We start from the raw sequence: 260,183 nt of genomic DNA on the forward strand, positions 1-260,183 counted from the left end.
CTGGCCAGCAGCGGATCCCTTTTGGAGCTGGCTCTGATCTGACATGGGGCAGCTGCTGGGCTCTGCTCACAGAAGTCACCCCTGCAACCAACCTCTGCTACCAGGCCCTACCACATAAACCCGATACATTAGGCCCTTCTGAAGAAAGACTAATTTTATTTTTTTTGGTTACAGAGGCACTGCATTTTCAGTTGAAATATTGCAATACTGCAAATGAATGAAAACCATAAACCGGTCACTGTTAGGAGGGTATTTTATTAGAATTTTCTAATATATGATTTCAGTGCAAGATACTTTATTTTGAATTTTTCACCTTTAACATAAAATATCTGTCAGCAGGGGGCAAATGCTCTTTTGAGTAGTAAGTACAAAGTAAATAATTTCAAATATGTATTTGAAAACAGTGATGTAGAGAAGCCAAAGTATGAGGTGCATACCATATCAACTTTACTATGCATGTTAAAAAAAAATCAGTTGTAGAATTCTGTATGAACTAGACTTATGTGTCTTGCTTATTTACTTACTTATTAAGATAAGTCAATTTGCATTTATTATTTTGCATGTGGTCAGGCAGAAGGAAAATGCCCCTTGTGAAAATGGTGCTTTACAGGAGGTTTTTAAAATAGACATGGAAATTAATTCAGCAGAGGACTTCGTGCCAACTTTTAAAGATGTTATTAGTAGAATAGAAAATGTGAGTATATTTTAGTCAAAAGTTTGTATGCATTCTAAATGCCACATTCAAAATAAATTATTGTTTTAATCTCATCTCTATCAATGTCTGTAGAATTATTAATTTAGAAAAGCTTAAGTTTTTAATCTATGAAATGCTTGCCACATTTACAGAGGCCATATGAAAGACTTCTCAAAAGAGCACAGAGAGGTGTGAGTTTTCCAATTTTAACCTGTGTTAGGTATAACCTGAACCTGGAGGGCCATAAATGGATGGTGAATGTTACAAGCATTGCTAGTTCTTTTACAAGAGAGATACTATTTGCTCACTAATTAAGATAAATGCATTTGTTATCTTTATGTTGTTGATTTTGCATGCAGTGAAAAACCTTCTTTACAGATATTCTTTAAAATCCTGCATTTTTTTTTCTTACATTCACAAATTAATACAGCCTGACTATAGTGGGGATTTTTTTTTCAATTTTTTTAAGTAATTTCTCTCTTTAAACTGGCATTCCAGAGTTCCATTTGAACTTTTCCCAAGAACATTAACATGAAACATTCTGTATAATTATGTGCAGATAAGGATAGGATGACTCCTTTGCATGGATTTCCAGTAAAGCTTTTGATGACAAAGTTTCCACTTGTTTTTGTTTTGTTTTCCTTGTAGCTAGTCTGACTGGATTTACTCCTTTAAAGTGAGATCTGGAACATTTATCAGAAAGAAAAAATAAAGTTGATAAGCATACCATATTTCTGTTAGGTTGGAAGATGAATCTGTATGCCTCATACACAGTTTAAACACTACTGAGGTAGCATTTTTTCTTTTAGTTTACTGTGTAGTTGCAAACATTTATTAATTTTTAGTGACTGTATTTTAAAGCCAAATTTGAATATTAATAATATATGTTTGAGGAAATACTGTAAATCATCTATAATATCTTCTTGTTTATGATGTTTTAATAGGTTTGTAAACATTCTGTATCAGAGATGACAATTACTGGTACACAAGAGGATTTCCTGGTAGAGGAATTAGAAACACTCAAAACCACAAAAAGATTGTTATGGCTTTCACTTCAAACAAGAGAACATGACCATGTAAGATTATCTCAAGTAATCAAACCTGTGGGAGCCAGAGATCATGTGCAAGACAGGTTCTGAATACCTGGACTATGGAGGCAAAGGGAAATGCTTTAAAATAGTGGGAATGCAGAAAGATTAAAGACACAGATTCTTACTCAGGTGACTGGGCAGGTAGGATGCAGGAGCTTGTTGGGCACAGGTAGTTCCTGCACAATACAGTTTACAGAGCTAGCACAGCAGGTACTAGAATGCCAAGCTTAACTTAATTTGATTGTCACTGTGCTGTGGCTAATAATTAAATAGCTGCTACATCCATGCTCCAGGACATTCCATGGTGCTGATTATTATTTTATTGTTGTTCAGAGTTTAGGTTTGATTGCATAAGATGCTGACTCACCGTTTTTTTCTTGGAAACAGTAGGTTCATCCCCTCACCGGTGAAATTAAAATGTTCATGATTTACAATATGAAAATCCCACCAGATTATTTATGTGGTTTTGTTTGTTTGTTTTCAGATTGAACGTTAGCCCCCCTCCAAAACTGATACTTTAAAGTAAACATTTAATTGACAATGTTATAACTAATTCTTTCGGATTTTTAGTAATAGTTAACATAGGTTGTTTTTTGTGATTTCCCAGCCTTTGTTTTCCTTTTCAATTTTCACATTCTCATACCTAAATGAAGTTCCTAGAAGCCTTTAACATGTAATGTTAGTCTTTAAAATATTATGGTTTGCTTATCTGCTTTTACTATTCGACCACGCATTCAAATAAGATTTAAATATTTAAAGTATTTAGACTCCTTCTCACTAAAATAAAAACATATCAAATTATGTGTAGGAAATTCAAAGCCATTGAAAAATGCAGAATCATTTATAATCTGAAGTAATTTGTTAATATTTCCTGCTTTCATCTTACAGTTAAGCAGCAAAAATATTGACACTTTGATACAGAAGTTAAGTGAAAATGAAATCCGAAATGCTGTAAGTAAATTGAAATTTCTGCCTTTTTCTGTTCTACTTTGTACACCTAGAAATGGTTATGTTGTAGTATCATCCAATTTTGTGTTAAAGTGGCAAGATGGACTTAGGAACTATACTGATACAGACTATTAATTAGCAACACTGAACAACTACCACTATATTATTGCATATTTTAGGATATGCAGTGCATTTTAGTATTCCTTCTGTTACAGGGTTGAATGCGTTGCACATTGTCTTTTTTTTATTTTTTATTTTTTTTATTTTTTTTAATGTAGAGTAGATTCAGAGTAATCATTACAGTTACTGCAAATGAAATAAATACTGCCATAAGATTACATACTGGCTCCGCTTCATGCAATAGTCTTTCAACTTGTCTTTTCTTCTGACATGAATAGGCAGGTAAAATAGTGAACTTTAACTTTTTTCTTTCTTGCTCCCACCAAAAAAAAAAAAAAAAAAAAAAAAAAACCACAACACTTTATAAATTGGTTCTGATACAAATTGACGGTACCTAGGTAGCCGTGACGATTGAGTAACACAGCTTTGAAGCAAAAGGAAGAAGCATTTAAACCCCCCTGATTCCATTTCCTTTATTGTCATTTACCAACATTAAGAAATATACTAATAACAAGAACCCTAAAATTCAAATATTTAATTCAGACAAAATTTTTCATTAATGAAAAATAAAAAAGAAAGTATTTATTATTACCTTTTTTGGGGGGATGGAGGTGGACTACTTATGGAAACTAATGCTTCCATAAGTAACTTCCAATTTTTTAATGAAAGGATTAAGCATATCCAAATTCTGAAGAGAGAATGCAAAGAGATATGTCACTCTAGGTGTCCTGCTTAAGAACACTAATATTTTCTTGCTAAGACTAGAATAAAGTGTTAGCCTAATGTAACAGATGAGGAAATTTAAAGCACTGAAGGCTGTGATCCTGCAATTTTACAGTCTGCCTGTGGAAATCAAACTCCACTGCTGTCAAGAGTGTTAATTTTACTTGTTATGCTCCCAGCTGCATTCCCGACCTTTCACTTGAGTTTTTCCCATGGTAAAGGTAGCCCTGTGTAGCTTGGGAAAAGAGAATAGCAGAACTGCCACTTTCAGGAGTAGTCTGCAATCTGATCACCTGAAACCCTCAAGATACCCTATGTAATTTGTCCAAAGTTAAACAGTGAATAACCAGAAATGCAGCTGAGAGTCCATGATTTCCAAGCAACCCAACCAGTAATAAAATACTAAAAAAACACAATCTTTTATATTTTAAAGCTGTTCTTTATTTGATCAGGCAATCTGATAAATACTGACCTAAGAGCTAAAATAAAAGAGGTCTCCACTCAAAAAATGTGTTAGTTGGATTTTGTTCACAAATGCTTATTAGGCCTACGGTTATGTTGTATTAGCTTTTTGTTTTCTAAGATCTTTGGACAGAAGCCTAAATTTCTGCTCTGTCTATTCATCTTTGCTTCTCTTGCCCTCCTCTTCTCCCCCCATCACTTTTCTTACTGCCTATTGTGTTGGTTTTTGTATGTTTGTTTTTAAGCAACGTTTTTTCTCTGTGTAGCAATAAAACAAGAAAATATTAAGAACAAATTGATTTGGAGGAAATTGTGGCAAATGTTTCAAAATAAATCTTAGTGAAATTAATCAACCTAGTGCCTATTATGATCTATACAGTCAGAGTAAATATTAAACTTCATCAGATGTTTTCAGGTACATAGTTGAGGTATTTGTGGTGTATCATTACAAAATGGAATCTCAGTTATTTTTATAACTGAAATACTTATCAGTGTACATTACTGCTGCATTTTTGTGTAGAAATAGAAAAGTAATTTTTGTTATTTTTTTCCCCATGAAGAATCTCAGGAAAAAAATACTTGAAAGGGAGAAACGTGTCAAAGAACTTTCATTCATGCTTCAGTTTAAAAAAGTGAGTGACCAATTATTTTGAAATAAATGTTTTCTTCCAATGTACTAAATTTTTATTTACAAATTTAAAGTTTTGATAAGAGCAATTATTTCAAAAGATTATTAAAAAGGAAGTCTGAAAGGCATTTCTATATGAACATATATTCAAATCTTCAAGACCGTATCCACACCTATTTAAGAGTATAGATTATCCTTAACACTATTGCCCCGCAGTTCCTGGAGGGTCATAAATCCAGACTAATGGCTTTGGACCCCTTTGTGGCTTCTCCTTTGCAGAAATTCTGGAACAAACTTTTACAGTGAAGTAATACAGAATAAACTAAACTGATACTTTCACAGTTAGTATCCATGGCCCTTTGGGACTCAACAAATAAGGAAGGGTGGTGTAGACAGCAGATCTGATACCATCAAAGGCTGGAAAGACCTCATTGCTTCTCTGAACCAGGCAAAGGAAGGTGGAGAAACAAGATTAAAAGAATTGTCTATGGACAATACAAGGATATGATAACAATTTCAAGATCAGTGTGGTTTATACACAGTTTAGCAATCTGTTTTACAGTACTCTTATACCTGAATTGCACTTAACATGTATGTAGTGCAGGGTGGCCCAGAATTATAGAGTAGTCCCAGTTAAATCTTTAAGGTGTACTTTGATTTTTGTAGCTCCTTAGGGTTTATTGAAATCCATGGCTTTTCTCCATTATTTTTTTTCTCTCAACCAAGAGAATTACCTCGCAGAACTCAGCATTTTCTCAACACAATTTTCCCCACTAGCCTTATGCAGACTTGGAGAAAGCATTCTGCAGGTTCTAGGTTCCCTAAACACAGCTTGGAGTTCCAATCCACTAGGACTGCCTGCACATTATCGCTTCATTGTAATATATTGCCTCAAAAGCAACAGAACACCCTAGGAGGTTTGTTTGTTTGTTTTTGTTTAGTATCCATCCCTTGCTTCCAAAATTAGCTATATAGTATAATAAAGGTTAAATGTATTCAATTGGATACAGGCTTAAGCATTTCTTAGCAAAAAAAAAAAAAAAAAAAAAAAAGGAAATGGAGTGATTGCAAATAAAACATACAGATCAAAGGGATGTCCCATACCACATCGTGCCAAGTGAACAATACTTCCTCACTTGGCAAAGATGCTGGCATGTCCTTTTATTTATCTGAAAGTGAAGCACCATGTTTTCATAGAAACATCCTTTTGCTTAAGAGAATAAATGCTGAATAGGGTTGTTTACTTCTAAGAAAGTCCTATAAAAATTCTGAAGATCATAATGACAGCAAACCTCAGCATAGATGGAGTCTACACAGCATACCATGCCCTGACTAGAACTCTGCCTGATACTGAACAGTTTGGGGGGCCCAGTATCTGAAAGTATAAAAGATTATCTATCTATGCTATCCCCTTGTTCCTTTTCAGTTGTGTTTATTTCTCTTTATTAGATCAATGTACTGAAAGAAGACCGCATGTCAGGATCAGCAAGCACAGTAGAAGCTCACCTGCAGTGTCAGATTCAAAGAAAAGGAGTGGAAAATGAGGAATTAAAACTGAAAATACAGGTAACATATTTTTACTTGTGTTTAAGTTTATATGTAAATTAAGAGAGCCCTACTATAGTCAGAGTTTAAATCACAACTGAGAGTTATATCTTTTTTAGGTATTGCTTTGATTTCAACTTTTTTTTTTTTTAATATACATTGATATATTATCAAATCAAATATATTTTTTTATTTATTTCTGGTATCATTTGAAATAAACCCTTGGTAAAAGAAAATTTTGAAACAACAACAAAAAAAAAGAACATTTATATTTTGCACAGTCTGTCTGATTGTATTATTTTAATTGCGAATTTACTTCTTTTTCTTATTTTCTCAACTTGTCCACATTGAGAAAATAAAAAAACCACTCCACTAAAGAAAAGTTAAGCACACATAAAAGTATTTACACTCTCCTAATTTTATTATCTGAGAGAATGATATCTATCCTGAAGCAGTTTCCATATAATAAATAGAAAGAAAGAGACAAGTCCTCAGAATGAGTCTGTTTTTGTAAGCTGTTTAAGATGAAACACAGGTGCGAAACACACCTGTTTCTTTCTATAAACGGTGGAAGACTCAATAAAGCTCTTAATGCTGACTAAGAGAAAAATGTTTGGGTCTAATCTCATTTTGTTTAAGATAGATAAAATGTTTTCTGCTTTTTTCAAAATAAAAATTAAAACAAGCAAAAGGAAGATTTAGGTATTTACAGCAGTTAGTGGAAAAGTTAGGTAAGGGAAAGTTCACGTGCCAGGGGCTGGAGTTATAAGCAGTCTCTAATTTTAGTATTTGAAGCTTGCAAAAAATGTAGGTATAAATGAGAAAAGCTTGTAAATTAATAATATACTGTTTTGGAAACAAGGCTTTTTTTTAATAGTATGCACCCCCATACAAGTTGTATCATTTGAGCTGGTTAATGAACCTATAGCAACTCAATGGAAAGAAAAAAAAAAAAGCCACTTACATTTATGTCTATATAAGTACCTCGTATTTTCCTCTGAATAAAAGTTGCTTTCTTGTTCTGCCTAGTGTAGTTATTAAAATTACAATATTTTCCTTAAATGATCCTTGAATAATGAACTTGATATATAACTGTATTTTCTTTAGATCCTTATGTAAAGGTTTCATTTGTTTGCTTTTCAAAAAGTGCTGAAGTCGGTTGCTAGCGGGTGATCATCTTGTTAGCATCTAGACAAGAGTTTGGGACTGCTTATGAAATTAATTCTCCCTTTAAATTTACCTCAGCCACTGAAAATACTCAAAACACCTATTTTTAGTGTGATTGTGACCCCCTGCGGTTATAACGGGGGATAACAGTTGTTTGCTTTTATCAGCTTTAAGGAAGTCTGTATATAGAATGTTTATTTGCTGTTTGTTGAAGTCATTTTTCCCACAGGTCATGTGTTTGTTTATTAAATACACTCTAAGCACCTATATTTGAAAAACATTTCCTGAATATCCTTTTTTTTTTTTTTTTTTTAATCATTTCATTTTTAGAAGTTGTACTTTTATTTTGTTAAGTCCAAGTAAGCTGAGGCCATCTTTCACGTTGCAAGTTACATAGATTTTGCGTTGATTGTGGGTAAGTTTTGGGGCTGTTAGCAGCACTTTTACTGAGAGATATTCTCTCCTGTGCATATTATGTGCACATTATAGCAATTGGTAAATAGTGTCATGAATAAGGCTGGCAAAGTAGCATAGTTCCTAGGTAAATGGTGTGTCACTGTGGTCTCATTCAAGTAGATCTCAAGTTAAATATTAGATGTTAAATGCATGTTTCTAACCGTTCTTACAATTGGGTTGTTTATCAATGACTTGAGGGGAAAAAATTACACTGGTAGGCTACTGACATTGCCAGAAGAATAATAAGTAATATGAATGGAACTTGCATGTGTCTTTATGAAACTAATTGTCTACTGCTAGCTTGTTTATATTTTCAATAAATTATAGTGACTTAAAAATAATGTGTCTGAGATTCTTGAAGCAGAGTCCAATATGACTTCTGTTGTATGTCATCATACAGTGTTTTAATGTTTGGTCTCCTTTTCTATTCATATTTAAATAGAAAGCTTATATGTAGATGAAAAATATAGATGTCAGGAAGTTAGAGAGGTCAGTTTCCCAGATCAGATGGGATTAGTAAACTGTGTTCATCGGACATTTCTGGTTAGTCAGAAACATTAACAACAATAGAAAGGATTATATCATTATAGTTGTAGAACCCAGATTTAATCTCAGTTGAATCATGTGTATTTGATAATGTAATTAAATGGATGAAAAATACATGAAGGCTGTGAAATCAAACAAGGGGAAATGAGAGTCACAAATTGTCCATACAATGTGTGATGTCCTACATTAGTTTAAGCTTTGTCATAGCCAGTTTTAATTATATGTTGAAACTGTCTTTGATAGTCTTCATCACATATAAAATGCTAGATTTTTTAAAAAAATTACTATGCAATTTTGTTTCATTAATAGAGTGGTGCCATTATATGCATGGGGGAAAAGTCAGAGATCTTGCAAGAAAATAGTATATTGCCATCTAATAATAGAACATATCATAGACCTTGGCTTTTCCTAGCTTGATTTAAAACAGAAGGAACAACAAAAGAAACAAAAATTAAACAAAACAAAACAAACAAAAACAAACAAACAAACAAACAAAACACAAATTCAAGATTCAAGATCTTAACTTTTGTTTTCAAATTTCATATGCAGTGTTACTTATCTCCAGTCCTAGTTATGAACATGCTGACTTTAGGTTCAGAGCACTGACTGCTAGCACATCAGTATGTATCACATTATTAAGGTGATAGTCTTTATAGAATTAAAAGAATGACATAACCACATTTATTTTCCATCCAATAAATGGGTTCAGTGGCTGTGCCACATCATCTACATTGAAATTTTACATTCATTGCCAAGAGCACAGCCAATGGTTAGATTGGTGTCTGTCCCACTACTCCTGTTTGTTTCTGTTTCTATTCCTCCTCAACCTTTTCTCTTGCTCATCTTCGTAATGAGATTCCCAACATGTATTTTCTCTTGCCTACTTCTGTACACACCTTGGCTAGCTCCTTGTGTCAACTACAAGATACAGAGACATTAATGGAAACAGATCAATATTTCAGTTGATGTTCCTCATTATGATATCTCACAAGCTGATTTGTAAGGTACAGAATTTGAAAAGATATGATGTTTAATTATGCTGCAGACTCTAGAAAAGAAAATAGCAGAGTACAATCTTCAAGTTGGAGAATACAAGCATCAGATATTAGCCTTAAGGGAAACAAGTGAGCAAGAGAAGACTGGTCTGAGAAAAGCAATCACATCCCAGAAACGAAAAGCTGCACATTTTGAAGAAACTGTGAAAAACTTAACCTCCAGAATAAGAGAACATGTAAGTGACTATACTGTGAGTAATGTTGCACTGTGTTCTTTTAAACTGAAGATTTGGGAGACTTTTACCTTTGGAAAATGGGAAAGTTGGTTGTTCATGCTATGTTTGCATCTCTTATTTTTTGTTCTTCAGTTAAGGAAAAATTTGCTATAAGTGACCTGCAAACTATTAGTGTATTCACAGCCTTTCTTTGTTAAAAAATTAGTGAATGTCTTAAGCCATGAGGTTGTATGCTCCAAACTGTAGTAAATGAGAGGAGTCTGATCAGCTTCAATTACACTTTTTCTGATCTTTCTGTTAGACCTTTGTGGAGATGCACTGACTATTCTCAGAAGTATGGTACAGTAGCTGGCAGTTCAATTGGGGGTTGAAATCTTTATCAGTTTAGGGCATCCCATAGGGATAGTTAGCTTTCTATTTCTAAGCTGCTTGCTCTGGACTTTTTCAAAATCCAAACACAACTTCCTTAATCCATATTGTTCCTTGGATTCTTCCGTGTCCCTTATATCTGTACTGCATGTAATTTTTCAAAAAGGCTAAGTGGATCAAAACTGTGCTGAGATCTTTATTGACCTATTTGGATTTCCAAATAAGCATGTGTTTTCATACTCTTGTGTGCGTTGCCATCATTCTGGATACGTCAGTATTAAAGATGTATTTTTCCAGTTAGTATACCTGGAGATGGTTATAGTTTTTTTGTTTTCTTTGATCTCTGTGAGAAGACAGTAATAGTAGTAGTACTGAGGAGTAGCATTTGTCTAACTCCTAAACTTGTGATGTTTTGCAGTCATACTATTGTTTTCTTTGCCCATAGAAGACATACTTTCAAGATAACATGTGTTGGTTAATGATCCATACTTCTCTCAAGGACTTTATATAACATTGCATTTCTTATCATGCTATTGTTTTTTAAATTCTTTAAATGTTTTGGCAGAATTTTATTTTGTTACTAATGTAATTTTTATATAGTAGGGATGTATTGGAGAAATATTTTTGTTTTAAGGAAATACTTTCATCTTAAATGCTGGTATATTCTGAAGTTGATATACAGCACCGGTGTTTAACTATCTCTCTGCCTTGAAAGCAACTTTAAATGGGGATAGGGTTTTTTGTTTGTTTTGAGACAAAAAGACAAAATTAATGTTGTTCTGTACTAGGGAGTTCCAGTAGTGCCAGCTTATATTAAATAGCTCTTGTGGTTTTTGTAGAATGAGGTGGCATTCTTTATGACACCCTTCTGTTACATGATATGTGATTCATGTAGGAAGTCAAGTTGTCTGAAATACTCTCAGCTTCTGATGTCTGGAAAAATCAGCATGATAGAATAGTAGAAGAAAAGACAATGTTAGAAATTCAAACAGAAGACCTTAAGAAGTAAGTTAAACTGTTGATTGTTGATTTTATAGTTTCTGTAAACTTGATATTTAGTTGTGTATTAGTGTTGATAATGTAAGCAAGTTCATGTGTCGATATTGTAAATTTTTGAGCAGAGTTTTATACTAGGAAACTAGAACAAATGTGAAATGCAACTAGAATTATTACTTTTTTAAAATTCATTCTCCTGTGGAAGTAAGGAATATGTTATTTCTCTGGCATTCTTGCTAACAGTCTGAGTTTGCTAGTGACTACTATTCTGCTTCGTCAGAATCATTTAATAACTGATTCAACAGCTTGAATCAACCCTTGCATCTGCTGCAGCATAGAAGCTTCTTACTTAGGCTTCCAGTTTCTGCTCTGGACAAAGGAGTAGCAAAATTGTTCTGGTTGCATTAACGTCTCACAACACTAGTGGATGGTTCCTCTCAAATACACATTTGAACAGCTTACTCTGCCTTGGAAAAGCAAGGCAAAACTGTCCAATCTTATTCAAACTATCCAGTCAATGTACATACAGAATATGCCATACGTCCACTTCCTTGATGGATCACATCTCTTTCGGAAAATAACTTATTTCAATAGATACTGCTTTCTTAAGATCTTTAAGACATTTAAACATATTTTCCATTTTCCTTTTCTCTTTTTTTTTTTTTTTTCCTGTTTTCTTGTAATAAATAAAAACAATAAAGAAATGTATCTTAAGGTACAGTTTAATTTGCATAGTGAGAATTTTGGAAATATCTTATGCAGAAGTTCTTGCCTATCTAACAAGGCAGGTCACAAGCCTTTTGGAAGACCTGACAAGAAAAAAGGAATACAGAAGAAACTCTAATGAGGAAATTCTTGGAAAGCTAAATCCTGTTAACTCTGAAAATGAAAAGATTTATCTTGAAAATGAAAAATTAAAGGTGAGATGGTTGTAAATTACTGAGGAATGGCTCTGTATTTCTGATATATTAAAAAAAAAAAAAAAAAAAAAACACAAAAAACAACACATATTAGTTCACTTTTGCCCTTCTGCCCTTCTGTCTAGAGATACCACACTTGTAGAATAATTTTGCCACCCATTCTTTTAGAGCAAGTGAAATGAGGCATTTAAAATTTATCTACTGGATAGTAGATATCAAGTTAGGAACAGGATTTTCTAATCATCCTGTTTAACCAGGATGCCATTTATTTTACTGTCAATAGCTACAAAATTGTTTACCTGGAAATTTTATTTAAATTAAAAATAAGGTTTTGCAAACATAAGAATTAAGTTCACCTTGATTACTAATTTCAATTTAAGTTTCCAGATTCTATAGTGTATTTATGTTCCCAAGTAAATAGTCTTAAAGCTGATAAAAGAACTGTGGACTAATGTTTTTGTTTGATGGGATAAATAGTTGCCACTCCTTTTAATGTCTGCAGGTCACTTGATAGTAATATCATATTGTATATTGTGTTATTTTAACAGCACTGTAATGCTTTTTTCCATGTTTTAATCAAGGTTTCCCTTGTTACATTGGAAAACAGTACCAGTTCTTTTGAAAATGAGATGTTAGATCTGCAAGAAAAGGCAAAGTTACAGGAAAACCTTGCTGAACAGTGTAAAATTCAGGTGACTAGCATATTGAAACATTCAAATATAGGATTTAAATCTATAAGTAGTTTTGAGGAAATTATAAAGCTTTTATTTGTAACAAAACATTTGTTGTCATGGTGGTTATAATGCTGTTGTAATATAGGAATGACAGAAGCAATACAAATAATTCTATCTTTTCTGGATTTAAAAAATAATAAAGTATATGGGTATAAATATATTGTGTTGTTGGTACAAAAATTATAAATGGAAGTAGAAGGATTGAAATCCAGATATGAAACAGTCCTAAATAAAAACAAAAGAATAACAGAAAACAAATGTTTAGAGAGAGATGAGGTAAGTTTTGGAGTATTACAGCATGCTCCCAAACAATTGTGCAGGACTTTGATCCTTCATATGTTAGCGATCCACTTACTGTAGTAGTATCAAGGTACTGGCTGTCTTCCTTTTTCCATCTACAAAATTGTACTTAAATGCATTGAATGTTGTACTGACTGTTACTTGCGAGTGGATGTGTTTTGCATATTATACATGTATAATTGCAAACAAGTAGGAAAAGGTTCTTAGACAAATGACTATAGGCTTGGGCTGCTATTTTAGAATTCATTTTTTCACTGTTAAAAATACAATTTTGTTGATTTAAAAACTAGATCTCATGACAGAACATCTGTGAAAGTTGTGTAGGGAATAACTTCATTTTAAATAGTAGTTAAAAGAGAACCCATACAGAGATGAGATTTAATTTTTTTCAGCAGGTGGAGCTGAATGCTGGAACACATGGTAGGAAAATCACTTTCCTGAGTTCCACTGTTTATCACAATACATTTTCTTTTCAAGCAATAAAGTTGGGGCAGGGACAAGTCTTGCATTGACATGGTTTTAGAGAATTGAATTAGTCCTCACAGAGGAGCATCTCTAATGTTCATTCTATTTCATACTAACTTTATTTTTCCATGATTCAGCTGTAGGATGGAGAAAAATATTTTCTGATCCCATAAATAATATTTGTGCAGCATTGTACGCAGCTTTAGATGGCACTAGTTGTTGCCTGCTTTTCAAACACTGCAATACTTGTATGGCCAGAATTTTTCCTATAAGCTGTTTAGTATGTTTGCGTGCCATCTTCCAACATATATTATGATAAAAATAAAATAAAAATTTAGGTGTTGCATGATCAGCTGCTAACACTTGCATAATTTTGTAAATGTTCATTATCAGTGTTACAGAGTCTTTAATGACATGTAGTCAGAGACAGAAATTTCCCCAGTCATGAACTTGTAACTTTGTTGGGTTTTTATAAAATAGATGACATTATGCAACCTGTGTAGAATTTCAGATTTACTACTTGCATGGAAAGCTATTATGTTTTATAACGCTTAATTTATGGTTTCACGCTTAAGATTTTTTACTGTGATATTATGCAGGTGAAGGACAAAACAGAGGCTGAGTTAAAGGATTTAGGACATGTTTGTGACATACTGAATACAGCTGAGGAAAAGCTGCAAGGATTTCAAGAAAAGCTTATGTACTAGGAAAGGATCAGTGCACAGAAAGGCAAAAATCCTAGGGAGCTACAGGTTCAGGTGCCTAGAACACAGCGATTTTTTAAAGATAAATCAAAAAAATGTGAAGGTCTCTGGAATACTTTTTTCCCCCTCTATTAGTGCATGTGCCTGTTAAGCTGTTTCCTTTGTTTGCTTCATAAATCAAAAGCTCAGAAACTGTTGCCAGAAGTACTTATATGGGTTCAGTATGTGACAAGAAATCCTACTTACTTGTCTTTACTTTCAGATTTTCTATTTTCTAAATAAGTATATTCTTGAACCTTTTGCATAGTTATGAGAAATCTTTCAGGATTCTTCCCTGGAAATAAATGGTCAAATCTAAGTATTATCTGTATCTTGTGGAGTAATTTAATACCACATTCATTTTGTTTTTAATGACTCATTTATAAACCAGACAATATTCATACAGAGAAATAGCCATAAATTATATTTTTAAGATAATCAACTTACTACCCCTATGCTGAAGGTTTCTTCTACCCCCAATCTGCTAGTAGAGCAGCCTATATAATTAATGTCAGCAAATTCAGCCAGGTTAGCTCAAGTTAGTGAATGGAACTGCTTGAGGCAGTCCAGTGAATGATGGAGGTTGTGTTATATTGCGGTGCCAGCAGAATGATGATATGGCCATTTACTGCTGATCTGAAGCTGATGGTTGATAGCAGGAGCAAAAATCCCACTGCTACTGTTATGGGATTTAAAAGAAAACAAAAATCTGTCAATCTGGATGATGGGTAGGGGTAAAACAGTTTGGCTTCTTATTTCTTTTTTTCCATGTCCTGCTAGTGATATACCTCTTTTCATGAACTTGATTATCTTTTTTGATTATAAATATTTACCACTTTCTGAAATCCTTTGTTAGTGCTACCCTGTTCTTCACAGGTAACTCTGTGTGTGTGTGTATATATATTTATTTTTTTTTATGGTTTCTGTGACTATAGAGTGAGGGAATTTATTCTTGCTGGGATTTAAAGCTTAAGAGTTAAAATTCACAAGGAGATAGACCTGGCCAGCTCTCAATACACAACGCTGCATGGGCAGCATATGGGTTTTGTTAGGATTTCACTTTGTTACATAGCAGGTTATCAGTCTTAAGTGATCACATGAAGTTTTAGTTTGCTACTTTGACTGCATTTTTATTTGTTTCAAATATATGATAGTTCTTACATGAGTATAAGATAGGATGTGCTTGAAATTGAAGTTAAATAATTTGACTGGATTTTAATAGGCAGGTTTACTTTACTTTATAATATCCTGCATATAAGTCTCTTCAACTAGAAAGGAATTGTCATTTTCACAGGAGGAAGACAACATAAATTCCATAGACAGTCATTCCTTGGAAGTAGAAAACTTTAATATTCAGAAGAAATATGAAGATCTTAAGAGGTAATTCTTTAAAAAATAAAAATAAAAAAAATCTGACTGTAAATAATTTCTTTACTGGTTTGCTGTAATGAATTATAATACATTAATCTCTTTTGCCTAAAGGAAATTAGACAAGATAGAATTTCAAAATGAAGAACTTGCTTATCAGCTTAAAAAAGAAGATGAGAGTCTTCAGTGCAGTAAATTGCAGCTTGAAGAGAAAATTGCAGAGTATAATGATTTAACAAGACAACTGGAATCTGCTTTGGAGGAAGGGAGAAAAATGGTATTGATTTAGTGCACCTCTTAGCTTTGTTTACTATTTTCTACTTTCATATGATGTTAAAAACAAGGGAATAAAAGATGGGAAAAGATTATTTGCATATAATTGTTAAAATTTACTTGGAATTCTGGCTGTTTAAATATGAATCATGCAATTCAACTTCTTTCTGGAATACAAATCGTATTGAAATTAATGACAAAGTTCAGTGAACCAACATTTCACCATCATTTTTGGGACAAATCAAAGTGCTTTAACTACATGTACTTAAATCTCACAGAGTGCAGGAGGTTTCTGAAAAGAATCTTAATTCTGCCCTCCACAATTAATTTTGCAGTCCACAAGAACTTTGGTGCTAAAGTCTCTCTAATTTTAGAGGAAGAATTTGCACCCTTTAAGTAGAGATTTTTTGTTTACACAAAGGATGCGAACAGTATGGCAGAGGAAATGTAGGAATTTAGATTGCAGTGTATTATATTAGTTTAATCAGAAAATAGGCATGAGGTTGTAATTTCCATCTCGGCTTATTCATATTGACTGTTGGACTTGATGATCTTAGAAGTCTTTTCCAACCTCAGTGATTCTATGTTGAAAAACACACTATCTCAATACTATTTCTCAGTATTGTCTGAGAATATAGATCTGGTTCTGAAAAAAATAACAAGTTGGGGTACACTTACAAATTAGTTACTATTAGTTACTTGTGTGTGTGTATATATATATATATAAATAATAATAATAATAATAATAATAATTAATTATTATTATTATTATTATTATTTATTATTATTATTATTTTATTTTTTTTCCAAATTGAAACTTTATTCAAATTCAGCCAGAGTACTTCCCAGGTTTTTTGTAGTTTCTGTGCATGGGAAATAGCTGAAGTGTTAGGTAATGGAATGGGAAATAGAGCTGTTAACGCAAAGGTACAAGAGAATAGTTTGGTTTGGGCTTTAACTGCAAGTAAATGTAAATATGTTCTATCTCGTACTATAATAGGTAGCTGAAGAATTTGAAAAACTGTCATACACAGAACAACCCCTTCAGACAAAAATACTACTCCTTGAATCTGAGCTGAGAGAGTGGCAAGAAGAGAAAAAACAACTTCTCTGCAGATTTCACCATGTGAGTAAACAATACTGTTTATGACTTAAGAAATTACATACGACATCATTGTTTCCATAAAGTTTTTTTTACTGAAAAACACTATTTTAATAGAATTGATAAGCATTTTAGGAAACAGCAAATTAATTCAACTTAACAATATACTTTGTATATTTACATTTCTAATAAACTCAACAGATGTTTAGCCTACCTTAATAACTGGAATAGCATTGAGTTTACGTCTCTTATGCAATCCAGTTTTCCCAGGAAGCCAATATCAAAAAAAAAAAAAAGACTGAAATTTTAATTTCCCTCTCAGATTAATCATCTTCAGTAAGCATAACTAGATTTGAGTAATAGAATAACAGTTTCATAACCATGTAGTGGTACCTTTTTCCACCCTGAGTTGGTAAAAGAATCTGATCTTACTGGAATTTGTGCAAAACTTTCAGTTGCATACTGATGTTGCACATAAATGTAATTAGTAACAGAAGAGATGTTTTGTTTTGTTTTTCAAAGTTTCAGCCTTCTAAATGCCTAGTGTTTGATATACAGATACTTATCTTCTTAAACTGTGGCTCTGCTGAATAGGTATTTTGGATGGGTAATACTATCTGAAAACCAAAAAAAGTGTTGGGTTGGAATATTCTAAGATTCATTAAAAATGTTTTAATGAATCTTAGAAATCTCTTTTCATTGTCTCTTAATAAAATGACAGCCACACCTGAATTCCCTACACTGGCAGTGGTATATCATTTCTTCAACCAAAGTTTTACTACAGTTAAATATTTGTCCAGCAATCAGTGATAATAAAGTACAAAGCTATTTAAAATAAATATAAATGGTGGTAAAAAGGCACTAAAAGATACTAAAAGATACACTCCTAGACTCTCAGAAACAATATTATGTATTCTGACTTAAAGCTTTCAAGACTAAAATCTTAAGCCAACCTAAATGCAAATTCTATTCAGGATTCATATACAGCATCAGAGATGTAGTTCCGTGTTTGATATGCTTAATTTTTATCTGCATCAAGGGTAACTTAATGTCTGCATTTGCCCAAAGATAAAAGTGTTGTTAAAACAAAGTCAGACATTTAAAATTATTATTTCAAATATATATTTTTTCATAGTAATCTCTTACTATGCTAAAATTAAGTAGAAGATTAGGAAAATTTTCTTGCCTTCCGTCCCAGAAGAACACTCAGGTTGAATTGGGGTATAAAATTTAATCATATTGAGCCAGCAAATTACCACAATATCTTTGCTTTAATTTTAAGAAAGAAATGAAGTTCCTCACCCTAAGGAGGTGTATTAAGACTAGGCATTCATAGCTTTATTTTTTTTTTTTGGGGGGGGGGGAAGGAGGGGGGGACACACAACAGTGAGAATGTAGTTCACCTGAAAGAGATTTAAAAAAAAACCACCTCTTTATTGAATCCTATCCCTTATCACCTATGTTCAGTGATCCCAGTTTGCTTTGGATTTTAGGAGTTTTTGGTAGTAGAGTATGTGTATGGTGATGTAGAAACAGTGTATTTCAACTTTATATTTTCTATTCTTGTTATGAAATCAAGTGTAATTTGGGAATCCTTAACTAATTTTAAAGCCCTGGAGCCCTAATTTTAAAGAACCTGAAAATGTACAGCATAGTGTGTACCTTTATTATCATAGAACTGTTCTGGTCATCTTTAATATAATACCAGGGTACAAGGAAAAGAAACAATATGGAAAGGGTCAATGCCAGCACTTACAAGGCAGAGTTACTGTTGCGTACACTGTTATTCCTTTTCTGATGTCTGAGTGTACTTGAGATTGGATCCCAATTTATTTCTCTCTGCAAAAATTGGATCCAAAATTGGATCTCTAGCACATGGCTCTACTTCAAGCTATTTGCTAATATATTTGCTAATTTGAATGAAAATACCAGCATATTTCAATTTCTAAATTCTGAATCATTATTTGCTTCTTATTCAATTTTAAGTGCTCACACCAATGACTGGAGGTAAAGAAACTCTCAGAATCACCAATCCTAGATAATAAGAAGATAGATAATAATCACCAATCCTAGATAATAAAAAGGTCACTTGCCAGAATACTCCTGCTGATCGTTCTGTGTGAAAATAAAAGATTTTCAAATGGTTTCCATTTTACAGTTAAAAACAAATGCAAAAGGTATTTGTCTGAGAAGAACTGTTGTAACTTAATTCAGAACATACATGTTTTTTTGTTTGTTTTATAACTACATTTACATACATGTATAACCAGCAATGCATTATAGAAAATAATGATTCTATTCACCTTGTTGTAATGAAACTGGAAACAAAATAGGATTATAAAGGTAACTATTTTCAGTTAATCATTCTAGATAGTTTATTTTTCTAGAGCTGAATTTAAATTGGAAGGTTTCAATATAATTACTTTTTAAAAACTTATTTTAACCAACTAGCATCTGAAACCTGTAATAGGTGTAAAAGGAAACTCCTGAATATATGTAACATATGTGTAAATATAACAATCTCAGCTGTACATCAGGTATGGGTCTAATGAGCAGGTAGTGCTGCAGTTAGTCTTTTAATTCTTGTTCATTTTTTTGCTTTATTTTTTAAAATAAAGGACCATAGGCAACAAAAATCATGTTACAACAGAGATCAGTAACTAATGTTTCCTTGAAAAATCAGCTTTATCGAATCGAGTCTTAAGTCAATAATAGAGTTAACATGCTAGGAATCACTTATGACACAAATTTAGTTTCTACACTGCCAGGCCTTTTTTTTTTTTTTTTTTGAATTATAAACCTATTTAAATATGTTCATTTTGGTTCTGATTGAACATAAATCTTCTATGTCTTGAGGCCCTTTTGAGGACCTTATGTTTTCAGAGCCCCTGAGAAGTTTGAGTAACTAAGGCTTATAAAATGTAGGTAGTAATTCTATTACATTAATATTTTGGTTTGTATTTTATTTCTAAACTGTGTTGTGTTACTTTTTTTCTTTAGAATGAAAAGCGCCATGAGATCAGCTTGAAAGAGCTGGAGAACAGCCTACAAAGGTCAGAAAACAAGAACCAGAGCATCCTGAATTATGTGCAGTTTTTGAAAACATCATACATAACAATGTTTGGCTGAATCCTTTAACTTCATTAATTTTAATAATAAAGAAACTTTACAAGATTTGGCTTTAACTCTTGTTAGAGGCAATGCTATTGAGGCCTCAGAATTTTGCTGGATTGAACTATATTAGTTTAGTTTGTTCTAGGAAAACTTCTGCTATGGATCTGGAAACGTGGGTCAATAATTGTATATCCTATTGGTTGATTACATTCAGATGATTTAGTTGGTATTACTGATATAAATAATTGTATTATTCATGGAAAAGAAAAAAGAAAAGAAAAGAAAAGAAAAGAAAAGAAAAGAAAAGAAAAGAAAAGAAAAGAAAAGAAAAGAAAAGAAAAGAAAAGAAAAGAAAAGAAAAGAAAAGAAAAGAAAAGAAAAGAAAAGAAAAGAAAAGAAAAGAAAAAGCAGTCCGTGATAGTAGTGAAATGTGTGTAAGTGTAGGGTATGTAGAGTTGTAAATTGGTCTGTGAATTTACCATGTGTTAGGTCTTGTGCTATAATTTCTTGTGTGTCCTTTTAGTCCAAGGTAAATGCCAGTTTATCAAAAACTACTTTGCAGTCTCACTGGGGGAAGATAACACCCATGGACTGGCTGTATAATAATTTGCTTATCTTTGTTATTAATTATTATATATTATTTATCAGTCATTATCCATCTGTTACTGTAGAGATCTAGCTACCCAAGGTGATGACACACATTTTGTTAAGACAAGCAGGAATTTAGAAATAATTAGGTTCTCTTCCTTTCTTTTTCCTGTAATTTAGCACCATGTGTAACGTGTAGTGTATTACACAATACTGAGCTGTGTGAAATGCTTGCAGCCACCAGGCTGTTCCATCCAGCCTTGTTCCCTACATCCCACCATCCCATTATGAAAAGGAGTACATCTATCTTTTACAAATATAATTAGAAAAGTATTTTAAATATAAATATAGTTTAAGTTCTGAATGTGTTGAAATACCCTTTCATGTTGACACAGCTTCATTAAGACATTTAAGTGTTTCTCTGTTTGAGTACAAAGCTACCATTCCCTGAGGTAAGACTTACTTATGCCTCAGGTTATATGTGTAAATATTCAGTTGATACAGGACTAATACAGAAAAAAAAAACAACAACACACAATTCTTATTCAGAAAGTAGCTGTTCATAGGCTTATAGAACTGTGATATGCTTTTTTTTTTTTTTTTCAGAATAGTACATTCAGATAAGTTAAATATATGTAATTTATAGTGCATATTTAAATAAAATTTTTGGACTGGAAACAGGTTGGTGCACACTGTTTGTTATGTGTAGTATTTTATTGTTATTTATTTGTAGAATGTTGATGTTCTTTTTTCATTATTTTGCAAATGCTCATCCATCCTAACAAACACTGATATGTCATAATTATCTGCTCATGTATACTTTTTTGGATAGAAGTCCATGAATAGCTTTTAAAAGGTTGTCCTGAAAAATTGCATGCTTTTCATTGATTAAATGATACAAAGACATACAGTAACTTGATTTCAGCCTATCTGTTGCTACTCAGGAAATAAGATCTTTTTTTTTTTCCCTTGCGTTATTTGCCAGAAACAAATCTGAAGTTACTAAAGTTGTTGACAGCTTCAGGTACCTCTTTATCTGTGAATGTCCTGAACAAGTTTGTATATGGCAAGTTCTAGATGTATATAATCTGCATACTGCTTGTTACTAATTGTATATCTTTGGACTGTAAGTGGCTCATACTCATCTACTTCTGAATTGAGACAGAAAAATTCAGCTCTGCGTGAATTAACCTGTGTAGACATTGGATGTTTTTGAAACCTCTAAACCAATCAGATACTTGGTTTAGTTGATAATAGGCATCTGGAGCCACTCTGTGCTGCAGAATTGTTAAGATGTAAAATGTTATTAACGTATTATGGAGAAAAAGATTCATTTAATCAGAGAAGAACAGTGTATTTTACATCATAGAAGACAGAATTAGAGAAGAAACTTGTCCAAAAAGAGATGAGAATAACCAACATAACTGAGTTTAGCTATTCTGAAGGAACCATAGAGAATATATTTATCAGTATAAAGATCAGCTGACGTATACAAGGTATGTATTGAATATCAGACATTACTAAATTCTGATCTGTACAACACTTTTCCTGTGGTGCACAAGTGGGTTATTCACGTGGTGCTGAATCCTTTAACCAAGTCTTTAGCTGCTGAGTAGCAAAAAAAAAAAAAAGTTAAAGTGCACCTATGTCAATTGGCTGTGGTTCACTTTGACCCTAAGGGATATCTTAAGTCTGGGTACAGGAGATAATTTTGGTGTTTATTGGAGACAAAATTAAGCCAATTCTGCCATGATGGTGATCACAATTGGCCCATACAACAAAGTAGCCTGGACAAACAAATAAGCTTTGACAAGATCAATTTAGTATGCTTGGAAAATAGCAGCTGAGTTGTAAAAATGTGGGGTTAATGACATTGCATGTTCATAATAGACATTTGTAATGTTATGTGGCCAATTTAGTTTCAGATTGCAAGTAGAGGAACCATGTATTAAGAATTAATACAAAATATAGCTTACTTGCGCCTGCAATACTATATCCAAGTGTGTGTACTTAATCTCTAGAAAGAGCAATTGGATGGAATCATGACAGCACATACAGTCTTTGCATTTCCCTATACTGCATTTCCTATAGTATTTTGGAAAATGAGACAACTCATCCCCCCTTAGTATGACTTTTTATTATTATTTTTATTATTTCTTCCAAATGACTGACTACCTTGCTAGTTCTGTCAGTTCTGTAATGCTGAGCCATACCGATGTGTGTGTTCTCTAGTAAGCTGACTGACAACACTGAAAGAAAATAGTCCCTGCCCCATATCAATGACTGCAAGAAATGTTTTTTTTTGAAGTACTGCCACCGAAAACATGCATCTGCATCTTTAGTCATTTGTACATTTTTTTTTTTTTTTTGCTTTGTTCTAATTCATATGCCACTGTTATAGATTGTTTTTTAACTTCACTTCTAAGTCAATTGATTTTTTAAAATTATTTTTTGTATGAATTTCATTGGTATTTTTCTAATCTGGTTAGTGACAAAATTTGCCATTCATTCACATCATTCAAGTCAATTTCAGTTTTATTTAACATGTTGTCCTTTGGTTGTATTTGGCACTAGAAAAACACTCCAGAATTCAGTTTATTCTGTAAGCTGTTTATTAAATGTTTTATGCTTTTCAGACAGTAAATTAAATTTGGATAATGCTTTTTTTCCTCTCCTCCTCGTTTCCAATTTATTAGTATCACTGCTGTTGTTTCTTTCTTAAGCTAAAAAAGGAGAAACCCTCCATGGATTTTCAACCAGGCAGCAATGTCTTGAGACATAGCATTATGAATTTCCTACATGAGATATGAATCACTCTTTAACTTCAAATTTTCTAGTTATGTTTTGTTTAGAGTATTCCTACATTTATCATCATGGTATCAGAACAATTCCATTTATCTATTTGTAAAGACTTATTTTGGAGATTTGACAAACATCTTGTTTTCTTGAGCGCTCATCTATTTTTCAGTTATGTCAGTTTGCCTGGAAAAGGTGTTGCCACTTTTTTACAATCCTGGTCTTGCTTATTTCATTACACCATCTCATAGCACTGCTCCTGAGCTATTCAAAATAGTCTAAAGAGGGAATGAGACATGGGGTCAAAATATTTAGTGCAGTTCTGGTTTTACTTTTTTTTAAAATGTAGTTTAGAATCAAATATTTTAAACTATATGATATTTCTTATCAGTGCTTTGCTTACTGCTGTACATGTTTCCTAACATGACAGGATTTCAGTGTTACAAAAAGCAAAGTGCTCTGAGGTTGGTAAGTTCACTTTCTGGCTAGTGAATTTTCTTATTCAAACAGACTTTAGGAGCTTTAATTAGGATAAATTGCAAGCAGTTACAGTCCTGAGATGCATAGACTTTAAATGGTTGAGCTGAACTCCCAACTCCTGCAATTCTTTATCAGTGATAAAAATAGAGGGTAACACATCAGTGCCTCACTGCTGGTTTTGAGAAAGAAAGTATTTGAAGCAGAAGATCATTATCTTATCATATGCTTTAGATTTGTTAATGTATGGGAACATGGAATTTAAAGCAGAGGTCTTTGGGCTACTTGGGGCCCTACCCCCCTTTAATCCTATCTGCCAAATAGCTCATTACAAATGGCTTAAGGTTGATAGAAGAACTTTATCTGTTTCCTATCTATGGCACAAAAACTGCTATAAATCCTGTTGTAAGATGGACTCCTTCCAGCAGGAGAACAGAAACTCAGCTATTTCTCTCTGGATACCTGCCTCCTTGAGGACTTCCTGTGCAGAAGTTGTAGCGATCACTGGATGATTGGTAGCTCCACGTGGACAGCTCATCACTGCAGAGTGATAGGTTGCTGGCACAAAATGTCTTTTGAATAGTCTTTTTATCTGACTGATGGTGAATAAAACCAACACTTGGATTTTTGAGAACAATAAATAAATATATAGGGACTGTTAATGTGCAGCTCCAAGTGTCTGCTGTTAGAGCAATGCCCAACACTCTGCCTTGGAAAGGAGCGAGGTTAGACCTTTTGTGACAAAATTACTTTGTTGGTATCTTCCTACAGGAAAAGTGAACCAGCCTCTTCTGCTGACAAGCTGTTTGCAGCGCAACATCTGTGTACAACCCCTACTCTGCTGGGAGGCTTGGAGCTGGCCAGCACAAACAGTGATCAAAGCAGGGCCCCATAGGAAAGGGTTGTGCTGGGGCATGAAGTGGACACAGTGATCTCTTGCAGATTTCTCTTTACTTTTGTTGAAAAGCTTCCTGCAGATTGTTTTAAGGCTGACATAGGCCATGCATGTTAAGGCGAGAGGAGTGAGAGTACGATGATGATGTTCACTAACAGAGAATTCAAGCAGTCAAAACTGTGAATTTACTGTAGTCACACAGGTCACCCTGACGTGCGTTTGGGTTCAGTGTATTTTCTTGTGAACTCATGGTTGAACACTACTCATACTGCAGCTGTCACTCTGTGGAACAGCTTCCAAATATTTGAAGGTAGAGTATGTTCTATATTGCCATGCCCATCTATCTGCACCTTTCACTCTGAATTCCTTATGTAAAGCTATTGGCTTGCAACCTTTTGCAGCTACAAACAGTACAAGCAAGCAATAGGTAAATTATTCCCTGCCCCAGAGAAAGTTAGTGTCTTTAAAGCTCTGCATTAAGATTGATATTATTTCTTCTTTTTTTTTTTTTTTTTGAAGTAACTGATACATAAACAGGCCTTTTTGGTTTGGGTGTTTGACAGAACAGATCTGATTACTGTATCAAATTACTTTTTGACAGAACAGATCAAATATCTGATTACCATATCATGTTATTTTTATAGCTGATTAATTCACTTCACTGAGAAGTGATAGAAAACAGGATGGTTTAATGCATAGAGACTCTGCTGCCATCTTGCCTCCCTATTATGGCAGAATAAATATGGCATTTTTTGTCTGTAAAACTGTACCTTCCAATTTAATAACACACTATTTCATATGCTATTATTCCTTTTGGTGGTACAACCAAAAATTCTAACCAAGCCTTATTGGTTAAGCTTTCTATGCTCTTCATCCAATTCAATCTTTCAAAAATCTTTGATAACATCTAATTTCTAAAGCAGCTGTTGCACATCCAGCAACCACCTCCAGATCTCCCATCACCATTTCAGGCATGCTAAGCTCTTGTTCATTATCACGGTGACCACATTCCTATTCTTAGTAAAGTTTATTTTTTGCAGCATAGCAGCATACTCTGCTGTGGCAGCAATCCACTTACTAATTTACAACTCCACCCACTAAATGCTGCTGTGAATTATAAACTACCAAAGCAAACCATGTATTTTTAACAGCCTCAATTTTACCATCACGCCTGCTTATAAAAGTCGAAGATGTTTTTGAAGTGCAAAAACGCGAAGTTGGCATTTCAGACTATTCTCAGACCATTGGCTGTTCTTCCACAGTGAGGCTTTTTCCTCCTATCCCCACTTGAGAAGGTCAGTACGCTAACGTGTTGCAAAACGCATATTGTTCCATGTCAGCATTTCATTATTTTCTAGAGGAAAAATACCTTAAGAAATCTGAAGAAAGGCCCTCAAGCTAGAAACTTTAAAATCTTTGTGCGAATCCTTTGCCGGAGCACAGGCAAACTTTCCTGATTCTATCCTGGGCTCTATTTCCATTTTGTTTCTGAACTTCTTACTATGCAGTAGGTATTAGGTGCTGTGTTTTATGAATCACATAAAATGTGGTAAGGACATGAAGAGCTGTTCACTTGCAACTGTTTAGTTAGTTTTGAATTTGGTTGTGTACTAACAGAGAGGATGTTTGAACTTCGGTGGAATCTGCTGTAGCAAATTTTGTGCAGCCTGGTAATTGTTTATGGGGCATGAGGCACACCAGTAGCCCCTCTGACATAGAAGCTAACCTTTTTTTTCTTACAGATTAGTTTGTAATGACAAACCATATACTTCATGGTTTATCATAATTTGATATCCAAGATGATGATATAATTAAAGCATAAAATCCATCTCATGTTGGCAGTACCCTATCAAAGCTGTAAAGTATATTAAGTCCTCATTATTGCAGTCATATTTTCTTAAAAGTTTTGAGGCTGTGTAATTGCTTAAAAAACGGCAAGTACAGAAAGCATGTCACATTAGGGTTTAAATAGCCTGTTTTTCCTCTACTTTTGGTACTCATTGCCTATCCACAATGTAGACTGCTCTAACTTTGTGAAACAGTGAAATGACTGACAATATCGACTGACAAATAGAGTCGTAATAAAATTTCAGAACCAGCTCAGCTAGGCTAAAGTGTCAAATCTTTCTCTAGAATATGCTTGAAAAACAAAGCAATACTACTGGGAAAGTTTGTTTGTAGGCCTGGTTGAGGACTGTTAGAGGCAGGCAAAGTGGTCGAGGATTAATGATTTTTCTTTTCTCCAGTGGCTTTTGCCTCCACCTTTTTATGAAACCACAGAGCTTGAGTATGCAAAAGCATCCTTGCTTTGTAAAGCAAGGAGCTGGCTCTGAAACAAGTTTGGCAGGATCAGGAGATCCTGGAATTAGAACTCTCTAGGTGGCAGCCTGGCACTAGAGAGCTGACAGAAACAATCAAGAAAGAGAGGATTGTCTTTAAGTATTATAAAATTGCTTTTATCTTGATTGAAATGAAAGCTGAATGATATGGTTCATCTTGCAATAATTTTAATCCCAGCTATGTTAAACAATCAAACAGTTTCATTCCATTTAAAATAGTTTTCCTACCCTTGTTAAATCTTGTTTTACTAAGATTATGGTTTAGGAGAAATTTTACACAGTTATTTCTGAAGAGATAGAATCCTACAGTTTCTCTACAGAGAAAAAAAAAACAGAAGTTTGAATTCTAAAAATGGAGAGTTCAAATATTGCTCTGACATCTGATGACATTCCAAACTTCGGTAATTTGACGCAATTATGCTCAAGCACTTATCTATTCTGTCAGGCATGTACATGTATGACTTGGAAAATGACATTTAAATTCTTCTTTGCATACTTGTATTTCATGGGAGTTTTCCTGAGCCAGAAGCATTCAGAGATGGTAGCCCTGCTGATTTTATTTTCATTGTGCACATATAATAATGGAGGGGAAATGTGGTTGTCTTCTAATGACATGTTTCTAGTAGGCCCATCATCCCAAGATCTGAAATAAATCCCAGAGACAGAAATGAAAACTTCATGCTGTTGTTTTGCAGAAGACATCATTTGCATCATACTAGGTATTTGTTGATAGCACTCTTGGCGTTGTTTCCCTACTGAATTTTGCATGCTTCAGCGATGCTTACATTCTGGATGCTGTTCAGGGAACTGGGAACAGTGGTACAAAGTGCAGTTCCTGTGTTTTGGTAAAATACTGCTTGCTGCAATTCAGCTCTTCTGGCTTCCTTTAGCAAGCCAGCATCTGGAAATGGGATAGATTTATGATTTTTGTACAGGTCTTGTTTCTTTCTAGCACTCCAATCATTTCACTGTTCTTGGCATCATACTCAGGGCTGAATGGTAGACATCAAAAATCCCTGTTCCCTTCTGTCTTCTCACTATATTTAATAATCTAAAATTCTGTGTTAAAACAGGAACTTTTCTCTAGCCTGTTTGGCCTCCTTTTCAGCATCACATAACAGAAACATAGCGGCCCACCCTGTGAAGGTGGGTTTTGTGAAGATACTTTATTTTAAAACAAAGTGCAAAACCTTCAAGTATCCACGCACCCAATTTTTCACGAGCCCTCAAAGCATCCATACTGTCTGTGTCTTTTGTCATATGCGCACTCCTTGATCTAATCACAGCAGTTTCTAGAGGACACCTTGCTTCTCTTTTCTTTGAGCTACAGTAAAGCTGTTTAAACTTTTTTTTTTCTTCTGAGAGAAACAACAACAAAAAATGTATAATTTTCTAGAACCTACAGAGGAAATTTGCTTTACATCCTGTTATTTACATTAGTTGTGCAGGTTTCAGAAACTGTGGATGATGTACTTCCCAGAGCTTATACGATTCTACAGTAAAGACTGTTTTGAAAAGCCATTTCCACCCCCCTCCCTCCCGGCGCATTTCAGTGACAACAGTAATTTGGCCAATTAAGTGCTGGAAACAAGAAAATCATGCCCAAAAGACCTCAGTGTGAACTCAAAAATTGTCCTCTGTGGCTAATTATTTCTGTTTGCCTCTAGCACAAGCAGCCCAAACCCTAAAGCAAGACAATAGCAGAAACTGCTCTCCCTGATTCATTTTCTATTAATCTCCTTACTTATTCAGGATCATCCTAAATTTTTTGTTTGCTTTTTGGCTACCACTTTTAAAGTGTTACAGTTATTAGTCTCATATAGGGAAAAAGCATATTTTTCTTGTAACTATTACTTCTTGGGTAACTATTGCTTTATAATAGTGAACCTTGTATTGCACGTCAGGCTTCACTTCCTAAGCATGAAAAGATTCATCTGAGAGCTGTGCGCTTGGATGAAGTATTAAGAGGTTTGTACAAGGTTGCCACATTTGATTCCAGATTTTGGTGATTTAACTTTGGTCAGGGATGATGCAAATGGAGTACTTCCAGCAAGAGATCATAGCGAAGGCTCATACACACTTGCAAATTTGTGTGAAAGAGCATATGGATTACAGAAACCCTTCCAAGGTGAATGGGGGATGGACAGTTTTAGGGACAATGTCTCAATGTCTGACTATGCAATCAAGTTGCTCTTAGAATGAGATTATTTCTTTGATGACAGATGAAGCCTCTGATGGGGCATATGATACGTGATCAGGCTTCCTGAATTATCTTACTGCTGTATGTATTTGATTAACCATTCAGAAGCTCACGTTCTTGAATGTAAAAATTTGGAATTAATTATGCTTGTTTAACATTTATCACACTGGAACAGATTAACCATCCTTTGAAGTATATTGTTTCCATACCAATATATTACTCAAGATTAACAGAGTTATCAAAATGTTATTAACAAAAAATCCATAGGCTATGAAAAAAGGCTTTCTGGGTGTGTGACAGTCTTGGAGATTTCCTTAAAATCGATGAACTGCTCTGTTTATTTTGATTCTAGAATGGCTTTTGATGGTATTCTGTTTGCTACTTGAATGTGCTCCTAATCATTGCTAGCACAGAGCATGTCTCCAGGTGCACAGCGATGAAGGAACATATGGAGATTCAGTCCTACGTTTGTACGAGAAACATGCAAATGTTCAACACGCAGGTTTACAATGGATTTTGTGAGCAAAGTGAGAGTGCGAATGTTTGTGGCTGCAGCAATTGTGCCCTCATTTCAAAATATATTCCCTTTTGTCTGGTGTAGCCCTTATTCCTAGTTAAAATGAAATAATACTCTCATACAGAAATATCTTAGAACTGCTTGGGTTTGTTCTTCTTCCCCTCCCTTCCTTCTTTAAAAATAAAATTTGCATACAATTTCCTGGGGAAAGAACCTCACAAATTTGTGAGCTTCATTATCTCTACTTGGAAGCTGTACACAGCTTTTTCCATACAACTTCAGTCATGCTTTTGTTCTTAGTTGAGAAGAAACAACGGTCACTGTCCCTGGGGGTGTTTAAGGAAAGGTTGGACGTGGTGCTCAGGGACATAGTTTAGTGGGTGATACTGGTGGTAGGGGGATGTTTGAAGCAGGTCATCTTGGAGGTCTTTTCCAGCCTTTATGATTCAATTAAAGGCAAAAAACAACAGCAACAACAACAAAAAAAGTTTTAATTCAGACAATGTGTTACATTACATTGAGCAACTCCTGTTCTTACACTTAGCATCTACCTAATACATTATTTGCTATTCTAGATCTAATAGTACTTGTTAGAGTCAACAGCTGTGGTTTTATTAAAAATCTATAGGAATTTCTCCAGTGACAAGAACAAGGCCGGGACCTTGTCACAGACTTTCCTACTCGGTGTACATGAAGTAAATGTCTATTCAGAACTATAGAGAACTGTGGACTGTTTCAACCTGGCCATAAACAAGTACGGTACTATTTTAGGTGGTGATCCTGTTCCAGGTCCTTAGCTTGCCCACTTGAAAATATCTCTATTAAGTGCTCGGAGTCTAGCCTATAGGAGAAAAATAACTTCCACACAATTGACCACTTAAATCTGTCAAATGTGAGAAATTATTTTACACAACATATTTTAACTTTTGAATTTGGCAATTTCAGTGACATATTGCACCACGAATCATGTTTCTTAAATACGTCCGTAATGATGTAAAATTCATAGCATAACGCACCTGGTAACCACCTGACAGTGTCAAGGCATTTGATTTTACTTTTAGACCTCTTATTCCACTGTGTAAAACTTAGCATTACCATCATCTTATTTAATGTGCATATGCACTGGCAAATACAAAATTTATATTTTGAACTGCACACCTGTTTGTGGGTGACTATTGACTGACCATATTTTTGAGATTAGAAACAACAGACTTCGTGTGCATATGAACGCCTCTCAGAAGAACATATTGCTGACAGCTGCTTTATTCACTAGGTACTAAAACATTAGAAGAAGCTATATTTAGATTCCTTTAGATACATATTCAGGGGTTTTGTAATTCTTAGTGTAACCTTAATCTGCAAAATGAAATGATAACTTGGGGTTGACTTTTTGGAGCATCTCCTCAAGAAAGAATGTAGAATAGCCTTTCAATTTTACTGATCTTGTTAACTAAAACCTTCTTAATTAACACATCGATCATATAAAAGAACAGAGATAATGATTGAGCTTGGTAAAATTAGATGAAAATTTAATTTGCACATTGAACAGTAAAACTTTACATATAGCACTAAAGGAATTCCAGACTCAGTGAATGCCCTGGTAGAAATTACTTATGTGTTGTTCTACCTTATTTTTCCAGAATACTCACTGTACATTGGTCTTTGCTCATTTGCCTCAATTTGCTTTGAAAAGTTCTCTTTCTCCAGTAGCACTTACCATCTTCATCAAGAGCTATAAAGTTTATGGAACTACCTACGGAATGTAGTACCTCCTAACATTAATCTGGAGTTAAATAGTTTCCGGCTTTTGTAAACTCCAGTTCAACTCATCCTAGAATAACAAATCACTTTAAACAGACAATTTCCTTCTCTTATTTACAGCTGACCTCTGGTGAGTTGCTGCAGCTAACTATTTGGGCAGTTAGCAACCTGTATATGCATGTACATCTGTCAGATTTTTATTTAATCTTAACATTATTGTGTTTAAACAATGTTCACACTCAAATTTAGTGTTGTATTTAAGACTTGCTAAGTTCAAATTGCCTGCCTCTAGTTTGATGTTTCAGAGCCCAACAGTTTTTGAATTATTCCAACAAGTCTTAAGGTAAATATTTTGGGAAACAGATGTTATATGGGGAAATATTTTTACCATTATTAATTTTATTGTTTATAGAGAGATTTTGTTCAGAGTGACGCTGTCCCAACCCCATGGGAAAGCACAGTAAAGCTCAGATTCTACACTGGCTTACAACTGGAGCACTAAAAGAGAGAGCATGATCAGATCATTTCCATTGTGTTTAATTTCCATAGTCCGTATAACAGAAATTGTGGGGAGAAAAAAGTTAAGGGACTGCCAAATCCATTGCTGATCTGTGTAAAACTGGGAGCTATCTTTAAAATGTACCATTAGTCATTCAAAATTAGAAATACAGTTGGAAAGTACAGCTGAAAGACTGGGAAAGAAACTCTAAATCTGCCTCTTCCAGGGTCGTTGTTCTTAGGGAAATGCTAACGTGCAGAGTCATTTTAGATGTGGTAATAGCATATGTTCATAGTAGGAATAATGAAAAAAAAAAAAAAAACAAACTTTGCCATTGACATATGACAGCAAAATACCTCAGAAAGGAAATTGATTCAGTTTTAGGAAAGCATTTATTATGTCTTCAGTCTGCATACTTTTCATTTTTCTGTGCAATGTAAGGGTTTACAACATGGTAATACTGAGAATATTATATTTTGGTGGCTTATGCAGGAATATTCTTAGTAGTACGGCAGTAGTACTAGCACTGGAAATGGGAAAGGAAAATAAATGAAGCATGGCATTATTTCCCTTTTATCTGTATGAACTCTCATATCAGTTTGATTCTGTTCAAATGGCTAAATAGTTGCTCTCCTGTGGGTATCGTGATAAAATTCCCTAGGCTGCTGTATCATAGTATCCAATGAAATGAACTACAGTACCAAACTATCCGTAGTTTGTGATAATAGTGTAGACTATTAGACTTGTAGACTTCCTTTACCCATCATATGCAGTTACATGTACTTACATATGTATGTCCAGAGACCATTCACATTTCACAACACAAAATAAGGAAGTATTGATGTGAAAAAAATCCTCCCAATAAGTCCAGAAAATACAAATGTATTAAGCAGTACTTAGAGAAGTTGTAGGCTCTCCATTTATGATTATTATTGAAAACAAGTGCTCACACGAGAGCATGTCATAATCTTAAAAGCTTCTACATGTTCCCCGATCCCAGCCTCACAGGTGTTTGCAGCAGTGCTTGTTACTGACTGCTGTGCAGGGGCTGCACGGGCTTTGCCACGCCCAGCATGACTGGGAATGCACAGAAGCAGAATTTCAGGAACCTGTGAAACTTCAGTGTCAAAAGGTGAGGGACATGGACACTGCCAGCATCCGCAGGGCCAGGTGGCACCTGGGCAGAGGTTGTCAGGCCTGAAATCTAGTCCAAGTTTCTGAACTTTGTCTCAACAGCTGTCTGCAGCCCCTGACATACTATATGGGCAGAGAGCTTGTGCATGACAATGTCAGCCAGCAAAGGCAAGGGCCATTCTGGGAGGGTGGTAAGTGCAAGAAGCAGCATTTGCTCAGCAGTTGAAATAGTGATGCCTGATAAAGATGTTTGTGTTCACGTATGCATTTTAATACTTTATTTTTAACATAACAGCATGTACTGTATAATTCCATGTATGGATTTTCTATTTTACAGTAATTTTAATACAACCAAGAGGGTCATGCTGCTGGCAGTGTGTGAGAAAAACATTGTATGCTCTTCCTCTGATAGGGCTTTGCTATAGGGAGTGATTTGGGGCATCTGTTACTGCAGGGCAAGGAAGTTAAAGGAAGTAGGAGAGGGTGCTCAGCAGTGTGCGACCGGCCTCCATGCTTTTCCAAACTGAGCCCTGAATTCAGTGTGCTGTCCCATGGATGTGTTTTCCTTTGAAAGCTACAGGAGTGTGTCTCAGAAACATAAGGGTCAAATTAGCTTTCTTTTTCTCTTTCTAGTGGGTAACACCACAAGAGAAAATAAATGTGATCAAACCATATCGAATGGGAACAATTAAATACATTCAGCTTATTAATCACAAAGAGAGATTCCAACATTAGGGGCCATCTCAGCATTGTGTTGTTTGTTTTTTTTTTCTCTCTCTGCAGAGACAAAGTGAAGCAGATCCTAAGTCAGAGGGAAGAAAAAAAAAAACACTGAAAGAGGAGCCTGAAGTACTGGGAGAATTTTCTGCAAGTCTGAGTTGCGTTAGAGCAGGCAAATGCCTGTAATCACATTTGTTCAACTTTTCTCAACACGAGAAGTTCTTAGAACATGTGACCAGGAGTTAATTAGAGGAGAAATATGGTGACTAGAGACCTAAAACCTGAAATAGACCCGGAGGCAGTCCAACTGGTGGAGCAGCAGGCCCTGGGCAGTGAGAGCTGCTCGCATCTGGCTGTTCTGGAGCCCTGCTGAGTGCATGCTGCCTTGTGTCCTGTCAGCTTCTGCAGAGGTGTTTGCCTGGAAATGTGGTCTGGCATGGGCTCCTGCTGCTCAGAGCCTTCGTTGCCTGCCCATCAGGCCGAACAGACAAGTAGGTCCCTGACTGGAAACAGGCCCTGGCGCCCATGCTTAGGCCATGTTCTGGGTGCAGGTCCTCGAGCACCACAGGGCCGTGGGGAGGTGATGACATGTAGGCTGCGACTGGCAGGCCTGCAGCCAAACTGGGCACCTGTTCCTGGCCTACAGGGAAAATTGTTTCCCTCTAATCTCCACCATAAAATCATGTCTCAAGTTAAGTGGTCAAAATGCAGCCTTTACTGATCTAGCTCTCCAGCTGTGAACAACCTCTCTCTAAACTAGAGCCACATCCGTGGTCCTTTGGAAACCAGTGTTGGGAACAGTATGCGATGCACAATGTCACCAGTGTTGTGCTTCTTATTTTGTTTCTAGCACCTCACAGTAAATTGTTGATTCTTATTCCCAGAGGCAGTAATGATGCTCCTACATTAGCCTCAACTTTTCTGTGATTATGTATGATTACCATACTTGCAGTTTTTATTCATGGATGGGCTTTTCCAGAACTTATAACCAGTAACTATATCTGAGTGAATTGTAGATACTTAATCCAGTGGTTACAACCAATTTCTGCCAGTGTTAGCTTTGAACTTCTGTCAGTCTATAAAACATAATGAAGCATTTGTGATCTCATTCTGGTGGGGAAAAATTCCAGATCAAAAGAAGTTCTTTTAAGCTTCCTTCATTTTATTATCTACAGTTTTATTTCTAAAGGCTGTTATGATCCACCAGATGAAAATGCTTAATTAACAGCTAGTAAGCTACATTGATTCCGTTAAAGAACTTACTTCAAAAATGCCAGATGAATTATGCTTACAGCTAAATTAGCATTCTTGATCTATTTTTGGTGAAGATCCTTTAAAAATATACATACAATTGCAACAGGGAGCTTAAACCAGGCAACAATTGCTCCCTGTGTGCCAAGGAGTGGGAGGTGAAGACGGACCAGGGCTACTCCAGTATAGCCACAGCCACACTTAGGTGGGACCTCTCCCATGTTTCAGCCCACAGGGATCCTCCCACAGATCCCCACAGACTGAAATTCAGTACTAAAGTTTTTTAAAACAAACAAAATGGAAATAGAGTCACAGAAATATGCTTTCCTCAGAGCTGTGTTGTTTCAGGTTGCATGCCCTGTAACAAGGGCTAGATTCACAGAAGTGGTAAGGCTGAGGTTACAGCAAACCTGAAATATGAGCAAAATAAGCATAAACCTAACACCCAGGGACAATTGCCATTGTATATATTCTTTTACCACTAAACAATGAAAAGAGACCATACTGTCGTGGTTTAACCCGGCTGGTAGCTAAACACCACGCAGCCGTTCGCTCCCCCTCCCCCTCCCTCTCTGGGACGGGGGAGAGAAATGGAAAGTGAAGCCCGTGAGTTGAGATAAAGACAGTTTAATAAGACAGGAAAATAACAACAACAACAACAATAATAATAATAAATGGTGATAATAGGAAAATAATAATAATATGTACAAATAAGTGATGCACAATGCAATTGCTCACCACCCACTGACCGATGCCCAGCCTAACCCCGAGCAGTCCGGCCCCCTCCCCCAGCTAGCCACCCCTATATATTGTTTAGCATGACGTCAGATGGTATGGAATACCCCTTTGGCTAGTTTGGGTCACCTGTCCTGGGTCTGTCCCCTCCCAGCTCTTACTGCACCCCCAGCCTGCCTGTTGGCAGGACAGAGCGAAAGGCTGAGATGTCCTTGGCTTGGTATAAGCACTGCTCTGCAACAATTAAAACATTGGGGTGTTATCAGCACTCTTCTCATCCCAAGCCAAAACAAAGCATTCCACCAGTTACTAGGAAGAAAATTCTGTTCTAACTGAAACCAGGACAATACAAAGCACTTTGAGATCGACTTTTTTCTTGTTTTTATCTTTTGTTTTTCACTTTTGTTTTGACCCAAGCCTACCAATGCATTTCATTTTTTATTAGCTCACAAGCATTGCTCTCAAGAACAATAGGAAGAAAAAAAATATTTCTTTTACAACAAAGCAAAGTCCTTCACTGTCTGGAAAAGCAAAAACTCTGGACAATGTCAGTACAAACATCTATTTCTTTCCTGAATGAGAATGATACAGAGGAAGCATGCTCTGCATAACGATACTGATGTATAAATAGCAATGATAAGTTCAGCAGAAATGTAAGTGGAGAAAACAAACCAAACATTTTAAGTCTGGCAATTACAAATTCAATTTCTTTGCTTGATGGATGAAAGACCACCATTAGATGCAGTGGGAAGAGTAGGAGCTTTATTTGTCTTTTTGCCCTTGTGATTCTGCTGCAGCAATAGGCTGTGGCTGAGACATCCTCCTGAGCCTGTGAAGGTGGAAGAGGCAGTAATTTGGCTGCTCTTGGCACACCTAACAGCGGGGTTTGACCTTGAACACGAGCACCATCAGGAGGGATGGACATGAGCAAGCAGGGATGGAGGTGAAACACCTCCAGAGTGGTTAGGGGGGAAAATGCTGGAACAAAAGATGCAACAAAAAAGAAATCCTAGCTTTGTATTTGCCTGGACCAGGGTAGACAGAAGGGGGCATGGCTGCCTCCCTCTGCCACCTCCCCCTTTTCTGTATGTGATTAAAAAAATCCTACTGAATTGTTACTAAAATTTCAACTAATGTAAAACCTAGTACTCGTTCAGTTCCCTTAGTTATTTGTGCTGCATGAATGCTGCTTGGTACCACAATAACTGACAGGAAGGGCTGGAGAAATACACTCCTGCCAGTAAAGGAAAAGCCTCTCCTTTTCTGAAACAAGAAGGTTTCTGAAGTATTTGCTGTACAGGACTGGAATCTCATTCAGAAATGGAGCAAAAGCAGTTCCTTAAAAATTTGACATCTCAGCCATTTCAGATCTTCTCTTCCTTATGCCTTTGTAGCTTCTGCTTGTATTTTACATTGTTAATGCTGAAATATCAACACTTGGTCCCTTCAGAGGGGATAGAAGAAATGTACAAATACTTCTGTGGTGGCTGGCAACTTTGGCCCTTTGCTTCAGACGATTTATGCTCATTAATTTACTATTGCTGCAACCTCAGTATGATTAATAACAAGATTTGCTTCTTTCTGTTAAAAGACTCACTCCAGAGCATCCTGGGCTACTAAGAACTGGAAATGACCTCCGAATGAAGTTTCCTCCAGGGATGAATAAAGAAGGTCATCAGAAAACCAAATCAATGTTCCGTATTACATGTGTACTCCGTTCTGTCAGAGCGGGTTTCAGTAAATCAGGCTCATCAACTGCACCTTTGTTTGCTGCCAGAGACCAGATAAAAAAATTGAAGGAACATGTTATTACCTATTGCCATAGAAAGAAAATGAAGGGGTATGTTATGGGGGAGAGTTACTGTTATATGGAAAGTTCCTCATGCTCCACATCTAATAGAAAATGGTTTGCTTGGAGAACTGTAAATAAGAGAACACATGGCACAAATTATAGCATAAGTGCTAAACAAATCTTAAACTGTAACCATCCTCTTGAGTTAGGCGTTCTTTTAGCCATCTTCTGTCTTTGGCATAAGCTGAGGGCTCCAGCAAATATTATTTTACTAAAAGAGTTTATTTTATTTGGAAGTTTGATGCAAGAAAAGCAATTCCATCGCTGCGAGAGGCTGCTGAGCAGTGGTACTACCTGCACGCCCCCACACATAGGGAGGCAGAGAGCATGGCCTCCGTCCTGGGTCCTGCAAGGCTTTGAGAAAAGGGCTGGTTGTGTGACAGGAAATGCCTCGGTTCCTGCTCTGTGAAAATAGTCAGAAGGAGCTTTTCTTCAAGAGGGAGCTGTGTTTGTGAGTCAAATACAAGTTTCTGTGGACATGCATTATACTAGAGGAAGTTTCTCAAATCTTTTAAGCTGTTGCCAATTAACTGCAAATCTTACACATGATATATCTTGAGTTCCCACCTGGACTCAGTCAAATGAAGGAACTCTGATAATGTTTCTGGAGTACTTTTGATTAACTAAGTGCATTTTACAGTAAGCAGGGTTGTTACCTGCTCTGTGCTTTATATCTAATCACATGAGACTTTCAGCAAAAGCATCATTAAAATTTACTAAGCTCAGGGAAAATTTTTCCAAGGAAATTTTGGTGAACATTCAGTATGAGTAACATCTGTCCAATAAATAGCAGAAAATGGCTTCTGTTGGTGCTCTTGCTGTTTTGAGTAATTTAATCTTATGTCTAAAGCACTTTTAAAATTTTTTTTATTATTTATTGTGAATAAAAATCTCATTCATGGCAAAATACCTTTATGTAATGTGAAAATAAAAGACATATGTTCCCTTTACAAAAAAACTTCACAGCAGAAGGATTGCCTTCATATTTTTCTAGTCTGTAAAGATAAAAATAAAAATCTTTTTAATTCTGAGGTGGAAAAAAGGAGCTTTTTTAATGCTAAAAATCAACCAACCAACAAACAACATCTTTAGATACTTAAAAATTTGGTCCTCCAAGCAAGACATCAATAACTGCAAAAATGCTATGAGACTTCTGTGGAGTAGAAAGTTTTTTCATTATACAGATTGTGTCTAACTTTAGAAAGAAATGGGAGAATGGGAAAAAACAACTGAATTTCACATACTTTACACTATCCATGAATAATTACTGACAACAGAATTATGTATGAAATCACACCAATTGCCTTGAATCTGTCATGTTATCTGAAATAAGTCACCCTCAGCCAACAAAGCTGTCGGATGTCTCGAATACCTCCAGCAAGATGGGAACCCAGGAACTGGTGGAGCACGCCCTAAGCTGCTGAGAAAGCAAGAAAAATACATCTCGCAACTGCTCTTGTTAGCTATGTGCACCAGATACAGAGGAATACATGCTCCAAGGGTGAGGGCTGCCTCTGTGGGGCACGTCCCTGAGGAAAGGCAGTTGCTTCTGCCCTGACAGGCACCTGTCCTGCATCCTCAGGAGCAGCTGGAAGTGTCAAGGCAGCCTCTGACACTGTTTTTCTCAGCCTGACAGGAGTTTATCCCTCCTCGCGCACATCTGGTGTGTATTTATGTGCTGTGGAATGTGGAAAAGTAAAAGCTAAACACACGGATTTAACCCATTTCACCTAAAGAGGTGAAAAGTGGGTGTTTAGATATTATCAGGACTGTTGCTGGCAGTCATATACACACTGTGTAAATCTCATGGCACTGCAGCTCCCAGGTGTGGAAAGGCATCCAGGGCAGTGGCCTGCAGAGCCCAGCACATTTACCCTTATGGTCTCTCAGTACCCAAAAGATCCAGGAAAGTGCTCAGGTGCACTTTCTCTTGCACAGCATTTGTTCCTGGTCTCGCTGAACACTATGCAGTGGCCTGGCATAGACAGATCTCAGTAAACTATGGTTTGAGTAATGATGTCACCTGGAATGAGACAAACCTGGGTCATGCACCAATTGTGGTATTTTGGGCTCGCATGCAGTTTAGCAAAGCAAACCCGGGGCTAGAGGGCAGGCAGAAGAAGCTTCTTTGCCATCAGCCTATGCAGGGCGGTTTCTGTGCAGCCAGAGAGGAGGGAGAGGGGGAACACCTCACAACCACAGCCATAAAACATCGCCTGGTGGCACAGCCTGGAGGGGTGGCTGGGGCATGGATCTTCCTGCCCCTCTGCTGACCAAGGCCAGATGGGCTCATGCCCTGCCCTTGCTATTGCGCCTGTCCCAGTCAGGTGCTTTAAAACAGAAAACCATCAGTGCCACAACATACATCATATTGGAAGATGCCCAGCATCAGATGCAATTTTTAACCTGCTTTGAAGTGTGCCATTTACAGTGACCCCCATTCACTGGGGGCACAAGGTGTATTTATGCTGTGGAGTGAGCCAGAGCTGCACCTGCTTCCACTGCTGCATTTATCCCTTTTTCTAAATAGCTGCCTTATTAGCAATTGTTGATTCTACTTTAAAAGGTGCTAACAGACAGATGGCTTCACCACATAAATCACTTCAGCATAAAGATGGATGGGCTTTATGCAGAAGTGAAATTTGGGGCTTCTTCTCTTGCTTATTTGTATTAACAGGAATGTATGCAAATCTCCTATCTCCCAGCAGCTACAATAAATTGCTCTGGGGCACTTGAACCCCTTCCAGCTTGATTTAGAGGTTCAAAGGAAATGTAAATGTATCCTTTTAAAAAAAAAAAAAAAAACTGAGACAGGGGCAGTTGACAGGTTTTAACCCCATGTTAGCAGATTTTGAAGGTGCTGAGGTTTTCGTGTGATACCACCTCCTTGCATGTGGGCTACTATTCAATAAGCAGGAAAAATGTAAATAACACATGTGTGAGTAATCCCAACACATAGTCTGATCGTTAGAGATGCTGTGGCCCTCTGTGCCAGAAACAGCCCTAGCAGCCTGCCTGGGTAAAACCCAGGTGGGATCTATTGTCTCTGCTTGCCATGATCAGTCCCAAATGATGAGCCTCTTTCCCTATAACCCCCTAGGCCTACGCTACCCCTGTTTTGCTGGGGTGAGGTGGATGGGGCCTTCCTCTGCAGAGCTAGCTCTTTGTGCCTGGGTGAAGGGAGGCTGTGCAGCTGATGTGGGCATCGCTGTGAGAAGTCCTGTGTAAGTAGGGTTGTTAGATGTGTTGTAGTTGGAGCACTGGGCTTAGTAGGTTTTGAAATAAATTGATTCACTGTAGAACGGTGGTGGTTTTTTGCCCCTTGCTTTGGGGGGAAATGAGTGTGCTTTCTGCTATAGTTTTTGACAGATGGTTGAATGCAGTCGCTAGTGCAGACTCTGTGTCTGAGTAGAGGCTTTGAACCATTCTTTAGTTCTTCCTTGCTGTTTTCTTTTTCTGTTACTGTGCTTATGTATGAGTGTACGGAAACCCCTTCAGGACTAGCTGTAGAGTTAAATGAATGTTCACCTATGCTGCTACTGTGTGAGGCCATAGCTGTTATATGTGTGAATATCACAAAGTGGCTGTGCATATATTTGTGACTTAGGCCTGTGCTTGGACTTCTTCACTATAATGTTTCTCTTGTGGCCTTGGTGTAAAACAAGGGAAGCAAAACCATCATTGGCTTTTTGTAATACTTTGAAAAGTGTACGAAAGAACGTTCTGCTCATTTTGCATGCACTGTATCACTGTTTGCAGGATGCACTAATTACTCTGCCTTGTTAATTTTAGGATTGCAGGTATATCTTCAGTTTTTGTAGCTAGTAAGAAAAAGAAAAGAGAGAAGATAGCCTAATAAATAAAACGTGCTGTGCTCAGCATCACTTTTAAGTCTTTCCCATTAACAACCTTGGCACATATCAAACTTCCATCAGATACCAGGGGAGAGCTCTTGCTGCCTGTTCTGGTGGTGTGCAGCTGCTTCCCCTGAGTTTCCACTGTTCCAATCACATGTGTCACACTACACATGAGGTGTTCAACGCCGAGTGATTTAGCTTTGTGCTAACAAGTAAAGCATTTGGACTTCTGCCTGCTGAAGTAAGCCTTCATTTTTCATATCCAACATGCCTTTGCCTCAACCTGCAGCACACTGAGATTTAATTTCAGTAATTTAAAGCTTTGTCAGCTACCTCTTTTGGGGTGCTGGGTAGATTGGGGGGACCTGAAAGCATTCTGCTAAACAAAGGACTTCTTTTTTGTTTTCTATTGTGCTTAAAAATTGAAATATTTTCAAGGGCCTACAGTGCCACAAAAACCTCTTCTTGTCCTTAAAGGCAGAATGTTCTTGGTTTGTTTCTGAAAGCTGATGGGCACTTGGGGTTGAACTGGCTGTGGAAATGCTTAGGAATAGCTGTTCTATCCAGTGTAGTTCTACCCTTGTGCAACCACAAACTTCATCCTGCAGATCACACTCTCTGTGTTTAGCTCAGAGTTTAAAGGCCACATTTTTCTGATAGCTTGATAAGAAATGTTAATGAGTTTTTAGAGCTCTCAGTAGAAAGTGAGTTTATTCATGACTAGAAATGTGCTCCACGTTTGAATAAGGTACTGGTGTCCCCATTACATCTGTCCTCCATCACATGCATGTGGAGATTTTGCTTGCAACTCTAAGGTAACCTAAGGTAACATTTGGATTTTTAGACCAAAAGCTGGCTTGAGAGCAGCTGTGAGTGTGTGGTGTACTGTGGAGTATTCCTGTCTTGTTGTATGCCACATACAGTGTGGAGAGGAAAACAGACCAACACTGTGGCCTGCTGAGGCACATCTTTAGCTTCCCGTTACACCATTGCAACAGAACAAGCAGTGTTTGGTGGCAGGATGATCAGATTTGTCTGCCATCTGGAGCAGATGAGCTAAGCCCATGGTACCTGGGCATGCTCCCACACTCATGGCACTGCTCGCTGAACAGCATTAACTTCCACCCCTGCTTACTGCTGGCAAGAAAAATGTCTCCTGTGCTCTTGAGTACACAGGGAAATGGTCAGTGAGGAGCTGCAGCACAACTGATCTGCTGGATCTGAGGAAACAGCTCTTTTACCCTCTACAGGGAACAAAACAAGGATGTGTGCTAACTGAAACCAGGACGGTTTATCTCTTTCTCCACTGAATTCATCACTCAGCAAGAAACTCTATTGTAGGAAAGCATTCCCACTGTTTTGGTGTGGCAGCTGCATTGCTTGCTTGTCCTGGGAGTATCATTGCGGTAACATAAGAAAGGAGGTGTGTGGTTCTTTGGAGAAAGAAGAGCTCAGAGGGGAAGGGAGCAATCTTCAGTGTCGTATTTTGGTGAAAGAGGTTTTGTCCTGGGTGACAACTGGAATCATAACACATTTACTTAGGGACAGTCTGTTTGGTCAGAAATACATACCAGTGACTTCCTTCCTGCCAAGGACTCCAAGCCTGCTGTGAGCTTCTCTCCATGGTGCAGTGTGGGACTGGCCTGGAGTTACCTGTCTGAGCAGAGGAAGAAGTGAGCCCTGTGCTGAGTTTTGGCCCTGTGCGGTGCCACATGCAGCTTGTGGATAGACTCCTGAAACAGGAGCAGAAGTCGGATTCACCACAAATGGTTAACTTGTACACAGCTCCTCTTTCATCCAAACCAGTTTCCTTCAAGTATTGCAGACTTGGGGACAGCTGCATAAAACAGGCTTTTAAGTAAAAAATTGCTGAAAGCTCTCAGCTTTGATGCTTTCCACTGGCACTGTCAGCCTGCATTCAGATACCTGTGTGAAGGAGTAAAATGGCAAATACCTACAATTTTTACTCTGAGATACTTGCCAGAACTGGAGGTGTCAGAAGCAGGACTGCACGTATGTTTTTTGTAGCAGCATATAGGGACTGTAATACAATGGGATTTCATTAAAAACCAGTGGTGCACTGGATGCCTTTGGGCCCTGGCAGGCAGGTGGGTGCTGAGCAGGACCACTCTGCAGACCACAGCCCCACTGCTGCACACATGGCTGCACACCAAGAATCTGCTCACTGCTTACAGCAAACCTGGGATCCTCTGCTGTGCATGCTCCTGTCCTGCAGTGGAACAAGGCAATATGAACTAGTTTGTATCACATCAAAATGTTTGTGAGAGTCATTCCCTTTCTTCCTCCTGAAACCATTGCAAGAACTCAGTCTTGTAGTTGAGCCCAGACCCTTCCTGTGATCTCCCTGCTGTCCACAGGGCTGTGGAAAGCTGTGGATATGATGTTTCAGCAGCACCCCTAAGTCCCTGATAACCCTAACTCAATGCAAGAGCTATTTCTTCTGGTACTCCAACCCTTGCTAAGGGCACCTGGGTGAGGGCAGGCTCCAGGCAAGGGCTGCAGGAGGGGGGGCAATGTGCTGCTTCTCTGCTGGGGCCCCTTGCAGGTGCAAGGCCATGGCTTGATCTGTGGGCAGATGTGCTGTGTCTTTTCCTTCTATAAATGGCTCTTCTTGATTATCGGTCTGTCTGGCAGCTTCCGTTTCACTAGCCTACATGTAACTTAGAGCAGGACTATATATTTGCATCCCTACAGCCAGCTCCATGTCCTTAATTATATGTCTTCATATGCCTAAGGAAAATTTCAGGTTTGAAAAAGGGTGAAGAAAAGAAAGGACCATATATTTGTAGGACTATGTGTTTTTTACCATGTAGTGTTTCCCGTAAAGACTTTTGAGGCTGATTGTTGTTTTATAGTAAGGTTGCTTTACATGACACAGAAGGGAATTTGAAGCATGACTGCTGGTGTTTTCTGCTAAAGCAATGTGGTGGGACTGGCAGAAATGGGAACCTGTCAGAGTCCAGCTGCATGAGTGTGATAGCCCTCTTCTGATAGCCCGCTGCCCTCCCTTCCTGTATAGGATGCTCAGATGTGCTTTTCATGGAAATTGTAACAGTCAAGGACATGTCCTGGCTATCCTGATTTCAAGTAGATAAAAGGGGGACCCCTGAGCCCCCTTAGTAGAAACCAATGTAAGCTCCTTGCTGTGAAGAGTGTTTATTCACTGTCATTACAATGTTCATTATAAGTTTCCTATCGTACCTGGCCATTAGAGCCATGTTTGACCATGTCAAATATTTTACATTAAGGTGTTGCTTACTCTTGTCTACTGTCAAACATCTTATGTTCTTCTCAAACATACCATGTTTTCTGGGTTTATAGTACCTGCACAGATTACTTTTTTCCTCCCCCACTCCCCCATATATAATTTGTGCAAAAGTCACCAACCACAAATGCTTTCATTTTCAGGGCATCTGTAGGATTTGCTTGTTCTAGTAACCTTCCTACAAGAAAGTCAGAATTTACTCTAATCTAGAGTGAAGAGGAAACATGACAAAGCTAACACAGATTTCTTTGTTTTTAATGCACGAACCACAGTCTTTTCCATTTCCTCTTCTAAAACAAGACTGGAAAGCTCATCAAAAAGATGTATTCATTCATTTAAAAAAGTTGAATCAGGAAATGAAATGGAAAAGTAATTTATGCTAGATGTTTTCTGGTGTTTTTCATTTAATGTTCTGGGAGACGGTTCCTTTGCGTTGTCACCAGTTTGCTTCTGTCCAAGTCCCAAAACAGGTATCAATGTTTAATGTGCCTTATAGATGCCAACTGGTTTTGTTGGATCTCTTATTGCCTTTCTATTATGGATATTATGGATGTAGGGCTTTGGCAAATGATAAAAATACCTGTTCACTAAACCAAAGTGCCAGATGCGAAGAATTTTCTTTCATTTACAAATGTATTGTAAAGAATGACATTATTTCCTTTTTTTTCTTGTTAATGTCATTTGTTGGCTGATGAAGGTTCCTGGTTAAGCATGGGTCTTACTACTAGATGAGCTGGAAAAACAAAGATGATAGTCACCAGGGAATCCAGCAGGCCTGATTCTACTCTTCTCATTAGTACAAATCTAGAACGTGGTCATGGAAATCAGTGAGGTGAGTAGAAAACAAATTTGAAGTGAGGACAGAATTAATTGAATGTATGTGATAAATATAAACAGCTGTATTGAACAGCGAGTGTACTTTTTGATTAAACTTGCTCTTGATTATGTTTACCAATTACCCTTTGGAGCTAGCCCTTTGCTTCTGGCCCCAGCACTGGTGACTGGGGAATGTAGCTGAGGGCAGCAGGGTTTGGTCCCAGATATGTTTGCTCCTCTCTAGCTGCTGTCCCTGGTGGATCAGAGGAGAGATGCTCATTCCCAGCTCTCCACACTGTCATGAGCTAACTGCTCTGCACAGGCTGCAGAAGCCCTGCTGAAGCGTTCTTCCAAGGGCCGCTACTCAGGCCCAGAGCAGGCACTTCATGTCTGTGAGAAGGGCTGCAACAAAGCCACGTTGCAGAAGAGTCCAGGTTGTGCTGGAGCTGGTGGGCAGCTGGAGGGAGTTGCTATCACATGCACCTGAGATCCCATCTCACCAGAATGAAGAGGGTGGGGCAGGGACCTGAAACAACCCTGAGTCTTCCTTCTAGCTCTAGAATGTCTCACTTTTTTAGGGGTAGAGGCTGCTTCCATATGACAATAATACTGACTAATCCTCTAAAATTCACCGTGCAATTGTATAAATCTTAGTGCAACTATACCAGAGGCATGTTCACCTGTAATGCGGCTGATTGAGCTGGCCCACAGAGCAAGGCATGAAATGGAGTCCTCTGACAAACCATCCACCCTACCTCCCTCTATGTTCACATCAGCACAGCTTGCTGTTTCAGTGTCAGGAGTGCTTCTGTACTGCCCAGGCACTTGCTCCATTGCCATGAGGTTTCGGTGCTTGCGTTGGTCAGGCTGAGCGAGCTATGAATGTTGAAGAGAACATGGACCTTCAGGCAGCACACATGCCTCAGCATCAACAGCTGCAGTCCTGGCAGGGGCTTTAGGCTCGGGAAGACTTCCGTAAGCCTGAGGATGGCATTGTACCATGCTTTGTCCACAGACTGAAAAAAAAACACCAAACTTGTTTCATCCAAAGCAGCCTACAATTCAGTGAGGTTCAACAGGATGGTATCTCACATTTTCCTCTTTCCACTGTTACATCAGTCTGATACAGTTCTGGATCTTTAAAGACAGGCATTTTGGTAACTGGTAGTTTTCTCCATGTTCTTTCACACCTGCAGCTTCCATCTATGTTAAAGGGAAAGTCCTGGATCAGAGAGCAGAGGTTCAGACTCCAGGTGAGGAACAGGCAAAGGTCCTAGGGGTGAAAACAACTCAGCCCAGAGGCTGCTGGCAGTGGAGGCCGTCTGTCTCTGGATCTTCATGTTAGGAAGCTGTAAAGCAGTCCTAACTGTAAGGTCTTGCAAGTAAACTGCCCATGCTTCATTCTCCCTGAAAAAGCAAACAGCATCAGGTTCAGGTTGAAAACCCCTTTTCTTCATGGAGATTGATGCTGTCCTAACTACATCTGACACTGCTAACTTCCAAGTTAGGCGTCTATCTTCTTCCAGATTTAAAAGGGGTTGAAATTGTTTGCATAAAGCTATGGAGTCTATATACTAACCTTTCACAAGGTTGGGGCAAACATAATCTTATAGTTTTTCTTCAATTGTGTGACAGGTCTGAAAAAAAAAAAGGCCTTAAAGGTTATTCTAGTACAGACTAACACCTCACAGCAGAGTTAACTCCCCTCTAAGGCAGTCTCTTAACCATAATATATTCACAACATTTTATTTCTTAGTTCCTGAGAAATCAAAAAGAGGATTGTCTTATCCAGTAATGATCTGGTTTTGTGCTGGTTCTTCCTCGTGGATATTTTTTCCTATTCTTGTCATGGGCACAAATACTTCACCAAAATTTTGTGAGTCTTTTTGCTCTTGAATCCATTTAGTTTGGGATGGTGTTATGTGGCTGTTGATAGCGTAGTGGCAGCTATTGCTTCAAAAACAAATAATAATAAAAAAAAAAAAGGCAAAGAAATAGATCATAGCTATGTCTGCTTGGTTTTGAGGATAAATCCAAAATGCAACAGTGAAATACCCTTACAGGCAAGTGCTCTTTAAATGATAATGTGAATATTTGTACATGAAGCAGCAAAAGATCTGAGGTCTCTGAGGAAAAATGAGTTAAAATCTGTCTTTCTGAAAAGTACGTGGTGTGAGTGAAAGCACTGGGTGGGTTTTTGCAGGTCAAAATGCCAGAGAAGAGAAGATAACATGCTTGGCTTGACTAAATGTTAGGTATGGTCTTAAATATGCTTTGGGATAGCTGTTAACAAGAAGCTGGAGCTGTGAGCTTGCAGTGTTGTGCCATCAGCTTTGTATGCTGCAGTACTGCATGCAGCCCCTTGACCTGCATCTCCTGGCTGAGCAGCTGTGGGGGTCTGTGATGGGAGGCACCATTTTGTGGGCAGGTGGTGGATGTGGAAGCACTGGGCGGCTGTCCTGGCTCCTTGCTCAGGGATGGTGGGGCAGGAAGGAGCCCCTCGTGGTGCCTCCGGCTCCCCAGCACACCCAGGCCTCTCTCTGAGGCACCAGACATGCAGGCTGTGTTCTCCATTACCCCTCCAAATTGATTTTGTGGTAGACTTTGCTCTGGAGTGTTTAAATGAGCCAACTTGAATCTGATTTTTTTTTTTTGTCACTGAAACAAGGGATTTATGAATGTCATGTTTAGGTAAAAATGAAGGAATCTGAACCTCTCTCTGAAGAGAAGTATGAACCGTATTTCTGAGACTTGTTCCACGGTATGGCCTGGCTTGCTGTATTGACGCACTAAAGCCATTCCCCTAAAACTTATTTGCAAGCACTTATTTTAATTCTTCATGTACAAAATCATGTCATCAGTAATACAGGAAATGCCAGATGAGATATTTGTAAGTGACTTGCTGTTCCTCTCAGTGAATTTCTAGGATGCAGGACTGCATAATTGTAAACTAAAGTAAAACTGAAAAATATGTCAAAGGGCAGCAAACCAGAATAAACTCCTATTTGTAGGGTGCTGTTACCAGTTGTTGGGGAAGCAGTTGAAGATTTTTGCACAACTGACTATAATGTTTCCTGATCTATATTACCCTGTCAACAAACAACATGAAAGTAATTTAACAAGTGTCAGATTTTTTTATTTTTTTTTTTTTTTGAGGAAAAAAAAACCCACGACATAGAAGGACAAGGGTATGGTTGAAGCTACTGTATGGTCTGTCATGAGAAGCAGTGAATGAAAAGAGATTTTTGAAAGCCTTTTTTGAAGAGCAAACAGGCACAGTGCAAAGTCTAAGTCTGATGCAGTAGCAACAAATGTATGAGGTTCCAAGTGACAGTCAGGAGGTGCAATCGAATGAAACAGGAAAATTAAATGACTTTCTATTCATAGACTGTTCTTGTCTTTGTTTTAAAGTTGAGCAGGAAGATGATCAGGGTGCAGTATATTGCTGTTTGCAATCCTTTCAGATGCAGGAGCTCAAGCAGGCAACAGCAGCCTGTGCTGTAGAGGCTAGTGTGGTGGTAAAAAAGTCAATCCAAATAACTGAGTGCTAAAAAAAAAAAAAGTTATCATAACACAGCTGGTATTGTTTGGGAGGATAATCTCTTCAGACTATAGGACTACAGGACGTTTGGGGAAAAAAAAAAAAGCAACACAATTCCAAGTGCCAATATCCATCAAGGTTTTTGCATTTACAGCCCTTGGAATTATACAATAGCAAATAGAGATAGAAGCAATTGTGATAAAACTCTGTGCTGCAGCACTGTTGTAATGAGAGAATAAAGGTGCTTGCAAGGTTACAAAGGGACAGACAATCACTACAGTACAATCACCTGATATCACTGTGGAGAGCAGCTCCCGGGGGAGATGGGGAAGTCAATGAAATGAAACAAGACCATGAGTTTTGCATCCCATGGAGAGCTACGACGTTAGCTGATGGTGCTTCATTTAAGTCAGCAGCTCAGAGGAGAGACTAGCAGCACAGCCAGCACCTACCTCCAGCCACCAGTTTTACCTCAGGCTCTGCATGGGCTACTGTGAGAAGTGCTCCCTGGCATCCCCCTGCACTGTGCGCACTTCTGGTGCAGCCAGGCTCTTGTGTCTAAAGCTAGAAAACACTGTGGGCTCGTGGTAGCCCTCCATATGTTTAGACCCTTAGAAAAATTATGATTTGAATGATACAATGCAAGAAAAAAAAAGCCTTCATAACTATATTCTCCTGGGAAATGCAAGGTTGGAGAATTGGTTAATATTCTAGACTAGAAGAAGAAAATCCACAGACAGATGTGTGTATACAGTGTTAAGTTCAGAGCTGCTGTTCAATTGACTTCAGCCACATATCTTAGCACATGTATTTCTGTCTCCCAAAATGGGGATTTAATCCTTAAGGGTTCCCTTACTACACATTATTTCTCTAAACAAGAGACAAATATAAGACAGTATTACCAAAGTCGATGATTCATTCTGATATGCTACTTAAAACATGCCAAGGACGTTAGCTACATCCCAGCCAAACCTCACTGTCAGAAATAAACATTGATCTGATGGAACTCTGCATTAATTTTTAAAACATAACAGCAGGGGGCAAGGAGGTCCAGGGATTTTCAATGCTAACCAGCAGCTTCCACAAAAGGGATGAGGTATGCTTTCAGTGCTTGCTGCTCTTTGTCTAAATAAAAGCAGGATTTGCAGTGGTGGATAAATTTTGAAGAATTCTAATGTTTTTTAATGATCTTTTAGAATATTTCCATTTTCAGTAAATGCTCTAGGAGAAAATGTATCCTGCCTTGCACATTGTACCTAAGATTGCCGAAATGTATTTTTAGGGCCATGAGCTGAATTAACATCTGGCTTGATTGATATTTCAGCTGTACTACATGCACTTGGACTGAATGTAGCCCGTGGCTTATTTTGTGCTCACATTTTGAAGTGGCATTCATCATATGTTCATATCGCATGCAACCAAGCCCTGATGGCTGAATTAGTCTTGCATTTTCAGCCATCTGATGTGCTTGCAAGTGCTCCATGTTTTTTTATTACTTTGCTTACAACTAATTACCCAGGCTATATCAGACTATTTATATGCTTTGTAAACACTTCCCCTTCCAAATGCTCTGTGGCATCATTTTCTTCAGTCTCTTCATGGAAGATTGTCAAATGAGTGAAGCAGCTGAACGGGAGAGGCATAAAAATGAATGGAAAATAAATTGTGTAGTGTCAACAAGGAAATGATAGTCATTGTTAGAAAATATTTTTATGATAATTATGCTGTTTAATTACACATTTGGAGTAATATATTACCTGCTGCTATGCAAAATGAAGATTGGGGTTTTCTTTCTGTCCAACTGCCACATGGAGTAACTTCAGCACAAATTGCCGTAGTGCAGAACAAACAGCTCTGGTGCCATTGGGATTCTTCCCACTCCTCAGTGATGGTCTGATGGCAGTGGTCAGTCTTCAGTGCCAGCATTTCCTCAAAAGTATCATTAAGATAAAACGATCTTTTTCCTAACAGATACATGCCTTGATCTGTGTGAATTAACAGTTGTATATGCAGAACTGGGGAAGGGCATGCTTGGCTGGCTGCTGCTAGCACATGCCTCCTTCCCAGCAGTCAGTATGAAGCCTGGAAGGATGTTTCCTATCACCAAGTTTGCTAAACCAAAGGCCTTCAAAATCTCTTCCATCCTCCAAAGTGCAGGAAATGGAGTAGAGTGAAGGCATCAAGTTGTGGCTGGCTGTCAGAGGCGCATCTGAAATACTTCTCTCTTCCACCAAGTTTCTGAAATCTGGACTTCTTCCACAGAACCCATGTCTGTGTTTTACAGTTACTGGGATTTTGCTGAGGTAAACTGGACTCAATAGAGATGATATTGCCAAAAATGAGGGATCTGTTCATGTCACTGAAGTATCTGGAAAGATCTGAAAAGAGGATTTTATTTCTTGGAAAATGTAGCCCTTTTTTGCTTGCCCCAGTTTCCTCTGGAGTCTGCTCTGACAAACGTGGTGTGCTAAGACCTGGGAATGCTTGCTCCACGGGACCTACCCAGGCTTTCACAGGAAGTCTGCTTATAATCAGCTCATACTGCCTCAGCTACCCCAGTGAGCTGAAGACCCCTGCCTCCCTCCCACCACCAAAAAAAAAACAAAACAAAACAAAAAAAAACAACAACAAACAACACCCCAAAGCTCAACCTATAAACTATTAAGCTTAAGGAAATCACTTTGTAAATAATGCTGCTTCAAGAATAATGCCAAACTTCTGGAAATATCTGAGGATGTTCATCCAATTTTTAATGTATATTTAAACTATAAAATACAGGCTACAATTCTTTGTAAAGAAATCAGATGTTTGTTTTTTTTTTATTAAAACCTGTTTCATTCAAATTCTCCAGCAGGTAAATAAGTGCTGTTTTATTACATATGTAACCTTAAAATCATTGTAAGTTAGCTATTACAGGGAAAATACTTCCCTTTGGAAAAAGAGTGGCTAGCTTACATGTGTTGGGCAATCAGTTTAAAGCAAAGCAAAACATCTGATAACCACAAATGCCATATTTTTTGGTAAGCACATTCTAATGCCTTAAATACTTAAGGACAGAAAAGTGGTCCCCAAACTACGAAGTAAAGGAAGAACAAACTATAGAACTTCTATGCATTTTTCTTCTTACTGGTTTTAGGGAGGTCTACATTTCAGACTGCAGAGGTCTGTCTCAGCTGGATCATTTCAGAAAGCTTTGTACTGCCCCAGAAGTTTCTGAAGGGAGATGAAAACCATATTGTTGTGCCTATGTTTGAAAATGGGGACTAAGTTTAGGTAATTTTGCAGAAGCAGGAGATGCCAAACCTTAAGTCTGGCAGTAAGATGTATCATTGTGCCAGTCTGATAGCTCTTGCCTTTCCACTAAAATTCAGGCAGGTTGTGAGCCTTTGAAAATGTAGCATTTCCCTTGTGTCCGGGAGAGACTTCACAGCTTCCACCACTGCTCTCCCTGGAAGTCACAGAGTGCAATGCTGGTTTGTCTTGAGAGAAACCTGAGCACCAGAAGAAGCTGGAACCCTGTGAAAAATCATCCACAATCCTGCAAGAACTCCAGTGTGCACTGCCAGACTGCAGGCAATAGTTAATGCTAGTACTTTGACTTACAGTTGAGGAATCCAAAGCTTGTAACAAGGATCATTTACTAAACCTTTGTGTGAGTTTGGGTCAACACAGTGCAGTTACTTGCATTATCTGTTGTTCAACTCTTTTGATGATTTTTAAGACGACAACACATAATTAAACCACCATGAGGCTTCACCACTGTCTAATAAGAATAATCCAGGCACATCTGGCTTAATTTGTTTTAGATCCAAGCAAAAAAAAAATCTCATCTTTCAGATGTATTCATCTCTCTCTCTTTTTTTTTGTATTAATCTTTTTTTTTTTTTAAATCAGTGCTTATTGTTTGGTTCGGTTTTAATCCAAGAACAGTCTCTACTATGAAATGACTGGGGACAGAGGGAAAGGGGAAGTGTTGCTCTGAAATCATGCTGTGCCTGGTGAAAGTCCCTTGCTGTAGCAGTAGTTCTTGTTTGTATATCTAATCAATTTTAAATAACTGAAGAACAGGATTAAAACCTTCATCTCTAAAAATAAGGTGATGAAAATAGGCTATTAAAAATACCACACTATATTGGTGGTACAGCTGCAAAGGATTTACAGAAATTAATTATACTACTACTATAAAAATATCAGCATTGAAGTTGGTGCCAATGTATTTTGGTCTGGGATTCCACATGTTCAGCTGTCTGGTATTTTCAGAAAAAGTGACGTACTTTAAGTCCCTTTCTGTATAGAAAACTTTCCTGCCATTATACATGCCTCATCTAGAACTCTCACTTTGGAAATTAAATATCCATGACGCAAAAATACCAAGTCCTACTTAAAAATACTTTTGGCTTGCTTCTTTGATCCAGAGGTTCCAAGAAAGTAATTCCCAGTTTTTCCCTTTACTGGAAGTTAAAGAGTACAGGAGAAGTCTGATGCTGACATACCTGTACCAAAAAAAAAAAAAAAAGAAAAGAAAAAAAAAAAAAGAAAAGAAAGAAGTGGGAAATAGTGCAATTTCCATTGATAATGTTAGTATCTACTGAGTCTGGAAACTCCTGTTTTAATGAACATCATCAACAAATACTGTCAAGTTTAAATTACTCCATTGCTCTGCGTGATTTAGATAGGCTTTGTAATAAGAGACTCAAAAACCATTGAAGAGAATTGGTGAGAAGTTGAAGGAAACTTTCTGATGTACCAGATCAATGGGAGAGCATTGTGAGAAGGTTTTCTGAAGTGAGAACAAGTTCCCTTATTCCAAGGCAGAGATTTAATGTGGTTTTAACTACCACTCATCATGAGTAAGTGGAGGAGTGAATCTTCTGTAACCTGTCCTTAATGTTGCCAGAAGCTAATTTTGCAGAAACAGGCCAAAAGCATATTTCAGTCCTGTTCCTCTAGTGAGAGCTGGAAGCAAAGATGGACAAGAAAGACCTTTCTAGGACTAACAAACTGAGGATTGAAGCATCTTCCACAGTTGCTGAGAAAAGAATGGGAAAGTCTTTGAAAAAGGACTGGCCTAACGCAGACTTCTTTGTGGCTTGGGAGCAAAATACTTCTCAGATGACTGCGCTGTTTCTTCCAGATGTGTGAGCAATTTTTAGTGCTGCTGAGATTTTGCTAGCAGGCTGTGAGAGCTCTATCAGTGTGGGCACTTTCACTTCAAATGAGTTCCATTTTCATTCCTCTACAGAGTGGTTTTCAGGAAATAACTGCAGATTTTATCCTACAGAAAGATGTCCTATATGATGCTAGTTCTTTTGTCCCTTTCTTCTTATGCTGAAGGGTGCCAGTGAGCTCTAACAAGGATGCCAAGCATCCTTGGGTGACACAAATGAGTTTCATATAGAACTATCAGAGCTTTCCTGTTATTTGTTTATTTATTTATTTTCAAAAATAGGCTTTTACATCCCTTTATGGATGGAGATGAGGCAGGTTCACACAGTGACAGAGGACTGGGACCCTTTGGGAAAGGCTTCTCCATGGGAATGCTCCTGGAGCCCTGCTGAGAGAGCCCTGTGGTGCAGGAGACACCACCGAGGTTGCTAAATGCCTGTGGTGGGAGGTCACAGCCACCACCCCAGTGGGAGCACTCACTGAGGTCTGTCTTGCTCTCTGTCTCAGCACGTGCCTGTAGAGTTTGTGATTTGGTCCTGGGCATTCCGACTCTCAGCCATATTTATGGATGTCACCTACAAGTAGCTTCTCAGTTCAATGAGTACCCAGAAATACCTCATGTCAAAGACATCTTTCTGCCCGTGACAGTGGGTATCTCCGCTTCCTTCCTGGATCACAAAACACACCATCAATGATGGGACAAAGGTTAACTAAAAATGAAAATCATAGGGTTTTCTTCAACTCCTCTGGTTTTTCTTTCATTAGCTGCTCTTGGGCTTCAAAGCCTTTCTGTGAGATGGAAACTTACTGTGCTTCTCTCTTGGCAGTTTGGCCTGTTTGGTAATTGGAGTCTTCTTGTCTGGTGAACCATTCCCATGGTTCCTATGTTGCACTCGTTCTTGCTCTCGTACTTTCCATTCACTTATTACTTTCAGACTAGCTGCTTCTCAGGCTTCTCTCTTCCTTTAATATTTTCTTGTGTGTTTGGCTAGGCTTCTCCACATTCTTGGTATGGCATATGATGTGCCATCACTGGAACAACACATCACAGATTTTCAGCTGCTGGGTGTGGTTTTGCCCCTCCAGCACAGTTTGCTTCAGTTGCACGTTTCAGCTTTCTTTAAAAGGGTCTTTAACTCTGTTAAGGTGAGTTTCTGCCATAGGTGTGGCTTATTAAAATGGGTGATACCAGGTCTCACAAACAGTTGCAAGTATCTTGGCTTCAGTGAGACACCTTTCCCAGCTGGAGTCACTGGAGCCTTGTGGTCTGGAGCCTGTACTATGTCTTGCAGTTCACTGGGGCTCTCTTCTCTTTCTTGTTCCTGGCTGGATACATTCCCTTGTTTGCTTTAACTAAGCAACTTGAAGAAACTCACTGCTCTGTATGGTCATTTGTAGTTTGGCATTTTTGTCAGTCCTGACTATTGCATGCTTTTATTTTATCTCAGTTTTATTTATTTATTTTGCTCTGTGCCAGGATCTCTGAACTTTAGTCCTCTGAACTCACAGCATCTCTTTTCTTCTCTTAGCCCCTTCCCCTCACAGTTTTTTGTGTTGGTCTTGTAAGGTAGAAAAATCCTCTCCACTTATAATTCTTTGGAATGTAAATTTAATTATTTCTCTATGGCAGAAATTTTGCTAGTAGAAAATTAAAAGTGATAGAATTCATGTAAGAAGTCATCAAGAACCATGTTCTTCAAAGGCATTTCCAGATTTGGCATGTTCAGAACTGGAAAACATTGTTTCTCACTAATTCCTTCTATCAGAAGATAATAGGCATAACTAGAGAGAGAAGGCAGATACTGGTCATTACAATTTCTTTCACATTCTGCAAAGACAAATGGTTTCAGACCACTTTTCCTTTATCTTTGATTTTAGGCATTTTTGTCAAAGACATGCTGTAATCCTTTCCATTTCTTGTAATTCTTAATCACATTTGATAGCTCGGTAACTTTCTTTAACCAGAGTACTGTGTTAAACATTTTTTGGCTGCCACAGAGAGAATTCTAAATAAATATTTTGCTGAACTATGTTCCAACAGTTTTGGTACGTAGCCTAACACCATATATTGTGGTGTGCAGGGAAAATCAGTCGCCAGTGGGAACTCAATAGTGGTGTAGATCTTCTGCCAAAAAATCCTAATTCTGGGACTGGACCAGGAAAGTTGTATGGGTCCCATTCTGCTCCTACCAAAGTCAAAGGTAAAGCTTATTGAGTGCAATGGGATAAGACTCAAACTCCAACTCCAAGCCCTTACATTCCCATTTCACACATTTTCCTTCAAATTCTTATTCCTTTATTTCTTTATTTTTAGGCTCTGGAAATATACTTACTATTGCTTTCTCCTGTACTTATTTTGGAAGGAGAATCCCAGATAGGACCCTTTTTCCTTGCCTCTTACACCACTTAAGAACTGCTCCTGTTATGTGCCTTGCAGTGGGGCTGAAACTCAGCAGCTGTAATCTGGAGTGACAGATGAGCAAGTTAGTTCATGAAAGGAGGAAAAAACTGATGGAAAATGAGAAAACAAACAGAGCTTGCAATCACATCAGAAAGGCCAGAAGTGGTGCCTTGAAAGAACTAATTTTGTCTTTCAGTAATCTTACTTGGAGAGGTAAGAGAAATCAAGGACAGGACAGGCTGTAGTCAAGCAGGAGAGAGCAGACATGGAAAAACGGGATCTCAGGACATTTACCATAGGAAACGAAACTCCAGCATCACTGTGTTGGAATGAGAGCTAACACATTTGGAGCTTGAATGTGTCTTTCAGTGTCTGTAAGTATACAGATGACTAAATATAGCTCTGGAAATAAACACAAGTAATCTGATAGCTTTAAACATGGTAGGCTTTGTGTATTAGGCTGTAAAAACACTTGGAAGAAGTGTAAGATTAAGACTGATGCTGACTTTTGGCATGAAACTTTGAAGAGAGCTGGCGCAGATCTAACACGCAAGGTGATAGGCTACGAGGTGGGGGCTGCTGGACTGTTTCCAGCAGTGCCACGCACTCGTGGTCCAACCTCAGGCAAGCCATTTGTTTTCCTCATGTTTTTTGATTTGCTTTCTTTGTCTGCATTTGATGGTGCTCATTGCTTCTGCTAGAAGCTTCAGAGGCTCTGAATGGTGTTAATGCCAAAGGAAAGCAACTGAGCTGCAGAGTAGCATTACTCACTTTACAGAAAGAGGCTCAAGACATGGGCTGGGGGCACAAGGACCTGCCCTCACGTGGCCCCAACCCGCTGGTGCACGCTTGGCTCTGCAGCGTGTGGGCTGCATGTGGCAAGGAAACGGGAGGGCGCAAGTAGCCCTGGCCCATGCCTCCCATGTCCTGATGGGCCCCTGGACTCCCTACAAGAAGGCAGCCAAGGACCCTGCCCAAGTAGCCTGAATACAGGGCTCGAACCCATAGCACAGGCTTTAACAAGGACATAAAGAAAAAAGCGTCAAACAGGAGTCAAGTGTCCTACTTGTGAACTTAATTTTGTCATTCTGCATATAGAAAACTGAACAACTGGTGTTAATTTTTAAACCTTACACTGCTTTAAGTCACTGCATAGTTAGGGTCAGCAAGCTTTATTTATACCCTGCACACACAGCTGGCGAGAAGCTCAAGTTGTGCCATCCTTGGCACAAGCACTGCAGGAAGGGGTGATCTTGGCACATGATGCCCCCACTCCACCTCATCTTGTGCTGCAGGATGGCTCTTGGACCTGTCAATGCACACTGAAATGAGGGCAGGATTCACCCAGGAAGCCACTCAAGTGTGGTCTAACTAGAAAGAAATGCTGGCAAAGACTTGATTGCAGCAGCATCTAATACATCTGGGCAGGAACAAAGTTTCCTCAGTGAACAAATACATTTTCATGTTCTGCTGTCATTTATTTTTAAGGCAAGGTACGTAGACAGGAAGGCAAAATGTTGTCAGTTTTCTCCTTCAGCTTTCAATACGCAAAGGAAATCAGAAATCCCAGGGTAGTCAGTGAGACAATGAACATTCTGGGTGATTCAAGTTGTTGAAAATGAATTTGTGTGAAACTAAACACTGACACATTCAGGTCAGTTCTCCCGGAGTAATTTATCCCCTGTAACTTTGTATTCTGATACACTCAGGAAAACGTCAATGGTCTAGGTTTGCCCTTGGTTGCCTCACCTTTTTTTTTCCCCATTTTTATGCCTATTCCCAGCTCCTTGGACCATGCAGAGGAGGTCTTTTCAGCTGAGTGGAGCATCCTCAGTGACAACAATACACAATCCTCATCTTGAGCAACTTTTGTTGTGCTTTAGCAATGTTTTTCTGCACATTCAGTTTTATTTCATGTCACCTTTCTCCATACCTACAGCTTGAAGATCTTTGCTGCAAGTCTGATGTAAAATCTTTGTGAAATTACACTCAGAAAGAGCCAAATACCACAATCCTAACTCATGTAAAATTTCTGCTTAGGTCAATGGAAGTTTTGCTCAAGTGAGGCTGCAGGATTTGACCGCGAGTTTGCAGCACGGTGTGTATTGCAACATCTTGTATCGTCTAACTTTACCTTGTGTGTTTTGAGGGACAGCTTGCATCAAGATGTCTTATGGTTAAAAAGTTGTGCTAGACTGTTCCTGGTAGGAGAACTGCAGATGACAGTTAAGACCTCTGTGTCTTTAGGAAGAGACAGGGAAGGGAGTCATATTTCTTTTGGCATCCCCGTGTTTCTAAATTACATCTGCTCTTCAACCATTTTCCAGAGGGAGGACTGCAGGACCCTACTCCCTTTCCACCCGAGAAGCAGAAACCTGCAGCACGCTCAGCTTTTCCCCCCTCACACCGCTTCACCGCCCCAATCCCCGCGTTTTGACCCAACCTGCGCCTTCCAGCCCCGGTCCCCACCTGGAGCCCGGCGGGCAGCGCCCAGCGGCATCACCTGCTGGGGTTTTGGGGTTGGGGTTGGGGTTGGGGCCGGCCCGCCCCAGGGCCGTGTTTGCTGATGTAATCTCCCGGCAGCGGGCGGTGAAACCCAACACCGCGGCGGGTGCCGTGGCGGGCGGCGGCAGCACCGGACTCCGGCAGCCGCGGGGCTTCCCCGCGCCCCCTGCACCGCCCCCGGCCCCGCCGCGCCCCCTCCGGCTCCCGGCCGTGTCCCGGCCCCCGCGCCCCCCACCGCGGGCCGTGCGCGGAGCTCGGCGGAGAGCTCGGGGCCGCCGGGGTTTGATGGGCAGGACCTGAGGCTCCGGCGGCGCGCGGCGCTCGGCTCCGGCTTTCCCTCGGACCTCCGCTGCCCGGACAAATGCATACAAATGCATTTGGGAGCCCAGAGGACAAGGCGAGGACGCATCTCTCCCGCGGCACCAACGTAAGCGGGAGCGCGGGCAGGGGACGGGGTGGGGTGGGATGGGGGCTCGCCTCTGCTCTGCTCCCAACTCGGGGGCTTTCCCGAGCTGCCAGCCCTAACCCGGCGAGGTGCTCGCTTTCCTCTCAGGTAGCCGAGGGGGTCCCGGTGCTCTGTAGTTCTCCCCTATCCAGCCCTGAGGGGTGTGCGGTCGAGGAACGGTGTCCCCCGTCCCCAGGTTGGAGTGGGGCGTTTGGGGGACAGTGTGTCCCTGCACCCGCAGGTGACCTGGTTGCATGTCCCCCCCCCTTACTGAGTGTCTATTGAAGAGCAGCAAGCAAAACCTGCAAAGCTTAACGCTTAACAGCTGAGGCTGCTCCCTCTGTAACGTGTATCACCAGGTGAAGTGCCCTGCATTTACTGCAAGAGGCTTACGTGTTTCTAGAGTACAGTTGACTGCGGTGTGAAGGCAGAGCTCGTCTCTCCTCCGTGGTTTGCCTAAATGCAGACTAAACAAGATGATCATGAACTTTTGATGGTTGAAATGACGTTATGGTAACAGTATGTGTCTTCTTTGTAAAGTGCTTATTTTATTCAGGTAGTGGCTAGAATGAGGTTTACTGCGATGTCTGGGTGGGAAGGGGAAGGATTTGTTTCGTGTTGTAGTGAGGATTGTGCTGCTGGCATGTTACCTGGGTCTGCCTGAGCGGTGATAAGCAGCTACGTGGCTGCCCAAAGGTGGTCTGAGTGGCTGTCTGTGGAACTTCTGAGCACAAGTTAAAAACAGTGGTGTTTTTTCATATTTCTGAGGGGGTATTGCTGATGGAAAAAAACTGAATTACTGTAAAGTAACACAGATGCAGTTTACCCGAGTACAAAATCTGTATCGCTGAGATAGAATTGTAGTAGATAAAATATATGTTCTGAAGCTACGTGGACAGTTTATCTTATTTACCTGATTCTCTTGAGAGAAAGCAACCCGGGTGCTTGCCTGTGTTAAGAAACCAGATTTTTTTTTTTTTTTTTGCCAGAGGATCAGGTTTCTTTAGTGTTTCTCAAGCCAGTCAGTCCCTTTCAACTTAAACCACGTTTTTGTGGAAACGCCATTAGGTCAGACCTGCTACCTCAATAGGAGTGTCTCTGCAGGTTAAATACATAAAACTCCTAAAGCTGCATGATGCCTGAGTCTGACACAGTTTGCTGACAGAATATTTCATTTTAAAACATGAGCAACCTTGTATTCCCCTTGTCTCTTGCAAGCAGTGAGCTGTAGGATCTTTGAAGAGTGATCTACAAAATACACAGAGACAATCCTAGAAAGACAAGCATGTTTCACAGGACTGGGAATCCAAGTTGCGTACTTATGCTTTGATACAGAGGGAAACTTACTGTCCTCTGTCCAGACAAGAGCTAACGTAAGGGATAAAGTACATGCTCATAATAACAGTTCTAAAATCATATTTTCTCATTCATTTTTCTGCTTTTAGAAATGCTAACACAGTTGGTTGTTCTGGATGTGCTAGGTTGTCATCATAAGCCACATGCTGTCCCGAGAGCAATGGGGCCACCGGGCAGGGAGTTTCTTTCCTCCGCACCACAGCCCTGTTGTAGGACTCCTCTTAGGCCACTGCTCCTCAGGAAGGAAGAGCAATGCATTTTTTGATCCTATTCCTCTCGCCTTATCTTCCATCTCTTGCTTCTTCCCTTCTATAAAGTTATGAGCCTGCTGCAAGGTTTTCAGGAGTCTCACTCTCACTGGTTACTAGGTGCATGGTGAGCGAAAGGTGTGCAACGCTCACCATGCACCAGGCTGTGGAGGCTGCCATGTCCCTGCCAACCACACCGGCTGCGGGCCGCAGAACCCAGGAGCAGCACCATCCCTGCCACCTTGTCTCATGATAGTGGCAAAGGAAGATGTCTGTCTTCTCAGATATTGAAATAGGTGGTCTTTAACTGCTTGGGGTCATTGGGAGGCATGGCGTGACTCTGTCCAGAAGGTTCTATCATAATTCCCCAAAAAACCCTCAGGGTTTTACTTGAGTGCCTTATTTGCCTTCTGCTTTTGAGAGGTCAGAGAGGCTGTGGTGGGCAGGAGCTCGGCGACTCATTGTTCCTCTTACTTGGTGTGGAGACAAGGCTCGTAGGAAACTCTAAGAAGTCTGTGTGGGAGGCACGGGGATGTGCTAGGGCTGCCTGGCTGAGGAGAGCAGTGTGAAAAACAGATACAGTACTTTCAGGATGAGAAAAAACTGGAAGAAAGGAAGGAAATGACACTAGTGCCCATCAGTGAGGGAGCCATGACTGCACTTGCTGTGAGGTTTGACTTATAAAGTTATATTTATGGATACTTAGATGCTCAGGTATGTCCAAGTATGAACAGCTTTGCCAGTGCGAAGCCATGTGGAGGGATGCACCATCAGGAGATAGAAGACAACTGCAACACCAGCCTAAGCACCACTGGAGCCGACAGAGACGGCGTTGTGCTGACTGGAGTTGTAGACTGCCAACAGCAGGGCCATCTGGAGAGGATAATCCAAATATCCTGATATACTACTGTGTGCTGGGTCTTCCCGGTGTTTAAACACTTGTGTAAGATTTCCAAGGGGGCTCTTGGTTTGAGTGGAATGAGGGGGTGCACAGTCTGTGTTTGCCCAGGTGGTTTTTAGGGAAAGGGTGTTATGGGGACAGCTGCTGGGAGGAAGGCCACATATGCAGCATGCACTAGAAGATGTACGTGACACTCTTTCAGCTTCTGTGATGGACACAAACTGGGCATTGTCTTCAGAGGAGACCTAAAGCAGCACTGCCTGTGGGTTCACTGAAGAATGCAGGGTTGAATGCAGCCCTCAGATTTAGTATGTTCTGTGTCTGTGCTGGTTACACTGGGATCGGGTTTTCTAGCCTTCTTTAGCAGCCAGCTAGTGGTCTTCCTTCAAATCTGAGGTTTAAGAAACTGTCAGGGAATGAAGAGGATGCCGTTATGCTATGCTGCCATGCACTGACCAAACTGAATAATCTTCAAATGTGGAATTTTGCATTGTTGCTTGCCATGACTTGCTTTGAAGCTTATCAGTTTCCTCAGCTGTCTGTCATCCTGAATGGAAAAAAACAAACATAGTCACTGTCCACATATACGAAGAGACAAACAGCCACAAGATCTTAAAGATAAACAGAAAGATAAGCTTTATTTTAAGTGGTGGAATAGCTCAACCACATTTGGTAGTTCCTTCCTGCAAGCAATTATGTAGCTGCCATCAGCTTGTGCTTCCATATAAAACAGGAGAGAGGATGCAAAGGTACGAGAAGGGGAGGAAGCTCAAAAGATAATTGGACTCTAGGACAGGACATTGCCAAGGGGCATTGCTGTTCCAATATGGAACAGCTTCAGGCTCATTGTGTGTTGTTAAAAGGGGGAATAATGATCAACATTTGAGTCAGTCAGAGAGATTGATCTTCCTGCCATGCACTTCTGTATTTTTCTGTTGTCATGTCCCAACAGGGCAAGTCTCCCCAAGAGCTAAGGCACATGGACTGAGGCTGAGCTTCTGTGCCTTGCACACTACTTACTTCATTCCTGCAGCTATGGCAGAAGATGGATTCAGCTGCGTATGCATTATGCAGCAGGGATCCTGGTCTCTGTGTGTGAGGATAGGGGCTGACAACTGGCTGCTTTTCTGCTTCTAATGCCAGCAGTAGTGATCTTGACCAAGAAAGGAGGTTTTGAACGAACAGGTTCTCTTCAAAAGATAGAATTTCCTTTTTTCATCTTCCGACTTTGGCCATGGAGGAGGCTGCATTGTACAACTTCAATTTAGTTTGCACATGGTTTCATTTACAAAAATGTGTACTTATTGTGGAAAAAGGTAGAAGGAAGAATAACTTTTCCCATGCATTAGGGATCTCCAGACCTATGGTGTTGTCTCTGGTCCCTGTTTTTACTCTTAGCTGATCGCTCATCTGTTCTTAACATTAGCTGGAGTGCACTGTGTAAGCCAGACATTTGTCTTTACTTCTCACTTAATGTTTCTGTATATCCAATTACATCTGTGTAATTTACAGCCCTGGGAGCATTTCAGAATTTCTTGCCTTCCTACAACATTTGCTGGGAGGTGACAGGGGAAGATACCTGACACTCAGCTTGTCCCTGGCTGACTTTGTGGAAGATGTTGTTGTAATGTTAACGAGTGATCTTTTCACTTTGGGCAGGGTTCTCTGAGTGCCCTGACTTTGGAGTTCAGTTAATTAAAATGTTTCATGTTATTTTTAATTGGAAATCCATTTTGTGTCCATGAAAGATAGGAAAACAGAAGAAAATTTCAAAGAAAAAAAAGTTATGGCTGATACAGTGCAATACTTGGACTTCCTTGCTAACACATCTGTCTACTGTCCACCTCCAAGGCTTTTTTTCACCGACCTTCTTACTAGATGAAAGATGAAACACTGTGTGACACAGAAACTGTTTACTCGTGAAATTACACCAGAACTTGAATTCTGGTCTTCAGAGTTGAAAAAAAATGAAGTGTGAGCCCAGTAACTGCCCTGCTGTCTGGATAACAGGCAATATTAACTCTTGCAGAAGCAGCAGAACTGGTGCAGTAGAAGTTTTGTGACTAGCAGGAGAAGGACTGAAGAGAAGAATAGCTAGGGGCTGCAGTGGTTAATTTTAAAGTGTGCCCTAACAAGCACATAGGGATTTGTGAGGCATAGGCTTTCCCCCCCCACCCTTTCTGTGATCAGAACCAAAGCAGTGATGGTTATTGCCAAATAATCTACACAACCTGGAGAGTGGGTGGTGATGAAGAGCATGCTTCTTCCGATTGTCTTTTGAACCGGAGCACCTGTAAGGTGGTAACTGGTTGGGCCTGTAATGCTTCCTTTCTTCTTCCGGCACTTACTGCAGGTGTTTCTCCTTGTAGCAGGCAGGGGAACACTCAGTGGCAGGTGAGTGCCAGCAAGGGCTGGGCGGGGGGCAGTGGCTGAGAGCCGCCTGCTGCTTGGGCTGGGGCGCAGGGGGTGCACCAGGAGAGACTTGGCTCTGACAGCCTCACAGTAAAGCTGCCTGAGTGGAAAAGGGTAAGTACTCAAACCCACCCTCTACTAGGTCAATGAGCTTTGACTCTATTTCTCTGAGGAAACGATGATAACAGATTTTTGCTCTGTGATTTCTGGAATGTTTGAATTGCAAACACTTGAAAGAAATATTAAGACTTTCACTAAATACTGCTTTATAGAGGTAAATCATAGCACGATTTATTTTCATTGAAGCATTACTTCCTGGCTTATGTATACATTATCCTCTGTGCTGAAGGTAACCTGGCAGCGAACACTTGGGGGAAGAAACTTGTCTGCCATTACTGTTTGAACTGTACGCTCCTCTAGAAAGGCATGAGGATTTCTTTCTGCACTTTCTTGACATGCAAACCTGACTAACTGGCAAGATTAATTTGTACCAAGTTACAGGTGTTTAGTTGTAGTTTTATTACTTTCAAATGCTTTCTGTTTACTCCAGGTGCTTAAGCACTCTGGTGTGGTCCAGCAAACCCTTTCCGTGGATCTCATTCATTGATTTTTCTTGATTTTAAACGTATGTTAGTGAGCAAGAGGGTTGAGCATGAGGTGACTGCTCAGCATCACTTTGTAGAAATATTTCTTCCCACTGCTAAATTGGTATATGTCGCTATTATTGTTACGTAAAATTGTGTATGTGCCTGGATGTCTAACATTAACAGAAAAGGTTTCTCAGTTATTATAGGATTTAGTCACTGGTAAGAAGATTATGATTAGGTGCAAATCTGGATAACTTGTGAATTAATTGAAAAATAGACTATTCCCAACCCACAGATTCAGCATTAATGGTATCTTTGTTTAACGTGAATCTCAAGTTCATCATCTGTATTGATCTTCCTTGTGTTTTTTTTTTTTTTTTATTTTTACCATCAGCAAGACCAGAGTGCTATTAATATTCTATCAGATCATGAAGTTTTAAGTCAAAATGTGATGGGATTTTTTTACTTTGAAGAGTGTATCTTATTTGTAATATGATAAAACTTTATCATACAGGAAGAAAAGTGACACAACACTTTAATTTATGGTACACGATGTTATATAGTGACGAGACATTATAGGTACACTGGGACAAAAGTATGTAGTAGGCATTAACTTGTCACTTGTGTTTTTTTTTTAGTTTCTTTACAGTAACTTTTTTTTCCAGGAAGAAATTTACTACGTAGCAGCATTCATATTTGAGGGCTGCCACAAGAAAATATAAAACAGATGCAGTTACGTTATTAATAAAAGCCATTGTGAAATGTATGTGCTATATATGAGAGCATCCACAGTCCTTGATATCTGTGCGAAATGCATTCTCAGCATCAGTGGAAAGTTGTAGGATGTGAGGGCAAGCTTGAAGGTTTTGATCCAGGACTTGCTGAAATCAGTGGTATCCCAACATGGGTTTTGGATGTCAAATCAAGTTTTTAATTCCTTGGAGTATGAACCTTTGCACGTTTTCTTAAAACTTTACATATTTTCTCACATGTTCTTTTCTTTCTTCCCTTTTTAGGAAGCCCTTCCTCCTTTGTATTGCAATATGTATAGCTGCGGGTGTTGCGCAAGCACCAAAACAAGGTGAGAACACTTTCTTATACCAGGAAGCTTAAATGGTTACTAGATCAAGAGAGTAAATGTCTACTAGTGACCATAGGTTCAGTTCCTTATGATGACTTAAATAGCAGCAGCAGTATGATGAGAGCAAAAGTTTAAAGTAATCAGTTTGGAAAAGACGACCTTTTGAAAATTACTCAGACTTTCTGTCCATGAAATTGCTTACATATTTAAGCAGACTATTCATAAAAGAGAAGTCTTGTACAGAGAAAAGGCTTTGATTGTGTCTTCACTGCAAGTGGGTGTCCTTGGGGGTGGCAAGCTATGACTGAGTTACCTTTGCACTACTGAGGGCAAACAAGCAAACCACTGCATATAATAAGGGCTTAGTCTAGGCTGGCATCATTAAAGCAAAAAGTGAAATTGTGTATTCATTTGGTTGTGCATTCAGATGCAGATGTTAGTGAGGAAATAGGGTTGTCTTATTTTTTGTTTCTTTTTTGATCTGCCAGCTGTTACATCTGCACCAGATGAGCAGCCTGTACTAGGGACTGTTGTGGGAATGTTAGCGTCCCAGCATGGTGAAGGCTGATGTGCTATTTACTCTCTTATTTGAACGGAGAGTGGCAATGTCAGTTCTCTACCATATTCCTTCAACACACAGACGAAGCAAGAAGCAGCTTGTCCTTGGCCAATGATGTGTATGGTAACTGCAAATGCTCAGCTGAATACAAACAGCCGGGTCACATGGTGAAGTCAGGGCACATTCCTGATAAGGTTTTGCTAGAGCCCTGTGGGATATCTCTGCAGCCTCCCACCATTACACTCACCAATGCCTTTTTCATTCTCATTATATAATAAGAGAGCTTTTTTTTTGTCATGGTTACTCTTTTGGAGGAGGTGGGTGGCTTCCCCTTTCTCTTTGTACTTTTATCTTCCATCAGCTGTTCATTGTTTGCCTGGTAAGATTGTTTGCTGTTTTTTTCACATTCAGCTAAATGGGGGACATGTGCTTTTGTGATGATAGGATTTTCCCAGATTTTCTAGTCACTGAGCCAAGTTCTGCATCAGAGGAGGGGGAAAAAACAAAGTCAGCTTGCCTGACAATGGCAGCACCCACAGATGTGTGTGGCCTGCACTGGTCCAGGCCTGCGGGGACAGGAGGGGAGAAGCTGGGGCAGGGAGGCTGTTTGCATCTTCCCAGTGGAGCTGGGGAGGGATGCCAGAGAGACAGGTCTGTAGACATGGTTTGAGTTGTCTTCACTTCTCCAGCCCAGTCTCCTCTGCAAAGAAATAAGCAATTTCTTTTGCTTCTCATGTTCTGCAGCCTGAGAATTGGTTTGTTGGAAAAGCATTAGGAGAGGGCTGTGAAGGCTGCTGGGCCACTAGCCCTGGAGATGCTCCAGCACCTTCTAGCTCTGTAGGATTTGCTTTCGTACTGGTGGGGATGAGTGCAGAAGCCCCATTTTTCCCTCTGAATCCCTGTGTAAAGGACATACTTCTCAAGAGCCACACTTCTGGTAACTGAGTAAGTGCACCTGCCAAAAACCTTTCTTTAGGAAGTCTTGTAGTTGAACCATAGATTTGAAAATCATCAGGAATGTAAGTGATTGAAGCCATTTTCTTAAGACAGCTTGTGCATGCTTTACCTGACAAGCTCTTCCTTCCTTACTCATTTCAGTAGGGTGCTATAAATTGTGTTCAGAGAAATATGTGTAGATATACAGCTTCGGCCTTTAGGAATAGTACTTTGAGTTTGTCTTAAGGACACACAGAATCCATGTGTCGGGTTGTTTTTTCTGTGCCGGTACTCAGCCTTGATGTCTGGGAGAGTATCTGCTGCAACCAGGTGTCCTAACTTACCCAACTCCAGATGCAGCATCACCTAGAAATGGGGGATGACTAATCACCTGATGAGTAATTATCCTCTGTTCTGGTGGGGCTGACTGAAGAATGATCCTTGCTGTTCCCTTACCAGTAAAAGGAAAGTGAGTAATGTGTGTACTGGGATTGTTGAAAGGAAGAGAGCACCCAAAATATCCCACCTTCAGAGAAGTCTTGAGTATGAAGGAATGTGGAAAACGAACATCAGAGACTGAACAGAATAGTGATGCAGAACACTACTACCAAATAACAGTCTGATACCACCACCACCCCACCTATCTCTTTGGCATTATTTTGTGCCACAAGAGGGTCAGAAGATTTTTCGCTGACGTTCATGATATGTTTTTCCACCCTTTATGATCTGATTATGTTATGAATTTTAAAAGTAATACAAGGAGATGGGAGGAAAGCACTTCACACCAAAAACCCCAAACAGCTTTTCTTTCAAGAAGCTGAGCCATTGCAGTTTGGGGGACTAATGCATTCAGTGAACAGTAAGCAAAGACAGATGTTGTGCAGACATGGGTAAACAAAGAAAACTGACTACTGATAGGTAAAGAAAGTTGCGGTTGTCAAGCTGGGAGGAAGAGTTAAGAGGGTTGCCTGCTCCCAAAACCCTATGTACTGCCAAGAGCTTCTGAAAGCTTAAAGAAAAGTTGGACCAGAAGTGAAATGACTGGCCAAAAAAGTCTGGAACAACCTTTTGGCTTGACGGTGGGTTAACAGGCAGCAAGTCAGCAAGGAATAATTATCCGACACTTAATCTTTCGCTGTTATTTTTCACACAGCATTTCTCAGCATTGAGCCTTCTCAAGACCTGTCATTGTTAGCAAGGATCTGTTTGCAGGATGTGGAGAATGTTTTATTTCTCATTGTGCTCTGGATGCTTTTTCTTTTTCAAAATAACTTTTAAACGATGTGCTGCTTTCAGATTGGAACTGTCAAAATTTGTAGTTTAAGGTTTAGGAATGATCCTCTAATATCACTTTAAGATCGATTGTTTTCTGTCAAGAGAGGCTGGATGCTTTATTCTGCAATTTATAATGTTTTGGACAGAGATCATAGATGCATTGCTATTTTTAAATAGGACTATTTAATTTCAAATATTTACAAATACCTGCTGAATATCTCAGGTTAGAAGTGTGATGTTTAGGTACAACCTTAGATTTGACTGGCTTTCATGGTGCAGTGTATTCTCCTGCACGCGGTCAGCTGGTTCAGCCAGCACACAGAAGTGCTGGAGTTGTCTCTCTGAACCTCAGGGAATTATTTGCCTGTGTAAGACCTCTGTGTTGCCCAGAGCTCAGGCCTGTGTTTCTCCTTAGCTTTCACAAGGGTAACATATGCAGAGCTTTCTCCTGTGTAACTATGTTCAGACCAAGCAGGACTGGGGTCCTGGGAAAGCGTGGTGGTTCATTAGCAGGAGTATTCTGCTTCGAAGCTCTTCCATAACCTGACCTCTGTTATCAGTATGACAGATTAAAATATAGCCTAGTAAATTAATTGCTCTGAGGCAGAACATTTTGAGAAATTGGCGTACGCGTGACTTTCTGCAAAGATATGCTTTCCCTGTACCTCTGGCTGGGCTGGCTTCCCGCCAGGATAATCTTGGCACGCCTGCACATCTCTAACATGGCTAGAAACACTACAAGGTGTATAATTAATTTTCAAGATGCACGGTGCATTCAGGTTGATGCTTTTGGTTCCAATTTATAAACCACTCTCAAGGAAGTCTCAGGCTCTTTTCATAATTTACTACTGAAACTAAGCCAACATCTGTCTGTCCTTAAAGTTTGCAATGAATACATTCAATAAACAGAAGAAGGGAAGGCTGGGAAAGGAAACCTTTTTTCCACTAAAATATTGAACATCCGTTTGTTTCGGTTGCTCTTTTCTCTTAAGATAGCAGTACATCCTTAGCTTCTGTTGATTACTCCCAGTTTTTGTTATGCCATTTGGTAGCTTTGTTTACTTAATATAAGAACAAATTATGCAGTAAAAAAAAAATAATAATTAAAAAACATTCTCAGCTAAACACTGTGGGTAGTGCCAGTCTCTTCCCAGTTAGGCTTATGACATCAGTGCGACTGTTAAATAATGCTAGTCAGTTTTAAAACAGGGTCTTCATATTCATCTTGACGGAAGAAGGTGTCTAGGCACACCAGCTCCAGTGTGTCTGTATCTAATTTAGTCAGTATCTAATTTAGGCAATAGCAAATTAATTCACTCATCCTTGACCATTTATTTCCTCCTTTTGGAGGAAAGTGGCTTTAATTTTTTACTTGAAATCGGAATGGAGAGAACCATTCTGAATTGCCTCAGACAGCTGGTGTGGGACAGCACTGGGGATTTTTCAGTTTCATAAGTGAATTACTCTCCAGTGGGCATTACATGAGTGTTTTCTTTTCTTTTAGTTACATTTTGTTCATCAGGAAAGCTGGCTTTAATTGTATTTGTCTGATTTATATGGAAATTTGTTGTACATTACTTCAGGGATTTGGAGGCCTTGCTGCATGCAGTATTTATGTTTTAGGAAGCACAGATTTGTTAAGATGCTGTGTGTACATTTGTTTACATGGATCTGAATTTGAGTTTGCAAACAAAATCAACAACTTGCTTTTATTTCTTTTTACAGCAGTGGATGTTCTTCATCAGCTAGGCCTCGTGAGCAGTGTTCAACAGCCTTCAGAGACAACAGTGCCCTCAGCATCGCCATTACCTCAGGGGGTTCGTCTGACTGTAGCAGGAGTTGTACTGACTGGTGATGCACATATTGAGTCCCCCATCGCTCAAGTCATACCAGCAAATCTAGGGCATCGTTTCACCGTATTGGTTGGGTTGTACTCTTACAGAGTAAATAATGCTTTTCTTTTCAGTATTAGGAACAAGAACAGGCTGCAGTTTGGTGTCCAGTTGCTACCGAGAAAAGTAGTGGTGTTCACTGGAGGGAAGCAGTCCATATACTTTGAATACAGTGTTCATAATGAACAATGGCATTCATTTGCCATTGACATTAGAGACAAGACTGTCTCAATATTTGCTGAGTGTGGAAAGAAGTACTATAGCAAGGAAATACATTCTGAAGTGGAGATGTTCGTTTTGGATGGTTTATTTACCCTGGGAAGGATGAACTCTCACTCTGTCAGCTTTGAAGGAGTTATATGCCAGCTAGATATTATTCCTTCTGCAGAAGCCTCTGCAAACTATTGTAAATATGTGAAACAGCAGTGTCGCCAGGCTGAAATATATCGATCTCAGTTAGGAGCTCCACATGTGTCAGATGGGCTGGATGTTTTTTTAAAGAAAAATATGGGTGAGAAAAAACAGTCAGAAGATGTACCTGCTTACAGAAGGAAAGGAGCATCAAACATTCCTGTTACTAATGTTGCTCGGATTCACTCTCTACCAGAGTACTTGGAATCACAAAATGTCTCAGCAGAGGCCAAACCTGTGCTGGAAGCATGGCCAGAAACAGAACTCCAGGAGGAGGCCAGTCTGCCCCTTCATCAGCAGAAACCAAGCATAAGAAGAGGCATTACTGAAAAACCCATGGGTTCATATCAAAATACTTCACATAATGCCATAGAAGATGCAGGCAGACAAAGTGAGCCTTCTCTGATCTCCCCTGTAAAACAGAGTAAAATTAAAAGCGATGGAATGGACAAAGAACGACAGCATGTAGGTGAACCAACCAAAAAGCAGCAAGTCTTCAACACAACCCTGTACAGTTTGACTGCTGGCCTATCTCTGGATAATCAACTCAGTCTAGCATCAAATGGACCTTCTTCCCCTAATAAGTCTTATCACATGGAAAACAATTATGAAATTGATGTTGATAATTATGCTTATGGCTATGAAGATCGTGACAAAATATTTGAAATGGGAAGTATCAGAGGTTCAAAGGGGGAAACTGGACCTCCTGTAAGTTAACTTTACTACACTCTTTATTGTAATGAAGCAACATACCTTTAAAAGAGGCTTTAAAATAAGTTTTGCAAAGCATGCCATGCTGTGAGTGCTATTTCTCCCAACTGTACTGTACAAATGTTTGTCTGCAGTAAGTGTGTCTCACATGTATTTTGCCCTAAGTGTTGTATATTTTTATTGACTGGCAGATTACATAGGCATTCACTTCTGGTGAAGTGATAGGCAAGCCAGGCTTTTTTAAAATTTGGAATGCAGCCAGATGTTTGTAACTGCCAACTATGGAGACAGCTCACTTAATAAAATTACAGGATAAATTCATATTGTACACAGACATAGACACTGATGCATGAAAAGAACAGCCAAGCTGTTTGGAATAATGACATGGTTTTCTCAGTTGAGCAATCCTATTAGCATTTGTAATGGCAGAAGCAGACAAGTTACAGAATCTAGATCAGTAAAACCATTCCTAACCCACAGTTGCAGGATCATGAAAGCTGGGTGCAAAATAATGTTTAAACTCTTACATTACTCTGGGGCCTTTCTTCAATTAGTGGGTAAGCCACCTCTGAAATGATTCGAATGCACAGTAGTGCTTTTAATAGCACTAATTTGTCCTTCCTTCTGTGTGCGTGAAAGCCATGTATTTTTTAATACATAAAAGTGGGAACAATGTATATGATGCTACAGGCAAGTTTAACAGCAGTTTATGTTTAGTCTGGGAAATATAGTAGTTACTGCAGAAGTCTTTTGTTTAAATTTTTTTAAACTATAACATGGGGAAGGTAGTTCTACTTGCTCTTCTCTTCTGTGTGTTTATGTGAATATTACTGGAAAGCAATTTGGTAGATGTCAAGCAGTCCTTAATATACACTTTAATGTGTCCATAAACTTATTGCAAGTATATTTTCAGCACTGAAAAATATTTTGTGTAGTCAGCAGCTGACAACTTATTTAAAAAATCAATTTTTACTCTAACCAGAATCCTGATGCCAAGAGAGGTTGTTACACAATTGAGAAATGCATTAACAAGTAATTCATGCTAGTTGAGGGGTGCTCTTGCTTAATTTCTTCTGAATGTGATGTCAGTCTATCAATGTCTCTCTTACAGATGGGACGCAGAAGTTTCTCGTCTACAAGCAGACCTTGCATTTGGCATAGTCTGTTGCAGTGAATATTGTGTGTTTCTGCTGAAATGTTTTGCTGGATCAGCATTTAATGTGCCCAAGGTCTTAAAAGTGATCTGTTGCAGAGCCAGGAACTAGGTCTAGACCGCTGTGGGCACAAGCTCAGCTGAAAGGGCCAGCAGCAGCCACCGAGCAAAGCTGAAGCATTGTGTTGTGAAAGTGAGGAAAGCCCTCTGTATGGCTTTTCCACAGAAGATTTCTGTAATGTGCTTGGTGCAGCTTGTGTGGCACAGCGCCTGTCACTGTCCTTAGACTTGCAGAGGTGCTTTTGGTTTCCTTTCTCAGCCTAGTACACCCATGGAGAGAAGACAGTGATAATCCAGGTTTTATCTGCATGGCTCTAACCCTTTAATACATAGGTACCCACAGAGTCTTATCAGTGAAGATCATAAAAAAGCAACAGTGAGGAACTTGCAGAGTTTCCTTGCAGGGGAAGAAAAAAGTTCTGATGAGGCATGAAACCCCCTTTCTTCTTCTTTCATTATGTTGTGGTTGGTTTGAACCTTCTTTCAAGATTTCAATGCAAAAATAATGTTCGTTCTATTAGAGTTGACAGGCAAGAACTAGCTTTTGTGGTTCTTAAACTCTTCAGCTTCATGTTAGCTTTTAATCATCTACCAGAACTGATTCTTGCCTTGTATAATTAGACCCCTTGTGTTCCATGATCCCACAGCTGTGGAATTCACCCATCGCTACAAAGCAGGGCTCCAGAATTCAGGCTTTCGTTCATGGATAACATATGGAAAAGGGCATCTAATTCTTCAAAAGTACTATGACTGATTAAAATCCTAGCAATTGCAATGACCAAAATCCCCCCCAAAAATATGATGCAAAATTAAAGTGAAACAGTGTGGTCTCCTGAACCACTAGTTTAGAGGGAAAGCTGCTCCATTCATCTGCTGAGCCACTCCTTTTTGTATTGCACGTGGTATTGGCAATGTATGAAGGTTAAAAAAAGAGATAAAAAATATGTTTTAACTGTTTAACTTTCCAACTGATACTCTTAATTGCACAGTGCTAAGGCTGTTTATATCATGTATATATTGTGTTGCATGACATATAGTTCCATATGGCTAGAAGGAAGGGTTAGTAAGAGCTGAAGAGCCAAGTTCAGTTACTTGCTGGCAGGTAACTGCATCAGCCTGCCTAGCTGCACAGGATTTGACTTCCCCTGAGAAACGAGCTAGGAATTATTTTTCTTTGTTGGAAAAGCTTTCTGGGTTATGAAGACACTCCTCTGGCAGGAGAAGTGATAGGAGACAAAATGCGGTGTTTCTTGGGCTATCTGGTTGGTAAGGAAAAGTAGTCTGGAGATACTGCCAGGAGGAACTGGAAATGCAGTCCCTGCATTAGGAAGAATTGAGTCCTGGACGAGTTCCTCTTATTGCAGACAAGAGGTGTGAGGCCGAGAACCCTTGAAGAGGGCAGAAGTTTAGACATCCTAAATAATCCTAACTGTGGTGCTAAATAAAAAAGCAGTAAGAATAGTGTCATCCGAGATTTCACTCAGTATATTTATCAGTTGAACAAAATTGCTTGCTGCAGCTCTCCCTAGCACCAGGGGATGTACTGGGCAGTTAATTACCTTCACATATCTTAGCTTTGCAGGTAATGCTCACAGTTCCCTGCCCAGGCTGGGAAATCTGCTAATTCAGTTAAAAAGTTAAGCTACTGTTTTATTTTTCTTACTAGAAAAAAAAATAAAAATTATCCTAATTATTTAAACATTTCTTTTACTTCACCTGAAGCTGATACATTTTTCCTATCTTCTTCACAGCAATCTTGAGAAGCTTTAATCCGTAACCCAAAGCCATGTATATTCCTCTGATGTTAATGACATTGCTTTGGTTGCTGTAGCATTCTTTGCAGAGAAAGCCTTCAACAGCTGTACTGAAAGGAGGTTAATCCTACACAAGTGACTGCCTGCTCTAGGGCATTGGGGAAGAGCAATGTGTTTTGTGTATCACTTCTAATGAAATTCAAATGAAGCAAGAGGAAAAAAATAGGTGGATGTTCATGTTTGGTAGAATCCTGATTGCTCAAAAATTAATGCTTAAAAAAGGTAGAGAGAGCATGCTAGATATAGGTAGAAGAATTTTGAGTGACAGAATCTGAATTCTAGATGGCCCAAAACTGATGGGGTGACATTTAGTGCATCATCACATTATTAGTGCAATATGACAGAAATCAGAAGTACAAATAGATGATGGGGGACTGATTGGTTAGGCAGTCAGATGAGGGTATTAGGGTGTTGTTACAGTACAACTAGAGAATGCATCAAGCATTACAGTGATAACCTGTATTCATTACTAGGAGTGATGAGCTTTGGAGACTGGCTATTTTTCTACTGGTTTGAGTATGCAAAGGCCACAGTTGAGAGAATTGCCCTCAGTTTCCATGTGCTGAGCTCTGTCTTTAAATAAATTTAAAAAACAAAAACATACCAACAGCCATTTGACAGGCTGGAAGAACTGCACATGCATCCATAGAAAGGCTGGATTGAATATCCTAGGAAATCTGCACGCTCAGTACAACGCTCATTGAGGACCTTTCAAAAGGTAGTGGAAATTACTGGAAGTGCGGGATCTACTCTTATTTTTCTCACGATGAAGTCACAACTAGAGCTTCTCCCCTCAATTAGATCAATTAAATGCTCGCAATTCATAAGGATGATAACTCCTAGCGTCTTTCTTAAAGAAGCTTCATCTGTTTTGTGCAAGCTGATGCTATTAAAGCAGCGGATTTAAAGTTTGCATCTGTAATGTTTACCAAAGTAGTAATTTTTTGTTGGTAGTTAAAATGTCAAGTACAAAAACGTTAACACTTTTAATTGCTTCAAGTTTGTTTAATTACTACTGTTGGCAGCAGTTGGAGGAGAAACTATTAAAACAAATGACTAATTCCTTGGTTTAAGAGAGACTGACTCACTTGAAGAAGTTGTCTTCAGGAGCTTAAGTGGATGCCTGAGAGATGCCTCTCTACTGTATTCATAAATTGCTTCCTAGCTACTATTAAAAGTCATGCTGACTTGAAGTTTGCTGTTGCTTAAACAAGTTGAAGAAGTGTATGGGGTGTAATAGCTTCTCACAATTAGTTGCAATAACATTTCCAGGAAGACTGGTGTGTGGTGTGCTAAGTCTGCTCTCAGCTGAGAGGTTGCGTAAGTTGAGGAGTCTGAGCCACTGTGGGTTAAGGAGTAAGAAAGATGCTGTGGTCAAGGAGAGTCCTTGCTAATGCTTTAATCAATCACCTGGGAGGGGCAATAATGTTTCCTTAAAATGTGTTGCATCTATATAGCAAGGTAATGTTTTGAGAAGTGTTTAACTATAGTTCTATGACTGTTGTTTCCCAAAAAGTTAAAATATCCTTTAGCAGGATGGAAGATCAAGGCACAAATCAATGGGATGCCTTTTGTAGGACTACCCTTTGTAGAATAAGGTCATTAAGACATTTCCCACTGCATATTTTCTAAGCAGTAATGTTTTGCAGATGCATTCAGCAAGCTGGTTTGTTAGTCCTTGTGCACAGGTATAAAGGCTTTCTGTAGAGAAAATGGTCTTGGAGGAAAAAAAAAAAAAAAAAAAAGATATCTTAAGGATGAAGAATTGCAAGAAGACTCAAGTATTTGTTCAGTTGTTCAATTAACTGTTAATTATTGTTAACCAGAGACTTCAAAGTCAACAACAGTTGACTTTGTTTTAGAAAGCCTGAGGAATGCATTATTCACTCTTGGCTCTATAGTTCAAATTATTTTGCTATTTCTAGGGTTTGCTGAGAGCTTGATTGTGAGAACAGAATGTGTTTTCCTACTGTGTAGCAAAAAGTTTCTCCTCCATTAGTTTTGCTTCATTTTTGTGTTTTTAGATGAAGAGAGGTAATTATTCATGAATTAGTGTAATCACAAAGCATTTTTTGCAAAGAAAGCAGAATCTATTAAAAAAGATATATCAAGAAAGGAATTGAGTAAGGAAAAACATTCCTGCTGTCCTCATTCAGTAAATCAGCAGCAAAGACAAGAGATAGCAATAAGTATGCTTTCATGTTTCTGCGAGGAAAAAGGTGGAATGGATTATTATTTTTTTTTTTATGGAAATGTAGAGTGTCTGAAATAGGCGTTGAGAAGAACTTCTTACCACAAAAGATTGTATGCTAGTTAAAACTATTTTTACTTAATGAAAAATGTGGTATATTTCCTTTTGTAGCCAGAGGATAATTTTCTAAACAAAGCATATATCTCAACTTACAATTTGAGAGGAAAGATCAGAAGGCGTTATTCCAGCTGTGGCAGGGTGGGAACTCCCTGTGCTGTCTGAGGTGTGTTTTTGGAACTCTCCTGACAAGAATGCCAGGTGAAGAGCTTGCTGCGAGGTTTTTACTCTTAAACGCTATGAGGAACTTTTAACTGAAGAAAAGCATAAAGATGCTAGTGAGTGTTTATGCAATCAGGGTGAATAGTGAATACCCTTAGCTAAAAATATGATGTTAGAGTTTGACTTTATGACCATGACTTGTTTCCTGGGACAGTAACAGATCTAAATTACGTGGAGATGGAAGCACAACCTGTATGTGGTTTGTGTCTGCATAACATTATGCAGGATGGGCATACATACGTTCCCTACCTGCACTACAGGTAGGATGAATATTGCATTGAACAACATTCAGAGTCTTGCTCTGTTGTAGTATCTCCTCGTGCAGAGCAAGACTTGCGTTGCTGTTTAGAGGTGCACGTGTGGGCTAGGGCTGCAGCAGGGCTGCCTCTCTGCATTGTCCCTGCCTACCACTAAGCTTTCTTTAAACAGCTATCACGTTTATGACAGTAACTTTGGGGAAATGCTACCAGTACTGCTCTTGAAGTGTCTTCTGGGTTGTATAAGTCATTATTTGCGCTGTGGGTGCCAACTGAACTTTCTGGCAGGTGGAGCCCAGTGACGATTGCCAGTGCTCAGCACTTCAGAGAGTCAAGGCATCTGGTCTTACTGCCCAAGCTGATGCCCAATTTCCCTGAGACTTTCATTGGCCATAATTGCCAGCCTGGGGGAAAAAAAAAAAAAAAAAAAAAGCGTATAATTTGTTTACAGGAGAATCCACGTTTGTTGCAAGGACTAGCTCCAAAACCAGATGTTTCCCAATTCTGATGGTTTTGGGGCAGTCAGCAAGGTTCCAGGATTCAGCTAGACATATATTAATACAAGACTTAGTTTTTCCAATTTAAAATTTCCACTGTTTTCTTAGACCATTTAATTAATAGGAGATATTAGAGTGGCTCTAGCAGATTTTTTGTGAGTAAATGTAGTGGGATCTTACTGAGTCCAGAACACTGAAACTGTCCTCTACAGTGAAAGATTGTATCACTTGAATTTTGTACAGTTTAAAAAAAAAAAAGTCTCTGAAGATTACTATGATTAATTGGAAAGGAAAATATTTTTTGTTGCTGTTCTTCCTCAGAATAAGATTTATTTTTCCAGAACTGTGCAGAGAAGTCCATATTTTGGCTAAATGAAGGTAATTGGCTTAGTATTTCCTAAAGCCTATAATCGGCACTCTCTTCTCTGCCAGTGATGTTCTTTCCAAGGTAAAAGAAATGTCACTTCCCTAAAACTTTAGGTTTTTAAAAAATACAGTTTTGCCTTAATTAAGTAATTTATTTGTTGTTAATAAAACCTCAAAGGGTTTATTTTATAAATATACACATTTATTTTATGAAAAACATGCTGGCTTTTCTTTTCAAAGCCTGCAAATTGGCCATTTCATTTCAGTCACCATGCTTGCCCTTTTGATTTTCTCTGGTATGCCTGCCAGCTTTCAGCAGTGTTGTCTGGGGGTGGGCAGGATGATATTCAAAGGGTTTCACCTAGGCTTTCAGGTGAGAAGATGCAGAATCTGCAGAACACAGGAGCACGAGGAAGCCTGGGTGATTTATATAATTTATATACATATATATAAGCAAGTTATATTATTTATATACAAGTGAAACTAAGGATGAACACATTGCCAGTTATCCGTATCCCAAGCTTGTTATCGGGGAACTTAGACAATCATTTGTCCGTGTTTGTTTCTTTTTTTCATGTCTGTCTTTTCTGTGCAGTGGTTATCTCGTTTTTCATGATTACTTATCTGACTTTTATAAAATATTTGGCAAGCCAGTGTATTTATTAAAAAGGCTTAATTATCCTTTGTTCTTTGTTTTGAAATACATTAAACATGTTTCTAGCTCTTGAGATTAGCTCTCCTTCCTTTGTAAATTTTGCTTAAGCATATTTGTATTAATCTAGATTGTCTCCAATTCCTCAGGCATAAAATAATTTCTAAACATGATCTGATATTGAGCAAGGCTAAAAACACACGTGCTTGCACTTTGGGAATCAGTTTTCAAGTAGAGAGGCTTCTACTACCAGAAAGTCATCAACAAGAAGAATTGGTCTGATTCAGACTTGTGGTACTGTCCTTGTGCTGAATTTTAGCCTTAATTGTTTTGATTTTCTGTCACCAGGGTCCCCCAGGTCCTCCAGGCTTACCTGGTCCATCAGGAAAGAGGGGTCCTCGGGTGAGTAAACAGCTGTGTTCTTGTGTGTGTCTGCACAGGCCAATGATAATTAAACTCGAGTTGGAGTTCACATCTTTTGGTTTTATTTAAAAGCTTATTCATATACCTGTTGATTATGAAAGTATGTAATTCTAGTAGATAGGTTAAAATAAGGCAAATTAATCAACTTTTTCTTCTGCCATGACCCTTCAGCATAGTTAATTCTGTGTATGGGTGTGTACATGGGGCATTGTTAACACCTGCACCTAGCCTTTGTTGCTTGCAGTACTAACTTTTTGTTTTTCCATGTTGCTTCCATTTGCTGCTTTGCAGGCTAAGATCACGTTCATTTGTTTTTGGAATGAGAGGGAGTGAGCAATGTGTATCACTGCCACAGAGGAGCAGACGGCTGATACAAAATTAACCACTGCAAGACTGAAAAATAATTCCCAGTAATCTGTTTTGGACTCTTGTGTTACAATAGCTTGATAAAAGGCGTGATAGGCATTTGTTATGTAGAAGATTTAGGGTCATGGTATTTGGGGATGTAAGCGGTTATGCTGTAGCACCCTAAGCTAGCCGAATGGAAAGTAGGAAGTAAGGGAGCAGTTTATATGAAAATCCTAGCCAATGTGTGGGAGTAGTGTTGAGTCAGTCTTTGGAGCATATTTAAACAAGCTGTCACTCAAAGTGTTGAATGTCCTGTACGTTGCTGGCTTTCAAAACTTGATGTGGCTGGGTAGGAAAGTGCACTGGTTGAGGGGGCAGAAGTCTGAATGAGTGCTTTAGAGCAGCTGGAGGTAAGAGAGTGGATAAGACACACTTAAAAGTATAAAATGAAAACAATTTCTTCAAATACATATCTTTTTGACTTAATTTCTTGTGTTCTTTTTTCAAATTATCCTGCTACATAAGAGCTGACAGTACCTATATCTCAGATTTTTAAATTGCCAAACAGTATTGCTTATGAGGCCATTCCTGCCTTGGAGGCAGGATCCAACATACCCAAGTCAGCCCTCACAAGTTGAAGTTGCTTTTGTTTTGGAGGTTGCCTGTGTGTCTAAAGCCATGTCTGCTGGTGAGATCTCTCTCCTGCTCTGTTCTTATTGCTGCAAGTCCTCTAACGTGTAGAGGACTTATGAGCATAGCGCTCTACTGTGCAAGTTTTTTGGATTAGTTATTGAGTAGGGCATCCTTTCTGATGTAAGGAGACACCATTTATGGTAAGGTACCTGGAGAAGTAAGGAAATGGCCAAGGTGATTATTTACCAGCAATTCTGCCACAGAGTTTAAAATAGATATTCATATGGGCCAAGAAAGACTGGAAAAGTATTTGAGCAAAGGAGTTTTTTTTTTTGTTGTTTTTTTTTTTTTTTTTTTTTTTTGAAATGTCAGTGCTCTTTACTTTGCCTAATGCTGATAAATTCAAGCAAGTACAGCTAGTGAAAAGACATGGTACGTCAGAGTAGTTTGAGCCAAAAAGCATGTAAAACCCTGTTGATGCAAAGTTCATCTCCACATGTACAAGTCTGCCCTGTGACTTTGTATTCCATTGCGTGAACTGCCATTTGTGATCTGAAAATGTGACTCGAGGTGTCAAAGGAAAGCAGCAGAGTGCAGAGCTGCATTGCCTGGGCCTTCTGCAAGGTTTCTTGGGTCCGTGTCCAAGCCTGATATTGACAGAAGTTCACAAGGGTTGAAGACTTTGGGCAGTATACCAATGTCTGATTAATGGTCAGAGATTACCATTAAAAACAGATCTTGATTTCTGTGTTTCTGTGGTGAAGTCCACATCTGACACTGAAGGTTTTTGTTTTTGCGTGCGTTTGTTTTTTGGCTTGTTCCAAGTTTTTTCAAGAATGAACTTCCAGTGACTTCAGAATTAATCAACAATGAGATCAACTTCCCCTAATGCCTCCCATTCCACCAGGATACCTTTGCACCTCTGTGGTGCAGCACATCTTCAGTTGTGCTCCAACTTGCAAGTGACTCTTGCAAGCAGCAAAAGCTAGGAGCCACTTCAGTGCTCGAGCTCCATTGGCACTTTCTATTTGTTTCCTTTCTCCTAAATCCCTGAGAGAGCCTCCAATGTTGCCAGCATTCAAGCTAATCCCACGTGCTGTTTGAGAGATAAGTATTTCTATGGAGTTTTGTCAACATTGTCATTAGTAAGACAGAGTGCTTAAGAGATACAGCTTTCAGTGTTACTGCAAGGTATAATTGCTAAATTCAGAGTCATATGAAGAAAAAAAATAAATGCTGAGTTTATCTCCTTTAAGAATACTAAGACTATGAGAGAGATGAAACAGATTCTTATTCTTTTGTTATTTGTTGAATTGTTTGGGTGAATTTTAGCCTTAGTAAATTCAGTGAAAGTTTCACTGCTGACTTACCAGAGATAGATTTTCACCAGTTTGGTCCTCCAGTTTTATTGGAAAAATAGCTGCTGACAGCCATTGCAAAAATAGTTTCCCTAATGCGCAGTTTGTCGTGGACTGAGGATTACTCAGTGTATTGTGGGAATGGACGCTTATCCTGGATGGTGTTTTAACTAGATATAGATAGTCCTGGTTAGACATTCTGTTCCTGGAATGGTTTTAGTTAAATTATTTTGGCAACAAACCCATTTTCTACATTAGCTGTGGGAGAATCAGACGGGTTTCTGTCTGTGATGATTTATTTAGAGGAGATGGAATGCTCCTGTTTGAGTTATCCCTTAAATCAGTGAGAACTACTACAATTCCTTCTTTTTGCAGTTTATAAGCTGGGTGCCTGTGAATGTGTTTTCTGCTTTAATTCAATGCTTCCAAGTTTTGCAGCTGCAGAGCAACTTTGCAGTGACTGCATGCCAAATACCTGTTCAGATTTGGGAAGATGATAAAAGAAAGAAAGAAGAGATTTAAAAGAAGGGGGGGAGTACTTAATTTTTAGGAAGATGTGCACATTTCTTGAGAATCCCTTGAACGTCCCAAACAGTGCTTCTAAAAGCAACAATTATACAGTAAAATGATTCACAAAACTTTTCACAGTTGTTCAGTGATGTGCTGAATAATTCCACTCCCTTTTTTGTTTGTTTTTACAGGGTATTCCAGGACCACATGGTAATCCAGGTTTGCCAGGATTGCCGGGTCCAAAGGTGAGTTAGTTTATCTATGTTGCCATGTAAATACGTGAGCTTCTTAATGACTTTTTGGAAGTCATAGCACTGGTTCCTTTAATTGAAGCAATTGGCCTTCTTTGGTTTACAGATGGAGACTATTACTATAAACAATTTTTAATTAAATATAATCAATCAAAATCAAAACAAAATAGAAGTTTATTCGGGGAATAAAAAACTATGTGCAGAATGGTGATTCGGAAACTATTACCCATGCAAGTAGTCTGTGCTTCCCAAAAGAGTTTCTGTAAATTAGCTCAGCCTCTTCAATAAGCTGGAATTTATGGAGAATAAACATCTAATTGCTGTAATCTTTTTGTCTTGATTGAAAAGAACAAGGGGGGAAAAAAGACTGAGTCATTCTCTATAAATTCCTTTTTTTTGTGTCAGTACCCAACCTTCCATATTTAAATACTCTGCTATTTCAAACATTATCACTTGATTAATATAGTAATTTTCTCTAGATGTGTGGATGTGATATTTAAAACTGAAGAAAAAATATGAGACCTGGAAGCTCAAATAAAAACCCTTCAAACCTGTGTAACATAAGGCCCTTTAAACAGTTTTGACAGATTTGTGCAACTGCAGAATGCCTTCAACTCATATTTAGTTTGAATGATTTGATAGATAAGTTAGGAAAAAAGAACAGCAACCATGATTTGTTTTAGTGCGATTCCTTGTGGCAGGAATCTGACCTGTCATGACAGGTGTTAGAAACTACTTGAGGACATAAAAAGAAATTTAATAAAGCTTTCAGTGATAAACACTGTAAAAAGAAGCAACTCTATTTATGTCTTTTTGTTACTGTCTAGTTTTATAGGAACAGTTAAGCTCAGATTCATAGTTTATTATACAGCAAGCATAAATATTGTGACAATTGAGTACATTGTTAGGAAAATAGTTGTAACCAATTACTTGGAGGTTTTGTTTGATAATGGATTTTCCCACCCCACTGAGTTATAATCCTGATCAGTCATGTAGCCATCTCCAGGAATTTAAAAACAGAAGGAATTGTGTGGATATGCACATATCTATACACACACACACAGATGCAGATATATAGGTATGTATACACACACATTTCATTAGGTGGTTAGCATTCGTCTTAATCTGTTGGACTATAAATTACCCTTTCAGTACAAGTACCTTCTGAAATAGCTTATTTGAAAAGAAACTAACCAGGTGCTCACCAAGAATTGACTGTGAAGATCCAGTTGACCTATACTGACTATGGAAGCTGAAATGAACACTTTTGTTTGGTCTTAACACATAACAGATGAGTTGCAATAATTTTCTGGCAGTAACTTCATGCAGAATTGTATTTTACCTTTAAGATGCATGCATTTTCCCTTCTATGTTGAAACATCCCTTATGCAGTTGTTTGAAGCATGGAACAACATTAGCTAATATCCTCCTCAGTGTTTCTACTGATCCTTTCAGATGAAGAGCCAGATTCCACCCTGAACATATGCTTAGCAGTTCTTACCGATAGCTAAGTGTCCTCAGCATTCAATTTCTGATAAACAGTTGATTGAGGGTGTTAAAGTCATTTTAAAATACTTAAGAAACTTAACTATGTTTCCGGCTCTCAGGAAAAAGAGTTAGGTCAAGAAAATCAAGTTTGTGGATTTTGGCGCTGTTCTAAGTACACTGATGTTACATGGATTAAATAATGAGGTGCTTTATTTATCCTTGCATCTTGACATTTAAAAGCTTATTCATATACCTGTTGATTATGAAAGTATGTAATTCTAGTAGATAGGTTAAAATAAGGCAAATTAATCAACTTTTTCTTCTGCCATGACCCTTCAGCATAGTTAATTCTGTGTATGGGTGTGTACATGGGGCATTGTTAACACCTGCACCTAGCCTTTGTTGCTTGCAGTACTAACTTTTTGTTTTTCCATGTTGCTTCCATTTGCTGCTTTGCAGGCTAAGATCACGTTCGTTTGTTTTTGGAATGAGAGTCATATGTTCATCCAAATTTGAAAATGATGCATAACAATGGCTGGTTTGCTTTTTAAATTAAAAGCAATGAGGAATTATGTCTATAGAGGAAAGGAAAGGCTGTGAGTTTAGTTGTCAGAAGGCTTGTGTTTTTTTTATTTGTTTGTTTGTTTGGGGGGAGCTGGGTTGTTTGTTTTGATTTATTTTTTTGTGTGTGTATTTTCTTTTTGGTGGTGGTGACCTGATAAATTGACAGTAAAGATTTATTTTTAAAGATTTCTAGGCTTTATTTTTAGTATTCAACAAGTTCGGTTTCTCCAATGGCTTCACATACAAATCTTAACTGTGGTGGGATAATTCTTGATCTGCAGTAATGAAAGCAAGATGAGTATCAGGCCCAGTAGCATTTCATGTACATAAAATTTAAATATAAAGTTCAAATATGTAGATTTTTAACTATTTTACAGGTCTTAACTGGCAGACTGTCAGGAAGCCTCACACTGCTCGTTTTGTACATCCCTATGAGAGGAGTGTTGGCTAGCTAGAGATATCCAGCCATGGCTGGCAGGTCTTGTACCTTGTCCCCAGGATGGCCTAAACTGTTCCTTTCAAAGGGTCTGGCACCAAGGTTGTGGAATAGCAGTGATCAGTGTGGCAGAGTTCTTCCCTGCTCTGTGGCCTAGTTTTAGATGCAGGCAGTAATTTCTGCCCAGGAATGATGAACAGCTAGGAAATGATTTGTAAATGAACAGAGGCCTTCCACCATGGTGTCAGCTCTGTCCTTCCAGAATGTCTGCACTGGGTAGAGTAGGTGGTGAGTGTGAGGAAGACCCAGACGAGTTTAAATCAGCACAGTAATATAGAGTGGTAATCTTGCATTGTACTGGGGAATATATGGTGTCCTGAGGTGGTGGGTCCTGAGGAAACATTTCAGTCCAGGTGACTACTGTAATCCTGTTTAGCGGGACTGCTTCACATGTGCCTTTTTAAAGGGTTTGTGCAGAAGTATATTAACCTTATGGACAAGCTAATGGAAATACCTGTGAGAATAAAAATGGTTGCTGAAAGCATGTGTTCCTTTAAAGCAACCTTTAACTCGGAGAAGAACACTGACGCAATTAAGGAAAGATAAGCATTTAAAGTAAATGAACAGATTTAAACAGGCCTACTCTGGATTAAAGGATTTTAAAATACAGTTTCACAGAAATTGAAATAACAGCATGCTCTACTGGTATCCATTTACTGTTTGATAAATAAGGCTTTACAGGCAAAACCAAGAACAGGTCATATATTCAGTTATAATTGTGAATACAGACACACATCTGTATTGCTAGACAAGTTGCAAATAAAAGCTTTGTAATAAATGTTGTTGTGACATGAAATTTCAAAAATACAAATCTCCTTTCAGTGTGAATTACCATAATTTGTCATCATGCTTTACAGATTTTTTCCAAAACTTTTTCAGTGATAATAAATACAGTTTATATATACATTCCCACTTCTCTCACTGTAACAGTGGAAAACATTTGTTTCCACATACATAATTAAAAAATCTTTTCCCTGATAATATTAAAGAGCTTATTTCTCTGTGATAGGGCCCTAAAGGAGACCCAGGATTCTCCCCAGGACCTGCAAAACGTGGGGAAAAGGTAACATCTTAATTTTATATATATATATATATGTGTGTGTGTGTGTGTGTGTGTTTTATCTGTTGCATTTTTTTGTGGAAGTATTGAGTATAAATATTTAGAATGATTCTTCATCGAAATGTGTTTGAAAGCTTGTGGCTTACTCATTTTTAGATTACAAATCATCTGATTACATATGAAACCTTAAAACCAATGATAATGCTAAAATCTAATGGCATATTTACATTTTAATGTGTTAGACTAGTTCTTAGAGTGACTTGTGTTTGTGAAAAAATTTATTAGGAGCATTTGCTGTTAGTTCAGTTGCGGAATATTTGTTCTAAGTATAAAACAGGTAGGAGTCCAGGACTTATCTATAACAAAGTAAACGTTAACAAATAACTCTTACTTACTAGCTGCTGATGTGAATGTAAAATAGTATTTCTTTGTTAATGTGTAAATTTTTGTTGAATCCTAACATTCACAAATACATATTTTCAATGTTAAAGAAATGCTGAGCAAAATTCAGAAACCGGTAAGAAATTTAACTGCTGCTTTTGTAGAAATAGCAACATTATTTTAAGTTAGCGAGCTTGTACTTTTGGCAATCTAACCAGTGTTATGAGCTATATATGGCCACTTGAAACTCAAAGTATATTCTGTGGCAGGAGCCCAACCTGTCACAGATATATTATTGAACAGTTTAAAGCTCACCCATGTGTAAGTATCAGCTACACCTAGTTGTATGTAAAATGCCTCCATAATCCAAAAATATCAGATGGATAGGTATTTTTCTAGTTCTCTTTCTTTTAGATTCTTGATTTTTCACCCAAGTCAAATTTCTTCAGCCCAAGTACCAGTTGGTAGCACCTGGGAAAAGTGTAGCCTATTCATTTTTTTTCCTCTAAGCAAAAAAAAATCCATGCCTAATAAAATATTTACTTCTTCATACCAAATGTCCAAGAATGCAAAGATATGAAGTCCTATATATCGATAGCCCTAGGTTATGTTCCAATGAAACAGTGATTCTGGATATTCTTCTTGTACAGGGTGATCCAGGCCCAATAGGCTTTCAAGGCCCACCTGGGATCAAAGGCCAGAAGGTAAGTTCCTGTTTCCTTTTTCACACAGGCTTCCCTGCCTCAAATGCACAGTCATCAGAAGTACATCTTGCGGTTAAGGGAACGGAAAGTGAATGAGCTTTATGTCTGCTGTTGGTACTGTTAAATGTATGAGATTCCAGGGCTATCAGTGCAAAATTTCTGTAAAAATTAAACAGATTATGGCAGGCATGGCATGCCCCTACTTTAACAGAATGGGAGTGTGGGTGTGCCTGCAAGATACAGCCATTTGAAAATTGATCGTGTTCAATTTTCAGTAAATCTTTTCATTTTGTTTATTGTGTACTTCATAATATAGCAAAAGTTCTTTGGGATATAAAGATCTTTCATTGAATAGTAGTTCTGGTGTTCAATCTTTCAGTGCTGCATTGTTTACTACTTTCCCAAGAGTGTGCCAGAACTGCTAAAAAAAAAAAAAAAAAAAAAAAAAGAAGCCAGGTCAAATAAGTTCCAGTTTTGGGTGCTATATAACGGCGATGCTCTTTCTGTATGAGAAACGTCAGGTGCTACACACTGCATTTAAGAAATACATCAAAATTATGGCAGGCCTACATATACAGGAAAGCACAAGACAAACAAGGAGACTTGGGGAGGGAAATTGAAGGATATTAATACAGGAAATGAGACAACCTTAAGAAAATGAGCACAGAAGTGTGAGCGAGTGGATATAGTTTATGTGGAAAGAGATTATCTGACATGTAGGCTGCTCTGTATTGTCAGTATTGTTAATAAAATGGCACAGTAGCAAAAATAAAGGTTGGAGGGAAAGTAGTGTTAAAATGCTGTCTTTTAAGAAGACAATTTTGTTTTGCAATTGTAATAAAAAAGATGGAGAAGAGATACCACAGTAAAATTTTGCAGTAGTAGCTCTAAAAGCAGTTGTAATGTGTTCCTCAAAAAAATTGAATGAACTGTTAGAAAGATAGGCCCTGGAATTCGCAGTCTTTCTTTGACATATGAAGAAGGAATAACGATTAAAGGCTTGCCTGTTATTGATTTAAAGAAAAAATGTTATTGCAACAAAACTCATTGTGTTACATTTTAAAACATCTTCATTCAGTGTTGTCTTGATCTTAGTGTAAGACAATTATTTAAAATATATGTAAATAATCATTCACTTCTAGAATTCACCAAAACAGTGAAAATGTGACTAGAAAAGGAAGCTATCATTGATGAGCATCATGAGGTGTGAGTGTGGAAAATTGTGTTTTCCAAACACATGTGGTCCACAGTTCTGTGAACTGAAAAAATGTATCGCTGTAACAAAAGTTTGCAGCCCTTCTGTTGGGAGCTAACCTACATGTTCATAGCTTTTGTTACTCACTGAACTTGGGCCACCTTGAGATTCCCCATGTATTGTTCTTTCTCATTTCATCAGGCTTATGCTTTTACTTAGAAAACAAAGTAGTTTTTGTTTTAAAGGTTTTTAGATGGGAAGCTGTCACTTCTTCTGCATTATAGGACTAACATTTGGGAGCAAGGAAATGAAAATCTCATGGCCGTCATGCTTTCTTCCTGCCACAAGAATTCACTCCTTATCTGAGGCTTAGAGACTCAGTGGAGAATTGTGATCACTTGATCACTGGAAACTTTACTCTCTGTTACCATGTTGTACACATCAGACACTAATTAGAACCACTTTTAAGTTAACTTCTGCCTGACCTATGTTGCAAGAACACCAGATTTTGAATGCACTACCTGCATTCAGGTAAGGAAAGCCTGTAAACGTTAAAAAGTATTTCATGCCTGCCTTTTTTTAATGACAAGCTCACAATTCATTGTTTTAAATAATTGATCTTTATCACTTTTTAATAGCACATTTACCAGTTTGTAACTATCAGACTAGTCCTTTTGTTGTTTGCTTATTGTGATCTTTGAAATAATTTTCAAAGGAATGTAAGCACAAATAGCTGTGAAATAAACCAGATACAAGAATAAACTGCAGGAAAAAAAAAAAAAGCACTTCAATTTTTGTTTTGTAGCCCAGTACTACTGGGTAATTGCCATAGTACTGAATAAATAACAGATTTCTGATATTCTTTGTCTTCCACTTAAAAAGGAAGATAAGCAAGTCTTATATGAATTAATGGTGTCACAAATTCTGTTTGATATTTGGCAGATGGCTTTTGTTAACAGTTTCTAAACCATGAGATATTTGATAGCAAATAAGCCTACAGTTCTTAATGGATATTCTTTTAGTAGTGTAATACAAATCTATGCTAGTTTCATGAAAGTTACATTTTTTCGTTGATTTTTGTCATTGTTTTTCTGTTTTTCTTTGGAGAGCTGAGGTTTGGGTACACTGCAATGCCTGCTGCCCTCCGCTGGGCATTAGCACGCATGCTCTAGGCTGTCGCTGACTGTGGCTGAAATTGTGTTCAAGTTTTCTAATCGGAATTTCCCTGCTTCTGGACTTTGTCCCTTGTTATTCAGTGCTTATACAAAAACATGTTTTGGAAATTTGAGACCAACGTCCATATTATTATTATTATTATTTTATCTGAATGACTTCTGAGAAGCCATATGATCTTGTTTCCTTTTTTTTTTTCTTTCTCCTGAATATCTGAATTTAGTAAATCATATTAGGAAAGGTTCTTGGAAAGATTCTTTTTACAAAAGAAAAAAAAATTTCAGTGCAGTACAATAGCACAAGTAAACTACTGTTTTGTATTATAACTATAAAATGATGTGTCTCTTTTGATAAAGCTGAATACACGGAGGGTGTTTTTTTTGTGAGACATTAAAACAAAAGTATGTTAATAATCAGGACTGTGGAAACAGATTATTCTGATGGACCTTTTTCATTACACTCCATGTGTTGGAGTATGTATCCTTGTGGCTACATATAAAATATGACATTTATTTTGCCTCTAACACACAGTATAAAAAGCCAAGCTGTGCTCAGTTCATGGTAGTTTTTTTGTTTGTTTTTCCCCTGGATATTGTTCCAAATTTGTTCTAGCATAAGAATAGAAAATTGCATGTTTATGAAGTGTTTAAAGGCTGTATTTTCAGGCATCTTTTGAAACAGAAGTGATGGCTGGAAATTCAGAATAAGGTTGAGGAGAACGCTGTTTCTAGAGCAGTTGCACATATTTCTTATCTGGAGTTTTCTTTGATCAGCACTTAAAAACCTTTCATTATAGCAGTGCAGAGACTTCACCAGGGTGGAAGCCCCCTCGTTCTTTCCTCCTCCCAAAAAGAGCCTACTTGACCTCTAAAGACAGACAAGTCGCCTCTGACAGCGTACTGGGGAATAGGTTTGTCAGAAAGGACGGTGCTCATGTTTACAGAATTCACTCGGTATGGGTTCTGCTGCACTGGGCATATGGTAGACAGACACTTAAGCTCTCCGTGAAGGCTTCTCTGATTGCTGTTAGCTGGTGGTAAGGATCATTCTGTAATATAGAAATATTCTTGCAAATTGCGGTGTTCTAGTAATGTGCTTGAAGTCTGTATTGCTGTAATTCAGAGCTTCAAACCTTTCACTTCCACGTTGATCTTTTAAATCGAAGTGTTGATCTGTGTTAGGATTTGGGAGGTATTTTGTTTTCTGAACCAATACATGTGAACTTGCATTCGTCTTGTTCGTTTTCATCTTAGCTCAGAGCAAACTGGGACTTGCTTATACGGGCATGCTTAAGAATATGAACCTGGACTAATGAACAATCTAGAATTTTTAAATACTTGCTTTAGTGTTGTTTAGTTTCATTCCCAACTAGCATTGAGTTGAAAATGAATTAGGACTGTGTTAAGTTTAGATAAGAGAATAGACATATTACGCTAAAACAGAAGTTCATAACGGCATTTTTCCTGTTGCAGAAGGTGGTGTTCTGTAGAAACATGCACATGGTAATTAGGGCTTCTTCATCTCACAGTTCCCTTGTGTGCCGCCTTTTGAGATTGTCCATGCAGCTGTCACTCAGCTAAACTGACCCACTTTAAAACTAAATTATGACAAACTTCTCTTCTAGTCTTTGCATGTATGACAGCACTTGCTTTCCTTTTTCCCTTGCACAGAAATAATAAACTGCTGAGAGTTCTTCTAACAACACCTATTTTAGTTGATCATAGGGAGGGTGTAAACTTCTAAAATGGGCAAAACTCACGAAATATAGAGGGGACTGGAACCATAATAAATGTAATGGATTTTGAAGCACAGTTTGAAATCTGAAGATCTGTTACTGGGTTATGCAGGCATTTTTAATTCTGCTTTAGCAATTTAATCATTTTTTTTCTTTAAGCATGCATTAATATAGTAAATTAGAATATTTTGCATTAACTGGTTTATCCAAGATCAGATTAATTGGTTTACCCTGTATCTCTCTTACAGTTTGTGTTGTTTTTATTTTTTCATTTCCCTACAACAGCAATGCAGAGCGGCTTTCTTAGATACAAGATAGCATATGTAAGTTAGACTTACGTTATGGGAGAGGATTGAAACCAGAATAGATTATAGTTTCTCAAAATGACAATGTCCTGTGTGTGATTAACAAAATGAAAGGACACACCTGCTGTGTTGGGTTTTGAGAAAATGAAGCCTTTGGGCCGCTTAATGAGTACATCTCTTCTGGACCAAGATTCTTCAAGCAATCCTATAATAGTAAAACTGCTTAGCAGATGTCATTATCTTCTTTTACCTAAAATTATCACTAAGGAAAGTCATTCTGTCCTTTAATTTTGTATATGATAATTAATTCCATGCAGCGGTACTCTTTTTGTCCTGCAGAAACTTATCCAAAATGGGGGGATACCTAGTTTTCTGAAATTGTTTCAGAATTCCTTATTACAGCGGGTCTGTCATGTTACCCCCAATCTCTACTAATAAGCAACACCATACCCCAAGGCAGCCAGATGTTCCACATCAGCCAAGGCACTCCTGCTCCTCAGTCAATGGGTTTGAAGCCAATTTTGTGATAGATTTCTATATGTAATGAGGATTGTTTTGGTCTTATCCCAAAGCTGAAGTTTGACAGAAGCTTGTGTATTCCTGGTACCTCTGCAAGGGATGTGGAGACCAGACGCTTGGCTTCTGCATCAATCGCGCAACTGTTACGGTCTCATTTTGGTCAGCTTGTTTGGATATGTTTGGGACAGTGTAAAGACATCCAAGAAGGTTTCCTTTTCAAGTGTACTGAGGCTGATAGCAGGTTCCAGGTGTATTTTTAATTCTTTTTCTTCTTTTTCTTTTTTTTTTTTTTATATCTTTAATACCTAAAATGTGGTTGAAATGGTTGAAGTACAGAGAGTAAAGTTGGACGGTTTCATGATTCCAGCACCACAGGAAAGATTTCTGAGATGAGGAACAGGCTACTCTCTCCACTGATATGAACTCCATAGTATAATAAGAGCTGGAATTTGTTATAAGTTAATTTTTAAAAAGTATTGTGTCCTGGAAGGTCTGTCTTCCTTAAGGTGTCCTAGAACAGTCTGGGTTGACTCCAGATACCTATCCACCTTTCTGCTGTGTGCAGAGAGGGCATTATGACAAGGATTTGGAGCAAAGTAATAAACTGGACCAAATCCAGTTCTGCAGTTTCAGCAATCAGAGGGGAAGGCATCCTATATACTCCTTTGTTTTAAAAAAGCACAAGTCTGGAACTGTCTTTAAGTATGCTGATATCCTGAAATTATCTACACTGCCGTGAAGATTTTTTACTCCTTTTCTTGAAGTTGGCTTCCATGAGAGCTGCTAAATATAAACCACACTAATGCTGCAGGCAAACAAGTTTGGATTTCTTTTTTTTTTTTTTTTTTTTTTTTTTTCCCATAAAGGGAGATTGGAGTGAGAAGAAAAAGTCTCTTTTGTGTTTAATTACATTTATTACATGTCTGTTTCTCTACCTGCAGGGTCAGAAGGGTTACCTAGGACTGCAAGGGCCACGGGGTGAGCAGGTAAGTGGTGAAAACATGGTAGACTCTACTCTTCAGATGAAAACTTGAGAATAGCAGAATGCACAATCAAATATAAGACTTCACTGCAGTCAATCAGTGTAAATTACTGACTGGTTAAGGAAATACTTGATAGTTCTTGACCAAGAATCAGATTACGTAGAGTGGTGAAAAAATGATCTAGATGAAGTAGAAAAGACTAGTTTGTTTTTCTTCAACTGCCGCGCTGGCTTGGCAGGGGCTGGTATAAAATTCTTGTTAGAGGCACAGTTCAGATTCTCTCAAAACCTGTAATGTAATGCTTCTAATGCCTTTTTTTCTTTAGTCTCTTAACATGTGGAAAGTGAAGTGGTTATACTGTGTATTCTTCTCACTTCTTCTATGTCAGTTCAAGAAACAACCTTTTGGAGACATCCAATTGACGAATGCATCATGTTAGCATTAACAAAGCACCTAACAACAGGATACGTGGAAACATGAGTGCCCTTTTGGACAATGCTGAAAGTGAAATGATGATGATAATAGATGATAGCAGAAGGGAGATAAAAACTCAGGAACATCATCCATAACTTAAATTATTTTTAGCCACCTTCTGCCATCTTTGCTGAATGAGTGGTGATTTTTATTAGGCCCAAAGGTGTTTTTCTGTGATAACTGTGAGTTAACCTTGAGGTTAACGGAACCTCACTGTAAATAGTTTCCTTGATTAATGTTTAGAAAGTACTCTGACTTCTCTTTTAAGAGAGCACTTTAGAGGACAGTGTTTTAATTTACAAGTAGTTCTTACTGCTGGTATTTTCAGATCTGTCTGGAGAAGGAGATGAGTTAGACCAATTACTTGTCATCTGTAGCACCTATCCATGTCTGTAGTTTTTAGAAGCTTATATAGCAAAGACAGATATTCCTCTGCATTTTTCAATTGTTGAATTCCTTGAACAGCTAGTAACCAAAGCAGAATTTTAAAAGAGAAGTTGTAAATAAAATGATTCTACTGCTTTTTGAGCTGTTTTCATGCACACGTGTTGTTTTTTTTTGAGTTCCATTTGAGCTGAAGTAGGAGAGCACAGATGCCAGTTCCACAGCATAACATCTGTCAGAAGATGAATCACTACTAGTTGAAATTAAGTGACAGAATTGCTTCAGTGACAGCTCACTGAAACGAAATAAACAGCAACCCCTTTTTGCCTCTGCACTTTTGAATTCTCCATTCTGTGGCTGCTGTTTCACCATAAATCAGCTGTGAATGGTTGAGGAAGTTCTGATCTATAGCTATAGTAACACTGACATATGACGGTGAGTGGAAGGGTCAGGCTGGGAGACAGTGCAGTTTATGGACTTGGCTTTTATAAAATAAAGTGAACTGAACAGACGTAGGTGGAGCTTCCCATGTCTTGGTGATAGCACCATAGCATATGGCACCATTTCAGAAAAGCAGAGATTTCTGAAAACAGGAGGTTGTTCAGATTTTAAGTAGTAAAACAGAAACATGATTGACTTTTAGATTTGATTGCGAGGAAGGAGGTGGAGAGAAGCTCAATGCATTCATGACTAATCCAGTGCTATATTGACCTGATTCTGGAGAATGCAAAGAAATTTGACTTTGTAAGGACAGAATAATTCTATTTTAATGAAACACTTAACATATTTGTTCAAATATAGCTAAGACCAGTGCAGTTACTTTGCTATAAGGATCTGTCTCCTGAGCCCTACTCAACTACTTTCATAAGTTGTTTCTGTGTTTTTACTGTGGAAGTAGTAGACTTTTGTATTTCACAAAGTCTTACACTACTCTTACAAGACTTTAAGGATATGCATCTGATGGAATTACTTATATATGACAAGTAAGTTTTGGGTAGTTGCTGTGTAACTTTTTCAAAAAGCAATTTTTCGGTGAGCTTAAGCTGTTTCATATGACTAAGTCTTAAAAGAAAAATGATAAAACAATTGAACTGTAAACCTGACATTAAGCTTGTTTGCTGTTTCTGTATCTTTTTTTCTTTTTTTCTTCTGTTTAGGGAAGTCCAGGCCTGGCTGGCAGTACTGGGGCAGTGGGTTACCCTGGCAGGCAGGTGCAGTAACTATTAACTAATGTCTTGGTAGTTGTTTTTTTTCTTGTTTGTTCTTTTCAAGAGTATCATATCTAACTCTTCTGGAATTAAGAGTATAAATGTATTGATCTATATCCCATAATCTGTTCTTGAAACAAATCTGTTTCACAAATAATGCCTTTAGGTAATGTTGAATCTTGTGGCCTTTTAAACTTGGATGGCCTCAATACGTAATGCTGTACCTTTCTGATGCACAAAAATCATGTTACTGTAGTACTGAATGTCTAAGCACTGTATATTCCTGCGTAAATCTCTTGTAGATCTGTGTTTTTTAACTGTATTTCAAGTTTAGAAGCAATAGGAAACCGCTTATTGCAGTATAGTTCCTAATGTTTTGCCCCAGTGTATTTGCTTCACTGCTGAAACTATTTCTTCAGCCTTTTAGAGAAACATAAAGTTTTTTCCACTCAGATAATTGAGAAAGAGAACCAACAAAACCAGAAAACAGCTTTCTATAAACACAAGCACTTATATGAAAAAATAAACCAGTATTTATGTAAGCTAACAGATACCTCAGTCCAGTAACATGAATAAGATGTAAAATTGAAATATTCATTGTTTTCCCTATATAAAAATGTGAGCCAAATTCAACTATTGACTTGGTGTTTTTATGTCTGCTTGAAGAGTGATTTTGCCCAATACTTTAGCATTTTATTGAGTTAGGTTTGTAATGGTTATATATTTAAAAATTCCATTACAATATTTTATATTGTAATGAATGGTAACATGTTTGTGTTGAATCATATAAAATGTTTAGAGTATTTGGACTACATATACTATTCAGACATTAGCTTGAAAATAAATGGAACTGTGTCCAAATATAAAAGCTTATGAAAAGCTCTGTGAAATTATGTCACCGTCGTGTGAGATCACTGAGTCTGGAAAAAATTTTCTCTGAGAAGAAATAATTTTAATGTAAAGGAAGTTTTGGTCATTGTATAAGATTTAGCCATGAACTAACAGGAGACCTTTCTGAGCGTGGTTCTAGGGTGCTGCTTGATGATAGATGTCCTCTTCAATTTTAATCACTTTGAAGAACGTGTTACCAGCTTGTAGTTAACAAATACTATAAACAAATATGCTCTGTTTGAAAGAACTGGAATCTAAAATTAAGTACAACTCATGTCTTTTTTAATAGGGCTTAGCTGGACCAGAAGGTAACCCAGGTCCTAAAGGTGCAAGAGTAAGTAAAGATTTTAAGCATTTTGGCATGCATGCCTATTTTCACGCACAAAGTACTTAAGAAAGGGTATGGGGAATTTCATGTATCCCTGCCGGTTGTATGCACAGTGAACCACTATGTCTTTACAGAACCTGAAAATCAGATCCTAGTACATATTCCAAAATAAGAAGATACCTTTTTTTTTTTCATGGTGAGAGACATAGAACACTCACATCGATGCCTTTCCTCTGACTTGGAATGCATATAGACAAGAAAAGTAAAGCAGTAATGAATGTGGGAGTGTGAGATCTGGGAGTGTAATAGAGTGGACATTTCCTGCCTGAAGCATTATTTCCATAACTGAAACTGCCAAGAAGGGGAGATGTATCTGCCACTTGCAGTCTGCAACAGCTACAGAAGTTGATAAAGGGAAACAGTCCTGTCACATAAAAACCATAAAAGTGGTTGTTTTTTAGATTTCAGAATGGTTCAGTTGTAGTCACACACATTGCAGGGACTGAAGGCTCGAACTTTAACATTCTGTTGATTCAGGGTTTGCTCCTGATTGCTTTTGGAGGTAAAATAAGTAGCATGGTGGTTTTTTGTTTGTTTTGTTTTGTTGTTTTTTTTCTGTGTGTTTTGTTTGTTTGTTTTTAAATAGGCACATGGGCGTATATACACATGCTTGTGTGTAAAAAAAACATTTTTGAGCCTGACTCACCATCAGGCAGTAGACATCGGTTTCCAGAAATTTTCATATTGCAGGTTGCATATAAGGGGTTTCAGGGGTCTCTTGCTAGCTGTTTTCAGGTCCTCAGCTCTACAGGGCTTATGTTGTACAGGTTGCTGAGCAGTTTGCTGTGTTCTCAAGCATCTACTGAAATAATCTTATTGTGTTGCTAGATTTGTTCTTGCCCCATTTTTTAAATGTAATTACTAAAAGGCTTTACCTGTAATATCTTCTTAAACTAAGTCTGTTTTTTGGTGTGGGGATATCTTTGATGTCAGTTTTCATTAAAGTGATGGGAAAAATGCATTTGCTGGGATCAAGTGCCAACACATACTGCACCCTCAGGGATTGTATCTCTTCTACATTTCTTCACTTTATTTTTGCACAAATTGTGACTGCATTTTGTCTCATTCTGTCAACCAACAAGGTATTAAGTGATCCCAGTTACTTCCTGAAAAGTTAGTACTTGTCTGTTGACACAAAGCTAAAAATGGCCAATGTTTAGAGGTATGACTAATTTTGGAGAGAAATACCTGTCAGGTCTTAAGACTAAATCCTTTATATGGCTTCTACAGGCAAACTTCAATAAAAATGATGACGTAGTCTGTTGAGTTATACAACTGTGAGGTACCATGAAGGTAGCCACATGTTGCACAGTATCTTTAAAGATTTAAGTTTAGAACATCCCTGCAATAAAACTATAGTCTGCTTCTCAGCTGTTTAAGAAATTATTGAAAAAAAATAAAGTGCCTTCCTTATCATGAAAGAAATGAGTTTCTTTTAGAGAAAGAGTTTTTTTAGAGAAGTAGAAAAGCCAGGGATTTTTTTTTTTCGTAATTAACAATAACTTTGTTCCAATCTGTTTGAATCTGTTAATGCAGAATCCATTATAATTATTATTTTTTTGTGAATTGTACTGTCATTTCAACAGCATATTTCAATGTCCATGCAATTGATTATACAAGATCTATTTTTGACTTTCCGAGAGGAAAGTGGGAGAGAAATACATGGTGACTGCACTTCAAGGAGAATATTCTGCTTATGACAAGATAAACTGTTGTGGACACTTGTACATAACAATGGTCAGACAAAGTTATTAGAGATAAGGAACATCTTTTCTGATGCATTTTGTGAATAAGGTTAATATCAGCAGCTTTTTCATATTTCATTTATTCAAATAAAGTCTCTGCTGGTCTGACTTACTGAAACACTCACCTCATGTTTCTTTGTTAATTTGTTCGGTATCTGTATAATAGGGAATTGTTTTTGCTTTTAGCTGGAGAATAAATCCTGGACACATTTAAGTCAGTTAAATTTAACTGGTAATTTAAAATGAGCCTGGATTTAATCCCTGGGTCCTGAACCCACAGCTAGAAAATAATAAGGGGCAAGCAGTGATGGTACGAAGCAGCCTTGTAAGCACTGAATTGTTCTTGTGTTTCCAGGGTTTCATTGGACCTCCAGGTGTAGCAGGGCAAACAGGTCCTGAAGGAGAAAGGGTAGGTTAATGAAATATCAATGAAATATTAATGTTTGGGTGGTAATATATGTTAGAATGGGGAAAAATGCATGTAACCATTCATTTGAGTCTTGGTCTAAAAGCAAAAATGATGTGGAGGAAATTACATGAATGGGTCCCATCAAACTTGTCTAATTGATGAAATTAAATGGTATAAAAGGATTAGAGCCACTGAGATGTATAACGAGTGTTTTTTGGTTTTTTTTTCAATCATTATTTCAATCAATAAGTAATATTTGTCAGTTGCCACATGATGTTTGCAATAAAAATGGTCATGGAAATCTTAATCTCTGTCACTCTGCTCAAATTCTTTCTTGCTTCTCTTGAGTACAGAGGATGTCTGGCCATGTACTTTAATGGAGGCATGATGTGGCCTTTCTTTATAGTTCTGCTATAGTTCTGCTATGGATAAAGTAAAGACAAGCACAATTTGTGTCTATGCCCCCCTGTTAGAGGACATTTTCTCGCTGTTTCTTTGCACAACATATTTTTTTTATTTTTAATGGTGGTACTTCTCAAGCTGTCTTTTCTAATCAAAAGAAGGCTTAATTACTTGACTCTAAGCTGATGAAGAAAAGAAAACCCAGTTATGATGGGTTATTTCTTTCTCAGGGCATTCCAGGCTTCCGTGGAAAAAGAGGTCCTAAAGGGAGACAGGTAAAGCTGCTAACACTTGTTACAATTTCTACTGCTAATGTAAATGTACCTGTAATTTACTCTGCGACTTTAATCAGCTGAAAAAGTTAACTTCACTTTCTTCACATCTTTCTTCACATATTTCTATTGTTTCCAGTTAGTACTTCACAGTATTGCAAATTCCTTGCAGGGTATAACGAGTAGGTATTTTGAAGTGAGGAGTGCTCAATATAATGTGCCTTGTGGATGGGTACTGGTATCAGCTGCCAGAGGGCTAAAAAAAATGACAGAAACAAATAAATATATTCAGTAAAATTAGTGTTAGCTCAAGGTACAGATATGATGGAAGTTTTATGAGGTCTGATTTTGGTGTTGGTTTGAATGCAAATCAGCTGCTTCTAATGTATGATATTTTTGGATGATGGTAAATTAAAGCTGTCTTTTACTTAAAATATATTTCTACAGCTGAGAATAAACACAAATCTGCCAAGTATACATAATCAAGGTTCACATACTTCCTGTGGTGTATCCTTAATGCCAAGTCTTTTGTTTTGTACTGCAACCTTATTATTTTAGGTCTTTGAAACTATCCAGGAGTTTCCAATTTTAACTCTCCTGTGGTCTGTGATTGGAAACTGAGATACCATTCTGCAGTTGTGCACTCAAGTTGTGCTTCAGATGACTTTCATCTACCATGTTGAACAAGCATGCTCGGCAGTAGTAGTGTGATTGCTGTCGTTTGACCATTGATGTATAGTATGAAAATTGTGGAGGATTCTGTTAATTAAGTTTTGTTTTCTGTGTGCTCTAATACCAGCCAAAAAAAAAAAAAAAAGTCACTAAACTTCAGTAGAGTTCCTTCTAGTGTAAAGAAAGTCATGCAGAGGAAAGCGTCATTAAGTTGATAGACTGCTCTTTCTGAAGCTGCCATCAAATTGATAAGGTTATACCTCATCAAAGTAAGATTCTGGTTTTTAATTATTCAGCTAGCAGGACTGGGTGCTTCTGTGCTTATTGACAGTACTGTAGTTTTTTTTGTAATTTGAATCAAACACTGTTTTTACAGCTGAGTGCTGGGCAACAGCTGTCTGTGCTGTCAGTGCACTGTGGTAGTCAGCGGTGTGTTGTGCCAGTGAGTCATGTGTGGCATTCAAGAAGAAAGTGAAGCTGGATGGCAGGTAGAGGCTTGTGCTCAGTGTGGAAGAGGAGGTAGCAGCAGGGTATTCCAAAAATCTGCTTTTGCATTTTGATTTCATTCGCTCAGTCTTCACTGAGGCTTTTGATTGCTTGTGTAGTGGTTTGTTTCACTCTTTGAAAGTTGATGCTGTGCATGCTGTAGTAAGCAGTTGTTGTTTCATTTACAATAGTACAGCTTCTGTTAGTGCCAGCTTGTGCTCTGATGATGATTTCTAGTTATATAGATCAATTAAGTGATTTGACACAGGGGACAGAGCACCAAAAGCACCTCTGCACGGTCTTTATGATTATCTTCATTTAGTACTTATTCCTCTGCTATCTTGTCTTTTCCTCAGCCCTAAGGTTCATTCTACATCCTTTCTTTGTAGTCTTGTAAACTTTATTTGATTAAAGTCCTTTAATGTAGGGAACAAACCAGGAAAGCAATTACTTGGGAGCCTGTCTAGAAGTACTTTGCTGGATTGTAAATAGAGAAAATGTCAGTTATTTTAACCTTAGACAATGATAGTGATGATGACAATGGCTTTTGCCACAGTGTCCCAGAGTTGACTACTCTAGTGCTCTGGGGCAGGGCAGTGTTTTAAAGCAAAAAAGCATGGGAATTGCATAACGTCAGAAGTCAGACACCTGACCTTCCATAATGCTAGTGGAAAGAAATATTCTACTGGTATAGTTCCTTTCAGAAAAAGAAAAAATCCCAAATATTCTTATTTTTGGAAAGTAATATAAAGTAGAAGAAAAGAAGAGACTGCAACCTTTCGCTGGTAAATAAAACATTTCGTGTTCATTTAACATTTTGTAAGCATTGAAGACTACACTAAGGATATATTAAAAGGGCATAAACAGTTGCACTTGCTCTCATTTAGTTTTTCACCTCCAGGGACTGATAGGTATCATGTTTGATATCCAAGATAAGATCGTTCCTTTAAAATTCAATATACTACTACTTATCAGGTTTATTAAATAAGTACTCATATTTGTAATAGTCATATCTTTGGCACAGTTGAAATTGAACAAAATCTTCAGTTACCAAAGATTATAGCGGGAGAATTTGTTTGAATTTTGGATTGTACATAAAATTGTTTTAAAGAAAATACTTCATAGCCAAAGCATATGTATCCCATTTCTTGACGTTGTGTGCTTGTAATATGAAATTTGGCTCACTCTCCAGTATTTTGAATGCATTGTCAGTCCTCTTAGTATGATGTATAGTGCTTTTATGTACATAGTTTGACCAGATTTAGGGAGAATGTTTTTACATAGCTTTCTTCGGTATGGAATTAGTTACAACCAGCAGTCAATAAGACTGAACAGATGGTATCAATTATACCAAGAATTTACTAGTCCTGTCCACTATAACTATGTAAAACCAGTTCGTTTTATATTAAAAATAGGAATGGTTGTCCTTCATATTCTTTATACTAAAGTTAGATGATGATACTGATGGAACAAAACATTTGTTGCACAAAAGTACTATTACATTACTTTCAATTTTAGGCTTATCTGTTTTCCTGTTTGATATTCCATTCTTTTTCTACTTACTAGTGTAGTTTTATCAGTATCAGAAGATAACGGGATTATGATGACTGGGTAATCTAGTGCCCTCCTAATTTGTGTCATGCTGTGTTCCTGTTGTATACAAATCATCAGTGGCCTGCATCTGTGACCCGATGGCTGGCAAAACTCCCATTGTATTCTTCTTTTCACTTTATTTATAATTGATACTCCCATGTGTCGTGGTAACTCTGCTTCTTCTAACGTCTACCTGCAGTAGACTATACAACCAAAATATGTTATTAAGAAAAGAATAGATAAAATAGTTAAAAAAAAAAAAAAAGTTTAAAAAAGTTAATCTTTGTCTTTATCCTGTCAGCTGGTAACTTTTAACAGCATAGGCTGTTACATACATGTTTTGCGTACACGCAAATACACGTTTTGTGTGTGAGAAATTTTATAGTACACTTTCAGTGCCTTGCAAAAATTTGGCCACTGGTGTACAGACTGAGAATCAGTTAAATCTGCTGTGTTGACCACTAACCTATGAACCTCTACTGATTAAATGATGAGACAGTAATGCTATGTACGTCACACCTTACAGTTATGGCAGTAGATTGTTGAAATCTGCCTGGCCATAACACACTGATTAAAATTAATTCAAACAAACAAAGCTCTTAGACCATCCTTTGTGTCTTGGATAAAGAAAACATTATCTGTTCTGCTTCAGGGTTTTCCAGGTGACTTTGGAAATAGAGGCTCCCCTGGCCCAGATGGGAATCCTGTAAGTATTTATTATGTTTTGATTAACATAGTAAAATATGTAACACTTAATATTAGCTCCTCTCCCAAACAGAAAGGAGATTTATGCATGAAAAGCAAAGTATTGAAGTCCACAGGAAAATTTTGCACTGCTACTTTTATATGGAAGGTGCTAGGGTAGTTCTGTAGTAAGCAGATGTATTAGAGAAGAGAACTGCACATTTGCTGAGAGCACATTTTCCACTTCTGCAGGTGCTGACTACCTTGAGAATCAGGTGTCTTACTGTCCTCATTACATTGCTGATGAATGTCTTGTCTCCAAAGCTTCGTGCACTAGATATGATTTTGTATTTCTTATTTAAATCTTTATTCTAGGATCATCTTAACAAATGGGATTCTGTCTCTGTGCCAAAACCCCAGCTTTCGTATACTTACGCATTTAACAGTTTATTTTGTCCTTTGAACTGTTACTGAATACAATTATGTCATTTTGAATACAAGTATGTCATTTACTGCATTATAATCGGTACGATAACAGCTTTGGCAGTGTGCAGAGAAGTGCTCTCGTGGTATGGTATTCAAACTGCAGCACAGTCAAGTTACTTTACTGGCTACTGTCAAAGGAGCTTTGCTGACTTGCTCTGTTTGTAGGGAAATCATGGCTGAAGGCTGCAAACTCAAGTTTCCTTTGATATGTGGAAACAGTGGAAAGGCAAATGACCAATCAGTGCTGGGCAAAAAAGCAACTTATCTGAATCAGCTCTTCTTGCTGGATGCTCCTTTGGAAAGTACAGTCAGTTTGTCTCTAAAGGCTGTTCTGATATGGACTGGAGTCAGCATCTGGGCAGAGATGGCCTTTCTGAAGGCTTGTCCTTTCCAGACACCCTTATAAGGAATTTATTTTAGAAAAGTTTATGCAAATTTTGCTGCTACAGCTCTTATTCTCTGGTGCTAATGTTTTGGAACATAAGAGAGAAATATTCTTTATTTCTGGTCACTGAGGCAAAGTTCCCTTTATGGGAATGTTAGGTGATGCCAGCACGTAGCTTTTCATCCTCAAAGCACTCTGAGGGGTTGTGTGACCTGCTGCTTGGCAAAAAATATCAAAAGATGAGTTCTTTCCTTCTTCTTTGTACTCCCAAGTCTCCCTCGTTTCCTGAGAAAGCAGAGATGCTCTTTCCACAAGATCTGAGGAAGAAGATTAATTAATTTCTGTTAATTCTTTAACAGAATTAAACTCAGCCTAGATCTGAAATGAGACTTACCCACAGAATCACAGAATTTCTAGGTTGGAAGAGACCTCAAGATCATCGAGACCAACCTCTGACCTAACACTAACAGTCCTCCACTAAACCATATTGCTAAGTACAAAGAAGCCTGTTTTTACACAAATATTTGCAGACAAGTTCCTTCTAATCCATCAAGACAACTTCTGATCTTGCTGCCTTCTCAAACAGGCAGCAACATTTCTCCTCCCCCAAAACTCACCCTGCAGGGCTTGTTCAGGCAAGGGGCCAGAGCTGCAGCTGCAGGGGTCTGCAATGCTGATGGAATATTTACAGAGCCTTTTTCTGAGCTGCAGCGGAGACCACAGGCTGCTTAGGAGGCCTGTGATGGCAGGAGCTTGAAGGGAAGACTCTTCTTCCTATCTTCCCTGTGTGCTGATGACATTTGTCGCCATGCCTGATTTGTTCTGTTTAAGAGTAATGCCATCCACATCCCCAACAAACCCTTAGTTCCCTGAGTGTCAGTCTGCTCTGGAGGATTTTGCTACGGCAAATTTTCCATAATTTTCTATAAAGAGTGTAGTCTTTAATTTGTAAAGGTCTTTCAATGAACTGAGCTGGTATTCTATCTATTTTCTAAGGAATCTATATAAATTTTCCATGTGTTTGTTTTTTTTCTCCACACAAAAATGTTTTCTTCTTCCCACTTGAAATACAAAGGTAACAAATTTGATATTCCTTGGTAATGCAGGAATGATTTCATGATGCAAATACTGTGAGATCCAATTCTACAGTCAGAGGTTTTAATAAGCGTGTTCTTCTAGAGTGAAAATCTGTCATTCTTGAGGAACTCTCTATATAAATCCCAATCTCATTGCTTTGCAGATTACTGAGAGTGAATACATGTTTATTATAATCTAAAATTCATTGTCTTTGTAGGGAATTGTTGGTGGTGTTGGTCCTCCTGGATTTCCAGGACTAAGAGTGAGTACACATTTATCAACTTACTTTGATATGGCTTTGAATATTTGTTAGAATATTGTCATGTGTGTTTGTGAAGTAACAAAAATAAATACAAAAATCCAGAAATTCTGACAGTTGTTTAATCAGATTGGTTTAGATAGCTGTGATTTTAGTTAAAGTCACTATATAAAGTTGCTGTAATATTGCTGGATATGAAGCACTTCTATATTTGGTTTGGGTTTTGTATGCTTTAAATGCGTCTGTGTTTTTCATTTGAAATAACCTGCTTTTTGAGTTTCTACTCCTAAATCCAGCATGACTTTTTGAAAATGTGCAATGCTTTCAAAAACCCTTTTTTTAATATTCACAGCCCTCATTAATTTCAGTATGTGGCTACCAAATTACAAGCAAAATTACTTTTTGTATGCAGTATCACATCTGATTTTATTTGTTTTCAGTATTATGTGCTGCCCATTATGGATTTGCAATTGCAGTTGTATAAATGCAGTTGCACCAGAGAAACTCTGACATGAATGGGTTGTGTAGGAGTTGGAGGTGGGATTGACTGTGATACTTTTGTATCATGTAGACTTCCTTAAGTAATTCGGGTGTATGCTGGTAGAGGACTTGGGTTTGATTCTTGGTGTTGGTTCAGTCAAGGCCTATCTACACAGCAGCATTCATAACATGGGAGAAAACAGCTTGTTTCCACTTCAGTTAAGAAAGCCATAATTGTGTTCAGTGTGAGTTGGGCTTGTTTGTTTGTTGATGGGGTTTTCTTGATAGGTTGAGATCTAAAACATCCTTGATACATTTGTTAGTTTACATTGATGGTCATCTAACTTTTCCTTTGAAGTGTGCCAGTTGATCATGATTATCATCATCCTCTTATCATCTGCTGATGCTCCCTTTGACTGAAAGGAATTAGAGACTTTTATGGACCAGAGGGCTCCTTTGATTCCTACACCTGTGTTTGTAGCTGAGGTGTATGTATGTATGCTGAAAACTCTAACATTTTTAAAGGCAGAAATGGTTTTGCAAATGAACATATAGTCTTAAAAGAGTTTATTGCTTGGGATGACAAATGTATGAATAAAAATACAGACAAGTGCTTATGAAGTGCAAATGCAGCACATTAAAGGTAGGGTCATTGTGCACCTTTCTGACAGCCTAATAGATCTTACAGATATCTTAGGGTGTTTTTAAAGTTTTTTTTTTTTTTTTTTGTTATTGTTTTTTTATCTGTGCCCTTGAGCAGCATTTGTAACATGTCTTGGCTCAACGACTCTCTGTGGTTGATAAGACTTTACTGGTACAGCAAGATTTTGCAGGAAAATGGCACAGCAAAGTTTGCTCCATATTTCTGAACAGCCTTTGGAAGCTTCCAAGGCATTGGAAAGCCTACCTGGAATTTTGAAATATATTTAGAATACAGCTAAAGAGAGCCTCAGTATCTAATTGTCCTAATTATTCTTGTGTAGATGCTAACACAGTGTATAAGCGTGATCGGCAACATTTATTATTATGCACCATCTGTTCGTGTCTCTGCACTGCATCATACTGGTGCTCTGGTTCCCAGCTTCCCAGTCAGTAAGATAATTGGAAGAGGTCTGCTTTGTTTCAGAGTGTTTTGTTGTTGTTGTTTTTTACAAGAGTTCATTAAAATGTAGCAGAGTTTCATGAAGAGGAATTTCAGGTGACCCTACCACCACCAAGCACAATTCCTGTGGTGTAGCCCTGTTCCTGTACTAAACCAAATGGGTTTGTGCACCTCTGGCCTCTGTTTTAACTGGCTTTTGCTTGAGCAAGGGCCATGTGGCCATCTAAAACTGAGTAAAGAGCTAGAGACTTCAACATTTATCCTAAAACACTTAGTGAATGATAACACATTATATCATTACAAGATACAGTGTTGAACATGAGATTGAGTGTAACATTATTCTGGCAAAACCCAACATTAATTCAAATAGCTTGTTCAGCCCAGCTGTATGAATTGTCAAGCGTTTTTGTGTTTGTTTAGGAGACGAATGGCAAAGCAAGCAGCATTGGCAAGCTGTGTCCAATAATTCCTTCTTTCTATGATTTTTTAAATATACAAAACTGTTGCCAAGCTTAGAGTTTTGGCTGGCTGAGCAGTCAGTCCTAAGATTGCAAAGGCGTGAGTTTTTGTAAGAAAAGGATTTTGAGAAAATTTGCAAGTACAGTTATCAGAGCTAGCCTTTCTTTTTAAGTGTTTTTGACTGTAAAAATAATATTAATAAAAAAATCATAGTACTAGGAAGCATTAGTTTTCCTTTGCTGATATCCTGTCTTTTTGACAGGTAAAAGAATAAAAGGAACTTGGTTTTAGTTTAACTTCTCACATAGAAATAGCAGAAAATGTATGCTTTTTGTAGCTGCAGTAATTTGTTTCCTTTCTACTAGCAGGCTTTAACCAAGCTGATAAACATGTGCTAACATAAAGCAAGGCTGATGTAGACAGAGGTCAATTTCAGAAATAGACTTAATTATTCAACTCTTTTCTTATCAGTGATGTCAACGCTGCATCTTCATGTTAGGCTGGTAAATGTGACACAGTTTACTTCCTTCTTTCTATGTGAATGTCAAGTGAAAGGAAAGGTTATCAAGTTTAATTGAGGCAGAAGGTTTTCAGACCTTCCTCATACCTGAAGTTCAACACAAGTGTGAAAGTTGGGAATAAGGATGATGTCCTTTGAGATAGTTCTACTTTTGTGTAGTTACAGCTCTTTGCTGTTCGTTAGACCAGGCAGTATCTCTGGAGACTGTGGCAGGAATTTCATTAACCTGAATTTTGTTCCTGTTTTGGAATTCCTTCCCATTGCTTTTGTAAGCTGAATTTCCCAGCTCTGTGCTTTTTCAGTCAATGAAAGGTCTTGTTACTATAAGTACATATTTCAACATACAGTATCTTGATATAGCAATGCCTTGTTGAACTAATATGTCCAGCTCAAGAGACAGTGTATTTGATTTATCTTGGTATGAGCTAATGTGGTGATATAGTCTATAAGAAGTCATTGAATTATGAAGCAATACAGAGTGGCTGTCTTCCTAGGAGTTTTACCCATCACTGGGAAGACAAGACATTGTTCTTCCTTCCATTCAGCAATCCATGAGGTTGATGATGGCTGTAGAGAAATGTTTGTGCTAACGTTACATAAAGAACCTCCAGAGAACAATGATGTGTGCTGAACTTGGTATCACTAGGTTTTTCACGTCACTTTCAGCAAGTGGCTAAAGATTTCTATATTCATATTTGTTGCTAAATTCTTGCATAGTCACAGAGGTGTAACATTGCCCTTTTTTTTTTCTCCCCACCCCCAGAGGTAGAATATGCAGAAAGTAGATTTCCTTTTCTCCCTGTAATGCAGCTTTAGTTATTTCTGGATCATTTCTTATATTTAGTTAACAATCTTTAATATTATTGGTTCTGTGTTGATCGTTTAAAATTCTTTTTTTATTAAAAAAAAAAAAATCTGGTTTGTTTTTCATTTGTCATGAAACTGTAGATTTAAATCCCACAAAGGAGGGAGGTAAGAACAGCTTGAAGGTACATAAGAACAGAAGAAGTTAGCATGCTCATCTTAGGTTAAGATTGCACACTTGGTATTTGGGGAGAATCCCATCTTTTTTAGCTTAAAAAAGTAACGGAGAGATGAGAAATCCTAGAAAAAGCCACTTTTTATTCCGTGTCATCATTGGCAGTAGAATAATTCCTTTAAGCCAAATTTGATGCTTACAGCATAGTGTTGTCATGTAATCCTCAGGATGAAGTGAATAGCCACTGAATGTGCAGCTGTAGTACAGAGGAAAGCTTCCTTATTCTGCACTGCACAATGCAGCACTATCTTCTCTTGAATGCGTCATCTGCAGGAAAAGAGGGAAGTTTGGTTCCTGGTGTTTCTGTTCATGTACATGGGAGCTATAAGATGAGGGGTTTACAATATTTATGCTTTTTCCATGATAAATTAGCCTTAAAACAAAAAACAATTTTGGTTTATCTATGTGGTACAGGCAATGCTACAGTTACAAGTCTCTCCACTTCATCAAATGTTTAATGTAGCCACCTTTCTTCCTGTTTCATAGGGTGACATTGGGCCAGCAGGACCAAGTGGACCGTCAGGAATTCCAGGTCCTATGGTATGGCGTTGAACATTCCCACAGCCAAGTGCCTGTGTTGCTTTCCAAGTAATTGGAATACACTGGAATTTTGTTTTCTTCCTTTTAATAGGGTCTCCCTGGGAGTATGGGACAGCCCGGAATGAAAGGTGATAAGGTGATTTAAATATTTCCATTATCCCAGAGATGTAGCTCTTTCAAACCCCTGTCATCAAATCTTGAAATAACCTTCTTGACAAAGCCTTCTAGTTTTCCTTTTGATTTCTCCCTTTCATTTCTTAAAAATACTTCAGGATCTGATACTTTGAACAAGCTTTTGGACAGAGCACTAGACATGAGAGTATCTCATTGCTGTGTCTGCAGGGTTTCATGGAGCAGGTGCTTTAGTGCCACACACTGCATTGTTATTCAAAGATCTGTGTTAGTTTTAAATACTAAATATTGAATTCATTTTTCTCCTTCTCTAATTCTGAGAACTACTCCATTCTAAACCACAAACATGTCTGTATAAAATATGTTGTTTAGGGTGAGTACGGCCTTGCAGGAGATCCAGGAGACCAGGGGTACCCAGGAGACAAGGTAACTTCCAGTTGCATTGTTTTAAAAAAAAATTGTCCCTTTTCAGACGTTTCTTTAGGTTTCTGAGTATTACAATACGATAACTCAGCTGCATAAAAGAAGAATGCAGTAGTTACTGTATGCTACTGAATTAACACTTTTTAAAGAAATGCTATGCTAATTAAAACAGTTGGGGAAAGCAATGAGCTAAGACAAGTAAAAGGCAGGGGCAGAATAATAGCTGCTATCTGAGATGCATCAAACAAGAAAATAATTATGGTGTAATATGAATCCTGCTAAGAAACTATTGTAAAAAATGCTTTTCCTTGAGCCTGGCTGTTCATCTGCACCTCACCTGGATCAACTGTGGTTAGCAGCTGTACGTGATCTGGTGTTCTCCTTCATATCATGAAACAGTATCTTCTTTCCTATGTCACTAGTACATCAAAAGTCATTGAAATAGCACATCCTGTGAGAACTCTTTCGTTAAGAGTTAAATGTTAGAAGTCACTTCTGATCCTACAGTTATTTTGGAGACTGTTTCAGGTGGCAAAGTGTAATGATTTATTCCTTCTAATGTAACAACAATATATTTTCATTTGCATTTAATGGATTTCTTTTTTCAGGGTGCTCCTGGTTTACCAGGCCCCCCAGGGATCAGAGGAAAACCAGGACCCCCAGTAAGTTTAGACATTACGTTTTGCTTTCAATATATCACTACATATTATTATATTTGATACTTCTTTGTATCTTACGCTCACACTGCATCTAATCCTCTAGAAGCTACCTACATCAAAAAGCATGAAGAATAAGGTCTAAGCTGCTTTTATTTCTGTTTAGTGAATGAGTCAGATCGTAGCATGTACAATACCACAGAGTTTAGTCTGTGTGTCAGATTTTAATATGGGAGTTCTTATTACGTTAGTTATTCTTTGACACTCATTTTGCTGGGGGAATAGACATGTTGGTAATGTTTGAAACAAATCCAGCTGAGAGTTTTGGGAGCTGCCAAGATGACCATTAGGGCTAGGTGGATTTGGAGAAAGTGTGAGAAATCTCATTAATACTGGTCAGTCACTTCTCACAGGGATGGGAGTAGTCATGAATTCAAGTATTTACTGATTTGTAGCAACTTTAAAAGCATCTGTGTAGTGCTGGCATTTCTGCTAGGTTTATAAGTGTTGAGGCATGAAAGGCTTACCTGCCTTTTCCTCACTTGTTTTTAGCACTATTAGCAGCCTCTTTTCTTACGTATAATTTAAAGCAGCCAATACCTAATGTTTTTAAAAGATTAATAACTCCAGTCTTAGTTTTTATCATGGTCCTTTAGACTCAATAAGAATAGCTTTTTGTTTCAGAGAATTTATAATATAAACTCTAATACTACAAAAAGACTTATGTGAGTTTACTTAACCTTATATGGGAAAACCTCGCCTATTTGCACTTAAAGAGAAACGTGTGCATCAGCCTTTTCCTGATTAGGTGTAGGTTTTAGGCACCAACTGAATGTGATCAGCATCTTGATTTCTGTTAAATTAAGATAAGAGACTTCAGTCCTTCGAGTAATGTAACATTTAACATTGTAGAATGCATTCACATTACAATCATTTTCATAAAAAATGAAAAAATGATTTTTCAAGGTCACGGTTTAATTTAGCTCAGTGAACACAGTTATGGCAGCAGCAGGAAATGTTCAAAAATGTGGAAGAAAAGGTAGACTTTGAGAAAAATTTTGGTCAATTTTTAGGTGTGTAAATATTTGTATATAATGGAGTCACAATAACACATAGGTAGGGCCCAATTTTGCTATTGGCCAAATAATAGTATTAATAATATTTGTATAATTAATAATAATTTTTCAATATTAATTGCCAGCTGCCATTAACTCTTGGGCATGAATGAACAGTTAAGCTAGAGAGGGAGGTTTATAAAACACTATCTGCAAGAATTATTTCCTTAACTTTTAAACAACATATGATTTTTATTCTGAAAACACCTATATATTTCAAGTTTTGCTATATACAACTGTGTGGACCATTCCAAAGCCCCCAGTTTTATTTTTCTAAAAATATTTTTTTTATTGTGACTTCAATGAGATATGAAGAACTAGAATTTATATCCAAATAGAAGAAGGTATAAAGTTTGTTTAAAATCTTAGTAACAATCTGTTCTTTAAAAAATACATATATCAAAAATCTGTTTGCCTTTTTTTAAGGGGAAAATTGGAGATCCTGGATCCCATGGACCATTGGGTCCACCAGGTCCTGAGGTAAGAAATTGCTTGATAGATATAAACTGAATATTACTTAGTTCTGAATTACGGAAATCTGTGAAGCAGACACCTTTACCTCTGAGATTGTTGTCTTAATCGAATCGGAGAGTACTTCTTAATGCTTGTGTTCTACTCCCTAAAGTACAAAAGATTCTAGCTCATATTTTTTATGGAAAGTATTTGTATGTGCAGTTCTTGAATAAAGCAAGTGCCTCATTCACTTATTTGATTGGGATTAGTTCTTATCTGAAACCAGTTGTTATGACATACACCTTAAATGGGGCTCATGATATCTTGAACACATGAATTCTACACGATGTTTACAATTTGGATTCTTCAATATTTATCTCTTACAAAAATAACTGTGTTTGGAAGGAATGCAAAGAATGAACACTGGATACATAGGAAGCATTGCCAAGCACTTTAGTCTGTCTCAGCAGTTGCCCAACAACAGGGCATAAAAATTAGTATTATGGAAGTGTACATAGAAATGAATTCTGTCCCTGAATCATTCAATTTGGGTGCTCTTTAGCATTTATTCCATGGGCTACTGGAAAAAATGCTGCTAGTCACCCACATGTATACAGTACATGTGTATACATGTATGTGCTGGAGAGATGAAAGGAAAAAATCAGATTTTTCTTTTTAATCAGATATATTTACTTTTTTAAAATACATTTAGACTACGTCTTAACAATAATAGCTGTCCTGCCTTCCAAGATTTAACTCTAGGAGTGTAGCTCAGAACAAATTATTCACAGAATTCACAGAACAAATTATTGGGTTTTATCACCTAATTTGCTATTATAGCTTCTCTAAGTCCTACATAACACAGATTTTCTTGTTGGATGTGACCCCTCATTGAGAGAAAACTCACTGGGAAATGCGTGCTAGTAAAACAAGACAGTCTTTTCAGGCAACGCCAACATGTTTTAGTCAATGGGGAGAGATTATTTTCATGCCATTCAGTTACAATGAAAAATGCACAAAGCCTGTGCATGCTGCCTAGAGCTGCCTCCTTGTGTGGCTCAGGATCTCATATTTCATGATCCTCTTTGCTGTTAGCATAAGAGGTTCCTGCATTATCCTGTTTGTATAGCTGCCAGCAAGGAAAACCTGTGACAGGTTAGTGTCCATCTGTTGGTCTTGAACCTTATTCCAACCCTAGCATGCTATTCCTTTAGGCCTGGGGAGAAAGTCATCACTCAAGGTTAGTACCCTCATGGCAGGTTGTGTGGGAAATCTTCCTGTCTGACAATCTCACCATTTCCTTTTCCTCAGGGGTGCAGAATTGCTTTAGACATTAGAAGGCAAATAAAGTGCTTCCTGTTAAGTAATCAAAGCATGTAATTAAAGCAGGTGTTTTCCTTTGAATATTTGTCTACAAAACATAAGGTTTAAAACTACAAAGCAGTATTTCTCTTGGTTTTAGTCACACAAGGCAGATCCATATAAAGTAAAATAAATAAATAAATAAATATTTGCCTGTATTATGCACACACACAAAACATGGTCACCATATGGCAAAATAAAAGAAGGGAGATTGGACAGCAGTATACCAGGATCTTGAACAAACTGAAAATTTCAGAAGTTCTGTAATAATTTGGGTATATGAAATACAAGCGATTAGTGCAGGTTTTCCCACAAGAAAATCCTGCCGGCCAACAAGGCCAGGCTAGATGGGGCTTTGAGCAACCTGGACTAGTGGGAGGTGTCCCTGCCCATGGCAAGGAATCAGAACGAGATGGTCTTTAAGGTCCCTCCCAATGTAACGCATTCTATGATCACTATTTCCGTTTCTTCCAAAAAACAGGCAGGTCAAACAGGGCTCCTGCATTAGTTGGAGCAAGCCTGGCCAGCTTTGCTCATTCTCCCAGGGTCTTGGCTTTTTATATGCAGGTCAGCAGTGAATTGCTTTCTAAATCTTTCCTCTGTAGCTGTTCAGTCTGGGTACACCAAATTGGCATTGAAATAAGCCACCCACTCACAGCTCTGTTTGGGAACTGCAGTGCTGAGCAGCAGGAGCGAGTGGGGAAGGGACAGAGGTCTCTGCTCACTCTCTGGGTGGCTGTAGGAGGTAGGGCTGCCAAGTGTAAGATTGCTGCAGCGTCAAGCAAAATTCTTTTCTGGCTATATTGCCACAGAGCTCAGTTTGGTTGTATGCCTGAATGCTTGTTGCTCACACAGCACTGGATATCTTTAGTGAACACTTGACAGAGTGTATTCTTCATCTGTTTGCATGTTTTCCTGCTTTGTCATTCATTAAAAAACAAAACAAACCTGCAAAAATGCCAACTTTTAGAGAGCTGCTTTTTTTTTTTGGGGGGTGGGGGGTGGGAGGGTATAGCAACTAGAAGGTGCTGGTCTGACTTTAAACCCACAATTAGTCAAAGTTTCAACATGCTTCTCTGTGTATTCAGAATATTTTTATAGGTAAATTTTGCTCTACAAATCACATCAGATGTGATTCACCCATGAATGGTGGTGATACTTTCCATCAGATGTGCCTTCAGATGTGCTTTGAGTATTATAAATAGGTTTCATCTGGAGAGGAGGGATCATTAGTTGTTATCTTCAATAGAACTTTCTTCATCTGTGCATTGTTTTGATCTGAAGTTGTTAGCTTATTCTTTTGGGAAGGTGCTCGTGGGATTCAGCTGCTTTGTTTCATGCTGAAGGCAGTAGCTTACAAAGGAAAAGAATGCATTCAAATCATAGTAAACAGTCAAAGGCACATGTTTTCTAAGTGAATCACTGGTTGCTTTGAGTTGTTCGTTTCAAAAGAGAGAAGTTTATTTTTAATTCTTGTTTTATCTTATCACATGATGTTTTGAGTTGTGCAGACAATGCCATGAATGCAGCAATAACAGTCTTCTCTTTCAATATTACATCAAACAAAATAAAGTGTAAATGACTTGGCAGGAATCTAGAAATAAAGACAATTTTATAGCTGAATTAATTGCATGTCCTGGCATATGTCTGAAGAGCTGTTCTTACTGTAGAACTGTTATATTTTATGCTTGCCTTTTGCACAGAGTCTTTAATGTGTCCTTTCATAAATTTACTTGACATAAATACCTCTCTGTTCTTTTTTTAAGGTGTATTACTTTTGCAGAAGTATTCAGTTTTCCTTGCCTTTTTAATGATATTCAACAATGTTTTTCCAGATGACCATCCCATATTCTGTATTTTCAGAGTGAAACAGTCTCTGTCTGTTAGGTCCTAGGCTATTTTCACAGACTTCCATAGGTGTTTTGCATTTGTCCTCTTGGAGACTTTCCTTTTTCAGGCAGGGCTGTCTTGAGACCCCCCTAGAAAGGAGGGGACATACAAATATACTCGGTTTGTGTTGCTTTACCAGGGCAATATATTTACTCTTCAAATTCTGAATCTGCCTAGTAAGGCAAGGAAATATTTAAATGTTTTTATTTGACTTTAAACACCTGTACTGCTTTGCATCTTGGGTTTTGCTGTTGATCTTAGAAGAAATAAATTTGAAATTTCTCCCTTTGGGAGTGGGGAAGGGCCTGGGTCTAGCTGTGGTCTGATCTGTGTGGGCATGCAGTTGACAGCATAGGTGCAACCTACAGCATGCAGCAGCACCGTACCCAACATCTCTGCTGATGAGTTAATATTGGCAGATGTCAGGATTGAATGTCCCATTAAGGAGTGCAGGCCATCTGGTAGAACGGTCTTGCTCAGCTTGAGTCTTTGCTCTTGCGTGAGGATTATTTCACCAACCATTAGTTAGTTACTATTCCCTCTAACCTTTAAAGGTAGTTGATCATAAAAATGCATGGATTTGTTCCTGGTGACTTTTCTTCTGCACTTAGGCTTTGCATAACCATGCTGACACATCATTAGAACGAAGACCCATTCCTCATATGGAATGAAGGCCTGAATGAAGACCCATTCCTCATATCTTAGATTTTTAACTGTTATTGGAAGACCTGTAACACAAAAATGAGCCTGGCTATTTTAATAGTAGTATGTAAACTTATATTTGTTCCTTAAGAAATTCTCTCATTTGGTGTTTGTTTTCACCATCAGTCAGAAGAAAATGTAAAAGCATGCATCTACATGCTTAGTGTTGGAAAGCTTCATAAAAGTAGCTGTCCAGCTCTGTCTGGAAGTCCCGTCTGTCCCTCAGGGTAGGTTTGCACTGACGTTCTTGCCAAAGCTCATCCCTTTATGTGTTGTAGATTTACAGAATCCATTAAGCTTTCACCTTTAATATGCTGATCAGAGGCCGGTGCTGCTGTGCTGTCAGTCAGGTCACTTGCCAGCCACTTAGTTATAAAGCAGCCAACCAGGTCTGTGGAAGACGCGTGTTTGGAAGAGCCGCTCTAGGGTTTCCTCATGCTATGAAGCAGAATACACTAGATACGTTACACTTTGTGTCTCACATGAAAAGCAGTCACTACTGTCTTGCTGAGCATGACTGAACATATCTGCTATGTGCAATTAGCAAATGCACAAGCCAGCAGCATCACTCTGCTGACATCTCAGCAACAGTGAATTGTGAATCTTGCCTGCAATATCTACTGTAATCCATGATTGCTGTTTTTTCTGTTCTCTGACAAATTGCAGTTGTGTGGTTTTAATTTATACTGTTAGATTCCTTTCTTCACCCTTCACAAAATCAGGATTGAAGGTTTGTAGGAAAAAAAATAATAAGTTTTTGTCTCTGCCCTTTAAAAATGCTGGCATTAAGCTTTGGCTGGAATGGTACACATAGAGAAAAGCTCATTTCAAATCTTTTTTTTCCTTACTACTTTACTATTTGTACTTGTCACATTATTGACATCGTCACACAGTTGTACAAATGTCAGAGAGCAAAGTCCTGTAACTGTGTGAATAATGACATTTCTAAAATTGTGTGGAGAAAAAAAGCAGATTATTTGGATTGAATTGTCTCCGTCGATAGCCTGTCCTTTCAGCAGAAGAATGAGTACTTCTTACTTGAGAATATGAAATTAAAGCTTTCTCTTTCTCAATTATGAGAGATTTTAATTTTAAGCAGAAATCTTTCTTTGGTAATTTGATAAGTTGTAATGAAGCTCTAATAAAGCTTCTTACTGAGGTTCAGTAGCAGCATAAAGTCAATACTGCTTCTGAAAATTCATTGTAAATTCTCATTCAAATGAAACAGCATGCAATTGAATTAAATTGCTTCTGAGAAGGGGCATTTGTCAACTGCAGGGACTAATGCAGTCCCCGGAGAGGTTTTTGCTCTGTGTTACTCTCACACCAGAGCTCTCATCCCGATCCCTCTGAGGGCTGCTGAGGGCACGAGGGCCAGTGACTAATAGTGATGCTGGCAAATGTCATGTGGAAACTGCTTGGAATGAGTGGGCTTCTGCAAATGCAAAAAAATTCCTAGCGGAAAGTGATTGTAATCTCCAAACATTTCTGATATTCTGCTCCCTCGTTAGCAGTCGCACAGGAAAACAAACAAAAGGAAAGCAACAGCATTTGCAGATCCCTCATCTCTGAGGCACTGATTTCAGTACAAAAAGACGTAGCCTGATGTAGTAGCAGCCTGTTCATCTCTGCATTTTTGCTGGTTAAATATTATATAGATAAATGAGACCAATAAATGTATTATTTATAAAATAATCTCGTGTTCAAATGGCTGAGCACAAAAAGCAACTTTCACAACAAGATTAAACTACCTTTGTGTTGAGATAGGTGGTTACTGTAGTTATTTTCTGACAGTCTCTAGTATGATTAAACTGAGTGAACTCTAAAGTGCTTTGCTGGCAAAAGGCCGCCTCTCTCTGCAGCAAGGTTTTGAAAATAATTAGTAGTTTACAGGCTGTCAGGGTTCTGGCTGATAGCAAGACCAGAGTCTGCCCCTCACATTTCCCTTGGAGAAGCTATAATATCAAGTGATGCTTTGTTCCGCTTAATCTCTGCAGAAAACTATGTTGCGTCTGGAAGCTATGCATTGATCTCCCAGCCTTTCACTTATGGAAGAATGATAGTTTATAATCTGGAGTGGCTTCCTACGGAACTGGCTGCTGAATAATTCTTAGCAAATTTAAGTGTAAATAGAAATGCATGCCATTTCACTGCTCAGAGTCTGAATGGCAAGTGTTATTGCTGAGGTATTGTAAGAGCTTCTTCATTCGTTTTCTCTAATTGTCTGAAGTGACTTTTCTATGTCATGGATTACTCTATAATCATCTCCTGGACTCTCACTGATATGAGACCAGTTTGGGTATAGTGCTCTAGGACTGCTGTAATGTCTGTGTTGCATTGGTGGTACTGCTCAAGAAAAATGGTAGACTATTCTTTAGAGCAAAGACAAAATGATCCAAGATTTTAAATGTTTAAATGCATTGCTAGTGTTGATGCTGTCAGGCCAGTAGAGATCTCATAAGATTTGGCTTGAAATTTCCAAATGTCACCAGTGTATCAAGATTTTTTTGTTGTTGTTGTTTAAATCTCTTACAATAGAAATTTTGATTGATACAACGAAGAAATTGAGCTATCCATCACGATGCCTTTGTCACGTGAATAATATGCCAAGTGCCACCTAGAGGCATGTTGGAGCTGTTGCATGGCTCTTCCAGTTGCTTTATGGCAAAAAAAAAAAAAAGCAATATCCAACGTGATGTTTGTGAAATGCTACCTGTTAGGGCTGTTCCAGTTATTCTGAACATTCAGCTCAGTTCTTTTTTCATTCTTTAGTGGGTTTTCTTAGTACTAACTAGTATTCAAGTGCTATAACACTAAGGTGTTGGGTTTTTTTTGTTTGTTTGATGTTTTAAACGTTTGTGTTTATTACATAAATGCACCTAAAATGTTTTCATCATATCTACATTTCTACATATAACTTCCTCTTTCTCTTTCTATCAGGTTAAAAACAGTTTATATAAATCAAAAGGAAGAAAGCCCTACAAATAAGAATAATAAAAAATAAAACATAAAAAGTGTAAACAAATATTTGTTTATATTTTATTATGATGTGACAGCTGTACTGCTCTAGTTTAGGGTGAAGGGATGTGTATCTTTTTTTCTAAACCTCTTGCTTTACTATGATTTCTCTTTACCTTTCTGGTAAGTTGTGTGTTGTTGTTGTTTTTGGTTATTAGCTGTATTTGAAGTTCAGTTATTTTGGAAGAATATAGTATGGCCAACTATTACCCACCTAGTCAGACATTTTTTTTAAACACCTTTTTCATGGCTAGAGAACCGAAAATGTTACTCTCGAAGCTGTGATGAAGCCCTGCATTATCCTGCATTAGTACAGAAATCTAAGACAGAATTTCACAGTAGAAGGTCTTTATGAGATACTGTTTAAGGTGTTCTGATCACTTAGGATGTTTTCACTTCCATTATTGGATAAGTATGTGTTCAAAGAGTGCTCGTTACAAGTTTTATTCTGCAATAATGTTCTGTTAAGAAGGAAACTAATTTTTCTGTTAGGCACTGTGTGCACACAGATGTAGTAGTAAATACATCACTCAGAAGAACTTCTCAGTGCCAGACTGCTATTTCAAATAGACTAGGTTTAGTGAAATTTACAACTATATTTAAAAACAAAACAGATCTATCTAGGCCAGTGATGGAGTGACCTCTGCATTAGCTAATGAGTCAGTTACCAATGCTGTATCCTACAAATATAAAGATTTTATTTCTTCACAGGGCATTTATGAAATTTAACTCTCTGCTGTTTGCATTGTGTAAGGGTTAGCTGCATCATTTTTATTCCCTTAAAATGCGCTCATTCCATAAAGCAATCTAGTTGTAGCATTGGAGCCTTCTCACAAAGGCGTCTTCATGGTATCCAACTTAGGGTCTACTGGCCAGATGGTTTTAGGTAATAAATACATTTCCTTCACGTATACAGTTTTTCTGTATCAACAGCTGGACCTATGCCACACTCTACTTCACAAAAGCTTATTCTGGATAATGCTGCAAGCTGGTGACCTTCAGTTACTGCCAGACAGAACTGGATTAGCACCTGCTGATTTGGAGGCAAAAGACTTTCTACTATGTTCTTAATCTTGCAGTGATCTTGTCCTTAAAGTGAGGCCAAGGATTAAAAGGCTTTAGTTGCTCTCTAAGGTTGTGTTTTGTTTGTTTGTTTGTTTGTTTTGTTGTTTGTTTTTTTTTCAAGAGGCTGAATTCATGAGTATAGGAGCTGGTGCTGGCTGCTTTGTGTGTATTTTGTGTATCAAGACCAGTCCAATGGCTTAATTATAAATGTTGCTCAGTGGTTAAAAAGTCTCATATTAAGAGAACTGAAAGCCATACTGACATCTGCTAAAATGAGTTTAATGAAAGCTGCCTAAAATCCGTCACTTATCCAAGCCTTTCAAGGGTACTTAATGTATTTTGACATTTGGGGAATGGTAGAACAAATTTAGTTCTTGCTTCTGTGATTCAAGTTTGTTAAATGAAAGGACAGAATCAGAACAAGTACATTGGAAACATTCCTAGGGTATAAATCATTTGTCTGTCTGATTTATTTAGGGTTTTCCAGGAGATATTGGTGTACCTGGATTAAACGGCCCTGAAGGTCCCAAGGTAAGACTGTATGAAAACTTATTCACAGTAATAGTTAATCAGCATAAGTCTGAGGAAAAACTGAGAGATGGACATTGGTGTTATGGTAAGATAATCTGTCAAAATACAAATACTTTGCCCCAGGTGTATGTATGAGGAAGTTAATGTTTAATGCTGTCCACACAGTTATGAGGGTAATTACTGTGTTAGATGGAAGCTTGTAATGGCAAGTTAAGTGCGAGGAAATTTGGAGAAAGCACTGTGTAGCTAGGAAGTAACATATATATCACAAGTATTAAAAATAGTCCTTGTCAAAGGCATGCAGACCTTTAAAATCTCAGCTAATATGATTTTTTTAAACAAATTTTGATAGAAATAGTAGCTAAGGTTACAGAAAAATGGACAAAGATCACATGCCAGGTTAAATAATATAGCGTTACTTAGCAGACTAATGTTGTAAACCAAGCTTAGCAAAAATTCATACAGAAGTTTCAATGAAGCTTTGAGTAAAAACACATTATTTTTTCCTAAAATGGAGGAGGTAGAGATGAATACCAAAAGATGCAGGTGGGTCAGAAATTAACCCAAAGGGGAGATGATTGCATAGTGCCTAAAGGTAGACTGCATCTTGTTGAAAGGACCAATAATGTTCCTAACTTAGTAGTTAATATAGTAGTAGGGAATATCCCTAAGTAATATTTTCATTAATAAATGGGCACAAGAGCGCTGGTATTAAATTTGTATATGAAACGAAGTTGAGCACTTTTAGATAATCTTAAAAACTGCACTTTGCACCAGTTCACCCTACTTCTGTTACTTAAGACTGATGCATGCAGGGATTAAAACAATAAATCCTACTGTAAACTTAGAGCTTTGCAGCTGGCAATAGAAGGAAAGCCACTGCCAGATCTCCTTGAAAGGAAAGCATTAAAAGACTGTTAAAAATGAGTGAAATTCTAGAATGCAGGAGGGAAGGTGTCATGTTAATGCTACTGTACAAAGCATGAGAAGGCTTTATCTAAGTAGTCCACAGAGTTCTGGGCGTTTGTATTCCAGGACTCAAATGGGAATAGATGCCGAAAAGGTTACTCAGATTACTGTATTCTGAGACAGTTTGTTTATCCTACCAAAGCGAAGGGCCTTTCTGAGCTTTGTAAGTGAAGCAGAGGGCAGAATTTGTGGGGAGGCAGAAGTATGCAAAACCATGGACATGAACCATTCTTGCTCCAAGAACAACATTAGAATTGTCCATAAATAAACAGATGCAAATGAGAAGATTTTTCATCAGCATAGTTGTGAAATTCTGCAGCAGGTTGCTTAAGACAATATAGAACATGGAGCTTTAAACGGCTTAATGATATAGTCTTTGTTTTGCCTGGAAAATAGTAGAATCATTCCATGACAAAATTGATCGTTTTTGAGAACATCTCAAATAATCCAGTTGCCAGAGCCATGGCCAATCTTATCTGCATCTCATGTCTGTCAACTGTGTCAAGAGCCTTCTCCCAAAATAACCCAGACATGAAGCTAGTGGGAAGGCTGAAAAATAGTTTGATGCAGAAATGGGGAGAAGTTAAAATACATTTCCAGAGTCAGGTGCAGACTTTTACTTTCATTCTGTTTTATTGCTTTACTAACTTTTTTGTATGTGAAATGTTAACAGCCTTCTTTATAAGAGCGATTATCAGACCACTGCAGTAGCAGTTGGTCTTGTGTTTCTGGGAATGATGAAATATCAAGGGACTTAAAAATTTGGTGATAGATTGTGTCCAGAATCTAAAGGAGATAGAAGAGAGTCAACAGTTTTTGAGCTACAAATCAGATTTAATCCGCCACATTGATACATGAATGCTCTGAGACCTTATCCCTGCTCTGCTACCCAGATTCTTCAATAATTGAGATTGTATGTTTCCATGTTATATCCAACATGTTAAATTAGATGTTTTTGATAGAATTGGGTCAATATTTAACACACATCTTAGCAATCTATTAGTTTTTCATCCAAATTCCAACAAGGAAAAAAAAAAAAAAAAGGTAGCCAACAATGTTTATTTAAGATTATGCATTCCAATGACAAAAGTTACATAGCAGAGTAGGATTCACTGGTCTCTTGCACATTTGCTCTTAGAGACAAATAGCTTACACAGTGTGTTCTAATCAGGGAGAATTGATGGCTTACATTTGAGATGGAATAACTGGAAAAATTCTTAAATTGCTCCTAGAAAATAAGAGAAAATCTGCACACTAGAAGTGTTTGTCTTTCAGGATTCCCAGCTGTCTTGTGTTGACTACAGCTTAAAAAAAAATCCTCAATCTTTCTATTTTTAGAAAACTGTTTTCACTATGCTGCTCTTTTCTGTTTTGTTTTGTTTATGCTTCCTCAGAAGCAATACCCATTTTTCATTTAAAAAAAAAAAAGCAGGGTAACCTTTTATTTCTTAGTAGTTGGTGTGGGAGAAATTCAGCTTCTTGCTGGAAAGTTTAAGCTCTATAAGCATGATCAGCCATCTCTAAATACCAGTAGAACTTCTGAATTATTGATTTTTCCCCAAATTGGTGCTGTAATCAGCAAAAATAACCTCTCTAAAATAATGTTCAAGTGATTTATTACACCATCTGGTCTACAGCACATTACTCAGTTTGGAAGCAATATTTTAGAAGGTGTTTGATCTCAATCCACTGCTTATTTAACAGGGGGAAAAAAAATAGTTTGAGAAGTTCTGAAACAATTTAGTTTGTTTTGTATGTTGTTATAAGTATTTATGCTCTGTAACTGAGAAAAATGGGAGGAAAAGACAGCATATGTTGACCACAGCTGTTGTTTCTCCAGTAATGTGCATTTGTACCATGGAAGTAGCTGAGAACTTCAGTCCTGCTCGCTTATGTTTGTTTGGATAGCATGCTTAATACAAGTGGCTATTAGGAGTTCCACTGTTTTTGGAAGAGATGATCATCTGCAAAGCTATGTATGTGAAATATGGAATACACTGTTCGACTCCACAGATTTTTTCCAGACGCTTTGGCACATGTCTGATAACTACCTTCAATTTCTGTTTGCTGTCTGAAACCTAAAAGGGGAGGTGGAAATTTCGTTTAGCCCTAATATCAGTTGTAGAGTCTGTGACTTTTTTGCAGATCCAGTTAGTGCAGTGCAAGAGTAGCAGTGTTGTTAACATTTTCATGGTGCGACTACATTATACTGAAAATCATATCTCCTATTGTGCTTTGCTATTAGAATAAAATGACCATTTCTTGACTACCTACACAGAACTATTGCTTATGTGCTACTAAAAACCTTCCTGTCACGTTTTCTGTGGTACATCGAACAACAGCTCTTCACCCTCGTCTTTCCTAGTATGATGGTGGCCTATGGACCTTGAGGTGGCCTGTTCAGTTTTCTGTTCTGTTTTACTTTGTGTGCTAAGTAAACTGTTACTGCATGAATGCCTGCATCTTCAGTCTAGACTTCAGCTTTATTATTAAGCAATTAATAAGGCTTACACTTGGAACTTTCCCACCACGACTTTCTTCAGAGGCTAATCATCAGTGTCTTTCTTCTTGCTTTATCTGATATTGTTAATCCCTGCTTCCAAGAACATTAATAATATGTTTACACAGATGTATAGAGATATTAAATAAAATAAAAATTAAAAAAAAATGTCCTATGCCTGGTCAACAAGTGCTATACCCAATTACTACCTTTGTAATTTGGATGACTGAGATTTTTTACACGCTGCTAACTGCTAATTCATTTTAACAAACTTTTGAAAACATTGCTGTAAACAGTCGTAAAAACTCAGAGTTGGCAGAGGCCAAGGTCCTTCATCTTTGAGAAGCTGAATATAATTCTGACAGAAAAGTAAGGGCTGAAAATCACAAGTAGTTTTGGACAAGATGGTAGTTTAAACTCACTTTCTAGTTCATTTCCATTGCAATGTTGTCATCAGATGTTATACTAAAGATTACATAAATTAAAGCAGAACCAATGCAACTCTTATAGATCTCTGATCTTAATATGATGGCATGCATTGTCCTCAAAAAGAGAAATTATTGATTTGAGAGCTCCAATATTTACTTTCCAAAAAGTCAAAATAATAATTTCAGAAAAATTAATATAGTTGAAGTTTGTAAGATACCCAGCTTTCCAGCACATAATAAAATTCTTCTGCATATTCTCTTGGCTTCCTAAGAAATGGACAGTAGTATTTAAGGAGGTCTGCTTACTCAGTTTTGCATATGTTTGTTAGTTGATGTAAGATCTCACTCTTTGTGTCTGTGTGTCTGTGTGTCTGTGTGTCTGTGTGTCTGTGTGTCTGTGTGTCTGTGTGTCTGTGTGTCTGTGTGTGTCTGTGTGTCTGTGTGTGTCTGTGTGTGTCTGTGTGTGTCTGTGTGTGTCTGTGTGTGTCTGTGTGTGTCTGTGTGTGTCTGTGTGTGTCTGTGTGTGTCTGTGTGTGTCTGTGTGTGTCTGTGTGTGTTCGGATTTTCAGGGACTTCTGGGTGACCGAGGGCCTCCAGGGCCACAGGGACCCAAAGGACTTGAGGTAAGATAAAAAAAAAAAACAACAAAAAAAAATAACAAACAAAAAAAACTATTTGATCAACAGATAGTTTAAAGTAAAATGTGAAGAGGAGGAGGAGGGGGGCTAAACAGTAATGGTTAGGTATTTATGGTGTTGTCATGCAAGATTTCAGTATTTTTATTTTTTTTTTGTATTTTCGCTGGTGTTGCAAAGAGACTTCAGTGGTGTTACAGGGCCATGCATCCATTTCATAATTTAAGTAATTTCAGTGGAGTCTCAAAGGGTTCAGAGTCTGGTATGCATCTTTTTGGTAAGCAGGCAGACAGCAGGGGTGTGTGTAGAGATAGCAAATATGAACTTAATGACAATATCTTAGATACATTTAAGTGATCATTGAGACCTTTATTAATTGAAGGGGAAGGAAGGCAACATTACAAGTTTATTAGGTATTCTTAATTCATCACAATAACAATGAGAACTCATGTCTGTTAGGCTGAAAATAGTTAACATTAGAAATTATTTAATCAACGAGTCTGATTAAAGTCTTCAGTCTTCATAACTAAGCAGGCTACTTATGACATTAATGACAGATATTGAATGATTAAAAGTTAGCAATCACAAAATGATCCATTCAGTTAGCAGCCAGGAAGCTGCAGATAGTGTTTCTTAATTCCTTTGCGATGTATTTTTTTTGGAATTGAGAAGGTTGTAAGCCACTTCCTCCAGAAGCTGGAGAAAATCTTACGCATTCAGGATGATCAGATAACTGTTAAATAACAGCATGAGCTCCTGGTATGGCACTGATACAAATCCATGCTTTGATATACGTGTATAAGGAGTCAACCCTGAAGAATTAACACTGGAGTTCCTTATTATGTATAGCTATATCAGTGCACTATGCAGCACAGGCACAGTGTCTCATTTCTTCTACTATACACCTGACAAGCCTGACCCTCTAGTCTCCCTCCATTCCCAAGAAAAGATGGGGATAAGCCCTGCCTAAATGGCTTGACTAACTTAGTGGCTGTACCATAGCCAAGTGGAGGAAAAGAGCAAGAATGTTCCTACTGTTCTTGTAGTTAGGAAGTGTGAAATGTTGCTACAAGTAATCATATTGGGCAGACAGAGAGGTTGACCCATCGCTGCTGGGTCTCCCCTTGCTCAGAATCATGAAGATACTGCTGTGAAGGAAGATATCAGTAGTTCAATGGCCTTTCTGGCCACTTCTGGTGGTGACATACAGCATGGCTTTCTGGCTAAAGAATTTAAGTGAAATCAGATTAGTCTCTCTTACAGTGCTTCTGTCAGACTCAAAGACCCATGTGTATGCATATGAAGCAAACGTAATGTGACATAATAAGTAAAATCAGTTGTCTACAGATTTATTTATTTTTTAAGCTAGTCTTTGCATGAAGATTATTGAAGTCCTGATTTCTTGTAGGGAGAAGTAGGACCAGATGGACCTATTGGAGGAGTCGGCCCAAGAGTAAGTAATTTTGTTATGGAAGACTTTTTTTTAGTAGAAGTACTGGTTTAAAAGCTTACTGTGCGAAGTGACTGTGTTGAAATGCAACCTCATGAATAAACTATTCTGTAAACCCGAATCAGCTGATCGACTGAAATATCAAAATCCAGGAAGAACCAAGCATGAGACTCACCTCTCAGGGAGAGATACAAGGGACTGATGCTTTAAGAAAACATTATCTAATTGATGTGGTAGACTGCTGAGAACACTAACGATGAAAATTGTCAATGCTGTTTGGGCTGATATATTTTAAAAGATAATTTACCTTCACCAGTTCCATTAATTAGGAATATTTATTAGCATCTAAGCATTCTAGGGGACTTTAAGCTTATTTAAAAAATCAAAATCAAAAGTGCAGTCTTTTCTACTGCTCCCCAGTTCTAGAGAGAATATACCTCTGTCATTTTTCCTGTTCATTAGCTAGTCAAAGCTGAGAATTTTCTTTCTGTTAGAAATAACATTAAAAAGCTTATTTGCCACATGAAATAAGTAAAATGAATAATAACATTAAAATAACACCTTTTTTTTTTTTTTTAGACAGAAAAAAAAACCACTTTGTGACTCAGTTCAATATTGTTTCATCTGCCTGAGCTTCTGCCAAAAGCCTCATGGAAATTTTTATTTTGGCTGCATCATGCTATGAATCTCTTCCTTGGGCAGGGCTTCGTGGCTGGACAGCATCTCCCATGTTGTGCTATGGCAATTGGGAAAGATGATGCAGCAGCGGGTGACTCACGGGCAGTCAGACACCAATGGTTACATTCTCTGCATCACTGTGCATGCACTGGCCACCATCAGCTGGTGTCAAAGTGACCCAAGAAGAAAACTTTCTGTGTAGCCCAGCAAGCAGAAATATATTTTTAATCTCTTTTGGGTCAGTTTGACCTAAATTAATTTGGTTTTGATTTCTCTCAATGGGAAATGTGTATACCGTTGGCGTGTCTTATGGTTCCGTGGTTTCTCTCTCACTACAAGCGGCTGAGAGAAGAATGTGTGGATCTGTGGTGGGCCCCTGGGTTGCTGTCTCCAGACATTTTTGAGTAGCTTCTTGGCTAATGTTCCCTCCTGAAATGAGAGGTAGGGGAAATGGGAATTTTGCTTGGTGTGGAGCCCTGCCTGTTTTCCCCTCATCCCGGGGCCCATCTGTTCTCGCCTGGATTCTATGGCTTCTGTTGGCTCGAGCTGTTTCACAATTCCAGGCCAGTTTCTCCTCACTGCCTCCCTGAATGCTGCTTGTCCTTGCTTCTTCCCTCCCACTTGTAACGCAGACAGCATGCTTGTTGGAGAAGAGAGTCCCAGTCATTAAGTTGTTCGATTAAACATAGTTTAATGGGACCTAATCAGTTAACTCTGGAACACATCCGTCTTTCTAAGTCATGTTCGCTTGATTGCGATTGATTACATTCATTTGATTTACATAGGCTTAATTTCCAGGTTCATTGAAGGAAGTTTAAAACACGTTTGAAAGTAAATGCAGTAAAAGCTGTGTTGTGTTTGTCTTCAGTGAACTAATTACGTATCCAAGGAGGCAGGGGAGGTCTCAAAGAGGGACCTGAATGAACTGCTCAAGCCATGCTTGGGGCCCCAAGGCACTGTCAGCTGTCAGCTCTGCCTTTCTAGGCAGATGTTTCTTACTTATTATTTGCAGCCCCCAGGGGTCGGGGATTCCTCATTCTCTCTGGCAATCTGCTTCAGTGCTCTGCTTGTTTTACTGACACATTTTCTAATGTCTGGCCTTTTAGACAGAAAGTTTCGCCTGTTTTTCTCACTACGACCTGATTTCCTGTCCTACAGACATATAGGTACAGATATCAGTAGTTTACTCCCCCTTTCAGCAGCTGTTATCCTCACTTTCTTTGGTTTTCTCTGAACTCAGTAAAGTATCCATGTAGATTATATATTTTAAACCTCTGATTATCTTTATGAAAACTATTCCAGCTTTCTATTGAACAGTAATGGAGATAATTTCTAGTTTTTCTGGAATTCATCATCTCCTGACTGTGTAGTTTTCAGGTAAAAGTGTTCAGCCCCAAGGTCAGGTTTAGGCATGCACCAAGCAGGCAGCAATGCAGTTTCTCCTCATTTCCCCTTCCCAGCCATCATTCCCACTTGTTCCTAACATTTACTTAAAAACAAACAAACAAAAAAAATGTACATGACACCAAAAACCTCTGTTCCCACCTGACAGGTGCTGCCAGCAAAATAGATCATTCTCTACTGGAGCAGAAGGTGAATATGAACCTGTGCTCCAGGTCCCAGGTTTGGAAAGAATTCGCATATGTCTCAAACAGCTGGAGTCAAAACTGAGGATGCTTCCCTGCTTACTTGGGATGTCTCAGGTTCCACAGAGTTCAGCCTGTTTGGCTGAAAGGGATTTTTGAGCTGAATTTGGTCACAGGACCTGTTCTACTCCAGTGTCAAATACTTGCATTCTCTTAAATGTATACTTATAAATCAAAATATGTTGTGTTTTTTTTAGCATTTGTTTATTTGTCCTGTGAAAATTCAGTAGATGCAACATTAAAGAAATGCCTGTGTTTATTAAGTACCTTGGTAATCAACTCTTTCTCAAAAGCTATCCAAATGTTAACACTGTAGTTGTCTGTAGTCAGCTGTTAGTGAAAGCGTTTTTTGTTATCTTCATCATAGGAGCAGAAAATGCTTTTGAAGAGGGGCAATTGTTATAAACCAGAATGTAAAACGTTGCTGCAAGTTGATATTTCTGAGATGTGTAGAACAGAAGCTGGTATCTTACAGTCATTAGATGAGCAGTTCTTCCTGAAGGCCGGGGAAGTGCTCTCAGAAGTACCCCACTTCCCGGTGCAGTATTTCCTGAAAGCCACTCGTGTCTTCCTGAGGACTGAGGGCATGTGAGGAGCTTGTGGAGGAAGAATGGGAATGGAGTGATAATGAGAGAGATTTATATTCAAATACCTAAGCCTGTATTCAACCCATTGTGAGGTGAGAAGAAGCACAGGTGGTTGCTGTTTCCTGAAAGGAACTTTCAGTTAATATTTTAGGAAACACATTTCCTTTGGGACTACACTGCCCTGGAAGAGTAATTTTCTTAGGGGTTAGCAAGTGGAAAAGCAGCCATCCCTGGCCTAAACTTCTGTGTAATTTCCTCCACGTGTAATTTACAATTGTATTGCATTCCTGCTGAGAGCCAAATCTGTGCATTTCAAATGACTTTACCAGTTAAATCCACTTGTTCCATTCTCTGACCAACTTGCATCTGCCATGTGTCCTTCAAAGTTAGTATGTAATTGGGGCAGTACAGCCAAGAAAGCTTTACAAGCTGTAACTGCAATTCAGGTCTGACCGGACTGAAATAAATCATCTAGGTAAATAGTGGCCACTAGTTCTCTTTCTAGGAATTCCATTTAAAACATTCCTGTGTTACAGCCTGCTCACCACAGAGATCTTCACATTCTTTGCAGCGTAGTAGTAAAAGAGCATGTAGGAACCTGCAGAAGCACGTTGCTTGTTCTTTGCTAAGCCCTGTGGAAAGACATGACTTGCTTTACTGGAATCTCTCAGAATAAGTCTTCATGGTCTCCTCTCCCCAACTCCAGGATGTGTCATGTGCTAATCCATTGCTAAAACAAAAGCCTGTTCCTAACACACTGAGACTTGTTGGAACTTGGAGAACAAAATGAAGTCATTCGGGCATGAAATCACAGAGAGAATGGGAGAGAAATAGGATTAATATGAGAAGTCACAAAACCTACTAAGTTAATAACATTTTAATATTATTAAAATAATTAATAGAGAATTTCTGAGATGCCCAGAAGCTAACATTCTGCTCTGAAAAACAAGCACAAAGAAGCCAGAGCAAAGGAGCCAAATGCAAAAATCACATCTTTTTCGAAGGAACTTCTTTGGTGCCTGCTGCTTTGATCGCTTCTGTCTCAGGACACCCAATATGGAAAGGAAAGCTCTCATCACAGTCTGATTGGGAAAAAAAAAAAAAAAGTCTGCAGGAACAAACATATGGTCTAATGGCTGATAATTTCCTTTTAGCAGAAATCTGCATTTTCTTAATGCTGAATCATTAAAACGTGTTTATTTTCCTTCTCCAATTGTCACATTTCATCAGTTTCATTAACAGCTTGCTGAAGAGCCAACTCCAGCCTATTGGACCTTCACTTTTGGAGCAAGGCTTTTGCCTCAGAGCTGATGGAAAAAGTTTGTCTAGACAGGGCTACACTGTTAATATACCAAATTTATAGGTCGTGTTTTAGATTGTATAGGAAATAAAGACTGCCTGAAATAAAAATAACCTCTTAAAAGTGAGACATAATAAGCTATAAACATCTAATTGAAAATTCAGGAGAAAAGTATTTCAATTTTTATGCCTTTGTGGTTCTGTCACAACAAAAGGAGGGATGTATTTTTGAAAATTCCTCAAGGATCTCTTCAATTCATGTCCTTCTGCTCAGATTGGTCTTGTTGTATTTTTTTCAGGTAATGTTATGTCATTGACAGAGTATCATAACACCCAGATCTACTAGCAGAGAAATGATAGTGGAGAGAAATGAGGTTTAAAATAATTAATTTGGTAAACATAGGAAAAGCTATTTGAGGTGACTGTCTCATTGAGGAAGGACAGTTACATGTATGACACCAGTCCCTAAATTCTAAAGATCAAATTGTGTTCTGTTACTCCCTGTTCTGCTGAAATTAGCCAGGACAGAACATGACCTTATCTTTTGTCTCCTTAATATGGTTTTAAAATTGAAATATGAAGTATTTGATTCTTGGATCGTGACTTTTTCTTAGTGTTAACTGAGAGTTAATACAGATTCTGCTTTCTGTGCTAATGTGGGCTGTAATAATTAATAGTGCTTTCAGACTTAAGTTTATAAATACACTGACTTCAAACAGAGGTATTAAATTTTACTAAACTGTACACTTTTTAATACATGTATTCTAGTAAACACAGAAATGAGGATGACATTAAATATTTTTAATATTTCTTTCTATTTATTTTAGGGAAGGCCAGGACAGAAAGGTTATGTAGGTGACCCTGGACCAGAAGGTTTAAAGGTAAATGCTGCTTTTATTTATGGAATGAACATGTGTTTGGAGTATCAGCTGTGTACACTTAAACAGTCCAATGTACAGCGATGTGCCAGTGAAAGAAAGAGAGTTATACGTGCTTTTATATAATACAAATGTATATCATACTGGTAACTCTGCTTTCTCACAAGATTCATTTTGGAAAAGAAAATTATGCACGTCTAAGAGACGTATGTAAAAAGATAGCCCCTGATAAAGAGAGGTTTAGCTGCAGGAAGATTTAAGGGGTACTGGACCTGGGGGCATCAAGGGACCAAGGGCAGTTCCTGTGCTGGCAGAACTTGGGGAGGCAGGGAAAGGAGGAGTGCTACGATTCGAAAGAGGAGCTTGTGGTAGCAAAATTTCTCAATGCTGTGTGGCAGTCTAAGCAAACAATTCCCAAATCACTTTAAAACACTTTTCATCAGGGCACCAGGATTATAGTCAAAGACAGGTAATTCATGCCACATACGCACCCAGCTTTCACCTGTAAAATGCATAGCAAAATGCTACTTGGCTGGCAGCATTATTAAGAACAGAATTAATTCATTTAATCCTTCAAGTTTGAATACAGAATTTCTGGAAGAAAAAAAAAAAAAAAAAGCATTTGTTAAAAATACAATTAAAATGTTAATTTTCCTAATATAATATTTTGTAAAGTAGTAAAAGTTATATACTACACAAGTAACATTTTTACTTCTGAAGCAACTGTAAATTAATGAAGGCAATTATATTTGCAAAGAAGAAGATTTCTATTAAAATTATATCTTTTGTTTACAGCATTTGCTGACTTAATGTGTTTAGTGAGCCCTTAATACACAGCTTTCATTTTTATGGGCAACTTATAAATACTGTAGGACAAAACTTACATCTTTTTATAAAATTAAAATTAGCCAATGGCAATATTTATTTTTTTTTTTTGCTGGTTGCTTAATTTTATTTTTTAAAGTTATAATTTGAAGCTGTAATTTAGAAAATAGAGCGTCTCTTAGGAAGACAAAGAACTTTAATATACACATATGAAAGAAATTACTTCACTAATGAACTGCATCATCTGTTTTTTCCATTTAACAGGGAGAACAAGGAGACCAAGGAAACACTGGAAAAACTGGTGAAGCAGTAAGCTTGAATTCTCTTTCAGATTTTAATTTTAATTCTATGTTCATTTGAGAGTTGAATGAGTAATTTTTTGCAGTAACTTTTTAATTTTTTTCTCAAAGTAAATGTTTGTTTTTCCTTTGAATCTATAAGATGTCAGGTATACCTTTTGTGGTCTTTCAGAATAATGCTATTTAAAAAAAAAAAAAATCCCCATTTGAAATATTTGCCAGAGTTATTTTTTTTTATTTTTTTTGTCTTAATAGGTTGAGTGAACATTACAGGTAGTTGTAGTGATCTTCCAAAGCATGTTCAAGTAAATGAATGACCAATTCTTTTCCAGTGAAATGATTTGAGAGGCTACATTTAGCCTGAGATGTGTTTAGCAGACTGGTTTTGTCTGCCCTCTGTAAAATCACAGAGCTCAAGGTGACCTTGAGTTGATATGTAGTCCATGTGCCTGGGCAGAATCAGTTATATCAAGTCTGACAAATGCTTGGCAAACCGGTTATTAGAAGTCTCCAAGGACAAAGGCTCCATGACCTGCAGGCAGCCTAGGGTTTCTCTGTTTTGAAGTTCCTCCAACTGTGTAAACTGACCCTCTTCTGCTTGAAACAACCTTTTGCAAATGATAGCTCTTACTGCGTCTCTCCTTCATTCTCTCTCTTCAGGCTAAAGTGTCCTAAGTCACTTAGCCTTTCATGTTTTCCAGATAATTTAGATCACCTTACTCTCCTGTAACCTGTTTCTAGCTCATCTATGACTCCAGGGTATTGCCCAAGCTGTTGAGACAGCTGAGCAGAAAGGAAAAATTGCTTCTTATAAGCCATATGTTTGTGTATACACCCCACTTTTTGCAATAGTGTGTTGTTCGGCTTGTGATCCACAGTCTCCAATCTTTTTGTTTTGTGAAGTTATCTTTCTCAGTTTTTCCATTTTAGGTATGTTGTGTTTTTTTGTTTGTTGTTTTTTTTTTAGTTAATTACCACTTACACATGCTGCTTTGCAATTCTCCCTGCTGAATTTCATCCCATGCCCTTTTGTATTTTTGACTTCTGTCTGGGAATTACTAGCAGGTGCGAGTTTGTTAACCCAATAGTTGAGTTACTGAGAGTTTGTGTGAATGTGACTAAATTGATTTTGTTTGTTGAGTTAATGCATCCCAAAGTGAGATACCATACGCTGGTTTGGACTCAGAACTGTCCTGTTCATGTAAACTGTTCAACTTAGACTGCAGTCAAAGTGAGCTCCCCATTGCCTGCAAAATACCAGGCAGACATACCTCCAAGCTCATGAAATGCTCGGTTAGTGCTGAAATTTTCAGAATTGCTTCTAAGTCAAGTCCCGGCTTCTCTGGACATATCCCAAGCAAGGGGTTTGAGAAACTTAACCCTCAGTCAGCATTTAAAATATCTGCTTAGACAGGTACTGATAATGTCATATAAGGTCCATTCGAAAGCCAGCATCTCTCTGAATGTGGCAAGTATACTGAGCAGCAGCTTGATCCATAGCTTTGTTCAGCAATTTACACACATAGCAAAACACTATATTTTTTTAGATTGTAATTAGAGTTGGAAAACAGTGGCTTTCTTTCCTTGTGATACAATTTGGAAAATTGTTTGTTTAGTTTTTAATGTTGCTGAATGATTAGGGCAAACAGATGAGTATTGGGGATTGACAATGTTATGGTAGAGAAGAGTGGGTGGGACATCATGACACTATGTTGCTGTTATGGAGTGACTGTGTACTGAGACACAGCAATATAATCTGTCTGTATAAACAGCATTTCTCTGCCAACATTACACTTCATTTTTCCAACAGTGTGCAAAATGAAGGTTTTATTACACAAATTTGATTTTTTCAACCTGTAAGAAGTTAGGAAAAATCAGTATCATTTACTTGGTTTTTCTGTGCCACGTGCATCAAAATCCTCAAAATAAAACAAAGCTAGACTAAATTCACTATCTAAATAGCACATAAAACAGTCACAGAAGTTACTTAACCTTAAGATTCTGAATTTGTCATAGGCTTTGTTTAGCTCCTCAGTGAACTTGAGTTCAGTGCACACATTTTCCACAACTCAGATATTTTGTGTGTACATAATAATCACTGCAAAGTGAGCTCCATTCTAATACAAATGTGAAATTGAGTAGACAAAATGTATAATCCATTATTATATGTTACGGTTATGAGTAATAAAATGACATACCTACCTAACTGCAGTCAGGAACAAGCTGCAAGAATAAAATAAAATATTCTTTATTCCCAAAGAAGGGTTATTGCAGCCCTGTACAGTGTTATAAATAAACATAATTACGGCCCATCATTTATACTTCCCATACTTGCTGTTTGGACAGTTTGCATATAATAGAGGATGATATGATACCTGCAAACTGACGTCATTGGCCAGCCATTGTCTCTTTACTTTTACTTGTGATTTTTAGAATGTCTTCTGTTTAATGTAAATGTATTTTACTCAAATGAGATTCATTGGCCCTTGATCCTGTTGTATTACCTTAATTAACTGGCAGCAGAGGACTAATGTCCACTTTGTATCTGTTCTTTTGGAGGGCAATATATACTATCTCTTTGTTAAGCTTATGATAAAACACCTAAGGCAGGAGAGAGCCCTTCAAACACATTCAGCACAACTCAAGAAAGGCCTTTCAAAATCCATTCACTTTATTCCCCACTGTAATCTATAATCGTTAAGCCTTGCCTAAGTAAATGAAAAGCACTAGCAGAAAATGTTTTTCCAGATGTGATTCCTGAAGCAAAATACTCACTTCTGTATGCTTTGGATGCAGTTTTTATTTCCAGTTTCTCACTAGCTTCTGTTTGCAGTAATTTTTTTTGTCCCTGGTGTGCAGAGAGAATCCAAACTCCCTAAATAGAGTAAGGCATCCATCCTTATTGATACCTTATCAAGCCTGTGTTATCAGATGCTTGGTGACACCAAATACAAACAAGATTTGTACAAATAACACTAAATAAATTGTATAGTAATTGTCTTTACTGTTAAATAATTTACAAAGGGAAAACGAGATTACTAAAAAGTTGGTAGTATGTTATTAGCCATTGGACTTACTGTGTTTATGGTTTCTTCCTTTTTTGGGGGGTTTATCTATTTATATTTATTCATGGTCTTCATTAACCGAGTTCGTCAAATTACAGAAAATTAAAGCCCACAGCTGAAGTATACTACAGTAGTTTTTAGTACTGGGAAATCCATCACAGCATTCCAATTCTCTAAAAGAAAACATGCATTTCATGAATATTCTGTCAAAAGAAACAATTTTGAAATAAGTCCTGTAAATGTTAAATTCCTAAGGAATTATGACAAGAAGCATGTGCCTGCTACTGGTACCAAATAGCTACACCAATATTTTTATTCTGTTTCTTTCTATTCTTCTGCTTTTCCCAGTAACATCCATCTTGTGTCTTTAACTAATCTGTCTGTTAATAGTCAAGTACTGCTTAATATCAGCTTGGAAGAATACAGATGGAAACTGTGCACAAGCAGGAAAGTTTCAACAGTGGGAGACTGGAGCATAATGCTTTATTGTTCAGTCTAGTAAGATGGGATATGTGCTGAAACGCACTCTGTCAATAGACTAGCTGTCATATTGTCCACCATCTGTTAGGTCACGTGAAGCTGCTGACTCTAGAGCATGCTTCTGCAGTAGTATTTCTGGATGCTTGTCCAGAGTGGAAACTGTGTAGACTAAATTTACAAAATGTTCAGTGTGCTCATAAGCTTAAAAATGACACATTTTAATACCAGCAGGAATGTTCCTAAGATCAGACTTCAGACACTAGTCTTAACTGAGTTCTACAGTTAAAATAAATAAATAAATAAATAAATAGTCTGGCTACAGCATCTGCCCTGTTTCAAGGGGAGGGAAGGTGGGTGGGTTCAGGTGGTACTGCTTGGCTGAAGAGAGCCCAAAGCTGAGTGGGATCCAGGGCTTTCCTTTGCTGTAAGATACTCAGATACTTTACAATCAATAGGTGCAATTGAAGAGGAATCAGTTAAGATAGTGAAAAGTAACAGTCAGCAGTTAGAGCAAATTTACACTGCTGATGAGACAAAATCTTTTGGAAGCCATGCCAAAGGAAACAGCCACTTCAGCTACTAAGAAAATTGCCCTTAGGTCGTGGGGAGGAAAAGCTCACTTCACTGACATACGCAGTTGGATTTTATATTCTTTTATCAGTGATAGAGAGCAAGTATTTGAAACCATGTTGCTTTGAGCATCTCACACCAATGACCTGTCTGTGTTATACATGTAGAGTCAGGGATGATTTAAGAAAATGATTAATTGTGTAGTTTTTGTGGCACAAAACTGAATTCATCTGAACTTAAGAGTTGCTTGTCAGGGCCACATTACTGTTAGGTAATATTAGTGTTTACCCAGACCAGGGCACTCTGCATAACTAAGTGGAAGCTATTTCCAATTTTTCCATACCTACTCCATTACAGACATTCAGCCCTTGCTTGGCCATGGAGTTCTTGATTAGAAATCACAGACATTTCTACTCATATTGAGGCAAGGTACAAGTGCAGAATTTAGTTTTCCTGTGATGCAGTCAGTTTGTACCCAGGTTGTGCATGACATCAAAAAAAAAAAAAAAAATTGGCTTAGAAGAAAACCCTCTTAAAACTGGACAGTAACTAGGTGGTGTTTTCAGAACTGTTTTCCCAGTTTATTGATTGGTTATAGCATTATTCACCTTTCTTAGTAGTCTTTCTTTTAAAATTTCAGGTTACTCTTACCTATAAGGAAGAGGATAACGCTTCTCTAAGGATATTAACAGCTCCTCCATTTAGTTCGTACCTGGTACAGGTACAGCAGTGAGCAGATGTTCTACACAAAGGCGTTATTGCAAGTCTTTTGGTTTCAAAAGCCTGTCTGTGGTTCGACAATATACTAATTTTGGTCAGATCACTAACAGAGCTGCATGAAAGCACTGGACCAATAGAAATTTACCAGAAACCTATGACTAACAAATGTTAGGATTTTTGGTTTTGTGTTGTTGTTTTTTTTAATCCCAGAGCTGGTATCAACTGTCCACAACACCTCCTTCCTGACAGATCAGCTACATTTTTTTCTACTACAGATTATATGAAGCCCAAATAGCAGCCAGCATAAACCCTTTGTCAGGCTTTCTTCCTCATCTGTGTCCAGGCCTAATCAAAGTCACAGCTGTTACAAGGATGATCCAGAATTAGTGCGTATGGTACCAGGGTCCAGATAGGTCAGTTTTAAAAATACTTTTAAGTACTGTTACGTTTGGCTAGTAAAACTGAGCTTAGATTAATATTTATTTCTTAAAACTTATTTTTTATTTTGAGTTGTAGAGGTATTTTTCTATATATCAGCTGATTATGAACTAGTAGAAGCTGACTGTTAGAGCACCCATTCTTCCTTCTTCTTCCTATTGTTCTTGGCTTTTATTTTAACAGAGGTAGTTATGTGAATCTTCAAGCATTGTTAAATAAGTTTTGATCTGTTAAATTCAAACCTTAATGTTTGCTCATCTGCTTTTTTTGTATGTGTCATAAAGTCCCTCATGCAGTATGAAGCTGTTGGGCTCTCAAGAAATGTTTAAGTGGGAAATGAAATAAGCAGGCAGAGGTGATGACCTTGCTGGATATGGAGGGAAGTAGAATGCACAGGTTAAGGGTAGATTTTAATGAAAATTAATTAAAAATACTCAAAAGAATTTCAAAGAACAAAGTTAATGTGGAAAAATGAAATTTAAAATTTATTTGTGAAATCTCATTAAAAGAACACAGAATGAGGATATTTGAAAATGCTGAATTCTTCATGAAATGATGTTGGATTGGAAAGTTTTCGCTTAAGACAGAAGATTGTGTTAGCATACAACCTGATATGCAACTGCTTCCACAGGAACTTTTGGAATCAGCTAAATATTCGTTCCTCACTACCAAGCTTTTCAATGGATTACTCCAAACTTGGGTTTTCATTAAGTATTCTGTGTGTTTTCAATTATTCAGCTACAGTCCAGTTTCTAACATGGAGCATATGTGCTGGCAAGATGTTTTGTCTGTCTTAGACATGTGTTAATTGTGATATCTGTTCTCTGATTTTCCATGAAAATGCTTCTGTCAAGAAGGTTTCTAAAATGCTGTTATTGTCATTGTAGAGTTTTACATATATCTTTGTAAATGAAAGTTTGACTTTTTTTTTTTTTATTAGGTTTAAAACCATGATGATTTTTTAAACATTTCAAGGTTGTTTTTTTGGTTTACTTTTCTGTTGCCTAATACTTTTGATTTGATTTTCTGAGTCCACCACGGATTCACAAAGGATTGAAGGGATTCTGGAAGACACTGACTCAACAAATGTGCCTTGGAGTGTGTTCATCCTCTTACATAAGAAGGAAAGAGGGTTGAAACTTTAGCCCAGTCTTAGTGGCTTGTTTCTATAACAAACCAACCCAAAACTGAGATTTAAGGAGCCACGTGATCTTAAAGACAGTCCATAGGGAAAACATCACTTTATGGCTAATATATTAATGGAACAGGATGCTTTTCTTTCTGATTGCACTTTCTCTTCACTGTATGCTACTAATTGTTTTGAAAACTAAAATGATATTCCTAGGTAAACTTTTTTCCCTCTTGCTTCTGCTGGTACCTGCCCTAGCATTGTCTCAGTCTTGGGCACTTATCTCTGTTTTTGGATGGAGAAGTGAAAGAGGGTTTAGTTAATCTGTCATGAATTTTCTCCTTTATTCCTCCTTAAGTCCCTATTGCTTTTCCAATTTCTTTAGCTTCAGTTCTTGTTCAGTATTGTTTTGCTTTCCATATGTATCCACTTCCTGTCACACAACGTTTCTTTTCCTTCTTTTTATCACCACAAAAACCTACTTTCTCTTAGTGTTTGTACTGTGAATTTTCTTTATTTAATTAGTTTCTTTTGAGGGACAGCATGTAGAAAACTTTATGCTTCATAGCCAACTTTTGTCCTCACTCTGGAAGGCATTGTAGGCTAAGGCTAATGTGCTGGGTAACAAAATAGCATGTTCACAGTTGCTGCTTCCTAGTCATTCCTTCCCTCTCACACCAGAGCAACTTACTGAGAAACACAATACTTCTGGATTGAAAAGGGGACTTGATCAGGGGCTTTATAGTAAATATTTCTCTGCACGCAGATGGGGCACAGCTACCCATCTTTCCAATTGGCATCTTCAGCCTTCTAAACAGCGTGGCATTGACTGGGCACTCAGGAGTGTCTCTGTGGAGAGAGAACAGGTCTTGAGTTACATCTTGGCTCTGATTACATCTTACTCCCTTTCTGGAATAAGAAAATCAAAGTGATTAGTCTTCAGCCTTTCGAAACCAGACCTTTACAGCCCTCATCTTGATGAGCAAGAGTACAGGGTAATTCTTTGTCTCACAGATCTATGCTTCGTATTAAGGCCCATTGTCAGTTGTGAGTCATGGCAGCAGTGGTAGCTCTCGTTCTCAAAGTTAGTCACAAAGTCCCTAATTTCTGCCAGTGACCTCTGAGCATTGCCTTAGTGCCAGTATCACCAGAACAAATCTTTAACAGCTGCCAAGAGACGTCTTAGACTGACACATAATACAAAAGTTCAGACATACAATACATTACTCCAACATCCATTGAGGTGCCTGTTTGTCTGTTTAGCTCTTCCACAAACTTACTTGTGCCAGTGTTATCAACCTCAAAGATGGCTATCTCAGTGGCTCATTGCAATAATTTAAACTATGAGATTTCCAGAGTAGCTAGTAGTCCAAAAAAAAAAAAAAATGAAGAAAATAAAAAGCAATCCTGAAGCCTTAGTTACTTTGCACCTGTCATGCTAAAGTACTTGAGGCTGAACTGTGCTGAAATTATACAGGTAAAGAGCTGAAAAATGTATTTATTTTCAAAGATAATTCTCAGACTGAAATGTTGTCTTTCTGATATGAAATGAATTCTATGGGAAAAAAAAAAAAAACAACACAAACACTATTATACTAGGCTTATGAAAAGAATATAACTGTTCTAGGGAACATAGGAGTCATGTAGGAGTCATATTAAAAACAAAAACAAACAAACAACAACAACAACAACAACAACAAAAACACAAAACAACTCACTTTAGTGCCAGTCCAGTGCTAGTTAAGCCAGTACATTTCTACACGTGTAGAGACAGCAATGCTAACGTGTGAATTGCTGTTTTGTTTGTACAGTGCCTTTCAGAGTGTTACAGACAAGCCAGTTGTGTATTATGGACTTCTAGGAGCTTCCACGTTTCTGTCATCTTTTGTGTGCATTCATTCAATATACTCTGGACACCTATTTTTCTTCAAGCTCAGCGTTCCATACTTTTTATAGCTGGGACCTTGCACTATAACTTATTTTCTATTTCTTAGTTTGATAATAGTGGAGTTATTGCAAGCACTGGGAATAAGATTGTTAAAGGTACTTCATACCTTGTTTCCCATTCCATGTGGTGGTTCTGTTCTACACAGTGGAAATTTGTGGGAGAGTCTCAGGAGAGAGTTTTATTCCCTTTTTAAAAGGGCTGGAAGGCTCTGATCTCAAAGGTGTTCAGGGCTACGACAGTTAAAGGGAAATTCTGGCAACACCTCCTCCAATATCGTTTTTCACTGTCTTTTACTTTGTTCTACTGAATTTATTCACCTTGAACTTTGTGGTTAGACTCAAGGGCTAGCAGAGCAATTACTACCTTTAATTTTATGTTTGCAAAGCTTCTAGCACTGTGAGATTGACTTCAGAGGCAGACCTAGGTGGTGGCATGGTATCATTAAATTAATGCAATGTCTATAAGTAGCCACTTATTGTTGATGAGTCTAAATGCAGTGATCCTCTTGCCTGGACTGTAAGCCAGGTTAGCTTGTGCAATCATCACTTCCTCCCATGAGCCCTTAGACAAATAGACCAGTAATTCTCAGGGATGAAGAACTGTACCATGCTCCATTGCCAGGTTTTTGGGGATGTGCCAGCCATGAACTTGGACATTGCACTAATAATTCTCCTTACTTTTTATCGCAGGGATCAGCAGGCTTACCTGGAGAAACTGGGCCATCCGGAAACCTTGGTGAAAAGGTAGAAAAATGTATCTGACTGTTCAGCAGCAAAAATCAGTGTTAAAAATCATTGAGGAGATAAAATATTGGTGACAGATCATTTACTGTCCCCAGACAAAGCTAGCATTTGTGTGGCTATTTCAGAGAACAGGGATGTATTAAATGATAAGATATCAAATCTGACAGATTGTTGATAGATTCAATACCTTGTTCATGTCATGACACTTGCTTTACCATCCACTGCTGTTGGTTCACAAAACTGGCATAAATTATACTTGGTGTATTCGATAGTTGCTGATTAAGCCCTGCTATGTAGTTAAGAGATGAATGTAAAAAGATAAAATTTGGCTGTATGCATTAACTGAGTAATGAAGGCAACATTGTTAGTTTTGTCTGCTGTGCAGTAACAGTTGTGTTTATGAAAGCAAAGTTTGGCAGACAACCTGACTACAACAGTATAAATAGCTTAAGCATATTTGACATGGTTTTATTTAGGTGAAATATTTTAAAACTCAAAAACAGGAAACTATTACGGGACTGCATGTCAGCTTCAATTATAATAAAAACATCATTGTTGGAATGATCCAGCACCATTTTTATTCCTGCCCTCCAGGGCTGAATTATTTCACCTGGACTGGTGGCTGCTATTTAAAGAGATCTCATTGTAAAAGTCTTTGCAATTTATTTGAGCACCCATGAAAATTTGATGATAATTTTTTATTGTCAGTTTATATAATATATGAACAGAAATACATCAGTGGAAAGCACTGTTTCTTTAAACTAAAAATTTAGAAAACTGTCATATGGTTTTAATCGCAATATTGTCTTAGAATTCAGCATCAAAGGATTCTTGTTCTTCGCAATTACATTTTACCCAACAAAGATTACCTTGGGATACCGCTGCTAGTTTAAGTAGGAGGGGGAGGGAAGAGAGAAAAAGGCTAATCTATCAGCAAATGGAAGCAATCTTCTTCGTGGTACAGTAATTATTTTCATTACCATGCTGGGTCTGTAGAATTGATCTTCCTCTTTTATGGATTAAATACTGTGGTGCAGAAGTGTTATGTGGTTTTAAATGATGAATGTACCTTGAGCACAGTTGTTTTAAAGAAATGTGCCTTTAAAGTATGTAATGAATACAGGTATTATATATGACATAGTGATAATGCTGTAATAGAAGTGTCATCTTTGCAATAGAAGAAATCTATGGGCATAGAACTTGGGCTGGATGCGAAGTGAATAACAAATGAAAACATTTGCAAGACAAGAATGAGACCATTTTTACTCCACCTACTCCAATTGATTCTGCTGCTGCCTTGCTCTTAAATCTCTGTTTTTCCCAATACATATTGAAGAAATGAGGTAGACGGGAATGCATTTTTTTTGTTTTGTTTTCCATGGCAAGGTTTATGGGTTAAAGAATGTGGTATATGCAACAGAGACAAGGGATCTGCCAGCAGCAGTTTACGGAGACTGAAGTAGTACCGAATCTATTCTCTGGTCATCTAAGAAAATGGAAGACACACCAACTCAATTTTATCATTTATTGAAAAGAAAAAAAAAAAAAAGCTTCTGTTCCTGAAGAGCAGTCCCTAAACCAGTGGTGGTATTACGCTCAGCAAGTAGTTGTTTCCTTGAGCAATCAAGTTGCTTATAGATTATCGACTATAATCTGATACAAGTCTTTTTGCATCACTGTTATCACTGTTACATTGTTAGTGCAGGTTAGCCTTGTTGACAGTATATCCAACAAGAATATGTCCATAACAATGGACATGGGACAGAGCACTCACTGTTATTTTGTTTTTAATTTTTCATTAAAGGGAGAGCGAGGCAGTCCAGGACCAGTAGGTCCTCCTGGAGAGAAAGGTGTCACGGTAAGTCACAAGTAATGTAGAATCCATATTTACACAACTTACAGTGGCAATCTACTTTCCAAAACAGTGATAAATTCTCACCCTTCTGACTGTGCAAGCCTTATAGAAAAGAGTAGTATTTATGATGCATCATTCCCCAGGAGCTTCATTAGCAGCTTTAATGCCTTCTGAGTGATCTGTTGAATGAAGCAGCAAAACAACTGTTTTTGAAAATAGCTTTCAGCAGACTTGGAGTAAAAATAAAACACACTGTATTGAAAGGAGAGATAAATAAAGGAAGGAAAGTAAATGAACAATTTATTACATGTGCTGGGGTAATGCAAGTTATTCTAGTAGGCAGGCTAGTAACCTCTTAATTCTGCTGCACAGAAGTACCCAGACAGCCCATGGGTACCACCCTGGTGGGAGGACTGACTTTCTGACAGCACCACTGGTCCTAAATCAGGATGCAACATTTCATGCATCATTTGGCAGTCTAGAGGTCCACGGTCATATTAGGTGGGTTATCAGAACACTGAAGTATAAAGCTATACATGTGTGGCCATTGCCAAATGCACATGGAAGTTCTTGAGGAGATGTAGTTAGGATTTGACTGTGCATTTGTTTGTGAGTATCATGGTGGTTCCAGAATGAACAGAGAATGCTTACAGACCGAACTGTTTATAAGGAAACAAGAAGGGAGGTTGTAGGCAATGTGTAATGCTTAACCTTCCCCTCATGGTCATAGTGTTCCTTTATAAAAATTTTTTGGTCTCAAAGCAATGTTACTGATGAGGCTCTGGGGTCATACCATGATTATGTGTTCTGTCAGGGATTATTTTGTACTTTTCTTTTATACAGTATTAAAGTCAGTGTAGAGCTGACATGCTGGTAGTTTGACATACTCATTATCTGTTGACTTAGCGTGGGTACTCTGCCCTGTGTTATCTGGCAGTAATGTGGTAGGCTATGGTGAAGCCTCAGTGGTTCTTTGTAGAGGCTGCAGATGTGGGTCTGTGTGCGATGGACAAGAGGTGTGCTTGGCGTTTTGTCTTGGCCAGTTCTGTCCACACCAGGTTGTTTCCACTTTCTGTTCCCATTGTCACAGCCTTGACACGAGGATTTTGGATGGGGTTAACAAACCCTATGGGATGCGTTGCCACAGTTAACTGACTCATTAGGTTTATATAATGACCACTGAAATGAGTGGTTAGTGTTATTCTAAGCCACTGACTTTAATCACATTTTTCCTCCCCAAAATCAGTAGTCCCACAAAAAGTTATTTCTAGAACCAGCTAACACTTTGTGAGTTTTAGACATTTCAAAAATTCTATTCATCAGGAGGAGCTCACATTGATATATTGTGGTACTGGAGAGGAAATTTTGCTTATTGGGATCTCTCTGAGAATTGTATGACTAATTTTGTGAATGTGACTCTAAAATAATTAAATCAATTAGAACTCAGCAGACTTTGTTTCAGGAAATCCCTGTCAGCCAGTGCCCATATGCAGGGAAAAACATTCTTAGGCTGTTTTTTTGTGATATATCCAATATCTGGATATTTTTGTGATATACCCAAATGGATCCAAATGGATCTCTGTTTTCTAAACAAAGTTTTGGGAATAAATTTTGCAAGATTAAACATTTTATTAATTTACCTCCAATTTTGCAGGTAACTAACTGGATTTATTACTGTTGTTGTAATAACAGTTTTGATAAAACTGTGTCCTTCTCTTTATTTATTTCAATTCTAGGGCTATCCAGGACCTCCAGGAGGCCCTGGGCCTGTGGGACCTGAAGGATTACCTGTAGGTATAAAATAGTGCTTTGGTTTGTTAAAAAATGTGCCATTATTAAGTTGCCTTTATGCTTTGCTGGAATTAAGAATGTTTTCCAGTTGGTGCTGCAGTCTGTAAAACTGTCATGAAAGTTTACCCATCCAGACACAAAGTCTGTTTACCTGCTATTTACCAGGATAATCCATGAGAGACAGGAAAAGTAATTATATCATTTACTCACTGATATAAAAACTACTCAGTTGAGAAAAGAAGAGGCTTACATTTTTTAAGGATGGTTTATTATTACACAGCAATCTTATTCATTGATGCTTAATATAATTTATGTATATCATATTTAGTTTCATTATTAATAAAAATATTTTCTGATTTACTTATGTAATTGTGTTGTAATTTGACTGTGGGTCATCAATACACAACTGTTAGGCTCTTTGAACATAATGTTGCTGAAATAAAAGTTGGAGGAATTTTTGGACGTTGGACAAAAGTAAGGTATCCAACAGTCAGTGTGCTTTCTTATTCAGAATAAAATTACATAGAGACTATTATTTAGATTTTAATAGATAAATTGTACTAACACAATTAGTTGAATTTGAACCATGAGTAGAGGTTAGTGATTTGTGTTGGCTGCATTAGCTATTACTAAGTGTGCATGAACACCATAGCTTATAGAAATCTGTCTGTAGAAGACAATAATAAGTTTGTTTGACATGTAGGGACCTTCTGGGACAAGAGGACCACCAGGGCCACAGGGACCTAAGGGAAGAAGAGTAAGTAATACTGATGTATGAATCTGATGTGTGACCCACATACAGGTGTTTCCACTGAATTCTGTTCTGGACTCCAATCATTTGTACTGACATCAGACGGATGATACTTGTAATCCCATGTAGGAAGCAAAATGATTCTTCATTTCTTCTCACATTGCAGTTAAATAGGGGTTTGCCATTGATTTCAGCTAACAGGACCAGAACAAAAATTGCAAATGGCCTTGTTTTCTGTAGGCGTAAATATGCAAACGTTGCCATTTATGACTACCATTGGACTGTTACAGTGTTTTGGAAACTGTTTTGTTTATCAGTATGTCATTTATATCTTTGGAAATAAAATCGAAGTCCTCAGTGGCTGTGAAAGGAAAGAGCAAAGTCAGAAGAGGGTGTAGTCCAGCATCTCTGACTTTGAATTGGACTGTCATTTGCAATTGCTGCATTTTGAAAAAAAAAAAAAAGAAATGGAAAGCTCTTTTCCATTTTATGCAAAGCCCAAATAAACCAAGAGGGAGTCTGTCCTAATCAAATTGTACGAGCATTTGATCACAGTGCATAAAACCAGTTCAGTGAAAGTATTCCAATTTATTACCTTGGTATTGATGGCTTCATGATTTTCATAAACACTTTCCTTAATAAACCCCACCAGTCATTTCCTGGGCTTGAATGCTCTTATTTTAGCAGTTTGAGCTCAAGATGCCTGCAGGAAGCACTGGTGGTGCTTCCTGCAGGCTTCCTGCAGGCATCTTGAACACCCTCTATACTCGTTGTATAGAGGGTTCCGGTTACAGCATGAACGACCTTCTTCTGACTGGCTTTACAAAGTTTGTCAAAAATAGCAGTGAAGCCGCACCCTTCTAGCCATCAGGCTAGTGGCACGTGGAAGAGTAAATATATGCAGACCCATTTTCACTGTAAAATGATGATGTTTGAGCTTCATTTGAAAAAGAAAAATCCTTTGGGCCTTATCTGTCTTTTGGAGTTTGTTTCACCAATCACCTGTAGGTTGCAGTGAGTTCAAAGGCCAACTGAAAAGTAACTTACTGTAAGCAGTTGTCTCTAAAATTGGAACTGATCTGCTGATGTATGTTTTAATTCCAGCAGACACAGCATTCCCCTAGAAACTCCCCTTTCGATTCTTCACTCTTGGCAGTCCATCTGCCAGCATCACCAGAGCTGGATTCAGAACCAAGCTGCTGACATGAATGTGAATCCTGTAGACTCTCCTCCCTCCCAGCATTATCTGCTACCTGGTGATCGTTTCTGTGGGGTGGAGGACAGACTCATTGTAATTTAGATTCTGTTTTGAAGGTAGGAGATATTTTATTTAAGGAGTATCACATCATCTGCCAACTGAGACAGGAATTTTTGAGGGAGTCTTTATTACTTTGGCAGCACATCATGGAGTACATTGCTTATAATTAAAGATCACTCAAAATAAATCCCAAACATCACAAGCTCTGTGGAAGTTCTGGTTCAGAATTGTGGTTTGTGCCTTTGCCTTCATCCAGCATGGATTGTGAATGCTTCATGTAAGCATGTATTGGAGATGATCCAGGTCTCCAGGCTCTGTGAACAAACTCCCAAGGAAACCATTGAGAAATTTTTCAGCTCTCAAGATCAAAATATCAGACCCGTAGTGGACACTAGCATAAGGAAAATATCTGGAGGCCCCTGAAATCTGGGATTTGTCATCACTGGATTCAGAATGACAAGTGTAAGAACCCTAAGCTCTGTGTGGCAGCCCTTGGAAAAATGCATACCACAGTCACATACAGAAGTTAAATAGAAGCATATGGAAATTCCCCTTCACTGTGACTCAAACAACTTACCCCGTCTTCATAGCAGCAATCTGCAGGAAGTCTTGGGAGTGCTGACCCTCCACTTCTGCACTGTCACAGAGTGGAATTCCTTCATCTCATAAATTTTGGACCTTTCAGCAACCAGTTCACATCCAAGATTACCCAGCAGCCTACTTCTGCCTGAAAGCATCCAGCTGCTCAGTCTCCAGTACGCTGGGGAGTTCTGGCCAGCTGAAGGGAGGCTGTCTGGTTTTGGGAGTCTATGGAGTAGGGAGTAGGGAGCCTCAGTCAGGGGGTTTTGGTGGATGTGCCGCTGAGCACAGAGGTTCCTCAGCTCACGTTCAAGACTCCTGGAAAACATGCTGGTAGCAATGTTGGCAGCCGTGAAGCCATTGATGCACTTTTTTTAGTTCTGTGTGTTAATGTAAGAAGAAAACTAGAATGCCAGAGACTGGTGCTGCTTTTTGTCCATATGATAACCTCCGATTAACACAACAATTATCTTTAATTTGAGAGGAAGAGTTCATGTATCATTAGATTCGCTTCACGAGTGAGACTGAAGCAAAAATCTTAATAGCTTCTGAGTTTCTGAGCAGTTAGTATTCTTCAGGGTGATGTTTGCTGTTTTAAAGCTTAAAAGCAATATTTTTTTTCTGCTCTTATTTTCCTGGAATTCTGCTCTTTAAGACAGATAAGTAGCTGCATAGTGCTCTTATAATGTGATTTTTACTCTTCTTATATCTAGGAAGTAGGATGAGAAAAACAAAAAGAGTTGATTGGCATTTCTTGCCTTCTTATATGAACTTTTTCTCATTTGATTATCCTTGAGTTTTCCATGCAATATGTTCCATTTTAGAAATAAAGCTGAACTCTTGCCAAAGAAAAACAGTAGTAGCAATCATTTGGCAGCCCTACTCCTCAGCTCAGCTGCAACCGAAATTAAATAACAGCAGGCAAATTATGTGCATCTCTCATTCTGTCCTAGTTATAGTAGGAAAAGATACAGATCCAACGCATCCGTGCCAATAATGAGTCACACTGTGCTATTTATAGGAATGTTATGGTGTACTTCTGATAGAATATTAAATTGGCTTTCCCTTGGATTCCAGCACTCTACTCTATGGCAGGCTAAGGGTAGGTTAAAAACAGGCATGAAGCTGAGCTTCATGTTGGTTTCTTTTACTTCATTTTCAATTCAAAATTATTTAAAGGTTGGTGTTTTGAATGATAGACCACTTGACTTGATTAGCAGTTTTTAAGTCAGTTGTCATTCTCTTCCTAATGACTGGGTTGCTCGTGCCATCACCACTCAAGTGGCAGTACCTGTATGACTTGCAGAAAGGCTTCAGTGCATAATACAGACAGAATCCTATGCAGTTTCCTGACAGGGCCATTTCTCGAACTATGGGCTATGACCCCTGTTATGACTAAAAGTAAGTCACAAGTGTTTAAAAAAGATCTATCTGTTAGTATTATTAGTGATAGAAGATAAAATTTCTTTATTACACAAATTCATACAATTAAAGTGTGTCCTCCTTGAATATTTCATCTTATCAGCCCTGTGGAGAATGCAAAGACAAATGAGAGGCCATGTATCTAAGAAGTCTGAGAAACACTTAAGGTTAGCAATTGCAGAATAATTTAACACTCTGAATTTTCCCCTCCCTATGTTTCTGAGGGGATTCCTTTGTAGCTTGTTCTTGAACTTCTATCTCCCCTTACCCCCAGCTCATTGACCCATCCTCATTTCATCTCAAGGCTTCCCACCTTCACTTTCCTTTCCATTATTGGAGAACTTTCTCTTGAAAGCAATGTCAGATCATAGGACTCTAAACCTGCTCAGTCCTCCTTGAGCTTTCATCACAATTCATTTGGTGTGCATTATAGGTATCAGTTACAGAAAAAGAGCAGATCAGTAACCTGAAATTAATTTAATCCATATATTTAGCTTTCTTTTAAGTAATGCTATATAATAATTCAGTAATTCGTCTTACACAATTACATAATCTCAACTTGAGACCCAGTCCTGTTTCTCTTATCAAGGCCTCCATCACTCTTGAAAACACTGTTAGTCTTTTGGTCCTGATCGTTGAGTGTGTTGAAGTCCCTAGGAGTTTCTCCATAGACTTTTAGTTGTCTTTGGATTGGTACCTTTCTCAGCAAGAGCCCTGCAGCAGCCAGGAGTGTTGTTGTCTCTTATAGCATCTGTTCTTTTCTCCTTTGGTTTATAAAAAAAAAAAATAAAATAAAAAAAAAAATGCCTGTAAATACTCAGTCATTATTTCATCAAAACGGAGAAGGTGGCCAAGATAACAAAAGGATTGCCTCATAAAAGCTGTGACCAAAACTGTCCAAGGTTTCAGAAGTATTCAGACAGCTTTCCCTGCCTGTTCCTTTTCCTCATCCTGCGTTTCCTGTGTTCTCCCTCATGCTGACCGGCAGCAGCAGCGCTGAAATGCTGGCAGATAAGCTTCTCATGGGATAATTATGGCTTGGCCAGGGGATGTAATGATACATCAACTCAAAGGAAGGACTTTTTCTTGAGACAATTCTGTTGCAAGAGCAAAACCTAACAGATTCTGGATTCCAAGTTACCGGCCAGCCCCTTCTTTTAGTGTAGCTCCAAAGAGGGGCAGGTGGGTGTTCATCACCTGTTCTGACATAGGTTTTGATGTTCATTGGTAAACCCAAGTTAGAGTGAACAGAATTCTGCCATTTTTTTACCTCAGAAGCTCAAGAGGGACATGGAAGTCACAAACATTTTTTGAAGAGAAAGTAATATAAATAAAATCAGATGTATTTCCAGCACTTCCAACAAAGTCTTTTTATAAGCCCTGCATTATTGCTTAATAGAACACTTTCACATCTGATTCCAGAGAGTTGTATTGCATGCCCTGCACTATAAACCATGACCCAAGAAGTAAGGTTCTCCACAACTGAGTAGTTCACGCTGAAAATGCAGATCTATTTCCTCAAGGTAATGCCATAGCAGTGTACTAATTCCTTCTGCTTGGTACCAACACAGCCAAGAAGTCACCAGGAAAGCTGTCGTCTCTCATCCTCCCACAGCATACGGCTGTAAAGAGCCCAGCTCTGTTGTCTTGATATTCATCTAGCTCTTATTTAAAGCGGTCATTGGTTTCAGATTGTTGTTAACTGGTTTTAATTTTGTATTCTATATACAAACATTCATTGTGTTTAGAATTATGGAAATACCCTCCTGAGTCACTGTGGATAAAATGTTCTTTTCCTTTTTGCTTGTTACCTATTTTAAGGATTCTTTTATTTGCTTGTAAACTAATGGATTTGCATTACTAATCTTAAATAATCATATCTGAACATCTTGGCAATAAATATTTGCTATATTTGTAATAGCATAGCATAATGTAATAGTTTTTGTTCATATATTGATTGTAAAATATCAATTTACAGTAGACAGTTTAATAATACAGCAATTCACTCTGAGAGATTATAAATTGGTTTTAATCTTGCCTCAGATTGGTTTACTAATGGAAGAACTTTATCTGCCTGTTTTAAAGTCTTACAAGCTAACTGGATTTTTTTACATGTACAACATGCTCAAAAGCAAGCACCCCATATAACCAGTGTTCATCTAAATACTTCTAAATATGTGTTGCATGCTTAAAAAGTGGATGAAAATGAGTGGAAAATATTTGTCTGCAAGCTGGGTCCAACAGAGTCCCTAAACATCTTGTTTATATATTTAAAAACAAACAAAAAGAAAACCTTACATTTACATTATAGTAAGCCAGTAATTAAATTTATTATTTAAAGCTCTATTTTACACTTAACATATAGTGAAAGTTTTTCTTTGTCCTGTGGATTTTCAGAGTACATGCCAACAAAACATGTTTCCCTCTCCTATAGCTTATGTTTCATCTCCCTGCTGATAGCCCGAAATAACACGCAATTAATGTTCCTAATCACTTGTTCAATATTCAGGGACCTAGAGGTCTAGATGGTCCTCCAGGAGAACCAGGAACACAAGGCATTAAGGTGAGTGCTTGCATTGCTCAGTACTGTACAAAACGTTTAAATAGATCATGACTGGCAATACCCCCCCCCCAAACCAACCAAAACAAACAAACAACAACAAAAACACTAAACACTACTGTGTTAGAAGCCATAACAAATTTCCATTTAGTCTAGGAGAAGCCTTGCAAATTTTTGCCTTTTTCAAATACTTCCTTATTATGGTATAAACTCATCTAAGCCTGAATCCGCGATTTCTGCACTTAACGCAACTTTTAAACTTGTAGCAGCTGTATGCAGTTTATCTAGCAAATGCACATAGAACTCTCATGTTTTTGGTTATTTATCAGGGAGAAAGAGGAGATCCAGGAAAGAAAGGCACTCCTGGGCTCATTGTAAGTATTGGAGACAATCTTTGTATTAAGCCTTAATGCAGTTACCTCAAGTTTCTGAGCTGTGTTTGGAAGTTATCTGAAGCCAGCATCATCTTTCAATATTTCTCTTTGACCAGGGCAAAGCTGGAAATCCAGGACAAAGAGGAGATCAAGGTGCACCAGTGAGTATGAAATGCTCTAGTACTTCATCCCAAACACCAAATACCATACTTCTTTATCACTCATATAAGGGAATTTGTCTACTTTGGAGCAGCTGGAAAACTAACATAAGAGTTTGTATTTTTTCATGCAAAGAATCAGAAGCAGAAGTGAGAGTAAGTGTGAACTTGGTAGTCTGCTACTAGACCAGTGTTCTCATGAATGATTGCCCACAGTGCATACCTACAGTATGTTAGCAAACTGCAGCAGAATGGCAACTATGTGTAGCTTGGGAGTGCTAGAAGTTGTTTTGGTAGTGGTTTTATTGTAGTTTTAAGGGAGAAATTCATTGTGACATAGAAAATAATTGACGGATTTTAGACTAGATGTGTGCCATCAGTGTTGGGATAAATAAAGAAAAATACATGAAATATATATATTGTGTAGGAGAAAATTTCTCTTTTAGGTCTTTTTTTTTTTTTTTTAATGGAAATCTAACGTGTTCTGTTTAAGTTTTTCTTTTACAAAGGAGGTTATTGGTCAATCCTAATGGTATGGTATTTTTTTTAAAAAGAAGGAAGCAGAAAAGCAGAAGCAAAGCAGTAATGGTAGTGATGTTGTGCTGAAATTGAGACTCAGAACGCTGGTTGCCACTGCTCTTCTCTTGCCTCTTCTGGCCAGATTTAGGAGCCTGGTGCCTCTCACCTTTGACAATGGGTTTTCATTTCATGTTCCTTTACTGGGACTTGTGTGTGTCTGTATATACACAGATGAATGGCAGTGCATATCATCCAGAAGAAAAAATTTCTTAGGTATTCCTGAGCAAGTGATTGAGTGAGCAGAAATAAGAGAGGGAAGTCACTTTGCACAGAATGTGAAACAGCTTGTTTCCAACTGATTTTTTATTTTACTTCATTTTATTTTTAACTTTGAGGGTTTGCCTGGGCCTCCTGGAACCACAGGAGACAGAGGACCAATGGGAGAGACAGTAAGTCGATCCTTATGCCTGCTTTAAAATTTTTCCACATATTGTACTGAATTCCCTAGTAACTCAAGCTCCATTTTACCAAGATTTGTTGTTAGCAGCGGTTAGGTAGGAATTGTGGGGTAATTGTTTTAAAACTACAGGGCTAGAGTCTGCCTCCATTCCTTAGCCTAATTTGTAAATAAGGGGACCTGTTAATCATGTTGGGAAGCACTGAAGTAAGGCATGCACAACGTAAGAGAGTATGGCAGAATCTGGATTGCAATATTAGGTGGCTCTACTGTGTATTGAGGTAGACATCCAAGTTACGGATTATGTAAATGTATGTGCCAATACTGATGTTAGTGCATTTTTTCAGACAAATTTTAGGATTGTTACTCAGAAACTCAGGAACCACATCTATTTGGCAGGTTAAAGTTTCAATAAAAAAGAGACTGTTCTAATAAACCTCAGACATTCCTCTGCTGAATGGATTCTTGTTCTGATTATTATTATTTCAAAGCCACACTTGTTTTCATGTGGCTAATGTTGTAACAGATGAACATGAAGGATCTGCAGCAAATACATACAAAGTACTGAAATATGTAGCCGTGATAGGAATACTATTGCATCACCATCTCTGTGGGTAAATCAGATTATGTAAGTACAATGAAAGTATGTGCTTTCCTAGAAGGGGGACGTGGGGAAAGGCTGCCATTTAATAGTGCAGAAGTCTGAGTTGTCAAAATGCATGGTTTTGTTGCTTCTGAAATGTTATTTTGGACATCAAATAACATACAGTTAATTTAAATCTTGAAAGTGAAGTGTTGATATAAAGTATGTTATTTCTAATATTATTTCTATTATTAAAAATTATTTCTAGTAATCCTTAGGCTGACAGATGCTTACAGAAAGCCATTGCACAATGGGGAAGTGTGGTCTAGAAAAATTCCAACAGCCAACATTTTAGAAATGTTAGCAAATTTTATTTTGAAAATTGCCTGTTTATTTCAGTTGCCAACTTGTAGGAAAGGCAAAATGTGTCAACAGAAAATGTATTTTCTAACATCTGTTGGATTTTGTGACAAAAAATCTGTTGGAAAAGTGACATTGGATTCATGTCACTTTTTGCTCTTCCATATAATCTAATCTATTTTACCTAATTACCTAATCTTAATGTTGTGACATCTGAGAGCCTTATAATGCAAGATGTATACATAAAATTCCTACTATTTTCTGGTCAATACTGAATTTTTATATATATTAAATGACAATCAGCCTTATCTAATTTAAGTGGTCTACTCTTGAGCAACCTACATTTCTGTTGTTCTCATCATTGTAGAATCGCACTGTCAGCTATGAAGGAAGCTATGAAAATGATGCAAGACATTTCAAATTAAACGCTTGGCTCTTTTTTTTAACTGCTTTTGCAAGCAAGTTGATTTCATCTTCTGACAGCTGGTCACTATACAGAAGCCAGCTGCCGAAACAGTTTCTCTTTCCCTGTCACTAGTTTTTGCACAGAACAGAAAAATGCAAATTATTGATGGAGGAGCAAAGAAACTAATGCAGTTAGAACTATTTGTGGTAGCAGGCTTGATCTAAATTGCATGTTATCTTTACCTATTGTCAGGCAATTCAGTGAAAATCTTCTTCGCAAATTATCTGCTGTTAATGGTTAAATATGCTGTTATATTGCCCTGTTTGGCGACCCTGGAAGTCACAGGGGAAAGATGTGTTACCAATCCAGCAAGTTTAGCTCTGTGTGAATATTACAACTTGACTCCTGAATCAGACTTAAGCTTTCTGTCAACTGTATTGTGGAATGTCATGGAACTGCTGCAAACCAAAACCCAATGGACATAGTGTAGCCCAAGTGAATTATCAACAGGAAATTAACTGCAGTTTCAGTCATTCTTCACACTTCAATGAATCTATAGGTTAAAATAGATGCATCTGCTGCAATGTTCTTGTTCACATGTAGTTTACATTGGTACTGCAAGGGAAGAACAGACTTCTGTGATCACTGCCAAGTCATCAGGAGGAGGAAAACCATATGCATAGTTTGTAAGGAGGAGGTGAAATTAAAAAGAGTAAATACTTGCTCAAAAGGCTTCTATCACCAATACAAGTGGCAACATCTTTACTTTACATGAGATTTTATACAGCAACAAAATGTTTTGAATGTAGAATCACCTTAAACTCAAATGAGTCCAAAAGAGGTAAATGGGTACGAACTTTCAGAGTTCAGATTGGATACATCTAGGGGGTTGATTTGTCTTGACATATGTTCATAGTGGCTCTAGAATCAGCTGTAAGCTGTTACAAGCAAACTCTGCTCCCCAGGCATGCAAATCCCAGTCCATATGCAGAGGTGGACAATCTAACATGCATAGAGTTTGAGCATGCGACTTTAGGAAGACATGTGTTACTGCAATCTATTATTTCTAGTAGGGCTTATAAAAAAAAAATGATCATAGCATATTTACTGATGTTACTAAAAGGACTCCAGCCTTTACTCCATTACACCTCAGTGATTGTTCTCTATAAACATTGCTAAATCCACAGTGAAGCACACAGTAGTTGCTTTCAGTTAATTCTGTACCAGACTGTAGGCTTTTCCACAAAACAAACCAGACAGTCTAACAAATCTTAATTAAACAAAGTGTCAGTTAATCAAGGGGAGAGCTTAGTACAGATAACACTTTACTTTTGGTCTGTAAGAAGAGACATCTGTGTTATTCTTGGAAAACTGTTATTTTGGTGTGAAATCTGTTATTTCCCTGTGTCAGGACTGGCAATGAGGTCTTTGGTACTGTATGCTTTCATGGTACTTGCATACACTGTGGGATTCAGAAGGAAAGACAATGAAGTATACTTCTTTATGCCAGCTGGTAGTGTTCTGAAGAGACAAATTCAAGGCTGTGCAACATGATTTAATGTTAATTGCATGATGTAGCCAAAATTTTGTTTAATGCCAGGGTCCAAGAGGACAACCAGGGGATGTTGGCACTATTGGAGAAATGGGTTTGGAGGTGAGTTTTTCATCATCTATATACTAATTACAAACACTCAAGCAACAGAATATGCCTAGACAATGTGTTCAGAAATTATTTTTTGGATTACATGTAACTGACTTAAATACCATGAGCTGCTGAGAGTCTCTCTTACTTAAAGCATGTGCAAAGCAATAATGTCTGAACCAAGTACCTCTTTCTATTGTGAGCTGTTGTCAGGCATGCATTCACGACATCTGTAGTAAACAAGTTGTGGGGGGAAAAAGAAACATTTTCCTTGCAGTTAGACAGTTTATCCAAGACTGGGGGTTTGAAACTGGAATGGTATTAATCAAATGTCCTTGCAAATGGTAGATGAAGAAAAGCAACTGCAGGCTGTCTTCTTCCTAACTTCTATTTTTTGCCTTGTTTTTAATATCTCTTTGAAAGAAGTATGACAGAATGCTTTAGACACATTTGCAATGAAGTAGCTGAGGGATGAGCTCACTTAGAACAAAAGGAATTTGGCTTCTTCAAATAAATGCACTTCCTCAGTCACCCAGAACCCAGTCTTATGACTGCCTGTTAAAAACCAAAGCAGGAAAGGGTTTAAATGTAAATTCTACAAGAAGTAATCTAATACCATTTACACTTTGAAAGCTGAAGACCTGTATATTTGTTTTCCAGTGTCTGTATTTACTTAACTCCAAGCCTAAACAGTGATGGAGTAGTCAGTAAGAATTCCAAAAGGTAGATTATTGCTTAGCTTGCTAGCAATTTATGATGAAAGGTAAATGCTTAGTGGTACTGCTGAGTCTTCAGTGTATTACTGCTCAATGGTACAGTTCTGAACGCCTTTATACTCTTCTTCTGTCAGTCTCTAGTAAGACCAACAACAGTTTTCTCTTATTTTTATTTTTCAGACATGCAGTTCTTTAAGTGTCTCATGTCATATTTTTGCTTCTATTTTGGCTGTGTTATTTGGTAGTAGCAAAACTATTATTGATGATCATGTGTAAGAATAGCTCTTGTACCATGCAGGGACCTCCTGGCCCTGAAGGAGAACCTGGACTGCAGGGGGAACCAGGCACAAAGGTAAATGTTGAAATTATTCACTTGGGCTTTTAAATTTTTCCAGTTTCCAAAAAAAATGAAATCAGAGTGATCTGACTTATTAGCCAAGTAGATAATGATACAGTATGTGATCCATTAAGCAGTGTTGTCATGATGATTGCATTATCTGTAAACCCCATCATTGTTAGAAATATCAACTTCAAGATTTAATTTTCTTGTGATATTCCAGGGAGATGCTGGACCTGCTGGGAAGGTTGGAGAACCAGGCGACCAAGGTTTAAGGGTGAGCTCTGGGTGAATCTTTTCCAGAAAGAAAAGTATGTTACAAATGTGTCAGAAATGCAAGTCAGAAAACCTTGATTTGTCAGAAGATTTTAAAAGAATGTTTGTAATGCCATGACAAGTTAAAAAGAGTATTGATTGTGAAGTTGAAATTTTTCTAAGTGTCTCATGTCACAGAGACCCATGAATAAGTGGTTTGAGCACGAAACTAAATCCAAGGGTGTCTAGCCCAGCTGTTAAGATAACAGCACAGAATAACACTGTATACAGATTCCTATGAAATAACGGGAACATTATAGTCCCAGCAGAGCAAGCTATCCCTCTGTACCACTGTCTCATGCAGCTGATTTGCTTCTGGTGCTGTGAATAGCTCATTCACCAACTAGTTTTACCAAACACTTGTGCACCTGCTTATTCTTTCTGCATGTGTTACCTCTTTCATGTGACAGTTGCCTACCTTTGAAGGATGATAAAAGCTTTTAAAATGCTCAAGACAGGTTTTGTTCATGGCACTTGTAAAAGAGTATAAACCGTATCCTTTTAGATTCGAACCTTACCATTGAGCTACTCTCAAGATATGTTAGCTCCTTGCTGTTATCTTTTTCTCCTGCCCAAAATCTCCAGTAAGTTGCATTCAGCAATCCACTAGCCCTGGCAGAACAGTAATACCTGGTACTGGTACACAGTGGAAGCTCTAGACTTACCATATTTCTATGCCTGAAATACCGCGTTAGCAGTATAGGATAGATTTGCTGTTTTACTATCTGCATCAAAAGTTGCAAGTTGCCACTGTCTTTGAATATCAGACCCTGAGAAATGCAAATGTTCTAAAAAGTCATAGTAGATAGTACTGTTGGTAAATGATGAGGTTTTCATGGCCCTAAACTAAGTCACTGAACATACCAATATAGTAGTTATTCACATAAACGTGGAAATTTTGGAACAAAACAGATGTATTCTTAAGGTTATTGTAATTACACGTCATGTACTCTGAAACTAAGCAATCTCAGTACCACTATTCAAACCTTCAGTGTTCCATGAGCATAGTATTGCCTCAATTTTGAAATGTAGATTGTCTTCTACATGTTCCAGTCTTCCAGATTCACAGGGCTGTAACTGTCACTGTAAATCTGTGAAAAATGAAAACAAATTATCACAACATAAAAGTAGTCCAAAATTCAAAAAGTCCAAAAATATGATAAGCATATGTAAGACCAGTTTTAGTTCTTGCAAGGCAATACTTTTATCTGGAGAAGTTCTGTTAGTGGCAATAACTTCGTTTTCAATTGTTCATTTCTGTAAGGGTGAACCAGGACCTCCAGGAGAAGATGGTGTTCAAGGAAAAGATGGCCCAAAGGTACATTCAGTTTTTATGGCAGATGTAAAGCAGTCAAATTAATTTAAAGACCAAAATATCTTTTTTCTCCCCCCTCTGTTTCACAAGTTCAGCAGAGCCCAGTTGAGTAAGCTCAGTTTTAACATGGGAGGCCCTATATATTATAGACTTTCCTGTGCCTTTTAGGCACAGATCTGCTCTGCAAGCTTAACAAAGTTGAATGGCTTGACAGAGAAAAGCAAACTGAAGAACTGAGTACATCTTATTTCCTTTATGACCATCATGCTGGACAGAGTGAGCCCAAAGTTGCTCCATGTCCTCTGCCAGATCAGTGCTATGCCAGAGACTGTGTCACATGCAAGGACAGGGGACGTCACATCCTCAAGGTAGATGGAGATGGATGAAGTAAAATCTGGCTGTAGGAGTGAATGAATGAGATAGAAAGGGCTTTACCCTAACTTGAAGCCTGATCTGAATTTGACTGGAAAAATTCCAGTCAGTTTTAGTGTGGTGGTTTTTCAGTTGTCTTTTATGGTCAAACCTGAAGATTTTAAATTCACTCTTCTCAAGAATAATTAATTTTGGAACAGTAACTCGATTATTTATTTATTTGTTTGTTTGGTTTTGTTACCCTTAAGGGAGACCCTGGAGAACAAGGCTTACTTGGAGAAGATGGTGAAAAAGGAGAGATGGGAATACCAGGAATTGTTGGACCCCCTGGTGAAGCTGGCATAATGGGTGTTCCTGTAAGTGTTTTCAACTTTAAGTGGGCTTTTTGTGATTATTTCCTTTTTAATTTAGCTTACTTTTTTTTTTTTATTATTATTATTATTTTCTGTTTTGCTATTGCATTAAAGATTACCATCTTTAAACTAGTTTGTCTCCCCTTTCTATGTGGTTCTACTTTTCAGGGTTGGTAGAGCTTACAAGTGTTTTCCCCATCCTAAATCTGGGGTCTCTTAGCAGACAGTATTTCCTCACACTTGTCACCTAGACACATACACCACACAGCCTGGTGTCTCTCACTTCAGATCTCTCCCCTCCAGGCAACCTTCCATTGTTAGTCTCTATCCTCACCTTCATTTGGAGACGGTGGGCAATTTAACAGAATTAAATCATTCTATATATTTTTTTTAAATGCCTAAAGATGTTGGTGAGATAATATATCCTACCATAAATTGTGCTGTAAGATGTTTTATTGTTCTGTATCTTTCCCTACCTAATGGCTTTGTTTGCTGTTCCAGGGCTATTTAGTTTTTAGTTTAGATTAAAAGTTTGTCAGGACAATGAACTGCCATTTTGAGCAGTTTGCAAATAATAAAGCTCTAGAACTTAAAGCATCCACGTTCTAGCTCCAGTTGAAGGTTTTGTGGTGATGTTCTCACCAAATACATGTTTAGCTGTCATTCTTTTAAATACACTTTAACAACAAAAGCTACGTCTAAAAATAACATTTCTAGATGAAGTGATATCCTTAATATTGAGGTGTCTTTCATTATAAAATGATTGCAGCACAGACACCAACAGCATGGGGTTTCTTAAAGTGTTGGATTATAGGGCCTTCTCTGGTGAGAGATACAAGACAGGTCAAATTGGCTTAAAACCAGTATCAAATGATAGTAGACACCACATAATCCAAACAACATCTGCTGGTGTGGTTCCTGATCAGTTGGCCTGTCTTTCCAAACAGTGGCCTTTCCGTATTGCTGACAAAGTGATGTAAAGACATCGTTATGGATGCTGTCTATCCTATGCTGGAACTGACTTGCAGAAATGAAGGTGTGTCGTGCCAGGAAGCCTTGCTTCAGTTGATAGTTCTGTGCTGTGGTGTGAGGTCACATCTATGGTGGGCCTTCTCTTCTTCCTTTGTAAACGGCCCTGTAGTGAGGCAGATACTATAAAAAGCAAGGAGACAGAAGAAAGAATTTCATGATTCCATTTTGTTCTTAAAAGACACTTTTTCTTTAACTAACTTCATTTTGGTGCTTCTGTGAAAGGAATTAAATGAACATATATTTAAATGAACCTATTATCAATTGCCATAGATAACTAAACCAGAAACTGCAGATGGAGAGAAAGAGTAGTACACACACACAGGTCGAATAGCAAATGAGCGTTGGGATCCACAGTCCACATTGTTATATCAGTTTGCTTATTTGTTCTGGCATAATGCCTAGCACCTAAACTCCATCCATATAATCTGTTTTGCTGAAGTTTTATGCAAGTTCTTAATGTAAACTAATCTTTTAGAGCATGGTTTCCAAAGCAAGTACATAGTCCTAATTCAGACATCAGATTCCCTTAGCAAAAATTGTCTTGTTCTCATTCACAGTCCTCTGGCTGCCTTCGCTGTAGCTCTTATGTGATGATGGAGTCTGAGTAAACAGTAGTTCAGAGGGCCAGCTGTTAACGGCTGTGAGCACTATCCTCTCTGTCCTCTAAGCCTCAGTGATACAATTAGCTTTTTTAAGTCTTGGGTTCTTCACAGTGACCTACTCTCCTAGTAAAGGAAGAAAGTGCACTTCCAGCTGTCAGCGTGCTGTTAGCTCACAGTGTGCTGCAGAACAATTTTAGTTTCTCATTCAGTAATGTCACCCTGACTTCTTTTTTGGATTGGCAATTCTGGAAAAGCTGGAATGTTTTGTACATTAAAATTATAAAACAGCTTGGCCCTGGCATATCTGCAAAGTATGTAATTAACTTGTATAGAGTAAACAGCATCAACAGTGCTGCTGCACCTCAGAGAGACAGGCGGGTCTGGTGATTTGATGTTTGGAAGGATGTGGTTAGCAGGGTATTTTTCAAGTTTCTGTTCCATGCGTTCCAGAAGCGGCTGCAATCCCTCCTCACTCATCTTCCCCAGCATCTGGGAGTGTTCAGATCATGATTTTGGTTTGACCTCATTCTAGGGATGTGGACAGATCACCGTTCTAGTTTAAACAAGGAAATGGATTACCTATCATCAGTTGTCTGGTTGTCCTGTTGGGGATGAGATTAATACTACGTTTTACTTGAACAGATACATATGAAGCAACATATGTACTTCACAAATCAGTTTGAACTCTGTTTATCATAGCTCATCACCACAATATCTCTAAAAATATTATAGAAAGAGAGAGAGAGAGATCTCCCCTTACCCAAAACTGAAGCCTCCTTGCCTTCAAGGAGCTATCAGGTAACCTGAGGCCAGTGAGCTCCAGACACTTTGAGCCCTTCAGGAGAGTCATTTTTTGAAGTGACCGAGAGGACAGCGGGATTGTAGCTCTATACACTCCTCACCTGCAGGCAACTCACCCACTTACACCATCACCAGGAGGCTGGCGGTGGGAGGCACCATCACTAACTGAGTTAGGGCTCTCCTGCTGCAGTAAGTTGTGTCAGGGCCCTGCTCTTCACACTTGATAGTCCCAAAGTCTTGTTAATTTTCCCCTGACTGTGTATTGCATTTCTCTAAATCCAGTATTTATCTTGAAGCAACTTTATTACTAAAATAATATTTCCTGTCTGGACAAGATTTATTAGTTGGTGTGTTTTGTTTCTTCATTTCCAAAGCATTTTCAGTACTTTGATAAGTGATCCCTTATGTATGCCCATTTATTTCTGCTGTAACTTGAAAAAGTCCTACTCTACTGACTTTCTCACAGCAACGCTTAATGAGATTTTTCCTCCCACCTCTGTGTATTACAAAAGCCTGCTTAGTTATCCAATTTGGAGCACAATTTAAATATGTTTCCAGGGCTTTTCTCAATCATTTCTTTTTCTCTCCCTAATTAACATACAGGGTCCTGAAGGAACACCAGGAAATCCAGGTCAAAGGGGACGTGTAGGAAAGAAGGTAGTATTTTTCATCTCCCCAGATTCCCTTTTGTCTGAAATTTACATTACAAAATAATTTCATTCAATCACTTGACACTGTTGAGAGCCTGTCAGCACTGCAAAAGACGTCAGGTTTTATATGTTGTTAGACTGTAGTATGAAAACACCAATAAAGTGAACTAAACCTATCCGTATTTTCCATCACACTTCAAGCTTTTTTTTTTTTTTCTTGTTAGCCATAGCAATTAGAATTGTCATTGTTCTGCACTTGATAACTTTTGAGACCTTAGGAAATTTAAATTTGGATCAAAATGCGCAACTCAGTTTCTGGTGCTATCAAAAATGTAAAGCTTTGGCTAAACCAAAGAAATTCTCTATCAAAATTATTTTTTTTCCACTGAGGAGTTCTGGGTTCAGACATTCTAAAAACTACTGTAAATGACATGTAAATATAATAATCCTCTTAAATAATGCTGTTACATGCTTTCATTAGGCATTTAAACTGCATTTTAAACATAGTATCAATCTCTTATTATTTTTAATACAATAACACCAATAGGGGGAAAAAGGGCAGCTTGGCCCTCCTGGAGAAATTGGACCTGCTGGTGACTCTGGCCAACCTGGAGAAATTGGTCCCAAAGGTGCAAGAGGAACTCGGGGCCCCTCGGTTTGTACAAAACATGATTATTTAAGAGCTGATATGTTTATGATTTAGCAATGTCATGTCTCTCCATGGGAGGAGGCAAGTCACAGGTATAGCATGTACAAATATCACCAGCTGGAGATGGAGATGCAGGCAGTGCTTAAACTATTTGGAAGTCCTTCTCAGCCCCTAGGTATTGATGTGTGCCCTGGCCTTTAAGTGTCAGCATGAGACCTATGCACCCATCCAGGCAGAAATTCATGGACCTTCAGGAAGCGATCTCATGCACCGGTCATGTTCCTGATCTGGTAATCAGAGGAGCACGATGGCAGGGCTTGCCGTGGAGTACACATGCCCCACAATCCAGATATAACTTAGTGATATTGCTGTTCCTTAAACCTTTCTAGTTCCAAGAAAAGAAATTGTGGGGTTTGCTATTACATAAAGAAAGCCTTAGTCATGGCTGAAACAAAGCATTTCAGTTGAGGACTGCTTGTCCTATTGAATGGGAGTCTAGCAATGTTAACTGGTTTAAGGGTATTTTCATTAACTTTATGAATTTCTCTCATCGCAAGCTCTCCAAGCATGCTTCACATTGTGTAATAGCAGATGCAAAAACAAATGCACCCTCCATGCAACTGAGGCAATTTGCCCATCTCACAGCTCCAACGTCCAATACTGTAACCACTGAATGCAGGATTGTTTCCCATAACACGTGAAGTTTAGAACTAAAGTACCTGTCTAATTTTCAAGAGAAGGACTTGAACTCTTTTGTTAGGACTGAAATTTTGACCATCATTTCCACAGCACAAGGAGAAGTCCAGTATTCTTTAATGAATGAAGTTGGAAGTAACAAGGAAGTAATCTGTGGTTCTCAAATCTCAGTATCTGAAGTTTTTTCCAAGTGATTACTTTATAAAGTGTATGTTGTTGTAACATTTTAAAAGGGAACTATTTTTTCTTTCACTGATAATTGCTTTTAATAGGGCTATCTAGGAGGAATGGGACCAGAAGGAGAACTAGGAATTCCAGGTTATGGGGTGAGTTTTTTTTTTTTTTTAATGAATTTTTTTTAATGAATTTAACTCTGGTGCTCTAAATAATTTCAAATATCATGTGAGATCTGTATCTAGAATACACAAACGTATTGTGTTTCAGATACATACTTTTATATCACACCTGATTGCCTACTTAAAAGCATTAGCCTTAAGCAATGATGAGTTGTTTCTTTGTGAGTTCAACAGCAGTTGTTTTTTCCCTCAGATTTGAAACTTGTTTGTCCAGTGCTTCCCACTCTATTTGTTAATATAGTTCCTATGAAATTACTACAGCTATTCATTATAAAGAGAATTCAGCAAACCACCACTTCTGTTTACTGTCTGGCCAGGCAGCTTCCTTTTCAGTAACAAAACCAATGATTGAATGAGGTTACTTGAAGGGCATAAAAATATTGTGACTTTCACTGAAAAATAATCACTGTTCTCCAATGATCCCTGTAGATGGATTGAGTCTTGCTCTTACAGACCAGACTGCCATGTCTACTCCAAACAGAAATGTCCATCTGTGGCCCTAACCCTGAAGTAAGAACCAGCCCAGGTCCCCTCACTTGCATCAAGCCCTGCCAGAACTTCCGGTTTCTAACTGTGCACATAGGTTTTCCTGCACAGAGTAATTTTTCTGCCTGTGCCCATTAATTTTGTAAGCAGCAAAACATAATGACAACAAGCATCTAAAAAATGAATTCTTTCTTTTATTATTTTGTGTTGGAACTAATTTTTGTTTTGTTTTCTTCTTTAGGGCCATCAAGGTCCTCCAGGGCCTTCAGGGCCCCCAGGACCCAAAGGAGAGAAGGTATGAAGTTAGATTATACTTTTCTATCGTTTGAGTAGTCATAAAGGAAAGAAATATTACTGTAAGCTCACTGTTTTCCTCAGCATGCAGTGAAGCCACTATTTGGAGATATTAGTATTGTGAGAGAACAAGAAAAGAAATACAAACTGCAGAAACTGATCATTTGGATGCAAAGTTCTGAACTGTAGTTGAAATGTTTGAGGCTTTAAAACACAAGGTACCCATTGTAAAAAATATGTAATTGTATCAGATAGCACCACTGCCCTCAGTAAATGCTACTGACAGAAATAATCAGCGTGGGAACTGCTAAGTATTCACTAAACTTTAAACCTGTGAGTACTCCCATGGATTTTGCTGGAAGTTTAACTATGATGGTCAAAGCTCTATGCTTAATATAAAATGTTAGGGGCAGGATATTGCCTCAATGTTGCTATTTCAGTGTCAAATTCACTACTGTTCTTTCACTACTGCTCCAAGTCCTGCAAACAAATCTGAATGCTGAGAAATCTGTATAGCCCCAGGCAAGTACAGGGATTCCCTTCAGGAAGATTAATTTTGAGTTGAGCCTGACAAAGAAACCTATTCTTATGTTAGGGCCAGTTTTGCAATGAATACTGCTAATAGGCAATTAGTGAGGATTTTCTAAATAGCTTCTGAGAAAATCTTCATAAACAGTACCTGAAAACTGAATTGTTGGGAGGTAGGAGTCTAACTTGCTTAGTCACCTCTGAAATTTCAGTTTGATGCACTTTTGAAACTGGTAATCATGTTCAAAATATTTGCCTCTGCATTAAATATTTTGGTAAATATCATCTAGAATATGTAATTGTGTTGTCTATTATTTGGATTACTTGGATGATGGCTGTTTTGTATTTAGAATTAAAAACAGAATGATCCTATTTATGCTGATTGTTGGAATTTTCTGGACACTTGTTTACCTGTATTAAGTACATATCTCAAGACAGTAGAAGAAATTTTGTTTTTTTTGCTCTTGTCAAATACCCTGTTTCTCCATTCCTAACAAATGACTATGTGGACTTTGTTCTAATACTAGTATTAGAAAAGTATTGGAACAGTATTGGGCACTAGAACAGTTAGAACAGTATTGGCCATTAGAACTAGTATCGGCCAATTGCCGAGGCGATCGGCTCCGGGGCAGATGCATTCTGTAGCGGAGCGGGGGATCGGACAGGCAGTGCTAATTTCTCCGGCACCGAGCCCACTCGAGGTAGCCCCCAGGACCCGGCAGCCCTCTCGAGGGAGGTGAACGAGGCGAGAACAAGGCGTAGGCGGAGCCAGCAGCGCCCCCGCCCCTGCCGTTCAAAAGCTGCCTCTAGGGAGCGCGAGCGCCCTGCCTGCGCGAACAGGACGGGCAAACAGGGCATAGTGCGTCAGTTGGCGCAGTAATTAGCGCAGGCAGGGCAGAGCGCTCCCCCCTGCCCATACGAACACCTCTTCTAACGGCGGTCTACTGCTAGCTCAGCTGCGATGGTGTACACCAGGCACAGTGCCCTCTCTAGTAAGCCTGTACATACCCAGACCGACTGTCCGTTCAAAAATGCGGCATTCAGGTCTCCGGATGCAGGGAGTGCCTGAGCCTGTTGCTACCACCTGCGGGGAACAGAGAGACTGTATGCATGAGGTGCGAGCAGGTGGATGACCTGGTCCGCCTCATGGCAGAACTCAAGGAGGAGGTCCAGAGGTTGAGGGATATCAGGGAGTGTGAACGGGAGATAAACTTGTGGAGCGACTCTCCGCACGGCCTGAAGGACAGGTACTGGGGTGAGGCACCCCAAATGGGGGTGGACCTCCTGCCCTGTAGCTGTCAGGCAGAGGCAGGGGACCTAGGAGTTGAGGAGGAATGGAAACAGGTCCCTGCTCGACATCGCAGGCGATGCCCTCCCCCACCGGCCCCACCTTCCCAGGTGCCCTTATGCAACAGGTTTGAGGCCCTGCAGCTTGAGAGACCGGTAGCTGAGGAACAGGTAGAAATCCCAGGAGGATGCCTAGGGCGAGGAAGTCGACTCCACACCTCAGGACTGTCTCCACCAGGACAGAAAGAAGGGTGATTGTTGTGGGTGACTCCCTTCTCAGGGGAACAGAGGGACCTATTTGTTGGCCTGACCCTACCCGTAGGGAAGTCTGCTGCCTCCCTGGGGCCAGGGTCAGGGACATTGCCAGAAAGCTTCTCAACCTGGTTCGCCCCTCTGACTATTACCCTCTTTTAATAGTCCAAGCTGGCAGTGATGACACCGAAGAGAGAAACCTGAAGACCATCAAATGGGACTTTAGGGGACTGGGATGGTTAGTGGATGGAGTGGGAGTACAGGTGGTGTTTTCGTCCATCCCTACGGTGGCAGGGAGGGGTACAGAGAGGACACGGAAAGCCCACCTGATAAACACGTGGCTCAGAGGCTGGTGCCAACACAGAAATGTACACCTGGGGCGCAATAACCCCAAGCAGAGCTACAGGCTGGGAGATGAGCGGTTGGAAAGCTGCCAGGCGGAGAAGAACCTGGGAATATTGGTGGATAGTCGGCTGAATATGAGCCAGCAGTGTGCTCAGGTGGCCAAGAAGGCCAACAGCATCCTGGCTTGCATAAGAAGCAGTGTGGCCAGCAGGTCTAGGGAAGTGATTGTCCCCCTGTACTCGGCTCTGGTGAGGCCGTACCTCAAGTACTGTGTTCAGTTCAGTAGCCCCTCGCTAAAAGAAGGACATGGAGGTGCTTGAGTGAGTCCAGAGAAGGGCGACGAAGCTGGTGAGGGGTCTGGAGAACAAGTCCTACGAGGAGCGGCTGAGGGAGCTGGGTTTGTTCAGCCTGGAGAAAAGGAGGCTCAGGGGCGACCTTATCGCTCTGTATAAGTACCTTAAAGGAGGCTGTAGCGAGGTGGGGGTTGGTCTATTCTCCCATGTGCCTGGTGACAGGACGAGGGGGAACGGGCTAAAGTTGCGCCAGGGGTGTTTTAGGTTGGATATTAGGAAGAACTTCTTTACTGAGAGGGTTGTGAGGCATTGGAGTGGGCTGCCCAAGGAAGTGGTGGAGTCACCATCCCTGGAGGTCTTTAAAAGGCATTTAGATGTAGAGCTTAGTGATTATGGTTTAGTGGAGGACTAGTTAGTGTTAGGTCAGAGGTTGGACTCGATGATCTTGAGGTCTCTTCCAACCTAGACAATTCTGTGATTCTGTGATTATTTTTAATAGCTGCATTTAAAAGTAGAGCAAATACTTTTTTTTTTTTTAATTCCTATATTTATTTCCTAAAACAAATGGTGCACATTGAAATGGAGTTACCACTTCCACTGTATTAAAAACATAAGCATCACATTCACTAGTACCATCTATACAGCATGCTTTGTCATGTATTACTAATATTTAAACATATATGCACTTTTTAACCCATATGTTTATTCTAGGGTTACCCAGGCGAAGACAATACAGTGCTTGGACCACCTGGGCCCATAGGTGAACCAGTAGGTCTTTGTTTCTCAAAAAAATTATATTGGTACCTCAATACAAGAGACAACGCAGGCTCTTTCTGAAACTTCTTATCACTGTCTAAGGAGTCAGTACCCCCTCGTACAAAACTGTGGAGTGATGGTCCTTTAATCAGTAATCTCTCTCTGAAAAATGCAATCATATGCGCTTTCCTGCTTTAGGAGTATGTGCCTAACATTTAATTATACTAATGACATCATTCTGTGTTTAGACTGGCAGATTTTGGAACAGAATTTTTATCCTCTATGTTTATACTGAATTATACCTAATTGCTTTACTAACCAGAAATATATTTTTACTTACTTCATTATCACTCCAAAGCTAATTTAGATGATTAAGCTTAATTTTGTAACCTTTCTGCTTACTAAATTTCTATACATTATTTTTTTGAGCATTTATGAGCATGTCCAAAAAACAAATGCAACCTCAAAATCTTATTAAAAGCATTTAATATTCAGGCTTTGTGCTAGAAAGTAGTGCTTGTACAGCCTACTCCTCTTCAGATTGACCTTAATATTTGTACCTCACCTCCCCAAAAAGCAGGGCCTATAAGACACAGATGTAACTGAAGACAGTCTGGACTAGGTTCTTAACTTAATTAGGGAAGGGCATGAGAGAGAAGACTTCAGCCAGTTCTGTTGTAGGTGAGCGGACTGCTGTGCTGACCGTTCAAACATTGCAAGCAGGGCCTTTGCAGATTCCCTTTAGGAAACATGCCATGAACGTGCTGAATCCTTGGAGAGTATAAAAGCAGTTGCGTAATAGTATCTATTGGTGGATATGCAGTAGATGCAGCTAACCTATTCATTTCTGAACTGTAAAGATGCACTGCAGTTAGTGATGCCAGGCCAATTTTTCACACTTCAGACATAGGAAGAAAAACACAGTTCTTATTTCATCCAACGAGTGGCTGGACGTCTTTTTGAAAGTCTTGGCTGCTGTTACAGCCAAGTGATTCCTTATCCCGCCATTTTTCTTATGAAAGCCGTAAGACAGTTTTCCTCACATGCCTTGAAAATAAAGTCTGGTCATTCACAGAGAGTCTTAATTCTGATACCATATATATATATGGGTGTAAACCTGGAGAACTTCTACTGAGGCCAGTATACCTATTTCATTTTTCCCCATAGAAGATTCATCTTTTATCTTCTGGTCTTCAGTTGCAAAATATGTTAAAAAGCGTCTCCTGCCTGGTTGTAATGCATTTTGTTTAGAAAAAAATGATGTTTATTCCTTTAGACAAGCTAACTTTAATATTAGTAATCCTCAATTCACTCTTGTTGGTCTGTCTGTTTTGAGAGAAATCCCAGCTGTCTTTTTTCACTTCACTGCAGCAGCATTTCAGTCCAGCTGTTACATTGTGCTCTGTGTTTTTCTCTCCAGGGGCCTAGTGGAGAGCGTGGAGATAGAGGAGAATCTGGTGATGAGGGCTACAAGGTAATACCTCTTGCTTTTTAATTCTTTGTATTTGAACATGGTGTGCTGTGTGTACACGTAATGCTGCAAAAGTTTCATTGCTAGTATGCTGAGATGCACTTGCTGGTGTGTCACTGCACTGATGAGTTCTTAGTATAGATTGGAGCATCTATCATGTGAAGAGAGTCTAGGAGAGCAGGGACTCTTTAGACTGGAGGAAAGAGGGCTCAGGCAGAGGATCTTAATGCGTATAAATGCCTGATGGGAAGGAATGAGGATGAAGGAACCAGACACGTCTCAGTAGTATGTAGTGACAAGCAAAGGGCACGCTTTGAGAGACATTAAATATTCCATTTGAACACAAGAAAACACTGTTTTGTTTTGTTTTGTTTTTTTTTAACTGTGAGGGTACCTGAGTACTGGAACAGGCAGCCCAGAGAGAGGTTTTGGAGTGCCTATCTTAAGTGGCCCTGCTTAAGCTTAGTTGCTCTAAATGATCTCAAAAGGTCCCTTCCAACCTAAATGATTCTGTAAGACAAAATCAATTAACATTTTTATTTGAAATGTAAGTGCTATTGCTTTGTAAAATACAATTTTAATAATCATTCATTAATTGTATGCAGTCTTTCAGCAAATATAAATGGCTGGTAACTCATTCTGTTTATTGAAAAACAGAAGAGACACCCCTTGACAGGGAATATCCTGTTTAAGTTACAGATAGACGTACTAATAAATCAATGAACCAAATATAGTCTGTGCACAGAAAAGTGCAGGACTGTTTAAAATATATATTTCCCTCTTGCACTGAGGTTGGAGTAGAGAGTTTAAAGAAGAAAAGCCCTAAGGTCTGGTGTCAGGAGAGCTGAGTGTACTTTATCCAGATGAAGTCAGTGAAGCTGAGGCCACTCAGCACTTCCCAAGATTGGCTTTCGAAGGAGATCTGTAGCTCACAGAGCATGACATCCTGAGTTATTTGTATTGCAATATATTATATTTTCTGCTTCCCAGGGTCACATAGGCCTTCCAGGGCTTAGAGGACCAACTGGACAGCAGGGGCCTCCAGTAAGTGTTGCAAACCGTGAGGTTTCTCTGCTGATTGCTGAAATTGCATTTTATTCTGCCTTCCTATGATGTGTTGTTAGTTATTTATTTAATATATGTTCTTTCCAAAGGGAGAGCCAGGTGGATTTGGGAAGCAAGGACCAAAAGGAGAAAGAGGCTCAGAAGTAAGTAGAAAAAAGTAAAGAAACAGTGCACTTAATTGGAGATTGTACGTTTTTACTGTTTGCTGACTATCCTTAGAAAAGAAGAAAGTTATAGGGTTTTGATACATAAGACTTGTTTCAAGAGTAAAACATGATTTCTAATGGATATTCTTAAAGATGTAGTATTTGCCTACATGTTCCAGCTTTACAAGAAGATTAGGGCTCTCCATCACTTGTTCTCAAGTTGCACATCCTGTGAAGTCTTCAGCAACTTGAACCAGCACGTTTGAGTTGAACTCTGTTTAAATTCTTATCATTGTCTGCCACTACAATTTGAATGATGCTGTAGACAGATTTGCTACAATATGTTTTAAGAAATCTCTGTGCTTGCTGGACATCTCTATACTAAAGATATTTAGGTTTCAAATCATCTCAAATCTAGATGCAAGCTGTTCTGTAGATTTATGCTGAATTCTTGCTAATTACTTAACTGAAGGTTCTTTTTGTACTGTTTTACATCCCCGAGCAATACATTTGAGTCACATAGTATGAAGTGGGAACAGAGCAGTGCCCAGTGCTCACTGAAGCTCCAACAGTTTTTATGGTTGCTTCTACAGCTGGCAGTAGCCACCTGCATGTGGATCACAGTGTTCTCTGTTGCAGGCACAGTTTAGCTCATCTAAGATGCGTGTATATTGTCTTGGCATTGGTATGACAGTATCTATTAGTGGTGTTTTGCATTTCCCTGGAAATAGTTGGTTTTCATACTCAAATTCTCTTTTGAAACTATTGGGCTAGTTTTTCCACACATTAAGCTTGTAGGAACAGAGCAGCATGGAAATCATTTTGATTTTTTTGTTTCTTTGGTTTTGTTTGTTTGGTTTTGGTTTGGTCTTTGTTTTACTGTTTTATAAGGTTGAAATTCAGTGTTTGGCTTTCATTTTCATAACTGAAGGGACAATAAATATATAGAACGGAAAATTGATTAATGATCTTAGTACGTATGTGTAATATGATAGATAAGTGGTTTTACTTTGGGGTAATAGAAAGCATTGAGAGGCTTTTTTGGAAAAATTTGAGTGATATTCAGTTATACCCTTAAACAGAGTTCCTTGTGACAAACTAGCTCTGAAAAACACACAGGATTTTACTGCTCTGGTTTGTAAATGAAGCCTCCTGGTACTGCACTGCACTGAATTTTCACTCAGACTTGGATGACTTTTTTTTTTTTTGCTACAGAACAGTAGACTAAAAAGACAGAACAAGTCAAGAAAAAGAAAAAAGACTAAATATTTTCCTTTAGAAATAATAGTTCATCTTGGTGGTATATTGAAAGTTGCCAAAAATATTTTATATTCTACCATAGGGTGACTTTTTTATTTACCTTTGAGATTCCAAAAGATTTAGGCTAGAAGATTTCTTACAACTTGAATTGCCTTTGCAACTTCAATGAGGAATTTTCTTCAAAATGTTCCACAGATGATTGTTAAAATTACAAAATTTTGTAGGTGAATACAAGAATCTACAGTAGGTTAGGAATGGGGAGAAACAAAAAGGAAATATGATGTGTAAACATTGTCAGCGTGTACCATAACCATGTGCTCAGATATATTGCATTTAACAAACTATCACAGCAAAGGATAAAATCACTCATTCCTCTGCCTTTCCCTTGGGGAAAGTTTTCTTGATCTTGCAAATGGCCCTCAGATTAAAACTGCCATTGGCAAATATGGAACCAATATCCAGCCTGGAGCAAACCAAAAGAGTTTAAAGATTTATACAAAAAATAGTGGAAACATCCACAGAGTCTTAACTCCATTGGCATGCCTGGTGCTGCTATAACAAGCCTCACGAAGCTGATCCCATAAATTGCAATGCTGAATCATCTGGGTTTAGTTTACGTGTTCAGAAATTTTAATGAAAACAATATAGAGTTCTTTGGATACACAGGTTCCTGTTCTGATTGGTGGACTTTATGTATGCCTTTATTAACAAAAAGACATTAAATTAAAGAATAGAACACAATTTTGCTGATTTTATCATATTCATATTGTAAAGAAAAAACAAAAAAAACAAAACAAAACTTAAAATGACTTATTTTTTTCACTTTATTGCATGTTATGTAATATGGCAGTGTAATTATCATAGTTTTTGCTTTAATAGCACTCTTAAAAACGATTAATCCAGAAAATCTTGGAAGCTCTTTTCTATTTGATCAGTGCTTACAACTGTTATTTTTGTTTCTGCTGTCTGAGGGGTTATATCTGAGAGTTAAGATAAAATTAATGCCCGTGTTGTAATTTATGAATACTTCCTAATTTTTTCTGGTATGTTTGATATCTATATTCTATGAGGAATATCCCGTAAACAGAATTCGCAGATCCTTCCAACCTATTTCGAGCTTTTCTGCATTGGCACTTGGCTTCTGTGTAGCTAAACTACTTACAAGAATGCTATCTTCTGTCAGTATCACTCGGTTTTCTGAGACTACAGATTCCTAGATCAGTCAAGACAAACAACAACAACAACAAAAAAAAGTGGTTTTATGTAAATTTTATCTTTCTTTTTATCAAAAACGTAGAATAGTGTTCCCATTTGTGACACTGTTTTCTAGTACTTTCCTCCAGATACACTCAGTGCATCTACATTGCCAACTTTAAATGATTTCCATTTTTGAAAGGTATTGAAAGTGCTGTAAAAGCATACTTCCTTACAGTGGTGTAGTTTTCCACAAAATGTATTAACTTGTTGAAAAACTTTCTGCTGTCTCCTGAAGTGGAAATGATCTGGTCCAAAGCCAGGCAATGTGAACATTTGTTCTAGAGGGGAAAATGATTCTCAGCTCTTCTTAGAGGATTGGGTTTATAACACTTGTCAGTTCACCAGTGTTTGTAACTTTTAGGGACCCACAGGGAAGAAAGGAGCAACAGGTCAGGCGGGCAAACTTGGAATTCCTGTAAGTAAGAAAAGTTTAGTTTTATAATCTTCATGTTATAAATGAAACATATACATTAATTAATAAAACCAAAATCGGGTCATGCCAGAGTCACAGCAGAAAGTCTTCTGCTCACTCTAAAGAACCACCTCATTGTCCAGGAAGTGTAAAGGAGCCCCTGTGAAAGTAGAGGGATTTTTGAAACTCTATGACAGCATCCTGATTTACACTCAGTTACTCAGCACATTGAAGTGAAGTGCAGCTATTATAACAAGGTGCTTCCTACTTGTATAGTTACTTAAGTGATTTGTTTATGTGGCTCATAGTCAAGTTATCGCATTACAGCATTACACTGCACAGAGCTGTACTACTGTTCACTCCTGGCTCCCATCAGTTCCTTGAACAGCTGCAGCATAGAGAAGGCTGTATCTGTATGTCCATGATGCGTACAGCTGACAGATCTCTTGAGGTTATCTTCCTTCTCACTTGCCATGCGCTGAAATGTTTAATGCTCTTTCTGGAGAAGCTAACTGGGGAGAAAATAACTCGCATCCCTTTCTCCCTGAGGGAAGAGAAAGAGCAGGAAGTAGTAGGTGTTCTGTAAACATAACCAAGAACAAAATGCATCCAAGGCTATTTTGGTCCCCTAATAAATAATACCACACAAGCACGTATTGTAAATATATTTTACTCCCTCGCATCAAACCATTGTCAGTAACCAGAGAAATGCAGCTGCTTTGCAGAGCTTGTACCTTCTGGGCAGAGTGGAAGAATAGCCTTTTGAAGGCAAGCAAATTGTGTCTTTTGTAAATATTTGGCTCTTCCATCTGGAGGACTGCAGAGAGAGAATCGTTCTGCAAATGAAGGCAAAGAGAAAGGCAAGAAAAATGGAGAAGTGAGGAGGAAAAGACAGTAAAGAGGAAATCTCAAAGCACATCCCAAGAATGTGATTCTTCAGCAATCAGAAGTTAGAAATGAGATTAAGATGGCATGCTTCTCATAATCTGTAAGACAGTTCTTAAATACACTTCTTACAGTGAGCTGTGTTCTAGCTAGATTTTTTTAAATTTCTGAGAGATAAATTCATACAGAGATAATTGCAGAACTCCAAGCCCCCTAAGATCAAATGTGTCAGTCTAAAAGAAAATTATTAAGAAAAAATTACTGTTGATTTGGTGAATGTGACATAAGGCTTTTCAGTGCAAGTATAACAACAGTTAACACAAACTTGTCTAATTAGAAGTTTGTGTGTATTTTTAATGCGTACAAATTTGAACAGAATATGTTTGCAAGCATAAAAAATATGCTATCTAGTAAAATGAAGGCATATAGTCAATTTTTTAGAGTTGCTTAGATGACTTCATCAGGTTTCCTTGCTTCAGTTTAAGAATCAACACACTCAGCCATCTTCCAGGCCTTGCACAAAGAGCAGTCAGCCTCATGGTTTCAGCTGAATTTGCTTAGATCCCACAATACAACACATCTAAGGTTAAGCCAATAGCTATTTGAATCAAACATGCTAACTCAGAGCCATCTGTGTCACTGGATCTGTTTTTATTTAAGTTTTAAGAAATACTGTGACTGTGATGTAGTTCTGTAATGGGGAAGCTAAAGAGAGCCAACCATCCTATATTTCGTTTGAATTTGTTTCAAGGGAAAACCAGGACCAGCAGGGCAGAAAGGAGCAGTGGGCTACCCTGGACCAGAAGGCATTCCTGGGAATCCTGGCAAGCCTGGGCTGCCAGGGAAACCTGGCCCTAAGGTAAATTGCTTTCCACATTGCCCCTCTTCTTGTCATTCTGCTTTACACATTTTCTGAGGCCAGAGTGTTTAAATAGAAGGAACAATTCCCAGTACTGTTGCCATCTTGAAAATTCGACCAATTCTTTGTTTTCTTTCTTACAAATATAAATTTGCCTATCTGACAGAAGATTAAACAAGAGACCCATAGGGGGCAGGTGTACCCTCTTTGAGCCTCTCAGGTTTCAGATAATGGCCTGCTGAATCTCTTTCAAGTACTTGATTTTCGGGGAGTTAGATTTAGGAGAAACACCTTGAAGAATTCTTATATTTTGGCCTTTTCATTCAGAATGTCATCTTTCATATTTCAAGTTACTCCATTACTTCATATTAACTAGATGTAGTGGCATTATAACCTGGCATTATAAAAGAGAGACTTTTAACTGATATTTCTGATTATGAATAAAAGAACACAACTTTTGCTATATAAGTTTATCATTCGATCAGTCTATAAGCCACATTCAGAAGTTCTGGAAATAACATTTAACATAAAAATCATGTTTCACATAACACTTCTATTTCTATGAATACTTAGTAGAATATCATATGAAATATAAGATAACTATCTATGTTCTTTCTACTAAACAACATCACAGCGATGTTCGTTTGGGTGGTGGCAAATTTCCATTTTGAGTTTTTTAACATGACAATTGGCTTAACTCCATGCATTCAATAACATATTTTTTCATTCAAAATTCTTGCTATTGTTTATAGTTTATCATACATTTTCATAACAACTGTTCTGATCTTCCTTGATGTGGTAAGCTTATTTTATATGTATATCTTCAGAGCGTACATAGTCATACTAATATTATTAGTGTGCCTAGTATTTATAAACAGACATATCGAATTTTGCATGCTTCTGCAGGAAGGGAGTCTCGTTTTGTTTCTTAATGCAGAGTCCCTTCATGAAAAATGAATAGTGTGAATCTCAACAGCATTTTCAGCTCATCCGCAGTAAATGAATTTAGCATCTTGTTTCTATCAGAAGGGGCTTCTTATTTTGAGCTCAGAATCCTCAGAGTTCTAGCTAAACAGATATCACACCATGCTCTTCCAAGAAACATTTCAAGGAGTTGTCTTCTATAAGTAACAGATATTAGTGCTCTGTTCTGCAGATTTCAAAATACCATTAGCAAAGAATGACATGTTTCAGCTGTAAAGACTATTAATTTGAATATGCAAATTTGCAGGTGTGGGTAAAGTTTTAAGTCTCATTAACTGTTCTGTATAATTCCCTGTGGAAGGTGAAAGCAGTCACTGGTATGTCCATAAAACTAACAAGTTCTGTGGACAGAAAAATGCTCAGGATTTGTAGGTCCCTGGTACCCAACCTGGTGATCCATCTGGGCCACTACTCCTATTTAGGAGTGTGCTAACAGGGGAGATGCCATGAGTCAACTCCAACAGACAATTGATTCTCTTGAAGGTGCTCAGAAGGTTCTCATCACAGATGACAGCAGGATATGTTTAGGTTACAACACAGCAAGGTTTGAGATGAACACTGATAATGAACGTTTGCAGTGGGCTTAAGCATGTTTAGCATTTACTTTGCTTGGCAATCAGTGACTTGTTAAGTTGCAATAATTTGACTCCTCAGAATCTTCAGTCTAACCCACAGTTAAAACACAGAGCTATGTTGCTAAGTATCATGGGTTCTGATGAATTAACAGAAATACAGAAGAAATACTGCCCATCATTCTTTTCATATGTTTTGATGTACTCCAATGTGTCAGGTATACAGAAAAATATTAAGCAGCTTTACCTGACTGTATGTTACATGCCTGTTTTTGCATACAATGAAAATATATGTTTGGCCTTCTGCTTGTAATCAATTACTTTTCATTCACTAAGGGTAATAAGGGAAACCCAGGCTTAGCAGGTCTGGCAGGTTATCCTGGAGCTCGAGGTCCCAAGGGATTGCCAGGCATGCCAGGGCTTGTGGGAGCACCTGGACTAAAGGTAAGCATATAGGTCCTTGTTGTTTAAGTATTACTGATATTGCCCAGTCTTCATACTGCATGCAGTGATTGTGGAACCACCATGCTACTGTTAATTGTACAAGTAGTTGATATAAAAATTTATGTGAAAGGTGAAACTGCAGATTTTGCTGCCCTCCTCAGCTTCTACTGATAATATTAACTACTCATTTCAATGATAAAAGAAGCAAAGAATGGAAACATTACTGATAATTTCCACCATTTGGAGTTGGATTTTTCATTTCAAATGATCATATGCACTGCTCTGTGTGGTTTTATCGGTAAGCAGTTTTTAAAACCTCAAGTTAAGTGAAAACTGGAGAGGGAAATACTGTCTATCTTTGTTCTCTTTTCATGAAGATATTTTAGTATAAACTCTGTTCACTATTTGTAGTGTTTATTACCAGTGCTCCTAGTCTAGTTTATACGCCTTTGTCTAGACAATGAACCGTAGGAAGGTAGCTCCTGCTCAGAAAGGAATGAAATCTGAAAAAGGCAGGGAATAGGTGAGGTGAAGGAAAAGGGATACTAGATTGTGCAAAATAAATGTTAAGAGCAAATGTACTGAGTCAGACCAAAAGTCTGTCTTTGTTAGAGCTAAAAGGAAACACCAAAGAAATAGCATAAGTGCAAAACAGTCATGGAAGGTGACTAGTCCCTAATTACTTGCAGATTGGTAATCTCCTGAGCTAGATATGGTTTTTGTGTGTTTGATGGTCCTGAGAGGATTTCCCTAGCATGAACTTGCCTAGTTTCCATGTGAAATCACATGAACTTTTAATCTAACAACAAGGAGTTCTGCAGCTATACTGTGCCATGCTCAGGGGATTGCTTTTCTAATTTGATTCTAACCTGTCTATTGTGTATTTCATTTTGTGTACTTTAGCACTTTAATGGCGAGTACCATACTGGAAATGGCCTGAAATGTATGTTTTTATTTTTGTTATCAAATCAAGGAACAGTCAGGTCACATTTTCATTTTAATGAAAGAAATAATTATGGAAATGAAATGAATAGAGTATGTTTATTTCTTAAAACAGAGAGAAAGCATGTTCCACGCTTCTGACCAGAAACTAATATTTATAACTTCCACAATTATAACAAAATAAAGGATGTATTATCTTCCTTTTCATAGGGTGAGAAAGGGCTTCTGGGTCATCCAGGAAAACGAGGTAAAAGAGGCCATCCAGGATCACAAGGTGACCAAGGACCAGCAGGAGATGCTGGTCTGAAAGGACAGATTGTACGTAATTACAGCATTTGATGCAAAACAACTACTCCCAAGAGTTACCAATGTGAAATAAGTGAGGATGCCTGCCTCTATTGCAGGGAGAAGACGGAGATCAAGGTTTGATGGGTTTTCAAGGATTCCCAGGTCCAAAAGTATGTGTTAGTTCTTTTCTGTTAGATCTTAAGATGAAGATTTACAGAGTGAAAATATTTACAGAGTGAAAATGTTAGGAAAGCGTAGATTTAATCAGCTTTAACAATAATTTGTTTAGAATATATCTGCACTTGGGACATTTTAGGCAGAGCTATATACTCCACTTTCAAGGATGAACGGTCTGGGTCAGTGAGCTTGGTATTTTCACTGTTACTGCTCTTAGAAATTATCTTACTTCCCTTGTTTACAAGAGATTAATACATGTTGATAACTAATGTTCATGGTTGACTAAACTTCTTTGTATTTTCAGGGCCCTGCAGGGGATGTTGGATTAGTTGGAATTCTGGGCCCAAAAGGTCCAACAGGGCAAATTGTAAGTGTTTCACTCCATGGAAGTGCTTGTGAGGATAGCTTGCGGGTGGCACACATTTTTAATTTAGGGAATCTTCTTTTTCCTACTGGAAAGGCTGGAGCCCTCTAGCTGAGCCTTTTTCTCTCAGACTGTGCCTACACTAGGAGCCCTTTGCCTATTCTTCTGCACTGGTCTGGTTACGATACACAAGCAGAACTGGCCTCTCAGTCTTAAAGAAAAAAATAAAAATAAAAAAACACCCTCAGCTGACAATTATACTCTTAGCAATAATTTCATATACAAGTCTCTTGATTGCTGTCGTTTCATTGTCTGAGGGGGTTTAATGCTCTTTTTCTTCTTACTGGCAATAATGCTGGCTGTATAACTCTGTCCAGCAGTGAAACAAAAAAGGGTCAAACTTTACCTACAGTAAGAGAGGGTAGCACTCAAAAGCATTGTGAATTAATAGGTAGCCTTTTAAATATATATATTTCCTTGTTATCTATGGGGTTACTAGTCTGCATTAGCTCATTCTTCATGACGTCTTCTTCATGACATTCTACTTTCTTACTCTTCAAAAACGTGGAATAATTTTGTAATATTTGGGAGTGTGCATCCAGTTTACAGCATCAAGTTAAAGCAGGAAAGGGGGAAAGTTTGCAGTATGGGAAAACTTACTGCAAAATGCTCTGCTCTCACTGCTGCCATTGACATTGCAGAACTTACTCAGTTCAGTTAACCAGATGCAGAGCAAAGGCTTTAGTGGCCTGTTTTAATAGCTGTTTTCTTTTTCTAAACATTCCTATGCAAGATAAACACTGGAAATGAACAGTTTGCTCTGATTGAAACAGAATAGTAAAGTAACCTTTTAGCAGTATTTACTGGCAGCCTTACAAGAGCACTTCTGGGCAGTAATATAGTTCAAGATAATACTGATTGTAGCTCAATGAATATTTGGGTTTAATACTCAGAGTACTTAAGTTTCCACTATTTTTAGTGTATCACCTCTCACATAAAAGAATGTGTGTGGGCTTTCCAAACATAACTATTACTAATTATTAAAATAACTACCTTGTTGATTATGTAGTGATGTATTTTCAGTATTCAGAAAGAGAATATTTCCATGGTATTTGGGATATTTGCCAGTGCTGAGTGCTGAGCAACTTGAAACCAGGACATGTCATAAGGATTTTCTTCATTTTGAAAACATGGTGGACTAATAAATCACTTTGCTTTTTTACAGGGATATATTGGTCCTGTTGGTCAAGAAGGCATTACTGGCCCAACTGGCAGGCCTGTAAGTTTCCCTTCTCTTTTGGATAGTTTGGTTATTTCACCTACCTTTATTTTTAATAATCTGTTTTACAACTAGACGTATTTTGCCATTTGTCAACTGGTAGGACTGTCTTTGTAATATTACCATGCTGCCAAGCTAATATATGTGATTTCAGCATCTGATACAAACAAGATGATGAAAAAAAATCATAATGGCATTCTGCTGAAGTACAGTATACAAAGGACACCTCTACAGAAGCAGCGGACAAATCAAGGTGTAAACCAGCACCTTAATTGTCACCTCAGTATTCATATTCAGCCTTACATCTGCAATGTTTCTAGAAAAAAAATGTCTTGGCCTTTCTGATGACCCGTAGAGCTCCCTAGGTTCTCTGCTGTGGGACAGCTCTGCCCTCATCGCTTTCTCCATCCCTTGTCACATTCCCTATGCCAGAGACAGAGCAGCATTCTGCAGGAGCACCTGCTGGCTCTCTCTGCTATGTCCAGAGTGCCTGTCCACCCATGTAAGACACATAGAAGCTTTTATTATACCCCTCAAGTTCCTCTGCCTGATCAACAAAACTTGGAAAGAGAATGTTGAAAAATTTGTAATAATAATCTTCAAAATAACAGGAATGCATAATAAAAATAATAAATACGAATATTTAAAAGTGAAAAAGAAAGGAGAAGGAAAGTGTTCTTACTATAACTAGACTATTATTTCCACCTGTTGGGAAAAATACAGCATTTTAAGTCTTGCTGCATTCTTTTCTTTGCTACTCGGGAGGAAAACTTTACAGTTATGTATACCAGTATGAAGGCTTTTAATCGACTTCATATTGAATGTAATAGTTTGCCATTATCATTCAGAAAGCATTAAAAGTTGGAGATTATTTATATGTGATATGAAATGCTGCCATCAAGATACAACATTCTTCCAGGTAATTGTAAGATTGTTACTGACTTCAGAAACACAACATAAGTGCAAAACTAGCAAAAAATACCATGGAGATGGAAAACCAGAGTATACTGTGAGAGGAGAACTAATAGGCTATTAAAGCAGATATATAACTGATAGCTGTCTTCAGTGACAGAGTGCCATGTTTGGCTCTCAACTCTTCAATAGTGAAACACTTATCTCCTATTACAGTGGATCAAATTGAAGAGAGTACAGCTGATTGACAGTGAGAACGCTGACAGTTAAAATTACTAAGGAAAAAAACATATCTACAACCAGAAGAAAACAATCAGCTTTCCAAATCTAGGAATTACAAGTTGTTTTCAGTATTTTTTTCATTATTATTTTTCTAATAATGTAGAAAAATTAAAGCCCTAGGGCTGTAAATATTTCCACAGATGAGATTGGACTTTTCATGGGAGCAGTATCCCACGTAGTATCCCATTTAGTATCCCATCACATTAATTTGCTTATTTCAATCCTAGAAGCCGAGAAAGCATGCTGGCTTAACAACTTCTTTCTTACAGGGACCAAGAGGTGAAAAGGGCACAAGGGGTGAAATGGTAAGTTGAAACAACTTTTGTGCTTTTGTCCTCTTGGCTGTGTAAAAAGTATTCATGTGTTACACTTAATGTATTTCTGCATGCTCAGAATGCCAGACAGCCCTTTTGTGCTCCTGCAGAGTGCTAGAGTGCTGTCCAAGAAGGGTTGGACCATGAGTCCAAATTTGGACTTCTTTTTTGTACAAGCCGGTTCATACAGGCATGCCTGATAAGTGTATGCTGTCAGGCAATAGGGCCCTGATTGTGGAGCAGTCACATACTCCAGATCTGTTACAGTTCAGTTCTAAAAGCAAAATCCTCTGTCACATTTATTGTCAATTCTCTGGTATCTCACGGCACAATGTGTGTACAATGCCACGTTCATGACGTCTACACATCATCTCCTGTAGAGGAGAACAGGAAAAACCTGGAGTTGAAGGTTGGTGTCTATGCAACATATGCTGACTGCAGTAGCAGTAGGCAGCACAGATAGGTAATGAAGTTTCGCTCTGTTTTCAGTAAGAGTAGTACATTCGTTTTTGTATATTACTAAATGTTTGATTTTACTTAAAAATTGGTAGAGCTAGTAAGGCCTCCAATTACTGATGACTGTGCCAATTTATTGTATTTATAGCAAATGTGAATACAATGTTAGCTGGTATTTATGACATTACTTTATATGACAGATTTATAATTGCTTCCTTTTATGGTAACTGGCCAACGTGATCTGGTTCCTGTTGCTCTTACCCTGCCTTTTATCCCGCCTCACTTTAAGTCATTCGGTTCCTCATCTTACTGTATTTTGGTTTAAGCATCCACCTGTGTACAATTCCAACCTAACTGCCTTATAAAAGCTTTGAAAAATAAATCATAAAAATCAAAATTAAAGAATTAAGGATTAGAATGAAGCTTGGTGTATGTGTCTTAAGGACCTTTCCTCATTGATTTTAAGGATCTTGAGGTGATTCTTATCTCAGAGTAAGAGGAAAACTAGGCTTGTAATTCATACTACTATTAAACATTTCAACTGTGTTTTTCTCATCTTTTGTTCATAAGAATTTCTATGACAGCATAGAACTAAATGCTGACATTAAAAAAAGAAAAAAAGAAAAAGAAAATCCTAAATCATTAATTCATCTCCTAAGACTGCTTTCAGAAGAAGGTTTAATTTTAAACTATACACAGTAGCATTAGTTTACAATAGAGTTTACAATTACTTTACAATAGTTTACAATCTTCTAGCCAAGAAAAGGATGTATTCCCAAATATTTTCACAAACAAATATGAGAAAATGCTTTTCATGCAACTGTGTAATCTCCAATCTGAGATTAGATTTCCATTGTAAAAATTATATTATTCTTCCTAGACTTGCAAAGATTTTTACATTTCTGTAAGAGTCCAAGTTTTAGTTACAGGTTTTAGTCTGTCAGGGACATAGCGTTCATTACTAGAAAGGAATGTTCTCTTATCCCCTGAAAAACATGGAATGTAAAATTATGCCTCCTTGTTTAGGTTAATGGTGAACCAAAGTTCAGCTTCTGTAGGCTGTTTCTGGAGAAAAATTGATAGATCGAGATTTTTTTGGAAAAAAAAATAAAATTCCAAATATTCATATCACTTTGAAACATTTAGAAAATCATGGAATGCTTTTTAGAATATTGTTTCAGAATTCTGACATTTCTGAAAGTATTTTCATTTACCTAGGATTTTTTATTTTCTTCCATGTCATTAATAGTACGTAATGGATGATGATATAGAATCATAAGAAAATCCAGGTTATTATGGATCTTGACGTATTCCATGTCCAACCTCCTGTTTAAAGTATAATTAGCTTTGAGATAAAACCACATTGCTTACCATCTTCAAAACCTCCAGGAACGGAGATTATATAGTCTTTCTTGGCAAGTGTTCCAGTGCTTGACTATCCTAAAAGTAAAATAATAATAATAATAATACTATATAAGCACAATATGATAAAGCACAATCTGTAATTTTCTATTATGAACTTTTATCTTAGGTTTACAGTAACTAAGAGCCGCTGCTACGCTGGATAGTATATCAGAGTATTATATTGCAGGATGCTACTATGACTTACCCATTCTGAGACACAGTGAAATAACATCAAAGTGACAGAAGTGATCAGGGAAAGCTTAATTACTTGGGATGACATTTTTTTTCCTTTTTAAAATAATCGTTGATTTAAAATCATTATTTTACTTTGTTTCTTGGAAAATTTCAAAAGTTACGGAAAATATGGGAGTCCCTGGGATTGCTCATGTTTTCAAAGTTAAGCATGTGTATCATTGCATATAAAATCAGGGCCTTGTGGTTTTAGAAAAAGATTAGAATTTTGGCCTTTGAACTTCTGTACTAGCAATCAAATTGGGTGATTAAGGAATTAAAGAGCACACTAAAACTAACATTTCTATTGTCTGATTTTGTTATTATGAACTAGAATTATACTCAGTATACTGGAGTTATAATGGAACCTTTTCACTTAAATTCTAGTATGATCAAAGGGTAAATTAAGTGGATTTGTAAAGGTAATCCTGCACATTCCAATGAAACATTCTGCAATTAGCTTAATCCATGAAAAGTGTAATTTAACCTTATTCTGTTGCTCTATAACAAACAAAGAGAACATTTGTAACATCTCTACAGGATTTTCAACACACTCGTGCTGTTTTGTTACATTTTAAAGGCTTGTAAAAGTAATTGATATAGACCTTTGAAGTTTTAATGCATTTAAGAAATCTAATATCTCCCCCAAAGAAGTTTACTACAGTTACCAAATAGCATTCACTATTTACCTTTTTTTCCACATGGATTTTATTGGCAAGGTGACAGTAAATCAAGACAAATCACATTTATCTTTTGCAAAATACTTTAAATTCATTGGTACAGTGCACTTTCTGATTTTTGAAGTATTCAGTTCTGTCTCAAGAACCACTATAATTTTTAGCTGTTCTAGTCCCAAAACGTTCGAAGTCTTACAATTGTGGCATATGCCAAGAATATAGAATGTTAGATGAAGTATTCAGTCATCTGAAAAATCCACTGGAATTTCTAAATCTCAACACTCAGAGAACAAAGGCATCTATTCATCAGAGCAGTGGTTACTTAGGGACAAACTGCAGAAGACTTTGTGCCTTGCTTGACTCGATGTTTGCATAATCAAGTCCTGAACTAAGATAAATATGTCCACATGCTGCCAGATTCATCTGTCAAGTTTCTTTTTCACACTTTCTCTTTCATTTTATATTAAACATACTTCCCCAAGTATGATCATAGAGTTCAGGACTTGAACTTAGGATTTTAAAGAAAACTTCAAGCTGGACAATAATCAAAATCAGAGTAAAAAGGGAAATCTAGGTACTTGCCACAGAATCTACAAAGTTTTCTGTATTACTGCATATTCTAAAATGACTTATCCTCCGATTTCCATTTTTCAATACTAATCTAATCTAATACTAATTAATGCCTTAATTAAATATCAGTACAAATTTACCAACAAAATGACTTGGAGTCTCTTTTGTATGAAACACAACTGATGCATCCTGACCATATTTATTTTGAAAGTTGAATTTTAGTCTACTAGTGCTTATGCCATCAATGTCATCTTCACTGTCAGAAAGCCGTATCTCTAAACTCCCAGAAATAGCTTCAGTTTCAGTTCTCCCACAGAACTTGCACAAAACATGCATCTCGGCCTCAAAATCATTTGTGGTCCCTTATCATAGCCTTGTTGGTCTGGTGCTAGGAGTTACATGATGGCCTCTTCTTTTCACAGCCTTCACTCTCCAGCACCTGAGCCCCTCTGGCATGGCCAGGGCAGGTGATGTGCAGACACACTCAACCTTGTGCAGTTGATGCACAAGTCATCATAATCCCCTGTCAGATTTATTCCCAGGTGGCTACCATATACTGTACTTCATGAGTATGTATAGCAATAGTAAAAAATGCAGCTGGTATTGTCTTAATATTGACAGATTTGGAGCCTCAGTGACTTAAATAAATTGCTCCTATATGCTTTGAAGTCTTCTTTATTTAAATATACATAAATCAATGTAAAATTGAATCTGGTTTTATCCATCTGGTCATTTCCAGGTGAACCAGCTGCCTCAGCTGGTGGCAGGTTGAAGCACAGTCCAAGTTCAGCCGTTGTATCTTGCAGTGACACTCACACAGATCTTGCTGTGAAATCTCACAGCAGGAATACTTCTTATTCCTATATTAAGTGATTTACAACTTGATACCTCTTTGACTAGATTAGCTTCACAATATTCGCCAGCATTAATTACCATGTCAAATAAGATTATTTCTCTTTTTACAGAGACTTAGCACTAGCATAACCATATTGGTATAAGAGTGTTTTTGCTCGAACAGCTCATTGTGCTTGAATAATAGGTACAATAAGTACAAACTAAAGAGTGTTTTGCTTATATAAACTCAGTTATGTTAAATGGTTTTACTAATACATAATGCAGATCTAGTCTGTGCCTTTCATTCCTTCTCTTTTTTTTTTTGCATTAAGCCACTGCCACTTATTCTTTCCGTTGTCATTGTTCTTGCTATTGTTTATGTTACAGCAGCTCCTAGAGGATTTAAGCATATAGAGACTGAAGAAGAGAATCTTACAGAGACAAAAGTATTACTGAATATTTACAGATATTCATAATCATTCTATCTCAGCGTGAATAGTTGCTCAGAGAAAGGCTAAATCAGACAGACTTTACATTTCATCAAACTCTGAGGCAAGACTAAAACGCAGGTATAAGACTATGTGCGTTATAGGCACTATAAACTAGGGAGAAGCAGCTGTTCCTTCTCTTCTCCTCCCTACTGTATCTTCCTGCATGCTAAAATATTGTTTCTTAAGGTCAGGAGCATGGGTGTAACTTCATTAATATGAAGGAAGCCTGCAGTAACTATTAAAAATTAAAAATGAACCTAACATGTTCTGGCTGAAAAGTGGCACTGCTAATAAATGGAGCTAATAAATGCCTAGTAGATATCTGTGCAGTCAAACGGATCAGTTTTTTTATGATCATTCATCCACTGTAGTACTTGTATCGGCAACATGTGCATAATGCTGCCACATTGTATGTTAATAGCTTGTATAACTTCTATACCACAGGTGATTAAATAAATAAGTTTTGGTAAACAGACAACCCAGAAATGCTCACAGGAATAATTTCACATTAACAGAGCGTACTACTTTAAGAATAATAACTAATAATCTCGGTTTTACCGAGACCCGTATCACAAACATTTTCACTTCACTTTATGTACTGTGGCATTTTGTCATTAAAAACATACATAAATATAAAAGCTGAAATGTTCATCTATAACCACTGCATTTTATTTCCATTTCTTCCAGGGACCTCAGGGACCTCAGGGCCAGCCAGGGCCACCTGTAAGTGTAATAAAAATGCCTGTATTATTGTACTGTGAATTCATCAAATAAACATGTGAAGGACCTAATCTATGATTTCTCCCATTTTCCAGGGACCACCTGGACCACCAGGACCAAGAGTAAGTACTGTAACTACCCTAACTACAATATAATCCTCTGATGAAGGTGAAAATACAGGATCATCTTCAGTTGCTTATTCTGTCACTGTAAGTGAAATGCAAATACATTTTTCTACAGTTTCCATTGCTACAGTAATACGGTTTTGGACCTGCCATGTTACACTGTTGGCTCTGCTCTACCACACTGTTGAGTCCTTAACAGGCTGTGTTCATAGGCATGCTCATACTTTTAATACGGGTTAACTCTGTCGTACTCTAAAAGGGTTTTCTGCTGTTCTGTATTTGAACACACAAAGACAGCAACAGAAAAGTTTGTGTTATTTCTGGCCCTGCTGTTCTTCCTATATATGTATATGTGTGTGTGTGTATATATATGTGTGTGTGTGTATATGGATATATATATATATATACACAAATGCAATTAGTCTGTTAAGGGATTGTACCACTTAAGACAAACTCAGTATTTGAAGTGTTTTAAATCTGTGATGCTATATGTAACCTGAGAACCAGAACCAACTGCAAGACCTAGTTGTTTGTATGGGTTTCTTAGTCCTTTAAAAATAAATAAACCTGGTGTCTGCTATGTACATCACACAAACTGTGGAGAATGAAGATACTATTTTAAAAGCAACTTTTCACAATGAATTATTTTCTGAAGATGACAAAATAATGACCATGCTTCTACAAGAATACTGAAAAATTTACTTACCTGTAGTTTAGAATATTTCTATTTGTTTTTTATTTTCTGAAATATCTTTTTTTATTTTTCAGAAACTTGTGGATATCAATGCTGCTGTTCAAGCTTTGATTGAGTCAAATGCTGCACTGCAGACGGAGGTAATGAATCTCACTGCATTTACATTGTCATCTACATATACAATTATAAAGAGACTATTTGAGGAAATATCAGGGCTTCTTTAGAAAAACAATTTAAAACATGGGTTACAAGCAATTACTGTAGAATGTAATTAAACATGTTGAGATACATAAGATACAATTTAAACAGAATTAAGGAAAAACAGCATTTCTATCTTTTTATCACAATTAGCAGTGATGGAAATTTATAAAATATCACACATAGTGGACTGTAACTGTTTAGCTACAGATTATAGTGACATTTAGGCCCTGTTCCAAAAAATACTGGCACACGTACTTAATGTTATGCAAGTATGTGGTCTCATTGGAAAAAAAAAAAAAAAAAAAAAATCCTTTCATGTGTGAAGTCAAATATATTTGCATTTATTTTCTAGGGTAAGTCTAAGAGTAGATTTCACTACTCAAAATCTAAAACTGATGCATATACTTGTATTTTTTTTCTTTTTCTCCCATACCCATATTTCTGTCAACGTGTTATGTTGTTGTATTTGCATGATCTTCAACTGCCTGTAACTTCACTGCTCTGATAATTTTAATAAAATGCACTAATATATTTATTGGAATATATTATTCTTACCCTGTTTTGTATGGCTGTTGGCATATGTTATAAATATTTTGCTTCTGTCTGGCTCTTCAATGGCCACTTGATGTTTACTGCATATACTGCTGTTGTGATACTTCTCTGTGGTAACACATTTGCTAATGGCCCCTGGCAGAGATACCAGAATACTGAAGTAACTTTACTAGATCACAGTACAGAGATATACAAAACGCTGCACTACCTTAGCAATTTACTGCACAGCATCAAGAACCCCCTTGGCACACGAGATAACCCAGCACGCATCTGCAGGGATTTGCTTAGCTGTGAACGTAAAGTGTCAGATGGTAAGTGTCCACTTTCATCAAAGCTTGAACACAGCTAGGCTTTGAAATGCATTGCTGCCAAATGATATGTTCTATATCCAGATTTGGATGAGTAGATTTTTTGTTAGATTCTGTTACAGTTTGTCAGTTATCTTTATTTTATCTTTATTTATGTTACAATTTCTGGATTTTAAAGATTGAAGTATGTAGCTACCTGGTATTATATAGATATTAGATAGAGATTATATATAAAAGCAAACAAAAGTGTCCAGAAATTTTTGAAAATTAATCTCATTTTGTGATCAAAAGTTTTCTGAATAGTTAGAGCCAACTTGGAATGAGTTTTATGTGGATCAGATTCTAGATTACTAATGAGAAAATTGTATACAATAGACTATGACTGTCAGATACACTGGTAGCTGTTGATATCTTAGAAGATGTTGAATCAATAATTCAAATCAAAAATAATTATTTAATGTGTAATGTCAATTCTGTGACATAATTCTCATTCTGAGTGGTTAATAAAATAAATACAACACCCCTATTATCAAGCGTGAGCATGAACTAAAGAGGAAATGAGAAATGAAATAAGAGATCACAGTGAAATCTCTGTTCCTTAACATAGGTAAGGACAGATCAGCTCTTCAAGATGAGCCTAATGCTTTTTAGAAGTTCATAGTTCTAATAAGATTTCCTGTAGGGCCACAGAGGTCACTGACATAGTCCTTCACTTCACAGGATAATACACCCATAAACCGGATGGCCCAGGCTAACCTATTTTCTAACCATAAATTCAGGGAAGCTAAATCCTACTCTAATTTATGTGTCCTCTTTCTTTTTGTGAAACAAACTCCATGGGTTCACAACAATAAATTCACCTTATTACTGTCACTAGCACATGTCATACAAAGTGCCTGGTGGCAGAAGGAGAGTGGAAAAATGCAAGATCTTCGAGTTGCTGTGAGAGGAAAAGAATTTAAATTTCTGAATATATTCTGGGTATAAAGCCAAGGCCAAGGAAATAGTTAAGTTTTCATACGTAAAGAGCAGACTGCAAATGCCATTTATTCTTACTACTTCGCTGTAGATAGAGAGGATGTTTTTGAAACCGTAACTGTATTCAGAAGTTATTGCATATGTAATGAGAGCTGATTGGCTATGATAATTTTGCTCAGCATTCATTATTAATAGAATTATGGTAGTGGAAAGATTTTCATGTTCCCTTTCTATTTCCCACTGAAGCTATGGTAATAATAAATATAATGCTTGCCAAAAAATATGAATATTTTAGCAAATTGTTTAGTAACAATTATAATTTGGGTTAATTTTCTATCTGGGATTATATACTAATAGGAAAATACTGGATTGACCCAAATATTGGCTGTCCTTCTGATGCCATTGAAGTTTTCTGCAACTTCACTGCAGGTGGTCAGACGTGTTTAACACCACCATCTGTGACAAAGGTATGCATTGTTTCCTGGAGGTTCTGTTTGTGCTGAAACTTCAAGCAAATGATTGCTTGTTGACTCAATGTGTGAGAAGATGTTAGATTTCAGGGGAGTGTGGGGTGTGGGGGGCTGAAGGACGTGTTATGTGCGTCTTTGTGAAGGACGTGTTATATGTTCTGGTAAGGAAGTTGCAGAATGTCTGGAGACGATGTATGTTACTGTAACTGTCACTTTCTTCATTTACTCATCTTCCATGCTAAAGGAATTATTTCATTTTGCTTTACATCTTTCTAAAAACGGCATAAAAATAAGCCTGAAATGCTTCTAAGCTATGTTAGTAACTCATCACTTAGGGCGGCTAAGTGTGTAATGCTGACATCATTGCAATGGAAAGGAAAAAAAAATATCCTGTTCAACACCTAGCTACTGTTAAATGCCTTGTTAGGTGAAGACTGGTTTCCTTTATGTCGTTAGTCCATGCTGCCCATTGCATGTGGTCCTTAAACCACTGGGAGTAGACATTTTACATTTATGGAGTTTTGCGTATCTACTTCAGCCATCAAAGAGCATCAGAAATAACATAAAGCTCCATATGCATTCCTACATTTGGAAGATTCCTGAATATGACCTGGTCTTGGAGAAATTCTTGTTGAGGAATGCATAACTGTATTTTCTGTCTAAAATCAAAGTATGCTTATAATTTTCAGGCTATTAACAGGATGTAGGTATTGGCAGCCAGAACCTGTGGTCTAAGAAGACTAATTAGCAGAAAGGTGCAACTGCAGTTCAAGCACTGCTGCTGCTATTATCTTTCTTTGAATCACAAAATCCTTTGTCTCAGTTTTCTTATTTAAAAATAGTGTTTTCTGCCTAGCTATGTTTCAACAGTATTGTAAGCATTAGCAAATGTTTCTTTTTAAGCTTTGAAAATGTCCAGGGAAAGTTTCATTATGAAGTAAGCACTTTAACAGGACCTAATAGTTCTCCTGAAAAATACAAGTGATGCTCTTCGGCACTGATCCCCATGTATAAACATGTGTACGTGCTCCTATGTGTAAATATTGCACTAGTATACGCATGTCACTTTGCGTTGTGGTGGCCATTTGGCATGGCTCAGCTGTAAGTCTAACTGTGTGTTTCTTTTGGAACTTAGCTGGAATTTGGCGTTGGAAAAGTGCAGATGAACTTTCTTCATTTACTGAGCTCAGAAGCAACCCACAGCATCACAGTTCACTGTCTCAACACACCAATGTGGGAATTAAATGAGGCAGGTGGCCATAAAACATCAGTTAGCTTCAAAGGTTGGAATGGACAAGTATTTAAAGCAAATACGCTGCTTGAACCGAAGGTGCTGATGGATGAATGCATGGTAAATACATTTTAGCATTTGCATCATTAAAACCATAATGGAGTCACTGTTTAGGCAAGATTAACTTTCAGCAAATAATCTTTGAGAACAATTTTTTCCTGCTGTTGTGACAATCTTAGATATATATGCCCTGAAGTTTATTTCTTACATTGTTCTGCATATGTAGGCATACACCAACCTTCTGATATTCAATACAACATCTACTCAAGTACAAAAGCAATTCCAGTAATATGGACCTGGTACTTGTTGTTCTCATTAAATAAAAAATATTTGAAGACCCTACTAAGACTCTGAAGAGAGATGGGAATAGAAGTAAGGAGGTCCTCAAGGGGATTTTAGGAATGGTTACTCTCAGAATGAAAATTCAGACTTCAATGATAGTTCGCTTGAGGTTATATAGCACAAAATCTCAGTTTTGAAGAAACTGGTAATTATTTTTGGACAGCTAATTATCATTAAAGTAATTGACTATGAGTAAATTATTTTTTTTGAGGTGATTTAGCAAGAGATCTAAGAAGCTGTATGAGCCCAGGGCTTCTTGCAAAGTGGCAGGCTCTCTCCCCTGAGCCCTGTTGCCTTGCATCTGCATCTGCCCCAGCTGTATTCTGGAGTGGGCTGAGAAGTCACAGTTTTGCCATGAGTGCCTGTGATGTTCTGTGGGAGAAATAGCTTTTGTTACATTATAGAGTTTCTTTATGAACTGCTGGGAGAATAAATGTTTCTGTACATTTCTCCTCTCACTCCTTAAGCACAGCTTTCATTTGTGTTTCGAACCTCATCTTTGATGTGAATTTAATATTCTGCTTCTGTGTGTTGCAGATTCAAGATGGCAGCTGGCATAAGACACAGTTCTTTTTTCACACTCAGGACACGAATCAGCTTCCAGTTGTTCAAGTTAACACACTTCCTCATCTCAAACCAGGGCAGCAGCACTTCATAGAAAGTGGTTCAGTGTGCTTCCTTTAAAGGTTCTGTCCTGGTTCTTTTTGCGTCAGCACAGAATTGCTGCACAGATTGAGTGCAAGAGTAATGACCTGTTATAGGCAAAATTGCTATGAAACTGAAGATTCATTTTGAACAGTGTTGGTTAAAGAATTTCAAGAAGGAAAGACTTCCCCCTAAGGAGAAATGGCATTTCAAAATAAAGAAAAGAAAGAAGACTGCAAGAATTTTCCTAAAGTATTCAAATCTCTTTTTAATACTGGTTGGTGCTTTCTTGCATAATTTCCTGAAATTGAATATCTGAGCATGGAATTTTTCAGGACCTCTAGTGTTCTTGGCAATTTGTTTAACAGCACTACAAAAAAACACCCTAAGGAAAGCTGGAGACATACAATACTAAGGAGCAATACTGGCTAATGCTCCTAAATGTGCAATAGCTTATATATGAAAAGTGAATTATGCCACAGTACAATACATTGTCTTTTCTTAAACATTAAGTTTTATTATAGTCCTTTGTGGACATATTCATCTTAATAGATGGCACACTACCTCTATGTGTTTCCTGTCCGCATTGCCTTGGTGCTCTTCATAACACAAGGTGCTGGTGGCCTTAGCAGAGATTGAATCCCTTTTTATCTTTCAGACTGTATGTGCTGGTTACATCAGGATATGTTTCTGTTGTCAAGGTACTTATTTTAAATCGTTGGTCACATACTTCACTACAATTAAAACATTATTTATGTGGATTTCTTGTTTTAAATATTTTTATGTACTGTTGCAGAAATGGTATATAAGACAGCACGTTGTATATGATGCATATAGTCCGAACAGTTAGCTTTGTAAAAGTTGTTTTTAGAAGAGCTACCTGCAGTAGTTTTGAGTTTTAGATTCTGAATGCCAAAGGCATCTTAAGATGATGATATATTGTGTATATATTTTGTAACTAGTTAAGCAAATTACTACAGCATGTCTTCTGAAAGACTACTGTTAAATTATAATCAATGTTTCATCAATTTAGAAATTTCATTTTTTTTTGCAATATTTTTAGATCATTTGTTTCCTTAAATTAAGCCTAAAATTTTCAACCATCTTTATTAAAAACAAACAAAAAACAATTTTACCATTAGGAAAAGCACTCTTTGATAACTCTCTTATAGTGACATATCTATTATCAATCCAAAGTCTACTGAGGAAGATGGCAGATAAGTGGAAAATGATACCAAACCATACTGCACAGCAGGGAAGTGTTCAAACAACTGGTTTAATTGTCTTGATCCACAGGAAAGCATACTTAAACTATAATAAAATAAGCTTCCAAACTGTCTGTTTGTCTTTTACTATTTTGTTTTAATACTGTATAGTTCATTCTCAGCAATGATGGAAATCCTCTAGAAAGGTACTTTTTAGGTGCTAGTGCTTTGTTTTCCAAGGGGAAATGCCATGGAATATTGCACAAATATTTACTTTTTACAAGGTAAAGTACATGTACATCTGATGTTTTTGATTAAAGCGTTTTTTTGTTCCCTGTGAGAAAATCTGATCAAAGACTGTAAGATCATTGAATGACAATAAAGGTTATAGAAAATTCCTTCCTGTCGTTTTTGCATTTTCAAGATTGCTAGTTCTGCCAGCATCACTTGATGTTTGCTCTTAGTTTGTCTTTGGAGTTGATGTGATAAATATATATTTTGTAAGAATGTTAGAAAATGTTCTGCTTCATGTGTATTTTTTTAATCTTATTGCCTTACTTTCGGAAATTATTTATAGCCTGTATTTGTTTTTTCTTAGTTTCTATCAGAAATCATCTATTTTAAAAGCTAATACCTTAAAGCATTATTAGTCTGCTCAGATGTAAATATCTTCATTTATGTGATTAAGTCAAAAATGTAAATTCCTTGCCCACAGCACAAAGTCCTTGTGCACCAGGCCACTACCAGACAGTACTGTAGTGTGGTGCTTGAAGTGGGAGGCTGCCAGAAACAGTTGGCAGAAAGTATCCTTTTTGACAGTGTGCTTTATACATAGCGCAGCATGAGTTTTGGAAAGCCGCTTGCCTACAGCCACCTGAGCTCTTCCGAGCATTCCCAGGAGCTCTGGCACAGCTCTGTCCCACAGGGTTGTGACGGTTCCTTCCCTCAGCTGTTAATTTCTGATGGTTTGAGGCAATCATCTGCTTTGTTACCCTGAAGTTTAGAGCAAGCCCTGAGCTAGGCTACGGCTGTGTGTCAGACCCCTGCTGAGGCAGGGACGTTTCCACCTGGTAGGGCCGCGGAGGCCGCCAGGCGGCGCCGCCGGCCGGGGGAAAGGCCTCGGCCGGGCTCTCCCCATCGGGCCCCGCGTGCGGAGGCGGCGCCGCGCAGCCATGGCGGGGCAGGGCGGCCCCGGGAGCCCCGGGCGGGCGGCCGGGGGGCGGAAGATGTCCCTGCAGAGGTAGGGCCGCGGGGATGGGGCGGCCTCGCTGCGCCCTCGGCTCCGCTCACGGCCGCGGCCCGGCCCGGCCTGGCCCGGCCCGGGGGGCGCCTCCGGGGGGCTCCGGGGCTGGCGGGGGGAGGCTGCGGCCCGCGGCGGCCTCTCCCCACCGCGAGGCCGCTGCTCGGGGCCGGGCCTGCCCAGCGGGGTCCGAGCCCTTCGGCGCCGCCCTGCCCCGGGCATCCTCGCTCCTGCCGCTGTGCCCGGCGAGGGAGGAGCGGCGGTGCCGGCCTGGCTGCCCGACGGGGTGCGGGGCGGCTGGGCTTGCGGGCAGGGGCTGCGGGGGAGGCACCGTGTGGGCTCTGCCCGCTCGCGTTGGATGCTGCGGAGGGTATTTAAGGTGTGGCAAAGGGATGGGAAGCTCAGGGTAACGGCTGCTTCAGGCTCTGTTTCGCAGCTCGTGCAGGAATCCTCATGCTCGCCCTCTCCTCGTAAAAAGAGGGGAGATGTCATTCTTGTACCGACCTAGTCAAAAAGCAGGAGGCCGTGGGTGTGGAGGAGAGCACAGCGAGGCTGTGTTCAGTAGCAGGGTTTGTAGGGCTTGCCCATTGTGCCTGTGGTGGGTGCCCTCAATGCAGGCCTGCCCTGCTGGGGAAAGGGGGTGTTAGGTCATAGTGTGAACCCCAGACACTAATGAGCCCAGTTTTGGACAGATGGGAAGTAATAATGCACATTAAGAGTAGTAATATAAATGCAGAAAGGCACTGATAGAGCAGGCTGCAAAGCACAAAGTGATGCAGCCTCACTGTGCTTCCAGCCCTGCATTAGCTTGGTGTTCCTCAAAGCATCTCTGTGGTGCATTTTAATAAAGGTTGGACCCCAGTATGTGTTTGGAGATGCTCACTGCAGCTCACGTTACCGTGTCTGCTAGTTTATCTAATCCAAGCTATCTGTGTTTTCCCTTCCTCCTTTCAAGGTCCAGGTAATGTTACCCAAATGTAACAGCCAATGGCACCGTGCCTGCCTGTTGGGTGGTGCCCTAAGAGATACTTTCTGCTTCTTTCAGATGTGAAATGTGTAGTGAAGAGGAAGCTAAGTACAGATGTCCGCGATGTATGAAATACTCATGCAGGTATCTAATATCTAACTTAAACTGTTATGTTTCTTGTGCTGAACGTGGCATATTAATGGTTCTTTATTTGTGTCATTTCAGTCTGTTGTGTGTAAAGAAGCATAAGCTTGCACTGAGCTGTAATGGAATCAGGGATAAAACATCATTTATCTCTGTAAATGAATTTACCGACTTGAACCTTCTGAGCGGTAAGAATATTCCTTGTGCTTTTTAAAATTCACCATTTTTAGTAGGTTAGATAAATAAACTACGTTTTTTTTTCTGTTCTGTTTTTGCTTTCAGATTACCGTTTCCTGGAAGATGTAGGAAGGACAGCTGATGCTGCGGCTCGAGATCTTTCTGTGCATAGGCCAACAACAAATAAATTTGTAAGTTTTAAATTAGCCACTTGGTCTGTTGGAGATAGGGTTGACTACCTTTACATTCCCACTGAGGCAGTCCCAGTCCAGATTTCAGAGCTGATAACCTCTACTGTGAAGATATGGACGACCCTGGATATTAGAGCCAGAAATCAAGGAAGGTCTCCAGGTTTATGTAATAGTAGTATTGGTGGCTACATCCAGTTGCTTAGAAGAATAAACTGCTAACAATCTATACATTCTCCAAATACTTGATGCGTGGCTGTTCTTCTGGGTTGAGGGTGACAGATGTGTATTAAGAGAGACTGATTGCTCCTATCTACCTCCACAGCTTTTCTGAATTTTTACATGCAATATTCCCATGTAAACAACATGGGATTTTTTTGGCATGTTTTTGCCTAAAAATTATTACATGCTTCCCCATTTACCAAACCAAGATAACTAGAGTTCTGCAGAGAATAAGTCTAAGCAACTGTGAAGTAAAAGCTAACGTGCTAAGGATGAGAGGTGATTTTTCTTGAAATTCTTCCACTTCCAGTAGAGCATCAATGAGATCACAGAATTAGATGTCATTTCGTAAAAGCCATATGACAGAGCAGGGAAGACCAAGATCAAGAAGTATGAACACCAAAGTGCACTCCAAAATATGTTGTCTCATTTGTGTGTCAGAAAAAGGTGTCAGGCCCCTGTTTCCAATCCTGTGAAGACACTTTTTAATACAGCACTCAACTCCTCAGTTGGAGAGAATTCATGTTGATTTTTTTTAATGCCAAGTAGATTTAGAAGTCCTTGTCTGTCTCTTAAGCTGCTGTCATACTCTGTGTTATAATCATGATGTCTTGAAAATGTACATTGAAAATGGTGAGATGCTCCAGAGGTAGCAGTTTTTAGCGTGCAATACTAGGCGTGTTTGCAGGATGATATCCTTCACGCTACCTTTAGATAGGATTTTGTCAGAGTGGTTGAGGAGGTGCTTGTATATCCCATCCACTAGCAGGGTTGTAGCTCAAAAACCAGCTCAGTGAGTGGTTTTGCACCGATGGTGGGTGTTTGTGACTTTCACAGTATGTTGAAGAACCTTAAGTGGGAAGAGGTCATTGGCATGTTGTTTTTAACTGGAAGACTTCACCTGAAAATGTTTCAGGTAGTGTCCAGGCTTGCTTTATTGACTTGCTCACTCACAGTGTTTTGCTTATTCAAAAGTCAAAGTTCAACATTAAACGTGGCCTTTTCTTTAATGTTCCCATAATTCCTTTCGTGTTTACTCTTCATTTTTTGCTTTAATGTTCCAGCTTTGTGTATACAATTCAGATTCAAAAAAATAATAATTTTATTTTTTGCTAGATAAATTACTTGAGAAACAGAGCTCGAAGGCATAATATCAACCTGAAGACACTGCCCATTGGATTTACAAAAAGAAGAGAAAATTCAACCATCTTCAATAAGAAGTGAGTCTTCAGTCGGTTAGTCAGCAATGTTTTGCTTTCACTGAACACAAAATGATGGGAATCTAAATTCATACTGACATGCTTGCTTTTAAAATCTGGTATGCCTTTTTTTTTTTTTTTTTTACAAAAGCTATTTAGATTTAATATCTCCTGCAGCAGTTTTTTCATTTTTAGTCTCTTTGAGCTCAGTTTTATAGCTTATGCAATTCATACATTATTTTGAAAAATACCAACATTAAGTAGTAGGTGGACGAATTAGTACTGTTGTGATTTTCATCTGTTAAATGGCAGTCTGAAGGCTTTTGGGGGTTTTGTTGTTAGAAAAAAAAACTTTCCTTTAAAGGTTTATGATAGAAGATTGATGTAGAATGGTTGCTGAAAATTCCTCTCTCTGAAAATAGCTGTCTTTAAGGCTGAAAGGGGTGCTTCCAGTCCAGTTACCTGCTGCATGTCATCTTAGGGTTGATGTATGTTGTAGCATGTGCACAGCTTAGACAAGTGCAGACAGACAGATGTGACGTCAGGAAAAAGGCTAAGATTAAGAAGACTTACGGTGTTCTTTCTTTTTTTCTACTCTTGTGAGTTTTCTCTGGTATCCAGACTTCGTGTTTTATTTTTGTTTGTTTTCAGTTTTGTGTTTTTTTTTTTTTTACTATGAAAAAAGTACTGCAGAGAACTCTGTTATGACAGGAAAGAGGTCACGTTCAGCTTGAAGATCTGTGCTTCTTGCAGTAATTAGATGTGCTAGCTATCCCTGCTGGCTCCTCCTCTTCTCTTCATATCCTTAGTTCTGGTAGCAAGTTCTGGTTTCAATCTGCATTTTTCCCTCTGTTCTTGTGACTTACAAACCACAATCTAAAGAGCGGTGGCTGGAAGTGGTGAGGTGCCTGTGGCTGGGGAGCTGCCACCAGGTGTCTCTCTCTAATAACCAACCTGAAAAGCTGCTCAGCACACTTCCCAGTATCATCCAGTATCATCTCCTCTCATCTGCTGTTCTGAGACACAAGCTTTTTTTTTTTTTTTTTTTTTTTTTTTTTTAATACAAATGTTTAGATTTTTTTAGCTGAACATAAGGCATAAAAATCTGTAGAAGTGTAACCTTTGAAAGTTGCATAATTTGCAAGCTCTGCCAGAGCAAATCCATGGCAGACCCATGGAAAGAAAGGAAATCTGGGGTGTTTTCTCCATCTCTCTTCAGAACAGAGTAGAGGATAGACCCAGACGTGGTAGATCCTAGCCATACGAGCAGAGGCTGCCTGCCTTTGTACTGCCTTCCTTTGCTTTGGCCATATGTTCAGCCTTCTACAGATATCTTGTGCAGGGCTTGTGCTACTGAAGTATCTCAGGCTTATGGCCGAGCTGGGGCATTTCCTCAATGTTGTAGATAAAACAAAATAGGCATCCCTGGCAGTACAGGGTAAGGGAGTAGTGTTATAGAGCCAGAGCAAGGGCAGAAGGCCCAGAGATAGTGGGATCAGCAGCTAGGTGTTTGAAGACAAAAGAACAGAAGAGGCACACAGGCAGGGTTTTTGACCCTATTGGTAGGATCCTGGGCATGCTGCAACCCTGTGCTGACAGAAATTTGCCTCCACGTAACACATTCGTCAGTTCTTTTTCTCTAGAAAGTCTTTTTGAGTACATACTGAAACATACCTTCTGTTGATAACAAATGAAGCTGTAAGCAGGTTACGTTTTGACGTGTTTCTGTTGTTTAACAGAAGCAGATTTAAAACCTAAGAGGATGGGGCAACGAAAGTGACATTGGCAAACAGGCATGGAAGTATCTCACAGGCTGTCTGGGATGATGTCTTACTCTTTTGTCAATCATGAGGACCTGGGGTGGTTTTCTGTGGTTGTTCTGGACAGTTATCCTTTCCGGGGCTTTCAGATCCCAGCAGAAAGAACATGGTAACGTTCTAAGAGGATAGGAAGTAGCCCTCTACTTCCTGCACATGCTGCCCAAGGGTATGGGGCATGCTCCATGATAACTACAAGAAGGACATTTCCTCTCTTGTGCTGCTGCTGTTCACTCAGCAGTGGTCTGTTTGAATTCAGTGATGTAGATTAAAAACTAATTATTTTTATTTTTTGTAATTGGCATGTTTGCCTGCTCCCTCTGTGGGTGCCTGAGGAATCAAACCCAAGGTTTGATCGAACCAAAAAGTATCAGCCATTTGACACCTATCCCATGTGATTTCGTGGTATGACCTCTAACTTTTTGTTGAATGTTATATCCAAGTGGGGTAAAGCTGTGCAAATAGTTGCTTTCTATGAGCTTAACGCCTGGTTCTTGTCAGGCTCTGGTGTGTCTGCAGTTTGGTAGCTCTGAACCCCTTCTCACGCTGTTTGTCTGTCAGGGTTTGTGGAGGGGTTCCTCTGGAGGGTGCAGGTTGGAAGCTGCGCTGCATATGTGTGTGAAGAGCTGAGAACCTTCTCTGATGTCTTTTTCACACTCTCCATGTGAGCCAAGCTGTTAGGCTATACAAGGCAGGAATGAAAGTAATCCAAAACTAGGAAGTACAAGATGTATTCTTGTGTCATCCCCTACCCCTGCCAGCTCTGGAGGACAAATCAGTGGTTGTTTAGATGTGTTAACCAGACTCTTCATTTCCCAGTTTCCATTAGTTTGTTGTTTCCATTAGTATTGTGAAAGCATACGTGCCAGTGCTGGGTAACACACGGGTTAGATTAACTTGCAGTATCAAGCAATCCAGATACTGGAGGGTCAGCAGAGAATGGAGTTTGAGTCCAGTTTGTGAACTCCTTCCAGTGGGCCTTCTGTCTTGCAGGTGGTTTAGGACACCTTGCTTGCAAATTCTTTTTAATGCACTGCTTCACCATACATTAGCTGTAGTGCCCTCATTTTCCAATAGAAGTGCTAGTTCCCCTTCTGTAAGAGGTGCTGCCATGGAATTAGGGTGTGCTGCCGTGATGGGGAGCCTTCGGGAGAGGGCTGCAGAGTGTGACCAGGCCGGGCAGCAAGAGGGAGCTCCAACCAGCAGGGGCTGTGCGAGGAAAAGGGGGAGCTCGCAGCTTGTGCCTCCTGCATCCTCAGCAGGAGCCTATTTCAGCAATGAGAAGCTGAACTGGGGCAGTGCAGCTCAGCTCCCTTGGTTCTGCAGTGTATGCAGCCCTGCTCAGCCCTGCTCTGCTGCTTATCTGCCTGGGCACCTCCACCCTGCCTCATCCCATCTGTGCACAGCACCCGTGCATGGAACCCATGGAAACTTGGAGGTGGGAAGGAGGGATGCAGCTCCCCCTGGGTGGGAGGCGTTCATGCAGGTTGGGAACGTCTGATCACGTCATGTACTTTGGAGAAGAGGGGATCCTCTCCTTTGTCTCTCTTCTCCGGTTTAATAGTGTGAATAAAATCTGTTGTGGAGATGTGGGATTAGTAGTGGGTAAGTGATCATTAGTGCAATGGAAGTTACTTCTGAGGTACTTATGAAAACCCTAAAATGTCAAGTCTGTAATCCTTAATTAGGTAAAGATAATCAGTGTGAATTTTTTGAAGTGTTGCTGATCTTGAGAATTTACCAAGGAGTTACATGAGCAGGTTTTGGGGCTCATATTACACTGGTGGAGCCCTTAAGCTTGAATTTAGTTGTTACTGAGATCCTGCTTTCAGTACTATGTGTATTTCTGAAAATCAGTAGCTTTCCAAATATCCCCATGTTAAAATGAATAGCTACTGAGTTCTGTAGCTGACATTTTTTAACATTTCTTTATTTTAGCAAGGATTTTTTTTTTATTCTCATAGTGAATCTGATGGCCATTTTGTTTATTTGCAGGAGTTAAAGAGGACAGTAGTTTTATTTTTTTTGAGAATTACAGTTTGGGTTACTCACTCAGCCTTAGCAGCATCCCCTTGCCTTACCCAGGACTCAGCTCAAGCCTGTCGTGTTTGATTATTGCAACACACACAGTTAGTAACATCTCCTGCTGTTGTGAGGCCCCTTGTAGGAGACCATATGTGCTACAGCGGAAGTGCACTTCAGTTTCTTCATCGATTGTCGTGCTGCTTACTGTAACTAGGAAATATTTGAACTTTCAGGAGAAATATTTCATTGTTTTATTGTTTATACATCAAATCCAGGAATAAGCTTAATGAAGTTTCAGCAAAATGGAGACATCCTCTTTTGTGTGCTGTTGTTAGAAGTACGGCAGCAGTCATTTTGGCACTAGGAACACGTACGTGGTGGTGGAGGGGAGAAGGAAACCATCACACTTCTGCATGTTCTCATTTGTTAATGGTGTTTCGACTCCACAAGGGAATCTAGTCACTTAGTTGTGCTGAATCTGTGTTGCTTAAGTTGAGAAAAGTAACGTTATCCAAAGGAGTGGATAGTGAAGGCCCTGTGTTGCAGTTAAACTTCAGTGTGTTAGATGAGAGTGCAGGGTGTTATCAAGTTAAAGGTAACCGGTCCTTCATTAAACATTATTTCCTCTTCATCTCTTCTATCGATGTAAAATAATATAGATAGGAAATACTACAGTATTTGTGCTTTGTACATCACACATACTTATTTAAAACATTTCAAGAATATTAGTTGCTAAATGGAAACAAAATTGTCTGAGATCTTTGATAGACCAACGCTTAGGTACTTCTGCAGAGCCAGAACTACAGTTGGTATCTTAAGATGTGATGAATTTGGAACTTTTTGTCATTATATATATATTTATATTTTACACATCTATAGAAATATACATGTGAAAAGTTTATATATATATATTAAGTGGGTTTTTAATATAGGTTTTCTCTATAAAAATAAATATATATGTATAAAGGTCTTTATATATATATATATATATATATGTACTACAGCAATCTAGGCAAAATTGACTGTTTGGAGGAACTAGGTAAAAATGTTAAGCTTCATGAAACATTTATATTATGTGAAACATTTATGTATGAAATTTTAACAATCTCAAATGTTTTGAGAAATATGTAGGCTTTGGACCCCTTTTACAAATCCTCCAAGGCACATATGGGAGGGCTCCAAGTCCTGAAATCCTTCTTAGCACCCTAGGCAGATGCAAGATTTGTCCTGTACCTCCAGCACCCGTACTGCGTACACCCACAGAGCTTGGAACATCTCCCTGGGTGCTGCATTAAATGTAAAAGGCAGTGAAGAAAATCTTTGCAGCTGTGCCCAGAGCTACTTGACAGTAACAGCCACGTTGTGTATGGCACTGCAGTCTTCGTGATACCAGAAATAAAAATCTCTCAGTTCTAGCTTTCAGAAATTGAAATATCACTTGCATGTGGTTCAGTGGAAAAAAAAAAATAGGGAGGAAAAATTAAGTTGATTATAAAAAATATTTTTTGAAAGTTTTAGAAAAAACGAGAGGGAGAGAGTTGTTTGTTTTAGAAGAGCAGTAATTGCAGAACAGCCTGTGCAGCTCTGAGCATAATTTGCAGCTACATATCACGCAAGGGAAGAGGTGCTTGGCTTCTCCTTCTCCTTCTGATCGGCTTGTATGGCTCTGAAGTAAGCAAAATAGGATGTGAAGCCAAGCAGTGCAGGGATGGGCGATGATGCTGCTATTACTGACATCAAGGATGTGCTGTGCCTCATCCAGATCCATGCAGTTTGGTAGTTTTGTAGTCAGTGCCTTGGTATTCAGGCAAACCATGGGTTGGCATTGCTCGGCAGTTGAGCTCCGTGGAGCACTTGAAGCAGCGAGCTGTTACTCAACTTCAGATGACTGAATCAATTAAGAGTTTCATTTAGAAAATGAACATGGTACATGACAGTTACATTTGAAGGAAATACTACCCCAGTGAGCCATAATGGAAAATGAAGTCAGTGAGATCTGGAGCCAGGATATCTAATTTTAATCTGAACTTTTTGTGAAGCAGCTTTGATAGCATCTACAGTTGACATCAAGTTCTCTAACTGGGCAGAAATCACTGATGGTGAGGGATGCTTTGCTTTAATAGGAGGCATCCAGCAGGTCGTTACAAATTTCTTCTACTTATGGAAACTTACCGTGTAAAAGTATTGCTGTTTTTCAAGACTTCATTTGACAGCAAAGCATGTGAGGCTATTCCAATATTAAGCTTCTTTATCCCTTGCCTTCGTCTACCTAGTTCTCAATCTATCTTACCTCTTGTTTGCCATTTATGTTCAGGCAAGAATATTTTGAAGAGAGATGAAGTAATTAACACTGGTTGAGGTGTTAGCGTGCTGACAATATCAACATTTCTGTTTTTCCAGTGGAACCTTCTGACAAGGAATGATATTTTTAAATGTAGTGTTCAGACATCTGATTCACTGCTCTTTCTGTGCACTAATCCATGGACTTAGGTTGTGCCTGGAAGGGGGAGGGAGGCTGGGTGAGAGTCTGAAAAGAGCCCTCTTAAGCTGATTATACAGCTGCAGCGATGGACTGAGTCTGCCTCAGTGAGCCCACAGGGAACTGGTCTTGCATGTGAAATCAGGATGTGCTGTGTGACTACGGTTTCTGCAGGCACAGAGTATTCCTAGCAACAGGTAGCAGATAGCTGGAAGTAGTTCTGGAACAGTTCTGTTTCAAGTGCCTGTGTTAGAGGCAGCCCAGCCCTACAGGCCACATCCATGCTGCTGTGACCTGTGTCACACCGTGCTGGGCCCAGCTGGGAGAGGCAGGTCTGCAGTGCTCCCACTGCTTTGCCCATCTTGATTAAAGGTTTGGCAGAAAGAAAGTTCACATCACTACAAGGCTTGGTCACACTCGAAGACACGAGCATGGCCTGTTTGAACAAGTTGGTGGTGAATTAAATGCAAAATTGCTAAAAAGCCCTGAGTTAGTGGACAGTATGTAACAAATGGTCCTGTAAGTATGTGTTTTAATAAGTGTACCTACCCATCATTAGTGGACACTGCAGCTAATGATAGTAAGCCTATTTCTGTTTAAAGTCTGCAAACCTTTACTGAAGCCTGCTTGGGAAGGTGCTTTGCATTAACACTGTGCCACGTTAAATGCCAGATATCACTGCAGCTTGCTCTGTGCACGTGCTGGTGTTGATGCTTCCTTCAGTTGTGAAGATAAAGAATTAGAAACTTTGTTTCATTCACCTTTCAAAATTCTTTCAAAATTCCATTTCAAAATTCCATTAAGCTCACTGATTTGGAGTTATCTCTGTCAGTTCAGTAGTTTAAGACAGCATCACAGCAACATGCAAAATAGCATAAAATCCATGAGGCAAGATGTCAGTGAGCTTGTTGCATGTTACTTTGTGGATGTTAGCCTTCCTTAGTTCATTGTATTTAATTAATAACTCCTTGGAGGGTGCTTCTTGCTTGCTGCTCCCCTCCAACCCCCCACTTTTTTTTTTTTTTTTTTGGTAAAAGCTAAGACCACTGTACTTACACTGCAGGAAGCATAGTTCAGCTGTAAAGCTTAGCTTTAACCCAGAAATAACTAGATAAGGAAGTGAGTATTTGGTAAGTGCACTTCATAAAGAGCCTGCATTTAAAAATTGATTAGATAGTTAATTGAGCTTAGCAACACACTTGTTGACTGTTTTGCTGCTGGATACACATATCCTGTCTCCGCAGCTGACTAGACCCCGCTGGATGATGTTCCATCTGCCTGATAAGCAAATGAGAGAGCAAGTTGGAGCAACAATGTGTTTGGTTTTAGTTGTGGTACCAGAACCTTCGCATAACCGATGCTGATTATCTTGGATATAATGATTCATAGCTCTTAAGTAGTTTTATAAAAAAAAAAAAAAAAAAGTGCCACCACCACAGCTCAAAGTTCCTGTGCTGCAGTTAAATACCTGGCACCTGCTTTGTAAATGGCACTAGTCCGTCCCTCCTTCCTCTCCCAAATCTGTACTGTGTGTCACGAGTGTAACATTCAGAACCACAGCAAAGGGCCTTGCACCTACCTTTTAGACTGCTCTTTTTTTTTTTTTTTAACGAGATTTCATTTAGAAAAAGATTGTTACACACACCATACAGAGTGGAAGAATTTGAAGCAATGAAAGGAAAAATGTCTGGTCTTAAGTCATTATTGGCTTCTGTAGATTCTCTGCAAATGAGAGGCAAAACCAGAAAGAGATTTTCTAGTCATAGGGGGGTGTCCTGTAGGCAGTACTGCCATTCTTGACATGATACTGCACTGGAACCATGCTCCAGGAATTTCTGTTCTCAGGTAATAATGGAGCTAGCTTTAAAGGGAAGATGGTTTTACAGCCCACAAAGTGGAGAAGGGATGGTGGCATCAATTTTTGCGTTTACCAAGAGTTTCCTGATATTTCTGTAAAGCATTTATTCTTTCCAACTTTTGTTAACCCTGTTATGCCAAAACACAGCTCCCCTCCCTGCCCCAGCACCTTTTCTGGTCAGAAAGATGAGTCCTTTATTTTGTAGGGAGCCAGCCTCCGCTCAGACCTGTGGCTGTTGTGCTGGGTTGGCAGTCTGGCCTGGGTGATAGGCCAAAAAGTGTTTTCCTTTTCTCAAATGAAAGGGCAGCTGTGCACATAGAAACTCAGCTGGAAGATGTTCCCTTTTAAAACATGAAATGCTGCTGATCAGTTGGTTGGTGGTACCGTCCCCGTATTTGCAAGGAAGAGGTTTTCATCCCCATAAGGACTTGAAATTCAGCAGGGGCTGGGATTGTTGCCTCTTTCGAAGTGCCCCTCTCAGTTTCTGTGTGCTGCTTTACTCTTTGAAAATGCTATTCAAAATCTGAGCTATATATTGTATTCTGCAGTTGTGTCATAGGCTACCAAGCTTTATCATAGGAAAAAAAGCAGCAGTTACCAGGTAACAGTAGTAAGGCATTAACAGTATGCATTTATTTTTCTTTTCAGGGAGCAGAAGTTCTACTGGCATTTGAAGCTTGTATTTCCTCACTGTCATGCTGAATACACTTTAAAAAGGTACAGAGTTTGGTAAACAGCTTTGTATAAAGTTTAAATTCTTCTTCTGGAATTAAACTGGAAAATATTTTAATTAGTTCTTAAATATTTCTATTATATAAGGTAAACTTGAATATTACTTTCTGCCTTAATTACAGGAGCATTTAAGTTAACGCTGTGTAGTATTTTAGTCCTTGAAAGCTAGTGGGCTTTTCAAATAAGGTGAAATATGTCATTGCTAGTCCTTCCTTGATATAAACAGAACAGCTTGTATATTCATGGCAGTGACATGCTGTACTGCTAATCTATTCTGCTCTCATGGAGCAGGGATTCAGCAGGATTTCACTTTCCCCTCCGCTTGCACGCTGGAGCTGACCTTCACATACAATGAAATGGTTGCATTGTTTCCTTCGTAGGAAAGCCCATAAGCACATTTTGCAAAATCCCCAAACTAAGCTTTTATTGACGAATCTTTCTCCTTTTTTCCTAGCCTGAAGGGGTATGAGAAGTACGCCCGCATCTACTTCTGGGCTGTACAAACAGCATGTTATACTGCAGGGTTTGAAACTAGAGATACTCATCTGTTTACTCCTTATAGATGCCAGTAAAGTCCCAGTGTTGAAACTGAGATAGAGCTGTCAATTACCTGTGCTGTATTGATACACATTTCTAATCCTCCTATAAAGTGCTCAGTTGTACCACTGTAGCATGCAAATACACAGTTTCCTTTAAATGACTCAGATAATAGATTTTTGTGTACACGATGAAGCATGTCTGATGTATTTGATTTTTATCTTCTGTGAAAGGGTGCCAGAGGATAAAACGCTCACCGATATCCTTAAGCCCTACATTGATCCAGTGGAGTCAGATCCTGTAGTTTGTCAAAGGTGTGTACTGAACAACTTTCTGTCTAATTCACTAATAAAAGAAAGGAGTCATCCTGAACAGATTGCTTAAAGTAGTTGCACTTTCAGTATGTAAAGTCGAGGTCCCTGTCAGCAGGACATCTTTAATTCCTGTGGCAAAAACCAGCCCAAGTTTCACAAATAAGTAACCCTGGAATATAGCCACAAAATTTAAATCAGTAGAAGATTAAGACATTGACTCATAGCATATAGATCAAATAAAGGAATTGTAATTCTAAAAAATATGACCATAATTATCTGCAGTGGGGGTGACAGTGAATGTTTTCTTTGGAGGAATTAGAAAAACACTAGTAATTTTACCCCTAATTTTTAGAAGGTGCTCAACATATGGCAAATGCTTGTTTTTTTATGAAGAAATAAATGCTTTTGCTTGTTGATGTACAAAAGATATCCATCTCTTACAGATGATAAGAGTGTGAAGTACGTCATTGTCTCTTGATCTGTTGTTTATTCTTATTTTTCAGATTAAAAATCTATACAATGTCTCCTCAGTCAGATGTACAAATTTTAATGAAAATAGAAAACAGGAAGCAAAACTCTATCAGGTAAGGTGGTTCTTTAGACTGTGTGCCTCTTAAGGATAGAAAAAAAAAATACATATATATATACATTTCTTAGTCTTTAGTATCACAAGGACAAATCACGTATCTCATGGATTAAGCTTCGGTGAGTAATTACCAGCCATTTTAAGTGATTCTGCAAAAAACATTATTTCTTTGTCCTTTAGTATGTCAATATTGAAATTTCTGCACAATTACCGTGATTGGTAAATTCAGCTAAGTCATACTTGGACGATTTAAGAAGCTGTGGCACTCACAGTTGCATTGGTGGACTGGTGTGTGTGCCTGTGCCTGAACTGCTTCAGCAGCAGTCCGTGAGAGTGTTTCAGTGTTTGCGCTGAAGTTAGGTTTGTGTTAAATGCTAAATTAATGCATTGACCAGCTGAAGCGTAGTGTCCATTTTCTTCTATAAGCTCATCTGTGGATATGTGAACCTCTCATGGGAGTCAGCTGGAGAGCTGTTTTTTTTAAACCACCATTGCAGCAAAAATGAGTTCCCAGCATCCAGTTGCTGAATTGGAAGTGACATATTTTTCTCAACATTACTAGCTCATTACTCTTCATGTTAAGATATTGCTGGGTGGGGGCTTTTAAATTTCCAGAGTTTTGACTTGTGAAAAATTGTTTTCTTTGTTTGCAGAACAGACAATTATAATTTAAAATTAAACTTTAAATAAATAGTTTTTGATGGTATAAATGCCATTTTAAAGACTCCACCCTGTTGTCATTGTTACTGAAAAGGATATGTACCAGCTTTAATATCATAGCTTATTGTGGTTGACCAGTGATTCCCAGTTAGGGTTCTTAAAGTACATTCTTTTCTTCAAATGTAACAAATGGAAATATACTTCTCTGAAGCGTGGTATGTTATTTCTAAGGGGAAGAAAAAAGGTATAGTAAAAGAACACCAGTTGTAACTGAACTTCATGTTTGTGCTATGTTTCTCTTTCCCAGTAAGTGTTATTCAGAAATGAGTAACATACTTCAGCATTCAAGCCACAAATATAAACTTCTCATGGTTTTGATTTTTTCCCCTCTTTGCAATCACTGCTTGAAATAAGGTTGTAAAATTTGCCATCAGAGTTCTCAGCTATAAACCTGTTGGGTTTGAGTGAAATGTGTGGACTGACTTCTGTTTAATTCAAGCATGGCCTAATTCTCTGCATTTAGGGGGGGAATTAAAAATGCTGGTATTGTGAGCTAACCTGAAGAGTTTCGTGTGGAAGGACACAGGCAGGTGAAGCTTTCTCAGGTTTCTCTGTCAACTGTATTTCCCAGTGCTCCATGAATTCAGTGCAGGCACTTCAGTCATGCAAGTTGTGTATGGTGTTATACCCAAGTAAAAAAGCCATTCTAGAACTTAGTGCTAGGAAACAGCATCAGAACAATTTCCCATTTTACAACACTTTATAGCAGACTTGGGCTCAGCTGTCAATAGTGGTATTCGGGACAGGTTTCCAGAGCATGAACAACTTCGGTCCCCTTTGCAGATTAACATAGGAAAAACTGAGAATGCGTTCAGTTTGTTAGTGCTGTACATCATTCTGCGGTGCATGGTTGGAAAGGCAGTATTCAGGTGATGGTGCTGAATATTCATTTGTATTTTTAAAATACAGTAATTTATACACAGATTTTTTTCAGTTATTTTAGTTTTAAGCTTTTGGCATCTTTTTCAGTTACAGAAGTGTTAATGACTGCTTAAACTGCTCCTTAAACTTTCAGATAGGCGCTTGGAAGAAAAAATTGCTTTTGTAATAGCAGGTTAAATTCATCTTTTAGTCATTTGATGTAGGATAGTAGCGTAGAAAGCTTGAGAAGGAAACCAATTTAATATCAAGTGGACAATTTCTCTTGCTCCTTGGTTCCTTTTGTTACTTAACCATTTTCATCTTCTGAAATTGGTATAATGCTTCCTTAGCTCATGTGTTTGTTGAGAGAAAACCCTTTTTCATGAAGCTTTTTAGAAGAATCGCAGAAGTTGTGCTATCTGCAAAATAAATATAACTAGCCTGAAATTGGAGTTTCACCCTGTACTTCCAGAATCATCTTTGTTTTCCAATATCAAAGTTATAGTAATTAGTATTTAATCAGTGAATTGTACATTTTAAGAAGAACTGTAGGAAGTTAACAAGAAGTCTTTTGGATGAGAAATACACTCCTTGTCAGTAGAGCAGGCCCAGCTGTGGCAGCGTGGGCAGGTCACGGAAGTAGCACACTGAAAGAAAATCCTGCTTCTGAAAGGAAAGGACAAAGTTGGTTTGACATGATAGGACTGCCAGCTCAGCAGAAAAGCATCTTCTGTCAACATGAGCTGGGGCTCTGCCAGCAGGCTCTTGGTATAGTTGTGCTAGCAGAGTTGTTGTGACAAAGGCTCTCAGAGGGAATTTAAGCTTTTACTGCAGTTGCATTATAGTTAAGGGAGAATTTATTTTGATTTTGTCTCCTTTGGGCTCCCCACCGTTAAATTAATTAGGGTGCGCGTTGTCTCATAGTAAAAAATCAGTACCTGGGGCTGCAGTGGGAATGCTTGATACTTGCTGTTGATACAGACCAGCTTCTGTCTTAGTGGGGAGCTGCTAGTTTGTGAAGTCAGTGGTGCCACTGTGAGCTCACTCATCCTGTGCCACCTCCTCTGCCTGGTTTTAGGCTGTGTGCTTCTGTAGGGCAGAACCCTCTTTGTTCCTCTTTGTCACTCGGGACAGCAGCCTGGAGGAATGCGGTTGGTGTAGTCTACGAATCATGCAAGTCTACATAAATACTCTGTTATCCAGCACTTCCTCTGGTCCACCAGAGAAATTACTTCTCCATAAGTAGTGGGTTAGTAGGAAGGCTGTAAAAATGTATTTGTTTGAGTGGATGTTGGTTTTAGGCTTAGCAGAACCATTTGAGAAAAATACTTTTCATAGCTGGGATTATGTATTACTGAGTCAGTGCAGTGGTGTTTCAGAGAACATCTAAGTAGGATTATTACGGGTTATAAAACGTTAGTCTGCTAGTTTTAAGTATGTTACAGAAGGATTTTAGTATTTCCTGCAAATGTTTATGAAACAGGAATTTGTGGTTTAGTTATGTCTGTTTTCTGTATTTTACAGCAAACAGTCCTTTCAGTTTTGGAAGTCCTTTGCAGAATGCTTTAAATTGGGGATGGAGGGAAAGAGGGGGGGGGAGGAGGAGGCTTTTTTTCTTTATCCAGAAGTATAAATTATCCACACAGAACAGATTTCTGCTTCGTCACAGGAATTGTGCAGAACTTGTGCATTGTGCAGCAGTTGTGCATTGTTGTGTGGTTCTCACGGAGAGCTGCCACGCAGCATGGTGCTGGCTTTCTCCCCACTAGGTGCTTTTTGTAATCCCTGGTGACAGTTCTTAGTGAACTCTCCCATCTGTGATAAGCTCTTGTGGGTTGCTGTTGTTGTTGTTCCTCATCCTGATCTCTAGCTCTTCTCTACTCTACAGGCAGCTTGTAAGAATTGCTTTCAGTTTGAGCTGGTAGCACCCTGCAGTTGTTCAGAGTAACCTAAAGCGTGATCTCCCCTCGTGTCCTCTTGTCCGCATCTGTCACCTAGTGCTCCATGGCACTACACCCGTTACACTACTCGATAGTCTTGTCATGTAATTGCACTTACTTTATAAGGAGTCTTGTGAAGGAGGGTTTAAAAACATGGGTGTTACACAACTCTTCTTTCTTTAAAACTTTGGTTTGGAAAAAATCTGCATTTGAATGGGTTGTTATAATAGTTTTCCGTTCTGTGGTGCTCGCCTCTATCACCTGTTACGCAATATTTAGTTGGTGTCCATTCTGTCCTTGGCTGAAAATATTCCAAGAAAGGTTTAGCTGCTGCCTCGTGGATGATTTTTACAGTCTACATTCTTTTATAAAATAGTCTTTTCTTTCTTCAGGATAAATTAATGTCCTGACTGTCTTCAGTCCTTTATTTGGGATGCCTTCAAAGTGACTTCATATGGTAAGAGCATTGCTTTTTCCACTAAGGAAAGAAAAAATGCAACTGCCAAATTATACAGTCTGGTTTGGGAAATACACCTTCTTTTTCTTCTGTTCCTGAGAATTGCCTTATTAGGTTTTGTGTAACCAAAAAAAAAGCAAAAACAAACAAAAGTCCGAAATCCAGCAGATCCTTGATATTTGTTACAGCTTAGTTAGTGACCAGAGTTTTGGGGGGTTTTGTGACTGTAGATTTTAATGGCATCATTACTTACACTTGCTTATCATAGAAGATGATCTTATTTCTACATGAGAATGAACTGCAAAAGCCTAGGATTACAGTAGATGTTTTTCTCTCTGAGACTATTAAATAAAGGTCTCTCTTACTGGGTTCATAACATCTTACATGAAGCTAGTTGACATAGTTGTCTGTCTTTAGACACACTTGTTTAGTTTAATGGAATTAAAAATAATGCCTTCTTAAACAACATTGTTAGGTCCTTTATAGGTCATTTTTCTTCTTTGACCATTAGTGTATTCAGAATGACATGTAAACATTGTTTCGGCATTGTAGAACACTTTGGAGGCACTGCCAGAACATTTAGATGTGTGGAAAATTGAGGCTGCTTGGCCTTAGAAGCCTTGCAAAAGCCCACTACTTTTGGGGGACGATGTCCTCCAAGGAAGTCTAGCTTTCCTGTTGTAAACCAGCCACACCACACAGGGGTGTTGATGTATGGGATCGGTTGTAGCATTGGTGTTTGTATCAGTGGTACTGGTATAGCTCATGCCTCAATTACTCAGAAAGCCAAAAATACCCAAAGCATTCTTGTACTGGTTCCAGCATCAGGGGGCTTCTCGCTTTGTGTGGTGATATTGGCTGGTACACATGAGAATACTGGCATGGTTGCCACTTAATTCTTGTGGACCACTGGGAAGAAAATTTGCTAAACAAGTATCAGAGGCTCTCCTCTACTAAATGTCATTGCTTTATGGTGGTGAACGCTTATTTTGCTTCAACTGATCCAGTGCAGTTGCTTCCCAGAAGCCTGGATGATGTTAGTAATGTTGGAGCACTTCCCTGTCTCAAGATCAGCTGGCAGAAATGAGAGTTATTTCCTTGGATGACTGAGTTCTGTGCTCAAAGAGAATTTTCTTTTGTAGTCCATTGTTTTTCAGCATCTGCGGGTTAGATCACATTAGTAGGTCGCAGTAGTCACAGTAATAGATTTAGGAAGATGAAGTCAGTCCTTTTTGCTTCAGTGCATGTGTGCCAACAGACTTTTAGAAAATTGCCTTGGAATTCCAAGAGTAATATAAATGCAATGGAATCAAATCTTTTTAAATGTAAAACTTACATAGAACTGATTATTTTTATTGTTGTTTGTTTGTTTATTTGTGTTTTGTGTTTTTTTTTTTAAAGTCTGTTATACCTGATATTTTGTCAGTGATTACAGGAGTATCAAATACTGCTATCTTTAAACACATCAGAGCCTCAAATGTCAAGTGTCAGTGTCTTCCTTGGATTGTGTTAATTTTTCATACCGTCTTTCTAGGGCAATTCCTTCTGCATTATCATTTGTGAATAACTTCATGTGAAACCAGTAGAGCTTACAGTTGTTGCTTTCTGCTTTTTCATAGGTGATTTGGTTGCTTAAAAAAATCAGTGCTGCCAGTGTGGTGCACAGATCAGTTTTTATCATCGTGTTAAGAACTCATTTCAAAACTACTACTTCATTCATCTAGCAGAACAAAAGGCTGGAATGGGCCCTTCTCAGGCATTATTTCTTCCTCTGCATTTTTTGCAAGTGTTGAAAAGTGTGGGGTGGTTTATTTAATATTCCCTAGCCTTACTTAGGAAGCAATTTCTCTTCATGTTTATGTAGTGCTTGGTATACATGAGACAGGAATTACGGATACAAATCCCTGGCTGAACTGCTGGCCTTGGCATGAGTTGGAACAGACCCCAGGCTGGCTTTAGCCTATGCCAGCAGAAGATTGACAGTAGAATTCATTACTCTTCTCAAGCTCACAGCAGCTGGCACAAAAGCAGCTCTGCCTGCTTTACAAAGGCAGAGAGTTAGCTTACAATAGTTATTCTTCACTGCACAACTCTAGTCAGGCTCTGGCTACTTTGTCCTGTTCAAGGGGAAATCAAATTTGTCCTGTAGTCTGTTTCTTAAACACAGTGCTCCTGTGTATTACTTGCTGCTGTCTTTTCCCAGAGTGTTGGGTTTTGTTTTTTATTAAAACTTTTGATTTTCTTCCTAAATACTTTGCTATGTCTTCTTATAGGTCGCTTTCGTCTTCCCAGGTTTGTTACTCAGCCATTTCAGTGTCATCTTTCACTTGCTCCCTCTTTCTCTGAACAGCGGTCTCTTTGCTGACGAAAATGATGGAGAGTAACAGATTCCAGGATGTGCAACTTTTACTGTAAAAAGTAGTCAGTTTTCCTTCCTTTCTACTTATGTTCTTAATCGAAATCATCTTACACAACATAAAAGGAAAGCAGAAAACTAGTCATTGCTGACTATAAAAAGTACGTATGATGTGAATCTGTAGCATGCATAGCTAAACGTTTATGACGGTTGACTATAATTACTTGACCTTTGAGAAGATTTTTGGGATGATTCCAAAGAAAACAGAATTTGTCCATCTTACTATCTTGAGCAATCATTCATTTTTTCTTTTCCTGAAAAGAATTCCTTTATGAACCAGTATGGGCCTGTTTTTTAAAGTAACAATCCAGCGTTTTGTAACCCATGCTGAATTCTTTTGGATGAACTGTTTTATAATTAATGGTATTGCATTAGGATTTCTGGAGTGTCCCAGCTAGAGAGTCTCAGGCTGAGACATCTATTGCACAAAGATTTATTTGAAATTGCTCTCTCTGCTCAAAAATTCTGCAGTCTGTTGCGGCAAGTTAGGTCCAGACCACTTACAGAGGAAAAATGTGTGAGTAAGTAAAGAAGTGGAGGATAAGATAACAATAAAAGTGTTGGTGTTGGCTTCACCCGAGTGGTTTGCCCTGTCTAGTCATCTGGTGGTGATCTGCAGGCACCACAGGCAGGCTTAAAGACCTTCAGAGCCTTCATGCCTTCAAAGCAAGTAGGCAGACCCCAAATTGTGAAAGATGAGGAAAAGTGTACACCATAGCTTCTTTTCTGCATCATAACTAGGCTTATTAGCATGGGAGCAATGTGCCCAGCATATGTTCAAGCCGATTTTCTCACCTTTCTCTGAGCAAGTGTTCATCTAGGAATGGGTTTCCAGAACCACCTCTTCTGGGGGGAGAGAGGAACTTGTGCATATGGCCGTAACGTGTAACATATGTATGGTGTGGAAAAAGCCTTCACTGAAGTTTGAGCACTGTTCACCATGCACACCTATGGCATACCTAAAGGCAAGGAGACAGGCCACAGAGCCCGAGGGACAACTGCAGACTGAAACCTCCTGTTGAATAAAACACCGCCCCTCAGCTAGGGGACGGACTTGCTGAAGGTGGGTTGTAGACTGGAGAAAACGTTCAAACCATTTGTCCTGATGCAGCCTAGCTTAAGTATCGTGCTGTGAGACATACTGAGGGTTTAATTCAGCTGTAGCTACCTGGGTTGCTCTTCAGTGTCTTCCAGAAGGGGAGAGAGGCAATGCCCTGGAGTACATTCAGCTCTGCCTTGGAAGGAAGAGGCACGGTGGGGCTCTGACTTGAAGCCAGACGAGTTTCTCAGGTTTGGGGACCAGGCAGCACAGGGAGGCTGGAGTAAAACGCTTCTAGAAGCAAAGATACAAACTTGTTTGTGTTTGAGAGCAGTCAAAGTGACAGACTGAACTTGGAAGCCACAGCGCTGTGAAAAATGGCAACTCAGCCCTCGGTGTTTTCACAGAGGCGGAGGAAAGGGGAACCTCTTTGTGCTCCAGTGGGAAAGGCGAGATCCTGTTATTTCCTTGTGATGCTGCCAAAGGGGAATCCCTCTGTTTTTTCGCTTTCCTGACGGAAATGAGTGAGGACTGATTGTTTCGACCCCGCCAAAGAGGGAATTGACCTTCCTGCTTGTTTGCCAAGAAAATAATTTGTTTTCTTTATTTCATAGCTTTTCCTTTTCATTGTAAAGCGTTAGTAACCCCTTAATGGAAGGTTTGTTGTGTTGTGGTTTCCATGCAAATAAGTGTAAGTTTGTGGATACATTTCCAAAACTTAGTGCAGAGGGTTAGAGGTGTTCAGGCTGTCTTCATGGGAGCTAAATCGGAAAACTTAGAATTTGATATCGAGGGATCCCAAATTACAGAAGTATCAACTATGGTTTCTGAAGTAGCAGTTCATTAGACTAGCTCAAATGTAATAAGAAACTTATTGCCAGCATACAAAGGGTAATTTCTCATCAGCTTTATATTTCTGTTAATTTTGTCAGTGCACTGCTGACTTGCATTAAGTTGTCTAAGAGATTTGACCTCTTAGTTTTCTGAAATTGCTATATCAGAATTTTTCATGTCCTTTGTTACTCCTTTGTAACACCTGCCCCACACCTCTAAGACTCCTTGCAGTAATGTTTCATGGGGCAGTGTAACAGAAGGACTGTAAAGCAGACCTCTGACATTTACTTTTCCTCCATGAACATGCCAGTATTTTGTTTATGGCACGAGTTACAGAACTCAACTTCCCTGGATTTTTGGGGAACCACCCACAGCTTTTGCTTGTACTTGAGATGCCACTAATATCTTTGCAGGTTTTGAAACTTCAGGAATTCGTCTTCAGTATTAAACCCACTCTCTTTCTAATAACTTTTCCCTTGTGCAATTTCATTTTCCCTTTAGCCTTCTGGCTATCATTAACTCATTAGGCTGGTTTGCTTCTTTATCTTGGGCATGTAGCAGCAGCATACGATCGCAGAGTACCCTTTTACAATGTATCTGCACTGCACAACTTAGATTTGTAAACCTTAAGCTCTTATTAGTCTGTGAAGCTCCATGGCAAATTTTTGTACATATCAAGGACTGCTTGTGGTGATGCACTTGAACCATAGTATCTTTACTTGTTGCTGGATTTTATTATTTGTTTTCATTACGTCTTAGGAGATGGGGAAAATATTTGCTTTCTTGAAATTCAGTATCACTATTTCTGTATTCTTTGAACCAAATTCTTCTGAATCCAAGAAAATGACATTAGTCAGCTTCATATTTTCCTCCTGTTTGTTTTGTTGTATTTTCTCCAATAACTAAAAGATTCATTATGGTTTGTACTTGAGTTAATCTTTAGATTGTTGTTTTGCATCGTGAGTCCTTTTACCACATCTCGCCTAATGCTCTGTCCACTTAGTTGTTGCAACAGATGCCTTATCTGCGTTGTTTGCCATGAATTGATATTTTTTTCCATGGTTGTCATTAAAGAACTTTCGCTGTGTTGTTTTTTTTTTTGTTGTTGTTTTTTTTTTCCTTCATGCAATTGCCTCATTCTCAAGAGGTTTAGACAAGGACAGCCTTTGTGCTTCTGCAGTAACATACTTGTACTCTTACGTTGCTTATCTCTTCTTTCCATAAACTGCTTTGTATATTGGCTAGGGTGAAAGTGAACAAACCAATGAATCTTTCTGGACAGCTACTATGGTGCCTTTTAATTTAGGTGACAGTTAGTGTCCCTGTTATTGCTTGTCTTAAAAGGGTCTTTGTGTGAAGATGGTCTGGGGTAGAGATACAGCAAGGAAAAGGAGCAGTGTCGTGGTCTCCTCATTACTCTGAAGTGGCTTTATGCATTTGAAGTGTGTAGGTATAGTGAGGAGGTGGTGATGCAGTCTGAGATGCCTTCCTGGTGTGCTGGCAACGTGTCTTCCTCTGCTTTGTTAATTGTATCCTAATGGGACTGGTGGGCCAAATGCTGAAAATAGGTTGCTTGTCCTAATTTTCCTTTTTTTTCAGAAAAAAACAAAAAGGAAAAATGACTGTGTAGTGATGGAACTGTTGCTGAAAATGTGAAAATGACTATGATTCAAAAAGAGATTGGTCAGGCATCTGTTCTGCATTGGTGTAGGTTAAGCTGTGCAGGTTTCAACAGTAGGGAGTGTTTTGACAGGTCAGTGAGTGTTTGTCAAGGCAGGCTGTGGACGTCCTGCACTGGGAGAGAAACCATAAAGCAAAAGTGGAAGGAGGAGCCTCAGAAGTTTTAAAATATCTGTGTAAACTGTATTATAATTTTTGTATTAGAATATTAACTTAAACTTCGTTGGTCCCTCCTGTCTCTAAGAGTGGTCAAGCAAAGTAGAGACTTCCGTGTTCTTCAGCTGCTGTTATTAATTACGTTACAAAGGAAGAGTTACGGCAAGTAATTTCCTTTATTGTTTTCTTTTTTTTTCAAGGACACTGCCTTTTTGTTTACTGTGTTTCTGTAGTTCTTTTTCACACATAAGGACTAACAAAATTCACCATGTTCCAGATTTTTATGGTCAAAATTCTGGTGAGAAAGTTAAATTTTAAAAGTCTGCGTTGTTTTGGTACATTGTGTTTACTTTCTGCCATATAAGCCTCCTTTCATATCTATTCAAGACTGAATTTCACTACTTCCATGTTCACCAAATCATAACCACACGACGAGGTTATTCACCACTTAGGAATGGAAGTCCATCTGTTAGTTATTATCTTTGCTATGCTGCAGCCCTTCACAAGGAGTGCTTGGGAGAGCCTTTAAATGCTGTACCCAGTCTTTGCTCTCTTCTGGGGAAACGCGGATAGCTGGAAAATGCTGCCTGCCTTACTTTGGGGTGTGGGAGAGAAATCCTTCTTTCCATAACTTAATAGAAGTTTGAGTGTGGATTTTAAGATTAGGCCCGAAATAGATACCATGATTTATTGTATCTGAGTTATGCCAACTGAATACCTAGATGTTTCCACTGAGTTCTAGGAAGAAAAAATGTCTTTGTTTCAAATATGAGTAAAAGCTTTAATTTATATCTCTCACAGGAAAACTATGAACATCATTACACAAGCATGCATCTTACTAATATTTGCAATTTTAGATTGGGAAAACTTTTTTGCTCTTTTCTTCCAGTAGCTAGAAGACTAAATGAGAGAAGTAACATGGTTACAACTTATCTTTAATTCCAGGTTGCAGATTTTTCTTTATTATTAAAATCAAAGTTCCTGTTGATGACATTCAGGAAAACCTGATCAGCAGGGAATTTCCTGCTGTCTGAAGCTGTGGAGACGAGTTACACCACTGCGGTGACAGCCGTAGGCTCCATCTGAGGGAGGTTGCTGTGATGCAGTGACTTAATGGAGCATTCCTGTGGGGGGGAGACAGATTAGGAGGCCGAATTGTTGAATTCCTGGAAGGTAGCAGAATAACTATAGATAGTGAAACTGGCCTGTGCAGGTACTCACAGATGATATCAGAAGTGCAGAGCCATGTGAATTTCAGCATTTGGGAAAGGTAACAAAGCAATTCATAGGGTAAATGTGAAAGATTATATGGGAACTGATGTGGGATTGCTGAATCTTGTTAAATTTTCTCAATTGTCTCAATTTTTGTAGGCTTTTAAACTGCCTGCTGGCACGCAAATTCTGCTTAATTTTTGTCCTTTAAAAAGCAGTTATTGTTATTTCATCCCAGCTAAAACCAAAAGCTGTTGTCTGCCAAGATTGTCTCTTTGTGGTCCTTATAAATGGAATCTTCTTATTAAGAAGAAATCCAGGCCCATTTCTTGCTTCATGACATGGGCGTAAAGCCTTGCCTGGGGCAAGATAACAATCTGGAAAATGTATTAGGCGGCGGGTGTAGGATGAGGAGACTAAGGAAATGTATGGAAGGGGCAGTAAATAGAAGTAAATACCAGGGAGGAAGGAAGAGTGCAATGAGAAGTCCTGCCGAGTTTAGGAACTGGAAAGCTGAATGAGGCAAGGAGGGAAAACAGCGTGCGTTCAGTACCAGAACAGGATAGCTTCCCTGCAGCAGGATGCTTAACCACAACTTAAAAAAGAAAAACTCCATGCATTACTTTGTGTCGTACCAAATGTGCACTTCAGGGTTGTGATGAACACCAAGGTTTGAACTTGTACTACATGCTGGAGGATGGGCATGAAAAAAGGTGCTGTAGGTTCTTGCTGAGCAGGCTAGGCGATGCTAGTGATACAGGACTAGCAGGTAAAATGATGATCAAGGAGTATCTGCGCCAAGCTCTCATCACACCATCCCTGACCATGGTGAAACCACTTCCCTACAGCTCCTCATGGTGCTGAGCAGTCACAGGACTTGTAAGAAGCCATTCCATTTCTTTAGGATTCATGCTTCTTGGTTGCTCTTCAAACGGGTCTAGTAAAAACTGAAACTGGGGTGAATTTGGATTTCTAGAAATGCTGTACAGGGCGGTTATTTTTGGCCAGAGGCCTGTGGTGCTCTCCCCACTGGTGTACAGCTGTGTTCTGCTGCTGGGGTACAAAAAGGAAGGTTTTTCTCATGATGAAGTCCTTTAGAGAGAACCTGAAGTCAGCCTTGCTCTGTGAGCCATCCTGTATTTGAAATTGAATGACAAGTATTAGTTTTCTTTTCAGGTCTTTAAACATGCACAGTTGAGGAAGAGATTGACAGGTGGATTAGCAGAAAACATCAACTTGTACTTGTATATTGAGTAAGGAGTGTGGTAGACTGAGGTCTTCTGGATAGAATAGACACTAACAGCACTGAAGTTTGAAAAAGAGAGGCATTAAGCTCCTTTGCTATATTTTCCCTGAAGTTTACAGACCAGATTATGAACTAAACTTTGGGATTTTTTCTCTGTCATTGTCAAACAGTACCATTTACTAAACACAGAAAAAAAGATAAAGCTTTGACTGTAGTGATCTAACGCTTCAGTAATTTACTATCATAAAATAGTTTTAAGTACAAATGTTTTATCTTATGCCAAGCTGGACGCTAGAGATGTTTTGTCTAAAACATGAGATAATGGAAAGTGTATTGTGGCATGTGAATTAGTTTAGCCTCTTGGTGGTAAACGTTTGCTTAACCAGAAAAGAATGTGTTGAGGTCCTTGCCAAAGGAAAGGTATTGCCATGCTTTGCATTTAGAGTACTGTAAATAAAGCAGTAAGTATGTTTCTATTCATGTGTTTTAATCCCCGAGTTATGAATGCATTCATTCAATGAGAAATGCAATATACTGTTATCCCTTCTAAAGGGTTTCAGAAAGAACAGATCATAATTACTTTGGGTTAAGAGAAACTTGAAACCAAATATTTTCATGATGATTGATGTCAAATACGAGAGAGAAATAGTTTTTGCTCAAACTAAGTTTCCCTTAAATCCCAAGAACTCAAATTCTGCTTTGCCTTCAATATTCTTCTTGTCTGCCGACTTCTCTGATGTACTGTTCCTAATCGTACATTACTGAAAATCATAAAGTGTACATTTCCTTCACCCCTCCAGGGTTGTTTTGTTGGTTTTTTTTGGTGAAAGAAAGTCCAAGTGCATAATATGTAACTGCTCAGAGAAGGTGAAGCAGCTGTGTGAAATACTCCCCCCATTGCCCACAGTGTATTTTGGTTTTGAACTTCCTTTGGCTTTAGCTGATACAGTAGCTTAGTGGTGATTTTATAATCCCGATTACAGAAAGAATTGCATAACTCAGATTGCAGTGTAATACTATCAGAGCATTTGTTGGATGCTGCGGTTGTATCAAGTGAAAGCAGCAGAGTTTCTCTTGTAGAGGGCTTTGAAACACCCTTCTGTTCCCCAAAATCCCACGTGCAGGCTTCTGATGAGAGAGCTGGGAGAGGACATTACAGTTTTAGGATATCATTGCAGGTTAGGAGAAGATGCTCAGTTTACTTTGTATTTGTATAACATATGGCTGTGTAACCGGCCTCAGCCTGCGGGGTGAAGGGGAGGGAGCCCTTCCATGGGAAGGGGCATCGAGCCACCTGCCTCCTGCAACACACACAGGTGCACCCTTAGCTGTAGGGAGTTTCTTGGAGGTGGTGCTGTAAGCAGAGCTTTGCTCGGCCATAAACAGGGATGTTGTACCACCTTCTAGAAATGATTGCTTATTGTTGTATGTTCTGGGTATCCAAGCCCTACAAAAATGGAGCTCTAAGCGCTTCCAACGTGCATTACTTAAGTGACAACTCATATGAAAACATGATAAGGTGCACTACTAGGCATGTAAATTAAATCTGTAGTATTACAGGTCATAAGCATGAAAAATAACAAATGTATACATTTACTATGCACATACTGAGAGTGATTGGAAAAAACAAGTAGGACGTTGTCTTATTTTCAGCTTAGAATCTGATTTTGGTAAATATATCCATTTTGATATCCATATGTCCATTTCTGATTTTGTTAAAAATATTAATTAAAAGGTCTGAAAACATTTTGGCCTGTAATGAAACTAATTCCATTCTTGTCTTGTTCTTAAGCTTAGATGTTAGGAGGGTTTAAAAAGATGTAGTTGGATAATAAGGCCAGATACGTAATTTGAATCATAAGAGAGTTCTTCTAAACATTATATCATCTGAAAATCCTGTGAACTGCAAGAAGCTGTTTTTAGAAACTGTACATTATGTCCTCAGTAGTTTTAAAACCCAAAATAAACTTTCCTGTTATTTTTAAGGTACAATGAATTGGATGCCAGTAGAAGCCTCCTAGAAAATTTGAAAAACAAAGTAATAATTGAGTACCCAACGTTATTTGTTGTCTTAAAAAAATTGAAGAAGGACATGGTGGTTCTTGGCCAAGGTAAGCATATATTTATTTCCTGTTATTCTATACTTAGATATTTTAGTTGAATAAACAATAATTAAGGATACACCCATTGTTGATGCCAGGAATGCACAGTATGTCTTATATTTCTCTCAGACTCTAAAAGATTTATATCAAACTGTTATGAACGTTGTCTTAAATCTTCTGGTTGATGTTAACTTTAGTGTTACTGTATGTATTTCTCCTAACATTGTTTACTGGTACTTCATCTGTTTTTGTATAGTTTTAGCCACGAAGGTAAAACAATTCTTCAGATTTGTGCTAAATTTTGTACAGAGCAGTTGGACAGAGTTGCTTGTTTCTAAAAGGTCAAGCTGTCAGAGGGAGATTAGTTGTAAGTAAGCCTGCTACAGAAAAGGGAATCTTTGTCCATGATTTCCCAGCATAACTCCTAAAATTGGTCAAATAATTCTGAATTAGATGGTGGTTATTAGAAATTGTAATGGCAAAGAAGCTTTTTGGGTGGGTTAAAAGCACTGTTGTCTTTTTGGAAAGTACCATCTTACTCCCTAATACAAAGGCTTCACTTTCTGTATTTCTGCATTTCCATATAAAAGCTTTGCTTTCTGCAGCTGCTGATAGAGGGAGCCAGTTCCTTGTCCCTTAGTCCCCAGCTAGTAACTATAGTTGTCAAAGAACATACTTTTCAGTGATGGGCCCGCCTGTTATTTTTACAGGTTTCTGAGGAAAAGCTTTGAAATAGGTTTGCTGTGGCTATTTCATTGCAGCAACCTAATCATGGCTCTGTATGTATATAATTAAACTGAGTAAATCTGAGACTAAAAATATCATACCAGTGATAGCAAATCTCCCTGGGTCTCTGATGTTCTGGCTGGATTTCACTAAGTGATCCGCTGGAGCAATCTGCTGTCAAGGAGCCGTATGCGGACGTTTTTTGTGCTGTATATTGCAGGAGAGGGGACACCATGCCAGGAGATAAGATCGTAGTCTTGTCTGAGCAACTGCATCTCCTGATGTTTGCCCTGGGAGTACTTGCAGATGTGCTACAGGACGAAGATATGAGATACCTTTAGTTTGTCCATTGTTTCTTGATCAGGGTCCCTTGGCTTCAGTAGTCAGCCCTGCCCCAATGATTTGGATGTCAGGAGGGAATTAGGACTGATTGACTCAAACTCCATCTGAGTAGCGTGGTTGTCATTACCGCCTCCTGAGCTGGCAGGGAGGCTGTCCTTCTAAGGGGGTAGTTACAGATCCGTTGACTGAACAACCGTATTTTGAGGTCATGCTGCTGCAGATACAGGCTGGCCCTGTAGGACCACAGGGCAGAGGGGCGAAGGGAAGGGAGCTGAGAGCAACTGGAAGTGCTGATAGCTGGTACAGGGACACAAGCGTGTGTCCTCAAGACAGTGACCTTCCTCTACTGCAGGCATCATTCAGTTAGCTGTCATCCCTGGAGCTGGTATTCGGGGAACACTGGCAGCTATTGCAGCTTTGGGGAACCATTACATTTTCTTTATCTTTGGTAATTGTTTCTTTAGATTCCATAAAAATCAGGTTCATAGCTCTTTGTTGTGGTGTCTTGTTTGTGACAGGAAGATTTTATAGCTAATGGCAAAAATAGGATGTAACGAGAGCAAAGAGAAATTGCCATAAAGCATCTCTTCACACTTAAAGGGAGGTTGGAGGTAAGAGGGGTGAAGACAGTTTATAATCAGGTGATCTTTTTGAGATTCATATGCAGCCATCTTCAACAAATTGTCTGGAAGCAAACTGAAGACAGAGTAACTGAAATAAAACATGTATAGTTACGTATATAAGAGCTGCACAGTCTTCATACCGTGCTTGTCTAAATATTCCCAATACGTTAAAATGCAAAGTAGGGATACTTGTATAATGCAGGGGATTAATGTCTCTTCATTTGAATACATGTAAGTTTCGATTTGGCCATAGCTCATCATATCCAAAATACTCTTCAGTGCCAATTCACTTCACTTGCATAAGAGTATGAGCGTTCATTTACATTCTTGTGAAGGGGATGAAGTACGTTGTTCACGTTGAAGTAGCATGGTCCTTTCCTCCCTTACTTAATACTTGCTGTAAGAGAATTTTGGAAAGTAAATAAAAAGCCAACTATTTCAATAGGTTTATATACTGAAAAGGAAAAAAAAAAAAAAAAACCTTCTCAGTCTTTCCAATCTTTTTTTTTCTTTCCTTTTATTACATTTTTTGTCTTTTTTTCTCCCTAAAGCTTTAGGGTTTGAATTGTGAAGGATATTACTTTACTAACAATGTCCTCATTCTCAGAAATGGCTGAAGTATTTTGGCTGAAACTTCCAAAAAATATTCCAGTGAAGGAAGGTAACCAGCACTGAACAATTTAGACCAGGAGTTTAATTTTACATTATCAGTAAACTGCGGACAGCTTTATGGTGAGAGGGACTGGACAATCTTAATTTATAGGCAATGCCATTATGACTGTAAAAGCATGTTCTTTTTGAGTGAAGACAATCTCTAATACCTGTCAAACAAAACTTAACGAACTAAACTAGAGCTAACATTGGTCTGCTGACCTTCATGGTGAGTCAGGAGATGGCCACATTCTTTTATGGGATGTTTTGATGCTTGACTTGCTTATAGCAAAAAATACAGGTGTGCCGATTCCAGCAGGCAGGGTCAGTCATGGCTGAAGATAGGAGGGGATTACAGAAGTTTTCACAAGACTTAGAGGCAAAAACAATCCTTACTTTGTGCATTACTCGGTACATATCTGGCATATAAATGTTCATTGATTATACACTAGATTTAATATAGACAAAATGTGACCTCTGATGTTTCTGGGTGAAATCCTTCTATTTTCTTGAACAAATTCCATTGAAACTGTACAGGTGCACACTGTGTCCTATGTACTACCCGTGCTTGCCAGATGTAGAACTGAGCTTGACAGGACAGTAGCAATGCTTCACCAGCTCCCTTCTGGTAGTGTTTCTTTAATTGAGCATCTGACACTAAATGCTCAAAATCTCCTTTAAATTTGTGGTCAGATCAAACACTGAAAATATCAATGAGAGCAGTGTGCGAGTCATGTGCCTACTTTGCTATGGTTTATTTTTGTGCTGCTCAAGTGCCACCGACCAGCGGCATTTGGTGACCTCACCACGAGGTGACAGGGGTCGATGCTCGTTAAGGAAGGAGTCTCAGGATGTATGGCTGAAGACCGGTTTGGGAAATGAGTGCTTCATGATGTGATCTCAACAGAATGCAGTAGCCTGTCCTAAAGCACACGTTACTGTGAAGCTTTAGCCTCCTCAGCCTTAGCTCATGGATTCATGCAGCTTGACACCATCTTTGGGATGCGGGAATATGTGGAAGGAGCACATATGTGCCGCATCTTAATTTTCTGTTCAGAATTTCTCAATAGCTCCCCATCTTAACAGAAATGCTAACAGTGCTGCTAATGACCTATAATTCACTGCAGTTGTAATACACATATGTAGCAACCCAGAAAACAGCATTTAAAACAAACCAGGACAACAATTTGAAATTCTCAGTGGATGAAGAGGAAGAGCCTTGTATGGAATAAACATTCTGCTTACCTACCTGACCGAGAGACCAAGATTTTTTAAAAATTAAGAGATCCTAAACATTGTCTTGCTTTCTCCTTCAGCAACAAAGTACTTCGCAGGGCCGTATCCTACATTTTGAGACTTGTTAGGAAATAACTGTCCTCAAGGAAACTCTGATGAAAAGGAAAAGAAGATTCAAAACACTGCTTCTGTTTGAGCAAGCTGGAAAAGGGGGAAACGGCATTGCTGAGACTAACTGCTTGTTGTTTTGTTTGTGTCCTTCACCCTCAGATGCCAGCGAATCTGCAGAGGACTCGGACAGTGAAAGTTCGTCCCTTTCATCTGAGGAAGAAGGGGAAATTCGGGAGAGTTCATGACAGTTCTTTGTGAGAAGAGGGTGGGATGAGCCTTTTATATATTTTTTTTTAAATTTAATTAAATCTTTTTAATACAACAGATTTCTCTGGGGTTTGGTTTGGCTTGCTTCACTAAAGGCAGCACTTCCAAGCTGCCTCCCTAACTTTGGATTTAGTAGTGCATGTTTAGGTATGTAAATAAAGAGGTGGGCAACTAATGGTTCAAGAGAAATCTGGTATTATTGCATAGCACCCTTTTATCCATGTATCTTCACTAAACAGAGTAACCCAGATTTAAAGTTTCCAAGTTCATTTCAACAATATATTTTTTCCTTTTATCCTAGTATCTCAACGTCTGATTTGTCTGACCATAAATATCTTATTCCGTATTTGCATTCATCAATGGATATGTGCCATTATGCTTCAACTTACTGAAAAAAATCTGATGTTTCATCAGATCAGTTTTCTTTTAGGTTAGTTCTTTGTCATGTTGAGCTGCTGCACATGATCTTACTTTACTTTTTGGTTTTAATTTTCTTAAAGTTTTCTGACTTTAATTTTTGGTGGCATTTTGGATGTCCAGTGCAGTATCTTTTTCTTGTTTGGTTGTATCTTGCTTAGTATATCAAGAAAGGACCAAGCTGAGCCATGTTTTATGCACGGCATGTTAATCTTCTACCCTCATCTTCTAAATTAGCATTGGTTTAAAAAATAAATAGAAATAGATGCATGGAGTGTCACTAGTGCTAACGTATTGATCTTCTAAACAGTGCTGATGTTGTGCATCTAGTAATCCTGTGTTACTGCTTTACCTACTGAAGCCAGATACTGCAAATGTTTACTGGCATATCAGCTGAACTTACCTACTTAAAAGCAAATAAAGACAAAACAGAAAACTCCTGTACTGTATCAGCTACCAATGACAGCAATCTGTTGCTAACTGCCGATAGAGGACTCCACGATCCCCAACACTTGTGGAGGTGTCTGGTTCGAGCCCCCCATTCCTGTGGGGCTGGCTGGAGGAATCGGAGGGCACGGCTGTGAGTGGCAGATGGGTGGGTGGGTGAGCCCCTCGGAGCCCTCACGAGTCTCGGGAGTCAGCCCAGGCATCTGGGATTAGTTTGTGGCGGGGGCTATGGTTCACCTAAGGTCTAGCTGCAAGTCAGTGTTTGTAAAATCCTAAGCACGTGGTTACTCAGCTCAGTAAACAGCTCCGCCAGCTCCTTGTTGCCCTGCTCTGTCTGCTGCTGGAGATTATCACCTTCATGACCAAAGCTGGCGGCACGGGATGCACGCCGGTCAGCCACTTGAGTGCAGAGCTTGGTGTTTTGACCGCAAACTCCCGTGAAGGTGGTTTGTCGGTCACAAGTGCTCTTCCTGCCAGGGCTGACATGATAGAAAGATAGCACAAAGCAGTGAAGTTGCCTGTTGAGGTCACACAAGGCTGTGACAGCAGTGAAGGGCTCAGGCTTTCAGGCGCTCAATCCAGACTCCAGGGCGCCAGCTTGTCCGTTCCTGGCCAGCCATACTGCTTGGAGAGGATTGCTGAGATGTTCAAGGTTGTAGAAGTTATTTTTTCACGCTTTTGCAAACAAATTATCATTAATAAATTGTTTGCAGCAACATCCAACCAACGAAGTTTGGAAAGAGCATCAGACCTTGGTAGTGACATGCTGCTTCTCCTCACGGTGATTTTGTATGCCTTCTCCTTCATCTGTTTTGCAATCTGTAATAAAACAGGGAAATCTTTGTACTTGCCTGTCAGTAGCCACCTGTGCTCTATTTTCTTTTTTAATCATTGTTAGTTTTCTGCTCACCTCTCATTGCAATGTTTGTTTTCTTAACCCTCTTTAAAGGACCACAGTTCCTAGCTGTAGGTGTTGCTTTCATATTTTTTCAGTTCAGTGACAGTGAATAAGCTTTTCCTAATCAGTGATTACTGCATGCTCACTTGGTAGTCGCAAATTACTTTAAACCAGCATTGAACCCATTCATATTAACACCCATAGAAGAGCAGAACAGCAAAACTGCCACAGTTCATTTGCTAAGAACTGTTTCATCTGGAGTAAAAGCGTGGTAGTTCTGCCCGGAGTCAGAGCATGCGGTGGAGATGAGAGTGCCGCAGATACTAACGCTGCTCTGCGTGTGCGTGAGGTTGTGCTGCAGCTGAGGAACATGCATTTGTAATCAAAGGGATTTGCATTACTTTCCTGCTCTCTTGGAGGCTTTCATTAATTGACTGAGTGTTTCCCTGCATTGTGTTTTCTTGTAGAAATCTAATTTAAGCTCTTGTGGGAGTCAAAACCACAACCCTGGTTTGTTTTTAAATGAAGATGCTGTTAAATCTATCCTCTAGATGTAAATCTTTTCCTACCTTAAAGAAGGTTCTGAAAATTTTTAAAGGTTGTTCCTGTAGTTGTTACCAGAAAGGAGATTTACCAAACAAAGCTGTGAGCCATCATTCAGATCTCAGACAAATTGAGAGTGAAAGGCCTTGTTACTAGGTGTGTTTCCCATTCATTCCCAGGTTGCTGTCTAGTGAGTTTTATTTAGTGTTGTAACAGTCACCCTGGTCTGAGTGGTGGCAATTCATCAAAAGCAAGCCAAGGTGGAATTCAAATATTTAACTTAGCAAAACTTGTTGAATAATTTGTATATAAAAATGAATCGAAGTGATAGTCTTGGGCTAACAGCACTGTCTCACTGATGGTAGCTGGCTAGTGCAGGTCCTGCAGCAGTCATAACTGGTAACAATACTGAGGTTAGGGATCTAATCACAGCTGATGCAGTCTTTGGCTGTTAGTACTTTCACAGATGGTTAGGAGAAGTTCTTAATTCCTCTGAGTGATTTAACCCAGAATGAGCATCTCATATCGTAAACTGAGGAAAGAAAATACACCTTAAAAAGCCATATTTTTAAAATTCCGGTCAAGCACATGAAACTTAAGACACGGGGCTGAGGATGCCTGGAAGACTTCAGTTGAGTCCATTCTGAAAACATCCTCTCATAATCGCATTGTACTGGCATCCCAGTACAGGCCGCTGACTTGATTCAGCGCAGATGATGCCTGTGAATGAGAAACCCGTGCTGTTGTTTTAATCTTCATCCTTCAGCACCAGCTTGCGCTGAGTGCTTGATTCTATGCCTACTATGCTTACTCATTTGTTTTCCTCTATAAACGAGTTGTCAGAGAAGGAACAAGCCCTGTGTGCAGCGTTGTTACAGCACTTTTAATGTTTAGGCTGTTCAGGTTTCAAACCCTGAACTCTTACAGCGTGCTTGAACTGAAGGACCAGCAGCTTACAAAGCAAAGAGTAAAGGCTCTTGTACTGAATGAACGTGCTAGTAAAAAAAAAAAAAAAAAAAAAAGTAATGAAGTCATCCTTTTCACAAACTAAGGGACAAAAATAGAGCCTAGCTAAGAGCATAGCAATAGCTGAGAGCTGGGCTTGAGTCAGTCCTAGGAGAGAACTTGGTCTTTTCCTTTTTTGTACAGCCTCCTGGGGGGATGAGGCACAAGCTAGGGAACTGTCATGGGTAAACAACTGCCTGTCAGTATGACAGCAAGGTTTTGAATGAACACATCTGAATGCTAGGCTTTACCGTATTTATTCCACTTTAGGGATTGTTGATTTGTAGAGGAAAAGAGGATCATGCTGCAAAAAGAGTTGCTGCCCTAGCTCTTAGAGGCAGTCAGGGCTAGCGAGCTAACCAAAAGTTGTTGCTTCAGTAAAGCAGGGTGGATTTACTTTGTGTTAGGAGTAAACCTGCTCACAGTGCAGATCACCCTTTCTAGACTAAAAACGTGCAGAGATGTCCAGGCTTAGTGCTGATAGGAAGCCCAACCTCTGCACTGAGCACAAGGACAGCTGTGGTTCGGGCCCTGCCCTGCCAGCTAGGGCTGTGCTCTGTTGACATCTGTAGGAGCTGGGAATGCATCGCACCTTGTCAGAGCAGGCTCTCAGAGAGTAAATATACAGCTGTGATGATGTAACGTCAGGCCCTGCTTGGTCACAAACATCTCATTCTGCTTTCTCAAGTCCCACACACTTTTCCTGAAAACATTTATTCTTCCTCCCTCCAAAGAAAAAATATCTTGAATTTGTGTTTGTGTTGTTGCTATGACATTCAGTTAAACTGTATGCAGATGCAGGTTCTCTTAATGAGAGGGAGAAAAAAACACAACTGTGTACTTCAGCGGACAAAGATTACCCTGTGTTTGTATTAGGATGTTGCTATGGCAGTGCATATGGTTTTATTTGGTGGAAATTTGTGGTGAGATGGAAGGAAGTCACATGTATGCGGGACAAACAAGAAGTGGCAGCAAAACCAACTCCAAATAAATACTGAAACTGAAAGGGGAGTTGCAGATGACACGTGAAACCTGGAAAAGACAGGGATAGGTGTTTTGCTGCCTGTCTCTGTGAACTGACAACAGAAACGTGCTCATGCCGTGTCCTGCCGGTCTCAGCAACCCCTTGGACAGTGCCATAGCTGTAATGATGCTTTCACTGCCTGTGCTTCTTGCCCTCCTTGGCTCTGCATGCTGTGACATATTTTGTTGTTGTTGTTTTGGAAGCAAAATTCCACTGCCTTGGCCTGATCTTCCCACCACTAACTTCTGCAGCCTATCCTAACCTAGTGGGCTTTTTGGCAGGTAAATTAACAGAGTGATAAAGTGTGGAAATCCACTAGTGCTTCGCCTACCTTTGGAGCAAAGTAAAGTCTTTCTGGACTGGTTGCCTCCTGCTTGTGATAGAAACGGGATTTTTCTTTAACTGGCACAGAAGTCCTCATATTTGTCTCGTCCTTTTGCATTGGACTGCTTTTTGCATCAGTTGCATCAGTACAGCTGTTGGTGGGGTTGCGTGACAAATGAGAGCAAGTTAAAAATAACCTGCCTGAGAAACAGGGATAGAAGTGAGGGAGGAGAGCGAGTCCTGGTTTGGAGAACAAATTGCCACACTGCGCTGGGAGCTGGCTGGTTCCAGCGTGATCCCAGCTTGCAGAGAAAGCAAAAGTGTTTTGAAAATCACATTGCCACTTTCTTCCTGGCATCCCATTTCAGCCACAAGGAGGAGGAAGAAATGACTGTGAAAGCTGCCTGTTGCTTCTGCTTTCAGCTGTGCTTGGGCATCCATGTTGGTTTTAATGGGATCGTTTCACTGCAGCACAAGTAAAACCTACTCTCTTATTTAAAGTCCTCATAAACAGCTTGCTGATTTTATAGCTGTGCTATCTTAAATGTCTGATGATGTTAGATTTTACGAGCCAATTTAGATCTAACCCGTTTGGTATGAGATGCTCAAGAAGCTCAGTAGCTTTGGAGAATCAGCTGCTTTGAGTCTGCAAACCCACGGCTATCTTTTTGGCCTCCTGTGGGACAGGTGCTCTCAGAATGTGGCTGGCCTGCCCTGCTGACTTCTACTGGTGCATATAGCAGAGTCTTGTCACTCCTCTTACTAAAACTCTGGCTGCATTCAGCACGAGGTTGTTAGTGCCTATATCCTAGCCAGATTTCCATCTGCGCAAACCTGTGCGCCCTACCTTTACAAGTCTTCCTTCTGTCCAGTAAACAAAAACCTTACAAAAGCTTGTGTAACATTTTGTCCTGGATGGCTGCTGCATTCCATCTGGTAAGTGGCTGCACTTCAGGACAGATAAAGTTGCTTATGTGAGCGGTGCCTTGGGGTCTTCCAGGATGTTTTCCAATATAAATTGTGTATGTAGACCTTTTTTTGGAGGGGGTGTGGGGAGGTCATAGTGCACTGGATGCCATCTGCTCAGTTTCTTGGTGTTTGGTCTCTACTGGATAACACAGATAGGTGCTCATTGTATGGCTTTGTTGGCTAGATCTGTATTTTCTGGATACCAAGTCTCACTGCAGTTCTGTGTAGTTCAGTTGTTTGTGACCTGAAGTGCATTTACAGGTACCTCCAAAGTGAGCTGTATTTGCTGCTTTCTCTGTGGCCCCTTGACGTTTCTATGTGCTGTTTTCTATGTGGGTGTGTTACATGGAGAAAACAAACGTGAAGGTGAAAACAGGGACATGCCTACATGAAAAACAGGCATGAGGCAGAGTTGGTAAAACCACAGACCCAGCATTGCCTCGTTGGGTGCTGGGTGCTGCACATGCAGAGATCAAACAGGAGACAAGCTGTGCAGGGCTTCCCAGCTGGAGCAGGGAGCTGGGCCTGCTAGCCAGAAGGTGCCCACTGGCGGCCCTGCAGCCCTGCTGGGGCTCCCTGGTAGCTTCTGTATAGCATACAGAGGTTCCTGGGGCACAGCCCTGCTAGAGTTAATTACTGGCTGGGCTGTCCCTGTGTGAGGAAGGTGTTGGTGCTCCCTCCTCATCAGCTTCCCTGCTCACTGATGGCCGTGCGAGCTGCTGCGTCCCACCGCAGGGGGTGGTGCAGTTACAGCAGCCCCTTTTCTGCATGCTCTTACTTTTGTTTTGTTTCTTGTGATGCAGCACTCAAGGAAGCGTAAACTATGTCTTCACTGTGTTGCCTTCATTGGTAGGGAAGATTTTATGTGCACCCCTGATACCACAGTGGCTGCCTCCACCAGGCACTTGTAAATAACTGCGCCGAGTACAAGAGGCATTTCTTCCAGGCCTAAAGCTGTAGTTTGACAAGTGCTCCTTTTGGCGGCAGCAGCAGCTGCAGCAAACTGCCCCGTGCCACGCTTCCCATCCCCGGGTAACCCCACCGCTGGCAGCCCCTTCGCTGCTTGTTGCAGGGTGCATGACAGACGGAGCACTTCAAACGCAGCGCTGCAGGCACGGGTGGGCAGCAGCAGCCCTGCTGTGCGAGGACTCATGAAGAAGGATGTTGGTATTTTAGTTTTCCACCCAGATATCAAATAGTTATGCTCATGTATCTTATCTGTGAGCCCTCCTGGTTGCACTTAAAGGAACCTGTGTTTTTATCATTGATATTTTCATGCATGGTATCTGGGGTTCTTTTTCTGCTAGAAGAACAGGGACATAAAAATTTCAAAGCAAGCACAAAGGCAATATGCAAGATGTGATGCTGACTCCTTGTACGGTATTGTGGGGGTTAGTAGTTTTGCCATGCAATTGTGAAATGCAGCAAGTGAGAAGAGAACAGCGTGGTTGATGCTCGGTTGGTGTGAAGTCCCAGCTCTGGAAGACTGGCAGTTCTTTCTCGTGAGGTTCGTTTCCCCTCTCTATGACAGAGTAATTTTATTTAGTATATTTTGCTCTTATGTTTGCATGTTCTGCTCCTGCAGTCCTTATGCTTCCTCCAGTACGTTTTCCCAGTGAACAAAGATTACAGACTCACCCCTCTACTTGATGAGATGTGGAAAGCCCAAAGTGCAGGCTCTAAAAGCTAGGACCTGTGTGGAACCACACTTGGGACAGAAGTTGGAAGGGCCGTTTTTGCTTTCAGACTTACTCTGTGGATATGTAGTTATACCTATGTGGAATTTTTAGGAGAGCTGAGTTAGGTTACTCTAAAGTGGGTTCATTCAGGTATAGTTGAAAGTGGAAGTGGCCAAGAACAAGCAGGCAGCTCCTCCGTGTCTGCGAACTGTGTGTTCTTACTCGCCGTGCGGTAACCCGACATGCAGACCCAGTGATTCCTTGTTGCGAGGTTGATGTAATGAAGTGTTCGGTGCTAGATGTAAGTCAAAACCAAACAAAAGCGCTTCACTGCGTTTTACACTTTTACTGTCAACAAATATTGTACAGACAAGTTTAGGTACAGCTATGACTGGTGGCCAGGTGGTAAATTCCAAAACAGCTCAAGTTTTGAATGCCTTCGGGGAGAGAACTTGACTGAGCAGAAGAGAGACAGCTGTAATTTTTAAAGCAAAGCATTAGGTGCCAGAGATGAGCTCCTGAGATATTTGGCCATCTATTCTATTGAAATATTTATGTCTAATCAAATGAAAAGTGAACTCTTAACCACTTGCATGTCAAACCACATGACGATGGATGACAGTGCTACCAGTCTAAAACCCCACAATCGGTCTCTGCCTTTTCTGAGAAGTATTTTTCTCACTAAAGCCTACAGGAAGGCTTCTTGGCAGCGAACAAACTGGTGATGATGAGGAGAAAAAATTATGTTGCAGGTTTCCTTTCAGCCTTATCTGTAGCGCAGCTTTATACTAACCAGTATAGTACAAATGTTTCATGCAGCTTTCTCATTCTTCCTCTAGGTCATTTTTTTAATGTCATTTTCTTAACGCATGCCAGCTAGCCTTCTTAGGGCTCCCTGGGTTTGCTAAATGTCATCCACATCCCTAAAGTGCAGTTACATATTTGAAAAGTGGGAAGGGGCAGCAAGGAAGAGAAAAGATTGGCTGCTTTGCCTTTTACTCTATTGGAAAAGTACTTGAAATTCCTCACATTCTTCTGCTGTTAACAGTATGTTTACTTTTCATCACTGGGTTATTAGGATTAACAAAAGTCATTGCTTCAAGCTCATTTAATTTGAATTTAGTGAAAGCAAACTACCTCCTGCAGACTGTAGGAAACATTCTTCTTCCACAGAACTCTATTAATTTGCAAAAAGCAGCCACCAAAAAAAATGTGAGACCTAACGACCACATCACGGTGCATATACTGCATTCTAATGAAGTGCCTTATGTTGCAAATTCCAGGACAGTTTGAATAATCTGACACTCTAATTAATTAACATTTCAGTCTCTCCATCAAACATTCGCTTTCATTGCCAGGAACCTTTTTCTGCACATGCTTTCTAGAGCATGGGGACAGATAGTATACACCATGCCAATATATTATTTACCCCAAGAATTAGACTCAGCTTACTGGAGTTCATGGCTGCATCTGCAGGAGAGCTTGCTTTAGTTTCCAGAGAATCTTGGTTCTTAGGATTCAGGGTATTCATAGAAAGGTCTTTCCTTTGCTGCAGTTAACCCTGCTATAAAGTTAAAGCTGTTGCCTTTTCAAATGCTTTACTGAGAATAGTTAGGTAAATATTTCTTTATTAAATGATTAATTCCATAAATAAATTCTTTTAATTCATTGAATATAAAATTAAAATCATTTACAACTTATTCCAGTATTACAGGGTCTGGAAGGGGTTAAAAAAAAAAAAAAAGCTACAGTTTGATAAATAAAATACTCAGCTTTAAAACAACTGATTTCTGTTTGCCATTAAACTACAGTTGGTACATAATAGCTGCCACTGTGAGCACCTCACAAGTGCCCACCTCAGGAAGGAATGTAACTTCCAACTTGGTTGGGAAAGGAGGGAGAAGAGAGAGGGAGGGGGAAAAAGCACGGTGTTAAATCAAACAGGATAGTAAGAAGGTTTTCATAACCAGAACAAAACACTTCTCAGATCACTTACAAACAGAAAACAGTATATAACATAAGGTGCTCCAAAAAGAAGCAGTGAAGTTGCTCCAGTACTATGAAGCTTTAAGTATGCTTAGATCTGTCACATTAGTGTCCAGTTGCACAGTGCACTCTTGTAACATCTCAATGTTGCCCTCCAACGGGCAAGGCACCACTTCCATCAAAGGTCCTTTCTCCATGGCTGGTTACTTCAGAACTCTGTTTAGTATCCCACCCCCACCACAGCTTAGTCCCTGAATTTGTGAATGTCATTGACCAGTCTGTAGTAGGGGTAAGCTTCGTTCGCATGCGGACAGTTGTAGTTGCATCGGCACGACTGGATCATCATGACGCTCTTGGTGAAGGTTTCTCCATCATCGCAGCGGAACCTGATCTTGACAGTCCTGGTCTGCTGGGGCGTGCAGCACCTGCCATCCACGCAGGAGCCACAGTACTTGGGGCGGTACTTCTTCACACTGGAACATCCTGCGTAAGTGAACTTCACGGGGGATGGGGACTTCTTAGTCTTGGTACACTTCTTTCCCTTCTGTAAAGAGAAGGCAATAATGTTATTAGTGGGAGATTCTTGTGCAGCCTTGCCCCTCTACCCAAACCAGTTTGGAAAGAAGAGGAGCACCAGAGGAGTCTGTATTTACCTTTAGGGAGGCATAGCTTGGCTGGCCACATGGCCTCACTTCGCATATCCTGGTCTCTTTGATGAGCTTGCAGTCAGGATTATCATTGGTAACCCTCGTGGAGATGCCAGTTCCACATGTCTTGGAGCACTGGGACCAGGAAGTTGTTTGCACAATGCATTTGGGATTCTCAAAAGCTCGACTTTGTGGCTCGGATCCAAACACTGGAAGAGAAAAAGGAGGGCTCAGACTTAAGTGCATCTTCTCACTGGGCTTCTTTCTTTCCCCTGGGGTCTAAAGACCCACATATCTTTCCTCCCCACCTTAACTGTCACTGTTACCCATGCTGGGTCATACTCACCAGGTAGCATCTTCAGGCCTCCTTTCACAATGGCAATTAGCTCGTTGTTCCTGGTCAGTTCACCTTCAGAAGCATCCAGACCAAACTCTTTGCTGAAGAAACCCTCCAGCTCATCCAGCGCATCTTTGCTCTCGTCACAGACCCACTCTTCGCAGCACTGCCCAGGGACTTTGACCAGCCTGGGGCTGGGACAGCCCAGGTTAGGAAGGGAGAGTTCTTGCGGGCAGAGCGGGATGCAGCCCACAGCTCCATCTATGCACGTACACTGGTGTTTACAGTTCGGCTGGAAGCTCTCGCCGTTCTGGTAGATTTTGGAGTTGTATTCACAGGGTCTCCCTTCGGACTGTGCTGTAGAGAGCAATGAGAGAGAAGAGGGAGTCAGCGGTGGGAGTCGCTCCTTTAAATGCATGCGTTTGCTGCTCTGTGAAATTCAGTTCGCGGTAAAGCTCCCTACAACCCCCCGGAGACGCGGGGCCAGAACAATAACTTAGTCAGGAATCACTTTTCCTTATGTGCTTTTAGCGGAGCCCAGACATACTGAATCGCATTCCAGACTGCTGAAGTCATGTGCCTTTCTGCCAAGCTACCAACAACAAAGCATAACCATACAAGGACTCAAAATTACTAAACTCCGGCGCTCCGGGGAGCACCGCTCGGCCGGGGGAGGCGGCGGCCGGCCCTTACCTCTGCAGATGCCCTTGGTCGCGACGGGGCTGGCGCCGAAGTTGCACTCCAGCCCCTTGGTGTGGTCGCAGGGCTGCGTCCGGCTGCAGTCCTCGTTGAGCTGCTTGGCGCAGACCTTGCAGCAGCCGCAGCCGTCGGGCACCAGCCCCACGCCGGGGGCGCACTGCGGGACGGCGGCCGGGCACTGGCAGACAGCGGGGCAGGGCGAGCCGAGAGCCTGCGGAGCGGAGACAGCGGCGGCCGGTCAGCGCCGGGGCTGCCGAGCCGCGAGCGGACAGCCGCGAGCCGAGCCGAGCCTCCCTCCCCGGACTTACCAGGCGGGCCAGGCACAGGAGGGCGGCCGCCAGAGCGGGGCGGGTACCCGCGGAGCCCATGTCGAGCGGCGGCGGCGTCGGGCACTGAGGGGAGGCTGCCGGCGGCGGGAGGCTGCGAGCGCAGAGCGGGGCCGGCGCGGTCTGAGGCGGCGGCGGGGCGCGGGCCGCCTTATATAGGGCGCGGGGCCGCCGCGTGCGCCGCGCCGCTGACGTCGCGCGTTCCGGGCCGCGGCCGCGGCCAGCGCTCGCGGCATCCCAGGAATGCGCCTGGCGCGCGCCGCGCGGCCGCCCCGCCCCGCCCCGCCCCTCCCGCCCCGCCCCGAGCCCGGCCGCCGGGGGCTCCCCGCGCCCGCGCGGCTCGGGCACCCCCGGCACCCCCACGGCCCCCCCCGGCCCCCCGCCCGCCGCCTCTGCCGGGCCGGGTCGGGCCGGGAGCCCGCTGCTCGGCCGTCCTTTCTCCCGGCCGCCCTGAGCGCTTCCAGCTGGGAGCGGGCACCAGACGTAACGATATCGCCTTATTTGGTAGAGCAGTAGCCCGCATTTTTCGCATTTTTGTGCTCTGTTATCCAGCCACAAAGCATTCTTGACAGCTTCGGAGGTTGTTAAATATAGCCCTCGCTTCTGTTCCCAGGGCAGGAAATTCTTTGGAATTCCTGTTTTTCACGCAATCTGTCCATCATGATTTAGGAGCGCCGTGCCGGAGGAGCCAACTGGCGCAGCGCTGCTGCTCCGCTGAGAGCAGCCCAGCGCCGTGTGCGACCCGGCGGCGGTGCAGCCACCCCATTCCTGGGATGCTTCCTGGCAAATGAGATTACTGTGCCTAACACAACTCGGGGGTGGGCTGGGGGGGATTTTTTTTTTTCCTTACTTCTTCTTTTTTTTTGATTGCCTTCAACGATGGAAGGTGGAGGAGCAGATGCAGAGGAGAGGAGAAACTTTGCAAAAAACCCTCGAGAGCCCAAAAACACAGAAGGGGAGGGGGAGGCAGAGCAGAGGGAGGGGATGCGGAGAGGAGGGGGACCCGGTTAACCTGCCCACATAGCGCTGCCAGGCACTGAGCCTCTGCCTGCTGCTCCCCGCGAGGGGCTCCAGCAGCACCCCAGCACCTCACTGCCGGCAGGGGTACGGCCAGGACGGCTTCACTGCGACGGACGGACGGTGCACATGGCTGGGTAAGTGCTGGGCAAGGGCTGCTCCCGGCGCTCAGCCCACCGAGGGGCTGGGGGCTGGCGTGCGCACACCCGTGCACTTTGTTTTGCTTTGTATTTTAATACCAGCAGGAATAATAAGGCAGCCTTGTTGGACCTTGCCGGAGCCGCAGAAAAGGGGGCTCGTTGTCTTGGGAGCGCTACTCCTGGGCTTGGCTTTGGCCGGAGGAGTGCAGCGGGGGGACTTGGGCTGCCAGGGAGGCGCGGGCGACACAAGAGGGGTCCCGCACAGTGGGGCCCCTGTCCTCGGCTGCACCACACCCCCATGGTGGGCTCACACGGACACACACTGAGCTGCAGTGCCTCTCCTGCACACATCCTTTCTGAGCAGGGGGCTGGTGAGGCAGCCCTGGTGTCATCCTCACGCAGAAAACACCCAGCGCGGTGTCCCCTGTGCCCTGGCACCCCACCTGGCCTCCCACTGCCGGCCAGCCTCTCCCCACTGGGGAAGCCTCCACAGAGGTCCGAGCTGCCGCAACACACAGCGGCCAGGCTCGGGCCAGGAGCTGGCTGGCCCAGGCCAGGCCTTTGGAGCCCACCGCTGCCTGGGCAGCAAAAGGGCTGGTGCCCTGTGGTTGCTTTCCCCCATGGTTGAGTCTCATCATGTTTTTCTCTCCGGTTAGATCCCCGCTGTTATTTTGGGTGGTTTGGTGGTTCATGAAAGGTGGCAGGAGAAAAGCTTTGGGCTGGCTTTGCCCTCAGAGGGTGGCACTGGTTTTCTGTTTCCTTTGTACACCTCCAAACTTGACTGGAAAGGACGATAGATGAAAGGAAATTTGGTCTTTAATTATATGCAGCTATCTCCCGAGAATGCCAATATATACCAATTAGTGCCATTACTGGTGACAGGAATCACTTTATGTGTTCATGAAGAATTGGACAGAGACAGCTGGCGAACTCAGGCAGCTGCCAGTAACGGCGGTAGCAACTTTACAGCCCCACCGATCTGGCCGGGCTCCAGCTGTGACGAGGAGGAGCTGCGTCGTCCTGCTTCCAGCCTCTGAGCTACCCAGTGCTCCAGGCTTCCCTGGTCTGGTAGGTGTGTGTGTACTATGGCACTTTTACAAAGCCTAATGTTGGCTTGTAGGTGGAGTACCTGACCAGCAATTTTTTTTCAAGGTAACATTGTGGTGGAGACGCTGTGATCAGGAGGAACGTTTTTTATGTTCAATGCGTTTTTGTTAGTGACAATTTTGAAAATGTTGAAGCAGAAAGAACTGCCACACCAACATGAGGTTAAATTGGACAGTTTTGCTTTTCAGGGATTTATGCAAACACTTGTTTGTTTAATTACATCTAATTTAAGGACACGCACCGAGCATCTTGCTTTGATCTATGACTTTCACAACATTCAACAAATGCCACAGGAACAGTCAATGAATGGCACCTTTTCTCGTTTGGTTTCATGTCTTACCACACATTCATACAACTTTGATGGGAAAGTGTAACCGAACCTGCATTTGCTCAGAAAAGGTCACTTCGAAAGCTTTGAAGCACCTTTTAACAAACCTGTCCTGAATTTCAAGTAGTTGACAACACTCGAGATCAGCTGCATTTCTCTGGAGCTCAGGTTAGACTGTGAACCTTTCATATGCTTCCACTGCACACATTTCCCTGTCACAAACTGTGACCCTGAGTTTACGTTCCAGGCTGTGCCTATGTCTTGTGGATGGATGTCAGGAAACAGGAAAAAGTTTTTAGCATCTTTCTTTTCTGAGGTTGTATTCAGTATAACATCAAGTTCCAGACCTGAGGGAAGTGTTCCCAGCTTTATGTAATGAAGGGTATTTTACTGTCTCCTGACTCTTTGTGCCATAGGCAATAATAGCTGGTTGTAAGGTAAAGTCTGCTGAGAGCTTGGCTAATGCAAGGCAGGAATTTGAAACAGTTGGCTTATACACCAGGTATTACAGATTTACTGTGTACACACTGTCATCTCCACAGGCCTTTATTTCTCCAGGAAAAGGAATTTCCAGAGAGACAATTCAAGAAAAAATAAATAAATAACTGAATGGTTGATCTTCCTTCCACATGGTTTTCCACGGCTATGTGCAGGGACTCTGGAGCAGTGTAAGGGGATGTATAGGACAGACATTCCTCTGAGAGCTGCTATGTCCAGTGGCAGTAGGTCTCCAGCACTGAACTAGGGAATATCAAAAATTCACAACCATGTGAATTCTGGGGAAGGTTCTTACTAAAACCAGCATACAGCCCTTTTTGTACTGTCTTTTATTTCCTCTTCCCCGTTCTCTTTTTCCTTCGCCCATCCTTTGCTGTGCATTTCTTCCATCTCTCCTTCTCCTTTTCCCTGTTCCAGTCTTTTTCCCTGCGGCCTTTCCTCTTCTAATGTTTACCTACCTTAGGTTGGGCCTCTCCTGCAGCTCCTGCCAGGCCGCTGGTTCCTGCTGCACTAAATCAGTTCTTCCAGTCAATGGCTCCTCTCAGTGACTCACAGGAGGTGCAAATCCAGTGGGGCAAATTAAGCATACCAACACACAGGCAGAGTAGCCAGAAGACTTCAGCAGCTAAAATTCAAGTGGGTTCAGATTTTTTTTTTCTTGCTTTGATTGCTCAGAGTTTATGCTGAATTCTTTGAGCATGGCATTTCCTATTTGTTTTCTTCCTTTTCCCTGCTACCTTCCCTTTAGCTATGCTCATGCCTGCCAGTTTTTGTATAGTATGTGCCTTGCCTGTGTTTTCTAATACTTGTGGGTTTGTGCTTTGCAATATTTGTGCACTGAGGCACTTTGCTTTGTAGGTGCACTGATTTTTCCTCTGGCTGCTCTCAAGATATGGTGAAGGTTCTGCTTCTGTGAAAGTGAAAAGGGAACTTGTGAGTTTCCTGAGCCTGCAAGGAAACCAGAGAGGTAAAATTTGCAGTAGTATTCAGTTGTGCCCATTGCTGTGTCAGCTTGTGAACTGGACCGCATGTAGGTAAAAGGGACATAACATCATAACAGAGGTGAGAAGCATCCCTGCTGATGGTCAGCGTGTTCCTGTTGAACCTCTGACTGGTAGTAGTTACTGAATGGCTTCTCACCCAAAGCTTGGATACAGAGAAGCAAAGCAGTTACAGTCATCTTCTGCATAGTTCCTGCTGTCCATTCAGAGAACTGAAAGCTCTTTGTTGCTGCTGCTCAAGGAGCTCACATTCAGTTTATTTTAGTACTAGCTATTGCTCTACTATGGGGAAGTTCAGTTTTCTCAGTGAGGCAGGTGGATTACTTAGTATGTATTAACCCACTCTCACGTGCATATGCTTCAACATTATGGTACACACAGAAGACAGAATTTGCAATCAGGCCCATCCCTGCATCTGAAGTTTGCAATGAAAAGACTGCTGGGGGCTTTGGCCTAAGCTTAGCACAAAAAGACCATCAGGTGGCCCTGGCTAGCACCTGGCTGTGCATGAATTCCAAGTCATGCCTATCACCTTGTGATGCAGGAATTTGACTTGAAATGTAGGCTGAAATCTCTCTTATGTATCATAGAAAAATTCTTTTCACAGCTGCATTTTGTGAATTTTGTTGAAGGAAGCCTAGGCACCAGGAGCATACACAGGTTCTTTCTCAGCATCAGAACACTTGCAGGCTGCAGCCCGTAATGGTTTTCAGCTGCTGTCTGCCTCAGTCTACATCATAGCTACACCTTGGGGACAGCTGCCTTCTGCATTTATCTGCATGTAGAAGTCTGGCCAGAACACATGCTCCTCAGTGCATTCAGGTTTGTTTTTACATTTCTGCATTTAAAATACCTGGCAAACTCTTCTTTCCCAAAAGGTGTTTTGTTACGTTATAGTTCTTAATCAAAGTTCTGTTTCCTTAAGGTTAGCCTGTATCTAAGCTGGCAGAACCTTCTGCCTTCGTTCTGGTGCTTTCACTCCCTCCCTCCTGCTAATGACCTGAGGAAATGTTTTCTTGTCACTGGGACGTCGACGTTCAAAGGACTTGCCTGGCCTTTGATTTTAAGAACACTTTTTTTTTGTAGATTTTCAGTTGTTGTTGTTTGGTCTTGTGAAAAAAAAAATAAATAGCATTTCTGTAACTTTGTGCACATATATAAGGGAAGGCCTGATCTTGCAAGATACTGAAGATGCTTTGCCACACAGTGAATTCTGTCAGTTTTCAGGCTAGCTGCTGTAAATGTCACAGGATTAATTGCAGAATAGTGCCGAATCCCCTGAGGTGCCCGTTGGCATTGTCCAGAATCATTACTCATTCTCTGCTACATACACAAGGTTATTAAAACATGGTGAGATCGTAGTTGTGTTTGCTGTGTTACTGTTTATTTCCATTCTGCTCTCTCCGGGCTCTTACCCTTTGCCTACCAGTCTGTTATTGTGAGCACCTTTCAGTGGCAGCTAACCATGTTCTTTTCTTCTCCTGTGTGTGTCTGTCTTGTGACACACAGGAGCTAGCTGAAAGAAGGAAGCCAGCCCAGGGCTGGCCTGCTGGAGATCAGTTGCTTGCACTGCTCTCTGGCTTGTGCCCCTCACTTCTAGTCAGTGATAGTGGAGTGTAAAAAATCAGTGGCAGACAAGTAAGTAGACACGATGTCATCCTTGCAGATAGGGAGGACTTGCAGGCAGCCAACAGATCATGCATGTGCTTTGAGAATGTTTCTGGAGACAGAGTTACGGTCCAAGAATGTGCAAATGACTGCCCATCCCAGTCCTACGTGTCTGTGATTCAGAAGAAGTGCTAAACCATCTCTAGGCTTGAGTAGCATTCAAATCTACGTGTCTTGCTCTATTGAACTGGTTGGGGGGATTTTTTCTTGGGGAGTGAAGAAGAAACTATTTGAATGGAATCTTTTCCTCAATTTGTCTCTGCTGGAGACTGAAGGGAAGCTACTGAAGGGAAGCTGGAGGGAGCTGGCAGGCAAGACTAGGTGGGCAGCCTGGTGAGAGGCTGCTGCATTGCACTGGGTCCTCGCGTGGCTCCCTCCAGCGCCGCGCAGCCCATGGGGAGAGGACATCTCTTTGAGTCAGCCAGGAAGTGTGGCTGCTGCCCACTGTTTTCCCAGGGACTGGTGTCCTCAGGAAGTACGGGGTTAGCAGGGCTATCAGCAGACCGCTGTGGTGTGGAGACTTTTTTACGATTGCATTAACATATCTTTTCCTGTTGTTGTGCAGAAATTATGACTCCTAGTGTCAGTGTTGAGATGAAAGCAGAAACCTTTCCGCGTGGAGCAGGCACTAAAAGCTAGCTGTTATGTTAATCATAAACAAAAAAGTGCTGATTGGCAGCTATTTGATTTCAGAGATGTTTGCTCCTCATTTCTTTTAACTCTTTGCACTCTTCTGCATCGTACTGCACTCAGCTACCTGCATATTGATCACTGTCCTTTCCTGCTGCCTAACCGGGGGTCTGATTCTGAAACTCCCACAGACTCAACTTTTAATGGTACTGTTTGAGAACAATGTGGAGCATCATGGGTCTGTCAGGTGAGCAATGTGTAATAACAATAATGTTTGTCAGCAGTTGTGAGAGGAGAGCCTCTGCTTGGAAGGAGTGGGCTTTTTCAGGATGTATCCATGCCATTTTTTAACAGTGCCATGTCAAAATAAAAATCAGTGATTAAAAGTGCACCCTCCTTGTGCTGCTAAAAACACTTTTAGATTATACACGCTGAAAACAGTAAATATTTAATGTACACGTTTACTTTTCCTGGTTTATGCGGAGCTCCCTGGGTCTGACAGAGAAGCTAGACAGATCTGTTTATAGTGAGCTCCCCGGGCTGGCACAATGCTGCAGTGTTTGGTCTGCGAGCACCACAGGGGGATGTTTAAAAAAATAAAAGCGTTCCATTTACATTGGGGGAAAAAATCCTGAGAATGTTTCTATTAATATTAACTGGTGTAAAACCCCAAATTCTACATTTCAGGCCTTAAATATTTCAAAAATAGAGGACTAGATTGTGGTCAGTGAGGATGTGGGGTAAGAAGCTTTCCCTTGCTCACATGGCCAGTGAAGGAGGCGGTCAGGATGGAGTTCTGGTTGAAGGAGAACAGAGTTATTATTGAGATGCTCCCGATGAATGGCCGGTGTGGGATGAGGAAGAAGAGCTCAGGAGCGAGCCACGCTGTACCAGCCCCCCTCCTGATAGTGGGTGCAGATGGATGCCTGCACAAGCCTGGCCAGAACGCTAAGAAATGCACTCCCAGATTCAGGAGGATTTCTTGAAGACCTGCTTCAGTCTTGACGGAGGTCTTACCTGAGCACTGGCTTCCCATCTCACTTATACTGACATTAAACCTGATTTGTCTGGTCAAAGTTAATGGCATTAATTAGCACGCATTAATTAACTTAAAATTAAAAAACAGCTGACACTGGAGTTTCTGGAAAGCTCCCAAGGATTGGGGGGCTGCATCAGTATCTCTCTCATTTCCTCTGAAGTTATCTCAGATAAGAAGTGAGTTCATTTTGATAGTCTGATTAAACAGCTGGCTGATTTGTAACTCTTGCAAGAGATTAAGGTAACGTTTAAAAAGAGATTCTTGGAGTGTCTGGCTAGTTTCTCAGGGACACGTTCTGTTGAAGAAAAGTAGAGTTAGGGAATGGGAGTCTGCATTGTGGTGGGCTAAGCACTGTGTGATTACATAGAGCCACCTATATATATATAAATATAAATGTAGTAGTCATCTCAGCACATGAATAAAGCTGGGAGATGAGGTGGGATTGTCCTGCTTTCCCACCACCCAAACCTGCAGAGAGGCACATTTCCCAGCCACGTGTAGCCCCTGTCCTGCTGACAAGAAGGGCCAGGCCACAGGGAGCAGCCCAGGCAGGGCAGCAGCCACTTGGTGCCCCAGCACGGGCACCCTGCCTGGTCCGTGAGCTCCTTCTCTGACAAGTGCTAGACAGGGTCTGGTTTTTCATCTTCCTCTGGGCTATGTATCACTGTTTTCTGTCACTAGTATTGTGGAAAGGTCGCACGTCCTTTAAGAGGAGGTACTGCTGGGCTGGGTGGTGCAGGGACACGGCCCTTCCCTCATGGCAGAAGAAGAGATGTCAGAGAAGCAGCTGAGATGGATCCAGGGAGCAGTTGTCACCATGACCGCAGGCAGCAGCTCAGGTCGACGCAGAAAGCACTGGCAGGGCTCTGCCTGAGGGGCTCCAGCCCTGAAACTGGTGTCTGGGCATTGGCAGCATGGAACTGGCTAAGATGGGGGAATTAAACTGAGGAAGGCCTTGGAAGGAGGGTTGGGTGACTGCCCAGTAAGGGATGAAGGCAGGGAAGAGCCCAAGGTCGACCAGAGCAAACCTAGAGGTTTGCTGGTGTGAGGCTGCTGTGCTTATTTGGACTTCGGGATGGGAGAAATGACAACAAAGGGAGAGCAGGCTGGCCGATGCCCTTTGGAGGGGTGGTGCACAAGCAGGAGGGACTCTTGAATGTGATGGGCTGAAGTAACCATGGTCGAGGAAGGAGCTACTGAGATACTCTTACAATCCAGAGGAGGACAGACACGGGGCAGTAAGGCGAGGTGAAGCATTGTTTGGGTTGGGCTCTGCTCACCTTGGAAGGAGATGTTTGCTGGGCAGACTGGCTATATCCTGCCCCAGAATTGCCCAGCCACAGACCTCATGAAGCTGGGGTACCAAGAGGAGGAAACCTCTGCTAAGCACTGGTAGTACAGCCACAGCACTGGGGTCCATTGCCCATCCAGAGGGAGAAGTGGTGAAATAAGGCAACTTTCTTTGCACACTGAATTAGAGGCCACATTTTGGTATGGCCTGCTTGCACCTCCTCGTTGTGCCTTAGTTGCGAGCAGGGATCCACACATAACCAGCAGTCCTAGACCCAGACTGAGATTCATTGATTCCAGAAGCAGCCCTGGCCTGAGGCAGCCTGCGCTGCTGTGGCTGCTCCCCCGTGCCCTGTTCCACCGCTTTTATGACCTCCCCTTTGCTGCTGGAGTGGCACACAGGTCTGCAGCAGAACAAAGAAGCCAGCCCAGGTCTCCAGGGGGTGGAAACCCAGCACATTAACCCACTGTGTGACCTGGCAAAGGCTTGTGACTCTGGATTTTATGGCAGGATACCTGTGCCCAAGTATTGCACATTTAGGAGCGAACACAGTTGATGCACAGTCAGCTCCTGAAGGGCAGCTGGCATAATGACAGTAGGCTTAAAAAATGAATGAATTGTCAGCTTCAGTCTGGATGTCACCATCATTTTAATGCTAATGTGCTTTTTCCTCAGCCAGCCTCCTGCCTGAATGTGGAGCACAGAAACATCGCAGTATTTATGGGATTTTAACTAGATTAGTTACAAACCTATAAAGCAAAGAAAGAGACAGTTCATCCAGTATTGGGGAGGGGAGTGTTAAAAATGCCACCTCAGATAAAATATTATGGGAGTTGAGTAACTGTAAATAAGAACCTTGCCTATGAAATAGCTTCTTATGTGAGCTTGGGATGAGGGCCAAGAGAATGTCTAGGGCTTGGGGAAATTTATTAGCCCAGATCAACAGGATTTCTGGGACTTGGGAGATGGGGTGGCAAAGAATTTGCTTGCTGGAGTCTGCACTTCCTCCATTCATGCCTACAGCAGGAGTTTTACTTATAAAACTTTCAAGATGGCTCATTTGCATTTTTTGAATTTTCTTGGTTCTCGTTAGCAGCTGCAGTTCTGGCCTGGGACCTGGGAGAGCTGGGTTCAAGCTCTGGGTTTCACAGCCTGCCAGTGTGGTCCTGGGCAAGGCAAGCATCCCTCTCTGCTTGAATGCCCCATCTGTACAGAGGAGACATTCTGTGCCCTGATTCACAGGGATGGTGTGGGGGTGTGCTGAAGACCGGAAGGCATTCAGATGCCTGAAGTAGGGCTGAGAGGACTGTGGATGCTTACTCACGGATGGCAGGAGCGTGTCCGGAGCAGCCACAGCACATGGGGTAATGACCTCTGTGGGAGGAATGGCATTTTGGGGACGACGGGTCTTCCCTTTCATCCCAGTCATTTCGTCTAATTGGTCGCAGCAGGGATTCTCCCTGCTCAGAGACTGCTCTGTTTTATACCCTCTGCTAGTGCAAGCCACCTGTCTGACAGTGTTGTTGGTGTCCAGATGATATTAGTGTCATCATGGCTATTTGCTTAAATAAAGGGTATGTGCACATCCAGGGGGCCCACCACCTCTTGTCTCCCCTTTTCATCTCCCTTATTCCCACTGTCATCCTTGTGGTGTCCCAGCCTGGCTTCCTTATTCCTTACTTGTGTTCAGCTTTCTGTCTGGGTTCTTCTAGGTCCTGTCTTCCCTTCTGCATTCACTTGGGTATTTCTGTCTCGACCTCTTTTCTCACTCTCACGGTTTGTCCCTGTTTTATTTTTCTTGTCTTGTTTTCTGGAATTTGTCCTTAGCCTCTCCTATGTATTTCCCTTTTCCTCTCTCGTGTTCCAAGAGATTTTTAGTAAACAATATCTGTATCCTATTCTGACTCACTCTCCACTGATAGTGGAAAGATTTGATCACGCAAGCAATGCAAAGATCTTCCATTTGGGTGTGCAGGGCAGGTCAGGATGACCTCGCTTCTGCTGTCAAGTGAAGAGCCATAGGGTCTAATTCCTCAGTCCATGCTTAGTTGCCAGCTTATCTCACAGACAGCTAAGACTGTTCAGTCGTTCTTAGGGCACCCACCAGCAGACACACATCTATTCCTTGGCCATGCAGCCTGTGTGCTTTAGGGGTGTGCTGCATTGTGCCGTATGTCATCACGCTCCCGTGTGATCGCCGCGAGTAGCACATCAGTGGCTGTTGGTAATGTACTTAGCCAAAGTGTGGGAAAAGTCTCAGACTTGAACTTAGCTTTGTATTTCTATGCCATATGAAACTCCTTGAATGTTTATCCTTCCCTTCACGTGGCTGCTGCATTGACATATGTGAAACCTATTCTGTCCCCTTTTTAATATGCTGCTTACAGTATAAATGCAAAAGCAGACAGTGCTTCCAAAGAGAAATGAATGTAGTTGTGGTTGTTGTTATAAATAGTGCAAAGGATTTAGAAGCTATTTAATCTTTCAGGCAAGAATCACAAGTGTGCTGTGTAATATGATCTTAAAGCTCTCATATTTAGCATTGAAGTCTTCCTAGTTGAGATGGGCCAAGTTCACTCATTAGTTTGGCTTCAGTGCAGGATGAGGATGCTCTTCTCTTCATGGGAATGAGGCTTAACCTCCAAAAATGCGGTATGCTAGATGATGTGCCCAACCTGTACATGCATATAGTGCAGTTATTCAGGGAAGTCAGGAATTTGCAAGCGCAACTAACCCTTTTGCATGAAGAACTGTGGTATTTCAACACATGAATTTTTGAGGTTGGTTCCTAAAATCAGTACTGCATTTTTCCTCCGCTGGAATGAAATACAAATATTTATTTATTGACAGAGCTGGAGCTGATCGTTTTCCCTGTCCAGGTCTGAGTTGTCTGTTCCATCAGATGAAAACAAGTAGTATTCTGACTTCTTCTGAAAATGCGTTTCTTCATAACTGGCTTAAAAACAATTAGTGCCTGCTCTTTGCCAGCCCTGGTAAAGTGCTATATGTGTGTATGTGTATATGTATATCAAAAGGGGCTGAACGCCCAGAAATTCTCTTGGCAGCCCTGCTGTCTGGTTAGAAAAGGAAGTGAGCTACAAAATTTGAACATTCAGTTCTGAGACTTGAAAGCTTTCTGGATTTTATTACTGACTCAACAGGGTTTTCATTATGCATGTGGCCAAGAGGAGAGGTTTACGCAAGAGGAATATATTGTAGTTGAATATGTTTGTAATTTTACACATTGTTAAATAATTGAGATAACTAGATGTCTCCTAAATGAACAAAATAAATGAAGTGTTAGCAGCACTGTCACTGTGGCACAGACAAGGAAATACAAAAGAATGGCTTGCCCCCCATCTGAAAGCTGATTTCCAGTGCAGAGGGGTCCTGATGCAGATGCTGACTGACATTTTGCAGTAGATGTGAATGGGAGCCAACTTTCTCTGAGCATATCTGGAAGTGTCTTGCTGACTTTCAGTCTCTTCTACTCCAGCAACTTTCATCTACAGCTTGATTTTTTTTGTTTGTGATTTTTTTTTCCTGCTTTTTAGTAACAGTGCTATTTAAACAGCAGTTTGAGGCTAAGCTTTTTTTCTGCTCTCATTTTCATGTTACTTTTAGGAAGGAAAATATTTCAAGAAGCAGATTATCATGCAAGGAGAGAAGGTGTTGGGTGCAAGGACCAAGCTGTAAATGCAGATGGAGGCTCTGGCCTGATGTCCTTCTGGTTGCCTCCTTCAGCAGGGAATGTGCTCCGTCAGGTCGCACCCCGTGTCATGCAGCTCCGCCACAAACCAGCACCAGTGCTTGAAGTCACAGCAAAGTAAATCGTGTCCCACAAACAACATGCCCCTAGCTAATTTTGTGCTTGTTCATGTGGAGGGTATTTGTTCCTCATTGTCTTAAAAGGGTATTTATATTTAAACCTCTGTGGTCACTGATGCCGCACAGTCTCTTTGGCCTGCTGGTTCCCCCTATGGTTTTTTAATCTATTGGATTGATTTCAACCCACCATAAACACAAGGGATTTGTTTCAGGGAGATGAAATCACAGGCAGAGTCCAGGAAGGTGAGCAGCCAGGGGGCTGAGGGAGGCCCTGCGGGAGAGGTGCTGAGCACCCCCACTGCAGAAAGTGCCTGCTTAGAGCTCCTGTGCGCCTGGGACACTGGAAAGCCCAACCGCACAACATGGGTCTGTAGGAATTAAGGTTTCATGAGTCCCACTGCTGACAGAAGTTGTTAGCTGCTCTACCAGGGCTTCCAAGCATTTGCTTTTGGTCAAAGGGACAGTGGGCAGATGTCTGCCCTGAGCCACCCCGAGCTTCCACCTCCCGAGGGCCTGGATGGGTCATGGGGCTGTGCCATCCCGCTGAGCCCAGTCTGCCCCTCAGGTGCCACCCTGGCTCCCATGCTGCGACATCCAGCTGGATCTTTTGTGCGTTTGCTGGAGATCTTACTGACCAGGAGAAATGTGGCATTATAACAGGGCTGTGCTGGTTTGTTTTCATGTCTCCTCCACAGAGGGAACAAGCCAGAGAGGATGTTTTAAACGTAGCGCCTGGTCAGGGCAGTGTGGGGAGCGCTAGAAGCCAGGGATGGTTTGGCAGCAAAATAATTTCCCCTTTTAAAACCACTGAATAGCCCTTGTTTCTCCACGCTGCAGTGGGCTAGCCGGGCCATGCAGCCTGGGCTCAGAGACGTGGCCTGGTCCTGGCAGCGCTGGGCCCATGCTTACCACAGCCGCCTGTCGGCGTTGGAGGAGGCAGTACAGTGAAACACCCCCCTTTTTAATAAAGTAAAAAATAAAATTAAAAAGATAGCCTGTCGGGAACATTACTAGGGAAAAATCGTGTGAGTGCTCGAGCAGCTGCTGCTCAATGGGCAGTAAGGCTCGAAGTGCCGCCGGTACGAACAGACACACTGCATGAGGGTTTCATGGCGCCAGCCGTGCTGCCAGGCCTTGCTGCACAGCCTGCATCGCGCTGCACCCTGCCCGGCCCCCGCTAGCTCAGCAGCACCCAGACACGCATTTGTCCGAATATGGGATATGTCTCCAAAGCTGTGCTCGAGTGAGATCACCTAGCGAGGAGCCAAGCTCCTCTGGCCCGCAGGTCAGTGGGTGGGAGTCTCCTGGCATTCCTCCACAGCTGTGTTTCTGCTGTGGGGAGCTGCCACCTGCACCTGTGGTGCAGCAGGTTCCTGGGGATGGGGCATTTTGCGAAGCAGGCACTGGGTGCAAGCAAGGCAGCGGGCGGGTGTCCAAGCAAGGATGACTCGAAGGAATCCACAGAGCTGGGAGGAACTGGGACAAAATGCCAGCTCAGTCCTGCCGCGTTCCCTCCCCACCTCCTTCCTCCCTCCCGTCAATGGGCTCCTTCTTGCACCAGAGGGGAAGGCAGCACTTCTATATGAAGTCCAGTCTGTTAAAAATAAAACTATTAGGGAGAGCTTTACCTCCGCTAAGCCCACCTGTCAGTGCTGGTAGCTTTATTATCATAGTTTCCAACATCTTCCCAGTGTTTTTCTCTCCTCTGTTGCTGTACACAGAGGCAGAGGAAACTTGTCTGTGCAGAGGAAAAAGTGAAGCAGACTTTCTCAAATGTTCATAAACAGCCTGAAAAAGCTTTACACATTGATCTCTCTCCATTTTAGTCATCAGAGGTCTTATTTACAACTGCAGCTTGCTTAAAAAAACAAACCAACCACAAGCACTGTAGACCCTGCACCTTCTGTAAATATTGGTCATCTGTCTACCTGAAGAAAAATCGCCCCCGAAAAATAACTTCTAAATCATATTTTGTTTTCTTTGTTATTAAGTATTTCTTTAAATGTGCATATTGTCCTTTGGAGAAGATGGCACCATTTAAAAATGCCAGAGTAGTGTAATAACTGGACTAGTACACTGTGCACGTTGCCTGGCCTCGTTCCATGATGCTCATAAATATTTGAACCCTTTGCTGCATTAATTCAGTATTCCTTCACAGAAAAGCTATTAGCCAAGAAGGGCTTCAGCCATCTGAAACCCCACGTGATAGGTTTGATGCTTCATGTAAGGATTGTAGGTTTGATTTTTACTTATTTTTGGCAAATGGAGACAAGTTGAGGTGAAGAAAGTGGTGCTGCCATGCCGGCACAGTGTTAGGTAACTGCCTCTCCTTGGCAGGGGCTGGCAGTGCTCTCCCCTCAGCCACTGCCAGCCACACTTGATATTTCTTGTTTACTTCCACTGTCTGAAGGCAGAAATTGAAACAATTTCACCGGAGAGGACTGAGGCAGGGTAAGGTGGGAGCCTGGAGCAGGACGCAGGCCTCTGATGGGCACTGCAACGGCACAGCAGGGAGGTTTACACAGCCTCAGTGTGATTTAGAGCAGGCTAAGGCTGCTCTCAGTTATTCAGGCTATTAACAACTCCTAGGAAGTACCATCCCGGCATTTGGGGTTCAGCCAAAGCTGCCTCCTGTCCAATGTGTTACTGGCACATCCCCTGCCCAACCGCAGTGTAGGGGCCCCTGTGGCAGAGCATCAGCCCCAGGCTGGCTGCACCAGCTCGTCCCTGAAACCCCCTGGTGGGGAGGAGGACACGTGTGTCCTCTGGAACAGATTTGTTCCAGTTGGAGGAAACAAAAAAGGTCAGAAGCCACATGGAAACGGAAACATAGCATCTCTTAAAAAAAAAAAAAAAAAAAAAAAAAAAAGGTACAAGGGTGAGGTGATCACAACATGTTTGTAATCAGCAGTCACACTGAAAAAATCCATAGTTGGAGGCCCAGAGCAGAATTATATGCAAGTGTTTTATTTCATTAGGAAAATCAACATCTAATCCATGTGGGAAATTGTAAACTTAGTTTCCACAGAAGTCCTGGTTTTTTATTTATTTATTAGTTTGTTTGTTTGCCATCATACTTTTATTTAACTAAAACAATGTGTATTTAAGTTAAAATATGACGCAGAAGATTCAGGGTGCCATTTTATAAACAATGGGCTGCAAGTTGTCAAAAAAAATAAAAAGGCAAGTCTGGCACACACTGAATCCATTCCTTTCTGTGGAGGAAGAAAAATAATAATTTTTTTTCCCATACAACTGAACTCTTTCACAATCTGCATTGCTCAAAGCTGGAGTAATTGCCCTGAGCAGCAGGGCCATTGGTTTGAGACCTCGCCCTCCCCTCAGCAGGCTCCTACAGTCTCCTTGCCTTCACACAAACGGCTCCAGGAGCAGTGTCTGCCCAGGAAAGGAGCCCCTTGTGCCAGGCTGGGTCTGTGGCTCTGGCTGTGCAGGCAGTACGTGAGGCACAGGGTCTGTCCTGGCCTGGGTGGGAACATGCGGCTGAGGAGCGAGCATCCCTTGGGACTGCCTCAGAGGGCATCACGGGGTGGCTGGGGATGGCCCCATGGTCATGCGCTGGGCTAGCTTCAATACTGACTGAATCCTGATACAAGGATAACCATTTTTCCCTGCCAAATTATAGTGGGCAGCATCTTAAACACATGGAGTGCTTTTCCATTTGGGTGATGTAGGCTGCTCATGATGCTCTTTTGGCTGAAGGTTGCTTACATGCCTCAGATGCCTAAAATTAGTTGTTTTACAGCATTACCGATTACAGACTCAAGATGGTGATACAAACAGTACGAAGTTTGGCTCTCATCTTTCTGGCTCATGGTGGCTGACAAGTTAATCTTAAAATAGCAATTATCTAACGGGGAAAATCCCGCAGATCTAGGCAAGTGGATTATAAAAATAGCCACTGTTACTCGTAAGATTCCCAAAGTCATTTTTGGACTGTGCTCTTGCTAAGTGTCATGGACATATACCTGTTATCAAAAGAAGGAAGAAAAGGCTGGCAAGAATTTCCCTTTAATCTGCCTGGCATCAGTAAATATCTGCAGGTCAGCAAAAGATGTATTTTTAGTTGTAACCACATGAAGCAAGAAAGCCTACACTTGCCCTGTATTTTTCCATGAAAGAGGTGAAGTAATTCAGGGTTTGTGAATAGATCACTGTTCATGGACCTTCTTTTTTGACCCCAATTCCCTTTATATAACAGTCTTCTGTTCTTCCTGTGGATATGTTTTTTTGCCGGAAAGTTATTTTTGGAGTGATGGTTTATAATTGATGTTAAAACATGCAATAAGGCTTTTATACATATTCTGTATGCTCACACTTGCTTTATGTAATTGCCACCAAAATTCATCCCATTTGCTTTCAATTTGCTTTCCATGTTTATATCTACTTTTGTTTCCTTCCTATTACAAAGTTTTTTTATTAAGCCACATGATTGGAAAGCAAGGATTCACTGTCCCATTCAGATTCTAGCACTGCAATAATATCTATTATGTTAGTGCAAAAGAATTGATGTCTTAATAAGTGAATTGTCGTATTACATCATCTACATTGGCTTGCTCTTTTTTTTTTTTGGGGGGGGGGGAATGCTAGTGAGCTATTTTAGAATATTTATATGTACTCAGAAAGACAACATAATGAATGTATATTTAGGACTTACGCCGTTTCCCATTAAACCCAAGAGAGGAGGGGTAGAGCAGGGAAAGAGAATTTTTTTCTGCTCAGTTTGTGGTGACCTAAATCTGGCCTTCCTACAAATAAAGACCAGCAATCCCAATCTTAAAATACCTATGTACTGTACAGCTGAAACTTGACCAGATAGTGACTTCATAGTATGATGCCACATTGTTATTACGTAAGAGTGCTCTGACTATCTGAGTTCCAAGACACTTTCAAAATCTAGGAGTGAAAATACTTTCTGTTAGAAGGATGGAGACACTGAAAACTTTTCTTGGGAGGGTGATGTTGAATAAGGAGTGGGTTTTTTTTTTGCAACCTTTCTCTGCTTCACAAAAAAATCTATTAAGGCCAGTTTTGCTTAGGAAACACATATAAGATGTGTTCTTGCAAAGGTTCTTCTTCTTTACTGTAAACTGTACCGACACAGGGATGGCTGCCAGTGTTATCACATGTTCCTGAAATCTTTCGTAGGCATACAGTCAGGTTTGCCTTATGTTTTGGGGGTGTTGAGCGTGTAGGTTTTCTAAACCCAATATAGGCCCGATCCTGGAAATGAAATGCATGGAAGGCTCTGTCTTACTCCTAGTCAGAGGATTGCCTCATTTGAATAAAATTAGGTTCAGTAACCCACATTTGAAAAAGCCCTCAAAGTTTATGGCGTGGGTGACTCAGCCTGGGGGTGGATTGTGCTGGGGCTCATGTTGGTTTTCTTTAAGGAGTATTTTTATCCTCATTTTGTTTCACAATTCATGAGCTTTTTTGTGAATGAGATAATCTGTTATTTTCAAAACTACAACTAGGTATTTTTTAGACGGCTGATTTTATGCCATTTTTGGTACCAATTATGTCTTTCCTGTAACCCATTCCAAGGTCTGAACAGATACTCTTGAACATGTGGTAAAGTAATTTTGTCTCTGAAGTGTATATAGATCATTGCAGACTGCATCCCAGAGCAGGTGTCCATGGATGGGGATGACCATTTTCCATCTGTTTGTTTTATTCTCCGGCTTATTTGTCACTTTTAAGTGATTACTTCAGTGACAGAACTCCCAAAGTATGCATTACTGAATTTCTATTTCAGCCGGAAAGCAAGATGATAGCTCTTTGGCACGCACACAGCTAAGGAAAGAAGAATATGAACAAAGTGAGGCTTTTAGTTCCAGTATCTTTGCGCCTTTTTTTTTTTTTTTTTTTTTTTTCTGTAAAATAGCCTTGTAAGGCTTAGTAAGGAGCCTCTACTAAGGCAGGCTCGGCTGTGAAGCCCTGAGGTGAGAGGCGAGGTGGGAAGAGGGACTGGGAGAGGGAGGGCTGGGTCAGCATTTGCCAGTGCCGAGCCCATCAAGGCGTGGGCTGGGGGCTTGAGGATGGCTGGGGGCTGTGTGGGGCTCTCCCCAGCCGGAGGAGCATGGAGCAGGGGAATGGAGGGGTTGCCAAAAACCCAAGGGAGGGCAGTGAGCGCTGTCTCAGACACCCCTCAGTTCAGCCCAACATGTGCATTCAGCTGGACAGACCACAGGGAACTGTGTTACTGAGCGCTGCTTCAGTCTTGGCTGCAGGTCCTGGGTCAGCTAATAGCATAAGCTTTGTAATGTATAAAACCTATATTTATTCCCCTGCTTGGTTCTGTTTAACTATAAATACTCCACAACGTTACATAAATCCCATCAGAAGCTGAAGTGCTGCTATAAAAACGCGGTGTTATCAGGGCACACCCCGATCTCTTGTCCCTAAAGGCATCTGGTGCTCCTGGGGCGTCAGTAAGAAAGAAGCAAGTGACCAAAACAAGCGTGTATCAGGTTTAAGGAGCGAGCTCTGGATGAAGCATGACACATCCCTGAAATTACCGGGCTGCGGGTTAAGGCAAGCCCAGGCAGGCCACCGGGCTGGCCGCTCAGTGCTGCATTTCCAGCGTGTGTGTTAGAGCTGGGAGATCAAACGGCCAGGGACTGGAAAGGAGCCACTCTTATTTTTAGGGCCCTGACTCAGCCTGGCCTGGCACGGTGATGGCAGGAGGTGCCGCTCCGGGCCGTGGCCACAGCTGGTTTTGCACCAGGAGCAGAGCAGCCGAGAGGGGCACCAACTCGCCCTCTGTCCCGGCGCATCTCTTGCACCCGGGGTGGCGGTGCCGCTGTCACAGAGCGGTGGGGCTGCCGGTTTCTGCCCGTGACTGCATGCTCTACATCTGCTTACGGAGGTGTGATTTTTATAAATCTTAGAATTTGGAAATTGCAGTATAAAGGTCAGCCCCTGTTCAGCCACCTTCTGTGTGAGCCCCTCCAGTGCCCCGATGCAGCCCCAGAGCCAATGGTGATCCCCTGAGGTGGGAAGGAAGGAGACAGACCAGGACCTGGGCCTGGTGGCACGCATCCAGAGCAGCCGCATCTTCTACTGGCAGAGCAGGGAAACGAAGAAGCTGTGTTCCTGGCACACTGCATGCTCTGAACGGATGGCACTGAGAGAAAATTCACCCAGAAAGGTGTTTGCACAAAACACCTCCGAGCCTTTCAGGCATTTTTTGAGGTGGGGACAGGAAGGCATTGGGGGAAAAACTGTGGGTTGGAAATGTATTTCCAACTATTTTTAAAGTAAACAAATTCCTTTTGAAGTTGTGGGCTTGTTGCATAAATTGTGCATTTGACAGAGTAAGTAGTGGGATGTTATGGTAATTACTAATGTCCCTTGAATATTTGGTTAACCACTGTATGTAATCCCACATGCAGTAGCCTTTCCAGGGAGAATTTAGATTTACCCTTTGGGCAGGATTAACTGTTAGTCTCTTGTTTCAGCATCTTTTCAATTATTTGATTCCAGCACAAGGAGTTTTCCATTTCGGGAGAAAAAAAGAAGAAGAAAAAGGTGTCCTTTGGACATCTGACTTTTTAAAAAGAAAAGAAAAAAGTTCCATTCTGTGCCTAGGCACGATGAGCTGTGAGGTGACTGCTTGGGCCCTGGGGAGGAGCAGTGGGAAGTCTGTCCGAAGGCTGGAGACCCCAGCTCTGTTGCAGAAATTGATTTTATTTCTCTCCCCCCTGGATCCAGTGAAACATACAGAAAATGCATTAGTGTAAGGCTGAACTCAGTGCTTCAGGT

The 260,183-nt window shown here is 39.4% G+C and overlaps 4 protein-coding genes across 11 annotated transcripts in view; 3 read left to right on the forward strand and 1 right to left on the reverse strand.

Moving 5' to 3' along the window:
* The window catches only part of ODF2L (outer dense fiber of sperm tails 2 like), a 24,446-nt gene extending 2,949 nt beyond the window's left edge, over nucleotides 1–21,497 (forward strand). Inside the window, exons 4-16 of the mRNA XM_084527588.1 lie at nucleotides 571–694; nucleotides 1,639–1,770; nucleotides 2,674–2,736; nucleotides 4,599–4,670; nucleotides 6,116–6,232; nucleotides 9,426–9,611; nucleotides 10,876–10,985; nucleotides 11,761–11,896; nucleotides 12,478–12,588; nucleotides 15,433–15,518; nucleotides 15,621–15,783; nucleotides 16,780–16,905; nucleotides 19,882–21,497. Of these exons, the coding sequence (XP_084383714.1) occupies nucleotides 571–694; nucleotides 1,639–1,770; nucleotides 2,674–2,736; nucleotides 4,599–4,670; nucleotides 6,116–6,232; nucleotides 9,426–9,611; nucleotides 10,876–10,985; nucleotides 11,761–11,896; nucleotides 12,478–12,588; nucleotides 15,433–15,518; nucleotides 15,621–15,783; nucleotides 16,780–16,905; nucleotides 19,882–20,010 (1,555 nt within the window). The 3' untranslated portion in view covers nucleotides 20,011–21,497. The remainder of the gene's footprint in view (nucleotides 1–570; nucleotides 695–1,638; nucleotides 1,771–2,673; nucleotides 2,737–4,598; nucleotides 4,671–6,115; nucleotides 6,233–9,425; nucleotides 9,612–10,875; nucleotides 10,986–11,760; nucleotides 11,897–12,477; nucleotides 12,589–15,432; nucleotides 15,519–15,620; nucleotides 15,784–16,779; nucleotides 16,906–19,881) is intronic.
* Nucleotides 21,498–40,844: 19,347 nt separating this feature from the next.
* Nucleotides 40,845–195,844, forward strand: COL24A1 (collagen type XXIV alpha 1 chain). 8 transcript variants are annotated; one of them, XR_014695611.1, is made up of 60 exons: nucleotides 40,845–40,983; nucleotides 66,297–66,361; nucleotides 70,857–72,142; nucleotides 79,823–79,876; nucleotides 82,938–82,991; nucleotides 86,555–86,608; nucleotides 87,637–87,690; nucleotides 93,559–93,603; nucleotides 95,616–95,669; nucleotides 96,847–96,891; nucleotides 99,046–99,099; nucleotides 99,732–99,776; nucleotides 103,177–103,230; nucleotides 105,374–105,418; nucleotides 109,502–109,555; nucleotides 109,647–109,691; nucleotides 110,060–110,113; nucleotides 110,719–110,772; nucleotides 112,308–112,361; nucleotides 120,849–120,902; nucleotides 125,369–125,422; nucleotides 126,843–126,887; nucleotides 131,922–131,975; nucleotides 133,062–133,106; nucleotides 142,136–142,189; nucleotides 143,994–144,047; nucleotides 145,781–145,834; nucleotides 146,539–146,592; nucleotides 152,355–152,408; nucleotides 152,735–152,779; nucleotides 152,896–152,940; nucleotides 153,852–153,905; nucleotides 156,863–156,916; nucleotides 157,919–157,972; nucleotides 158,181–158,234; nucleotides 159,537–159,590; nucleotides 160,208–160,315; nucleotides 163,351–163,404; nucleotides 163,945–164,052; nucleotides 165,015–165,068; nucleotides 165,826–165,879; nucleotides 169,295–169,351; nucleotides 170,760–170,813; nucleotides 171,801–171,854; nucleotides 171,965–172,018; nucleotides 174,900–174,953; nucleotides 176,587–176,694; nucleotides 178,587–178,694; nucleotides 179,847–179,954; nucleotides 180,041–180,094; nucleotides 180,406–180,468; nucleotides 181,691–181,744; nucleotides 183,208–183,243; nucleotides 188,603–188,638; nucleotides 188,731–188,757; nucleotides 189,529–189,594; nucleotides 190,436–190,518; nucleotides 191,851–191,960; nucleotides 193,099–193,314; nucleotides 194,134–195,844. XR_014695611.1 is itself a non-coding variant. In XM_084528199.1 (60 exons), the coding sequence occupies exons 1-60, from the start codon at nucleotides 40,895–40,897 to the stop codon at nucleotides 194,278–194,280; spliced, it is 5,094 nt and encodes a 1,697-aa protein (XP_084384325.1). In that variant the 5' UTR covers nucleotides 40,848–40,894; the 3' UTR covers nucleotides 194,281–195,844. The 8 variants fall into 8 exon arrangements, 7 of the variants coding, with proteins under 7 accessions (XP_084384329.1, XP_084384325.1, XP_084384327.1 ...); XM_084528199.1 differs by having other exon boundaries at nucleotides 40,848–40,983; nucleotides 190,350–190,518; XM_084528201.1 differs by lacking the exon at nucleotides 40,845–40,983 and adding an exon at nucleotides 59,521–59,758 and having other exon boundaries at nucleotides 190,350–190,518.
* A 739-nt stretch (nucleotides 195,845–196,583) lies between these two features.
* ZNHIT6 (zinc finger HIT-type containing 6) lies at nucleotides 196,584–228,725 on the forward strand. The gene is made up of 10 exons (XM_084528520.1): nucleotides 196,584–196,686; nucleotides 197,732–197,797; nucleotides 197,879–197,985; nucleotides 198,080–198,165; nucleotides 199,501–199,604; nucleotides 208,411–208,479; nucleotides 209,265–209,345; nucleotides 209,849–209,929; nucleotides 224,479–224,603; nucleotides 228,443–228,725. The coding sequence occupies exons 1-10, from the start codon at nucleotides 196,619–196,621 to the stop codon at nucleotides 228,526–228,528; spliced, it is 873 nt and encodes a 290-aa protein (XP_084384646.1). The 5' UTR covers nucleotides 196,584–196,618; the 3' UTR covers nucleotides 228,529–228,725.
* An 8,742-nt stretch (nucleotides 228,726–237,467) lies between these two features.
* CCN1 (cellular communication network factor 1) lies at nucleotides 237,468–239,986 on the reverse strand. The gene is given in 6 exon segments (XM_084527448.1): nucleotides 237,468–238,386; nucleotides 238,496–238,698; nucleotides 238,836–239,183; nucleotides 239,520–239,750; nucleotides 239,753–239,803; nucleotides 239,806–239,986. Coding segments are annotated over 6 exon segments (1,221 nt in total). The 5' UTR covers nucleotides 239,894–239,986; the 3' UTR covers nucleotides 237,468–238,086.
* Between the last annotated feature and the right edge of the window lie 20,197 nt (nucleotides 239,987–260,183).

The sequence above is a fragment of the Aythya ferina genome, assembly GCF_964211825.1.
Source record: "Aythya ferina genome assembly, chromosome: 8".
Classification (NCBI taxonomy): domain Eukaryota; kingdom Metazoa; phylum Chordata; class Aves; order Anseriformes; family Anatidae; genus Aythya; species Aythya ferina.

Excerpts from the sequence above, each read along its gene's own strand:
- COL24A1 (XM_084528199.1), top strand. The coding sequence starts at position 40,895 with ATGGGGCCTTCCTCTGCAGAGCTAGCTCTTTGTGCCTGGGTGAAGGGA. Across the intron at positions 152,780-152,895 it reads AAGGCACTCCTGGGCTCATT|GGCAAAGCTGGAAATCCAGG; the intron begins GTAAGTATTGGA and ends CTCTTTGACCAG. Across the intron at positions 165,069-165,825 it reads TAGGAATTCCAGGTTATGGG|GGCCATCAAGGTCCTCCAGG; the intron begins GTGAGTTTTTTT and ends TTTCTTCTTTAG.
- ZNHIT6 (XM_084528520.1), top strand. The coding sequence starts at position 196,619 with ATGGCGGGGCAGGGCGGCCCCGGGAGCCCCGGGCGGGCGGCCGGGGGG. Across the intron at positions 209,346-209,848 it reads GATCCTGTAGTTTGTCAAAG|ATTAAAAATCTATACAATGT; the intron begins GTGTGTACTGAA and ends CTTATTTTTCAG. Across the intron at positions 224,604-228,442 it reads CATGGTGGTTCTTGGCCAAG|ATGCCAGCGAATCTGCAGAG; the intron begins GTAAGCATATAT and ends CTTCACCCTCAG.